Here is a 288,358-nt window from a genome sequence, read left to right as displayed (position 1 = left end):
GCGCTCTATCAAATTTCCCTACCGCTAGGGATAATGGTGGTAGATCGGTCTGGTGGGCTTCTGTGGTGGCTGCCACCTGCCGGAGGACCGCATTTTCAGTCTTAACTCCCTACACCTCTAGGGAGAGGCTCTGTACTGCATTTATCAGCGCCTGGACCTGCTCAGCCGTAGCCATATCCGGGCGTTGCAATCTGTCAACAGTTGGGCTCACCTGTGTTTCAGTGTCCGATTTGCAGGAGGATAAATCAGATCCAGAAGGTTCAAAAGTCAGGTCCGGAGTTCCTTTTTTAGCAAAGAGATAGGGTCTGTTCCGGAAACTTGCCACAGTGGTTGAGCTGGTGGACAGACGGCAACAAAAATGGCAATTCCCCTGTGCAGCCAGTAGAGGGGAAAAAGCCAGTGGCACAAAGCAGGTAAGTTCATAAGAAGAATGGTTCAAGGAGATTGATGGGTAATGGTATAATGACAGTTGGAAATCCAGAAACAAAACAGGACTGCTTTGGTAGGTAAGAAGGAAGAAAAAGGTTACGCAGACTGCGTACACTGAAAGAAACAAGCAAGAAAGGAATAGTTCCTAATGTGAGCTGATTTGAAGAAATAGCCCAACACCAAGATGGCCTCACTGAATCGTGTACAAGTAGAAAGTAGAAATAAGGTTGGATCGCATTCCATGAGTAATACTTACAGACCGAAACGTGAACCAAGGCATAGAAAGAAAAGGAGCCGCGTACAGCGTAGGGAGAAAGTAATTAAGGCAACCGGCAGAGAGCAGCCGGCTAAGAGTCGAGAGCGGAAAAGGTAGGAATAAACCAAATGGAATTCCCAGAAGTGGGAGAAAGGGCGAGAAAGCTAACAGAAAGGACGCTGCAGAGACGACAAACAGGATAGAACAGCAAGGAAAGATTAATTACGAAACTATGAGCGGAACAGCCAGTAGTGTGAGGATAACACTGAGGGCACTGGAACAGAAGGCACCAGCGAAGCGAAGAACGAGAAACAGTTGTAAGGCACTGAGGGGGCGTGGCTACCCTCGATATGAAGGGCTGGAAACCGAACCACTAGAATGCTACACAGAGCGCCATAAAGGGTAAACTAATGGTGTTTCCACCTGGAACAGTTCTTCCATTGGCCTCTCCTCATGACAGTGGCATGGGATAGGCATCGAAGTCTGAAATGGCATTAACTTGACAGAAATCTATGCAGAATCTCCAGAAATGGTCAGGTTTAGTGACTAACACGATAGGAGAGGACCATGGACTTGAAGAAGGCTCAATAATATTGGCTTTCAACATTTTGTTGACTTCTTCAATCACTATCTGTTTATGGGCTTCTGGGAGTTTATACGGTTGTAAATGAACCACTTTACCCTTAGGTGTTCTAATATAGTGGTATGTGCCTTTTATTCTTCCTGGTTTTTCTGAGAATACATCGGGAAGTGAGGTAACTACATCTTTTAGATCTTCTTCTTGTTGGATAGATAGCTCCAGAGGAATTAAGTCAAAGTTATCTATCTCTTCAGGAACCAGACAGGCCAGTACTTTGGCATGGGTGACTAACGTGTTCTCTTTCCACTCTTTCAAGGGATTAACGTGATACAAATGGACCTTCTGTTTTCTGTCCAGTTGGGCTACTTTATAAGTACAGGTTCCCGTTCGTTCTATTATATCTCATAGGGTCCGTGACTGTAACGCTCACCTGATTCCCACGGAGGCGCTGGTCCCGGCTGAACTGTTATAGTCTCTTCAATTGAGAAGCGTAGAGCTCGGATGACTCTCTGGACTGGGCTTCCTCTTATTGACCGTCTGGCTTGCAGGGTAAGGTTTCTGCAGGCGGAAGAAAAAAGGGTTAATGACCGTTTGGCTGGACTTCCTCCTCACTAATCGCCAACTCTCCGAAAGTCCAATGTCCTGGTGAGCTCTCACCTTAGGCGTATAAATGCTGGGCTCTCCATCCTGCGACTTATGCAGAGGTGCGTGGGTTCCAGTTACGTCACTGGAGATCCTCAAAGTCTTTTGTGGCCTTAGAAGTGGCACAGGTGCTGAGATGCCAAAAGGTGATGCCGCCGTTACTGCACGAGCGGATGCCAGTAGGTATAAAGAGTTTATAGTCTTGAAGAGATGGGCACCTTTAATGAAGTCTTTGCATTGTCTTTTTCAGGTGCCTGGATGCTGAGGGCGTTGTTCGTCCGTTGCCGTTGCATGTACGAAGTACGTGAGTATAATGATCTGTGACCTTATTATAGCACCTCTAACAATGTTCTTTTCTTACTTGCAGGTGTCGGGACCTTGCGGGCGTTTTCCCAGTCGCGGATGCACGTGGGGAAACACGTAAGTGTTAGGCTTTCTTGCTGTCTTTAATGGCACTTCAATAATGTCTTTTCTTGTTTTCAGGTGCCGGGCTGCTGCGGTTGAAGAGATCGTAATACGCGCACAAAAGCAGGTAAGAAAAGTAAATGCGGCCGCCTTCACCCGATTCCTACTTAACAATGTTCTTTGTCTTTACAGGTGCCGTTAGGCTGCTGAAGAGAAGGCCGCGAAGAATCTGTGAAAGCACAGATGGATCAGGTAAGCGAGCGCGGCTGCGAACGTGTTGCAACTTGCTAACCTTATGTTTCTTTTGCTTGCAGGTTCTGCCGGTGTCTGGATTCCTGGATGGTAAGTATAGTTCTCGTGTCTTTCTTCCACAGGTTGCTGAGCTGAAGCTGGAGATGTCACTGGAATGCTGGAGCTGACTCGGTGAGCGTCCTGCTGCAGATGCAGAATAACGCGAAGCACGTTTTCCCAATCGGGTGTGGTTTAAATAGTGTTGGAGTGATTGGGTGTCTTCTTCCTCAGCCTCACCCAGGTAAAAGAGTTCCTGTGTTCCAGAGCTAAGGAGTGGCACCAGCCCCACCCAGGTAAGAAAGTAGTCCCAGTTCAGGGAATAGTTCCTCCCAGCAGAAGGCTGGGGACTTCATCCTGCCAGCATTTGCAAAGGTGAGTATGCAGCATGGTCTGCTACAGGTAGGTCCACCCAAGCACCTTTGCAAGAATTATGAGCCCGGCGCCCCTGGCGCCGGGACTGAGGTTCCTTATGAGCCTGGCGCCAGAGGCGCCAGGACATGGTCCAAAGGGCCCCAATAGGGGTTTGCTGGAGCCGGGGACGAGGGTCGTGAGCCTGCTTCCGGGGATGCTGGGCTTGACTTGGCTTCTCGGGAGCAGTGCTCATGACAGCACCCCCCCTCAAGACCCCTCCCAAACTTGTCTTCCCCGGAGGTTTTGGCCTATTGGGAAAAGTTCGGTGGAATTTTCTGACTAGACGAGGAGCATGGACGTGGTCAGAGGGTTCCCATGATCGTTCTTGAGGTCCGTAACCCTTCCAGTCGATCAGATAGTATAATTTTGACTTGATGATCTTGGAGTCCAGGATGTTTTTAACCTCAAATTCAGGTTCTCCATTTACTTGAATAGGCTCTGGAGATTTATTCAGTCTGGTTCCAGGTTGCATAGGTTTTAGTAGAGATACGTGAAACACCGGATGTATTTTCATGTGGGATGGCAAACCCAATTTGACAGCCACTGGGTTTATTATGGCTGTAAATGGATATGGTCCCAGATATTTTGGGTTGAAGGTGTGAGGTCCTTTAAGTGACAAATGTTTGGTGGATAACCAAACTTGATCTCCAACCTGGTATTGAGGGGCGTATCTTCGGTGTTGGTCTGCTCCCCTTTTGTACCGTTCTTTAGCCTGTTGTAGGTGGATTGTCGCTTCTTTGAAAGCTTGAGTGATAGCATTGTGAAGTTGATCCACGGCAGGCGTTCCAAGATCTTGGGGCGGATCGAGATTGGAGGTTCGAGGATGAATCCCATATAAAATGGAAAAGGGACTTTTTCCGGTTCCTGATTGGATCGAGTTGTTGTAAGCATATTCGGCTATCCAAAGGATATCTTTCCAATTACTTTCCGACTGCTGTAGCATACAACGTAAATATTGTTCCAGAGTTTGGTTTGTCCTCTCAGTTTGTCCGTCGGTCTGGGGATGATGGCAGGTTGAAAGTCTCACATCGATTTGAGCTAAACGACAGCAACTTCGCCAAAAGTGAGAGATAAACTGGCTCCCCCTATCTGAGATCAAAACCGAAGGGAAGCCGTGCAATCTTACAATATTTTCAAGGAATTCCCGTGCTAGAACTGAAGCTGAAGTTAAGCCCTTTAGTGGAACGAAGTGGGCCATTTTAGAAAACAAATCTACAATTACTAGAATAGTGTTGTATCCGGAATAGGAGGGTAAATCGGTGATGAAGTCCATGGAGAGGGTATGCCAGGGATGTGGCGGGATGTCTAGCGGATGCAGGAGACCTGCTGGTCTTTCCTTCTGACCTTTGTTTTGGGCACACACACCACAGGACATCACAAACTCCTTTATGTCTTTTCTCCATGACGGCCACCAGAAGTGTCTCTTGACTTTTTCCGATGTTTTGGCAATGCCTGGGTGGCCCTCCATCAAGGAATCATGGTAGCAAGAGATTACCTGTTTTTGTAAATCGGCATGTGGTAGGAATAGTCGTCCCTGAAAATAAGGCAGGTCTTTTTTTATGATGAAGTCCTTTCCCTTCAGTTGCCAGTTTTGGAAGTCCGAAGGGGTCACAAGTTGTTTAACTTTTGATTCGATATCTTCGATGGATTGTGAAGAAATCAGGCCCAGGATTCTCTGTTCTGGAATTATTGGCACAGGTTCAGGATTGACAATATTATCTCCCATTCTAATCCGGGAAAGGGCATCCGCTTTGCCAATTTTGTTGCCAGGGCGATAAGTAATTACAAAGTCAAATTCTGCAAAGAAAAGTGCCCAGCGAAGCTGTCTGGAGGACTGAGCTTTGGCGGTTTTCAGGTATTGTAGGTTTCGATGATCGGTGATTACCGTGACAGTGTGTTTGGCTCCAAGGAGATAGTGCCGCCAGGCCTTGAAAGCGGACTTAATTGCTAAAAGCTCTTTATCTGTGATGGTGTAGTTATTTTAAGGCGCCGAGAACTTGCGAGACCAGAATGCCACGGGGTGCAATTGGTTAGTTTCCGGATCTCTCTGTGATAGAACCGCCCCCATTGCTAAGCTGGAGGCGTCGGTCTCAACGATGTAAGGGAGGTCTGGGCGTGGGTGTTTCAGTATGGGTGCTGAGGTGAACTTGGCTTTTAGCTCTTGAAAGGCCTGTTCTGCTTCTGTTGACCACTCGAAACGTTTGTTTTTTCTTAAGAGGGCGGTGATGGGCTGCACCACTCGTGAAAACTCTGGAATAAACCTGCGGTAAAAGTTGGCGAAACCTAACATGCTTTGGACACCTTTCACGGAAGTAGGTGATGGCCACTTGATGATAGCGTCCACCTTTCTCGAGTCCATGTGGACTCCTTTGGGTGTCAGAATAAAGCCTAGAAATTCGACCTCCGTGACGTGAAAAACACATTTTTTCGAGCTTAGCAAAAAGCTTATGTTGGCGGAGTTTTTCAAGGACGGCTCTAGCATGTTTCCGATGATCTGCTTCTGAAGATGAGTACACAAGGATGTCATCTATGTAGACGACTACCCAAACATCTATGAGTTCTCTGAGGACATCATTCATAAAATACTGAAAAGCGGCTGGTGCATTGCATAGTCCGAAGGGCATCACTTGGTATTCAAATAGTCCATACTTGGTGCGAAATGCCGTCTTCCATTCGTCGCCTTCTTTAATCCGTACCAAGTGGTAGGCTCCCCGGAGATCTAGCTTTGTATAAATGCAGGCGTTCTTAACTTGATCAAGGAGTTCCGGAATCAGAGGTAGGGGGTATCTGTTCTTTACGGTTATCTGGTTCAGGGCACGATAATCAATACAGGTTCTAAGGTCACCTTCTTTTTTAGGTACGAAGAACAGAGCCGAGGATGCAGGAGACTTTGATGGGCGGATAAATCCATTGGCCAGGGACTGGTCCAGATACTGTCGCAAATGAAGATTTTCAGGCTCGTAAGGGCGTAAATTCTACTACAAGGGGGAGTGGCTCCGGGTATCAGGTCTATTTGACAGTCGTAAGATCTGTGGGGAGGCAGAGTATTAGCCTGTTCCTTCTGAAAGACATCTTGGAATTCTTGATACTCTGGAGGCAATTGCGGTCCTTCGGATGTTGCTCCCGCTAGGCCAATACTGGTTCGAGGATAACAAGTAGGTGCACACTCTGGGAACTGTATCGTCTTTGCTCGCCAATCAATTTGAGGATTGTGTTTCTCCAACCAAGGGATCCCCAGAATTATTTGGAACTGAGGGGCCTTGATCACATCGAACACGATTACCTCCCAATGTCCATCTTGGCCTAATAACGTCACTTCTGTGGTGGTATGGGTTACCGGTCCGGAGGCTATTTCCGTTCCATCCACTGTGGTAATGACGTCTTTAATTACCTTAGGACAAAGGGGTAGGTTCATCCTGGAAGCCATCTCGCGGTCTACATAACTTCCAATCACTCCGCTATAAATGTATGCTTTAATGGCATGCAAACGATCCGGTCGTTCTGGATTTATGAGGACCATTGACATTATGAAGTGCGAGGTCAAAGAACTGGTTTTTACGCTCGGCAAGCGGACCTCTACACTTGTCGGGCGAGGTCTTTTCCCGGCTCGGGCTTTTCGGAATTCTTATCAGAAGCTCCCACTGTCTTCTTCGGAGGTTTCACCGGGCAATCTCGGAGGAAATGTCCTGAATTTCCACAATAGAGACATAGCTGCAATTGTCGTCTCCTGTCGCGTTCTTTCTGGGTTAAGGGACCCTTTACGACCCCTATTTGCATAGGTTCTACGGCTTCAACTCCTTTGGTGTGAGTTAGTGGCTTAGAGAATACTCGAGTTTCGAACCTGGAGCGGTCTGCCTTTCTGTTTTGTAGTCTGTGATCCAATTGGACCACTAAATCAATGTTCTCTGAACAATCTTGAGGGGGATTCACGACCTGGGCTAGGACGTCTTTGAGTTCGCCACGCAAACCCCTGTGGAAAAGCGTGATCCTCTTGTCCTCGGGCCATCTGGTTTCTACGATTAGTCTGTTAAATGACGCAATATAAGCCAGAAGATTCTGATTGCCCTGCCGTAGGGAAAGGAGTTCGTTGTCCAGGGCCTGCCCCTGGGAATGTCTTGCGAAAAGTCTTTTCATATTGGCCTGGAAGGCCTGGAAATTGCGAAGAATCGGGTCATCCTGTGTAACCAGAGGGATCGACCAATCAGCGGTGCTGCCGCTAACATACGAAAGCACAAAGGCTACTTTAGTCTGATCAGTCGGAAAAGCAGCTGGTCTACAAAGAAAGTGCAATCGGCACTGATTTATGAACACCGCAAACCTCTTAGGGTCACCAGAGAAGCGTTCGGGCGGAGCCAAAGGCACATTTCCGGGCAGATTGATTTGAACAGGATTGGCTGAAGCCGCCGGGGTATAGGTCCCTCCTGAATTAGGTAGAGGGGTTTGCCCCGCTTGTGATTGTAATAACTGTCTGGCGAGGTTATCAGTTCGTTCTTTGGACATAATCAGTTCCCTCCTCAGGGCATTCGTTTCCTGGCGGGCAGCATGTACTTCAGCTCTTAATTCCCCTAGTAACTGGGCCAGTTGATCAGTGTCGGAAGTTTCCATAGCGCCTGGGTAGGAGGTTATTGGAGGGCTTCGCATTCTGTAACGCTCACCTGATTCACACGGAGGCCCTGGTCCCGGCTGAACTGTTATAGTCTCTTCAATTGAGAAGCGTAGAGCTCGGATGACTCTCTGGACTGGGCTTCCTCTTATTGACCGTCTGGCTTGCAGGGTAAGGTTTCTGCAGGCGGAAGAAAAAAGGGTTAATGACCGTTTGGCTGGACTTCCTCCTCACTAATCGCCAACTCTCCGAAAGTCCAATGTCCTGGTGAGCTCTCACCTTAGGCGTATAAATGCTGGGCTCTCCATCCTGCGACTTATGCAGGGGTGCGTGGGTTCCAGTTACGTCACTGGAGATCCTCAAAGTCTTTTGTGGCCTTAGAAGTGGCACAGGTGCTGAGATGCCAAAAGGTGATGCCGCCGTTACTGCACGAGCGGATGCCAGTAGGTATAAAGAGTTTATAGTCTTGAAGAGATGGGCACCTTTAATGAAGTCTTTGCATTGTCTTTTTCAGGTGCCTGGATGCTGAGGGCGTTGTTCGTCCGTTGCCGTTGCACGTACGAAGTACGTGAGTATAATGATCTGTGACCTTATTATAGCACCTCTAACAATGTTCTTTTCTTATTTGCAGGTGTCGGGACCTTGCAGGCGTTTTCCCAGTCGCGGATGCACGTGGGGAAACACGTAAGTGTTAGGCTTTCTTGCTGTCTTTAATGGCACTTCAATAATGTCTTTTCTTGTTTTCAGGTGCCGGGCTGCTGCGGTTGAAGAGATCGTAATACGCGCACAAAAGCAGGTAAGAAAAGTAAATGTGGCCACCTTCACCCGATTCCTACTTAAAAATGTTCTTTGTCTTTACAGGTGCCGTTAGGCTGCTGAAGAGAAGGCCGCGAAGAATCCGTGAAAGCACAGATGGATCAGGTAAGCGAGCGCGGCTGCGAACGTGTTGCAACTTGCTAACCTTATGTTTCTTTTGCTTGCAGGTTCTGCCGGTGTCTGGATTCCTGGATGGTAAGTATAGTTCTCGTGTCTTTCTTCCACAGGTTGCTGAGCTGAAGCTGGAGATGTCACTGGAATGCTGGAGCTGACTCGGTGAGCGTCCTGCTGCAGATGCAGAATAACGCGAAGCACGTTTTCCCAATCGGGTGTGGTTTAAATAGTGTTGGAGTGATTGGGTGTCTTCTTCCTCAGCCTCGCCCAGGTAAAAGAGTTCCTGTGTTCCAGAGCTAAGAAGTGGCACCAGCCCCACCCAGGTAAGAAAGTAGTCCCAGTTCAGGGAATAGTTCCTCCCAGCAGAAGGCTGGGGACTTCATCCTGCCAGCATTTGCAAAGGTGAGTATGCAGCATGGTCTGCTACAGGTAGGTCCACCCAAGCACCTTTGCAAGAATTATGAGCCTGGCGCCCCTGGCGCCGGGACTGAGGTTCCTTATGAGCCTGGCGCCAGAGGCGCCAGGACATGGTCCAAAGGGCCCCAATAGGGGTTTGCTGGAGCCGGGGACGAGGGTCGTGAGCCTGCTTCTGGGGATGCTGGGCTTGACTTGGCTTCTCGGGAGCAGTGCTCATGACAGTGACACTTGAAGACAAGTTTGTTTTCTGAGGTGGGTAAGAGGACCAGTACTTTTTGTCCTATGGGGAATGATCTTAAGTTAACCTTTTTGTCATAAGTAGATTTTTGTTGGCAATGAGCCTTTTCCATATTAGTACAAACTAGATCTCGATTCAATTTAATATGTTCTCACATTCTGGTGGCAGTTTGCAAGATAGGAATGGGCGCCTCTTCTCGTTCTTCCCAGGTTTTCCGGAGCATGTCCAGGACATCTCTAGGCTCTATATCATAGAGAAGTTAAAAATGAGAGAAACTTGTGGAGGCCTGAGGGGTTTTCCTTACTGCAAATAGTGTCCACGGGATCATTCTGTTCCAGTCTTTCCCGTCCTCATCTACCAATTTTTGTAAAATTAGCTTCTGAGTTGTATTGAATCTTTCTACCAAGCAATCAGTTTGGGGATGGTACACAAAAGTTCGCAAGGTGGTAATGTGGAGTAGCTCTTTGACTTCTGCCATAAGCGAACACATAAAATTCGAACCCTGGTCTGTTAGTATTTCCTTGGGAAAGCCGACCCTGGAGAAATATGGTACAAGGTGTTTAAGGATTTGCTGTGTGGTATTATTTCGAATTGGGAATGCTTCGGGATATCGGGTCGCATAGTCCACAATCACAAGGACATATTTGTTGCCTAGTCTGGATGTTTCTAGAGGTCCAATTATGTCCATTCCGATTCTTGAAAAAGGGACGTCTATGATCGGCAACACGTTCAGAAGGGCAGGTAATGGGATGTGCGTGCTGGTCTTTTGACATATTTTGCATGTCTGAATAAAGGTATTTATATCGGCGTGAATACCTGGCCAGTAAAATTTTCCACTAATATATGCCTGGGTTTTAGACTGTCCTAAGTGCCACCCCAGTAAAATGGGAATGCGCAATCACCAGCACAACCTTTCGGTTGCTCTTGGGTATTACCAACTGTGTTTTTACTAAGTCTTTCCATAGATGTCTCTCTTTTATAAAGCAATCCTTGTTTTAAGAAGAAAAAGGGGCTTCCTTTCTCTAAGACTTCTCCTTCCGGAATGTCTTGTAGAAAAGGTTCAGCGAGAGCTGCATCATTTTCCTGGGCGAAGGCTAGGTCGAGATAGATGGTAGGCTCTTCTCCCTTCCTTTCTTTGATGTTAAGAGATTTATCAGCTTCCCCAAAGCCTAAGTTACCTCTTTCTGTTTTATCTGGTTCACATTCTTTCAACTGAAGAAATAGAGCTCTTTCGAAAATTCCTTGGGAGATTTGATCTCCACGACGTACTTCAAAATGGATCTGACCATGATTCTATAAGAGATCTTTACATCTCCCCGGAAGTCGGGATTGATAACCCCTGCTAAAACGTCTATCCCAAACTTCCACACTAGGCCAGGTTTATGGGCCAATCTTATACAGCACCCCAGAGGGGGTATCAAAACCAAGTTTGTAGGAATCATTTCTCTTTTCCCAGCGGGATCATAACTTCCCTGCTGCTACACATATCAAATCCTATTGATTCCTTGGTGGCAATGGAAGGGTTAGAAGCTCTCTGACTACATTGTTTCAATTGAGTCATATCCCACTCCGACGCCATATGTAAGGAACTCATGGTGACAACAATAAAGACAGACACAAGTGATCACAGTACATAAGTGTTTATTAAACTGTATAAATGTGTTGGAAAAACGCCTAATCTAACCCTAAATCTAAGATGGGAGCAAGCTACGACCATCAAAATAATAATAAGGCAGTCCTAGTGGCGCCCTGTCAAATAAAAGGCCTGATACTAAAAAGAAAAATTGCCAATCCTTACAGCTAAGTACAAAAAGAGTGTGGGATAGTGTTCACAAGAAAAGAAAGAAGTGTTCATAAATGATAAATTAGGATGTTATAGCCGGTGGTCTCCCTTTCCTCACGTTTTTAGCACGGGACAAGGCGGGACTCCTGAGCACAGCACACTCTCGGTTTCCCCACCACGAGGCTACAGTTCCTTTCACTGGTATAAGGACCTTCGGTGGTTAAGTCTCTTTTCTACAAAAGTCTCTTGCCTCCGAGGACCTAATGTGTTCAAAATAACAAAACAAAGTGTCCTTTCTGTATGCACGTTGCTTGATGACTTTTCACCCCTGGTTCCCCCTCGTCCGGGCTCGGACCTTCTCGAATGTTAGCCTCCATCCATCGGGTTCACTACGGCTTTTACTCAAAAGATTTCATCTGTTGCATTCACAGGTCTCAATGTCTGTTTAAACAATCTTTCACTGTGGACATCCATCAGTCAAGTTCACTTTTGTCAACACAATGTTCATGGGGTTATTGTGCATCATCTCGTTCTGCAGGCATCCCTCAGCCGGGTTCATATTTGCCAGTTATACAGTCTTTGCTTTATCACAATAGAAGATTTACTCCCCTTAACTTTCCGTTTGGTTACGGGTCAACGACTTTTGACTGTACAAGGGGTTTTACTTGACCCTTGTATGACCACTTTGACCTTTTCCATTGGGCTCTCCTGGGGCATTCTGATATCGGTAGTTTCAACAAAAGGGGACCAGCCAGAGTCTTTCGAGTGAGCACCCACGTGGCGCTGGACCACTCTGCAGCTGGCCTTTCCCTGCATGTTTAACGGTTCTGTAACACACAAGGTCTTTGTTCTTTGATTCACCTTATGTTGCCATTTGCAACCTTCGCTCAACACAGTTCGGTTTACTATAGGCTCTCCCTCCGACTCACCGGCTGTGATGAACCAGTTGGCTTTTCTTGTTTCTGGACTCAAGGACGGTACCACAGTAGCAAGCGTTTCTCCCTGCCTTGGTTATCAGTGTAGGAGGGCCTAGTTGCACCGCTGACATCTGTTGCACCACACGCTGGCTGTTGTTCGCGCTCTTATAATTCCTTTCACAGAGGCTTTACAGGTCTGGGTCAAAAACGCCAATGGCGCTTCTCTCCTTGTCGTCCCTTCGGTTCTTGCCACCTTTCTCCTCCTCTTGAACTGCCGTCCTGCAATAGCTGCCTCGTCGTGCGGTCTGCCTTGCTCTTGGTGTGCTCTCGTGCTCCACCTTTTATCCCTGTAGGGAAAGGAAAGGGCCGTCAGGTGTGTGTGGTTATTATTAATTGCCTGACTCTGCCTGACCCTTATGTTGAGACATGTCAGGTAAACGGCTCTTGTGTTAGTCCGTTGTTTTTTGTGGTGTAAAAAAGTGCTTGTTGTGGTGATGGGGGGGAGGGTAGAACTTCTGAAAATCCTACGAGGTAGGATGGGGAAAAGGTGTTATAAGAAAGGGGGAACCACGTCTGACATGTTGGTTTCCCACTCCCACTCCCTGAGGACCGCCCACCCAGGTGATCCTCCCGCACTTGTGCTCCCCCAGGAACTGAATCCAATAGCAATGGCCGTGTCTTGGCCACCTGGATGACAGATCCCCAGGGACTAGTCAGGGAGACACCTTCAGGTTTCTCACAACCCCCAGACCTTCTTTTGGGTATTTTGAGGTACTTTGGGTTCTCCCCTAAGTTACCAGAGTAATCTAGACGTCGTGGACCACTTGCTCACTGTGCTCAGAGAGGCACAGCTCCATCTCACTGATAAGGCTCGACTAGGCTGAAACACGTGTCTGGGGTTGCTGTTGGTACTCTTGTTCAGAACAGATTTGCTTAGCATTTCGGTGCTGGATTGCCTTTGGGTGAGACAGAGACTGATATGCATATGGAAATGCCTTCTCTGTGAAAAGCGCATTGAGCTAAAGCGTGGTTGAGATTCTCCCGGGGGCCATCCACTCAAGGACAGGTCAATGGGCTGTATCTGTGCCGGTATAAGGACTCCCAGGCATTCTTTTGCTTCATTCATAATACTGTAATATACAATGATCACCACAAACATGAAAAGGATAAAGAAGCTTATACTTGAGCATCAAAGAAAGAGGATAATGTCAAAATGGTGGCAGTGTTTATGGGACTTGAAGTGAGATGATTGGTCTGGGACATCACGTGTTTAAGGAAAGACCAATGATATATGAACTACCAAAGACAAACTTTATGGGTGTTGAAGTTTGTTATTCTTTGTTTTGTATATATAATATTGCTTGGTTTTTATGCTGCTCGAGAAGTAAAATTGAGAGAAAGCATAATCCGAGCCTCCGGGTCTTGCCATAGAATCACCCGTGTGCAATTAATAGATTTTAAACCCCCGTTCACAACAGTAAGGAGGATTTGTCATTAGGTTATGTGATGGAGCATTTGTATTGCGCCTTATGTACCATTGGTATGATATCAAACCGCTGTGGGTTGAACGCCCTCAGGTACCGTAGTCCAGGTCAGTGGAGAATGGAGTAGTAAATAGTGCTTGGGTGCACTTGGTATTATGCAGGCAGATGTTGGCTGTGTTCTAATGCTAGGTGTGGTGCGGTGGTTGTGAGAGGTCAGTGTAATGTGTGCAGCAAGGTGGGTGGTTTCCTAGTCTGCATTCTGGCAGCCATAGGGCCAGTGTAGGAGACTATGTGTGCAACTAGGCAGATTTGTTGTGGGGTGTGTGAGAAACCAGAAGGTGTCTCACCCACTAGTCCCCGGGGCTCTGTCATCCAGGTGGTCAGGACATGGCCATCACTTTTGGATCCAGTTCCTGGGGGTGGGCCATGTGCGGGAGGATCACCTGGGTGAGGGGTGAAGTGGGACGCCAGATGGTGAGACGTGGTATCCCCTTCACTGTAACACCTTTACCCCATCCTATAAGGATATGTAGGTACTCTACCCCCCCTTTCCAATACTAACATGTTCACACAGACAGCCTGTTATGGGAGAAAACAGACTAACACCCGAGCAGTGTACCTGACATGTCTCAATGCATTGGTCAGGCAATGTCAGGCAATTATTGACAATTACTCACACTTGACTTCCATTAAACTTCCCCACACAAATAAAAGGCGGAGCACAAGAGCACACTCTGAGCGAGGCAAAGCACACAAGGAAACAGCAATTTCGAGACAGCAGCTGAACGAGAGAAGAAAGACAGCAAAACAGGAGAGTATCACAAGGAGGGAAATTCCGTGAACCTTTCCGACAAGAAACCATTACTTTCAAGAGCCCTTGAGATTAGAAACCGTAAGACCAGGTGTTACGCTCACCTGGCTCCCACAGAGGCAACGATCGAAACTGGACAGCTGCGGTCTCCACCAATGTGACGGGTAGGGCCGAGATGACGGACTGGACTGGCCCACCTAGCTTTGTTTGCTTGGCCCGTAGGAATATTCTTCTGCAAATGGAGAAAGGGAATTAACCACCCGTGGAGTTGAGCGTAAATCCCCCCTCCCCCGCTGTTCTCCCCACAGATCACCTTTGATGTCCCCTCTTATAGTCTCACCTGATGGTTTGAAAAGATGAGCTCTCCATCCTGCATTGAGCGCAGGGGCATGTTGATAACCAGTTGCTTCACTGGCTCGAAGGAATTCATGAGTTCCAGAACAATATTGATTCCCAGCAAGACGCCGTAAGTATAAAGTTCGTAAGAGTTCAAATGCCTGACTTTCACTCTTGTCCGATTCCTTGCAGGTTGCAGCTTGACGCTAATGAAGAGTTCCTCGTGGCAACCGGTAGTATTCTGGTAAGGATTTGTATTTTCCAACACAGTTCGATAAAATAATGTCAATATGTAACCTGTTGCTTTCTCCCTTATTCAGGCGCTGAGAGAAAGTATGAAGTCTCGGGGAATAATACCTCCGGCGGTAAAATTAGGTAAGTCTTTTGTGGTGAGGAGGGTTCCCCTTGTTAGTCCCTTTGTTTCACCTTGCTATCCTTTTGTTTCCCCTTAGGGGCTGGGGTTCGGCGAAGATGCAGTGGAAGCTGCGCTGACCCGTGAAGAGGAATAGTACCCCCGGTGGTAAAATCAGGTAAGTCTATGGGGGGGTAACTAATATTCCTCTGTGTATTCCCTTGGCTCACCTTGCTGTTCTTGTCTTCTCCTTAGGTGCCGGAGTGCGGCGGAAACATGCAGGAGGATGTGGTGGAATGTGAAGATGCTGCGAAGGCTGGTGAGTTCAGCGCTGTGCTGCAGCAGGCGAGGCGACGCGCATAAAATAACTTCTTTCTTCCAGCTCAAAGACGCGATGGATTGGGAATTCAGGTAAGGATTAAAGGTATTGCTCTTGTTCTAACCATTTCTCCTTCTTTCTCCCTTTTACTAGGAGCTCCAACCTCGAGGCGGGCGTGGCAGAAGGCTGGATGCAGACTTGCAGGCACGGTGAGCGTTACGCTGCTGGATGCAGAATAACACAAAGCGTGTGCTGCTCTTCGGGCGTGGTTTAAATAGCCCCCAAAGTAGTCCCAGGTAAGTATTCCTCCCCAGCCCCGCCCGAGTAAAAAATAGTCCCTAAGTAAAGTAGTCCCTTCCAAGCCTCTTTTGGCTTGGAGCTCTTGCAGCATGGTCTGCATCAGGTAAGTTTGCAGCATGGTCTGCATCAGGTAAATTTTAATCTATGAGCCTGGTGCCTATGGCGCCAGGACTGACTCTCCACATGAGCCTGGCCCCATAGGCGCCAGGACTGGACCCAAATAGCCCCTAGCAGCAGTTGTTGGGCTTGCTTAGGATAACTTGATGCCTGCTTCCGGGGTTGCTGGACTAGGTCTGGGTCCCCGGGGGTAGGCATCATGACACCAGGAAACCAAGCTGAAGAATCCTGTATTGTGTGTCGGAGATACCGGCGCCTTCCCGTGTCACTAGTCAAGGCAGGGTGAAGCAGCAGCCGCCGTGGTACCATCTTTGGCTCCAAGAACAAAGCAGTGTCAGCGAAATCAACACAGCTGGTGAGTTGGGGAGAAGTATACAAGACCGGTCTGTGTTGAATCCAAGATTGCAAGCAGCAACATTGTATGGCGAGCACTGGAACGAACATTGTTAAAACGACTGTGATAAAAGACGCAAGAAAAGTTGAACTGCTGCTCAGTGTTTGAACTTTGAAAAGCAAGATATGATACCTTTGACAGAGTGGTCTGGCACCACTGGGTGCACAATTGAAGGTCTCTGTAAGGTATCCAGCTGAAAAGTGGCAGAAGTGAAAGTTAAAGGGTTGTATTAAGAAGAGAACAAGGAATTGTGAATCGAAGTGGTCCTGAGACGGGTCAAGCTAAATCTTGTGCACAGTTGAAAGTCTTCGATTTTGATATAGTAAAGAAAGTTTGGAAAATGAGATACATTTGGTCCGAGCCTGGTGGAAGGCGACCAATTGAAGGTTTTCTGTTAAAGAGGGTCTGAGCCCGGCAGAGGGGGGCCCATGGTGAACAGTGAATCATCAGGGAAGTTGTACATGTGAAAATCCTGAGGAGAAAGGAAGTTTGAATGTTTGTTGCATCAGGCCCTCTGAAATAAGAGTCTTTGAATGGCAAAGAGATTTTGGCACAGAAGGTACTGAAACTGAGATTTTGAACTGCATCCTTGTGCTAGAAAAGCCAGAGTATGTGCTAACCTCAAGTGTGCCACATTGTCCTGTGCTGAAAACACGGGGATGGGAAGCTAACGGCTCAACTATCCTGACATATCATTTCTTGAACACCTTTCTGTTTACACACATTATTGTCTCACACCATTTGTTTTCAGAAGTAAGGATTGGCTATAGGTTTATTAGTATAGGCCCTTTTATTTTGACATGACACCACTAGGACCGCATTATTATTATTTGATGGTCGTAGCTTGCTCCCATCTTTAGATTTAGGATTAGAAAGGTGTTTTTCAAACCCAATTGAAGTTCAATAAACACCCTTGAACTGTGATCACTTGTGTCTGTCTTCACTGTTTGATACCATGCCTTCCTTATATGTGGTGTCAGGAATGGGATATGATTCAATTGACAAAAATTGATAATCCATGCTGATAATCGTACCATCAGAAGGGGAAAATAGAATTGTTGAACTCCTCAATTCTGATCGTGTGTCCACTCTTCAAGAGGTTTTGTTTTCCCAGCTTCACTTCCCAACTGGTCAACAAGATTTTTTTTTTAACTCACCTGTTATCAGATACCCTTCCACTTTTCCACTATAACATCCAACAATGGGATCGAATCATCTTTAAAATGCGACCAACGCACATCTTCATTAGACCAAGCGCTATGAACCCACCTCTTCCTGAACCTTTTCTTTTTTATAGCAAATAAATCAACTTCGGTCCCTGGTCCATCAGGTTTGGAAATCAACCTATCAAGATCTTCCCCTCCATCGGAATCAGACTCAGAGGAATCAGATGGCTTCGAAACCCTAACAGAGTGAGTCAAGACCTGTTTTTTTTCTAATTCAGAAAATACTACTGAAGAAACCCTTACCCTGCAGGAAGACATGGCCGACCTGACAGACATCATGGCACAGCCGGCCACCCATCAGATTCAGGCCAAAGCTCGATTTCAAGAGAATTTAACGAAATTGGATGAGTTACATGCAAGACTACTACTACCTCAAGGGATGCTACAACCATACCAAGAGGACGAAGATCTAAGGAATTTCTTTTTGAATTTTGAGCGATTAGCCGAGCAATTAGATGGGAAGAAAATCTAAAACACTTTTATTTAGGGCCTCTGCTGAAAGGTGAGCTACAGACCACCTACCAGCTGTAACGCTCACCTGATTCTCGCAGAGGCGCCGGTCTTGACTGGGCGACTACCGTATCTTCAAAAGTGATGTGTAGCACCCGGTTGGCTCTTTGGGCTGGACCTCTGTGCACTGTATGCCTGACTCGAAGAGTAAGATGCCTGCAGATAGAAAATATGGGATTAATGAACTGGGGTTATTGGGGTGTCCCTATCTCTTTCCTTTTCTCCTCTCCTGTAGAACCCCAAAGGTTAACGCTCTCACCTTAGGTAAGTGAACGCCGAGCTCTCCATCTGCCTCGGGGCAGGGTGCTGTAACCAGTTTCTTCACTGGATAGGTAGCGCAGGCCTCTTGACTTCAGAGGACTGCTGTCCGTCGTTTACTTCACGAACGGTGAGTTCCGAGTATTTCAAATGTCTTTAAAAGTCTTTTGTAATGCTGTCTCTTATTTTGCAGGGTTCCGGCGATGGCGGTTGACTGGCTGAAGTGAGTTGAGGATGGACCCGTATGCGGAATAGAAGCGCCTGGAAGCGCGTAAGTAAGCGCTTGTTGCTTGCTTCACGATGCGCACTAACTGTCCTTTTATTTTGCAGGTACCAGTTCGGAGCTGCTGAAGGATGCCGGAATGCCCACTGAGTTCGGCGTGGATGGAGTAATGGCACGTGAGTATTTAACGTTACCCAATGTCTTTAAACGCACCTTCTTTTGTCTTACAGATGCGGGATGCAGCGCCGAAGGCCTCCGGAGCGTGCGAAGAGTTGGTAAGCTTTTGTCTTTCAGATGCCGGAATGCAGTGCGATGACCTCCGGAGCGCGTGAAGAGTAGGTAAGCCTTTGTCTTTCAGATGCAGGAATGCTGCGCGAGGCGTTGATGACAGCCGATGGACCAGGTAAGAGATGCGCTGTCACTGAAGACCGTAGTGCTAACCTGTTCTTTCTTGTCTTTATAGATGTTGCTGAAGACTGGATTCAGGATGGTAAGCCTTTTTCCTTTAGGCCCAGGATCAGATGCAGAAGACACGATGAGCGTTCTGCTGCAGAGGATGCAGAATAACGCAAAGCAAGATTCATCCATCGGGTGTGGTTTAAATAGCCTCCTGTAGTGCTTAGGTGTCTCCTTCCACAGCCACGCCTAGGTAAGAAAAGAGTTCCTGCTTTCCAGAAGAGTTCCAGTGTTCTGAACCTAGGGAGTGGCTCCTGCCCCACCCAACAGGAAAAGTAGTCCCAAACAGAAGAGGATCAGGGGTTCAACTGGCAGGTAAGTAAGCAGCATGGTCTGCTGCAGGTAAGTCCACCCAAGCATTATGAGCCCGGCGCTTGCAGCGCTGGGACTGGGCATATTTATGAGCCTGGCGCCACTGGCGCCAGGACAGGGTCCAAAAGGTCCCAATTGGGACTGGCTGGCACTCGGAACCTGGGTTATGGGTCTGCTTCCAAGGGAGTTGGGTAAGTCCTGGCCTTTTGGAAGCAGAGATCATGACAGAACCCCCCCTCAAGGCCCCTCCCAAACCGGGCTTCCCCGGGGGTTTTGGCTTGTCAGGAAATGTTTGATGAAATCTTTTGATTAGACGAGGAGCGTGGACATATTCTGCAGGTTCCCAGGATCTTTCTTGAGGGCCGTAGCCTTTCCAGTCAATTAGGTAAAATAGCTTAGATTTGGAGATCTTGGAGTCCAGGATGCTTTTGACTTCAAACTCGAGTTCTCCATCAACTAGGATAGGTTTTGGGGATTTAGTTAGTCGGGTTTGAGGTTGCACGGGTTTTAAAAGAGAGACGTGGAAGACCGGATGTATCTTCATGTGAGGGGGCAAGTCCAACTTGACCGCTACTGGGTTTACTATGGTAGTGATGGAATAGGGACCAAGGTATCTTGGGTTGAATGTGCGTGGTCCTTTTAGAGGTAGATATTTGGTGGATAACCAGACTTGATCTCCTACTTGATATTGGGGGGCTTCCTTCCGATGTTGATCTGCTCCTTTCTTGTATTGTTCTTTAGCCCTTTGAAGGTGAGAAACGGCTTCCTTAAAAGCTTGGGTGATTGTAGAGTGCAGGTAGTCTACTGCTGGTGTTCCAAGATCTTGGGGTGGATCCAACTCTGAGGTTCGAGGGTGACAGCCGTATAAAAGAAAAAACTGGGTTTTCCCAGTTCCTGAGTGGACAGAGTTGTTGTAGGCATATTCAGCTATCCAAAGGATATCTTTCCAAGTTTTTTCAGTTTGTTGCAGCATGCAGCGTAAATACTGTTCCAGAGTTTGATTGGTCCTCTCGGTTTGTCCGTCGGTTTGAGGGTGGTGACTGGTCGATAATCTCACATCAATTTGAGCCGACCGACAACAACTTCGCCAAAAATGAGAAATAAATTGACTACCTCGATCCGAAATTAGCACTGAAGGAAAACCATGCAGTCGGACGATGTTTTCGAGAAATTCTCGGGCCAGAGTTGTTGCTGTTGGCAAGCCTTTGAGTGGAATGAAATGCGCCATCTTGGAGAATAAGTCCACGATTACCAGGATCGTATTGTATCCGGAGCATGGAGGTAGGTCGGTGATGAAGTCCATAGAAAGCGCATGCCAAGGGCGAGGTGGGATGTCAATAGGGCGTAAGAGGCCGGCTGGTCTTTCCTTTTGACTCTTGTTTTGGGCGCATACTCCACAGGACATTATAAAGTCTCTGATATCTTTTTTCCAAGACGGCCACCAGAAGTAGCGCTTGATCTTTTCTGAGGTTTTGGCCATACCGGGATGTCCTTCCATTAGAGACTCGTGATAACAAGAGATCACCTTTTTCTGTAAATCTGTGCTGGGCAGGTATAATCGTTCTTGGAAATACAATAAGTTGTCCTTTACTGCAAAGTCCTTTCCCTGCAGATGCCAATTCTGTATTTCTGCTGGAGTTATAAGTTGCCTGGTTTTATCCTTAATTTCCTCTATGGATTGTGTGGTTATTACACCCAGAATTCTTTGTTCTGGAATGATAGGTACAGGTTTAGGGTTGGTCAAGTGTTCCTCCACTCCCATCCGAGAAAGGGCATCAGCTTTACCGTTTTTTGTACCAGGTCGATAGGTAATTATGAAGTCAAACACGGCAAAGAATAGTGCCCAACGGAGTTGTCTAGATGATTGGGCTTTTGCGGTTTTCAAATATTGCAGGTTTCGGTGATCCGTAATCACAGTAACGGTGTGTCGGGCCCCCAGAAGATAATGCCGCCAAGCCTTAAAGGCAGACTTGATAGCCAGAAGTTCCTTATCAGTAATAGTGTAATTGATCTCAGGAGGCGAGAATTTGCGAGACCAGAATGCCACGGGATGTAACTGATTGGTTACTGGGTCCTTCTGTGATAGAACTGCCCCCATGGCAAGGCTCGAAGCATCAGTTTCAACGATGTAGGGGAGTTCGGGGCGAGGATGTTTTAGAATTGGTGCAGAGATAAATTTTGTCTTCAAATTCTGGAAAGCTTGTTCCGCCTCGGTAGACCATTCAAAACATTTGTTTTTCTTTAACAAGGCGGTGATGGGCTGGACTATTCGAGAGAATTCGGGGATAAACCTGCGGTAAAAGTTGGCGAAGCCTAACATGCTTTGAACCCCTTTTACGGAGGATGGTGATGGCCATTTGAGAATTGCATCGACCTTCCTTGAATCCATACGCACTCCACTAGGTGATAATATGAATCCCAAGAATTCAACTTCAGTCACGTTGAAAACACATTTTTCCAATTTAGCGAAAAGTCTGTGTTGACGCAACCTCTCGAGGACCATTTTCACGTGTTTCCGATGTTCAGATTCCGATGAAGAATAAACGAGGATGTCGTCAATGTAAACGACAACACATACATCTATGAGTTCTCTGAGGACATCGTTCATAAAATATTGAAAGGCGGCCGGGGCATTGCAAAGTCCGAAGGGCATGACCTGATATTCAAATAGCCCATACTTGGTGCGGAAGGCCGTCTTCCATTCATCGCCCTCTTTTACTCATACCGAGTGGTAGGCTCCTCTAAGATCCAGCTTTGTATATATGCATGCTCTTCTGACTTGGTCCAGGAGTTCAGGGATTAAAGGTAACGGATATCTATTCTTAACGGTGATCTGGTTCAGGGCGCGGTAATCTATACAAGTTCTAAGGTCCCCTTCTTTTTTTGGAACGAAGAACAAAGCTGAAGAAGCAGGGGACTTAGAAGGACGAATAAACCCATTCGCTAGGTATTGATCCTGTTATTGTCGGAGGTGAAGGTTCTCAGGCTCGGTGAGGGCATAAATTCTGCTACACGGAGAAGTAGATCCAGGTATCAGGTCTATCTGGCAGTCATAGGACCTATGAGGAGGTAGAGAGTTAGCCTGATCCTTCCGGAAAACATCTTGGAATTCTAGGTATTCGGGAGGTAACTGGGGAGTCTCCAAAGAAATTGCTGCTAGAGCAACACCAGGTGGAGGGTGACAAGTAGAGACACATTCTGGGAACTGAACCGTTCTTGCTCGCCAATCGATCCGAGGATTGTGTTTCTCTAACCAAGGTATCCCTAGAATAATCTGGAACTGAGGGGCCTTGATCACATCGAACACGATCTTCTCATGGTGTCCATCTTGACTTACTAGCGTCACTTCTTGAGTGGTATGCGTTACTGGTCTGGAGGCTATCTCCGTACCATCCACCGTAGTAATGACGTCCTTTACAGCCTTGGGACAAAGAGTTAGATTCATCCTCAAAACCATTTCATGATCCACATAATTGCCGATGGCACCGCTGTCGACGTAAGCTTCAATTGCATGTAATCGATCCGGATGATCAGGGCTAATGAGGACCATAGGTATCACGAAATGCGAGGTCACGGAACTGGTTTTAACGCTCGGCAAGAGGACCTCTATTCTTGTCGGGCGAGGTCGTTTCCCTGCTCAGAGTTTGTGACCTTGGTAACTGCAGCTCCTACCGCCTTCTTGGCTGGTTTCACTGGACAGTCTCGAAGAAAGTGCCCTGAGTTTCCGCAATAGAGGCATAATTGCAACTGTTTTCTCCTTTCCCGCTCCTTTTGTGTTAGTGGTCCTTTCAGGCCCCCTATTTGCATGGGTTCCCCGGAGTCTACTCCTTTGGAAGGAGTTGGTGGTTTGGAAAATACTCGAGCATCAAACTTGGAACGATCGGCCTTCCTGTTCTGCAGTCTGTGATCTATTTGAACGACTAAGTCTATATAGTCCGAACAGTCTTGTGGGGGATTCACTACTTGGGCTAAAACGTCTTTGAGCTCTCCACGTAGACCTCTATAAAACAGCGTAATCCTTTTGTCCTCAGGCCATTGAGTTTCCACTATTAGTCTGTTGAAAGATGCAATATAAGCCAAAAGGTCTTGATTACCCTGTCGCAACGAAAGAAGCTCATTGTCCAAGGCCTGCCCCTGTGAATGTCTTGCGAACAGTTTTTCCATACTAAGCTGAAAGGCTTGAAAATCATGTAGAACCGGATCATCTTGATTAACTAGAGGGATAGACCAGTCTGCCGCATTGCCACTAAGGTACGAAAGCACAAAAGCTACTTTAGCTTGATCAGTTGGAAAGGCTGCTGGCCGGCATAAAAAATGCAACCGGCACTGATTGATAAATACTGCAAACCTCTTTGGGTCACCAGAAAATCGTTCGGGCGGAGCCAGAGGTACATTCCCAGGTAGGTTGATCTGCACTGGATTCATAGGGGATGTTGAAGGAAGATTTGCCCCTGATGCGGGTAACGGGGTCTGTCCGGCTTGTGACTGTAGCAATTGTCTAGCAAGATCGTCTGTTCGCTCCTTGGAAATAATTAGTTCCCTTCTTAGAGCATTCGTTTCCTGACGAGCTGCATGCACTTCTGCCCTTAGTTCCCCAAGTAACCGGGCTAGGTGGTCGGTATCCGAGGTTTCCATAGCGCCTGGGCGAGAGTTTTGCGGTTGGCTTTGCGTTCTGTAACGTTCACCTGATTCTCGCAGAGGCGCCGGTCTTGACTGGGCGACTACCGTATCTTCAAAAGTGATGTGTAGCACCCGGTTGGCTCTTTGGGCTGGACCTCTGTGCACTGTATGCCTGACTCGAAGAGTAAGATGTCTGCAGATAGAAAATATGGGATTAATGAACTGGGGTTATTGGGGTGTCCCTATCTCTTTCCTTTTCTCCTCTCCTGTAGAACCCCAAAGGTTAACGCTCTCACCTTAGGTAAGTGAACGCCGAGCCCTCCATCTGCCTCGGGGCAGGGTGCTGTAACCAGTTTCTTCACTGGATAGGTAGCGCAGGCCTCTTGACTTCAGAGGACTGCTGTCCATCGTTTACTTCACGAACGGTGAGTTCCGAGTATTTCAAATGTCTTTAAAAGTCTTTTGTAATGCTGTCTCTTATTTTGCAGGGTTCCGGCGATGGCGGTTGACTGGCTGAAGTGAGTTGAGGATGGACCCGTATGCGGAATAGAAGCGCCTGGAAGCGCGTAAGTAAGCGCTTGTTGCTTGCTTCACGATGCGCACTAACTGTCCTTTTATTTTGCAGGTTCCAGTTCGGAGCTGCTGAAGGATGCCGGAATGCCCACTGAGTTCGGCGTGGATGGAGTAATGGCACGTGAGTATTTAACGTTACCCAATGTCTTTAAACGCACCTTCTTTTGTCTTACAGATGCGGGATGCAGCGCCGAAGGCCTCCGGAGCGTGCGAAGAGTTGGTAAGCTTTTGTCTTTCAGATGCCGGAATGCAGTGCGATGACCTCCGGAGCGCGTGAAGAGTAGGTAAGCCTTTGTCTTTCAGATGCAGGAATGCTGCGCGAGGCGTTGATGACAGCCGATGGACCAGGTAAGAGATGCGCTGTCACTGAAGACCGTAGTGCTAACCTGTTCTTTCTTGTCTTTATAGATGTTGCTGAAGACTGGATTCAGGATGGTAAGCCTTTTTCCTTTAGGCCCAGGATCAGATGCAGAAGACACGATGAGCGTTCTGCTGCAGAGGATGCAGAATAACGCAAAGCAAGATTCATCCATTGGGTGTGGTTTAAATAGCCTCCTGTAGTGCTTAGGTGTCTCCTTCCACAGCCACGCCTAGGTAAGAAAAGAGTTCCTGCTTTCCAGAAGAGTTCCAGTGTTCTGAACCTAGGGAGTGGCTCCTGCCCCACCCAACAGGAAAAGAAGTCCCAAACAGAAGAGGATCAGGGGTTCAACTGGCAGGTAAGTAAGCAGCATGGTCTGCTGCAGGTAAGTCCACCCAAGCATTATGAGCCCGGCGCTTGCAGCGCTGGGACTGGGCATATTTATGAGCCTGGCGCCACTGGCGCCACGACAGGGTCCAAAAGGTCCCAATTGGGACTGGCTGGCACTCGGAATCTGGGTTATGGGTCTGCTTCCAAGGGAGTTGGGTAAGTCCTGGCCTTTTGGAAGCAGAGATCTTGACACCAGCTTCTTAATGTTGCCCACAGGGTTATCTTTATATCCATAAAAGAGGGGCTTCTAAAAAGGGTAGGCCAAACCTGTAACTTCTATCGTCAAAAATGAAGGGCCATTAGTCTGAACCCCAGGGAAACCCCCCTTGAGTTAGGAGAACAAATTAAAAACACAGTCGCCCTCTGGATTAACAACAAAACAATGGAAAAATTAGTAGAAATTATTACTCTGGAGAAATTCACCAATTCTTTACCACCCTTTTTGCAAAAGGCAGTACTACAGCTGTATCGAATCGACCCACCCTATGGCTATTGAGACTGCCAAAACCACTTGGGTGCAGTCAAACACTTCCACTCGGTACATCAAAGTGAGGACCGGAAAAATCACAAACGTAATTACTGCTCCAAACCCCAGGTGCTAGATAGGGGGGAGGATCCTATAAACCCAAGGAATGGATACCGAAAGAAAGAATGGAAGTTAAAAGAACTGACCCAAGGGGTAGGGATCAAACCCTCTCCTCCTATTTGCTTTTTGTATAGAGAAACTGGACCTCTGGCCAGAAACTGTCCTAAAAATCTAAAGGAAGAACCCATGGAAATAGGATGTCTAAAAGGGAAGAGTGGGAAGAACCTGAAGAAGATCTGGAAACCTTTAGCATATGTTTATGTCAGCCTTCTGCTGACTTCACGCATGAAAAGACAATGGTAAATGGAAAGCAGGAAAAGGCAATAATTGACTCAGGGAGAAAACAGACCGCCATAAGGGCTGATTTTGTTACAACGACAGACCTCGAGAATGTAACCCTAGTTAGATTTACATGTGTGCACAGTGATAACGAAATATACCCCAAGATACCCGTGTACATTAACATCCGAGGGAGTCATATTTGGTATTATCAGCCACCATTCCTGGTCTTCCCAAGAAAGTCATTGTGAACCACTCTCTTGCAGGAACTTCCAACTCCCCATTGGGAATTTATACCTCAAGACCATTGGCACTCAAACTGTTACTTCGAGGACTGTGCAGATATTGATAATACAGACTGACCTGGTCTGAAGCTGTCGAGTCGTGAATCCACAGGAAGATGAAGTAGGACAAAGCCTTGGTAAACACTCGCCTTCCGAATGGGAGATCTAGGAGGAGAGTAATCACCAGGCCAAGCCCAGAAATAGAGGAAAACCACTGTGGCAAAAACAACATGCAGTTCTGTAGTTTAGTCGTGTTTCAAAGATGAAATCTTTAATCCTGGAATGCATAGTAAGTCTTTCACAAAAATAATTGTAGATGGTGAAAGCAATGGTAAAAAAAGAAAGAGGGGCGTAAAGAAAAACAGAAAGGAATGCAAGTGAGAGTGAGAAGAAAGAGAATTAGACTGAATGCGAAAGCAACAAGGAGCACACATTCCAGGAACGTAACGGGAAGGAAGGACATGAAAAAGGGGAAGCGAGAAAGAAAAGGCAGAATCCAAGGAGGAATCAGAGCAGAGAAAGAGAAGGCTCATCGGGCTGCAAGAAGGGAGGAGCCCAACACAGCAGAGCCTGACAAAAGCAGAGACTTAGGAGAGGTACAACAGGTAAGGGTGGCAGGGAAGCCAGCACCTGAGCAAAAGGCAAGGAAGGCAAGGAAGGCAAGGAAGGCAAGGAATACAAGGGGTGTAGCAACTACCCTAAATGGGGCGAAGCAATGCAACCAGCATACCTCTAGGCTTCCTTAAGTAATCTGTACAGCGCGTACTATCGCCATGGAGACAGCCGGCGGTGGCCATCTTGAGTGAAGGCTAAAACACTGCTAGGAGCGTCAAAAGTACAGATAAGGAAGCACCATCTTGAGGAGGTAAAGACTCCATTGCTGCCATAAGGTATAACAATTGACACTCAGATGTGAATAAAAGGACTAACTTGTAGCGTGCAGCAAGAAGCGGGGCAAATTAAATTGTCCCCTGAAAACCTGAGCACCTCCCCTCCTGTATAATGGAGAAGGGGATGTGTGTGAAGCCCCAGGGAAACCCTCTGGGGGAGGAAACCCTGCTGGTGCAGTAGAGGGGCTGATTTGGATGCGGCCGCTGGAATGGGTTCGGTGCCTCTTCTATCAATGAACTGGATCCTAGGCTGTCTGTCCACGGCTCAGTCTTCCGACAGGATCCGAAATGCTGAATGAAATAAGATTGGAATTAGAATCAGAGCCAGAGATGTCCAGGCACTGGATAGGGGGATGGAAGGTGAGTATACCTATTGCTCGAGAGAGAGGAAGACCTACTGGAACCTACCGGAACCTGTCTGAAGGGAAGTGGATGGTGGATGGAAGTCGCTGATAGAACTCTGCAAGGCTGCGGAGAGCATGCAAGGAAAGAAGGTAAGAGCATGAGAGGCAAGAGGAGTCCAAGAGAATACCTAGGCGCTGATCCGTGAATGGGCGGTGTCTATATCCGGGTCCAACAGTGTAGCCCAATGACGTCAGAGGACACATCGGATCCAAACGTGAAATCACTGCAATGCGGACTCGCAGTGGGGGCACCATCTTGAGAGTAGGGACAATTGAATGCATATGTAACTTCCAGAGATGCCAAAGAGAACGGCGATGCAGGCGAGTCGTGACATAAGGACCACGTATTGGGGAGAGTCCTGACAGTTACTCCCAAACCTCTCCCATGTGGGAGTGGACAGAAACAGAGACCCATGAGCCTGCCATTTACCAAACGCCTTCCACGATAGAGAGCACCTAATTCCAGAATCAACCCCGCGATGCCTCATCTCTACCAGAACTGAGGAAAACAAACCCGTGGACTAATGCGAGAGTCCTTGGATATATTTCCCTCTTGTTCTATCCAAGGTCTTCAAATCAAAGAACCTAGGAAGAAACCAAGTATATCCACCTTCCATAGGGGAAGGGTATGTGAGAAACCAGAAGGTGTCTCACCCACTAGTCCGCGGGGATCTGTCATCCAGGTGGCTAGAACATGTCCATTGCTTTTGGATACATTCCTGGGGGTGGACTAGTGCAGGAGGATCACCTGGGTGAGGGGTCTTCGGGGCATGAGAGTGGGACGCCAGATGGCGAGGCACAATATCCCCTTCCCTGTAACACCTTTACCCCAGCCTATCAGATAGGATATGTAGGAACTCTACCCCCCCCCGCGCCCTTTCCAACACGAACACTTTCACACAGGCAGCCCACTATTGGAGAAAACAGACTAACACCCGAGCAGTGTACCTGACATGTTCCAATGCATTGGTCAGGCGAGGGCAGGCAGTTAATGACAATTACTCACACCTGATGTAAGGAAGGCATGGATTTAACAGTAAGACAGACACAAGTGACCACAGTTCAAGGGTGTTTATTGAACTTCAAAAAGGGTTTGAAAAACGCCTATCTAATCCTAAATCTACAGATGGAGGCAAACTACGACCACCAAATAATAATAACGCAGTCCTAGTGGTGTCTTGTCAAAATAAAAGGGCGTAGACTAATAAACCTATTGCCAATCCTTACCTCTAAATATAAATAGTGTGGGAAACAGTGTTATGAAAAAGAAAGAAGTGTTCGCAAAATGATATGTCAGGATGTTCAGGCAGTTGGCCTCCCTTCCCCACGTTTACAGCACAGGACAAGGCGGTACACTCGTGCTTAGCACAGTCTCTGGCTTCTGTAGCACGAGAATACAGTTCAATCATTAGCATTAGGGCCTTCCGTGCCCAAGTCTCTTTGCCTTTCAAAGTCTCTTCTTTCAGAGGGCCTGATGCGACAAACAAACTGTAACGCTCACCTGATTCCCGCAGAGGCGCCGGTCTTGACTGGGTGAATGCCGTATCTTCAAAGGTGATGTGTAACACACGGTTGGCTCTTTGGGCTGGACCTCTGTGCACTGTATGTCTGACTCGAAGAGTAAGATGTCTGCAGATAGAAAATATGGGATTAATGAACTGGGGTTATTGGGTGCCTCTCTCCTCTTCCCTTTCTCTTCTCCTGTAGAACCCCAAAGGTTAACGCCCTCACCTTAGGTAAGTGAACGCCGAGCTCTCCATCTGCCTCGGGGCAGGGTGCCGTAACCAGTTTCTTCACTGGATAAGGGTGCAGGCCTCTTGACCTCAGAGGACTGCTGTCCGTCGTTAACTGCACGAACGGTAAGTTCTGGGCTTTCAAATGTCTTAAAAGTCTTTTGTAATGATATCTCTTGTTTTGCAGGGCTCCTGCGATGGCGGATGGCGGGCTGATGTGAGTTGAGGATCGAACCCGCGTGAGGAATAGAAGAGCCTGGAAGCACGTAAGTAAGCGCTTGTAGCCTGCTTCACGATGCGCACTAACTGTCCCTTTTATCTTGCAGGTACAAGTTCGGAGCTTTAGAGAAGCTGAAGGGTGCTGGAATACCCACTGGATTCGGCGTGGGAAGGAGTAATGGCACGTGAGTAATAAAGTTGCCCAATGTCTTTAAACGCACCTTCTTTTTTCTTTCAGATGCGGGATGCAGCGCCGAAGGCCTCCGGAGCGTGCGAAGAGCTGGTAAGCTTTTGTCTTTCAGATGCCGGAATGCAGTGCGAAGACCTCCGGAGCATGCGAAGAGTAGGTAAGCCTTTGTCTTTCAGATGCCAGAATGCAGCGCGAGGCGTTGGTGACAGCCGATGGACCAGGTAAGAGATGCGCTGCCACTGAAGACCGTAGTGCTAACTTGTTCTTTCTTTGTATTTACAGGTGCTGCTGAAGACTGGATTCCAGGATGGTAAGCCTTTGTTCCCTTAGTCTCAGGATCAGAAGCAGAAGACACGATGAGCGTTCTGCTGCAGAGAATGCAGAATAACGCAAAGCAAGATTCATCCATCGGGTGTGGTTTAAATAGCCTCCTGTAGTGCTTAGGTGTCTCCTTCCACAGCCTCGCCTAGGTGAGAAAAGAGTTCCTGCTTTCCAGAAGAGTTCCAGTGTTTTGAACCTAGGGAGTGGCTCCTGCCCCACCCAACAGGAAAAGTAGTCCCAAACAGAAGAGGATCAGGAGCTCAACTGGCAGGTAAGTAAGCAGCATGGTCTGCTGCAGGTAAGTCCACCCAAGCATTATGAGCCCAGCTCTTCCAGCGCTGGGACTGGGCATCTTTATGAGCCTGGTGCCACTGGCGCCAGGACAGGGTCCAAAAGGTCCCAATTGGGACTGGCTGGCACTCGGAACCGGGGTTATGGGTCTGCTTCCAAGGGAGTCGGGCAAGTCCTGATACTTGGGAAGCAGAGATCATGACACAAACAATATGTTATTTTTCTCTTAGGATTTCCCAAGTACTCAATTTCTCAGGCGATTTACTATTCACATCAGATCCCCCTCAGCCAGGTTCAGATCCTTTTAATGCAATGCTCGTAGGATATTCATGCATCCAATTTCCCGGGTGATTCATGGTTCACTCCAGATCCCCCACCGCCGGGCTCAAATCCTCTTAACACAATGTACAATTAGTCTCCCGCCGCCGGGCTCAGACCAATTTCAATTTAACTTTTTAACTCAAACTTGATTTAACCAAAAGCTCTCAGCTGATCTCCCTCTGCTGGGCTCAGACCAACTTCATCTATTTTGTCATCAACTTTCTTTACGGTAATAACATCGAAGACTTTCGATTGTGCAGAGGATTTTGATTGACCCATTGCAGGACCATTTTGATTCACAATTCTTTGTCACTCTTTCGCTTTTGCCACCTTTCAGTTGGATACCTTACGGAGACTTTTGAATGAGCGCACATGCGGTGCCGGACTACTCTGTCTAAGGTAGAGTCTTCAATCTGTGGGGCGTGTATCCCCAGACGGGTGCAGCCACATACCAGCGGGGGCGCGAGAGCCCAGCATGAAATGTAAAAAAAATATTTTTCTAATTTTTTTTTCTTTTTTAGTTTGGAGGACATGGGCCGGTGTGGGTCACATGGTCGGACTGGACCATAAAACTATCTTAGGCACCTATGAAAAAGTGTCTCGCAGTTGCAAATGAATATTCATTCCTTTAGTCACAGACTGTTTGAATAGTACCCAAGGGGGTGTTTTTTGTTCAAATGTAAGCCTTTATTCAGCAACAATGGTCAAAACTACTAGTTGCATAGTGAAGCAACTCATCAAACTGGCCCACATTGGCCAAAAAAATGGTCAATTTCGACTGGCCTACACTAGCAGTTTGCATTTTTGGTACGGGCATCGCCCTATTGCCCTATAGGTCAGTCAGAGCCTGGCGTCTTATTCATAATGGGCGAGGGGGCTTCTACCCAGTGGCCCCCTCCCCCATTATGGAGGAGCCGAGGAGCCAGCTCAGTGAAACACCGAGCACTCCCTCAGCTGCTTTTTCCAGTTGAGGGAGTGCTCCTGGGTTGGCTGAACTGTCAAAGGGAAACACTGTTTCCCTTTGACAGTTCAGTTCCCCAGCCACACATGCTCACTGGGCCTTGCAACGCTGGGGACGTTTTGCTTTGTCAGCCTTGAAAAGCTCATTGGAAATGCTGTCTGGGGCACTGCATGTCTGTATGTACAAGGGGGAGCTCATACGCCCCCTCGCACATACGAACAGAGCAACTTGGAGCAGGAATTTCAGTACCCAAGCGCAGGCCCCTGCAGAAGGTACGTTTATGTTAATTTCTTTTTTATTTAAATATGTGAAATATACCAAAGAATGACCACAGATCAATCAGGAAGGAAGGCAAGGACGACCTATCAATAATACCTTGGCCCACAGTGTAATCGCAGGCAGAAATGGACCACTGACAGTAAATGGATAGGAAGAAGCTGGTGAATGATAATATAGCACCAATATCTGAGTAGGGATAATGCTTGCCCAACTGGGTTTACTATGCTCAAATAACTTAGCTGGGAACCAGCCACGCCATCGCCCTAGAAATTAGACAGTCACGAAAGGAAAGAGAAAGAATATACCTAACCCGTATGACACACGGATACATAAAACAATAACTACAAGGATTAAGAGACATATAGCCCACTAGCCAAAAGCACAAATTTCTGCATACTTCACTCACGCAAAAACCCACACAACCACTTCTCTCACAGCAAACCGCACACAGTTCACCACACCGCAACAACAATCAACACATAAATCACACCAACAGCACACAAGGACTCGCATCGATCGATATCCAACAGGACAACACCTTCTCACTTTCCTTTACAGATCCACCTGAGCGCCAGGAGACCAATTCTGCTGGTGACGGTGTGCTGTATAAAATACCTTTAACATTAACATTAACATGTGTATGGATGCGTGTATGCTTGTGTTATGAATGAGTGTGTGGTGATGGGTGCTCATATGAATGATACAGTGATTGGTGTGTGTGTGTGTGTGTGTGTGTGAGTGTGTGTGTGTGTGTGTGTGTGTGTGTGTGTTTGTGTGTGTGTGTTTTGGTCCGTTGAGCTGATTTTGGCGAGTGGGGGGAACAGGGGGAAAGGAGGGTTGCCTTTGTTGCACAATCCCTCTACCCACCTGCCAAAATCAGCTCTCCTTCTGAGGCGCTGTGGAGCCCAGTGGACAGGGATGGTATGTTATTTACTGGATGTCTATCATAGAAGTCCCATCAAAAATACCATGCTTTCCCCCTTGGCCGACATAGCAAAAGGTAAAAACTCAAACCCATACAGGGGACAAATGAGCAGAACAGCTATCACACAAGGGGGGTCCCTAAATGAACCACTTCAAATAATGATTCTGTAAAGCCACACCCTTGCTAGGGAACCTGGCTATCGTAAATAGCCTCTGAATGAATCTATTAAATGGCACACAAATTAATATAAAAAATAAATTATTTATTCAGTAGGCCCATGGGTCCTACAATCATACACATAATGAATTTAATCTGTTTTAAATTATACAGATAAGACAAAAAAAGTTATTTTTAAATAGATATTAAAACAATAAATCCCCACTTAGAACCTGTTGTCCAAACCAAACATTGCATACTAGCAAGTTTATAATACAAACAATGGCATTTGTACATAATTTGTTTAACAAGAGATGGAAAACAAAGGAAAACAAGTCTTCTTAGTTATAGACAGGTTAAAGTGACAATTTTTCAAAACACGGGATTGGCTATAGGTATGAGTCAATCAAATTCTTGTAATTGTATGGTCCTTGTCCTGTACTACTGACCAGAGGCATTGTTATGGGGGGGCTAAGGGGGCTATAGCCCCGGGTCTTTTGTTTGTAGCCCCGGATAGAAGCTCAGGTGCTACAACCAAAATGCTAGCTAGCCCCGAGTCCCGCCAGTCCCGACATTAGCTTAGCCCCTGATCTTTTCCAGACCTAGCAATATCCTTGCTACTGACCCTATCAAACTACTTATCAACAAAATCCATTCATGCCAATACCACGTGAATGAAACATATAAAATGTTAGAACCAGATACACACCCCAGCGCCAATTTCAAACTGTTTGGCTTTTTACCCATTTTTTTTTAAGTATGCTCTAAAATGGAAAGTTTTAACCCATCATTTTTTTTATGCCCCTCCACTTAAAAAATTCACCAGCTCCCACTGGCCCTCGGACTCTGTTGGGAACGGGGTGAGGGAGCCCAGGGACTGTGGTGGGAGCAGGATGGGTGGGAGCAATGGGATAGTGGAGGGAGCAGGGTGGGCAGAGCCCAGGGTCTGTGATGGAGGGGGGAGAGTTCAGGGACTGGGTAGGAGTGGGATGAGGGAGCCCTGCGACTGTGATGGGAGCAGGTGGGGGAGCCCAGGGACTATACTGGGGGTAGGGTGCGGTGATGGCCCACAATAGTTCATAGCCATTTGTACATACTGTACATTCAGCATGTTTGGGGGGCCCCGCCTGTGTTCTAACTTGATGGGTCCGACTTGATGGTCGTGCAGTTATAAAATGCCTCCGTCCCCAAGTACCGCTCGAGCAGAATAAAAACACTGCCCGAGCAATCTTTGAGGCCACAGGAAGGAGTGTTGTCGTCAGCCTGGTATTGAGAACGCCGGAAGGACCCCTGAGTGCTGTAAGGCAAAAGGTTATAATCAGGAATATACTCTATAATGGCAATGGGCAATTGATAGAAAGAGTTAAACAAGATGCAGTGACACCAGCTTACCTAATAGAGATGGAATGTAGGTAGAAACCCTACGCAGGGAAATCCACGGCAAGCTGGAATGATGTAATAGGCACTCCTTCCCAGTACCTCGTGGAGTGTGGCAAGATATGTAGCAAGGCTTGAAGCAATCCGAAGGTTGCAAAACAGAAGGGCAATCCAAGAGCAAGTCCAGAGTATAACAGGGGTCGGATGTCCAGATAATCAGAGAGCACGCCAAAATCCAAGGGTAATCCAATAGCAAATCCGAAAAGAGTTCCAAGGTCGAAGCAAACAAGAGCAAGGGTAATGCGTGACAGTCCTCCGTAGATGTTGAAGTAGCTGTGAAGCAAAGAGTCTTGTTTGCCGGCTTCTTTTGAAGGGGCGAGTGGTATCACGTGACGTATCACGTGACTGATCGCGTACGTTGCATGGAGCGCAACGTGGCCAGCGATTGGAGCTGCCGGCACTTCCTGGTATTCTGACGTTGCCGGCTGTGCAAGAGGCGCCATGGCAGACGCCAACGCGGAAAAGGGCGAAACGAGGCAGATCCGCCCAACATGGTATTCCGCCTGCCGTGTTTTCCCTGCTGGTGGTGCGAATGGGAAATACTACGGCGCGAGGCGCCTGAGGAGGAGAGGTGTGAAGAGGGAAAGGTCGTGTGAGAGGGCGTGACAGAGCCCCCCCTCAAAGGCCCACGACCGCGTGGGCCGGAAGGATGCTCTCGATGAAACTTGGCCACCAGGCGAGAAGCGTGAACATCTCGAGCAGCAACCCAGGAGCGATCCTCAGGGCCATAACCCCGCCAATCCACCAGATATTGTAGCCCACCCCTGTGTACACGGGAACCCAGTATTCCCTGGACCTCAAAAACATCAGGAGAAGAGACAGAGACCGGAGCAGGAGGGGCAACTAATCGGGTAGGACCAGGGCAGGGCTTAAGCAGGGAGACATGGAAAACTGGGTGGATTCGCCAAGCAGGAGGTACCGCCAGACGCATAGCCACCGGATTCAGAACCTTGGCCACCTTGTAAGGACCCACAAAGCGAGGGAGCAGTTTGCGACAACCAGGAATGTGTAAATGACGAGTGGAGAGCCAAACCCTGTCCCCCACCTTGTACGCAGGAGCATCCGCCCTCTTCCTGTCAGCTGTGGATTTCATGGAAGATTGGGCCTCACGCAAATGGATCAAAGTCTGGGCATGTACTGACACTAAATCCCTAGCGCAGGCCGAGGCAGCGGGGTTATCAGAAGAGGAGTAATCTGGCAGAGGAAGAGTACGAGGATGTTGGCCATAGAGAGCGAAGAATGGCGAAAAACCAGTAGCAGAATGCAAAGAGTTGTTATAAGCAAATTCGGCAAGATGCAATAAATTAAGCCAAGTGTCCTGATATTGTAACGTTAGGCAACGTAGGTATTGCTCCAATGACTGGTTAACCCTCTCAGTCTGCCCGTCACTCTCTGGATGGTAAGCAGAGGAATAATGAGCATCAATTCCCAACAGAGAGGTGAGGGCCCGCCAGAAACGAGAGGTGAACTGTGTGCCTCGATCGGACACCAAAACATGAGGCAGGCCAAAGAGACAGAAGACAGACTTAAAGAAATGCCTGGCCAAAACCGGGGCTGAGGGTACTCCCTTACATGGTACAAAACGAGCCATTTTGGTATAGGAGTCGACAACAACCCATATAGTATCGAAACCCTGTGTGCGTGGCAAATCAGTAATTAAGTCCATTGAGACCGTGTGCCAGGGACGTGGAGGAACCGGGAGAGGAAGAAGAAGACCCAAAGGCCGGCCCCTACGTGACTTGCCCTGAGCACAGATCGGACAGGTATTGACATAATTCTGTACGTCTCGTTTCATAGCCGGCCACCAACACCATCGTTTGAGTAATTCCAGGGTACGATGCTGCCCGGGGTGACCATTAATGGCAGCATCATGAGACCATTCCAACGCCAAATTCCTGGTTTCACTCGTGGGAAGAAAAAGCTTCCCATGTACAAAGGGCAGCCCATCCTGCATAACGGGATCCCATTCTGTTAGTGACTGTGGATATCGGGAGACCCATTGTCGTATGGTGGACTGCAATGAAGGTGATGGTGTGCAAACACAAACTACGTGAGACTCACTCAACAAGGTTTCAGGGAAGGATGGTAGAACTTCCCCCCCAGGAGAACGAGACAGGGCGTCTGCTTTCCCATGCCCTACACCAGGTCTATGTTTGACCACGAAGTCGAACGCGGCAAAGAAAAGATGCCAACGTACTTGTCGACTATTGGTACATTTCAAGGAGGCAAGGTCTTGGAGATTCTTATGGTCTGAGAACACCACCGTCTGGTGTTTTGCTCCTAGAAGGTGATGTCTCCAGGTCTGTAAGGCGTCCTTAATGGCCAATAGTTCTTTTTCTGTGACTGTGTAGTGTAATTCACTTGTTGTGAACTTGCGAGAGTGAAATGCCACTGGATGTAGCCGACCAGTGGCAGGACATGGCTGGGACAGTACAGCTCCAAGTGCATAAGAGGATGCGTCTGCCTCAAGGACAAACGGGAGTTCAGGGTCAGGGTGTTGTAACACCGGAACAGTAGTGAACATAGTTTTCAGAGAATCGAAAGCATTTTGTTGTTTTTCGGACCAGACATAGGGGACTGAAGGACTAGTGAGCGCAGTGAGTGGTGCTACAATAGAAGAAAACCCAGCTATGAACCGTCGGTAAAAGTTGGCAAAGCCCAAAAACGACTGTAATTGCTTGAGTGTGGTCGGAATTGGCCAATCGTTTATTGCCCGAACTTTGGACTGATTCATGGAGAGGCCTCCAGGAGAGATATGGAACCCCAAGAACTCAACCTGGCTGGTATGGAAAATACACTTTTCAGGTTTAGCAAATAGTGCATTGGCTTGCAGACGTAACAAGACTTCCTTGACATGTTTGATGTGTTCATCGAGAGAGGAAGAGAAGACCAATATGTCATCTAAATACACTACTACGTATGTGTTCAGGATATCGCCAAATATGTCATCCATGAAGCGCTGGAACGTAGCAGGAGCATTACAGAGACCAAACGGCATAACTGTATACTCAAACAGCCCTTGTCGTGAGCAGAAAGCCGTCTTCCATTCGTCTCCCTCTCGTATGCGTATGAGATTGTATGCACCCCGTAGATCCAATTTGGTGTAAATTGTGGCATGAGTAAGTCTGTCCAACAACGGGGTAATAAGAGGAATTGGATAGCGGTTTTTTACTGTGATGGCGTTCAAACGCCTGTAATCAATGCAGGGACGGAGATCCCCTTCCTTCTTTGGCACAAAGAAGATGGGACTTGCAGCTGGAGAGGTTGATGGGCGAACATGACCTAGACGCAGAGCCTGCTGTATGTAATCCTGAAGGACTCGCTCCTCTGTTTGGGTTAAGGAGTATATCCGCCCCTTTGGGATAGGGGCGTCTGGGATTAAATCAATGGGGCAGTCGTAAGATCGATGTGGAGGAAGGCCTTCTGCAGAGCCTTTGTCAAACACTGCCCGGAATTCATAATACTCAGGAGGTATGTTATTTGTGACCGCCCCTATCATGTGTGTGTCTGGGGAATCGGACCTGTCTTCTATGTCTAATGAAGCGACTATCCCTAGGATGTCTGCGGGACTGGAAACCTGAGGTGTCTCAAGCAGGCAGTAGTATTGACATGTTTCGGATTCAAAGAGTACCTGACCTGTACCCCAGTTAATCAAAGGATTATGCCTCTTTAGCCAAGGAATGCCCAGGATAACACCAAACTGAGGCGTAGCTATGAGGTCAAAAGACATGGTCTCTCTATGGACTTCCTGTATGACTAATTCCAAAGGGGCTGTCTGGTGTAAGATCGACCCAGAGGTTAATGACGTCCCATCTACTGCATGAACTGGTTCGGGGTGTTTCTTTTGGACCAGAGGTAAGTTTAGAGCACTGGCTAGCGCTATGTCTATAAAGCAACCAGTAGCACCAGAGTCGATCACTATTTGTATTGCATGGGAAACTCCTGCAGCTAGGTTTAAGGAAGCTTGCACCACCACAGGTCGAACGGGACCAAAAGCAAGATCAGAGGTATTAGGTATAGGACTCGCCCCAACCCCTGATCTCAAGGGCGAGTCTTCGGAAAACCCGGAGCTTTGTTTCTTGGTCGACGGGGACACTCCTTTACAAAGTGCCCATTGAGTCCGCAGTAGTAGCAAGCGTTGTCTGCCCTCCTGCGCTCCCGTTCGGCATGTGTAATAGGACTGCGTACCCCGCCGATCTGCATGGGTTCAGGTAAGGTGCTAGATGAGGTTGAAGGTGAGCTCTGGGATATCCCTGCTTCCCCCTTACGTTCTGCCCGCCTGGCGTCGATTTGCAAGGTTAAATCTACCAGATCAAGATAAAGTGAGGGAAGGGAGGGCACTACAGACAAAGCATCCTTCATGGAACCACACAGACCCCGATAATAGATCACTGCCTTCTTATTCTCTGGCCATGAAGTCTCGGTGGCGAGTTGATTAAACTTGGTAATATACTCAATGAGAGTAGATCGACCTTGAGTGAGATCTAAGAGCTCCATGTCTCTGGATTGGGCTTTATATCTAGTGTCAAAAACCTTAGCCATTTCTTGAGTCAATAATTCGAAATCGTACAGAGCGGGATGATTGCTCTCCAAAAACGGATTAGCCCATGTGGCTGCTACACCCGACAAATGGGAGAGTAGAAAAGCCGCCTTAGAGATTGGATCAGAGAAAGCATGAGGTCGGCATAAGAAATGTAGTTTGCACTGATTTATAAAAGTGCGATATTTCAAAGGATCTCCCTGGTTCCTCTCAGGGGCTGCTAGAGGAAATGGAGTCTGAGCCACCACAGACGGGACTGGCAAAGTAAGTGGAGTGATGGGGGTGTTTTGGGATGAGGCAGCATCGCCGAACTCAGCGTCAGCAGGTAAGGGATGTCGGGTGCTTTGCATGGCATCAAGACGATGGTTCAGTGCAGTGGTGGCAGAGGCTAAATCAGTGCGGAGGGCAGTGGTAGCAACTGCCATATCTGTCCTAAGCGATGTCACTGCTTGCATTAAAGCAGTCACAGGGTCCCCGGCTGAAACATCCATAACTGGACGACCATAAGGCTTCACAGTCTGTTCTAACTTGATGGGTCCGACTTGATGGTCGTGCAGTTATAAAATGCCTCCGTCCCCAAGTACCGCTCGAGCAGAATAAAAACACTGCCCGAGCAATCTTTGAGGCCACAGGAAGGAGTGTTGTCGTCAGCCTGGTATTGAGAACGCCGGAAGGACCCCTGAGTGCTGTAAGGCAAAAGGTTATAATCAGGAATATACTCTATAATGGCAATGGGCAATTGATAGAAAGAGTTAAACAAGATGCAGTGACACCAGCTTACCTAATAGAGATGGAATGTAGGTAGAAACCCTACGCAGGGAAATCCACGGCAAGCTGGAATGATGTAATAGGCACTCCTTCCCAGTACCTCGTGGAGTGTGGCAAGATATGTAGCAAGGCTTGAAGCAATCCGAAGGTTGCAAAACAGAAGGGCAATCCAAGAGCAAGTCCAGAGTATAACAGGGGTCGGATGTCCAGATAATCAGAGAGCACGCCAAAATCCAAGGGTAATCCAATAGCAAATCCGAAAAGAGTTCCAAGGTCGAAGCAAACAAGAGCAAGGGTAATGCGTGACAGTCCTCCGTAGATGTTGAAGTAGCTGTGAAGCAAAGAGTCTTGTTTGCCGGCTTCTTTTGAAGGGGCGAGTGGTATCACGTGACGTATCACGTGACTGATCGCGTACGTTGCATGGAGCGCAACGTGGCCAGCGATTGGAGCTGCCGGCACTTCCTGGTATTCTGACGTTGCCGGCTGTGCAAGAGGCGCCATGGCAGACGCCAACGCGGAAAAGGGCGAAACGAGGCAGATCCGCCCAACATGGTATTCCGCCTGCCGTGTTTTCCCTGCTGGTGGTGCGAATGGGAAATACTACGGCGCGAGGCGCCTGAGGAGGAGAGGTGTGAAGAGGGAAAGGTCGTGTGAGAGGGCGTGACAGACTGCCCAAACTTTGCTCAGGGGATTGGGGGGGCAGCCCAAAAATGTTTTAAGACCACTGGTCTAAGGTATCGTATCTTGGCTTCAAAGTTCAATCACTCATCTGTTGTTCAATTTTACCTGCGTTGATTATCACATATGCTTCATACTCTGTTAGCTTCTGCGTTCACTATATAATGTTGTAGCTTGCAACCTTGGCTTCAACACAGACCGGTCTGGTATCAGTCTCCCAAGCTCACCGGCTGGGCTGACTTCACTGGCGTTGCTTTGTTGAAGGAGCCAAGGACAATACCGCGTCAGCAAGCGATACTCCCCGCTTTGACTATCGTCACAGGAGAGCCCAGGGTACCTCCGACACACAATGCAGGATTCTTCAACCTTGTTTCCTAGTCTTACTTTCTCTATTCTTGAAGGTTCATAAAAGTAACAGTTCCTTGTCAAAAAGGTCAAGGGCACTTCCCACCTTGCGATCCCCTTCTGTTTTGTCGTTTTTGCCTTGTATTAACCTGCCATCTTGGAACTGCTGCTTCCTCGTGTGCTTTGGCTCGCTCAGAGTGCGCTCTCGTGCTCTGCCTTTTATCCGTGTGGGGAAATGTAATGGAAGTCAGGTGTGTGTAATGGTCAGTAATTGCCTGACTATTGTATTGGGACATGTTAGGTATGCGGCTTGGGTTTTAGTCCGTTTTCACTCATAGCTAGCTGTCCGTGAGTAAGTGTTCAGATTGGAAAAGGGGGAGGGCGGTGGGGGGGTTAAGTTCCTAAGTATCCTACTTGGTAGAATGGGGGAAAGGTGTTACAGGGAAAGTGATACCACATCTCAGTATCCGGTGTCCCACTCCCACTCCACGAAGACCCCTCACCCAGGTGGTCCTCCCACACTGGTACACCCCCAGGAACTGGATCCAAAAGCGATGGCCATGTCCTACCCACCTGGATGACAGATCCCCGGGGACTAGTGGGTGAGACACCTTCAGTTTTCTCACATACCCTTTCCCTATTTGAGATGGATATAATTGATCTTTGTCCAGGCTCTTCAATTTGAAGACCTGGGAAAGAACAAAAACGAGATATATCCAAGGACTCTTGGATATTCCACAGGTTTCTTTTTGTCTGTGCAGGTAGAGGCGAGGTGTTCCTATTTGTCTCTCGAAAGTAGCCAACAACTGGTCTCGGGGGGGTGACCCTGAATGTGTGGGTTCCTTATGTCTCGTTGGTGGAGGTTCAGGGTGTTCTGTCTCCTTCCAGTCCCATATTGGAGAGTTTTGGGAATAATAGTTAGAGTGCCAATAGGCTTGGGGTAAAGATTCCCTACAGGAAGTTGGGGATTCCTGCAAAAGAGTGGAGAATGCAGGGACGTCCTGTCCCAAAATGACTTCTTTGGGGAGCCCAGGAATGATGGCTGATTATATCAGACATGACTCACCTGTGATGTTAATGTAAACGGGTATCTTGGGATATACTTAATTATCCCTGTGTACACAGGTAACTCTAACTAGGGTAGCATTCTCGAGGTCCGTTGTTGTGAACAAATTGGCCCTTATAGCGGTTTGCTTACTACCTGAGTCAATTAATGCTTTCACTTGTTTCCCATTTACCCAGGCCTTTTCATAGATGAAGTCAGCAGAGAACTGACACAAATATAGGCTAAAGGTTTCCAGGTCTTCTTCGGGTTCTTCCCATTCTTCCCCTTTTAGACAGCCTATTTCCATGGGTTCTTCTTTTAATGGGCAGTTTCTCTACATGAAAAGCAGACAGGAGGGAGTGGTCTGCCTCCTTTAGGTTCCCCCTTTTACTTTCCTCTCTATTTCTAGGGTCAGGTCTTTTAACTTCCATTCTTTCCTTCAGTGTCCATTCTTTGATTTTATATGATCCTCCTCCCTTCTCTACCACCTGGGGATGGGGTCGGTGAGTAGGTTTGTGATATTTCCGTTCATCACCTCGGTGTACTTTTGCTGCATCCAAGTGGTTTTGGGCAATCTCAATGGCCATAGCTGGTCGATTTGATTATAATACTGCTTTTTGCAAAACAAGGGAGTAAAGAATTGGTGAATTGTTCCAAAGTAATAATTTCTACCAATTCTTCCATTGTTTTGTTGTTAATTCAATGAGCGATTGTATGTTTAATTCATTCGTCCATTTCAAGGGGGATTTCTTCAGGATTTAATCTAATGGCCCTTAATTTTTGGCGATAGAAGTTACAGGTTTGGCCTACTCTTTTCAACAGCCCTTCTTTTATGGATATAAAGGTGGCTCCAGTGCCTGATCTGTGATGCCCAGGGTATCACAGAGACAAATGATAAGGATGTTGTGGTTTACTGTATCGAAAGCAGAAGAAAGATCGAGAAGAATGAGGACAGAGGGAGAGTTAGTGTCAAGATTTGAGAGCAGGTCTTCACGGGTGTTCAGAAGAGCAGTTTCCGTGCCTCTGGATGTTCTAAAGTCAGACTGATGGTCATGGAGACAACCAACTGATTCGGTATGGAGGGTAAATTGAGCGATACCCAGCTTCTCCAGGAGTTTTCCCGGGAAAGGGGTGATGGAGATCGGGCGATAGTTTGCCGGAATGGATGGGTCGGCACAGGGTGCATAAAGAGATTGCTTGAGCAGAGAGGAGAAAATACCAGTGGCGTAAGAGAGGTTGCAGAGGTCGGCCAAGGCTGGAGCGAGAGTGTCAATATTGTCCTTGATGGTTTTGGAGGAGCAAGGGTCTACCTGTTCGGAAGAGGCTTTCATAAACTGGACTTTTCTAGCAAGCTCATCAGGTGTGACTGGGGCGAGGGAGGAGAGAAGAGGGGGAAGGGAGGGGGCGGCCGAAGGGTGCCCAAGAGATGTTGGTGCAGGAGGGAGAGTGGAAGAGAGTGAGGACAGGGTGTCCTGTGTTTTGGTGGTGAAATGTGCGGCCAGGGCTGAGTAAAGGGCTTAGGTGGGTGCAGTAGAGGATGCGGCTACAGAAGGGTTGGCCAGTTCCCTGCAGACTTTAAAAAGTTCAGCCGCATTGTTAGATGCCGCAGAGATGCCGCTTTGAATGTAGACTCTTTTCTTGGAGGGGATGCAGAGTCTATAATGCCTTTGAAGAAGGCAGCAGGCAAGTTTGTCAGAGGGTGTACCTGACGATCCCTATTTCCGTTCCACTGCTCTGCACTTGCGTTTAAGGGCAGCCAGATCGGAGTCATACCAAGAGTTGCACTTTTTGGCAGGCTTCAGTCGGACCCTCATGACATGGGCAAGAATATCAAGAGTGTTGGAGATGGAACGGTGAAAATGAGAGAGGGCTGTATCAGGGTAGGAGTCATCCGCAGGAGCAGAAAGAGGAGAGTAGGTGGAGGAAAAGGCAACCACTGACACTCTTTTCATGGGTCAGATGACCTTGAAGGCAGGAGGTGGTGTAGGTTTTGCCATTGCAAAAGGAGAAGAGAGCTTCAAGTGAGAAGAGCGAAGAGAATGGTCAGGCCATGAGAGTGGGGTAGTGAGAGGAATAGAGAGTGGGATGTCTGTGGAGATGAGAGCATCCAAAGTGTGGCCAGCAGCATGTGTTGGACCAGAGGGTATAATTGAAAGAGCAAGGGAGTCACACAGGTTGCGGAAAGGTCCTGATGATTCCGGAGAGTCAAGATCGATGTTAAAATCCCCCAGCAGGAGGAGTTGGGAAGAGAAGGAGAGGAGAGAAGAGGCCAAGTCAGCCCACTCCGGGAGGGAGAGGGTGGACTGGCCCAGCGGCCAATAGAAGTTGGCCAGAGTAAGAGAGGAGACAGGGAGAGAGAGAGCCAGCAGACCAGGTTTTCAAAGAAGGAGTAGACCTGAGTGGGGATAATGGAAAAAGGGATCCACTCAGGAAAGATCAGGGCTACTCCACCCCCTAGCCTGTTCGGCCTGGGCACAGAGAGGATCTTGTAGCCTTCAGGGAGAAGTGTGTCAAAACTCGTGACAGAGCTGTCCTTAAACCATGTCTCAGTTAGAGCAAGAACATCAAGCCCCAGGAGTTCAAGGAGGTGGCAGATGTCAGAGGAGTGCAGAGCAAGAGTTTAGTGTGGCAACATGGAGTAGGTTGACACTTTCTCAGGACTTTCAGGGGGGGCGTTTAGAGGACAGAGGTCCCCCCCTCTAGGTGGCAAGAGTGCCATGAGAGTTAGAGGTAGGGAGGGCCAGGGGAGACAAGGATGACAAGGGTGTCAGTAAGGAGGGTGCAGGCAATGGAGCCCGGATAGTGGAAGATCACAAAGGAGCCAGTGAGGAGGAAAAAGAAAGTTGATAAGGCGAAGAAGGAGCTTATAAAAAAGTAAGAGGTTGGGTTGAGGCCCTTGTACCAGAATGGTAGCATTTCAATAAACATTTATGATGGCCCTGGAGGTGGAAATGGAGGCCAGAAGGGCCTCCCAGTGGGTGCCACCATGTATGTGTGAAGATGAGTAAGGAGAGAGCAACGCAGCCATATGGAGAGTCCATAGATTGGGAGATGGAACGACAAAGAGGATGTCGGTGAGAGTGTCTCTGGCGGAAGCACTGACTTAGGTGTCGGCGATAGGAAGGCCTGGGTTGGAGGCCAATATGTCCTTCTTGAGTTTCTTCCTGCTAGACCTAGTGAAAGGTGAAGGATGGGAGATGGAGAAGCAATTAGAGTAGATAGAAAGTGTCATAAGAGGGGTACAGAGTGTGGTACACTTAACCAGGTAGTGCAGTTGAGGTATGTGGGAAGAGGTAGGGAAGGAGGGAGCAGACATACAGGGAGACACAAACAGGATAGGGAAGAAACAATGGGAGATGAAGAGGGTAACGGAACAGATAACAGACCAGACAGGGGACAGAGAGGGGTAACCTGTCAGCACATTCCCATGAAAGAGGATGTGAGTACAGCTAAAAACGATTTTAGACAGCAGCAAAACAATCAGGATGTGCACACAGCAAAATTTGAGTTTAAACAGCAGCAAAACAATCAGGATGTGCACAAAGCTAAAAACGATTTTGAACAGCAGAAGAACAATCAGGATGCGCACACAGCTAAATTCGAGTTTAAACAGCAGCAAAACAATCAGGATGCTCACACAGCTAAATTCGAGTTTAAACAGCAGCAAAACAATCAGGATGCGCACACAGCTAAAAACTATTTTAAACAGCAGCAAAACAAACAGAATGCGTACACAGCTAAATTCAAGTTTAAACAGCAGCAGAACAATCAGGAATGCAAACACAGCTAAATGTGAGTTTAAATAGCAGCAGAGCAATCAGGATGCGCACACAGCTAAATTCAAGTTTAAACAGCAGCATAACAATCCGGATGTGCACACAGCTAAAAACGATTTCAAACAGCAGCAAAACAATCAGGATGTGCACACAGCTAAATTCGAGTTTAAACAGCAGCAAAACAATCAGGATGCTCACACAGCTAAAAACGATTTTAAACAGCAGAAAAACAACCAGGATGCGCACACAACTAAATTCAAGTTTAAACAGCAGCAAAACAATCAGGATGCGCACACAGCTAAATTCGAGTGTAAACAGCAGCAGAACAATCAGGATGCGCACACAGCTAAAACTATTTTAAACAGCAGCAAAACAATCAGGATGTGCACACGGCTAAAAACGAGTCTAAACTAGGTATGGTTTAAGTAGGTATGGCTGAAGTATCCCTTTCAGTAGCAGGGGTCTTGCTTGTAGCTCAACCAATTTCATCAAGTTTTCTTGAAGCCTGGCTTCAGCCTGAATTTAATGGATAGCCAACTGGGACAGACAGCTGCCAGATCAACAATGTATTCCAGTGGGGTAAGGGTTCCTCCTGTCATTTATTCTGAATTGGAAAAGAAGCAGGTCTCAACTCCTTCGGATAGAGTTTAAGTCTGACCCTTCTGAGTCTGATTCCGCCAAAGGGAAAGATAGATTGGTCTCTAAACCTGATGGACCAGGGACTGACGGAAACTTGGTCCCAAAAAGAAAGGTTTGGGACAAGGGGAATTTAGGGCACTAGGTCTAATTAAGGTATGGGCTGGCTGTATTTTTTATATTATTCGATCCCACTGTTGGATGTTATAATGGGAGAGTGGGAGGGTAGCTAATAACAACTGGGTTTTATAAAAACAAATCTTGTTGACCAGTTAGGACATGCATCTGAGAGCGCAAGACCTCTTTAAGAGTGCATACACAATCAGAATCAAGGAGTTCAATGATTCTATTCTCCCCTTCTGGTGGTACAACGATTATCAGCATGGATTCTACATATTTATCAATTGAATCACATTGCACACCTGACACCACATGCAAGGAAGGCGTAGTGAACCCTTATGGTCCTTTTAACTAAGGTAACACATTGTACGATGGATGGGATGGAGAATAACTCTCACACCAAACAAGAAGACCAACTCAGGAAGTTGGCAAAATGTCTGTTTAATTCTCAGTTGTCTAAAACCGGGAGTACAACAGACATCAACGGACGTCGCACAGCACGATCTCAATACGTTTCATAAAAAACTAAACTCGTCATACGTGACGTCATACTACGTGGCAAAATACAAAACCCTACGCATGGTTTTGGTTGGTTCAAGGGGAATATCTAAGTACACTTTCTATATGGCATAGGATTGTGATTGGGTCTTCATGGTCAGGTGGGCATCTCACGCCCTCCCTTAGTGCAAGTCATCTTCGACAGTGATTAGAAACAGGATATTTCATTGGCTCTCAAACTATAAGGCCCTTTGTTTTGTGGCCTTCTATAATTGGTTGGCATGTGTGTACCCTTCTGGAACATTCGATTCTCTAGCAGCACATAAGCTGGTACCCCAAGTGCTGGTGGGTGGACTTGACCATACCTCCCCATCCAATTAGCCCATCATCTTTCATCACTCATGCGGTCTGTCACTCAGATTGTCTTTGAACTTGGTCTTGTAGTAGCTTCTCTTCTCTGGGAATATAAGGGAGTGTGAGCACGTTCTTATCAAGGTTCAGGCTCGCATGCCCACATCTATTTCCATCTTGGACTCACATGATCAGAGACTGAGAATCAGCCCATTTCATAGCATTTAATTGTCCCAAATGAAGAAACTTGGCTCTCATGGTGTTCTCTCTTTGCAACTTAACAAGGGATGCCTCTTCGTATCACATTCACAGTTATAAAATGACTTGCATTTTCTGCAGTGCTTCTTCACACATGCAATCTTCATTCCGCACAGGAAAGTCTTCTCTATTCTTACTTCGCCATCAGATTCTATATTGTTTATGCATTCCCTTCCTTGGTCATCCTTCTTAGTGCATCACTCTAATTTCTTGTGACTTCAACAGCCTCTCCTTTTCCCATCTTCACACTTCTTTGGGTATCTCCCTCAGGAGACCGTCATCCTTTTGGGGATACATCATGTAGGGCTTTCTCAGTGGATACCTTGCCTCAAAAGCTCTTCTTGGTATGGGTACCATTACTGGCTTTGCACGTGTAGTAATTTGTGGTTTACAACATATAGGTAAAATGGGGGTGGGACTTCCTGCTGAGGCATTTGGCTGCTCCTCTACAGCGGTATCAACAGTAAACCAGACACAAGTGACACAAGTGACCACAGATCAAGGGTGTTTATTGAACTTCAAAAGGGTTTGAAAAACGCCTATCTGGGAGCAAACTATGACCATCAAAAAATAATAACGCAGTCGTAGTGGTGTCTTGTTTAAATAAAGGGGCCTGCTAATCCTTACTTCTAAATACAAATAGTGTGGGAAACAGTGTTATGAAAAAGTGTTCGCAAAATGATATGTCAGGATGTTCAGGCCATTGGCCTCCTTCCCCACGTTTTCAGCATGGGACAAGGCGGTACGCTGGACCTTAGAAGTCTCTGGATTCTCTAGCACGAGGATACAGTTCAATCATTAGCATCAGGGCCTTCCGTGCCCAAGTGATTTTGCCTTTCAAAGTCTCTTCTTTCAGAAGGCATGATGTGACAAACAAACAATACGTTATTTTCCTCTTAGGCTTTCCCAAGTACTCAATTTCTCAGGTGATTTACTATTCACCTCAGATTCCCCTTAGCCGGGCTCAGATCCTCTTAACACAATGCTCTTAGGATATTGATGCATCCCATTTCTCTGGTGTTTGACGGTTCACCCCGGATCCCCCCCAGCCGGGCTCAGATCCTCTTAACACAATGTTCAATAAGCCTTCCTCCGCCGGGCTCAGACCATTTTCAATTTAACTTTTTAACTCAAACTTGCTTTGACCAAAAGCTCTCAGCTGATCTCCCTCTGCCGGCCTAGGACCAACTTCATCTATTTTGTCATCAACTTTCTTTACGCTATCAACATCGAAGACTTTCGATGGTTCATGGGATTTTGCTTGTCCCGTTGCAGGACCACTTCGATTCACAATTCTTTTTCACTCTTTCGTTTTTGTCACCTTTCAGTTGGATACCTTACAGAGACTTTCAAATGAGCACATATGCGGTGCCAGACCACTCTGTCTAAGGTATTGTATCTTGGCTTCAAAGTTCAATCACTCATCTGTTGTTCAATTTTACTCGCGTTGATTATTACATACACTTCATACACTGTTTGCTTCAGCGTTCACTATACAATGTTGCCACTTGCAACCTAGGCTTCAACACAGACCAGTCTGGTATCAGTCTCCCCAACTCACTGACTGTGCTGAATTCACTGGTGTTGCTTTGTTGTAGGAGCCAAGGACAGTACCACGGCGGCAAGCGATTCTCCCCGCCTTGACTATCGATTCAGGAGAGCCCCGGGTACCTCCGACACACAATGCAGGATTATTCAGCCTTGCTTCCTGGTCTTATATTTTCTATACTCAATGGTTAATGAAAGTAACGGTTCCTCGTCGAAAAGGTCAAGGGCAATTCCCTCCTTGCAATCCCCTTGTGTTTTGCTGTTTTTCGCCTTATATTAAACTGTGATCCGGGAACTGCTGCTTCCTTGTGTGTTTTGCCTCAATCAGAGTGTGCTCTCATGCTCTGCCTTTTATCCGGGTGGGGACGTGTAATGGAAGTCAGATTTGTATAATGGCCAGTAATTGCCTGACCCTGCCTGACAATTGTATTGAGACATGTCAGTATATGGCTCGGGTGTTAGTCTGTTTTCTATCATAGCGGGCTGTCCGTGAGAAAGTGTTTGTGTTGGGAAAGGGGGGGGGGTATTGAGTTCCTAATTATCCTACCTGGTAGGATGGTGTAAAGGTGTTACAGGGAAGGGGATACTGCATCTCCCCATCCGGTGTTCCACTCCCACTCCCCAAGACCTCACCCGGGTGATCAACCCGCACTGGTCCACCCCCTGGAATTGGATCCAAAAGTGATGGCTGTGTCCTGGCCACCAGGATGAAAGATCCCCGGGGACTAGTGAGAGAGACACCTTCAGGTTTCTCACAATGACTTCCATTAAACTTCCCCACAATGATAAAAGGTGGAGCGCGAGAGCACACTCTGAGCAACGCAAAGCACAGGAGGAAACAGCAGTTTCGAGACAGCAGCTGAACGAGAGATGAAAGACAGCAAAAAAGGAGGGGATCGCAAGGAGGGAAATTCCATTGACCTTTCTGACAAGAAACCATTACTTTCAAGAGCCCTCGAGATTAGAAAGTGTAAGACCAGGAAACCAGGCTGAAGAATCCTGTATTGTGCGTGGGCATTGCTTCAATGCAAATGAATAGCATCAGTACTGCAGCTGCGACCACTACCACGGAGGGCTGAACTAAGTCGCCTCTGCCCAAAGCCAGTGTAATGCAGAAACATATGCCACTGTTGTGTTAGCCTGCAGACATTGGTGATAAGCTATCCTGTTCTATGCAGTCTTTGGACAATAACAGTTCACTGCTTACACTATGCAGGTCTTTGCAAAGCCATACCTTAGTCAAAGTTAATATCGCTGGCCCTGAACATTCAACTGTGAACTTGTCCAGTAGCCCCAACCGTGAAGCGCTGGCCGCCAACTTGGAAGCAGCCACGGTTTTGAATCATGAAGCGGATGCCAGATTGCAACGACCCGCCCTGGGTTCTTTACCTGAAGCTGAACTAATCAACCCTTGCCTAATCGAATGACGGTCAAGCTCGAAGCATTATTCGCCCTATTCTCTGTAATTGCGAGAGAACAGTGTCACCTGAAATTAAAGATGGCGCCCTTCCAGGAAGTAACTGCCGTACACAGGCCACCCTGCTCAGTAAGTGCACAGAGCACAGAGGATAGCCTGCCTGGGGCTATGGAACTATCTGCACCTGGACATATTGTGGGTGTCAAGTTTGGGGCGATGGCAGGGTCACCTGTAAGGATCACAATCTCTACAGATGAGACTGCGGTCTCTTGGAGATCGCAGGACTCGGTAAATATTGCTGACGGGAACAAAGGGGATGCACTGTAAGCCCTTTGTGCAGAGATTTCCACAATGGCGAAAACCCCTCCCCAGGCCTTTAAATCCAATATCGCAAGGTGAGAACCACCTGGGACTGTTTTTAAAAACGTCTCACATACCGCTTTTACTGGCTGTGCAGGGATAAAGTTTCCTTTACCTTCTGACAAAGCCAACAAAGTTCCTATAACCGCTAGGAAGGTAACGAGAGCTCCGCCTGACAGCACTAGACGTACAGCGACCTTAAAGGGTGCCCTTGATAGGTGGACTGTTTCCAAGTGTGTCCCTGCTTCACAACACCTGTAGGTGGGCACTGGCCAAGGAATGGCTATAGGGCCCAGTAATACCATATTGGCAGTACCACTGGAATGTCATACTGGTCCTCGTCACTCCACTACCCCTGGCCCACACGTCTGGGCCCTGCACGATTCCACCAACAAGCTCCAGCCGCTCGTTACCGCAGGGGGTTGTACTTCCAGCAGGAGACCTTCAGACAGAAATAACCTGAGTGGCATGCAGCATACTAATGTTTATGTGCCCTGGTCAAGTTGTCCATATAGTGCAGCAACTGGTAACATGGTGAAGGGCCCAATTAGGCCGGGTTCTTCAGCGAAATTGGAAGAGATCTACATCTCTGATCACAGCCCATTCTTAAACAGATCGACCCTCCTCCAGCTATGGGCCACAATGCTATGGTTATCTTCAATTACCTCTGTAGACATGGTGCAACTTGAACTGCCTAAATGGGGGAGTCCTACTAACTGGGTTTTGATACGCTTTGCCTCATCCTGTATTGTCTCTCTACTGTGTGTGAATGTAGATCTTTTGTTCTCCTTAGGTTTGAAACTAACTGTTTGCTGTGAACTGCAACCAAGTACCAGGTGCCCTAACTCATATATGGGTGGATCTCATTTGATGGGGGAGGCTAGCTTTCATAGTAACCAGCGAACGGATAGTCATAATGTTGCATTCTTCCCCCGGGGACCCTCGGCCCAGGTCACCGGAGGTTTTGAAGCAGTTCATTGGGTGATGACGCCCCAGGTAAGTGTTGATCCCGGGGGACTACATGTCAACGGGAATTGACCCTTAGGGATCGCTAGTTGGAACACAAGGGGGGTCTAACCACTTACTGGCGGCTGAGGGGTCTTGGCAATGTTTTCCTGTTGCAAGAAACTTGGCTTGACTGCCCGCTGTATGTGGAGGGTTTTCATCTGTAGCACACTCTGGCAAATAAAGGCCCCAGGGGACGCCCCTTTGGGGGTCTCATCATCGCTGTAAGCCAAAAAATTCGATCACAATGTGTGGTCTCAGCGTCTGTGGGGTAGACAGAAAGGCAGTAGAGCTTTGGTCAGATGTCACCGGGGAGAAGTGGAGGATGTTGCTTATAAACATCTACGTGCCCCCTAGCCTGGGAAACACATAGGAGATATTTGAACTGTTTGAAGAGGCTTTAGTATTGGGTAACAGGTACTTAGCTGAGAACCTGATCCTTTGGGAGGAACCCTTAATGCTAAGTGTTCAGACGACCTGCATTGTTTCTCCTATAGGAACGTGGTTAAACAGTGTGGAATGCAGCAGGGGAAAAGTAATAGAAAGGCTAAGCAGTGGGTTTCCTTCCTGAGAAAATGGGATTTGGTTATGCTTAATGGCAGAACTAGGGGGGACATCCCAGGAAACCATACATGGTACAGGAATAATAGTCAGTCCACCCTGGATTACTATTTTGGGAATAACCCCTGTCTGATGGCGGCCAAGGAGCTCAGGATGATTGCTAATGAAGGCAGCGACCATAATATACTGTCACTTACTATAAATCTTCTGTCTACGATTAGTAAACCTCTGGGCTGTACAGGGTTGTTACCAAACCTCAGGGGTAATAGCATACATTGGACCGCAAGATGAATACATAAAGTGGGTGCTTTTGTTGCTGCCCTCTCAAGTGAAACTATCGAGGGTGTGAGTATGCTTGGTTGTAACAAAATTGAAAAATGGCTTAAGGACGTAGCAGTAAAAACGGGATCTTGTACTAGGGTTCCTTTCTCTACTTCGGTTAAAACTACAAATAAATATGATAGTGCTATCCATGATGCTAAAAGAGCAATGCATAGGAAATTGAGGGTATTATGACGCGGCCAGTGGCCACAGATGGAAATGACCCGTAGGGTGAAGCAGATTAAGAATGGATATAAGAGTTTGCTTAAGCACTGGAAACGCTCAATGCAAAATTTCCATTGGCAGAATATGATCACGGTACTAAGAAGTGGTAACGCTACGAATATATGGGTAGCGTTATCTAGGGCTATGGTGGATTCTAGAGCTAATATTCTTAACCCCATACAGGAAGACAAGTGGATTAGTCATCTAAGTGAGAAGGGAAGCTCCTTGGTGGGTGTATTCCCTCCTCAATATATGCTGGAGCGCTGGCCATTGGAAATTGGGGAGAAAGAGATTGAAACTGTTATGAGAAACCTTGAGAGTTTCAGGGTGCCTGGGACGAATGGCTTTGCTAACATAGTTTTAAAACAAAACCCTAGAAAGTGGGCAGGAATTCTTAAGGTTCTGTATGATAAGGTATGTAATGCGTAGGCGATTCCACTATCATGGCAAAATACTGTGGTAGTACTGCTCTATGAAAAAAGGGGATCGGGCCATGCCGGATAACTACCGGCTGCTGTCACTTTTCGACGTCTCAGGTAAAATTTTCTCCACATTCATCCAGAGGGCGTTGCAGAGCTGGGTGGAAAATAGGCAATTGTTACACCTTATGCAAACTGGTTTTTGACCTGGGTGCACCACTGTCCACAACTTGAGAATCATGGACATGTTGTTCTGTGGAGCTTCTGCCCCCGGGGGGTCTACCTTACATGTTATCTACGTTGACTTTTGGGCAGCTTCTGACAGTGTTAACCAGGATAAGCTCAGAGAAAAAATTGAAAATTGGGGGTGCCCAAAGTGGCTTCTTAACGTTCTCAAGGGGCTGCACTAAGATACCCAAGCCAGAGTTCACCGAGACGACCAAGGAGACATGGCCAAATTAGTCCAGATTCTCAGGGTTTTATAGCAGGGGTACGTCAGCCATATATATCACCCCTTTTATATAAGATATATATGGCTGACTTACCCCTGCCCTTTCCCCCTGGGGTTGGGTGCTTCCCTAGAATCGGTAACTGCCCAATCCCATGCATGATATATGCAGATGATTTAGTGATGTTCAACCATACTTATAGTGGTGCACGTGCCATGTTTGATATTCTAACCAAATACACCAATGAGAATTATTTAATTATAAATACAGTGAAAACAAAAGTAATGGTGATTATGCCCAAAAAGGTTAAGTGCCCAAGCTTTGTTACTAGCTGGAATATGTGGAGTCGCACCCGTACTTGGGTCTGGACATGAGCGCTAACAGGGCATACTCACACATAAAAGAAGCCAAGGTGATAAAGGCTTTCCGTCTGTCTCACCTGGTAGAACAATTTGCCAACAAAACAGCCGGCTATTTCCTGGAAGGGATTATTACCATATACACCCAGTGCTTTTGTCCCATGGTCCTTTATGGATTGGAGTCCTTCACTATGGGTGATCTTCAACTCCTGTACAGTATTTTAGATTGGAACTGGAGCTGGTTTCCTTGAAGGGGCAATTAATGTCTAGACAAGGGTTGTTACATATAAAATGAATTCCCAACCAAAATGTCAACTTCTGGCCCTGTTTGGGCTCACAATTGGAAATAATCCCAAGCGAAGTGGAGTGGAATTTGATAAACTGATTGTTAGGCTGTACGAGGACATTGGTTGGTCACCCGACTTTAAACGTGGCACCAGGTACTGTCATGATCTCTGCTTCCAAAAGGTCAGGGTTTTCCCAACTCCCTTGGAAGCAGATCCATAACCCGGGTTCCGAGTGCCAACCAGTCCCAATTGGGACCTTTTGGACCCAGTCCTGGCGCCAGTGGCACCAGGCTCATAAATATGCCCAGTCCCAGCGCTGGAAGCGCCGGGCTCATAATGCTTGGGTGGACTTACCTGCAGCAGACCATGCTGCTTACTTGCCTGCCAGTTGAGTCTCTGATCCTCTTCTGTTTGGAACTACTTTTCCTGTTGGGTGGGGCTGGAGCCACTCCCTAGATTCAGAACACTGGAACTCTTCTGGAAGGCAGGAACTCTTTTCTTACCTAGGCGTGGCTGTGGAAGGAGACACCTAAGCACTACAGGAGGCTATTTAAACCACACCCGGTGGATGAATCTTGCTTTGCGTTATTCTGCAACCTCTGCAGCAGAACGCTCATCGTGTCTTCTGCATCCGGTCCTGGGCCTAAGGAAAAAGGCTTACCATCCTGAATCCAGTCTTCAGCAACACCTATAAAGACAAGAAAGAACAGGTTAGCATTCCGGCATCTGAAAGGCAAAGGAAGGCAAAGGCTTACCTACTCTTCGTGCGCTCCGGAGGTCTTCACACTGCATTCCGGCATCTGAAAGACAAAAGCTTACCATCTCTTCGCACGCTCCGGAGGCCTTCGGCGCTGCATCCCGCATCTGAAAGACAAAACAAGGTGCGTTTAAAGACATTGGGGAACTTTAATACTCACGTGCCATTACTCCTTTCCACATCTAATCCAGTGGGTATTTCGGCACCCTGCAGCCGCTCCGAACTCGTACCTGCAAAATAAAAAGACAGTTAGAGCGCATCGTGAAGCAGGCAACAAGCGCTTACTTACGTGCTTCCAGGCGCTTCTATTCATCACACGGGCTCCATCTTCAACTCACTTCAGCCCGTCATCCGCCATCGCCGGAACCCTGCAAAACAAGAGACATCATTACTAAAGACTTTAAAGACATTTGAATGACTCGAAACTTACCGTTCGTGCAGTAAACGACGGACAGCAGTCCTCTGAAGTCAAGAGGCCTGCGCTACCTATCCAGTGAAGAAACTGGTTACAGCACCCTGCCCCGAGGCAGATGGAGAGCTCGGCATTCACTTACCTAAGGTGAGAGCGTTAACCTTTGGGGGTCTACAGGAGAGGAGAAGAGGAAAGAGATAGGGACACCCCAATAACCCCAGTTCATTAACCCCATATTTTCTATCTGCAGACATCTTACTCTACACGTCAGGCATACAGTGCACAGAGGTCCAGCCCAAAGAGCCAACCGGGTGCTACACATCACCTTTGAAGATACGGTAGTCGCCCAGTCAAGACCGGCGCCTCTGCGAGAATCAGGTGAGCGTTACAGGTACCCAATATTAAAACATCTGTTTACAAGTAAATGGAAGACCTGGGACTAGACTAATAACTACCTGCACTTTTCTACACTACGTAGTTACGAGTATGTATCTAATATCATGCATCGGTATCTCCAAACTCAAAGATACCTGAGACAGTGACCCAGACCTGTGATGCAGTGTTTCCTACTAAGACTAAGGACAAATAAACTTCCTCTGCAAATTTTCTTTGGTACGAGGCTTAAGATCCCAATGACACATAGGACATGCCGAATATGTAAAGTACCGGGGGTATTGGAAACTGCAAAGCATTTATTTACTGAATGCAAATTGCTTGGCTCGGCATACATGACCATAATGGCCAGATTTGTGCATAACTACGATGCAAGAAAATACAACGATTTGGGGAATTTTTGCCTTAACACTGATTCGATACTGTCCAAACGGCACTGTATCGGCTATGGTGTGTTATTGCAAAAGCACTATCTAATGCTAATGGAGGGCAGTCTGAGTAATGAAGCCGGCCTAAAGAATTTTCTCTTGCCCTGACCCTATGCTTGCGGGACTTATTTAACTTGCACAAATTGCTTGCCTAATCTTGGTACTGATTTTATTTCACAGTGATTATTCTAACCTTGATTACAGAATTTAATTGAATGTTTTTCAGTATCAATTGACTAAAGTTTGAATACTGCGATTTTTGTGATTTTTATTTTGTTGATTGTTGAATATGTCCGAATTGGATTTTAGTTGGTCTTATTTTTATATTGCGTTATTTATAAGGCATTTTAACTGTGTTATAATTCCCTGTACCGCAGCAGTGCAGCATTTGGTGCTGAAATATGACATTTGAAATACGAAATATGAAATATGTAATTCGTGACATGGTAATTGGATTTTCAACTGCAATTTTTGTATTTGTATACATGTTTTAGTATTTGTTTTGTAAGAGTTCTTTGAACTAAATATGAATAATATTAAAAAAAATATATATAGTAAAGAACGCTTGGAAAATGAGATAAATTTGTTCCGAGCACAGCGGAGGGAGACCAATTGAAGGTTTTTGTGTTAAAGTGGGCCTAAACCCAGTGGAGGGGCACCCAGGGTGAACAGTGAATCACCAGAGAAGTTGTATATATGAGAATCCTGAGGAGAAAGGAACTTTGAATGTTTGTTTGTCCTATCAGGCTCTCTGAAATAAGAGAGTTTGAATGGCAACGAGACTTTGGCACAGAAGGTCCTGATACTGAGATTTTGAACTGCATCCTCGTGCTAGAAAAGTCAGAGTATGCTAAGCTCTTGTGTGCTGCCTTGTTCCGTGATGAAAACGTGGGGAAGGGAAGCTAACGGCTCAACTATCATGACATATCATTTCCTGAACACTTTTCTGTTTACATACATTACTGTCTCACACCATTTGTACTTAGAAGTAAGGATTGGCAATAGGTTTATTAATATAGGCCCTTTTATTTTGACAAGACCCCACTAGGATGCGTTATTATTATTATTTGATGGTCGTAGCTTGCTCCCATCTTTAGATTTAGGGATTAGATAGGCGTTTTTCAAATACAATTAAAGTTCAATAAACACCCTTGAACTGTGATCACTTGTGGTCTTTCTTCACTGCTTGATACCATGCATTCCTTACAGATGTAGCTGCATTTTATCAGACTGTTGAGGTGTTTCACAGAGTAGTGTATGTATGTGTGCAGCTAGGCCGAAATTGATGGAGGGGTATAGCCGTGTTCTATTGTTTGTTGGTGTAAAGTGGAGAGTGAGCATAGTGGTAGGAATGAGTGTCACTGCATACCTTTAAGAGGCCCCCTTTCTTGGTTATTTTTTCAGACCCCGACGGCAGGCTGTGTCTGTCCTGGTGGTTTGTGGTAGAGGATTTCCAAAAGGGATACTCTGGCTGCTGCGGAATATGTTATGTTTAGACTGGATGGACTATCCATTTTCCAGGGACTCTGTTGTAGGAGTCAGCTAGCCCATTTTCCGGGCACCTGGTCACAGATTATGGCCGGCGGTTCAATAGTTCCTGAAACCAGAGTGGGTATTGCATGATTATCTCGGTCTGTGTAGGGGTCCGAAGCCCCATTTTTCAGATCCCTGGTCACAGTTTGTTGGGGGGCTGGGTAGTTCCTGACATGTTTGTGGTTATTGCATGGATCGCAGGAGATTCAACCAGGCAAGTCGCTATTGCTCCTGCGGAGCGGGAGTTTGGGCTTTATTCCTTGATAGACCGGGGTTGCTTCATTTGCTGAAATACTATCCTGACTGACTGATAGGTGGCATGATATGACCAAACCGTAAGGTTTGAAATTATAGGTGCTCTGGGGTCTAAATTGCTGACAGTCTGACTTGAAGTCCCAAAGGGTACGGCTTGATATGTGTTAACAGGGAGCAGGGCCAGACGTAGATGCCTGGCGGGGGGCTTGCAATGGTAATTTTACGTGTCGGATCCCAAATGGGTCGGTTTAGGCAGGAGCGGGTACACTTACATTGGCCGTCCGAGGAGTTATTGTGCTCTCGCAATGCAGTGGTACCCCGGGTCTGCGGTTAGGTTTGTATGATAATGGTTGGCATCCAGCTTCATTCAGGCAGGTATCTCTAGTTCTAAGAGTGTGGGCATGTCTGGTCGGGTGGCAGTGGTAATGCCTGGTCATGGCATACGAAATAAGAGAGTTTGTGTCTCGAGTTTGGCGTTGTGTGCAGCAGCATTTGGAGTGCTGGGCAAGCATGGTCACTAGATGGAGCATAGGGCTTTTAGGCCCTTGTTGGTCAAGCCGGGGTGCGCGCAGCCCGCAGCTGACTGGGGTTGCTAGATGGCAGACAGCGGGCTGCAAGGCCTTTGTGGTTGAGCCGGGGTGCGTAGTGCCCACATTTGCTTAGCCCAGAAGCCTGCCCCGGGTCTGCCAGTCTTAAGTCGGCTTCTGGGGCCCGACAGTTACTGTTTTTCTGTGGCCAGACTGTTTGTTTTGAGATAAAGCGGTTCTATCCAAGGGCTTGCCATTGGTGTAGGGAATTGGTGGTCCCTTTCATGGAATAGGGACAAGCCACGTTTTTAATGCTTTACGGAAGCCCAAGTAGTCCTGGTTGTATCTAATGTGGGGAGGCAATGAGTTCCACAGTGTTGGTGCCAAAGTAGAGTAGGCCGACCCACCAAGCCTGGCTGAATTGGAGGCTGAAATCACTAGTAGGAGGGCTGAACGAGACCTTAGAGTGTGTGATAGGCAGTAGGGCATGATCTTTTCTTGAAGATATGTCGGGCTGGTCTTGTGCACTGCCTGGTGGGTGATGCATAGGACTTTGAACGTGGCCATTCATCCGATAGGGAGCCAGTGAAGGGTGGGGCGAGCAGGTGAGATGTGGTCCCTTCGTCCCAGTGCAAGGAGGAGTCTGGCATCTGCGTTTTGGACTCTTTGGAGTTTGTTGAGTTGATAGGCCGGTGCACCCAAGCACAAGGAGTTTGCATAATCCAGTCAGGATATGATAATGGAATAATTGATGTCTGTTGGGGTAGGTTAGGTATGGGAACATGCTTCTAAGAAGCCTGAGGTAGTAGTGACAGGATTTTGATACATTAGTGATCTGGAGGGATAGGGTTAGGCCTGAGTCCATTGTGCAGTCAAGGTTTTTGACTGTGCTGTAGGTAGCAGAGGAGTGTCGAGGGACGGGGGCCATGGCAGTGGTTGAGGGAGTAGAGCTGTTTTGCCACACCCGATGATCTCTGTTTTCCTTGGGTTAAGAAGGAGGTGGTTTCTTGTCATCCACAGGTCTAACAGGAGCTTGTTTTGGGGATTCTTAGAATGATGTGGGTATCATCAGCATAATAATAGCAGATGAGGTTGTGCGAGCAGACGATCCCTGGCAGCGGGGTAATGTAGAGGTTGAAGAGGAGAGGTGAGAGGCAGGCGCATTGGGGTACTCCGGTGTTCATGTGGTGAGTGGAGGAGGTGAAAGGGGAGAGGAACGTGATTTGTTTTCTGTTTTTAAGGAACGAGGAAACCCAGTTGAGTGCCAATTCTGGTATTCCTAGGGAGTGGAGTCGGTCGAGGAGGATGGAGTGGTTAATGGTGTTAAAGGCTGCCAAGAGATCGAGGAGAACCAGGGCGGTGCATCCTTCTGAATCTGCAGAGACTTTGAGGTCATCCCAGATTGAGATCAGAGTGGTTTCTGTTCCATGGCACGGTCGAAAGCCTGCCTAACCATGGTCTAGTAAGTTGTTGGACTCAGCGAAAAAAGGTTGAGCTGAGAGTAAGCAGAGCGGTCGATGAGTTTTGCCTGGAATCTGGTGTTGGAGATTGGCCTGTAATTGATTGGCTGGAGCGTGTTGAGACTTGCTTTTTTCAAAACGGGTTTGACATGGGCTACTTTGAAGGGTTCTGGAAAGATTCCAGAGGTGGAGTTATTGAGAATGGACCTAGCCTGTTCTCCTGCACAGGTGGAGGTGAACATTTCTTTGAGGAGAGCGGAGGGACATGTGTCAAGGGGGGACTTGTATGGCCTGTTGATGGATAGTAATTTGAGGAACTCCTTGCTCGAGATGGGGTTGAAGGAGTTGAAAGATGGTGCTTCAGTGGCGGGCGAGTTGCGGCCATTGGGAGTGGTTGATGAGTGGGGGGGTGAGGTTGGAAAGTTCGGCATTAAGGGTGGTCGTCCTGTTCAGTGCTGTACTGTGGAGGTGTTGGCGGATGGAGTCACAAAGCAGTTCCGTGCACGTGGTCGGGCACTGGTGAAGGAGGGTTTCACAAATTCGGAGATGATCCTGTGGAGTTCTTTGCTACTGCTCTGGCAGTTTAGGATTCTTTTATTGTAGTCAGCTTTTTTGGCCTTTCAGATCTCAGATTTTTAATTATGGTGATGGTATGCAAATGTGGATTTGGTAAAAAGGATTTTGGATGTTGGCAATTTGTGCTTGAGGGAGCGATTATGTGATTTGAACGTCTTCATGTGGGGCATGAACCATTTGGGGGTAGGTCTGTTGCAGATGGGAGCGGGGCGGGAGGGAGGAGTGAGTCGTTACCCCAAGAGTCAAAGCATTTGATGGAGGGAGGTCTGTGTGGGGGGGCTGGACGGGCCTTTGGTGGAGGGGCTGGAATGCAGACAAAGAAAGGCAGAGCTGAGTGGTTTGTCCAGATGAGGGGTTTCGGGCTGGACACAGAGACGAGGTGGGAGGAGCTGAAGATTGCATCAAGGGTATGGCCTCCCGTGTGGTGGGACCAGTGGTGTGCACTGATGGCCTGTAGATGAGTTGGAAACTGTGTGAGAGTGTAGGCAACAGGGAGTGTCTAACCAGAAGGGATTTGCAGTTAGCTGTGCATGGCTGTGTTTCGGTGAGTGAGATGGAGATGTGGGGTTCGTGGAGGATGGCTACTCAGCTGCCTCTCATGGGTCTGTTGTGGGGGATGAGCGTGTAGTCGGGAGGGAAGGCCTTGTGCGCGACTGGTGGGAAGTTGTCTGTGAACCATGTTTCAGTGATGAAGTTGGGATCAGGATTGTCAGTGGATAGGAGGTCAAAGATGCTATGTTTGTTTTTGGCCACTGAGCAAGCACTGAATAGGAGGCAGCTGACTTGATGGGAGTTGATGGATCCACTGATGCTACTGGCTGGAAGGACTGGGTAGGTCTGAGTGGCTGGGGGGAGGTGTTGGTAGCAGTGGTGGGTGGGGAGGCGCCAGAACAGTCGGAGTGACTGAACCTGTCTGAGTGTTGCAGGAGGTGATATGGGTCTGGGGTAGTGTTTGATGGGGTGGTGGTGCGTGAGGTGGGACGGGAGTGGGAAGAGCGAGCATGCAGTGGTCGATTTGCATGACAGGTGTTAGGTGGTACCGGTAAGGTGCGTGGGTTACAGCTAGCTGGTGGATGTGATTCGAGTCTTGAAGGGGGAGTAGTGACAATGGTAGTGTGACGTCGTCAGTGTAAACGACGCATGCGTGAGCCTCGTTTTGGGTCACGCATGCGCGTTTCAAATAAAGAACGTCTGTGCGGCAGTTGCCGCCGGAACCCTGGAAAGCACAGACGTATGTGTCCTGTCTCAGTGATTGTGTGCATGTGTGTGCGAGTACAGGGCGGGCCGAGGCACGGGCTCACCCATCACATTGGCGACGAGGCGGGAGCCAACGGAGTGAGCAGTTTGACACGTACTGATGTGTCAATCACCGGCATTTTCTTCTTTGTGCATCACGAATCCGACACGAGCGATGGCGATCATGTTATCTTTAGTGCGTAAGGCAGTAGCGGCCCGCGAGGGTGCTCGTGCGCTGCCCACGTGCTAAGGGATAATAGAACATCAAATTTTTGGAACTTCTGCAGTTCTCCATCTCAAGAGGACTGCAGTGTAACCTGTAACCAGAGGATTCTTGGTGATAGGATGGCCATCTAAGCACAAAAGGCAGCCAGGCATTGGAACATCGTTGCAGCACTGTGTCACCTCTGCGCATTTAACCAGGTGCGTCAACAATCTGTCCAAGTCAGGTTTGCAGCCTCTAATCCTGTTTTGAGGTGCCTGTGCGACCTGTGAAGATGACGGACAGTGAAGGAGAAGCAACAGCGGCGCAGACGGTGGTGCGCAGACAACAGGGTTCATTATTACCTATGCAGGAATTTGACACTTCGGGTCCACCTTCAAAATTGGGCCCAAATTGGTTGCTGTGGATAAATAAATTAGACATGTATTTCACAGCGACCGGAGAGACCAATGACGACGCTAAGAGGGCGACACTGCTCTATTCGGCAGGGATGGACGTTCTCTGCATATATGAGTCTCTAACCTGCAAGTAGTGACGCACGATGCCGTTAAAACGGCCCTCAAGAACTATTTTATTCCTTTATCTAACGTGGACTTTGACAGATTTCTATTCTGTGGTGAGAAACAGCGGGAGGAGGAATCACTTGACTAATTCTGTGCACGTCTGCGGCAGATGGCTACCACTTGTAGGTGGGACAATGAAGGGGTTATGGTCCGCAACCAAGTGATCCAAGGGTGCAGTTCGGGTAAACTGCGCAGAGAGGTACTGCGGGAGCCAGGTTTGCCTCTCGTCCAAATATTAGACAGTGGCAGAGTGTATGAGTTGGCTGAGATGAGAGGCGTAAAGATGGATGCAGCTGTACGCCCGGGCAAGTCTGAAGAGGCGTTTGCAGTGGGGAGGCAAGCATCGTCGAAAGCTCGATGGAGCCAGAAATGCCAGGATGCAGCTCCAGTGCATGGATTGGCGACTATTTGCCAGTACTGCGGGTATGATCTGCCCCACTCCGATGACTGTCCCGCCAAATCGAGAATCTGCGGCAGGTGCAATGGTCCTGGCCACTATGCCAGGATGTGTCGAGACCCTGCACCGGTTGCCACGCAAAGAGGGCCGGCAAGGCCAAGTGGCGGTGGGTTTAGGAGACAACGCAGTATTGTGGCACTGGAGCAAGACGCCAAAAGACTCAATATCGCAGAAGAAGAGGAGGAGGAAGAAGAAGAGGTTTTCTTTATTTCGAAGCTTGCGACAGGAGCACGGAAAAAGAGGCAGCCTAAGTGTGTGGTTGACATTCAAGGTGTTCCTACACAGGTACTGATAGACACAGGCGCCTCTGCCTGTGTGCTTGCCACCGACCACTATAAGGCAATACCTGGGCCACCACGGTTGGATGTGTCAACGGCAAAGATTTTCACCTTTGGAGGCGACACTCTGCTACTCATTCAAGGGGTGTTTGTGGCACCTGTTTCCAAGGGGACCAAGACCATCAAGGCCCAGTTTTTCATCACAGACGTCAACCCGCACTCACTGCTCAGCTGCACTGCGTCAGAGGCGTTGGACCTTGTGCACTTTGCCCTTGAAGTTTAGCAGGTGAACATAGATCAACTGCTGATCAAGTTTTCTGGTATCTTTCAGGGAGTGGGCAAGCTGAGGGGTCCCCCAGTGCGTCTTCACATTGATGACACCTTCCGGCCCACTGCCCTCAAACATTGACGAATCCCGTTCCACCTCAGGGAGCAAGTGGAGAAGGAGCTTCAACATCTAGTCGAAATGGACATCATTGAGAGGGTGGAGGGGCCCGACGCCCTGGGTCTCGCCCATCGTAGTGGCGCCTAAGCCGAAAAAGCCAGGTGCGGTACGCGTCTGCGTGGACATGCACCTCCCGAATGCCGCCATTAAACGAGAAAGACATATAACACCGACCCTTGATGACATTGTGGGGGAACTGCAAGGGGCCAGAGTATTCTCGAAGTTGGATCTGAGGTCGGGCTACCACCAGCTAGAGCTCCACCCAGATTCCAGATATATTACAACATTTACCACACACGAGGGTCTCTATCAGTTTAAATGCCTGAGTTTTGGCATTTCATCTGCAGCGGATGTCTTTCAAAATGCCATCAGGGGAGCGCTGGCTGCCCTAAAAGGGGTACTCAATATGAGTGATGACATTCTGGTTTTTGCTGAGTCCAAGGCCGAACACATGAAGAGACTGGAGCATACTCTGCGAAGATTGAGCGAGTTGGGACTTACTTTGCACCGCGAAAAGTGTGAATTTTTCAAGGACAGGATTGGGTTTTTTGGTTTCATCTTCCATGCCAGCGGCGTCTCGCCAGATCCTGAAAAGGTCAAGGACATCTGCGAAGAGGCGGCACCCCAGTCCCCCATGGAGGTACGTAGTTTCCTGGGGATGGTTAACTACTGCGGGCGATTCCTCAAGGGGCTGGCGTCCCTGTCCGAGCCTCTCAGAGCACTGACCAAGAATGAGGCCACCTGGGTGTGGGACAGGAGAGAGCAGGAGGTGTTTCAGGAAATCAAAAGAGCCCTGTCCGATAGAGACATGATGGCGTACTTTGACCCCACCGCAGAATCTGAGATTGTCGTCGATGCCAGCACGGTGGGACTGGGGGCTGTTCTTATGCTGGCTGATAACAGAGGCGACATGCGCCCCATCGCATACGCGGGTAAAGCTCTCACGGACACGGAAAAATGCTATTCGTAGATCGAGAGGGAGGCGTTGGCCATTCTTTGGGGTTGCCGTCACTTTCATCTGTACATTCTGGGCAAGCCAGTTACGGTTGTGACAGACCACAAGCCGCTCCTGCCCATCCTAGCAGGCGTGTCGTCAAAGCCCCCCTCCCAAGAATAGAGCGTTGGATGCTTGCGCTCATCAAGTACGGGGTCAAGCTAGTATACAGACAAGGGACTAATAATCCTGCGGATTACCTCTCACGCCACCCAAACCACGAGCGTGCAGAAGGTCCCAGTGAGGTGTTGGATTGCCAGGAATTGGTGTACCACGTTGTGGAGAGCGCGATGCCCATGGCTCTGTCAAGGGTAGCTGTGGCCGAGGAGTCGTCGATGGACGAGGTGTTTCAAATCGTCAAGACTGCGGTGAGAAGTGGTGACTGGAAGGAGGTGCTCCAGAACAACTCCAGGCGGGAAGTGAGGGCTCAGAAGGACCTTCAGGCACTCTGGAGGGTGAGGGACGAACTGTCGATATCTGACGATGGCCTACTGCTGCGGGGAAGGCAGATCGTCATTCCACAAGCCCTGAAGAACCGTGTCCTGGAACTGGCACATTTGGGACATCAAGGAATCGCCAAGACAGAGGCGCGGCTCAGACCCAGAGTATGGTTCCCCGATCTGGAAAGTCTGGTGGAATTGTATGTGAAAAGGTGTTTACCGTGCCAAGCGGCAAATCCTGTTGAGAGGGCTCCGCCCATCAGCTCCATGGAAAGGAGTGAGAAGCCCTGGGGCACCGTCCATGCTGATTTTGGATCAATGGGAAAGGGCATGTACTTTTTGGCGGTGGTCGACCAATGGTCGAGGTACCCGGAGGTGGAGGTGGTGGAATCAACAGCAACCGACCAGAATGTTTGCGACGCATGGCTTCCCTGAGATTTTGTGCTCGGACAATGGACCCCCATTCACCGGGAGCCAGTTTGCCCAGTACTTCAAAGAAAAAGGCATCCAACACCGCAAGGTCTCGCCTCTCTGGCCTCGGGCGAATGGGGAAGCTGAAAGAATGATGCAGACCCTTAAAAAAGTGTTCAGAATATCAGCCAATGGAGGGGATGACCTACAGCAGAAATTGGTCGAGTTCCTAAGGAAAAACAGAACCACGGCCCATCAGTCGATGGGGGTCGCCCCAGCCGAAGCGCTGTTTGGACGCTGCCCGAGGTGATTGATACCATAGATGGAGGGCCGGGAACCCGGGGTTATCGACAACGAGAAAGTCCGGGAGGAGCGAGCTGCACGCAACGTGAAGGAGAGTGTGAGGAGGTATTTGCAAGACAAGGAGGTGGCCGTAGGTGATCGGGGTTTGTGCAGAATCGTAGACCTGAAGGGAAGCTGTCACTACCATACGAACCCCAGCCGTGGACTGTTACCCATGTGAAGGAGACCATGGTCACCGCGGACAATGAACGAGGGACAATCACCCGCAACCAATCTTTTTTTTAAAAAGTGGACGTCCCCTGTGAGGAGGCGGACCGTGTGTGTGTGTGTGTGTGTGTGTGTGTGTGTGTGTGTGTGTATACACACACATGTTCAGAGGGAGACAGTCTGGGAGTGGCTAGTGCGTATTCATCTCAAGCACTTAAATACATATACAAAGGTCTGCAAAACAGCTGTGCCATGGAGCAGTTAGAAGGTGAAAAGTACTATGATATGCAGGAGAGAAAACATGTTTGTTTATAATGAATGCAACACATTTTAAATTAGCACAAGACAAACATCTCAATTTGGAAAAAAGCTTGGGAAGTTTTTAATAACTGTCATATTCTTACGGTAACTAAATCGTTCAAAGAATTAAAAATATTCACGGAATGCACCCATGCTTGGCATTATCGGTTTTCTGGTGCACCTGAAACAAATCCGTTGAGTACGGTCGCCACGTAGCAAGCCAATGTGCGTGGTTTTGCATTCCTTCTATGCGCACCCCTCAAAGCACGAACACGTCGCTCGGGTAACAGAGGAAGCGTCGTGTCCAAGTCTGTCTTTTGATTGGACGAAAACTCGATCCAATCAAAAAGAACGTCGCCGCGACGGGTTTCGTCTATGCAAATCCAATTTGAAAAAGACGGCGGGAGATCCGAGTTTCGCGCGAGCTGCATTGGCGCGTACTGCGCTGGAGTCTGCCCCTCCATTCATTGTCCGCTTCCTGGAGAGCCATTTTCCTGCTCCGGCGCAGAACGTAGGCCGCCGCCCGCTTCAGTAATCCGCAACCATCCACCCACCATCGCATCCTGGAGCCCGTGAGAAAGAGACGTCGGTTTCTCCTGACCCCCAGCTGTCCATAGCCGGACCCATTTTCTCTCTGGGGGGAGGCAGCCCGCAAGGAAGCGGGGCTCCGGAGGAGGGTGGGGGGCAGAGGCGCCTAAGGGGAAATGCGTAAGGGCATGGCCCCAGGGACCCCTGCGCGGCGGCTGGCAAGCCGGGAACGTGGCCCTCCCACCCCGCTTTTGCTGGCCGCGGGCTTCAGCCCTGCCACCTACATTCATATTTTAGCTTCGCCGCCCCCCAGTCCGGCCGCGCCACTGCACGAACAGGCAAGCCACGCCGGTGGTCCGGCGCACAACGTCTCCCACGGATCCGGCAACAGGGGTGGCTTTCAGCAGAGTCCCACTACTGGACGGCCCAAGGTAAAGCTCCAGGGCACAGGCCTCGCGGTGCGACACGCGCTTTTCGGGCATAAGTCGTACGTGTACATCCATACGCCTTACGTTTCTACAGCATAGCCAGTAGCCACGCGCTGCATGAATCTTTACCACAGCCCGCGTACGCTCACGCAGCTGCTGCACGTATACACATTGCAATGGAAGAAACGTGGGACGAGAAACGCAATGATCGTGTACGTATTTCGCACGTACAAGTTTGTTCAACACTTTCGGGTTCACTCTCTGTGCAGCTGAATTTATACCTACGACTACTACAGGCGTCGTGCACTGCAGCACGTGCTTGGCATATACACTTTGGATTGACATCAAACTGGGCATTGACGGCACTGTCACATTTTGCATCTTCATTTATATGCGCTTTCCACAAACATGTACAGACTTGTTAAATTTGTTTACACGCACCTAGGATAAATGTGATGTGCATGTACGCAGTGGCTTCACACACTACTTATACAAACTTGCACTGAGTACACACTGATGCGTATTTAAGGTACATATTGTCTGTGTACTATATATTTTGTGGCTTTCCGAATGTTCCCAATACAATTCCACCCCGTTTAACCAAACTGCACCACATTTTGCACAGTCACCTGTTAGGATCCTTCAGACATGGCTATATGACATTTGGACACCACGCCCCTTTCCCCAGATTCCAGCAAAAGTGAACAGTTGTGGGTGGTTTCACGTATGTTCCCTAACAATTACACCCCGTTTCACCAATCTGCTCCAAATGCTGCACAATCACCTCTTAGCACCCTCCCGACATTACTGGCTACATTACATTTGGCCACCCCTTTCCCCGTATTTTATCGAAAGTCAAAATGTGTGGGTTTGTGGCTTGGGGGTGTTCCTTATACCTTTCCACACCATTTCACCAAACTGCATCCAATTTTGCAGTTACTTGGACCTATGAGGGAATGAAAGCCCGGTTAACACCATGCAGATTATCACATTGGTTACCTATGTTGGCATCTCAAGTGAATCTTGCGTCTATGCTCAAGTACTGTTTGTGTACAAATGCCGAACTATATTTAGTTTAAATTTCCTGTGGCGTTTTTGAATAAACCCAGCATCTGGCGACCGCTGCTCGCTTTTGATTGTCAATTCATTACCTGATTTCCAACAGACCTTGTGGCCCTCTCCAAACTAGGCTAGGTTAATAATCGCCCTACACCAGTGACATTCGACTTTTTTTACGCTGAGGGCCCATGTGTATAAATAGTGTTGTTTGGGGGTCCCCCAGATGCCATATATACTTATTGCAAGCAGTCACTGTACTATTATTTTTATTTTTTTTGTAGATCCTTGCTCCCCTCTGGCCATTCTTCAGGCCCCCCTAGTAGGGAGGGGGTGTCTCCAGTCGGAAGATCACTGCCTTACACACATGCCTTTCTTATCCAAGATTAAAATTTCCACGTTGCAGCTCTACCGGTACTATCACTTATTGTCGCTCTCCATTTCCCTTCTTCATTTGACACACTTGACCATCCTAAGTTCACCCTTTTGCTCGGTCTCGGGAAGTACCAGGATTCCTGTCCTGGGAAGTAAAAATGGTGCACAAAAAAAGGGATTTAGTTCTTCTGGTATCCAGGACTTGCCTTCTGCTGGGTTTCTTGTGGGCTGTGGTAATTGCAGGTTTCATAGGGTGTCTCTCCTTTGTGGGTCTGCTGTGGGTGAGACTTGATTAGTCCCTTGGTGTGGTCTTCAAGGCAGCTCTCTCCTGGTCAATTTCTTGCTCTCCTGTACTAGTGGGATTCTTGGTGTCAAGTGTTTAGTTTCTCAGAGTACAGTATGTCTGCCAAGGAGGCTTGATAGGGTGGCAGTTTACTGTTCCCTGAATCCCAGCCCCTCATCCCAAACCAGGGGGGTCCTTTTAGCTTAATCCTCCCATACAACTTTCAGCTTCGCTTTCTCTTATTTCCCCCTTTAAACGACCTATCTGCGAATCCGTTTTTGCAGCCCCTGAGTTTTCAATCCAGATTGCTCTCCTTTTTCCACCCCCTCTGTACTCTGGGTAGTGTGTGTTTTTTTTGCCTTAACCACCTCGCCCCTTTTTGAGCACTACTCTCACCATAACACTGTCATCCACTTCAGGCACAACGCTCTCCACTTCCTAGGCCATTGGGCAGGGGTACCACTTTCCCCGTCCCCTCTTGACATCTTCATCCTCTTGGGTGCAATTCTCTCCCAGGTCACCTTCACTAACTTTGGCCTACAACCCCCCCACTACTTAACAGCAGCCCTAGTTCGCTTGGATCCTCAGTTTGGTCTTTTTCCAGCTCACATGATCTCATGTGGCTCATCCTTCTTGGCCTCTTTCCCAGCTTCCTCTTCTCTGCTCCTACTCCTGTGCTGTCCTCCAGCCTTCTCCCATACAGCTCCTGTTTCCAGCTTCATCCACTCCAATCTCAAACTGAGCCCTAGGTTTTTTTTTAAAGCTTCTAGTGCTGCCTCACATCCCCTTTCTGGTTTGTGCCAGCTGGGATGGTGTTTTACAATTGCCATGCCTCCCTTGGTGTGGTTTATAGCTCTGATTTGGGTTTGGTTCGTCACTGTTCTCTGTTAACTCTCCCCCCCACTACCCCTCCTTCCATAGTATGTTTCATACCATGGCCCTGTGTTCCAGTCCCCTTTAAAGGTGAAGGGAACTGTTGTGGGGTGGACGACAAAATGTGCACTGGGACTGTTGGTGGGAGAGGGGACAGAACATGTGTGAGAGAACATGTGCATGGGGGACTGTTGCAGGGGCAAGAGGGACATGGGTGAGGAAGAATATGTGCGCACGGGACTTGTGAGGGGAATGCTGAGCGTGTGTGGTACTGTTGTGAGGGGAATGCTGAGTGATTGTTGCAGACGGCACAAATGGGTGAGGAAGAACATGTGCGAGGGGTATGCTAAGGGTGTGCGTGGAAAATGGCATGCATGCAAGGGATTGTTGCAGGGAAAAAATGTGCATGTTGGGCAAAATGGGACTGTTTTGAGTCGTGAATGCTGTGTGCGCGGGACTGTTGGAGATGGTGATAAACCGCATGCCCGTGAGGGCCTGTTGTGACTTGCGGGGGCGGCGGCATATGGGTGAGGAATAACGTGTGGGGGACTACTGAACATGCAGGGGACTTGTGTGGTGGGGGACTGCTGAGGGTGCCTGCTGGGAATTGTGGCATTGGTGAGGTATCTTGATTCATATGGGTTTTGAATGTCCTGTAGTGTGGTTTGGTTATACCAGGGGGCACGTAATGTGTTGTCTTGGAGTTTTGGTTGTGTTGCTTTGATGTTATGTTAATCGCATTTAGAGCGCACTTCCACCCCAGGTCGCTGCAGGACCAAAATGACAGAAAAGAAAAAAACCTGGCCAGAGCCGAATTAAAATGGATGCGTTTTGCAATGGCGACCGAAGTGTGATTATCAGTGGCATGGATGGAGTGAGGGAGCTTGTTCCTGAGTGCTATAGATGCACCAGAAAAGGCGCACCTGCCAGTCCTGGTCAGATGGAACCTGAGGACCTTGATGGAGGCAAAGAGCTCTGCGTGGTATATAGCGCATAATTTCCTCAGACGGTACTCTGCGCCAAGGCTATTGAAGATTACGTAGAACATGATCCAGAGAAGAGACCAGTAACAGCTCTCGCAGCTGTGTTCTGTAATGCTTGAAGAAGATGGCGATTGTAAGGTGGTGGCGGGAGGGGGGGGGGGGTGCTGCAATGGTCTTAAAGTTCCAAATATGGAGACCGCCACCACTGGGGCATGGAGGTGAGAAGGCAGGGGGGAAGAATCTTTTGCAAGATTTTAAGCTTAAAATGGCCTCCCTGACCGAACTCACCGGTGCATCCATAGATGGTGGCAGAGATCTTCACTATGGCAACCGGTTTAGGGAAAGGGCCAAGGGAAAACTGCTAGAATTCCGGTGTCGCAGGTAACTGCATGAGTACCGACCACCAAGACCTCTGTTTTGTCGACATTTGCCTCTTCTAAGATTGACACTTCAGTGTGGGCAAAATTGAGGCACCGCAATCGGTGTGTTATCCGCGTCGATCTAACAGAGACCAAAGGACTGAATGGGTTAGTTAACAGCTGAACGTATGCATGAAAGAGGATCTGCGACAGGGGGCCGAGACTGGAATGGCCAACTAAAAAACAATGGGCACAAGCCACAATACTGATGTGTTGACTTCTAGTCGTTATGGTTCTGAATGCTGTTATTTTCTAGGCTGACTGTTGTCCCGGCATGGCATTTCCTTAGGTTGTGTCTGCATATGCAGTCAGTCTATTGAGGTTTCTGCTGTTTGATGGTTGTAGGTTTTCTTTGTGTTAGACAGGTTTTTAAATTTTTCTGAAATTCGGATTACTTGTAATGTGCAATTTTCCCTCTGCAGCACATTCCAGTGTTTGGCCACCATAGTGGAAAAGGCTGAGACCCCCGCCCCCCCCTTTTTTTTTTCTTCTTTCTTCTACAGAATCTTCTAGTTTCTGTAATTTCTTGATATTGGGGCCACTGATAAAGTTGGTTTTGAAGAAAATCTGCATCTTGACCGTTAAGGGCTATGTAGGTGCTACAGAAGGCTTATAAGTGGGTTATTTTGGTATTGGTAACGAGCATAGTGCTCTAGGAGCTGGTGTTCCCTCCTGTTGAGTACTCTAGCCAGCCATAGTCACTTGCCAACCAAATTCTATACATAGTCTGGGATCAAAATTTAAGATTCCATGAGCAGAAGCTAAAACCAGCTCCTGGGTATTGGGCATGGCCCAGCAGGCAGGAGCTACCCGCGGAGGAACGAATAGCTATTCATTATGTTTTAAACGTCTTCTAGATGTTTCTAATGCTTTGTTGTACAAAATCATGCCATTTTGTTATCTTTATATAGCACCAGTTGGCCTAGGGAGCCAAAAGTAGGTCCTGTAGTGTATGGTGTGATGATATCCAGGATTCCCCTAGGCTAGAAGCAGTAGGTCCCTGCCATCTCGAGCCCTGAATGTAGCATGTTGGTGTACAGTGATCTTGTGCACCCCAACCTTCCTGCCATCAATATTGAGAGTGGAGGGTAGATCTTTCTTCGGCAGGGTCCTCCCTCTGGAACGGCCTCCCAGCCCCTCTGACTTGAGCCGGGTCTCCTTAATTTCCAGAAGCTTCAAGGCCTTCCTTTTTATCCTCCTTCCCTCTCCCCTGCTGCTGCGACTGACAACCGGTGTCCCTTATAAGTCTTATTGTGGCTGGGCCCTCCTCGTCTCCCCGTGCACCCTTCACTAGCACTTGCCCTCGGGCACCCTTCCCTGGCTAGCCTAATGAGTCTGGTCCACCTCTGTCCTCGTACTAGTTGACCCCGCCCCTTGTTCCCCGGCCACTTGACCTCCTGGGTTCCCCCTGTTGGCACTAACTCAGCCCCTGTGGCTACCTCCCTCCTGCACGTCTCAGTCCTGGAATATGCAACCTTACTGAGCATCTAGAGAACGCCACAAATTGAACTTTTCCAGGCCTGGTTTGTTCTGCCTCTGGAAGAGTTCATTTTTGGAATATTCCTGAAGGTGGCGCAAAGGGTAGCTTGTACAAAGTGTGGTCACGAACTGCGAAGGTCAATGTTGGAGTTCAGACAAAAATATTTTTCATGATTGAGAGGGGGGCTGGTGGTTGGTTGATCAGAATAGCCTGTTGCTAAGATGTGTGTGAACTGTCAGCCGTTTAAATCCAGTGTCTATTGTACCCTAACCATGTCCTGCTGTATAATAATTTGATATTGTGCAAATCATTAGTTCCCTTTCTTTGCCCTCAAATCCTGTCACTTATTAAATTAAACAAGGCTTTAATCGGGGCAAACAAATTTGGCGCTGAGTATGTTTCCTGCTCGTTATAGTATGTGACCACCTTTTCTGATCTTGTAGGCAAAACGAAGACTAGATCTGGGGGAGATGGGCCATCAGTACCATGCAGAAGAATTTAAAACCCCAAAGGGCAAAGGCCGAGCGGCCACAGCGGACCACACGAAACGTAAGATTTCAGAATGTTTACACCTTCTTTGTTCAATTTGAATTACGGGGGTTGCTCTTATGGGAATTAAGACAACTGGCCATGTTGTACTCTGCACTGTTTTCGGAATGGGCTAGAGGTGTTAGTAACTTTTTGGTTACTTATGTGTATGCAAGAGAACAGCTGGCCATCGTTCTGAATGTGTTGCTGTTACTGCACTGCCGATGTTCGTCAGATTCTTAACATACTTTGCAACGAGACAAATTTGACAATCTGTCTTGAATTTCATATCTGCAGTTAACGTACCACTTCAGTGGAATTTGCCTTCAGTCGGTCTGCCATAAAATGGCTTTCATGTAGTCTGCACGCTGGCTTTAAATGTTTTGATAAGCTGCACACTATGTGGTGCCCTAGCCACTGTTGGGATTCAGTTTGCAATAGAAAGTAACCACAGCTGTATTACTATGGACATGTCTAATTGGTAAGTTTTGGCATATATGGTTCTTCACTGGGCTACTCTAATCTTGTTATTCTGCCATCTGGGAGATAGTTGACTGATCAAGATATGGTGACATTGATTGCCACAATAGGTCTTTCTTCAAGATACGCTTTGTCTGCTTCCCACACGTAGATTTGTCAGTTTCCAAAGTATATTGACCAGAGAGCTATCCAGCCTCTCCAGTCAGTTGCTTGATTGGCTATTTGGAGCAATATTGTGGTTTGGATAGATGCAGGGGAGTTTCTCTTGCATTGAAAGTTTTTTTTTTATATACAGTTGGCGGGTAGTCGGTGTATGCATTTATTAAAGCTTACTTTATGGAAATTGTTCCAACGCATGTTTGCAGTGAAAATGTAGGCAGTGTTGGCAGTTGAAGAATTGGATGAAGGAATTTGTTAGTCGGATGCCTTATTGAGGCATGTGCACATGTTTGGCTGGGTAACTGGTTTGTTTGCTATATAGAGGAAATGCGATATCCTTGGAGGATTAAACAATCTCTCCTTCTGCAAGAACGAGATCAACCAATTTATCAGTTTAAGCTTTCTAAGGCAGAAATTCGTTTTCGAAAATTGATTGGCGAGTTTGCTCATTAAAATGTTCTTAGTCGGCAAACACCCCCATTTAATTAGCAATGTCGGTAATATTTTCAATGTCACCAGATGTTATTTGCACCCAAGGCATAAAATGAGCATCAATAATGCATTTTTGTGTAGCGCTGAAGTAAGACATTATTGAGAACAGTCAGGTCTTTAAAATTCCACTAGACTTGCAGGTCGAGTAATTTAGTTTACCTACTCGACCTAAACGAAATGCACTTGCCCCCTCGAAGTGTGCTTTCTGTGTAATGGTGCATGTCGCCACAAACCTGCTTTCTGTTTAGCACACTGCTGCCACCCAGAGGCGGGCCACACAGTGAAACTTATTTGACATAAACTGCAAGTAAATGCTACATAAAAACGATAAACATCTGCTGCAAATGGTACTTGCCCTTCAAAAAATCTACTCGACTACGATAATTACTTGCCAATGCGAGTGGGTGAGTAGATTTTGAGCCCTAGATGAGCGTCTGTAAAAGGGTAGATCCATGAATGGACCCAAACAAATGGATATGATAAAGATTTGAAAGCAATTTGGCCAGCTCTCACGGTTGCTAATATATAATGCAATCATCCCATAGCAAAGCGAGCTTTGAGGCTAACTACAGGGTATGGTATTGCGGCGGAACTGTAGATGTACAGACGGATTGAACTATTTGTTACTACTTTGTATAAACAGCGAGTCAACTTTGTGTTCATTACGTAAGAAAAACTGAGTGTATGGTTTATTAGGCAGAGAACTAGGCAAACAAAGTGGAATATTGTAGTTTACTGTCATCTCACTGTCAGGCTAGCTGGCATAAAGCAACATGATATGAGTATAGGCTCAGCTAATTGGTTGAGCACCAGTTGCACATTATATATATATATATATATATATATAACCAGCAGGTCACAGAACTTGGTTTCCCAGGAAAAGCATTTTTTTCCGTGGACCATGTACTAAAGGTGTCCACTCGTCGGTTTGATAAACGTTCCCCCAAATAAATGAAATACAGTTTACACAATGAGATTTAGATAACACTAACCTAAACTTTACTGTAAAGCATGGAGACGATGCAGTATTACGGTGGAAATACTGTAATTATCTAACAACGTTTACATTTTTGGAAATGGAATTGCATGACTCTTTAAAAAACCAGTTACCACATTCTGGTCTTTGCCAGTTAGCTTATTAAAAGTATCATCCCGATCACGTCTGGCTTTCATGTATTTAAAAAAAGAAAAAACAAATGCTTGCCTTACCCTCCTACACAGGCCTTTGGGGCTTGAGTGGGGAGATGATTACTGCTGCACTCTCTCTCTCCATTAGCCCCTTTGAACTTGCTGTGAACAGAGAAAAAAGGGTGCCAAGTTCACAGAGCAAGAGATGAATGCAGGCTGAGCCGTGCTTTCATTGAACAGGTAACAAATGGCTATCTTTGCTACAGAAGTGACCATTTAGTTGGCAAACTTATAGATCTGCTTAGAAAATTGCCATGCAACACTGCCTTGCTTTGCCATATGCACCAACGACATTTTGTAACAATGTGGTACCTTCCTGTGGGATATGGGTGCACACTAAAATTCACAAATGGAAGTTAATGATTTTGATTGGACCAAGCTAATTTTTTAAGCTGCTTCATTATAAACATATGTGAAGGCATAGTAAAGTAAGACACAGACAACTGATTCAAAGTTAAAATAAAAATGGCGTATTAACTTAAATGTCAGGATGATTGAAGGCCTTACTTGCCCTATGCGAAGGTGGGATTTTTTCCCTACCAAAAGAAATGTAAGTATAGTCAGGAAGTTCAACTTGAGTCTGTGTCCAAAACCTATACTTGCCATCGCAACTAAAGCTAAACTGTGTGTAGGCATGGCGGCAACAAAAAGTGTTCCAAATAAAGTTCTGAGCTTCTTCCAGCTCTGGGTTTATTTTCCAGCTTCCCTTCCCCAAGTTCAAAACAATTCCACAAAGTCTCAAAAGTAATCTTGGCGTTCCCTACCCAAGAAGACAGCACAGTTCCAGAATGAGATCTGGGGGGTCCCTTCCCCACGAAAACACAGTTCCAAATGCGTTGCAGGATTCTTCTCTCCCAAGACACCACCATGCCAAATTGTACTTGGTCAGTCTATCAGTATTCACAACCAATTCCAGGTCACCTTTATAGTTATGGATAATTCATTCAGATTGCTTTCTTCTCCAATCTCTGTCAGGCACTTGTTGTTACTTTGTTTGTCTTTGACTTTCACAGATTGGGTATAGACCGTCTAGGCGCAGTTGCCGGACCACATGGTCCGCCCAGCACAAGTCATGCAACCTGTCACTGTAGGCTCAACCTCCCAGATTCTTCTATAGCTGCACTTTTTACTTGTGTTCTGGCTCATACTCACTTGGCTCTTGCTTTCCCACAACATGTTTTGCTCTTTGCCAGTCTCTGGACTTTGCCCCCATGAGCTCAGTAATACAGTTCAATTTTTTCCCTTCAACATGTTGCTTCCCCTCTTCTTAACAATGCTCCGTTCTTGCTTTACATTGGATTTTACTTGCTTTGCTCTTAACTTGCAATATATGGTATTTGCTTTTCATCGTTGGAATACCTTGTCGTTTGCATATTGGTTTATTAAAAGCTTAAACACGCCAAGAGCTTTAATTCAGTTAGGTATTCAATAGTTTCCAGTTCTTCTTTGCTCTCACTTCGTAGTAATCATCAAAAACCCGTTTACTTTGGTTCACTGTATTTTGCACTTTAATTCTCGTTCATCAGCATTCCCTTTTTGCCATGTAACTGCCCCAAGAGTGCCGTTTGAGTGATCCCTCATTCACTGGTTTCGGCGTCTTTCGGGCAGCTGTCAACCCCTGTTCTGCTACGCATACATGTCCTTGGTGGACAGTGAGCCATGCTCGCAGTTGCGGCTTTGTTTGCCGGGCAGCTCTGCTGTGTCCCGCGGATACTGCCGGTGACTTAGAATGGCTGGCTCTCTTCTCCGGCTTGCAACTCCTGATACTGGCAAGGATCAGCAAGGCTCCCAAGACTGGTTTTCGCTCTGCCCTTCTGGGGCCACCGTTTCTTACTGGTTTTGCTGGTGTCCTGGTTTCCAGACAGGACCACCCTCAGCTGCCTTGTACTCTGAAGGATTTCTCCGTGTGCAGGCATCCTTGTGCGTTCAGATTCCACTTTTTATACACCTGCGACCATTTAATAGGTTGCAGGTGAGTTTTTAGGCTCAATTGCCTGACCCAAATTAGTGAGACGTTCTGGTTCTTAAGTTTCTTGATACTGGAATACGATTTGAAAAGAACTGGAGGGGGTTTGACAGTATCCTACAAAAGTTTCAGGGACCAAGGGTTCATTATGGAATGGAAACGGAGAGTACCATGTTTCGCTTGATGACCTTCTCCTTCCACTCCCCCAGGACCCTCCACCCAGGTGATCCTCCCTTGCATATCCACCCCCAGGGTTGACACCCAAAGGCGATGGCCCTTCCCTGGCCTCCTGAGAGGAAGATCCAAGGGGAGTAGATGTAGGACGTCCTCAGGCTCCTCACCCATAAAATGTTCCTTCATTTGTCATGTTTGTATGGGATTAAACCCATCCCCTTTTCTTTTTTCTTTTGCCAACTTGTTCTAACTTTATTCTATGGAAACGCTCACGTACCGAATAAAGTGGTGAAAGGCACTGGATTGTGGCAACGCAGAAGGTTGGTAACTAGCGGCTAAAGGAGCCAGAACTATACAAAAAGCAGGGAAGAAGAGACCAGCAAGGCAGCAGGCAGGACACAGGAGAACCAGGCAAGAATCGTTGAGGATGGATGAACGGAGAAAGAGCAATAGGATTCGGAGTCATGGAAACCAAGAGTTGAGACGCACAGTGCTGTCTCTTCTGGGTCTTAGACCTGGACAAAGGAGAACTGTTGCTAGTCGGTTGCCTGGCAACATTGTTCTAAGATCCTGCATCGACTTTCTGTGTCCACCCACACGGAAGACAAAAGTGCGAGGGATCCGGCCAGCCTGTGCGGAGGCAGTGGAACCAGTCTGGGCCAAGATGGAGTAAGCAAGAGCATCACCACGCAGGTAAGGAGGGAATGATCTGTGGCCCTAGACCAGTGTGCTCCGCTGGGGCGGGAGCCAGTGCTGGTAAAACAGCCAGACCCAGTGTCTGTCTGAGGGACCAGAGTCTGCGTGCTAGTATGACACTGGTATACTCAATTCCAGTAGAGCTTTTGAGAAATGATGGTGCAATGCGCACAAATGGAAGTATCTTCTGTCGCTGTAGGCGTTGCAGAGTCTATCCCAAGCCATGGCTACTTATATTACACTACCACCCTTGCTGCTGCCTCTAATGGGAGAAAATCCCCTTTCCCAGGACTCAAACATTGTTTGAACCCGACCCAGGGGTTACTAGAAGTGTGAGGCTATCAGGCTTCACCTAACGCGCTCCAAATCCAGACCTCCGCCCCCTCCTTTTGAATCCCCAATGGCCGTAACCCTGGTCTAGCTTCCCTACCCTGTCGCGCATGCTTGCAACCTTAAAACCCAGAACTGAATACATCCCCTGGCAACTATTCTTTAAAAAGTTACCACTCCTGCCCACACAGCCCTTGGGATAGTCCACGCCTCCCTCAGTGAGGGTACATTCAGACATCCTACATGGCTTCTATGCCAACACACAAGTATGTTAGTGCGCGGTACATATGTCCTTTAACATTATCGCCACCAGAGTGGTCCCCTGGCGGCTCTGAAAGAGGAAGGGAGGGGTGGTTAGTGGGAAGAAGCTGAAAAAATGCAAGAGCAGTGATGTGCTGTTGGTGGCCTCAGCCCTGTGGGTCCGTTGGCTGCACCTGGGGTGTTTGCAGCTAGTAGTCGTCGTGTACTGTTGTGAGTCTGTGTGTGTGTTTTTGTCGTTGCAATGTAGTGAAGTTTGTACATGTTGTGCTGTAGGTTTGTGGTTGGTTGGTTTGGAGTTTGGGAAGTATATGCAGAGCGGGAAATTGTTAGTGCAATTGGTTAGTTGGCATCTTTATCCTGAATTGAGGTGCTGGGCTTCTGTAATCTCCCCAGGTGGGGTTCGGGAGCACCACAGCACCTCTGTCCTGATCTGGGTCCGTCCGGCCTTGGTGGTCCCTTTAACATCTGTCCCCAGCCTCCCTTGGAGCGCTACCGGTCTTCCCTTCCCACTCATACGGCTAGTGCAACTGCCAAGTGTCCACAGCTCGGATAGTATGCTGATTGCCAATATCCCGATAATTCCACTACCCTGTGGCACCTGGTGGCAACTAAGGGGCGATTGTTCCCATGGGTGGGTTGTTGTCTCCCTCTCAGTGTGGGTGTTGCCTTTGTCCAGGTGCCGTGAGAGCTTCTTCACATTGGGGATGTTCACGATTGGTACTTGGGGTTTTTTGTGTCGACTCCAGTTTAGTTGTCGCTTTTCCTTTTTGTTTCGGCTTTCAGTTTGAGTCTGTGGTGAAGAGCCAGGTTTTTAGTAATTTCCTACATTTTAGGTGATTTTTGGTGTTTATGTTTTGGGATGTTCCAGGTTTTTGCGGCTAAGTGGTAGGAGGTGCTTCCAAGTTTCTTCTTGAGGTATGGTTTAGGTTCCAGGCGGAGTTCGTTGCTTGACCTGAGTCGTCTTGTTGGCTTGTAGATTATTTTCTTTTGTAGGAATTCTGCTCCTTGTCCACTGATTGCCCTGTGCGTTATGCACATTGTTTTGAAGGTGATGCAATATTTTACTGGGAGCCAGTGTAGTGTTTTTAGGGCAGGAGTGATGTGTTCTCTTCTTGATGGTTTGAGTAGTCTGGCTGCTGCATTTTGGATCCGTTGTAGTTTCTTCAGGAGGTATTCTGAGTTGGAGGCTGTTTGCATAGTCTATTCTTGACATGAGGGCGACGATAGTGAGTATTTTGTGCGTGAAGGAGAGGAAAGGTAGGATGATTCTTGCCTTGTGGAGAAGGAAAAAACAAGTATAGGCAAATCTGCCACAGGAGGATCCTGGGTGACGGAAAAGTCAATATTATACAGGTCATGCTCTTAATCACCATAGTATAGCTCTGCGGCCTCCTGAGTTACGTAGCGGTGCTCAGTGTCTGCATCCGGGTCGTAATGACTGGAGGGTCCTGCTGGGATGGGATAGCCAGGGTATTAGGACGAGACCTTTTGGAAAGGGGCTGAGAAGCAGTGGCATCTGCAGGGGCCTGAAAACTAGAGGTAGCTGCTGTGGGTGGGGTGGTTGGAATGCTTTGGAAAGAATCTAGGTTTTTTTTCTCCAAAAAAGTTTGCCATAAAGGCCCTCCTTCTCATGACCCCATCGATGTCCTGACATGTCCATTGGGCAGAGCTTGCAAAGGACATAGGGTCCAGTGGGAGAACCTGATCTTGAGGTGGACTGGGAGCTGTGGAGGAGGCAGATTTGAATCCCTTTCTTTTGGATGCAAGTCCCTTTCTCAAAGTTCGCTTAGTGTACGAGGGGTCTTGGAGTAGTGTTTCTTCCCCTTCATTAGGCTTTTCGGGACATATTTTTTGACCAGATGGGCCAAGCCAGACTGTTTCGAATTTTTCGCCAAGGCTTGTCGAAGTATCAATATTTGCACTTCCCACTATCCGTTGGCTAGGGATATTTGCCTCTAGGTGGCTAAATTGTGTGCTTTGTGTGTATAGAATTGAGGTGGCGAGTTACTTTTTATGGCTGGCTAATAGCTTGCAACTTGAATGTTTACCCCCTGCACCCACTCCGGTGCCCACTGCATTGCTGCTCTCGGCCCCAACTTTCAGTGCTGTGCGGACGACTCGGCTCATTTTCAGGCTCCCTTCCGACACCTCTTCTCTCTGGCTGTGCGCTATCCAGGAGTGGTGTGCTGCCAATAATCTCGGCTTTACTGCTAGTAAGACTGAGATTCTCCTCATCGGCACACCAGCTCCCTCCTTTCCTGTCGCTCTCTGGCCGGCCTCTCTTGGCCCTCTTCCTTCTCCCACCTGTGATGCTAAAAACCTTAGACTCCACCTTTCCCTTCTTTCCTCACATCTGGCGTCTTTAAGAAGTCACACTACCACCTGCACTTCCTCAGAGGTATTCTTCCTTTCCTCTCCTTCCCCCAGAAGCTCACTTTTTAGAGCGCTCTGGTTCTCTCTAGGCTGGACTACTGCAACATCCTCTTTCTAAAGCTGCCTGCTTCTAATCTCTGCCCTCTGATCCAGAACAGTCCTGCAAGACTTGTCCTTGGCCTCAAGCCCAGGGATCATATCTCTCCAGGACTGAAATCTCTGCACTGGCTCCCAGTGGCTGGGAGGATTAAGTTAAAAACCCTCTGCATTGTCCACGAGGCCTTCTGCGGCCTCACTACCTCCAACTCTCTTCCTAAATATCTTCGTTTTCGAGCTATTCGCTCATCCGCCTCCTGCTCCCTCAGGGTCCGTTGCTTTTCCAAGCAACAAGTTGATGGTATATCTATCTTCATCTGGGGCCTCCCTCTGGAACAGCCTCCCTGAAACTTGAGGAGAACCATCTCTGGGTCTGGAAGCATCTCAAGACCTTCCACTTTGCTTCCTCTCCTCTCCCCAACTCTGACCGAAACTGCACTGGTCACCTGGCTAACCTCTGATTTCGGGCCAAGGGCCCCTCCCCGGCCAGCTGCAAACCCGCACTGCCTCCCAGGCAACCCCTGCACGTGGAGGCTTTCTTTATCCCTACAGTCCCCACCAGCTCTTGACACTTGTCTGCACTTGCCACTAGCTGGCCACGTTTCTACCTAATGTTATTTATTCTGGTTGTTTTTTTACTGTTTATCCCATGTATTGCACTGCTCCCTACCTGCACTTGCGCAATCTCAATGTCACCTGGCCTGGAAAGATTGTTGTCTTGTCTTCCCTCTATTCTCCCTCCCTTGCCTCGTCGTGCTTTGAAACACTTGTATAGGTGTGTAATGCCATATCATATATCCCCAGGATTTCTATACAATTTTGAAATTTCTAGTGGTTTCACATATTGACCGGCAATGCCTGCCTTGCTCCTGCTTCTACACACCGGCCACCCTGAAGTAACACTGTCAAAGTTCAAGATTCCAACCATGTCCCATATTTTCATGGCCTTTCAAAAAGTAGATTGGTGGTTGTCCTTTGCCCACCTCAGTGAGTTCTTCTATGTTTCTGTCTGGATGAACAATTAAAGTATGTGCGGCTTGTCATGGGATCAATTCACTACAGCATTTCTTTAGTATATTGGTCAAAAATATATGGCCAGTAGATCTTCACAAAGGTACTGATGGCTGTGAAGGCCCACTTAATGCAAAAGATTTAAATTTTACAAGCAACTTAAATCAACGTACTGTGGGTACAGAGCAACGTGCATATACCAGACAATTCAGCGATAGCGGATCATGAAGCAAATTAGAATGCAATTTGAAAAAAGCCCCAGCCTCCCCACACCCCTCATAGTCAACATCAATCCTCTCGCCCCCTCAGCATCTCACTGTTTTACAGTGAGACGTGTTGCAACAAGGGGGGCATGACCACAATCGCGGGGGCAAGTCTCTGCAAAATCAATAAATGGGGTCCGGACAGAGACATGGCGTTGTTGCACAACTACCAATAGTGATAGTGCTAATGACCACACCCTATTTCCGCTCCTTATCAGCCTGGCTACGTCCAGTAAACTTGGTGCTTCTGTGTTTAGATATGCTGCTGGACCTCCTCCCCTACCTCCTCCTTGCACACCCAGATACAATCTCTCCATCAGCCTGCTCACGCCGTGCATCACACATCTCCACACCAGAGACCTTCTTTCCCCATCTCTTCACACCCTTCTTCACCATGAACCATGCCACCATATCTCTGGTTCACCACCTCACAGCAACACGACTAACACTATCCTTGACTACTCTACCAATCCCTACCTTAATTTGCCCGCCTTGTGGCTACAGCATTTCTCTACCAAACCTACACCTAATCAACCTTGCTCACTCCACATGAGGAATCCTAGATTAAGATCCAGTCTTCCTCACATACCTTGCCCCCAGCGTAACACTCACCAATGCCACACCATTAACCTGCTCCCTTCTATGCAGGTTCAGCCCGACCACCCTCTGCCGAATCTCTATCGTTCAAACTCTCTCACACACCAACACTGCATCATTGCACCTCATTTACAGACCTCCAGGCCCTCTCACCTCTTTCTCGGATGATATCACATCCATCCTTACTGACAACACTAAACCAAACTCCCAAGTCTTACTTCTTGGCGACCTCAATCTGGGGCTATCAGACCCCAAGGACCTCCAGGCCAATGAGGTTGCCAGTAACATCTCTAACCTAGGATTCTCACATCGCATTCTCGAACCCACACATAACAAGAACGCTTGATTGGCTCGCTGACCTAAACTGCATCACGTCGATAAGCTCCAACTCCGCCTGCGCATGGTCCGACCACCATATCATCTTTAACATACCAGCCAACGACCCACGTCCCAAACCTAATATGGCACCTCCTATCCCCACAAGAAACAAGACATCACCAGGTACAAATTGCTCCCTCTCATCTTGCCGATACTCAACAAATGTGCTTCGCTGCATGATGACCCTACAGTCCTAGTGGACACCTTTAACCGAACCCTGCTCAAAGCCATCGACGCCATAGATTTCCGTAATTTGATCTGAGTACTACGCAAAGAAAAACGTAATGCCGAAGCTCTCTGGAAAAGTCTCCCATGCGAGACCAATAAAGACAACCTCCTCATAGCATCCCTTAATTACAAGGAAGCGATTGTTCAAGCCAAAAAGGAGACATACAACCTACGAATCTCACAAGCAGAATCCAACACCAAGGAGCTATTCAAAATTCTTAAAGAACTAGAATCCCCTTCGTCCATCCCTGCAGCACAGACAGCACGTGGTGTAACATTCAAAAAACCCTCCTCACCAAAATAACTACCTTACAGTCTAAAATCAATGCTAAACAAAGCTGCCTACAAACCACTTCACAAACAAAACACTCGACATTTAAGATGACTACCCATACTTTTACTCGTACTCCGTTCAGCTTTGTGCCTCTCACCATCCCAGATGTAGAAAATATCATTAGCAAGTTGAAACCCTCCAACTGCCAGGGTGATATCCTGTCCTGCCCCCATCATCAAGGAATCCGCACATGAACTTGCCCCTTTCATCACCACCTTTAATAACTCCTCATTTCAATTGGGCACTGTCCATGATAATCTCAAGGACTCCTGGGTCATCCCCTTGCTGAAAAAACCTACCCTTGTATGCCATCTAATTACAGACCCATCACTACGGTCCCGTTCCTTCTAAAAAATGTTGACAGAGCAGCTTACTTGCAGATACAGAAGTACCTAGAAACTAACAATCTTCTCGGCACAAGCCAATATGGATTTAGACCCAAGCATGGGACAAACAGCCCTATTAGATCTCACATCTAGGACCTAAAAGATAATGGCAAGCTAGCCCTCCTACTACTCGACTTTTTGGCAGCTTTTGACTTGATCAATCACCAAATTCTCTGCCACCACTTTAACTCAGCTGCCCCCTTTTCAGAAAAAGCCACCAAATGGATCAGTTCCTTCTTGGGCAATAGACACCTGAGTATTTTCACCTACCTCATCCCCGGATCCAACTGCAGTATCGTGTGGGGTGCCACAAGGTTCTTGTTTCACCTACACTGATTATCTGGCTGTCACTTACACCAACTACGCTGACGACACCCAGATACTCATTCCTATCACTGGTGACTACATGGCTGACTCTAAAGCACTGAATGGCATATACCAAGTCATTCAAGCTTGGATGGCCCAACATGAGCTCCGTCTCAACGATGACAAGACGGAGCTTCTCATCTTGGGTTCCCAACAGAGACTGAACAAGCTTAACTCATTGTTCAAAACATTTAATATTGATGGCAACTCCATTAAAGTTTCCAATGACACCAAAACTTTAGGAATCTATCTTGATTCTACGCTTTCCCTCAATAGACAAACTAATGCTGTTGTCGCTGCTTCTGCGTACACATGCAAGCTCATTACAGCCTACCGCCCCTTCCTCTCCCCACAGAATTGCATTACTCTGGCCAGGACGTTGGTTATGTCTAAACTCGATCATTGCAATGTTCTATATCAAGGGACTAACCAACGCAACCGCAACAAACTCCAGGTCACCCAAAATAATGCCATCAGGGCGACCCTCAACATCTCCAGATATGCACACATTTCTGAAACGAGGAAGAGTCTACACTGGCTTTTAGTTGCACAAAGGATATCACTGAAATCCCTCACCCTCACACACAATCTGGCCCCTAGCTTCTCGCTTCTCTCAGTATGTGCCCACTCTGTCACTTAGCTCCCTCCCTGAAGACGGATCAACCTTTCCTCACTTTCCGACACAACCTCATAACGTGGATCAAAAATGCAGACGCACAATAGATCATCCACTGCCTAGACTTATTTTATCCCTAGGAGTTTCTGATTAGGACTGTAAATACATGCATCCTCATTTTCGCCTGTTGTATATTCCTGTATATTTTGTATATTATTACTTTATATGTTTCCTGTTTGCTTTATTTGCCATGTGATCTTGTAACTAAGCTTTGAGTTGTCTTATAAAATGCGCCCGGTTACCCCTGGGTCTGGTGCGCAATATAAGTAATAAAAACAAACAGCCCAAGCACATTGCCTGACCATCCCCAGATACAAACTTCAGAAAGCTGCGGGTGTACGTTTCCCAATTCTAGTTCTAGCTTCTAAACTCTGGCAGTCACTTCCACTAACCATCAGATCTCTATCTTCCATCTCCATCCTCTATCTTCGCAGCAGCCTAGGGCCTCCCCCATACGGCTGCCTCTACAGTATTCTCTGAACTCTCATCATTCCATACGGTCTGGAGTGCATTCCTGGTGGACTCACCTCACTGAATCCTGCAGCTCCCTCCACTCGGCTGCCTTCACTCAGCTCTCTGAGCCCTTTCTTCCCACAGGGTTTGAGTCCCCACCTCCGGCGCACTATCCTGACGGATTTGCCTCACTGCTTCCTGGACCCCTGTACTTCACTCAACCTCGGAACTCTGTCTGCACTATTATGGTTCCCGACTGATCCATATTTCTGCCATCGGGAGTCGCTGCGCTATACTAATTCCACTTGTTTAATTGTCACTCCACTGACTGTTCCAACTCTCCTCCCTCAGTTCCTGGCTTGCCCGACTCTGACTTTGAGTTATATGCTTCTTCTCCCCCCTCTCCATTGTTTGTTCCCACACCTTTTCAGTTCTACCCTGTCACCACCTTTGGCGGTGCGGATTTAACTCTAGACTCCTACTTTGTCTGATATCAAGCACCACTTGACCCCTCCATCTACACTATCGACTTCCTGCACCACCTACCTTTTTTGGATCATTCTGGCTCCCTTTGCGAGGATAACTTGGTGCAACGACATCATCCTGTCTCTAGCACCTCTTGTCCCCTCTTTCCACAGTTTTGAGTTCCTGAACCTCCGACTCTTTTGACTCCAGTTGAGCCTCCAACTTAGACTCCTCCTATTCTCCTCCTTTCTGATCTATACCCTCTACTATTCTGCTCCTACCTATCTGTACCCAAGCCCTTGGTATGCGATCCCCCTTATCTCCTTCTCACCCCACTCTCCCCCCCCATTCCATCTCCTCCTCTTCCCCCCTACTCTACTCGCCCCTCCTGATGCCTAGTCCTCTTCACTATTTTCCCCCACACTCTCCTACTCATCCTCCTTCCTTTTTTCATCGCCCTAACCTTCTTTACCCCCCACTGCCAACCAATCTGCCCTCATAAACACTGCTCTCTGGAACGCCAGATCCATCTGTAACAAGACCGCTGCTACCCTTGATCTTTTCTTTCGCCTCAATCTTCATTTCCTCTGCCTAACTGAGACATGGATTCCACCTCAAAACACCTCTGTCCCTGCTTCCTTAACGACCTCGTCTTCCTCTTTCATCCATACCCCTCGTGCCTCTGGACGAGGTGGCGGCGTAGGTCTCTTATTCCACCCGAAATTCATTTCCTCCTCTTCTCCAACTCTCCCCTCTTTCTCTACTTTTGAATTCCTCTACAAGTCCTTCTCTTCTCCCTACTCTATTTCCTTCCCGATCATCTATCGTCCCCCTGGTCCTCTCTCCTTTTTCCTGGATGATCTGGATCACCTCCTCTCACTTATTTCTCCACCTACCTCTCCTTTAGTGGTACTTGGCGACTTTAACATCCATCTGCCTTCTCCCCCACAATGTTCTCCTCTCCATCCTTGATTCCTACCTCCTCTCCCTCCTCCCTTCGCCCTCTACTCACTCCTCTGGCTCCACTATTGATATCATCTTTTCCTCCTCCCCTGTTTATCTCTTAGATCATGCTCTACTCTTTCTCCCTTTCTCCTCTTTCTACACCTACCACCACTAATCCTTCTCCCCCAATCTACTTGCGTCGTGATCTCCGGGACTTTGACGCTACCCTCTTCTTAGACACCTGCTCTTCTTCTCTTCCATCTCACCATGACTTTGCATTACTGTCTGCCGATGATGCTCTCTTCCCTTTCATCCTCTATCTCCACTACCCTTGACCAACTTTACCCCCTTTCTCTCTTTCGCCCTACACGCAAGCCTTCTCAACCTTGGCTCACCCCCCCATCTACGCTCTGCGACGCCTTCTCAGGCGGTTAGAGAGACTCTGGCTCAAAACTCCCTCGCTCTCTATTCGAACCTCTTACTTTTCTTATCATTCTCTTTACAACTCCTGTCTTGCAACCACCAAGTCCTCTTACTACTCTAACGTCCTCCAGTCTCAAGCATCTCATCCTCGGCGAATCTTTCAAACTCTTACCCGTCTTCTCACTCCTCCTCCTACTCCTGATCCGTCTTCCAATTCCACGCTTTCTCCCTCTGATTTTGCTAATTTCTTCTCCTCCAAAATCATCTCACTCCGCAAAAAAATTAACTCCCTCTCTTCTCCTCCCCCCTCCATTATGTCTGTTTTCTCACCCGTCTCTACGTCGGATGTCTCCTCCCTCCTGTCCAAAGCTCACCCCACATCCGCTCCCTCTGACCCTCTCCCCTCTGCTCTCATCCCCAAAATCTACCCTCTTCTTATCCCATACCTTACCACTTTCTTTAACTCCTGCCTCTCCTCTTCTACATTTCCCTCAGCCTTCAAACATGCAACGATTATTCCTATCCTAAAAAAACCCTCGGCTGACCCAATCCTTAACTCTAACTACAGACCTATATCCCTTATACCTTTCCTTTCTAAACTCCTTGAGCGTCTCGCTTATTCTCAACTCTCTTCTTTTGTCGCCTCCTCCGCTCTCCTTCCTCCCTTTCAATCTGGTTTCCGGCCTAAACATTCCACTGAAACCGCTCACTTCTATCCTCAACTCTCTGCTCGGCATGCCAAGCAATCTTCATCCTTATTCTCCTTGATCTCTCTGCTGCCTTTGACACTGTTGATCACCCACTCCTCCTACACACTCTCTCCTCCTTTGGTTTCAAGGGCCCTGTTCTGAATTGGCTATCTTCTTACCTCTCTTCTCGTCCCTTTACCATCTCATGGGGAGGTCAGACCTCCTCTTCCTTCCCTCTAACTTACGGTGTTCCACAAGGCTCTGTACTAGGTCCTTCCCTCTTCTCTCTTTATACCTCACTCATCGCCCCTGTTATCTCCTCCTTTGACATCTCCCATCACTTTTATGCTGATACTCAACTCTTTCTCTTTCTCCTCCTTCACACCTGACCTCCATCTCAAACTCTCCTCCTGTTTCACAGCTATCAAGTACTGGATGTCCTCCCGCTTCCTTTCTCTTAACACTTGATAAGACGGAAGTCCTTTTCTTCCCTTCTAACTCACTTCCTCCTCCCCCATTCATCCACTTTCCTCCCTATCTCCTCCCATGCTTGTAATCTGGACGTTATATTTGACTCCTCTCTCTCCTTCTCACAATACATTTCACTTACTTCTCGCTCCTGCTGTTACCACCTATACAACATTTGCAAAATCCGTCCGTCCCTCACATTCCATGCGACCAAACTCCTTATCTCCTCTCATCTTTTCCCGACTATTCTACTGCTCCCCTTTATTCATTTGACTTCCTGCATCCCAGCTTACCCCCCCCTTAAATCCATTTACCACTCTGCTGTTCGTACTCTCTCCTTACCTCCCGTGATTCCATCTCTTCCTCGCTCTCCTCTTCGTTGGCTACCTTTCCACTTAGTTAAAATTCTGCTTTCTTTGCTTTTAAATCCATACATGGTCTTGCTCCTCCTCTCCTCCCTTCTCATCTTTTACTCCCCCTCACGCTTTCTTCGTTCTGCTGACGGTTTCCTCCTCACTGTACCTCCTTCCCCTTGTGCTTCTTCCCGGTTCCGCTCCTTCCAACTCCTTGCTCCTCTTCACTGGAACGCACTCCCTCTCTCAATCCGCTTTTCCACTACCCTTCCCTCATTTCGCACGTCCCTTAAATCCCTTCTCCTCCATTCTCCTTGAAAATCTCCCTATTCTCTCATCACCCCCTCTCTCCCTCTTTTAACTCCTTAATCCCCACTCCCTTCTCATTCTCCCACCTTCCTATTCACTTGTTCTATCCTTCTGTTCCCCCACTCCAATCCTACTTCCTCTCCACTTCCCCTCCCCACAGCTAATTGCTTTTTGCACTGTTTTGCTGTCAAATGTTCATTATGTAATTTTGCTCACTTTATTTATTGTTCACTGTATGAGTTGTTCCATTGTACAGCGCCTTGGTATAAAGCGCTCTATAAATAAACCAATCAATCAACTTCATTCAAACTAAAAGCTAAGCTATGGCTATCCTCCACACATAACTGACACTTGCCCCTTCACTTAACAATCATCTTCTCACTCTTTGACACTGTTTTATTATATAATTTGCTCTCAACATAATCCATTTGTGTCCACCCTCCACAGCTCCAATAACTACCTGTTTATTGCACCTGCTATGTACTTTATTTATCCTGCTTTACTATGTACTGTATACTGCGCTCTAGGCACTACATTCATGAACAATGCTATGAATCCCAATGTAACTGTAACCACTGTTTTATCTGCATCTTTGTTCTAAGATATGCGCCCAGATGCCGTCGGGCCTGGAGCGCTATACAAATAGTCCTGTTAGCCGCTTTTTTTGTGGGTGAGTGGGAAGCCCAGTTGCACGCAGTGGAAGTTTCATTTTCGGTAGGGTAAAGGCGTGCTTACGTTGCTCAAACGCTGTTGGGCTATTTTCTTTGTAAAGCTGATGTATGTGTGACCAAACACCCCGCTTCACAAAGCCCATCTGATCCCGACCGGGCTAAACGCTCCGATTGTTCCACGCCGGTGTAAGAGGGCCAATCCCCATTGACACTCCCCATTTATTGAGAGCCATTCCCATGCAGTAAAGTGTGCACTTTGTAGTTGCAAGTAGGGTGAACCCCCAGTCCCACCCAAGTGTCTTTTATGCATATAGGGTAGGTGCATTCAATCTACGAGCGACTGGGCTTGCTCGATTTTGTTTCCACTTTGGTTGTAGATTGAGGTCACCCCAGGCAAAGACATGAAACAGCTGTGCGACTAAGTTGTAGCAGAAGACATCAGGGACCCCCAGGCCACCCCCACTCACTGGCCTCAATACTTTCCTGGATATTCTGGTGCCCTTATTCCAGCACATGAATTTGAAGATCCTTCCCTGGAGTTTATGGCCCTCTGAGTCGGGAATCCTCACTGGGAAAGCAGAGGATCAGTAAAGCGGGCGTGGAATTGGGTTAATTTTGACCGCTGTGATGCGACCAAACCAAGAAATCTCCTGCCGTCCCCATCTCAGCAAGTCTTCCGCAAATTGCTGGAATAAAAATGGGAAATTAGCACGAAAGACCTCGGGTCTTACAGGGGATGCTGACCCTCAGATAGGGTCACGGGTCCACATTATACGGGCAAGGGCCCCGGGGCCTCAAGGACACATCCAACCCATGTGATTTAGTGAAACCTGGCCGAATCCATCCAATTCCTGCAGCATTTCGGTTAAAGAGGAGACACCAGGGTCAACCCCGCTACTCTGGGTCGGCTCAACCACCAGGTCTCCCCTACTTGCCCCCTCCGGATTCAGTAAGCTCTCTGCTTCTTTGTGTTTTGACCACCCAGTGCCTCCCCTGGTGTATGAAATGGAGCGCTGTAGGAAAGCCATAAGGCACCTCCCCTGCACGCAGCCATTCCGTCAGCAGGCGCAATGCCCTCTGCTTTGCTGTAGCCGTCGATGCCAAGTCTTCGGGAATGATTTTCCCCATCGTCCTTTTTAATCCTCAAGGGCTTTACAGCGTGTTTCCAAAGGCTCCAGTCGATTGGTGCACCCACCCACCTCATAGGACTGCTCGCAGAGGGTATCCTCAACCTCAGACTCTAGTCTCGATCTTCAAGACTCTTTTTGTCTAATGCCAGGATCTTGTAGGAGTTCCTGCGTGCTTTTATGTATGTATTTGTGAAACTCTGGCAGCAGATCCTGCAGGTGAGACTTGGTCGACATCTGCTTAAGAATAGCTGGGATAGGGTCGACCCCATGCACCTTTGCAGTCACAATCTGAGCGCTTGCTCTTGTCTGCGGATTGCAGCATTGTGGAGATATCTCCTTGTTTCGCAGTTTTAGGAGCTATAGCCATTTGAGCTTTAGCCATTTCGGGCCTAGGGGTCGCCGGGCAGTTGGGATCTCCTGTGCTACACACCCTGCGCCCCCGCGGGCCAGTCCAGGTTCTCGCTTAGAAGTAGATTATGCAGCAGGCTGCAGAAAAGTTGTAGGGTCCGAAGGCTAGCGTGCCCAGGAGTGCAACCCTCTGCTGCCGAATCATGCACACGGCAGGAGTATATAGCAAGGCCACCCCTGCAGCAGCCTCCTTTGCAAGCCTCAGAACAATGTATGTCTCCCATGTCAACCTGGGCTGCAAACGGAAGAAATAACCCAAAGGGACAACCTGCTACCTCTGTCGCCCCATCCCCACCAGGCCGCTTATAGCTTAGAGTGAAGTGCCCAGTGGGCCACCGCACGCCCCCAGCTCACCATTTTGATGACTGCCGCCTCCAGGACGGGAGCACCGATGTGCCGGGGCACTTCTCACCTCTTCACTGAGCCTGCAGTCCAGTGCTTATTGCCGGCTCCAGTCTCCCCTCCTTGGCTGGGCTCTCCGGCACACGTCCCAAGCCCCTCCCTCCGGAGCAGCAGTGGTTTTGAGGGGATAGTGGGCTTGCACCACAGAACGCACTAAAGGTGGCTAAGACATCGAACACCAGGCGGAGCTAGCACACCTCACCCATCAGGTCTGTGCCCAGCACGGGCTGCCATCTTCTCGCTCGGCCAGCCGTCTTCCACCCGACACATTCCTCGGATCGCTGGCACAGTCGGAGCTGCAATTTTACCCAGCAGTGGCTGCGGGCTCAGGGTCACCTATACTGTGCAATTTAGGGTGCTGGTAGAGGGTCAAAACGTGTCTTTCCGCCCTCTCTGCGTTGGTGACACTAGGCAGCCATCCTCCTGATCTGCCTAGCCATGCACCCCCTCCCCTCCAAGCATGGCTTTCTTGTTTTGTCGTAACTGGTGGCAGTACAACTCGGGAAGACTTGCTTGCTGTTCCTGAACCTATGAAATCCACTTTCTTCTTAAACCGGTATTTGATAATGCACCAATTAAGTGAAGCCAGTGGCACACATTTTCTGTTCCCGCTGGTGGTCTGTGCAAACTTGTCCTTCTGCCTTGTAATTTTAATGGCCTTTTTAGTGCCAGAGGCATGGCTGTGGTGCTCTCCTTGCAATGGCCATGGGGCTACATTGGTTCCGACTTTGGGTGCCTTGATACCATCCCTGCCAGAATTATGGAGATCTGCTCTGTGGGGCATCTTGGTTCTACTCTGCAGGGAGCATTTTTTTTCTGCCATTACCTCAATAACATCTGAGTTATTGGGACAGATTTCCACTTTTGAGGGTTCTGCTGCCCAATTTTATGGGATCCCTACACCTTTTGCTTTCTTAGATCTGATCTTATTTTTCTGGTCAGGGGGACTTGGGAGTGCCACTGCAACCCTTTTTCCTACGGTAGCCCATATAACTAATACAAGGGTGCTTAAGTACCCTATTTTGGCTTTTATATATCTACGCTAGTGTTGTGGAGTAGGCTGGTGGCAGCTCTATTTTTAGCTTTCTTATCAGGGGGCAGCAGATAACCCAATGACCATTTGTGGTAGCCATGGGGATAATGTGCTTATTTAAATCATACTCCTAACCATTTCAGTCGATTGCTTTGTTGTGCGAACCTCGAGGCAGGCCTAAAATAACTGTTGCGCGCAGTTTGAGCCCAGTCCTACACCTTTTGTACGTTTAGGCTGTTCCCATTCCCTAGACAGTCCAATACAAAAACTGGGTGGGCATGAGTGTTTAGTGCCCAGTTTATTTGGGAGACTGGGGCCTGGCCCATGAGTGAATGTGTCGATCTAGGGAATACCCTGCGCATTTTTCATTTCTTCTAGATTCTTACCTGAATCACTGGAGGATTCACCGACATAGCTGGGCTGCTAATTTTAGGACCCGGTTTGGTCAATCTGGCTGAGCCCAGGGACCTTTTTGTCTCTTGCTCTGGTTTAATCTGTTGGCTACTTGTATGATTTCCTGGACTGTCTCTTGTCCTCCCTGGCTAGGCTGAACATCCTGTCCTTGGACTGTTTCACTGCTGTTTTACCACTCTGGGCTTACGGGGGCAAATGGGAACAAACATCTGTCCAGAAGGGTGGTGGAGCCCCACTAATCTGCCCATGCCCTTTGTTTGGGCAGCCTTGGTTCGCTTCCACTGTTATGTATTTTGGGACTACTTTCTGCTTGCTCCTTGTTTTTGCCTTTTGTGCTGTATAGATCCGCTTGGTCTGGTCCCTTTGCCTTTCTGATGCCTTTTTCGTCCTTACTTCTGCTCCTGGCCGCTAGTTCACCCTCTTCGGAAGTCAGTTCGGAAGTCCGTGGTGCCATGAGTACTTCCCTCTGGCTCCTGGGCTGCTGGATCATTCATTGCATTTCACATTCTGTGTCCTTTCGGTCCGGTGGTATTGGGGTTCTGCAGGTTCCACTCAGCTGTGACTCTTTACTGTCCCAAATTCTGCTTGGCTTCCTTCCTTCCTGGGTCTTTTGGATCTCAAAACTTAGAAATGGAACCCTTCATGGGGGTCTTCTGTGGTTTCCCTGGGTTGTAGGTTGCTGCCTTTGCCACACCTATGTGGTAGAACAGATGTCTGACTTTACTGTGACAAATACAGGGAATTCGTCCTCTGCCCATGTGGGGAGCTTTGGGACTAGGAAGGTAATCTGCTACGCCCAACACCCCTTCGAGGACAGGGAAAACGTGATCGTACTGTGGCTACCCACCACCACCCCATTGGGGGGCAGGACCTGCCTTAAAAGGGATGTGATATACTCCCATGTCTAGTTAGCAAACACTTTTAATGCTATGTGTGAATTGCATCAGGCAAATCTAGAAATGGTCATGAAGTGGTAGCTGGTGTGGTTTCTGATCCGTTAATGTTGCCCTCAATGTGAAAATAAGTCGGTCATGATCTGTCTCTTCCCAGGGGCTGGAGGACAAAAATGACTTGTAAAAACGCCCAAAGGGAGAGCAGGGGTGAGAGCAAAAGAAGCAGAGCAGAGGGGCACGCTAGCTTGTGGAGACAGTGCAGAGGAGGGTGCAGCCGCTTTTTGAGGCGTGATAGGAAGCGGTCACAAGCCGACTGGGTGAGTGTGGGTGACTCTGAGCACTGCTTAAGACCTGGAGCAGCTCTGCCCTGCTGACTAGAGAAGAGCCAGGACTGCGTACATTGTGATCGATCGGCTGGCAGAAGCCACTTCCGAAGTTCCAAGATTGAAAGACTGGAAGCACTGGATGCCACAGTGACTTTGAAGAGAGCAGACCAACCTAAGCTGTGCTGCTGCCTTTCCCGAGGAACGCGGCTCCAATACTCCAGGTGTGCGGTGTGTTCAGGGAACCATGATCTGTCTCTGGGCTGGATACAAAAGGCCACAATAATTTTAGGCCAATTACCAATGTACCATTCCTTTTTAAAAATTGATAACCTTGCCACACTGCAGTTACAGGTTTAGCTAGACCAGGCAAATATACTGCATACTAGACCATCTGGTTTCAGTTCTAACCATGGTACTGAAAGTGCGTTGTTGGATCTACAAACCCAGATTTTGGACTTTGTGGAAGAGTAGAGTGGGGCTGTTGATGTTGCTGAAACTTTCAGCGTCTTTTGACCTCCCTGATCACACTAAACTTCTGGTTGCATGATCTTCAGTGGGACGATGCTCTCTGGAATCCATTAAATGGATCGAGGAGTTTCTTTCCAATAGAAATCTAGAATCTTTTAGGAGCAAGCCTCGTTGCATTATGAAATCTTGACTTGTGTGGTATCTCAAGGCGCCTGCCTCGTCGGCTCTGTAAGGTCTGTGCACCCTTTGTTCGACCTCCTATATAGAGGGGGTGAAATCTACGAATTATATTGACAGTGTGCAGCTGATGTTTGATCTATATGAAAGACGCACAAAAAAAACTCTACATGGTTGTGAAGGATTGGATGACCATTAATAAACTGTCGTAATGGTGCAAAAACTTAGTTGTTAATCTTTGGGTCACCCCAGACTCCAAGGAATCTGGACTCGCGTTCTGATAATTTCCTACTGGACAGGCATCGTGTTGATGTACAAAATAATGTTGAGACTTTGGGTGTGATATTTGAGTTTGCTCTGGGCGGATAGCCAGGTAGATGGTGTTCAAGAAATCACAATATCCTCTCAAATTGTTGAGACTTGTGAAGCCATTTGTGACCAATAGAAACTGAAGCTTTAGTCCGGGCAATTATAATGCCTAGAATAGACTATTGTAGCTCACTCCTGGACGCAGCTAGTAAAAATAACATTCAGATGTTTCAGGTACTACAGAATGATGCCATACGCATCATTAACAGTATCCTGAGAAGAGAGCACATTACTTCAGCCAGGAGGGAACTGCACTGGTTGCCAGTACGGTCACAAATTCTCTTTAAGACCAATACTCTGCCCCCACTTATCTCAAGGCTAGTCTTAACTTCAAAGCTTGCACATGCCGGGGTCAGACCAGAGAATCTAAAAGATGGAGACAAAAATACCCAAGCAGGGTTGAGGGGATGAGCAGATGGGGCTAACATCCAGAGAGCCCAGACCGGGCCACCAAAAGACCCACCCAAAGGAGGGCTGTACAACCAGAGACTATAGTGAGTTGTAGGAGTGAAAAGGGTTTAGCACAAGGCCAGTCTACTCAAGAATGTTAACTTTTTCTCACAGCGCAGAATAGCAGGACAGGAGGCCTAGAGACATTGACCATTTCTTTGGGAAGCCCAAAACAACTTGTTGAAATAATTGATTGGAACTTTGGATTGGGGCGAGAGGGCTGGTGACAAACATTCCGGGCAAGACTCCTTCTCTACTCCCAAGAACCTTGAGGGCACATCAGAAACCAGCCCAAGATATACCACTTGGACAAGAGGCCTCAAGTGGCTTTTGCATTTTGGTTAGGGTTTTTTTGTTTTTGTTTTTTAGTACATGGATCGGGAGTTGGGGGATTAGTGTAGGGTTTTGGAACTACAAGTAAGAAAACCGTTGTAGTCGGATCACAATGAGTTGTCCATCTCCTGATTCTGACTTGCTACATTACCCTCCAACTACGTTTCTGGCTATTGGATTTGTCCTATGAGCAACCGTTTACCAACTCCAAAAACTCAACTAAAATGGCTTGGCTACATACATGAAAGTGAAATATTTTCATGAGTCCTGTTTGGGTCCCTAACTCTTTCTACTATAGACTAGAATTGTATAGTACACTACTGATTTACTGTACATTTTCAAATCCTGGCATTGCCTCTCCTGGCTATGCAAATGTGAGTTTGTGTACAGCTGATAGTTATTTTGGATCGGGATCGCTGCATTTCCTGGAGTGTAATGCAGCCCTTCACATTTGTTGTTGTGAGCATGCCGTAATTTTAGCTTTTTTTTGGCCCTGTGGGCCTTGTTGGGGAATCTGCTATCCCCCCTTTTTATTTTTTTATTTTTCTAGATTACTGTATCTAGTGTGGTCTTAATCTATAATTGTACTTTGTTCTAGAAGTTGTTGGGGTTACTGTGAGTCTTCACAATTTGGGTTCTTCTCAGGACTTTGTAAATGTACTTTACTGCTGTCCTGGTTCCTTTTTTCTCCCCACCCATAGCTGTATATGTACTATGCTTACCATCAGGTATTGGGGACACATTTAGCTTCTGAGAGGCTAGAGTCTAGCTGTGACCCTTAGATGTTTTCTACATCCTGTGTCTTACTATGTTGCACCCAATGAATTTATTTGTTGGACCTGATTTACTTTAGTTTGTGTATACTACATACCCTAGGTCTTCTATGTAATGTTCTAATGGTGTGTGTGTGTGTGTGTGTTTCAGAATCTAATGCGGTATCTTAACTATAGGGACCAAACGTACCTCACTACTCCCTCGAGTGAAGGAAGTTTGTAGATGGTTTATAATCCCTCAGCATAGACCTATTAAAAAAATCTTAAAATATTGGTACAAGGATGGGAGAACTATCTGCTATGGAATTGGGTGTCTAATTGTGTCAACGTTTTTAAATGCATTATTGATTTGGTGGTTTTATCTACAAAAGATCTGATCTCATGCCTGGATTCTTCCTTTATGATGAGCAATATTGATGCATTCTGCCCGTCTGCATCATAAAATTGCAGCTTATGTGCCACCACCTCCGTTAATTATTCTTCTGCCAAGTTTCCCCATCACATTCTTATTCTAAGTGTACCAGACAATCCCCTTTCTCTCCTGCCGAATGCAGCGGAAACACAGGTTCCTTGAATACCGCAAAGCATTCCCTTTTAGGGTACTGGATAGCTCTTTTCAAGGCACTATAGCCTAATTACTAATTTCTGATATTAAAAGCTCCATCCGTTAATGCTTGCAGTTCTAGATGCTGTGTGCAATAAGAGCAATTACTTGAGGTTTCAGTTAACCTTCCGCATCTGTTCCCTGCTTTTGTGACTCCGTACTAGGGCTTGGCGATATGAATCAAGTCATATCGTAATATTTTGGGGCTGAACGCCGATGTATTTCTCTCAATATTGTTTGTGGCTTAAATGCTCAGTTGTAAGCTGCCAACTACATGGGAGATGCCACAGTTTATAAGACCATGATAAAATGTGAGCGTGCACCGCTGTGTAAATAAAAATTTGTATCTGTAATGTGTGTGTATAGGGGTCAAAGTGCAGGTTACTATTGACACAATAGGAATAGGATTACTACATATCCGAAGCCAAGAGCTCCCTCCAACGTCACCATCAGGCAAAGCTACTACATCCACAAACCTACATCTGGCTTTTTAAAAAAATATATATATTGTTGGATATCCTGATTAATATTGTCTCATCCCAGCTGTTCACATACGAGTACGACCCCATGAACACAGCTAGCCGAGCACATTCCGACCTTGTTGCTCACATATATGCGTCCTTCAGGCCTAACGCAGCCAGAGCCCAGTCTGGGTGTCCACCCACCATGTTGCACACATTCAACTGATATCTTCAGCACCACACCAAACGCTAGGATGCAGCTACCATCCGGCATTTACATCGGCTGCACACATCTGGTGCACCCTATGACTCTACCTCTCTACTGACCAGAACTACGGTTCCCGAGGGCGTTCAACCTGCCAATGCTTTGAGGTCATACAATGATACATAGAGTGCTATATAAATGCCAAGTAACATAACTATCGATTTTTGGAAATGTATAGATATAGCACCCAGCCCTACTCAGTACTTAAACGTTGTTGCATCCCCTCTGCAACCCATTCATGCAATTTATGCTTGAGGCGATTCCCTTGATTTTTACTGAAGGTTTCTGTTGTCATGATACTACAGCTTATTTGTCTGGACTGTGGAGCAGTTCACGGACTCATGAAGCATGGTCCGTTCGCTTTCTGTGCATACCTGCCAGTTTGGGGTTGTTCTGTCCCCTGTCAATTGTTTTTAGTGATGATGCCCTCTTGTGTTTGTGGGCACAGCTCCTAATCTTTCATTAAGCCTGTTGGTGGGCGATAATGGTTGACTAGATGGATGTGTCACAGTGCTCTCCCCCACTTCAGATCTACTTAATCTCTGTCAAATATTAAGAATGCTTTGTGGTTTTAAGTGTGCTGACGACATAAAACCTCCTGCGCAGCAAGCGAGTGGTTAGTGTCTCATCTGCAGGCCTCTAGGAATATTCTTGTGCACACCGCACGTGGGTCTCTCCAGGGTACATGCAGCTGTGATGCCTAAATTAAACAGATTTTTGGCCCACGGTACTGGCTGTTGTATGGGAGGGGGAAAGAATGACGCGTCACAAACGTATTTAGTGTGTAAGGAGCATGCTGCTCTTGCATAGTAAGTGGTTCACTCGGATTGTCCATGCTTTGTCTGTAGAGCAATCTACTGCTACTGTCCGGGTCCTGTGACTACAGTGCTGAAAGCATGCCTGCAGGTGCTTGCCTGGCTCTTGCTTTCTTCAGTCTTGATGCTGTGATTGTCCCCTTCTGAATTGCTGGCAGCTTTTAGGCAGACCGCGGACACTCCAGACCTGTCCTCCCCATTCTCAGCACAGTAATCCCCACTCCCTACCAGGAACCCACTCTATGGTATCATCATCTCTTCTTTTTTTGTGGAAGTCTGGATACTGATCTGGATTTACTGAAGCTGGCATAGAGAGGCAGACTACATCTGCTATCAAATGACTAGTTGATCCACCCCAGCCAAAGGGAAGGAGTCCTCTTCGGAGCAACTCTGTTGATTTGAAAACTGGGTCAGGGCAGCAGGTACTGAAGGACAAGGGCCAAGAAAGGACAACCAGACAAGAAATGCCAATAAAAGAAAGAAGCCACAGTTTTGGGTCAATGGTGACGCAGCTGTGAAGACAGCCTGCGAGCATAAATTGCACAAATGTTGGTAGACCAAGTCTACTGGCACCGACCATAACTCTGCCTGTCACTATAATAGAAATGTCACAGGAGTAGAGAGAAAGGGTATACAAGGAAACCCCTCAGCTCTCCACATAGGGTGGTGTGTGCTGATCTCTCAAAAGGAAAGGCTAAGCAAGATAAAAAGTATCCCTCCAACCTTGATAAAATTAGTTATAAAAAAAAAAGATCCCCAACGGGCTCCCAGCAACACTGCACAAAGGGTACGGTGTGCTGCAAAAGTGAAACGCAGATGCCTTTTTTAAAAAGCATGACGCCCTAAAACAAAGTAAACGCAATAAACAGGGTTCCCATGGCCACATTAAAGAATGAATGAGGGGGGTCAGAGGGGGGGGGTACTCCCCTCATTCAGGAGAACAAGAAAAAGGTCCAGAAGTCCAGGGGTTCTCGCAGGTAGAGCGGATTTAACATAAAAATATCTCCCCAACCGATACGACCAGCAGCAGTCCTTTGATCACCAGGCGTATAGTTTTAAAGTAGGGTAATTAGTGGTGCCAAAAAAAGGAAAATATAAACATAAAGCACAGTGATTTTCTGCACACCTGGGTGCATTCAAGCTTTAAAGTTTTTTAAATGCTCATTCAGTTTCTAGAATTCCGTTTTGCTTCAGAGACACCTTTATCCCAGATGGGTGTTGAAATGAAAATGCATTTTTACATTTGAAGCATACATTTGCCATTGAATGAAGCAATAGCAGTCATTTTATTTTGTGGCTGCACTGTTTTTCCAGAATACGGCAGCTTAAATAACTACGTTTCAAACGAAGCACTTCTCTCCCTTAAGAGTTGCTGCCTGTTCGTGACAATTCTGAAAGGGAAAACTTTCCTATGGACCTCCAAACTTTAGCGCCACTCCACCAGGCTTTGAGTCCTTCAGGCTGTCAGCACCGGGAAACTTTAACCTTGCACAAGGCATCTTCCAATACAGTGCAATAAGGTTTCTTTTGTCTGACCATTGACTACACTCAAGGGATGTTTTGGTTACTCAAGATGTGCTTAAGGACAAACTGGTGGTTTTTCATACTCTACTGCATTTTTCTTTAGCCTTACCATGCTTGGCTAGTGTCACATGGCTGTGTCATGAGATTTGTTTAGTTTGTTCCTTGGCCATCTTGTCTTTTGGCCTCCTTCCTGCCCTGCCAGGTCCAGAAAATCCTTTTATGGTCATGCACTTGCCTGGGAAACGGCGATTTTACGGGCTAGTGCATACCATGTGGGTGGTCCCAGGATGTGGGCTGGGACCGTCTGGTCCCAAACTACAGCCTGGCTCCAGTGTGTCCGGTGTGCATGCATGAGTCAGACCCCCAGTTGTACCCAATTGGATCACTGTTGGTGTGCATGTGTGGAGCAGATCTTGCCATTGGGGGGCTGAGTTATCACTTGCCTGCCTTTCGGATAAGCAGTGCCCAGCAAACATTCCAGGAGATCTGAAGAGGAGCACAGTGTCCAGTCGTAGCTGTGAAGACCGTACAAGATCAGTGGGTAATCCTTGAAGAGGCCTGGTGACCGATTTCTGTAGCCCCAGTGGAGCCCTGTCTGACTAGTGATCGCCGAAGAACCTAGTCAGTGCCTCAACCTTGTGGAGCGGTAGGAACAGCCCTACAGATAAGGGGTACATCGACCATTTTTATCCCCTAAAAATTGGCAAATACTTTGTCCCCCTGCTTTCACACACAGCTCCATGGATCTGTTTGGTCCAGTAGTGCCACAGGAAGAAACTGCTATTGTTAATGCCTGAACCAAAGAGGTTAACATTTACCTTTTTAAAGTACATTACTAGCTAGATGCAAAGAAGTATTACAGAAACATTTGTTTACTTGCTTATAAAATACTGCCAGTGGAAATGGGACTTAATTTAAAATCTTATCTGGAGCACTAGGTAGGAACAACTGGCCCTGGCAGCTTCTGGTACCCAAGCAAGTAGTGTCCCTGGACCACCCAGTGGACTGATCAGCTCCAGATACTTACCCAGGGGACCTGCCAAGTCTGAAGAGAAACCAGAGTACAGGTGGTAAGTTTTAGCTATACTTGCATGCTGCCCCTCCCCCCTCTTCTCACCTTTGGAAACGTAACTTGTTAGTTTTCTCCCTGCCATGCGGTCATCAGAGCCCGACCTAACCATTGTTGGAAATCCTAAACCCACAGCCTGTAAACCTCCTACGGGAAAGCCTCCCGTGAGCTCAGTTGTCCCCACCGTTTCCACCGGCGTCTGGTAAAGGATATTGCAAGTTGGAATCGGAGTAGATATACCTTCCATCTCTTTATGCCCAAGACAGTTTGCAGGAGGGATTTGTAAAGGCAGGTAAAAGTAGCCACCTTACCGGGTCAGTCGTCCTTGAACATTTAAGGTATGGATACTAGTAGTCTACCCCCTCCATAACTGAAGGACCCTCGGGACTATACTACAGTGGCATTACAAGAGCATTTTAACTAAGGTTTTAACTATACAAAGTTGGGGTCGGAATTCTAAATGGTTTGTAGCTGAAGTATTTCTAGCCTGCCTAACGCTTGTGAAACTGTTCCTAACCCTTTTTTCTGATCACCCCCCGCCTACTGTAACGAGGGAGCCCTTCTGAGTGCCCATGCACACTCCCCACTGGAGAACCCCTGGGCCCAATGTGCATGAAAATAAATTGAGGCCCAATACGATTAGGGGGGGGAGCTGAATGCTCCTTAGCCAAACCCAGTCTCAAGGCATAGAGTGAATCAAAAGAAAACGCAGTAACAACCGGAAAAATAGTTTGTTACGTTTACTTCGGCAATGCAGCTGAAAAAAGGGGGACGAACGAGAACAGTGCGGTGCTCACAGTAAACCCATGCTCCTAAATCACTTTTAGGTCTGCCTCGCTGTTCCCCTAAACAAAGGACAGGCTTGAGTGGTGTGGCCAGGTGAGGACGTGGACTGATACCTCCTTGGTGAGCTCCGAGCACCGGCCCAAGGGTGCCCAATCCCCCTTTAATGGGAACAGCACCCAAACTCTTATGCAGGGGTCGAAACCACTGGAGCACACCCTGGGAAGTTTGACTCCTTCCATTAAAGCAGAGCATTTTTCCCAAAACCTCTGTTGCTCCCCGATGTTGAGGGCGAGAGGACTGTAAGGAGCAGAGCCCTGACAAAGCAGCACAAGAACCGTGCTGGGTCCTGCTCTGTTAGAGGACCATTGTGGCCGATATGCCAGCTGGACCGGCTTGATCAGACCGCACATCACGCAGGAGTATCCATCGCCAGGACTGCTGCAAGGAAGCGGCTCCGGACATCAGAGGCGGTGAGAGCAGGATCATTGCACTGCATGCACCGTGGCTCACTGATGCAGAGGGGGCTGAGCTGGCCAATGTGTTGAGGCTGCACTAAGGGGAGGGGTGAAAAGCGCTGCTTGGCGATGAAGTCTGAAAGAGTGTAGCCTCAGGAAGTACATGATAAACTGACTTTCATAGCACCGCTGGGAACCATGCAGGGGGGGGGGCATCTGCAACGCATTAACCCCCGGGTTTGTCTCACCATGGTGGGGGCGGGGGCTGATTTCCAGCACCCACCTATAGAGAGGCACTGAAGGGGAGGGACCTGGGACCCCACATGAAGCATAGGAAATGCCAGATTCTGGAGGCTCTCCGAAAGGTGTGGGCAATTGGGAGGCAGAGCCCAGGCCTGAGAAGGAGTGAGAGGAGGCGAGCCAAGCGCAGAGGGAAAGCAAAGGCAAGGCGTGTGAAGATGGCCGGTGGTCTGCTGGGTTGGGGTACACCCTCCAAGAGGCAAGAGGACGCGTAATGGCTAAACAGAAGGGACCCATCTCAGATGACATTAAGTCCATGATGCAGGGACAGGACAGCCCAAAGATCAAACCCCAGACAGCAGCTCAGGTGCATTAGCCCCCACACCCGGAATTGAAGGACCCAGCCACGAGGTGGTTAGACCTACAGGAGATGTTAGAGGACAAAGAAAATGAACGATAGTTCGGCTACTTCGAACAAGACCATCTCCATGTGGTGGCGGTGGATATGACCTTACGTGAACAGGGATGAGCAAGCCAAGTGAATTGACAACCGAAACAGCAATTGGAAGGAGTTGGGTCTAAGCAAGACAATGCCAAAAACAGAACGAGGAACAATGTCGGCTTAGGGGGATACCCAGGAGGTCCCGGATTGGGAGCTATGTTTTCACTCTTTCGCCAACTGCTGAATGTGTCCCCAGAGGAGAAGATACTATTGTAGCAGAGCAAGAAACAGATTCCGGAAGCAGGGGTCAAGTTTCACAACTCTCCTATAGGGTTATTTCAAGACGAGGCACAGGCAACATTGATAAAGGCGAAGTGAACGGCCTAGGGTCTGAATATACAGTGGTGGATTTGCTTGTTAGACCAAGAGACGTCAGCGAGTGTGAAGCCTGGTAAGGTTTCCTCTGGTAGTGGAGCAACTGACAGGGAGGAGCCATGGGGCCCGCACAGCGGCCGTTACTTGAATGAGAGGGCAATTTGGTAGATCTGGTTTGGAAGGGTGGGGTATTTGCTCCTGAGGAGCGTGCCTGGGGTAGGGAGGAAGTGTTTTCTGATGAAGTTATGGTTATAATCTACTCGCAGTTTGGTGTGTTGCAGGGGGAGGGGTTCATTCCATCACAGGACTAAATGAAAAGGTTGGCTTTCTGCCCCATGAAACTCGGGATGCTCTGTAGAGCCTGGGAAGAAATTGTTTGTATAGACAAGTTGGGTTTCATTGAAAGTTGGGGAAATGGGGCGCTCCCGTTGATTAGTTCGGTTTGTGGCACGATGTTGGAACCACGGATTGTGCTAGGAAATCTGGGGTTCGATAAAGGCAAGACATTTTGAACGGGGAATTACAACTGATCAGAGATGACAAAGTTAAATAATCTCCCTGAACCTTCAGACTCTAGATTTTCTGTTAAAGAGGCGGTCCATTCTGAGGCGCTTGATGGAGCCTAAAGGCCTAAATCGTATTCCACCAAGACATTTACTCCCAGTAGACTAAGTTCGAATGAAGAGTAAGGTGCTTCAACAGTATTGGACCTCCAGTGGGCCAAACACGAGGGGGGTGGCAATTTTATTAGGCAAGTCACGGTTTCACTAAGAGGTTTCTCTCCAAGGATCCAGAAGGGAGATGTATAGGGCTCAAAGGAACAGAGGACAAATGTTATTTTGGGTGCTAGCTATGAATACCCCCAATGAGAGGCAGGGCCAGTTCTTCCATCGCAATGAGGGACTACACACACATTTCTCAGCAGCACACATGCTCTCCTCTAGGATCAATGTTATCTTGCTGTAAGCAACACTTGCTCCAGTGTGTGTGTGTGTATGTATGTATGTATGGATATAGATATAGATATTAGATAGATTTAAAACAAATGTGACCAATGTCAATCTTTAGGGGTGTCGGCTGTCCCTAAACGGTTTTTCTGCCGAGGCTCTTCTACTGAAATCCTGACGTCACCTCGGTTTTTATTTATTAATTTTTTCCGTGTTTAGCAGCCCTATGGTTCCCAGGTCAGAAAAGCCCAAATGTTGGCAGTAGGGGGGATTAGATGACTCTAAAATGATTTTGTGCAGTAGGTTGATTATAGTTTTGGTTTTATCAAGGGTACAGCCAATGTACCTTTATGTATTTGGGTCCTACTGTGTTTTTTTATTTTTTTCTTTTTATTTTTATTTTGGGCCTTTTTTCATAGCTTTATTTCAACACCATTCCAAACGCATTATTAACATTTCTGGTACTTGTGCTGTGATGTCCAGTCTTCATCAACATTTTTCTCAAAACATTTCCCATCGAATATTTTGACGGAAAAATCTTAATTGGATGGATTTTTGTGTGGGGTAAACGGTTAATTTTGTTTGCAAAATGTTTGTGATGGGTTTTTAAGGGTCCTAAATCGGGGGGGGGGGGTTGGTAGAGGAACCCCTACCCCCACCAAAAAAGTAATTGGATGAACATTTTTTCGTTGCAAAATATTCAATGGAAAAATGTTTAGATGAAACATTTTCAATGAAAAGACATGGAACCTTGTGCAGGTTTATACAGTGATAACAATTTCTCATACCCGCCTTGTTAAAAAATAAAATGGTGATTAATTTTATTTTTAATCCCACCCAACCCTCCAAATTTTAACATCAGACATCACTGAGACATGGTTCACTGCCAGCTCTGTCACAAGCTTTGACACTCTCCTCCTGGACGGCTACAAGATCCCCTCCGCGCCCAGGTACAGCCGTTCCAGAGGGGGTTCCTGCCTCTGTCATTCCTGCGCAGGCCTACTCCTCTTTCGAAAGCCTTATCTGCAGGCTCTCTCCCAGCCATTCCCTTACTGTGGCTACTATCTGTCAATTGGTCAGACCGCCTCCTTGTCGGAGTGGGAGGACCTCTCCTCTTCCCTCCTGGACCCTACCACTCAACTCCCCCTTCTTGGAGACTTCAACATCTACTTGTATGCTTCTTGTCCTTCCTCTGGACTCTTTCACAACTTTTGTGACTCTCCCTCACCCACTATTCACCCCTCTGACCCGACTCACTCTGCAGGGCACACTTTGGATGTTTTGATCTCCTCAGGCCTTCCCCATCTCCATCCATCTCACCACTTCCCTCTCCTGGAGTGATCACTTTCTCCTTTCCTCCCCTCTCACCCTCTCTACCGACCCCGCCCCTCCACCCACCCCCTATACCCCCCCCCGCCCCCAGGCCAAGCCAACTCCAGCACTGCCCCCCACCTTCTTGGTCGTCGACCCATGAAGCGCGTGTCAGTTGAGGCATCTGCTTTTCATTTCCTCTCTAAAACTCAAGACATCCTGTCCCCTCTCAACTCCTCTCCCCTTCCTCGGGCCCGTCCTCTGCCACCTCTCCTCCCTCCTTCTCTGCCTTTCCCCTGTTCTCCCCAGACAAGGTTTCTAGACCAGTCCGATCTATGAAGTCTCGTCAAAACAGGTTCACCCCTGCTCCTCCAAAGCCATCAAGGACCACATCAACTCCTTGGCTCCTGCCCTGGCCGACTACTTCGCCACTGGAATCTGAGCCCCACCCACCTCTGCCACCCCCCCCCCCCCCCCACCCCAAACTAACACCCGGACACACCCTTGTGCACCGTCTTAAAAACCCTCAGCCGGCCAACTATCGCCCAATATCCATCACTCTTTTCCTGGGAAAACTCCTGGAAAAGCTCCTGGAAAAGCTGGCCATCTCCCAGCTTGATCTTCACACTGAATCTGTTGGTTGCCTCCATGACCATCAGTCTGGCTTCGGAGCTGCCAGAAGCATGGAAACTGCTCTCCTGAACATCTGTGAAGACCTGCTCTCCAACCTTGACTCTACCCCTGTGTCCTCATCTTACTTGATCTGTCTGCCTTTGATACAGTCAACCATGCCATCCTGCTCAATCTTCTCTGTGATAACCTGGGTATCACTGGGCAGGCCCTGGCGTGGCTGCCTTCTTTCCTCTCTGATCGACCCTCATAGGTTCAATTTGGTTCCTTCCTCTATCTCCCTTGCTACCTGTGGTGTTCTCCAGGGGTCTAACCTCTCTTCCCTGGCTGTGTAACCAATACCTGGCACTTCTTGCCCACTGCATTGCTGCGCTCTGCCCCAACTTCCAGTGCTATGCAGATAACACTCTCCTCATTTTCAGGCTATCCTCAGCCACCTCTTCTCCCTCTCTCATCTGACTGTCCGCAATCCAGGAGTGGTGTGCTGACAATTATCTCTGCCTTAATGCCAGTAAGACTGAGATTCTCTTCATCAGCACACCTGCCCCCTCCTTGTCACTGTGGCCGGCCTCTCTTGGCCCTCTTCCTGTGCCCACCTGTGAGGCTAAAAACCTCGGAGTCATCTTCGACTCCACTCTCCCTCTCTCCTCGCATCTCTGTCTCTAGGAAGTCTCACTACCAGCTGCACCTCTTCTGAGGTATTATTCCTTTCCTTCCCCCAGAAGCTCACTGTCTCCAGAGCCCTGGTACTCTATAGGCTGGACTATTGTAACAGTATTTCTAAATCTCCCTGCCTCTACTTTCCGCCCTCTGCAACTTATCCAGAACAGGACTGCAAGACTTGTCCTTGGCCTCAAGCCCAGGGATCGTATCTCCCCAGGACTGAAATCTCTGCACTGGCTCCCAGTGGCTGCGAGGATTAAGTTCATAATACTCTGCATTGTCCAAGGCTGCCTGGGACCTGTGGCCTCAATACCTTCAACTCTGTTCCTTAATATCTTCCTTCTCAAGCTCCCTCATCCGCGTCCAACTCCCTCGGGGTCAGTCGCTTCTCCAAGCAACGAGTTGGTGGTTGATCTCTCGCTTCGGCTGGGGCCTCCCTCTGGAACAGCCTCCCTGCCTCACAAACTTGAGAAGAACCATCTCCGGAAGCACCTCCAAAACCTTTCTCTTGGCTTCTGCTTTTTCTCCTCTCTTGCTGAATCCCTGGCTTAAACTGCACTGGTTACCTGGCCACCCTCTGATCTCAGGCCCAGGTCCCCTCCACCGCCAGTCGCACACCTGCACTGCCTTTCTGGCAACCCCTGCACTCGGGACTGTCTCTGTATCCCTACAGTCCCACTACCAGCACTTGACACCGGATGTCTGCACTTACCCTTGCACTTGCCACCAGCTGGCCATACATTACATATTGTTTTTCTATTATCCCATGTACTGCACTTTTCCCTCCTCCTCTCCCTTGCACCCCCCCCCCTTCCCATGCACTTGCGCAATCTGAATGACACCTGGCCTAGTAGGATCGGTGTCTGTCTTCCCTCTCTTCCCCCTACCTTGCCTTGTCGCGCCTTGAAACACTTGTGTATAGGTGCGTTATAAATACCATATCATGAATGACTGTGGCACAACATCAGTATAAGCATTGATGCCTTCAGCCCTTAAATCCCTTCCTGTCATGGTTTGGGAGCCTCCCGCTTCAAAGTATCTAAACTTTAAGCAAACTTGGTTTGCGAAAGTGGTGCGCTCTGTCCCTGACCAGTACATGGAAGTGTGCCCATACCGTAAGAAATGTCTGGTATGATCCATTTGCCAAGACGCATAGCTTCTGCGTCGCCATTACCCTTCCACTGCCTCCCCCATACCCCCCCACCGATTTTTATCCCACCTCAAGACCAAGCCTGCCTCCCTTTTCCATACCTGAACCAGTCACTCACGCTGCAGTCAGAGTGGGTCGGAAGGGCCGCTTGTCAGCCAATTGCCGCATATCATCTTTTCCTCAAAGAACCCCAGTATTTATAGTTTGGCAACTTCAGCCCCCAATTATCCGTAATGTCTCAGGATCTCTTTCCAGAATATCTGGGCCTTTGGACAGAATCCCCACATGCGCCCCAGATCTCAACCTCACTTTGCTTGATCAAGTACCATCTCAAGCACACTTTGTAGGCCAATTCCTTGATGGCTGTGTATTTTAAAGCTTTATGGGCTAGACCACCTCCCCTTCATCTCCAACTCTTCCCCCCCCCCCCAAACCCCCCCCCCCGCTCAGACTGGCCTGTCCTTCTGTGAGTGTGATTCCCAGATCCCATTCCTATCTAGTCACATTTTCCAGCAGTGCCCTCTATAGCAGCCGGTATAACCTTGATACTCCCTTCCGTGGGACTACCTCCTGTATCGTCAACTCGAGACCTAAAGGTGCTCTTGTACAGGCCACTTTGACAGCCCTCTGTGGGATCAGTGCCTCATTTGACTATCTCTCATGCTCTCTCAACTGGAATCGTATTTTGCATTCCTTGAGCAGTAGGGGTACTCCCTTCTCCAGCATTGGATCTTTCATGGATTCACATGCTTTGAATATTCCCCGTCGTCAGGCTGGGAATCCCCGGTACATTATATAGACCCTTTCCCGTAGGAAAACTTTTTCGACGCTTATGTGTCCTATCCACCTCGTTTTGTATCATGCGTGCCCGTACCGTCAGGACGTCATGATATAAATACAGGCCCCGCCCCCGCGCTCCCTCAGATTTCAACCGTCTTTCAAAGTAGTGGGATCCTCGTGTTTACTACTAGTGAAAACTAGGTTGTTTTTTTGTCTGTTTCGCGTAGGCGAAGTTCAAATTCTGGAGAATTATGTCTGGAAAGGCGTTATTTCGCCCATGTGCAACCTGTGGCCTCAAAAAGGTTTATGAAGGAGACGGCCACATGGACTGTATCTACTGTCTCCACCCGCACCACACGGCGGATACATGTGAGATATGCCAGGGTTTCTCCCAAAAAACCCTTAAGGACCGTAAAAGAAGGCTGGTCGACTGGCTTAATGACGGAGCGGGTGCCTACCCGGCTTCGGAAGTTGGCTCCACGGCCTCCAGGAGCAAGTCGGAGCCTCCATCGAAGAAGGTGCGGCCAGCAGAAATTCGCGCTGAGGACAAGCATAAGGGGAAACATGCTGGATCCTCCTCATCACATAAAAAGCCCTCCTCCTCCTCATCATCTAAGACTGAGAGGCTAGCGCTGTCTAAATCCTCCTCAGGGGACCGTCCCAGGTCTTCCGTGAGTCGAGAAGCTTCAGCCGGGAAGTCGGCATCGAAATCGACGACGAAGTCTAAGGGCTCGACGACGACGACTTGCTCGTCGACCTCGGTGTCATTTGACGATGCCTATTACCGTTCAAGCAGCAGCGGTTGGGATTCCTTCGTCGACGGAGACTCAGTCTATGGCTTGGCTGCCTGAGGTCTATGACCCGATCCCCCCTGAGGTCTTACTGCAGCCAGACACGGCCTGCTCGGCGGAAGGGGAAGGTGACATGGTTCTGCAGCCATCGGATTTAGGCTTACGGCCTTCCACGGCGACGACGGCGACGAGTGCGAGCGGGGGTATGGTACCTATATCATCCACGTTACTGACCCCCCAGACGGTTTTGTCTCTGGATGTGCTTAATACTCTTCAGAAGCTACTACAGCGGCTGGATACGCAGTTCCCTCAACCTGGGACGTCATCGTCACTTTTGTCTGTACCTTCCGTCGACGAGCAAACTTGTACGGCTCGCTCGACGACGAAACACCCATCGGCTCCCCAGGCGGTGAAAGATCGTCCTCGAGCTCAGGAGGAGGGTGAGTTGTCGGAGTCCGACTCTATACGTGATGACTCGGGGTCAGACATCTCCCTGTCACCGTCGAGGGACCCGACATGGAATTCGGATGTAGAATTGGAGTCTACGAGGAGCCAGACACAGCCATCTCCCCCTGATGATGTGGGAGCCTTCCATGCAATGATGGGGAAAGCGTGTTCCGAATTCGGCTTGATTCCTGAGGAGCAGAGGAAAGACTGTTTCCTTTTTGACCATATGGGTCAAAGGAGAAAATCAGTATTTGCCATCCCAATCCTTGACCACGTGTGGCAAGAAGGTCTCAAGACGATGCGCCATCCGTTCTCGGAACCAGCCATAAAGGGACGGATCGAGAAAAAGTTTAAAGCTCCGGAGTCCACTCCAAAATGTCTAACATCACAGCCTCTGTCTGACTCGGTGGTGTCGGCGGCAGCGGCTAGGAAGGCCAGGGTCCAGCAAAAATGTTCAACGCCACCGGAAAGCGAGGCTAGGAGGCAGGACGCATTTGGAAAGAAGGTGCGCTCGGTTGGAGCGTCGACAGTAAGAGCAGCCAATTCCTTAGCGATCGTGTCACGATATGATATGGAAATGTTGCACAAATTAGCCCCTATCATAGAACACTTGCCAGACGAACACCGGAAAGCAGCTATGTTACTGGTGCGGGACGGCGAAGAGGCCTCGAACCACGCTATTAATATCGCAGTTGACCTAGCAGAGTCTGGTTTCAAACAAATCAACCATGGAGTAGTGCTTCGTCGACAAGCGTGGCTCAAATGTACTACTTTCCGTCCTGAAGTACAGTACAAAGTCCTGGACATGCCATGCGAAGGGGAGCACCTGTTTGGCGAAAAGGTTGATGAAGCGCTGAAAGGGATGAAAGAAGACACGGATACTGCTAGGTCCCTCGGCGCCCTTCAAACGGGTAGAAATTTTCGCTCTTTTCGCCCCTTCAGAGGTGCTTCTTGAAACTCCCGCTTTGGAGCCTCGAGGGACCGTGGATTTAACAGGCCCTCGTACTCTTCACAAGGGTTCAGACGAGCGTCCCAGTCGGCACGTAGAAGCAGGGACTATCAAGCCTCCAGGCGGCGAGGCTCAGGTCCGTCGTCAACGAAGAACAAGCAAACCAGCAACCAATGACGGCCTTCGGAACGTCCTGGGGGGTCGAGTCTCATCACTTCGACCGATGGAAATGCATCACCAAAGATCGATGGGTCCTAGACACGATTCGCATGGGTCATGCGCTGCAATTCAAAGACAAGCCTCCGCGTCTTCCTCCTTTATTCTCGACACAGCCCCACCTCCAAATCCTACGACAAGAGGCGGCGCTTATGTTGCGAAAAGGGGCGGTAGAGAGAGTTCCTGTGGCACAGGAAGGCCAAGGAGTTTATTCCAGGTTCTTTGTTGTCAAAAAGCCAAACGGCAAATGGAGGCCCATTCTCGACCTGAGGGTACTCAACAAGTGGCTAAAGAGCCAAAAATTCAAAATGCTAAAACTCCAAGAGGTTATCAGATCGGTGCAACCCATGGACTATCTATCATCACTAGACCTTCAGGATGCTTATTTTCACATCCCAATACACCCACGACACAGGAGATATTTAAGATTCGTCGTCGGGAGAAAGCATTTTCAGTTCAAGGTCCTCCCGTTCGGGCTCAAGTCCTCCCCCAGGACGTTCACCAAGTGCTTGGCCCCTATAGCGGCCCATTTAAGGAAGGATGGTCATCATGTCTATCCATATCTAGACGACTGGCTAGTCAGAGGGTCATCCAAGGAACAAACACGAGACAGTCTACGAGCCACAATGTCCATCTTACAGGAACTGGGCTTCGCAATAAACTTCAACAAGTCCTCAGTAGAGCCTTCGAGGACCTTGGTCTTTCTAGGAGCGGAGTTTCATACACACACAAGCCTGGTGAAACCATCCAGCGAAAGAATTCAGAAACTTCAAAACAAGGCGTCGGAATGGAGAGGCGGTACCAAGGTCTCTGTGCGCAAGTACATGTCCCTGCTAGGGACCATGTCGTCCTGCATTCCGTTAATAAACAACTGCCGTCTGTTTATGAGGCCTTGCCAGGAATTTCTAGCGGACCGTTGGGCGCAGAGCAGAGGTCGCTGGTCCGACAGACTGGTCGTCGACGAACAACTAGTTCAAGCACTCGGCTGGTGGAAAGTGTCTACTCATCTAACGAAAGGGATGCCTCTACTGGAACCAGAGTTCCAAAAGACGGTGGTGACGGATGCATCGCTGAGCGGATGGGGAGCTCATCTGGATATGTTACAGGTACAAGGCCAGTGGTCTTTGCAGGAGTCCTCCCTGCATATCAACCTGCTAGAACTGAGAGCAGTGCGATGGGCTCTGAAGTCTTTTCTTCCGCAACTGAGGGACTCGGTGGTGCGTGTCATGACGGACAACACCACTACGATGTTCTACTTGAGGAAACAAGGAGGGACACGTTCCAGGTCCCTATCGACGGAGGCACAGAAAATCTGGCATTGGGCCCTGCAACACAACATGCAAATCTTAGCGTTTCACCTACCAGGAGTGAAAAACGTGGAAGCCGATGCCCTCAGCAGAGAAATGAACGAAGTTCACGAATGGGTGCTGAACGACCAACAACTTCAACAAGTATTCAAGGAATGGGGACACCCTTCCATAGACGTGTTTGCAACGAGGAACAACAAGAAATGCCATCAGTACGCAAGCAGATGGCCTCAGCAGGGCTCACTGGGGGATGCGTTCTCATTCCCATGGACGAACAAATTCCTGTACGCATTCCCTCCTTTTCCCCTTGTCCGGAGGACGTTGCAATGGATCCTCAGGTACCCATGTCGGGTAATTCTGGTGGCCCCATACTCGGCCAGACAGGTGTGGTTTTCAGACCTACTACACTTAGCGGCGGCGGAACCGATGAGATTCCAGAAGACCCCCGACCTTCTGTCTCGACAGGAGGGTGTCGTTTGGCATCACGACCCGGACAGCCTCAAGTTGACGGCCTGGCTCCTGACTTCGCCGAATTTGGTCGGCTAACGATTCCGGAGGACTGTCGACGTATCCTGCAAGCGGCAAGAGCACCTTCCACAAACGCCTCATACGCGTACAAATGGAAAAGGTTCTGTCAATGGTGTGAGGATCAACCAGGTTTGGCCCCGCAATCGATTAGGCCGGAACAGCTCCTTCCATACTTGCTGTTATTAGCTCAAAAGGGCCTGTCGGTGTCGTCAATAAAAGTACACCTAGCAGCCATTTCCAGGTTTACTCGTCGACGGCACTCGGCACCATTGTTCAGCGACCGCCTGATTAAGCACTTCCTTAAAGGTCTCTTTCGGAGTTTCCCTCCAGAGAAGAAATTTCCACCGGAGTGGAGCCTCAATCTGGTCTTAACGTCTCTTATGAAACCTCCGTTTGAGCCAATGTCATCATCGTCTCTAAAGTTTCTGTCGTGGAAATTGGCCTTCCTGGTGGCCATCACTTCAGCCCGACGTATTTCAGAAGTTCAGGCTCTAATGGTGGACCCACCATACTTACGATTTTTCAAGACCAAGGTAGTCCTGGCCACTAACCCACAGTTCATACCAAAAGCTCCTTCGGTGTTTCATAAACACTCTTCTATCGTGTTGCCTACGTTTTTTCCGGAGCCATGCTCGGGAGCGGAGCGCATGCTACACACATTGGATGTAAAAAGGGCTCTCAAGTTTTATCTTCATCGTACGCAACCGTTCAGAGAAACGAGACAGCTGTTTGTGGCCTATGGGTTGGGTGCTAGAGGAAAAGCCATTTCAAAGCAAGGACTATCAAGATGGGTGTCATCTACCATTTCGTACTGCCATTCCAGGGCAGGGAAGCCTCTTCTACGACGGCCAAGAGCTCATTCAACTAGAGCAGCGGCATCGTCGACGGCACTGTGGGCCGGAGTCCCTCTAGGGGACATCTGCATGGCGGCTACCTGGGCGGCTACACACACCTTTACCCGCCATTACTGCCTGTCGCAGCAACATGCCGAAGACACCCGGATGGGACAGGCAGTGCTTCGACACCTATTCCAATAAGGTAAGCCCCGGCTGCGGGGTTGCATCCTGTGGAATTTATGACTGTATGTGGTTCGTTTTCCTATGTTAACTATTACTGATGTATACATGATCATAGGGAACGGCCTTTGTGAAAAAAGTATATGGGTTTGCATGCACGCCTCCTCTTGGGGGTGGTACTGCTATGTAATCTATTCAAAGCATGTGAATCCATGAAAGATCCAATGCTGGAGAAGGGAATAGTTTCTTACCTGTAACTCCATTTCTCCAGCATTGGTATCTTTCATGGATTCACATGCGCCCACCTGCCTCCCCTGAACATGCAAACCGGTTTCCCCACTACTTTGGGGGCCGAAATCTGAGGGAGCGCGGGGGCGGGCCTGTATTTATATCATGACGTCCTGACGGTACAGGCACGCATGATACAAAACGCAGGTGGATAGGACACATAAGCGTCAAAAGTTTTCCTACGGGAAAGGGTCTATATAATGTACCGGGGATTCCCAGCCTGACGACGGGGAATATTCAAAGCATGTGAATCCATGAAAGATACCAATGCTGGAGAAATGGAGTTACAGGTAAGAAACTATTCCCTTCCGATAGAAATCTGCTAATGTTAGTGCCTCGCCAGCCCCCGTCCCTTCTCTCCCAGAAAGTGTTATTCCGTCCTGGGGTAAACTCGGTTGTGTGCCCCATTGGGGGGGGGGGAAGGAATCCACTCCTACATTCCCCACACCGCCTGATTAATGGCTCAGGGCAGGGGTGTTGCTAGGTCTGGAAAAGACCCGGGGCTACGCTAATGTCGGAATGGTTGGGACCAGGGGCTAGCTAGCCTTTTGGCTGTAGCTCCTGAGATTCTATCCGGGGCTACAGCCAAAAGACCAGGGGCTATAGCCCCCTTAGCCCCACCACCCCCCTAGCAAGGCCTCTGGCTCAGGGAGCAGTTAGTTGCCTTTTCGAAGGGTGCCGCCAGGGCAATGCTACCCCCCCAACCCCCCCCAACAGCCAAACTCACCCCCACGCTCCCAAGGAATAGCAATGAGCCCAATAGTATGTCTCCCCTCCTCCCCCCGCACCCCCCCCCCGCTCAATCTTGCACCATTCCTTTCAGTGCAAACCAATTTAACATGGGGGCTATCTGAGCCACCACAACATATCTTGTACTCTCAGGAACCCATAAGCACCCCATCAGAGGTGCTCGGAAAAGGACCTTCCTGAGAATCATGTTCCTGTTCCATTTGAAGGTGAGAACCTCCTTTTGTGAATTCTTGACTATACAGGTTGGAATGCTTATCGAAAGGGAGCTGACCACATGCATGAGTCTAGGCAGCAGCACCATCTTGCTGCTGCTATTTCAGAGAACCTGGATAGTTCTGTAAGCCACATCTTTTAAGATCTTTTGTCAGTTTCTTCCAGATAGGGGGGGGGGGTTATACTCTCCTTGTAAATGTCTGCATAGGCCCCCAGATTATTTCCTTTAACCTTCACACCATTCCTCCACCTCCCCAGGTCCTCTGTTAGATTGCGGGCATCTAGAGTTGCTACTGAAAATCGTGGTCCTCCTTTCCCCAGTTTATACTTTTCTGGAATAAACCATGCCTGATCCGAATAAATTATCTTGGCCCCATCAATCTTCTTGCCATGATTTTGGAGTAGAATTTGGCATCTCCATTGAGCAGGGATATCGGCTGATAGCTGGGAGTCAGTGGGGTCCTTCCCTGGTTTAAATATCCGCAACATCAGGCCCAGATCTTGTGATATTACTTTCTCTGATCTTATTGAAGAGTTTAAGGGGTGAGATTAGCCAAGTTTGTTTCCTTATTTACACATGCTAAAGTCTGTTTAGGCCGTAAGCATAAAAGTCCTGTATACCATGGCTCCGTTTTTGGCTTGTAATGCTTGTTTTGTGACATTACGAAAAATGTCTCAATGTGTGATTTCCAAACTGGAAGAGTCTGGGGAATGTAGCGGAGTCATTGTTTCTCCCAAAATTCACAGAAGTCATTGCCTTACCGGACTTTATTTTTTATTTTTTCCTGTCTTTTTCCCGATTTTTAATTTTAGTATTTTCTCCCCAACTGTGGAACTTTTTCCCTACATAGTTGTTGCCAGACCTGCGCAAATCACCCCTTACTAAACTTGGAATTTTGTCTATTCAGAAATGTGTGCCTCCCATTCCGCTTTCCTACCCTTTTCTTCCATTCTGTCCACGCATGTCCTATTGGGGGGGTGGGGGAGGAGGCTAAAATCGCCTACCTCAACGGTTGGTAACCATATCAAAAATGTGTTTTTGCTTTCCACTCAACCTGTTCTTGAAAGCCTGGAAAATAGGGAATTCAGCACAGCAAACCATTTGTTCCTAGCACTTACAAGGAAAAAAACCACAGGCTTCTTTGTACGTCATTTTATTGGCATCTTCTGAAAAACCGCAAAATGTTCTCCCTTTTACAAAGTCCGAGGTAAGAGTCTCTCAGGGAGCCAGGACAGCCAATGTTAGTTGAGCAAAGTCTAGGGGAGCTGAAGGTCGTCTTGCAGGTAAATACGTCTTGCACAATGTTTTTAGAAATGTTTGTAGAGATCAAATTCTCTTGAAGGGCTACAAGCTGGGGGGCTTCTGAAGAGCAAAGCTGCAAGCAACTCTGCAATGGCAACCAAGACAAGTCTCAACTGAGAACAAGCAAGGCTACACAACAAGAGGTAAGTACTCTTAGGTTTACAGTACCTTTGGTTAGAAGAAATGGGTCCAACTGGCTTCTGTTCCTATACAGCTCTGCAGATCCTGTTGTTCCTGGGCCTCAGTCGTGGGGACAAGAGGGAGGACGTCTGGGGACTCGTGCACTGCAATGGGAAGGTCAGCGGCAGCAGTGGGAAAACTTCAATTCAGCAGCACTTCACGGTTTCAGCTCCTCGCGTCTATAGCAAATAGCAGCACTGCGGTTCTCGGATACCACTTCACTTTCCTTGCATCTGGGGTCCAGCACTCTGAGATGGCTCAGGCTTAGTCAGTCCTGCTTCAGGGAAGTCTGTAGGATCTTCTGGAGTGGTCAGACTTAAAAGCGATGCACTCAGTCTGGTGTTCCTCTCCCTGGCACTTAAGTTCCTGCAGCAGCAATGGAAGTGCAGCCAGCTCTGAGAGGATGTCCAGACAAGTTCACTTTGGCACTTTGGGGTTAATTGGTCCCACGAACCCATAGGGAGAAGTCGTCCTTGCAGGGCTTCTCTAGTCTAGGCGAATTCGGAGCTTCCGCACAGCAGCAGGGCATCACCGGGCAAACCAACAGTCCAGGAGAGGCAGCAGGCGCCACTTGCAAGTTCTTCTTCAGATTCCTTCGTCCAGTGGTCGACTCTGCCTTCCAAACCAAAAAGCCTTGCCTTTTTTTATGCAGGTTTCTCCCAACTCCAGCATAGCTGTCAATCACACAGCAGTGTGGCGGTCCTCCAAGGACAGCCAGCCGGCCATCAACTTAAAGTGCATTCCTGTAAGCAAGGGGATTAAGCATAGGGAGTTTCGGGCACCCCCTCACTTCCTGCCCCTGCCAGACATGCTGGCGCCAGAGGCGGGCTTCACTCGTGAATTCCGCCAAAGGCAAAATGAACAAAGGGGTCAAACCTGGTTTGGCACGCAGAGTAAATCTCAAGAAGGACCTTTTCTGACCAGAAATGTCGAAAAAAGAAGACCCGGGTAATTTTGAGAAAATGGGCACCGATGGGTGCCTTGCTGCAATTGCAGCCCACAGTAAAAACACACAATGGTTGTAAAAAGTAAACCACTGCCACCAGCCATTTAATTGTAGAAGGGGTTACATGAGAAACTAGGCAAGGGGGATACTAAGTAACCCCTCCAGCATCCTATTGTAAGATAGTGTGCTGGGTCTAGAAAGTTACAAAATGTAAGTAAAGTCAATTTCACTTCACTGCTCTTGGAAACAAATGTGTTTAAGCCTTTGGGGAATCTAAGACTTCCTTGTGTCGCTGCACTGAAGGTGCCTTTCTTTGTCACAATGTACAGATGATGCCTATGGAGTTTGTCAGACTCCAAGGTCTAAATCGCCAAAAAATAAATGCATGAGCCAATGGGGGGGGGGGGGGGGGTAGGAAGGTCTCGCTCTCCAGGTCAGCAGTCCTAAAGTCCAGCAAAAGAGCTCTAGGTCTCGCAGTTCGAAGGGAATTTGTGCATTTCTGAGAATTCCCCCTAACACTCACCCCTCCCTCCTCCTTGCCCCCACCCTCCGCGCCCTCCCCCCCAGACTAAGGGACAGGAGGATTCTCCTTACTCCAGTCGGTTCTACTTTGGAGAGACCATCGGCATTTTGGCGATTATTACACTCTGACCTGTGTTCTATGATGAAATGAAACCCCTGAAGGCTGACATCTTAACAATTTAGGAGTCCATCCCCCGAACCCCCCTTTCATCTGCATTAACCATCTCAAGTGTTGGTCTGTTTGACTTGCAAAAGTAGATCCATACAAGTATGTTCTGAACTTCTTCAAAGACCACACAATGGAAAAACAATTGCGTTCTATGTTGCCCACCTTCTTTCTCGGTCCTTCAGTTTCCTTCTGATGAAGCAGATGGGGTGTTCCCTGCCTTTCTCATCCAGCAGACTCCAAACTGCACCTATTGCTGTATTACAGATTACATTCAATGGAGAAGCCATGGTCCCATAGGTCTCTATGAAGTTCCTATATTAACCAGTGAGGCCTAAAAATGTGCTTACCTGTGTTTGATTAGTAGGTGTGGACCAGTCTTGTACAGTTTGTACTTCCTTAGGCAATTGCCTTATTTCTCCTCCTACCTCATGTCCAAGGTAGACTGCTTTAATCGGACCAATTTGACATTTGCTTGCTTTTATGGTCAGATGGGCCTACTCGAGACTGCAATACATATCCTAAGTGGTCAATATGCTCTTCCCAAGTGGGGAAGAACACTGCAATGTTTACCTTCCTTTGGAATGTAGCAGGTGCATTCTTAAGTGCAAAAAGCATAACCTTAAATTGGTAGAGGCCTCCTGGGGTGGAACATTTTCTCCTTGGCATGGTCTGTCAGAGCAATTTGCCAATAGCCTGAGGTTAGGGCAAATGTACTGTGGCACTTGGCTGAACCAACTTTAACCACCCGTTCATCTGTCTTAGGTAAAGGATGGGCATCAGTCGTGTCTGCATTAAGAGCTCTATAATCCACACAGAATCTCAACTCCTTGGATCCTGCCTTTGGTACTAGTACAACTGGACTAGCCCATGGACTTTTAGATGGCTCCATTTATCCCAATATCAAGCATCTTGTTGACTTCTTCCTTTATGTGGGTTCTATGTAACCCCTGCTTTCGACAGGTAGACGGTCACCAGTGTGAATATCATGCTGGCCGAAGGGGGTTAAGCCTTGTGTCAATGAAAACAGGGAGGCCAACTGATTTAACAGAACTTTGCACTCCTCCTGTTTCAGTGTCCGATCAGAAGAGAGATGAACTCCTATTTTTCCATCTAAAGGCTGTCCCCTGAGTAGGTCGGGTAGAGGTTCACTCCCCTCTTCTTGATCAGATGCTAAGAGCAAAGCTCCTAAAACTGGTCGGGATACATATGCCGTTAGACGGTTGGTGTGAAAGACCCTGGGGGCCTCTGTCACGATTGCCTACCCTGGGGCACATGTGCCCAATCGTCTCCATGTGGTGGGCTCCTTAGGGCAAACCTGTGGGATGCACAAGAGAGCCAGTTGGGCCTTGTCCTGGCACCTCTGGTGCGCCAGGCTCATGGAAGGCATTGCATAAGAAAAACTGATAAGGAAAGTATTGGGCCTTTTCCAGGCCTCACCCACATGTCAACAGGTTATTAGGTGTGGCTGACCAGACTGGGCGTGGCCAGACAAGCCTAGCTATAGAAGCCCTGCCCTTGTTTCAGTCCATGCTTGGCGTTACTTTGCTGTTAGCAACATGGCGCTCACCGCGATCTCCGTCTGCAATCTGAGAGAACTCGAAACCCAGCAATTCTTAACCACGGATTCACTGCGTTCTCTGCCTGCAACCTGTTGAGCGAGAGAGAAGAGGGAACCAGCAACACTTACCCATGGATCGGACACCTTGCTGCGACCACTGAAAGGGAAAGGAGGAAAAGGTTAGAACTCTGCAACGTAAGGCACGCGCAGCGCCCAGACCACTCTCTCGCGCGTGTTTTACCTGTTGCTGCAGCTCCAGCGTCCGGCACAGTTTACCACAGCGCCATCTTCCGCACACCTTACTGCAGTTCCTGCACCTGGCACTCCTCACCGCAGCCAGTGTGCTGCCTAGGAAAGGAAAAAGACAAAACAAACGTTAAAACGAACGGCAAGAACTAGTGAAAGACCACAGAGAAAACGAACACAAAAGGGGACATCACAGAATAACGCCATCAAAGGAAAACCTAAGACACTGACAGTGAACAAACTGCCGTTAGCAGACCAGAGGCAGGCTGCGGCCAGGAAAACAACTGGCCTGGACTTGTCCCTGGAAAGGACCAGTGGAGCACCTGGGTCCCCAAAGAATAGCGCCCCTGCAGAGAACAGCAGGACGGAGAGCTTGTCTCTTAAAACAGATGAGCCTTCAGGCAAAGAACATCCATAAGGGGAATAACGGTTGGGGAAGGAATGTGGGGTGCAAGGTCACCGGCAGTTCGCATTCGCAGTCTTTTCCCTGTCTAGATAGGAGCAGCCCTAGGAAGACAGTCCTGAGTACCAAATCAGGTGGGGAGCAGACCAACCAGCGCTCAACGCCCCCGCAGAGACAAGGTGAGCATAACAGCCTCCTTGGGATTGCCCACGTCCACCAAATAGTTTGCCCACAACCTTGAAGGGTCCAATCCATTTGTCCTGCAAGGCCCTTTGCCATGTAGGTACCGTAACTAGAACTAGCTGGTCTTGTAAACTCAACCATGTTGGCCGTCTGGTCATGCCAATGTTTGAGCAGAGCCTGACCTGCTTTCAAGTTATCAGAAGCTTCTGTCATAATGTGTCGTTTTTTCCTTCGGAGACATGTCATTCTCCTTCGAAGACCGAACACATAGTCAGTGACTCTGTCACTGGCTTGCGGGAAGGAACACTCTCCAACCCTTCCTTGATTAGGGCCACTGGACCTCTAACCAGATGACCATAGAGGCGCTCCAAGGGGCTGAAGCCAACCCCTTCTTGAGGGACTGCTGTATAAGCAAAGAGAAGGCATGGCAGTAGAAGGTCCCACTTTATTCTAAGGGGTTCTTCTAAAGCACCTATCATGCTCTTCATAGTTCTATTAAACCTCTCCATCAACCCATTGATTTGGGGATGGTAGGCTGTTGAGAACTTGTAGGTCACTCCAGTTTTCCCACATGGCTTGCATGTAGTGGGACATAAAATTGGTCCCCCTGTCTGAGATAAATACCAAGGAGGGCCTTAGCTACTGCCTGAGCAGTAACCGTTCTCATAGGTCTAGCTTCAGGATACCTGTAGCATGGTCTACCACAACTAATATGAATCGGTTGCCTGAAGATGTGGGAGGGTCTAGGGGACCAACAATTTATTTTATTGATTTGCATTTTTAAAGCGCTCCCACAGCCCGGAGGCATCAAGGCACTGTTACGGGAATATGTGTTTGTATTTATAACGCACTTAATACCCAGAGGTTTCTAAGCGCGGACCCGGGGATCGAACCTGTGTTGTGTTTCGAAGGTGAGCAGGTTGCTGCGGAGCTATCCTCGTGGGACTATGTTGATCCCTACCCTCTCAAACGTAACTCCCACCACTGGGAGAGGTACCAAAGGTGCCACGTTCATGGCTCCACTCTTGCCAGAGGTCTGACAAGTGTGACAGCTTCTACAGAATTTATCTACATCGGACCCCATCTTGGGCCAGTAGAAATATAGAGATCCTTTCCTTGGTCGTAAAACTTAAGTGACCGGCTAAAGGAATCTCATGGGCTAACTGGCGTCTCACCTCCTGAGGCACAAAGTCTTCTGTAGTCCCCTGGGGTAGACTCTTGCCCATTCAGCTAGGACGCTGCCTGTTGAAGTCCTTCAAGAGTAGGACACTACAGGGGCCACCTTCTGCAAGCAAAGTCTGCAGCTCTGCATGGTCTATAGAGGCAAGGGCGTCTTCCAGCTGTTTCACCAGTAACTGATTCACCATTGTCTGGTTGATCCTCCCACTCAACCTCAGCTGGTGGAGGGGTCTCAGGGTTAACCTTGGACTGTCCTCTCCGGGATGTCCTTGTCCTATGTACAGGTGTGATACCTTCTTTTCTGAGACCTTGGGTTTCCCCTTTGTCTCTTTCTGTTAGGCAAAGTTTGTATGAAGTACCCTCTGGGACCACTACACACAACTAGGACTACAGGTGTAAGCAAAACCAACCTTTGGTATAAGTCTGTACCACAAGGTTTGGTAGCGAGCTGAGCAGCCAGGCTTGTCTCAAGGGGGAATGTGAGCTTGTAAGGGTGTTACATAATTGTCTACAATGACAGTATTCAGATACTCTATACTCCAGGTTTCTTGGTAAACCACTTCTTAATTTATTACACTAACATTTATAAAGCCTTCACTAAATAGGGCAACCAGTACCACACAAAAATTATACTACAATACTAAGCAGTTGAGCTCCCTTGAAGTAGGCGCCAATTAGCATTGCAGTAGGAGCAAAAAGGTATAAGTTGATGAAACTAATATATATTATATATATCTTAGTTTATTACAAACTTTTGATGCATTTCCAATTAGCAGCGTATTATATATATATATATATATATATATATCGAGTATAAGCACCGATCCTTCCTTTTTAAAGGAAAAAAATGGATAAACATGTACAATGAATACATGATTCCAGTACAATCAAACTGCCACTTTGACGCCCTACTCCATCGAATGGCCCCTCTTTCCATCCCATCAATGGCACCGGTCAGAACAGTGTTTGCCAACATGATATGGAGTTTGCAGTCTAATCCGCATTGCTCTGGCCTGGGCCAGACAACCGTGGTACCATTGATTCAATACCTCTATCGAACTGCAAATCGATCTGCCTTTGCCTAATGACAGATCTTCTCTCAAGAGAAGGGGCAGTGCGATATCGAGGCCCTCAAACTGAGGGCATGGGTTCTGAATCCACAATTTGGCCACCTGAATATTTTGGGGGAATGCTGATGTGATCATACCTTAATCTAGAATTGACTCAAGCGTTCTTGCAGATTAAAATGGAAGCACTTCTAGATCTGGTGTATGGAGTACAACCTTCATGCCTTCTCTGCAACCAATCCTGCCATACCCGTTTTCGCTAGCCTAAACAAGGTGGGCTATTGCACTCTTCAATACACATAGCTACAATTTTGCAGTATATACGAAAGCCTGAAAAACACCCACTTTATTTGCACAGTATTGTCAAGCAATTCATGGGGGCTATCAACCATTCCACCAGTGCTGAAAGTCCCCTTGCCAGGAGATTGCGTACAGTACTGACAAACCTCATGGAACCTCCTTTCAAGCCAATGCACAGGGCTGTTATTAACTAGATCTCCTAGGCTTTCGTAGTAGCCAATACTTCAGTGAGGCGGGGTGGAGGGAGGTCAAGCTTTGGCCATCAATGAGCTGCATCAGTGTTGGCTTGAGAATAAGGTGGCAGAGTTCTGTATTAATGTGCACATTGCCAAACCAACATTAGCTGCTAATAGGGCAGATGCAGCTCCTTCATTCTCTGAATATTTAAGCTATCAAATAGTCGTTTCAATTCACTTCCCCGCGAAGTAACTGCATCAAAGTAATTGATACATGTCTTTGGATGTAAGGGGCATATTTGTGGGATGGGATGTGGATAGAGTGGTATGGGGAACCCCAAACCCATTGTAAATTTAACAAAAAAGAACAATTTGAGTAACTGCATCGAAGTGAACAACAAAGTAATTCACTTTGAAACAATCTAGAACCCATATCGTGCCTAGAAACACTTGGGTAGAACCGTGTTATAAATGCCACATCATGTATCCTATCATATTGGGACAAAGATCTTCCATACGACTGCTCAACTCTTGGTTGCATTTTAGCCTTCTTGCAAAGGGTTCTCCGTTTCCAAGCATGGTAGATGTCCATTATGATTTCCTTTACCACAAAGTCCAGACAGCTAGGAGCAAAGTCTGTGCGCAGTTCATGAGGGCAGTTACTGCAAAAGCTGCAATGTGAGCAGGGGTCTCGTTGTAAGAAATCTTGGCAGTGCTGCATACCTTTACCTAGCATTGCTGCTTGTACATGCAGTCCACCAGATACACAGATGGGTCAAGCAGTGATGCACCATCTCTTCTAGTAAGGTGACCCCATTCCCATGTTTTTATCTATGGACATTTTTGCATATTTATGGAGAATAGTTTTGTAATCTTTGAACCATGTGCATATATGAAGTATCCAATACTGAAGGAGTTAAACCTGTTTACAGTTCTGCAGCACTGGTACCATCCATATATTGAACTGTGCTACCGCCTAGCCTGCGATGAGGCTCAAACTCTTTAAAAAAAGGCACCCAGCCTGTATAAGTGTGAACACGGCCGTTGGCTGAACTGTAACAGGATTCCCAGCCTGACTGACGAAGGGGAATATTCAAAGAATTTAAATCTATGAAATATTCTGTTGGTGGGAAATTGGGGGTTATGGGTAAGTAACGCCAAATAACTGAGATTGGGGAATGGCATCCCACTCCCTGTGGTATGGACACACTTGTAGAAATCTTCTCTGATGGATTTGCCTTGTTTTCTGCACGTCTGAAACCAGCTTCAATGTACCTTTTTTAATGCTTTGCAGTGAGCTGGATTCGATTGCACGGCAGTTGCACCGTGATGCGTGCTGTTGCTGCCATGTGATTGTTTTTTGTTTTGAGACCCTGAAATCAATGACTTGGAGCTTATTAGATCCTAACAAGAGCTCTTTTGAGGTGCTGTTTAATTGTAATCCTTAAAGGTGGCATATTGGTTTAAGATTTAAGTAACCGTATTTTGTAAAGCTTTGAGGAAACGTTCTGAATTTTTCAATGTGGCTGGCTACCTGAAGGGACTAAACTCATTTGGAAAATGTTTTTGTGGTTTGCCTATAATTTGCTGGTTTAATTTGACCTATTTGTTTCTGTAAATTGTATTTTTGTTTTTGTTAAAGCATGTTCATCACGCAAAGCCTATTTTGAAAAGAATCGGTATGACACTTCTCTTGGTCTGCTCACGAAGAAGTTCATTGAGTTGCTGAGCCAATCTGCAGACGGTGTTGTGGACTTAAACAAGGCAGCAGAAATCCTTAAAGTACAAAAGAGGAGAATTTATGATATCACAAATGTGCTGGAAGGCATTGATCTTCTAGAAAAGAAGTCCAAAAACAACATTCAGTGGTTGTGAGTATGTGCTTGCACTCAGTCGACTGCATATTTGTGGAATTTAAATATTTGCACTAAAAGTGCATTCTTGGTGTATTTTTGTTAAGCCGAAGCAAATCGCCCGTTTTGTGAGTTAGAAAATGAAATTGACCATTTTCCGTGTAGGCTCTGCGGAAACGCGTTTGTCTTGTAAGCAAGAAGATGTAGAAAAACATGAATCCCGGTACCATGCTTCGGGCAGTTAAATTTAGATTGGCAAGCTACGCATGCTGGGAAATGTGTACCAAAGGTTTCCCAAACTTCTGCAGGAACATTTCGAGTAATGTGACTTTTTATGGGTGCAATGAAAAGTGCTTCTCCTCCTCCACCCGCTAAACCCCCTCCCCACCCCATCCTCCCAAACTCATGTGTGGGAAAACACATATACTAAATGTAATTTAGTTAAACACGATTTCTGTAGAATTGCGAAACTACAGCATAATAGGTCTTTATTCCTTGGACTACTTCATTTTATTGTAACTATGCAAATCCATGGCGCTTTTGGCATTAAAGACCTGAGCGGGAGCATTGGCCACGGATTAAGCAAGCAAGATTCTTCTTTTAAAATTGCGTTGCCAATTGGACACTCCCAGACACACTACATCAAAAATAGTCATCACATTGCAAAGGCTGATTAACTGGTTTATCTGGGCCTTTAAAACTACACCTCGCATGGAAAACTGTAAACTGAAGGGGTTTGGCAATCGTGAATACGCATTTTGGCCGGCAGCAGTTAAGCAACTGAAGGTGAATGGATCAACTTCAGACTGTAATTGCACTCAAACTTGTATACATTGTAATTGTTCACCCCAAAAATTAAACTCGTTGGAGACTATTAAATCCTATTGTCAAATAGTATGTTTCATACTGTGGGTATGCACCCACCTGAGAACACGACTTAATTTGTCTGTCTTTGGAATATATTTCTGTTGATTGAAAGATTTGTTTGATTTTTTTAAAAGTGCAACTTTGTGTACACATTATGAAACTAGGTATCACGCACTTGTTTGGTTTGTCTGCAGTCACACCGTTTTGTCAACCAAAACCCCATAATGACCTCTGCAGACTTCCGAATTCTTTTTTCGGAATGGACTCTGCCATATATTACAATGGCTTAGGATAATTCTTGACTACTGAGATAAAGGCCTGAACAGCTGACTAAACGTGCTGAAGCAGGACGGTTTAAAGTACCAAGCTAGAATCTGGCGGTAAGTGGTATGTTCTCCAAAGGTTGGGCAGCCTTTACATGCGCCCCACACCCTCAATTGCGGGTGGAGCTGTTTGCTGCCTCGACCTCATGGCAAAGGAGTATGCCCAAGCTGATCTTATGAATTGTTTAATAATGAAGAACTCCCTCAGTGGTGTAAAGTTTCCAAGGTGCCCATGGAGCATTCTACACCCTTGTCTGATCGTCTGGAGTTGTCAGACTAATTTAGTCCTTAGATCAGTGTAAAACAAGAGTTGATAGCTAATGTGCAGTTTTTAGACACATCAATTGTATGAGGTTATACGCTTGTGTCGATAAACCTGCTGCTAGTGGGTCGGCTATGTCCAACATAGATTTCACCTACTGTACCCACTGTTTTTCACAAGCATCGCAAAGAGTTTACCTTGACACTATGGCTCTTGGTAGTGCAGCACAGGGTTTTAGACTACAAGCTGAAGCGCCACCCCTACATGTACATATTTTTTCACTTGGTGAACACATTCATACATGTCTCCTAGCCCTGATGAATTTTTTTTGTAATTTGGTTTCCCATTCTGGATCACACATTTACAGAAGAGGACTTTTTCGGGCCGGTCTGCATTTGCACCCTAGGTAGACTGAATATACAGTGAGTGCCCTGTTCTGTGGTGTTCAGTGAAATATTTGTGGTTGAGCTGAGTTAATGTGAGTGGTTCAATATACAGTAGAGAACGTCCGCTCACACTACTTGAATAATATACCCCGCTGTCCAGCTCCTGATTGAGAAATTTGACTAAGCCAAAAATAAAGGAGCAAATGGGCACTTTGTTTCCCAAAACATTGGTACAATGAGCAAGTTGAAATCGGAAGGTTTGACCGATTCAATAGTTCATGTGAATATGTTAAAGGTTTTCTTTCCTGTAATTTGTCTTGCCTTTTGTGGTTTTATCACTGCTCAAGTATTGAAAATATATTTGCCAGCTAAACAGCACAACAGAAAAATGTGGAAGTTGACTATTTACGATGCAGCAGCAAATAAAAGATTGGCCACTGACATTCATAAAATCCCTTACGGTTTTATTCATACAACCCCTTTCTCATCTAAAGGGATAGCGGCGAGTTGAGCAGAAGGAGGGAGCGGTCAATGGGCACAAGCAGAGGGATGTGCTCCTCATGGCTCTCTGCCCCTGAAGTTGCTTGTGGAAGCGGAGAACACAAGGGAAGAGCACAATCTGGTAGCCACCATCTGAGCTTTTTCACTTTGTCCTCGCCTCCATTCTTAGATGTTACTACCAACTCTCCGCTGTCGCTAGCACCTCCACTACTTCCCACTTCCTCCCCTCAGCTCATGTTAGGGGAGTTTTCCTAAAGTCCACCTGTGGCAAGACTATATAAAACTATTCCTTGGAATACAGATCCCAACTTCTAGTAGAAGTGTGGACTATGCAAAGGTTTGGTCGTTTGACAGAGCAGCCTGGCTTATATCGGGAGGTAGATGTGAGTGTGTAGCTAAGTACAATGAACTCAGTAAATACATGGGCCCAAAAACTCTTACACACTGGTAGTTAAAGAAAAATATAACATGGATATTTATTTTATATACAGTTATATTTAGGTAAGTACTATTTGAACTAATCCACACAATAGAAAAAATAAATGCAATACTTTAGGTGAGTAAACCAATAGGAAATAATTATGCAGATCATGAACACTTTTCATTGTGAAGTAAAACTGCTTGTTCTAAGGTTCTTCAACACCAGCAATAGCAGTTCAATACTAGGCTTGCTATATTTTTCAGAGGCCTTAATGCTTCAGCAGTCCATCCCTATCTAGGTATCAGTTCTTCAAAGTCAGATTGGAGGTAAAGAAAGTAAGGCACAGCAGCAGGAAAGGCAAAGTTCCAGTGGATTCTTCTATTACAGGTTAGTAGACTGCTTTTGTAGGTCCGAGGTTTCGGGGACCTTGGGGAAAGGCCCCCTGCGGGCGCACAAGCGTTGGGCCTGAGCTAACCCAAACACCGGAATCTGCACTGCAGCAACACATGAGTGACAATGACTTGAGGTATGTACTACCACAGTATCCAAGGATTTGTGTAGAAGATGCAACTGGATTCTTTCACAGTGCAGCAGCAGTGGACTCGTTCTCTTGTTCCTTGGGTGTGGTGACAAAAGGAGCGTCTCTGGAAGGGATGTCTTGGCAGCAGCCTAGAGCAAGGACTCTCAGCAAAGGATTCTTCATACTCTGGTCTGCAGTATTGGTGCCTTTTCGGGGACAGCACGAAGGAATGTTTACCGCCCTGTCAATCCACCTCGATTCTTTGGCTCTCCATTCTGGTGAGGGATCTTGCCTCTGGAGGTCCAGCAGAGTTCTGGGAGGAGTTGTCCACGGCAAGACTGTGCACTCAAATTTGGTCAGAGGTCCCAGTGTATTGGCGGTTTGCTGCCCAGGAAGGTCACAGCATGGTCTGAGATGGCTTGTTTTGCAGGTTGTCTTATGGCCGATTGGTTCCAACAGCCAAAGGGAAGGAGTCTTCCTCTTCAGAGCTCCTCTGTTGATTTAGAAAACTGGGTTGGGACTGCAGTAGTCGCTTCACGGTTCGTCGCCCTCTTTGGTTCTTCTATTCCATTGGTTGACTTCTTCCTCCAGATCGATGCCTTTTATCAGGAATACACACACATCCTCTGCGAACTCTCCCAGTTTACTGAAAGGGGCGGGTGGCTGTCCATCGGGGCAGCCAGCCCCTCAGTGGGAACTGGTTTCTCTCCAGCACACCAGTAGACAGAATCCTCCTATGCTGCCTGTCCTCGCAGATGCACTGGAGCCTTGGTGGGCTACACAAAGGATTCCCGCTGAAGACCAAACTCAAACCAGGACCCCACCCCGAATGGTAGGAGGACCAAGAAATGGGGATCAAGAAAGACCCTTCTGTGTGTAACTGCAGCTCTGGAGTCGGCCTGCAAGTCAAATTTGCACAAACTGTCCACTAGCCAGCAGTGTAGCCTGTCACTGTAACAGAAATTACCAGGTAACCTTTCTGCACTCCACATAGGGTGATGCATGCAGATCTCACAAAAGGAAAAGCTCCCCTGTTATGGAGAATTCCCTTCTACCTTGGAGACCCCCGGCTACTTTGCTGGACTTTAAGACTTAACATTTTTATCCTGGAGAGAGAGACCTTTTTCCCACTCTCATGTATGTATTTTTCCTTGATTTGAACATGGTTTCTTTTGGTTTTGGAGTCGGACAAACTCCATAGGCATCATCTTTTTACATTGTGACACGCTGCACCTTCAGTGCAGTGGCACGGGGAAGTCCTTTAGATTTCCCAAAGGTTAAAATACCTTCTCTTGGTTAAACTACGGTTTCCAAGAGCAGTAATTTGTAATTGACTTTACGTTTGTAACTTTGTAGACCAGCACACACTATCTTACATAGTGCTAGACGGTTTACTTGGTATCCCTTTGTCTACTTTCTCATGTAACATTTTTGTTACCCTTTCTACAATTAGTGGCTGGTGGCCGTGGTTTACTTTTTCCTACCATTGTATGTTTTTACCGCGGGCTGCGTTAGCAGCTGCAGTATAGCACCCATAGGTGCCCATTTAGTCAAAAAGACCCAGTCTTCTATTTTCACCATTTCTTGTTGTAAAGATCCTTCTTGAGATTTACTCTTCGCGCCAAACTTTTGTCTTTGGCAGGGTTCACTGGTGAAGCCTGCCTCCTGCTCCATGTACGGCAGGGCAGGAAGCGAGGTAGGTGCCCAAAACTCCCTGTGCTTAGTCTCTTTATTTACAGGAATGCACCCAAAGGTGATTGGCCGGCTGGCTGTCCTTGGAGGACAGCCATCCTGTTGCGAGTGTGACAGCTGGGCTGCAAGTGAATGGGAGGAACCTGCATATTAGGTGAGGCCTTTTAGACCGAAGGCAGAGTCGACCACTGGACGAAGGAATCAGAAGAAGAACTTTGAAGAGAAGCTTGCTGCAACTCCTGGACTGTTGGTTTGCCTGGTGAAGCCGTGCTGCAGTGCTGAAGCTCCGAAATCGCCTCTACGCGAGAATCCCTGCCAAGGACGACTTCTCCCCTTTGGGTTGGTGGGACCAATCGACCCAAGACTAGATTAGAAACCCTCTCTCTGCTGACTGTACTTAACATTGCTGCAGCAGGAACAGAGTGCCAGGAGACAGGAACACCGGAATAGAGTGCATCTTTTTTAAGCCGGAGCCAAGCTCTGGGAAGATCCTCCGGACTCGCTCTAAACGGGGCTGAGCAACCTCAACAGAATGCTGGACCCTAGAAGTAATGAAAGTCCACAAATTGTCCAAGGACTGTGGTGGTGCAATTCGCGAGAAGCTGAAACCGGTAAGTGCTGCTGATGAACTTTGCCCATTGTTGCCGCCGACCTTTGAATCGTAGTGCAGGAGTCCCCAGATGTCCTCCCTCTTGTCCCCGTGACTAAGGCCCAGGAACAATATGATCTGCCATATTACAACAGGACAGAAGCCAGCTGGAACCAACTTTTCCAGACCTCTAAGGGGTACTTCCCTTTTGTTGTGTAGCTTGCTTGCATTTGAGACTTGCATTTTCTGCCTTTTTCAGAGTTGCTTGGAGCTTTACCCATCACAAGCCTCCCAGCTTGTGGCCCAACAATTTCTTTTTCTACAAATCTGTCTAGCATTGCAAGACTTTTTACTTGCGTTCAAGAAGTGCCTCAGCTCCCCTAGACTGCTCAATTGACAGTCGCTGTCCTGGCTCCCGAAGACTTCTAACATCTGACTTTGTTTTTATCTATCCCTCCAAGTCATACATTCTTTACTTGATTAGCTGAGAAAGGGTTAATCTACATTGGATTGGGGGGTTCAAAAGTGCTTACCTGTTTGAGAAACTAGTTAACCGTTGTTATTGTTAAGTCACCTTGGGGTGTAGGAAGTGTGCCATCCCAAAATGGTATATACAGACTTATTGAAACTGAGTGTATTTTGAAGTATATTTAAGTTTTACATATTTGCTCCCTTCTAAAGAAGGCTTATTTTAATACTGTCAGTTAAATTAATTAATTGTTTAATCAAAGCTTGAGTGCAAGTACTATTTTAATACTTGTCTCTGTGAAACTCTGTTGCCACCCTACAGTTCATATTGACCCTTCCTGAGATACGCCTGGCTGCTCATTCACTCTACTACAGACTTATACCAAATGTTGTGTTACCTATTACCAAAAGGACAAGGCTGGTGCGTGCAGTCTCCCACGGGGATTAGCAATTTTGTACTAGCATTTGTAATGTCCCCAGAAGTTATTTTTTTACCAAAGACATAAAATAAGCAACAATACAATTTTTGGGGACTGTAGAGTCTGTAAAATGTAAAGATTAGCTGCATGATTGGACACAAATAAACAGACATGAAAAAGTCACAGCCTGACCACATTTAAAGAGGAAATCGCGTGCATAGTAAACCCTGTGAAGAACTTTCTGTTGGACTAGCGCAAGTGGAGCTGGGATGGCTATCTCACGCAGGGACATCAAGGCTTCCTGCCAATCTTCCAGTGTCTTGTGTACCCACAGCTTCCCTTTTCTGGTTACGTTTTAAGAAGGAATGAGACTGGAAGTTGATAACCTGATGGCCTCTATCAGGGACTGTGCAGGGAGATCCTACCCATCCCGGAATTACATGGCCATAGCATGTTTGAGCTGTGTATACACAACCATCATATGTTGATGGTGAAAACCGTTGTTGGAACAGTTCAGAGGACATTAAGCATTTCTCAAACATCTTCGTTCAGCAAACGCGTTCGAGTGTCGATCTCCTAGAGAAGCTCAGTTTACGAATATCCGTGTGATCTTTTTTACCCAATGGGGGTGGTGTGTGCTCAAAGTTACTACTCGCCATCCCAGAACTTTGGCGGCCGCTCAGGACTATGACACTAAGAGTGGAGGAGATTATTATTATTGCTCCCTCTCTCCATTGGTCCTTTTTGAACTTGCAGTGAACAGGGAAAAGGGGGTGGCAAGACCCCTGAGGGCAAGAGAAAGGCAGGGTGAGCTGTGCTTTGATTGAACAGGGTAACTTAAATAGCAAGCTGTGCTACAAAAGTGTATTTTTAATTAGCAAATCTACAGAATTGCACAGCAAATTGCTATGCAACACTGCTTATTTTATGCCCGTGGTATTTAGAAAACTGTTTACAAGTGCACTAGACCAGTTAGGGAAAGCAAAACCCAATGGCACACTGTTGGGGAGAATTCTCAGCAATGTGCTAATTCACTCCACCTTAGAGACAGATCCCCCACCAACCTTGCTGGATTTTGAGGACTTGATTTTTTAAAAAAAAAATTTTTACTTGAGAGAGTGGGACCCTTTTTCCTACTGTCTCGTATTTTAATGTGATTTGAACACTGTTTCCCTTTGTGGAGTATGACAAACTCCATAGGCATCTTTTACATTGTGTCACAGCACCTTCAGTGGCACAGGGAAGTCTTTCAGATTTCCCCAAGGTTTAAATACTTACTCTTGGATAAACTACTGTTACAAGTGCAAGTAAAGTCAATTTCACTTCACTGCTCTTGAAACTTTCTAGACCCAGCACACACTCTTACAATAGGGTGCTGGAGGGGGTTACTTAGTCTCCCCTTTGTCTAGCTTCTCATGTTATGATTTTGTTACCCTTTCGACACTGAATGGCTGGTGGGAGTGGTTTACTTTTAACTACCGTGGTGTGCATTTACCACAGGCTGCGCTCTCAGCTGCAGTAAAACACCCAAGGGTGCCATTTTTGTCAAAATGGCCCCAGTCTTTTTTCGCCATTACTTTATGGACAGGTCCTTTTTGAGATTTACTCTGCGCGCCAAACCAGGTTTGGTCTCTTTGTTAATTTTTGCCTTTGGTGGGATTCACGAGTGAAGCCCACCTCTGGCTCCAGGGTGTCTGGCGGGGGCAGGAAGCGAGGTAGGTGTCCAAAACTCCCTTTGCTTAGTCTCCTAGGGAACAAGAATGCACTGTGAGGTGATTGGCCGGCTGGCTGTCCGGCAAGGACAGCCACCCTGCTGGGTGACTGATGGCTGGGCTGGAATGAATGAGAGAAACCTGCATAAAAGGCAAGGCTTTTTGGCTTGGAAGGCAGAGTTGACTTGAGAACTTGAAGAGGACACCTGCAACTCCTGGAATGTTGGTTTGCCTGGTGAAGCCCTGCTGCTGTGCTGAAACTCCAAATTCGTAATGACAGAGAAGCCCCTGCAAGGACGACTTTTCCCTTTAGTTGGTGGGACAAGTCAACTCCAAAGTAAGCCACCTGCACATCCTCTCGGAGCTGTTTGAAATTACACTGCAGTCGCTGCCGGAACTGAACAACCAGGGAGAGGAAAACCAGATCGTGTGTTGCTTTTAAGCTGGCCAAGAGATCCTGGAAGATCCTCCGGACTCCCAGGAATCAGGACTGGGCAAGCCTGAGCCCCCTCAACAGAGTGCAGGACCCCAGATGCAAAGAAAGTCCACCTCGACAGCCAAGATCCGCAATGTTGCTATTTTCAGTAGATGCGAGGAGCTGAAAAACCAAAGTGCCACTTGTTTGAAGATTGCCGGTTACAAGCGGTGGCAGTCACATTGTAGTGCAGGAGTCCCCAGAAGTCCTCCATCTTGTGCCCACGACGGAGGCACAGGAACACCAGAATCCGCAGAGCTGCACAGGGACAGAAGCCATCTGCTGCACTTTTCTTCATACTAAAGGTACTGTGCAGTCGGAGAACTTCTTGTTTTGCCACCTTGCTTGATATCAGTCGAGACTTGTCTCGGTTGCTCTTGTAGAGTTCCTTGTATATTTTACTACTCGCGGGCCTAACAGCTTGTGACCCTACATTTGATTCTACTTTTGCTAAAAAGATTTCTAAAACATTGTGCAAGACCTTCACTTACAAGCAAGAAGTGCTTCAGTTCACCTTGACTTTAGCTAACTTAACATTGGTTGGCCTGACTCCCTGAATGACTATTCACTCCTCTGCTTATGTGTTTTTGCCTTCCTTCTAAGAAAGAGTTAACTGACTTTGAATTGGGGGTTTTTGAAAGCACTTACCTGATTAAGAATAATTGTGTGAACACTTGTCTTATTCTGAAACCTCTTTTCTTTGACACTCCTCTCAATAACAGTGATATATTAATGTCCTCAGCACACTAACTATTGAAGTCACCTAAGGGTGTATGTAGTGTCTGTTGGCCATCCCAAATGGGTATTTGCTGATTTAGAAAACTAAGTGTGTATTTTGAAGTGTATTTGTGTTGCTTTATTGCTCCCTTCTGAAAGCTTATTCAAACTGACTTAAATAAATTAATAATTGTTTAATCAAGAAAACTTGTGTAAGAGTGTATTTGAATACTTGTCACTGTGAATCTGACTCCCTTACAGCTCACATTGACCCCTCTTGAGATGAGCCTGGCTACTCGACCACACTACCAACCTGCGTACTACAGACTTATACCAAAGGTTGGGTTCCAATTGCCAGGGTTGTTGTAGTGCACCCAAAGGGTACTGCATACAATCTTGCCTAATGAGGCCCAAAGGGGCAACCCAGCCTAAGCCCAAAAGTTATAGGCAACTGGAACGCTAATCACACTCTAAGATCACACATAAAAAGAGTAAGACTAGCTGAGAGTGGAAAAGATTCCCACTCACCTAGGAATAAGGGAAAATAATCAAGAGTCCAGCAAAAAGTCTTGGTTGACATAGGTCAGGGAGAGTTCTCTCTGAAATGAAAATCTTACTCAACACTTTGCACCTTTTGTGACTCTGTGAAAACCATTTTCATGCTGGCTATCACGTGTGCTCACATTGTGAGCCAGCTGCTAAAATTCTGTGTATTCTTGTTTTGCAAGGAGGTTTCACCACCAGATTAACGTTCTACCAAATTGGTCTGAGTTTCATCATCCTCAAGATGCTGTTTGCTGTTTCATTAGCGGAAGAATCTGTAGGAGTATGGTAGGCATTTTGAGGAAATTGTTTACTTTCGAGAGTTTTTGTATTTCCTTCCACAGATTCTTCATCAGGCTCCCACCTACACATATCCTATTTGGGATACTTTCACCCTTATGTGGCTGTGTAATATTTCTGCATCAAGTCGAAGTTTAGCGCTTCTTCAAAACCTAAGCAAGTTGGGAGATTGAGATCAGATTCCACGAAGCATTAATGAACATGGGTAATTTGTTGATCAGATATTCACCATGGCCTTTCTAAAGGTATGCTTTCGGCATTGATTCATTTATACACACTTCTATAACCTATTATGTCACTGGTCAGCTTAGCTTATTTGAAGTCTAAAAGCATGTCTGTATCTTTGCCATTGTTTGCTGACTGAACGAGCAAGACCTCAGTCAAATTTGAAGTTTAGATATTGGCATGTAACTAGTTAAGTCTTCGTGACTCTTGGTTATGCCATCCCCTTCACGGAAAAATGGTTAAAAGGTACGATCTTGCACATGTCTGGTTGTCACAAAGATTCTCCATTCAGTCAGTTGGAACCTGCAGGATTTTTCAACTTTAAAAAAAAAAGTATATATTTTTTCCAACATTTTTGATCGATACATACAAGCTATTCTACTGTAACTACTCGTTTATGGCATTGGTTTATTACTTCACTCCTGTTTGCTTGATTTGTCGGGACAGCAGAGAGCTTCGTAGATCCCTCCGGTCCTTTAAAAGGAAAGTGGACATTGACTTAATGAGGAGGACAAATATTGCATTCCAAGCTTCAGTGTAAGCTTTTAGCTGGCCTGGAGATGCTTAAGCCATGATGTTTCAGAAGTGTATATGTGTATCCATATGCTTGAAAGTGGGGGTGGTACCTGGTGAGACATATAGGCTGCTTGCTTTAGTGGTGGTTGGCTTGTAATCTAGGTGATGTACATTTATTTTGAAAAGACTAGGAGTCAAGTTGCACAGTTTATCACCATAAACTCAACGCTTGCTACATATATTGAAACTTGTGTTCATCCTGTTTTACTAAATTCGCAGTTGTCTTTGGTCACTGCTTTATACAGGCTGGAGTCTTGCGCTTAAACTTATTCCAGTGCTTTCTTGGCAAATTGCCTAGTTTCTGGAATCTTCGTCCTCAAACCACTCCTCGCCAGTCCTAATAGTCTGTCATTACCTATTTAATTTCCTCTTTGACCTCAGAGGACTCGAAAGTAGCCATTACGTCAGAAGATCTGTGGCTTTTCATTGGTTCTTATTTTTAGTCTAAAGAATGCTGCTTTAACCGTTTCCATCTCCCGGAAACATAGATATGGATTTTTTTTTTCTCCTGCTCAAGCCAGTCATAAGATTTACAACCATTCTATTGGTGCCCAATTGTGGACATGACTGATCGAATGGGATTTGTGGGTGTGATAAATGGGGACAGGTTCTATTACTGGTGGCTGCCTAACGTGGGTATGGGATGGGGCCGTCCTTTCACCTTCAGTCTGATTGCACTTGACATCAGTTTCGGATCTGTTTTCTAGTTAAAATACAGAAAATTATTTGTACGCAGCTTGCAAAGTGACCTACAGACCACGTATGCCGCTAAAGTATTCACCCTAAATTTATTTGCATGCTTATGTGCTAGCTGGTCAGTTTTCGTTTGTTTACCTTTCGTGTTTTTGGTTTGTCTAGGGGTTGCAGTCTAGCGGACCCACACACTACTCTTGCCAACCATGATGACTTGTCTGATGAAGTGAAGGAACTAAGTCATCGGGAAAATATACTAGATGACTTAATACAAAGCTGTACACTGAACCTTAAGTTATTAACTGAAGATTCGGAGAATCAGAGATATCCTTTCAAAGCATTTGGGTATTATAACAGTTGTGTAATGAAATGGGCTCTTTTGTGTACAGATCTGTAAGCATTTACTGCAGACAAAATGTAGGTGCATGTCAAATCCATTAGCAGATTTATTTCTCTGTTTTAAATAAAATGATTATCTTGCTTACTAGAAGAGTACCTTAAGGTTGGGGAAAAGTGAAACTGTCCGTATCCATTTAAAATGCTTTGTAAAATCAAATACTGTCTTGGTTGGGTGTGATTTAAAACCAACAATTCTTTGCACCTTGTCAGTCATGAATTGACAATGACTAGAGTTGCCACCACATTAAGCTTTCTTGATTTGGCGGAGCATTAATCAGTGCTCTATTGTTTCTGCTTGCATGTTTCTCCAGCATGGGGTCTGGCATGGATTCACATGCTCATGACTATTCCCCGTCAAGCTGGTAATCCTCGGTAAAGAAAAAATCAGTTTCAGTTTCGTTTCCGAACTGTCATTCTCCTAATAACCAATCGCTGGTCTCCGGGTCATACTGCCCCAGCCAATGACTGCCCTCTACCTAAGCCCCTCCTCTGGCAGCCATCTTCAGATTTTTACTGCATGTTCAAATGAGTCCTCGTGCTATAGCTCTCGAGCTTTTACTGCGTTTTGCGATTTTATTTTTTGTATTTTTTTTTTTCCAAAGAGTTTAATCTCACTTTCGGTCAATCGAGCCTCAAGCTCCACCGTTTCTACTTCCGATCAACGGGACCCTGCTTCGGAATTTTCTACGCCCCTCAAGGGTGAAGTTTTCGTCAAGTTCCGCTTCTTGGAGGATTCCAGAAGATCTTTGAGGCCTACCCCGCGTGGACATGGCCCAGGACAAAGGGAGCACGACGCCCGGATCCAAGCTGTTGAGGGGCTGCCATGGATGCGGATTGTAGAATGTCTTCAAGGAGGACGAGCATTCTAGATGCCTCTACTGCCTTCACGAAGACAAAACGCACGTGGAGAAGGACTGTGCGTTTTGCAAGAAAATGTCGGACAGACCATGAAGGATCGGCAGATCCGCCTCACCAACTGGCTGGAGGGGAAGAGCCCAGCAACAGGTGAGAAGAGGTCCAAGCAGACTTCTAAGACTTTTAATGGCGCTCCGGCGACGGGCGCCCAACAAAAGGCAAAGCTCCGCGTGCACCGGGAGCGCCGAACTGTCGGGCCTCTTGGCTGCCAGGCAGGGAGCACTTTAACCGACGTCATCAACCATGAGCCAACGCTCTGGCTCGGAAGAGGAAGTCGGAGAACCCGGGTAAGCTACAGGAGAAGTCCCGGTCAATCTCGACAGACAGCCGAGGGGGAGCGAGGTGGCAACCCTCCCCCCCCAAGGTGAAGGCATCAAGCGCGTCCAAAGTCGTGAAGGCCTTGATTCACCTGGCTAAGGCCTCTATCGAGGGAGTCGTGGCGGCCCTGGTGAAGCCTGTGGAGGCGACCTCGGGGCCCAGAGTTTCCCTGCCACTGCAGAGGGAATTCTCTTTTCAACCCATTGATAAGACCCACGTGAGAACCCCGGTGGAAAAAGGGGGGGGGGGGGCAATGGCCATCACGGAAACGCATACAGCCTCTGAAGAGGAGCTGGCTGCAGTCGTGTAGATCCTGGAGAAGAGGTTCCAGGCGGTCCGGTCCCACGAGAGGGATGCTGACGAGGTGGACTAAGAAAGCGATGGTGGTGCCGACGAGGTTCCCGTGGAGGCAGAGGATTCCACTCCCCAACCGTTGCAGCCGGTACCTGGGCCACAGGACAACTCTGGAGTAATCTTGATGGCGATCCAGGCCTTGTGTACGGAGATGACAAGGTTGCCCTTACGCCCAACGGACGATCCAGCGGAGCCTGGACCGTCGGGAAACCCTTCAAGCAGAGGAGAATTCATTCCCCCAGCCCATTCGCCCTTCCAGCCTGTGTGGCCCTCACAGCCTTCATTTCCTTTCCCAGATCCGCGGTATGAGACAGGAACAGACGGCCATGACGGACGGGTGAATACGGTGGTGACGAAGGGATGGGCCTTCCATCACCACCTCCTCGGGCCTCCCCGCCCGACGAAATTGGCTCCTTCCATGCCATGATCGCCAGGGCATCTGAGTTCTTCCAGCACTGCCCCAAAGAACAGAAGAAAGGTTTCCTCTACCAACGGCGTGAGGCCAAGAGGAAGATGGTCCTCTCGGTCCCGTTACTTGAAGACATCTGGGACGAGGGGCTGGTGCTCCTGAAGAACCCGTCCACGACCCCCCCCCCCCCTGCCAAGAGACCAGTACGAGAAGTACCGGGTCCTGGTATTCCACCCCATGTGCATTAAGGCGCAGCCGACCCAGGATTCGGTCGTGTCGGCGGCGGCCAAGAAGAAAGCGGCGTGGCCGACTGCTTCCACTTCAACCTCCCTGCCGGACAGCGAAGGGAAGAAACTGGACGCCATGGGATGACGGGTCGTCTCATCGGCGGCGACTAAGATGAAAGCGGCCAACGCCCTTGTGATTGTGGCCCGCTACGACAGGGAGCTGTGGTTTAAGATCGCTTCTCTGCTGGACTTCCTCCCGGACGACAAGAGGGCTGAGGCCCTGGAGATACTGCAGGAAGGTGAGGTGGCGGCAGACCACGCCATAACGGTGGCCGCGGACATTGCTGATGCCGGCTTCTGCCAGATGGGCAATGGTGTTTGCCTTCGCTGGCGTAGTTGGCTCAAGGCAACCGATTTCCACCAGGATGTGCACACCAGAGTTTTGGACATGCCTTTCGATGGGAACAACCTGTTTGGCAAGATGGTGGACGAGTCGCTGCATGCCATCAAGGCTGACAGACGGTTCGGGCCTTGGGAGTTTGGCAGCACCGATAGCCGCCCTTTTGGAAATCCGTAGGCAAGCAAGGTTCCTCCAAAGGATTCGGCGGCGGCTCCTTGATGTACCTCCAGGCGGCCCACTTTTCATCGCAGGAGGCCTACAAAGTACGTGGCAAATCAGGAGGATCTCGTCGGCGTCAACGAGGAGGCCAAGGTGGCAAGGCCGCTACCAAGCAGGACTGAACCGGCCGTAGCGTCAGCCCCCCACCTGAGCACCCCGGTGGGAGGCCAGCTGGTGAAGTTTGTCAGCATGTGGGATTCGAACTCCACTGACCGATGGGTGCTGAATGCCCTGGCCCACAGGCACACTCTTGTTTCTAAAGAAGTGCCGCCGCATTCCACCCGTGGCCAGGAAGAAAAACCACGTCCCTCAACTGCTGCTGGAAGTAAGGGCTATGCTGAAGAAAGGAGCCATTGAGTTCGTCCCAAAGAGGCTCCTGGCTGTACCCGCGATACTTTCTCGTAAGAAAGACTGGCGGCTGGCGACCCGTCGTGGACCTTCTTCATTTAAACAAGTACATAAAGTCCCAGAAGTCGTGCTGAGGCAGCTGGAGGAAGGCGACTTCCTATCGTCGCTGGACTTGGAGGATGCCTACTTCGACATCCCCATTCTAAAAGGACATCGAAAGTTTCTCAGATTCGTAGTCCAAGAGTGGCACTACCAGTTCAAGGCCCTCCCCTTCGGCGCCCAGGATATTCACCAAGTGCCTAGCACCAGTGGCGGCGCGGCTGCGCCTGCAGGGGATCCACGTCTACCCATAACCTGGACGATTGGCTCATCCGAGCAAGGACAAGAGAACATGCCGTCGAGCACACAGCGAAGACCGTCCAACTGCTCACGATCTGGGATTTTCCATCAACTTTGCAAAATCCCACTTGGTTCCGTCGCAAGTCGCACTGTTCCTGGGAGCCAGGCTCAACACAGTGGCGCGATTGGCCTCTGTCAGAGGAAAGGGCGAAGGACATCCTGGGCCAGGTGCTATGGCTGTCGACCATGGACGTGGCTAGAGTGAGGTCCATCAAATCCCTTCTCGGCATGATGTCCTCATGCGCCTGTGCAGGCTGCGGATGCGTCCACTGCAAGAGTTCCTCGACGCCCGTTGGATGCAAGCTCCGGGCAGCTTAGACAGGATCTCGCTCAACGAGACCTTCCGCGCATCTGGTGGCGGGTATGGACTTCCAGACCCCAGCACATCAGGAGACGGTGACGGATGCCTCCCTGGAGGGATGAGGAGCACACAGTGAAGATCTCCACGCAAGAGGCCTTTGGCTCCTGGAGGAGAGGTCACTACACATAAACGTCCTGGAGCTCTGAGCTGTGTGCTGGGCCCTCGGGTCGTTCCTTCCATCCTTCAAGGGCAAGGTGGTGAGGATCTTCACCAACAACACCACCACGATGTTCTACATCTGGAAGCAGGGAGGCACCAGATCCCCAGCCCTATCCAAGGCCATCGCCCAGGGGATGTTTCTGGTACCCTTCCACCTGGCAGGAATAAAGAACACCATCGCCGACTCACTCAGCAGGGAGCTACGCTCGTGCCACGAGTGGGAACTGTGACAGGATCAAGTGGATCTGCTATTCCAACAATGGGGCAATCCTCAGATCGACCTATTCGCGACGGACACCCAAGTGCCGGAGGTTCACCAGCAGGTTTCCCCAGCCGGGGAGCATGGGCGATGCCTTCTCATTCCCCTGGGACGGCCTGTTCCTCCATGCGTTGCCGTTGCTGCTGCGACTCATCAACCAACTCAAGACGGTCTCGGTGCAGTATGATCCTCGTCGCACCGGCGTGTTCGAGACAGATCTGGTTCCCGGACCTTCTGGACATGTGGGCGTCTCCCCCTCCCCCCCCCCCCCCAGTCAAACTGCCGACAGACGCAGAAGTAGGCGCAATCCTCCACCACGACCCGGGGTCGCTGAACTTGCAGACCTGGCTCCTGCAGCACTAGAGTTTGGAGGGTACGATATCCCGGCGGACTGCAAGGAGGTGCTTGCAAAGGCCAGGGCGTCCTCAACTCTCGCTATGGACACAAATGGAAGAGGTTTTCTGTCTGGTGCCGGGCACAGAAGATTAACCCTCTGCGGATTACGGCCCCTCAAGTGCTGCTGTACTTATCGCTGGCCAAAGCAGGGCTGGCCCATGCCTCAAGATCAATCTGGCGGCTATCTCCCTCTATACCAGAACTCCGGGGCGCTCATCCCTGTGGTCCCATTGCCTGGTGAAGGAGTTCATGAAGGGACGGTTCTGATCTTTGCTGCCGGTGAAGTCTCCGGCCCCGGCGTAGGAGCTCAAAGTGGTGCTGACCATGCTCACGGGCTGCCCTTCGAGCCTCTGCATTTGGCGCCATTGAAGTTCCTGTCGTGGAAAACCGGGTTTCTTGTGGCCATCACCTCTGCACGACGGGTGGGAGAGATCCAGGCCCTCTCCTGCAAGCCTCCATACCCGACTATCCACGAGACGAGGGTGGTGCCTAGGCCGCATCCCTCCATGCCCGAGGTGCCGTCGGTCTTCCATCTGAACGAGCCCTTGGTGTTAACTGTTTTCTTCCCGTCGCCGGTTGAGAGGACTTTGCACTTGCTGGATGTAGCTAGAGCGCTGAAATTCTACATGCACCGCACAGAGTTTTTCAGAAGACATCACAGCTGTTTGTGAACTTTGGACCTGTGAACCAAGGGAAGGCGCTCTCGAAGGCTTCCATTTCCAGATGGCTCCCTGGCTGCATCATGCACTGTCACCGGTTGGCAAACAGACTGTTGCCTGGCCGTCCGAGAGCCCATTGGACCAGAGGATCCCTGCTACCACGGCTTTCCTATCTGGTGTGCCCCTGCTGGACATCTGCAGGGCTGCTACGTAGAGGTCGACGCACACCTTCACGAGATTCTACTGCGTCGACCGGGATTCCAGGGAGGAGTCCAGAGTCGGCCAGGTAGTGCTGCGCAACCTGTTCGCCTGAAGGTGGGCCTGGTGAGGGGGTAAGAGATGCTTAATGTTGAGTTGATGAAATGCTTAATGTTGAGCCTTGCCACCGTGGTTGTGCATGGGTGTACCGCTATGTTTTCTTATATTCATGAGCATGTGAATCCATGCCAGACCCCATGCTGGAGAAGGAACAAGTTACTTACCTGTAACTGTTGTTCTCCAGCATGGGTCTGGCATGGATTAACATGCAAACCCTCCCTCCTACCCTCTGCGGCTCTTCACTTGGTCCTACTGCCACTTTACGTGCTACCAAATCTGAAGATGGCTGCCAGAGGAGGGGCTTAGGTAGAGGGCAGTCATTGGCTGGGGGCACTATGACCCAGAAACAGTGATTGGTTATTAGGAGAAAGACAGTTCAGAAACTAAACAGATTTTTTCTTTACTGAGGATTCCCAGCTTGACGACGGAATATTCATGAGCATGTGAATCCATGCCAGACCCATGCTCTAGAACAGTTCCAGATAAGTAACTTGTTCCTTAGCCTCAGTTAAAATTTTTCGTACAAGACTACCGTTGGTCATCTCCCTCTCCCCCCAAACTTCCCTCCCCCACCCCTCAGGCCAATTTCCTACCTCCAAATTCCTACTTGTGATGTTTGAGGCGGGGAGTAAATGATCCAGTGTATTTGAGAGTAAGCATCCTGCAGGTGTGTAGTGTGCAAGTCATGCCTTTTTACAAATCTCACAGTAGCATTGAAACCAGATGTCCGTATTTAATGAGCACAAAAAATGTGGACCATATCAGATGGCGCTCACATTTACATTATACGTTTACTATGTCCCTCACCAGCAGCCCAAGAATTTTCCCAGAATGGCAGGCCCAATATTTAACCAAGTGTTGATGCTGATATATTAAATGGGCAGCTTCCATGGCAGTAACTAGACCGCATTTGATGACCCCTAAGCAATGGTTGTCATTTAAGATTAATACAGCCGCTATCCTTAAAGTTTAATGCAGTTACATTCTAGCTGCATCTTTGCAACCCAACCCCACTCCCTGCAAATCTTCAGTTTGTGGTCCTCCTTGGAGATATACAATTGTAATGATATCTGGGTGATGGATTACTGTGGATTGTGAAGATTAAATGCATGTATATGAAGGTGCTGGAGAACTGGTAACAAGTAGGCTAGCAGTCGTATTGGACCGCCCTTGTAAAAGCACATTTTGAATGGATTGTGTCGTCCCACGTATTACTCATCTTATGATATTTATCCTTCCTGCTTCAGAATTCTTTTTCTACAGGGGGTGCTGTGTGCTGTCTCAGCAAGTCGATATCCCTCGAGGGCCTCTGTTCGACTGTCTACGTCATCGGTGTAAATGGCGCATGCAGCGCCCTTTGGCTTCAAATCCGTTTTTCCAAGCTAATGCTTCGAAGATTTACGGCACGCTTCCGTTCTTCAGTGAACTTCGTCAGCTATTTTAGATCTACGAAAATGTCTTCCATGCCGGCTCCAATGCCTAAGACGGGCTTCAGGATGTGCCAAGACTGTGGATCGAAGAGGTCGATCACCGACCCCCACTGCATGTCTGTGGTGCCTTGGTACCTGTCACTGTACCTCTAACTCCTGTCAGGCGTTGACCGTGAAGGCTCTCGGGGAACGTAAAGGTAAATTGGTGGTGGGAGGTTGCCTTCGAAGTCTCCTTTGAAGAGCTCAAAAAGAAAGACTGAGTCGAGGGATTCTCCTCAACGGAAAGATCTAAAAGATCTTGATCGAGGAGTCGATCGCACCATTCTTAGTCTATGAAAAAGGCCAAGAAACGTCATAGGTCACCTTCGACCTCTAGTGATTCCCTGGCAGGTAAGCAAATGTCCAACTAAGTTGGACTTCCCAGCAAAATGGGATGAGTTTCGTAGAGAAATGCTTAATCTTCGAGAGTGTGGCCCGACTCTCTCTAAGGACAAACAGAAAGCACATGACTCTGTCGATCTGCATCAAGACAAATGGAAGTAGAGACAATCTTTGAAACCGAGCCGTAAGCCGGTACAGCATTGAGAAAAATCTCAATCTGATGAGAAATTGTTGAGGGCTTCGACAAGTCAGGCATAGTCCATCGAGGGTTCCCTTGAAAAAAATTAAAAAGTCGTCAACGCCTTCGCTAACAGTCATGGTCGGAGCCATTGACTCAGACAAAATAGACTCTGACTTCGAAGTCGTTGTCGACGATTACTTTGAAGTTGTTGAAGCCAACAGTAGGCTAGGCAAAGGTTTTCAAACCCTTGCCAAAGATATTTTAAAGTCTTTAGCCTCCATCTATGAAGATAAAGAACCCTCGGATGATAACGTACCACCATGTGGGTTACAATATGGCACCCCTAATGTGCCAGAGAGTCTAGGTTGAAAGACTTGTATGATGACCTTAAGTCAGCAAGTGGTTTAGATGCCTCTCCCGAATTGGAATTTGGTAAACCAGGTCCTACTGACCATGATGTCTTTTCATATAGGAAGCTAATGAACAAGGTGATCATTTTTGGGTTGGAGCAGGCCTACTCCTTTCGAGCAGGATGAGGATCAGGGTCCCCAAAAAGGTCAATTTTTGCCTTTTCACATTGCACTACAAAAAAGGGTCCCCGCACATTGGGAGACTGCACTGAATACACATTTTGCTAGGAAATATAGGCCATCCAGCAGTGGCCCAGAGTACTTAACAAAACATCCAACACAAGAACGTTTGGTGGTTCAAGTTGCTACATCTGCTAAGCAATCCACATACCCCACTATCCCTCCTGATAGGGATGAGTGGATGCCTGGGCAATTAAAGTCAACTAATGCAACTTGTACCTTGTCAAGGTTTACGTTTACCCTGTGGGACTGCGTAGCAATGGCGGCTGACCACATCCCGTAAGTGGAAGAAAAAGTAGTACGTTTTTTTCAATTCTACTCCTAAACACCAGTCAGAAATCAGTGACGATTCCCTTGTGGTGGATGAGTGGGAGGTGCTAAGCCAGCCCAAGCAGCGGCAATTTTACCCTCCGCTGCCTCAAACCCACTGAAACCTTGACTCGCAAGACCCCGGTGTGGGAGGCAGACTTAGCATCTGAAAGAATGGCAGGGCATTACTTCAGGTGCTTGGGCACTGGAAACTGTAGCCCAAGGTTACTGCCTTGCTTTTCAAAAAAGGCCTCTGGATCATCCACCGGGCAACCACTCTTTGAAAGTTCCAGATCCACTGTTTGTGCAGGAGGTTTTGTCCCTGCTAAAAAAAAGATGCTATAGAACCAGTACCTGTGGCACAAAGTAACAAGGGTTGCTACTCCCCATACTTTCTAGTTCCCAAAAACAACTGAGGATTGAGACCCATCTTGGACTTGAACAAGTTCCTCAGGAATTGCAAGTTCAAGATGGGAGACTTCTCTGAAATGTGCTAATTCCCTTCTACCTTAGACCCACAGCTCTTTTGCTGGACGTCAGGACTTTCAATTTTTGTGTGATTTTCTTTTTATTATTATTATTTTTTTGACTGTTTCTTTTGACTTTGGAGTCTGTCAACTTTGTGACACACAGCACCTTCAGTACAGTGGCACAGGGAAGTCTCTTAGATTTCCTAAAGGTTTAAATACCTTCTCTTGGTGAAACTACAGGTTCTTATGCTTGTTAATCTGCTTAGAATCAGATCCTGTGCATATAGTCCGACATCTAGTGGTAACCGCAGAGTATTGCATCTCGTCTTTCGAGGATCGAAAGGGGACGTCGGCATAGGCGTATCTGTAACACGATCCCTAACATGTGTAGTGTACCCAGCAATCTTGCGCGTCGAGGTCCCTCAGATTGTTTTTTCCACCCAGCTAGCTGGTCGCCTTATGCAGCGCTTTACCTAAATTGCTAATTTGATAAAATCCTGACCTTTGGTCATTTATACAACATTCGTCCCCTCTTTGATTACTGAAATGCCGCCGAAGACAGAACAGACTTCCCGTCGACCGCATGGCCGGGCCTTCTAGCCGACCTACACAGTAGGGAGAGTGGGGATTGGGGGATTTCCTTAATGTCTTTCCTTCTCCCCTCTCTTTGCCCCTTTGGTATTGTTGCTTTTGTTAACCTGTGCTATGGACAGGACTGTTTAAATTTGACCCTTCCTGTAAGGGAACATTTCCCTGGAAATATAAGCCCCCTCGGTGCAATAAGTGTCTCCACCTCTATCACACGCAGGCGTCCTGTTGGCACTTTAAGCTCCTACGTCCTAAGACCATAAAGAGCGTTGTGTAAAACGGTGGGCGGCCTATGCAATGTCGCAGGCTGAGGGTAGCTCCCCTGCCGCCACAGCTGCTGAAATTGATGAGGCCCATAGCAACGACCATGGCTCCGATACAGACGCCATTGACCTTGGAACAGAGAAGACACTCCAAGACATCCGGCACTGATGGGCACGACGCAAGTCCTGCTATGGGGATGTTACACCCCGGCAATGAGGACGCACCCATATCACATGGGACTAAATACACAGCCCTGGTACCACTGCGACCCATCAGTCGAAGTGGTCCAAGGCGCAACGGGTGCCTCTGGTTCCTCAACGACGCCTGCTGATTCGCGGGATCGGCAGCCCTCCCTGCAACCACGTCAGCGGCATGCGTCTGGGCACTCTGTAACTAAGGGTGGAGGCACGTCAACGCTTAAAGCTCCGGTCGCACTGAAGTTTCGACACAGCCGCCCTCCCAGCCTAAACACCTTACCCCTAAAGCTGAGCATCGGCGAAAGCCTCGCGAAGATGGTCTCGCCAGCTGGTAAACACAAAGATGCGTCGATCCGGCCGCCCAGAAGGGCGGGATGGACCCAAGAATATGTCGAATAACGCCCAAAAGAGCGACTAGACTTGACATTTCCCTTTGTCTAAGACTCTCAGTGAAAAATTGCGACGTTCTAGGCTACATGATCCTCTAGAGGAGTCGTCCCCCCCCCCCCCCCCCCTTAGACGTCTATGGGTCATCTTAATGGACTAGGGAGAAATTTGAGGGTTGTATGAACAGGCTAGAAAAATGTGTAGCTTTTTCAGAGAGGTTCACTCCTAAAAGGCCTTGTGAGGAGATTCCTTATGGTGTATCCACAATAACTAAATACCTGAGGACCTCGGACCTTCGCCATGAGGAGGTCTTCGACCTTTGAGACCCTGAAGAGGTTCCTCTTGGCCCTTGTGCACAAGGGGATGGTCTTTTCGATGGTCCGCATGATCACACCCCGGGTTGGGGAGATGACCAACCTGTTGATGAGAACCCACCTTGGCTATCTCCGGACCCGGGTGTCATTTGCCTTGACTCTCCATCGTCTCCGCCTCTGCATCGGGCATCTCCTGTGGACGACCAAATGGCATTAAGCACCATTCTTAGGAAGGCAGCTGAGCACTTCCAAATAGCCACACAGGAGGCAGTGATAGACTGAGATTTTGTGGAGGGCACAAGAGCAAGCTCCGGCTAGCCAAGCTATTTCCCTTCTCAATTCCATAAAGAGGCGTATCGCCCCCTCTTAATTGACACCCTTTCAAACCACAGATCTTAATCCCAGGGTGGAGAAACTTTTTTTTGACCCCCAACCGATCCCCCTATATATTAGGGGTCATGCCACACCAGATTCTCTGGTGGTCACAACTACGAGGAAGAGGGCGGGTTCCCTTGTCTTCAGGTGAGTCGCCACCAAAGTGTATAAAGTGACATGCTTTGGGAAAAAATCACTGCTGCAGCACGCACACAGCCAATAATACCACCCTTGTGACTAGTTAGGAAAGCAAGTCAATCATAACATCCTCAAGAATACCTTGGATGCTGCTGAAACAGCTGGTCTTACCCTAGCATAAAGTACCCTTTTAAAGCGCCATGCCTGGTCGAGGAACTCCGGGTTCAAACCCGAGACTCGAGCGTCATTGATTAACAAACCTGTGGCAGATTCCAATCTGTTTAGAAAAGCGGTGTACGAGGCGCTAGAGACCGCCAAGAATGAACATGAGACCCTCGAATCTTTGAACCAGATTACTCAAATACCTTTACAACAAAGAAGGGGCAATCCTTTCAACGTTCCCACATAATCAGTATGGCTTAGGGAACCATTGATCTTCGGGACAGGGCTCGAACACCCCCAGTACTTAACCTCCCAGAGGACGACGTCGGGGAAACGGAAGGGGTCGTAATGCCACCCATAGTCGCCCCGGGACGCTTAACAACATTCCTGCATGAATGGGAGATCACATATGACCAGTGGATGCTCAAGACTGTTCACCTACGGGTACTGTATCGAGTTCAGCCAGCCACCTCGGTACAGACCTCCAAGATCCAGGTGCCTGACACCAGAACACCTCAAGATCCTGCTACAAGAGGTCAAGATCCTGCAGGAAAAGGGCGCTATCGAAGTTGTCCCCGTTCTACAGATAGACCAGGGTATTTATTCAGTGTACTTCCTTGTACCCAAAAAGGATCTAACCATGCGCCCTGTTCTAGACTTCTAGAACAAGTTTACAAAACACCAAAAGTTTCGTATGGTGATGCTGCAAGAATTAATTCCTCTTCTCATGAAGGGTATTACATGCTAACATTGTACATGAAAGAATCATATTTCAATGTTGCCGGCACACAAAGGACCTAAGGTTCATGATGGAGGGCAAGCACTATCAGTTAAATCCTTCCCTTCGACATTGCCTCAGCCCAAATTTACAAATGTACTGGCTGTGGCAGCGGCTCACCTGCGCAGGCAATAAATCCTATTTATCCTTACTTCGAAAACTAGCTCATAATAGGGGACTCCTACGGAACATGCCTAGCAAATACTCAAGGGACGGTCAACCTCTTCTTCGGTCTGGGCTTCTCCATAAACGAGAAGAAATCCAGCCTCAGCCAATTCGAGCAGTTTCTAGGGGCTCTTATTCGGACAGAAGACTGTCTTGTCTTCCCCGTCCAGCGAGAGGGTTCAAAACATGCTGTATCAGATCCCTCAGTATGTAGCTGGTCACGAGCTGACGGTACGCAAGGACATGCGACTGTTGGGTATGATGGTGTGCTGCATTTACTTGGTTCCTAACGAGCGTTTGCGCCCCATGCAAGAGTGGCTAAACGGCCAATGGTGTCAGTCCAGCAGACTATGGGACGTCTAGTGGTTGTCTTGGTAGCCCTTGTTCGCTCTATGGTGGTGGTTGAGGGAAAACCTTCACCACTCCAGCTCACAATGGATGCATCCCTCATGGGGTGGGGGGGGATTGCCTTAAGCAGACGGCACACAGGGTTTGGCCCCCAGCGGTAGCTTCCAACCACAAAAAACCTGTTGGAGCTACAAGCGGTGTTCAAAGCACTGAAAGCCTTTCAGATGCAGCTACAGGGAAAGACTGTACTGGTCCTCCCAGACAGCACCAAAGCCATGTACTACCTGAGCAAGCAGTGGGGCACTCATTCTCCAGGGCTGTCCAAACTATCTCTGAACATTTGGAAGTGGCATCTCAAACGCAAGATGTTAGTGTCTCAACACGCTCCAGAGGAACTCAATGTTCTGGCAGACGTGCTCCGCCGAGAATTTCCACTGCCCTTAGAGTACGAATGGCCACTACACAAAGACATCGTCGCCAATGTTTCCCAGATTACACCTCTAGGTAACCAATCCAAGGGTAACGGTCTCTGGATAACATGGTCAGGAAGATTTGTTTACGTTTTTCCCCCAACTCCCCATCTCAACAAGATTGTGCACAAGATTGACCAAGAACCAGTTACCATGATTTTGGTGGCCCCACAATGGGCACGCCAACCCTGGTTCTCCCATCTGGTAGAAATGTCGCTTTCCTCCGATGAAACTGCCTTTCCCTTACCATGTTGTCTCAGGACATGGGGAAACGCTCCATCCATGCCCGCAAACTCAACATGGCGGCCTGGCTCTTAGAGTTTATATCCAATCTTAGAGTTTGGATATCTCCAGCTTCCTCAGATGCATGGATATACTCAAAAAAGCAAGGAAATAAAACACCAGACATTGCTACTCCAATAAATGGAAACGTTTTGTCATATGGTGTAATACAAAGGGTATCAATCCCATTGAATGTTTCCCTACACATATTGTGTTTATACCTGACTCACCTGCTGGACTCGGGTCTTATCAATTCCCTGAAGGTTCGCTTGGCTGCACTTTCAGTCTACACTACGTCCCAGCAGAAAGTGTCATGGTGGAAGATCTAAGTAATTAAAGTTTTATGTGAGGGGTAAGAGAATGTCCTGCCATTTCCAACACAGCTTCTGGATGGAAGCATCAGAAGACATGCATTACTTACCGTAATAGCATTTCTGATGATTGTATCTGCTTGGATTCACATGTGCCCACCCTTCCTTCCCGCTCGGATGGAAGGAACATAGACGTCCTACTACTTCTCTCTTTCGAAGGGATTGGGTCCTCCGACGTATTCCATATCTGACAGTAATCACCACAGCTGTGCTGCTTTGGAAAATCTTTTGGCTCCTGCGTCGATGACGTTGATACGCCGTCTTCGAGGACCTCCGACGTCACCGGATGTAGCCTCAGTTCTGTTTTTTCCGCGAACGTGTTTGCTTCGGAGATCTCGGCGCGCCTCGACTGTTTGGAGTTTCTGTTCTTTCGGTTCTTCAAACCTGTTAATTTGTGAAGTTTATCGGGATGTCTTCCTCTTCTTCCACCCTGCGTCCGGGCTTCAAGACGTGTGGGGACTGCGGGTCCAAGATGTCAGTGACTGACTCGCACGACGCCTGCCTCTGGTGCCTCGAAGAGGCCCACAACACGGATGATTGTGTCAGCTGCCAGTCGCTTACGTCCAAGGCCTTGCGGGAACGTAAGAAGAAGCTGTCGATCGGTAAGGTGTCCAATCCTCGGAAGTCGAGGTCCACTGGGCTTTCGAGGGGCGACTCTGCATCGTCGTCGTAAGTCTAGGGGGTTTCGGTCCCGGAGTGGGTCCCGCCACTACTCTGCCTCTTCAAGGCACTCACGGAAGCGCCGTCTCGGTCGCATTCCTCGTCCGAGGACTTCACCCGTTGGCGGGTTGCTTATCCCACCAAGCATGCAACTCCGGAGTAATGGGCTACCTTCGGTAAGAACATGTTGGCGATTCTTGAATCGCAGGGCACCGGTCCGTCCGCGCCTCCGAGTGGGGTCGGGCGTGACCGTACTAGTCACCGCTCGTATGCCTTCGGGCTCGGGTGGTCGGCACGATTTGCGGGAAAGGTCCCGCTCTGACAAGGGAAATCGTTCTAGTCATGCCCGTTCCAGGTACCGGTCCTCGACGCGCTCGAGACAGTGTGCCCCTGTGAAGTCTTCGAAGAAGACGTCGACGCCTATGGCGCCGAGGTCGTGGATCTCTCTCGAGGCTTCGCCTCCGAGGAAGTCGTCGACGCCATCGGCGCCCAGGCTGTCGAAGGACACGCTCGGGGCTCCACCCTCGAGACCTGAGTCGAAGGCGTCGATGCTGTGGGCGCCGCGCTCGACGTCGATGCAGATTCACTCAACACCTTTCGAAGCACACTCTGTGGAACTGTGTTTTCTTAGCGTTTGAACATATTCCCAACGGGGACGAGCGGGATGGTTTTCTTGCTATGATACAGGATGGCAAGGATGCCATGTGTGAGGCCGTTCAGTCGGGTCTGGGCATGGCAGATTGCGTCAGCGGGTCCATGGCGGCGAGCACCGTAATACGCAGGTTTGCGTGGTTGCGGAAGTCGGGGGTTTGCTCCTGATGTGCAATCCCGGCTCCTCAAAATGCCCTTTGATGGTGTACATCTTTTTGGCAGCAAGGCTGACGAGAGCCTTGAGAGGTTGCAGACCTCAAAAGCTGCAGCGAAGTCGTTGAGTGCTGCAGTTCGCCAACCTCTGCCTTTTCGTCCTACGGGACAGCAATGGAGGGAAGGTTCCTTTAGTAAAGCGAGAGGAGCTGCTAGTCAAAGGTGCCACCGTAGGAGTGCCAGAGGTGGAAAACAAGGTACTCGAGGTGCCAAGGCCGCTCGGGCAGTTGCCTCTTTGCCCTCAGGCAACGCCGCAGCCGCTTCAGCTCACTCATGAGGCCATGTCCCATGGTTCGCCGGTTGGGGGAAGGCTGGCACAGCATCTGGTAGAATGGCGTGCCATTACTTCAGATTTGTGGGTTCTGGAGATCATAGCCCACGGCTACTGTCTTCCTTTCCGGCAGAGGCCTCACGACAATCCACCAGGGAACCTCTTTGAAGAGTCCGGATCCACGCCTTGCGAAGGACATTCAATCTCTGCTGGAGAAAGGCGTCATAGAATTGGTGCTGGTAGCGGAGAGGAACAAGGGATGGTATTCCCCTTATTTTTTGATTTCAAAGAAAGACTGGGGGATTGAGACCCATCATGGACTTGTGCGGTTTGAACAAGCTCCTTCGGAAGGACAAGTTCAAGATGGTTACAGTCCTCCAGGCCCTTCAACTTCAGGACTGGTTGGTGTCTCTAGACCTCAAGGATGCTTATTTTCATGTGCCAATCCATCCCAAGCACAAGGAGTTCCTGAGGTTCGCGGTTGGCGAATCGCACTTTCCGTTCAGATTGACCTCCGCCCCGAGGGTCTTCACCAAGCTCGTGGTGGTGGCAGTGTATCTCAGGAAAGGGGGATTCACATCTATGCCACAAAACAGGCGTAACAAGGGATACCAGGGATATCTAAGTACTGTGACCTGACCTGGATGGAGCAACAAAGAAATTAACATAAGGTCAGAGTACTGTTGTGTTTATGTGGTGAGTCCCAGTGCAGCACACCTGTCTACATAATCATAACCATAATGGCTTCAAAGTGCAGTAAAACATCTATGGAAAAACGCGTCTTTCAAAAAACCAAATACTGAGTAGAAGCAAATTGAATTCGACCCAGTAGACGCTACAACACAATTCAATATTTTTTATTAATATATATGGATCAGATCATTATAAACTGCTTTCATAATTATAAAAACCTACAATGATATGAGTATCAAATCAATCCATCAAATTCAATTGGACTGACAAGATACATCGTTCCCATCTAAAACCACAACAAACCACACTTCAACCATACTGCATCCACACTCGAACAATTCATCAAATCACTCAAACATAACAAATATTTCATCAGTAAGAACAAGCATACTAAAAACACAATTATACAATTTCTACAAATTTTTAGTCCATTATAAATATGAACCGTGAATTTAGCACAATAGAGCCAATCTCTTATTTATATGATCTATTCTGACTCGTGCAAATGTCACTAAAAACTGTTTATAACAAACAGTACATTCCTCGACCCTGTATAATTCTTGGTTGACAGAAATTCTTCAGGGGCACTAAGGTCCAGCGGAGTCGCGTGGAATGTGGATGGAAAAATGGAGAACAAGTGTACTACACCAGCAGGGCTCACCTAAATACAAACATAAAAACACAACTTCAATCAGGCTAAATGCTTAAGTTACTAGATTGAACATTACTACCACTGTACTATGAATAAACGGGGCGTAGAAAAAGGTTATCAATACCTTACGTCTGCCTCTAACATGGAAAACATGTGGACCGAGATCCAAAACCATGTTAGGAAACACCATATTGATTAGTGCACCCAAAATATTACCACCATCACCAACACCTCGTGACATTTCAAGACTTCCAGAACCACTGCGGTTTTACCTCCAAAATGATGTATAACCTACCGTGACCATCCTGTGTTACCATGCATCAAAAACGGGAAAGCAAGAGTAAGAATGTAATCATTTCAGGCCAGATACTCACGATCGATCTAGTATCACTTAGTCGAGTGATAATACTGATGTAAACCGAACTCGGTGGTAGCAAATCACCGGAGAATAAAATAACACTAAGCACCTAATCAAATAGAGGAGCCCAGTCCCGTAGACTCTATCTGTATTACGGCAAATTCTCGCCCACCTGTAGATCCAGAGGCAAGAACTAATCAGTTACCACCCATTATGGAACTGAAAAGGAAGAAAACCTGTATTATTCCCCACAGATACACACTATGTAAGAGCAAAGCCTGTGTATAAATTCACCATTCATGGTGATAACCCACAGCATAGAACGATCTTACACGTGAAAAAGCTTGAGTCATCCGAGCTTACCTTAATCACAAAGGTCTGTCACTATCCAGTATGTGCACTGATTGAGACTGCCAACTAGCCAGGCTCTTCCCATAAGGAAGCGACAGTAACACCCTCTGTATAGGTCGTGACCGTAAGGATTAACAATACTGTAACGGGAATAAAGAAAAGGGGAAAAGGCGGGAGCTAATTAAACACTGAATCTACACTGTCAAAGTGCTAGATTCATAAATAATTCATTAGGGCAAGATATCTGGCCATTCCCCACCCATCCGAGAAAGGAGGATCATGCCAATTAACACATGTCCGACATGGAGAATAAAAGAAACAGCAAGTACCCCCTTCTATCAACATCTTTGTAATTGCGGTCCTCGGACCGAAACCAAGAGTACAGTGAAATCATACCAGTGTCCCTCTAATGCCAAGAACACCGTGAACGGGAACAGACCGCAGCCCCTCTTACCTGTATAGCTCTCAATCATTTGACATGGGTAGCCGTGAACATTAAATCAGCCAACATGTCCAAAGGTCGGGCTGAACGATTCCGGCTAATACAAGTGCTCATGTAAAACACGTGACCAGCACGTAACGTCAGGTGTCATTAGAATACACCTCCCCAGTCACCGTACGAGCCCTGCAGCCCTCCTAAATAATGAAGCTTATTGTTGTCAGCTGCCGAACAAGAATGAAGTGGAGTGCGTTGTGCTGAATCAAAAGAAATATTATGATTAAATACACAAAAACCTCCATCGTGGTCGGCACAGCCGTACGAAAATACTGACATGTAAACACCCATATGTCAATACGTAAAGATCAAAACAACATAAGTCCCCAGTTCTTCGAGGCATGTCTGTCAATCCACCGACCTGGCCATATTAGAGGGAAACAAGTCTAGGACATCAACTCAACAATGCAGAATGCCCAATACATTTCTCACAATTAAGGCTCTGACTATGAGGTGGTATGTAGTGTGCTGCAGCACCAACTAAAAATTCCAATCTATCGCCTCGTTTAAGCCAACCTCATGGCTTTTACTCGGATAAGTTTAGTCTCCTCCTTTTGATAAAGTTTGTTTATCCACAGAAATGTTATTAGTGACTACAATCTTTTTAAGTATTGTCCATCTTAAGTCATCACATCCATGATTCCGCATTATAAAATGCCCTACCATGGGTGCTGTTAGATTCCTTAGTCTAATGCAGCTTTTATGTTCACTGATACAGACTTTAATTTTCCGTTCTGTTTTTCCAATGTAAATTTTATGGCAGGGACACCAGACAGCATATATAACAAAGCTTGAATTACAATTCGTAAACCCTCTTTGCTCCCAAAGTCTAGGGAGCCCAATGTCAACCTCGATGGTTCGTTTAGTAAGGGGACAACAGATACACATACCACAAGGGGCATGTCCTCTTAATTTTGGTAGCCCCCACTGTTGGGTGATGGTGGCTTGCATATCACATTTGTTGCTGATGTCATTCCTAAACACCAATTCCTTGACATTGCGCCCCCTTTTGAAAGCACACCGTGGGACAACCACGGGTATCTTTGCTTGTGCTAAAAGATGCCAATGTTTCTTGACAATCTTGACCACATAGTTAGAAAGATGATTAAAGGTACTAACAAAAACCAGTGGGTCAGATTTGGAAGAACTGGATTTGGGTCTGTATTCAAGCAACACCTCCTGATGGTTATTGGAGGCTCTCTTCAATGATCTCTTCACGATTTTATTAGGATAACCTCGCTGGATCAGATTACGACTAAAATTGGCCTCGAACTCAAGCCTCTTTCTCACTGCTATTCCGTTTGAGTCGCAAAAACTGCCCAAACGGTAAATTATCCCTTAAAGCCCGGTGGTGAAAGCTGTAATATCTGAGAAGAGAATTCCTGTCAGTGGTTTTGTGGCATGGTTTCAATCCCAACAAATTAGTGGAAGGATTAGAAAAGATGGTTAAATCCAAAAAATCTATCTGTTCCTTATGAAAATTCATAGTGAACTTCAGAAAAGGATTAATCCCGTTTAACCACTGAAAAAAGGCTAATAGAGTTGTTTCATCACCATGCCAAATTAACAGTAAATCATCAATGTACCTACGCCACAATGAAATACGCTCTCTGAAAATATTGTGTTCACTATAAACACTCATGTGTTCCACGTAGTCCACATAAAGATTGGCCAAGGAAGGTGCCAAACGGCCGACCCCATGGCGGTACCATGGACCGGTTGATAAAAACGGCCATCAAATTGAAAATCACGTCTACCCCTACCTGGACGATTGGTTGATAAGGGCGCGCTCTCCCGAGCAAGTCCTGGATCAACTGTCAGTCACCTGCCACTCCCTTCACATGCTGGGCTTCTCCCTCAATTGAAAGAAGTCCCATTTGACACCAACACAGCGGCTCCAGTACATCGGAGAAGTGCTAGACACGTCCCTGGGGCAGTGTTTTCCTCCCAAGGTGAGGGCTCATCACATTCAGCAGATGGTGCACAAGTTTCAACATGCCCAGAGTCTCCCAGCGTTCGAGTTCTTGAAGTTGCTCGGCCTCATGGCATCCTGCATTCTTCTGGTGCCAGAGGCCAGGTTGCGGATGAGATCTTTGCAATGGGCTCTCCAGTGGTCAGTCCTCCGGCAGGATGTCTGACCCCGTTCAGGTGCCGCCCTCGGTTGCCCGAGACCTTCTGTGGTGGGCCGTAAAAGGCAATCAGATGAAGGGGGCTCTATTTTGGCTACCCTGGCTGGAGGCGACTATCGTGACGGACGCATCCCTCACGGGATGGGGTGCTCATGCCAACGAGTTGACAGTCAGCGGTCTATGGTCTCCGGAGTCCAGACTGCATATCTATCTACTGGAGCTGAGGGCCGTCCGGCTTGCCGTAAAGGCTTTTCTGCCTTCTGTGCGAGGAAAAGACTGTCCTGATCCTGACGGACAACACAATGGCCATGCACTACCTCAACAAAAAGGGGGGGGCAGGGTCACTTCCTCTGTGCAGGGAGGCGATGCAGCTCTGGTTCTGGGCAATCCAGCAGGAGATTTCGGTCTCAGCAGTTCATCTTGCCGGAGACGAAAACGAGACGGCGGATGCTCTGAGCAGGCAGAGCGCGATCTCTCACGAGTGGGAGTTGGCCAGGAGATTCTCCTGGAGATCTTTGCCCTTTGGGGGACCCCTCAAGTGGATCTCTTCGCCTCCAGTGTCAACCGGAAGTGAGAAAGATTCTGCTTGTGGGAATTTCCTCCGAGAGGAGCCTTAGGAGACGCGTTTGTGGTGGAGTGGTCATTCCCACTGCTGTAGGCGTTAGGCGTTTCCTCCAGTCCCCGTCATCCCACAAGTGCTGTGGATGTTCGGTTCCCGGATGATCCTCATTGCTCTGGCATGGGCCAGGAGGACGTGGTACCCGGACCTTCTCAATTTGTCCATCTGCCCTCCATGTCTTCCCTACCGAGACGATCTGCTCTCACGAGAGGGGGGGGTCGTCCGGTTCTCCATCCAGAGGTCTGATCCCTCAACCTTCACGCTTGGCTTCTGAAAGGTTGAGTAATAAGGATTGGGACCTCCCTGAAGACGTGGTGGAGGTGTTGCTTTCGGCCAGACGGCAGGCAACAAAGTCCCTGTACCGTTGCCGTTGGAGAAAGTTCTGCGACTGGTGCAGGGTTAAGAATGTGGATCCTTTTTCCATGTGACATTCCTGTGGTTCTGTCTTTTTTTGGGGGTTTTTTGCCCACAAGGGCCTGCAAGTGGGTACCGTTAAAGCTTACCTGGCGGCGCTGTCTATATTTAAGCGCTCGTCTGAGGAGTGTTCTTATTTTAAAATCCCTTTAATTTCTCAGTTTCTGAAAGGGCTCACTAATGTATTCCCTCCGTCACCGTTCCAAGTGCCCGGTTGGGATCTGAACCTTGTTCTCAAGTTTCTAATGGGTGCTCCCTTTGGGCCTTTGCATTCTTGTCCTTTGAGACTGTTAACCCTTAAAACTGTAATTTTAGTTGCGGTCACTTCCGCTCGCAGAGTGAGTTACAGGCACTTTCAGTTAAGCCACCCTTCACTGTGTTTCATAAGGACAGGGTTGTCCTTGGAGTTCGTCCTTCCTTTCTTCCGAAGGTGGTGTCGGAATTTAATTTGGGCCAGAAGGTTATTCTTCCGGCATTTTATCCCCCTTCGCATCCTGGTAAGGAAGAGGAGAGGCTCCATAGGCTGGATCCTAGGAGAGCTTTAAGCTTTTATATTTCACGCATGTCCTGGGTCAGAGTGGACGATCAACTCTTTATTGGTTACGCTGGAAGGCGTTTGGGACAAGCTGTTACTAAGCAGACTTTGTCTCGATGGATTATCCTGGCAATTTCTGAATGTTACCGCTTGGCGGGTAAGTGATGCTGGAAATGCATCGGAGGGACAGGGCATCCGTATCCTTGTCCTTTACTGCTTTTTATAATGTGTTCTGTCGTGTTTTCCACGCAGGAGTTTATGTGGGACTCCTGGCGGTGCAGCTCTCTTTTGGTTTGGTGAACAGACCCGTGGGATATCCTTATGGCACCCATGGGTGGGGGTACAACCCTGTGCCCCTATTGTATGTTTTTGGGCACCTGTGGGTGGCCCACAGAGCAGGGTATGGGCTGGTGGCAGCTCCATGCTGAAGTTGACCGGTGCACGGAGTATCCTCCATTGTGGGATACCCCGGCCCTGCCATTGGGATCAGTTGATTCCTGATGGAAAACAAGATGGCCCCTGTCGCCTCTTGCTTTCTGTTACCCATTACCTTGTTTTCCCAAAGTCCTGGGAAGCCCTGACTCTGTCCCTTCCCCCTGACTGACTGTTGGATGGAAATGCCATATATGGTGTTGTTGTGAAGGCCCGGCCAGACTAGCTGGAGCCTTCCCGGTGATGTATGTTGTGGGTACCTCCTGTGGGTGGGACCTGGGTAAATATTGTGCGACGAATATGCATTCTGTGTTGTGGGTGTCTAGTATCTGGTGGTTGACACAGTGACTGAGACAACCCTGCCTGAAACCGGTATGAATGCAGCTTGGAGTGTTGAATGGCTCGGTACTTGTCCCAATACACATAACTTGTTGGGTAGTGTCTGGAGAGAAGTGAATGGCCTGAATACCTCGTGTGCCTGATTGGCTGTTTGCCTGCATGAATGCCCTTAGTCATGATTGGATGCTTGAGTGTGACCCAGCGGAATGAATGGGAGATCAACAGTATATCTGGGGACCTCACTGCTAGGAATCGTGTTCAGAAGCTGAAGTCCACTACGACGAGTAACTGACGCTTGACCTTGAAGCCCCGCTGGACGAGATGGAGTGCTGTTGCTCTCCCTCGCAATCTGAAAGCTGCTGTGTTTCCAAGGACTGACCCAGAGAGGACCTGGTAAGGCCCCCTCTTCCCGAGCTACTAGGGACCATCGTGCACAGTTGATCTTTGCCAAAGCTCCCTGGTAGACAGACCTTTGACAGGCTGCCGACCCGAGGCGGCGACTGCCGCAGAATCTCAAAGAGAAGCACTCGGACTGTTGTCCGCCACTGTCGACGACTGCCGTCGCCGACCGGAGCCGCTATGCTCCCCTTTGCCTAAGAACTTCCATTGATCATCGGACGCTCTCATCTGCATCGTCACCCGCTTGTCTCCCGCTGGAGAAGGCCCGACCGTCCACGCACCGAGGAGCATCCACCGGTGGGTTTCCCGCCACCTAAAGACCACAGACGCCGACGACTCGACGCCCTTGCTGGGCCACAGTTCTTCATCATCTCTTTGCTGTCCAGAACTATCGTCACTGAGGTGCCCCGCACGCCTCACCCTTACAGGACACCAACGCTGTCGACGAGCACCTCTAGGAACGAAGCTGCCACTTCACTGCCGTAGTTCAACCAGTTCACCGTCAAAGAAGGATCGGTCAACGCATCGTCGAAGAACTCTACTCCACCAGGTACATTGGGGGGGGGGGGGGTAACACCTTAATAGGAGGAAGTAAGACTATTGAAAATTTGGACTGGGCTTGTGCTATATATCTTTATTTACAGGTTGCCCAGGTGGGGGGGGGGGATCTCCACTCAGAACTGTGCCTCGTGGTAGGGGTCAGTATTCTGCCTACTGTTTCAACCATCTTGCGTTCCTTCCTATCTCTTTTGCTGGTTTCCTCGTTATTAATCTGTGTGACATTTTAACCGTACAGTTGATGCACTTTAATGAGATTTGATAACATTGGTGGTACCACTTTAGAATTGTATATTATTGTGATCGTGTACATACCCTTGAATATTAATTATATAAAGACTGTTTTCAGTAATACAGTGTGTGGCCATTCCTTTGTGGGGGTTCAGGGTCTACACTGTACTTAAGAACCAGCCTGCATCGCCTCCTGAGAAGCTAGGCCTTGATTGCTCGACCATGTACCAATAATAGAGAATCTTGGCTGGGGTCCTCTGTGCCTCTCCTCTACCATATAGAGCGGAAGTACAGACACCCCCTACCAGTCTTTACACTGGTGGCAGCGGTGGGATGCTTATGGTTTTAAGAATCAGTGTATAACCGTGCCACTTACAAAATATCTGCACTTTATTTGATTAAGGTTTGGGTTTGTACAAAATAACTGCTTTACAAGCAATAGAGTCTATTGCGAATGGTAAATTGACTCGGATGAGCTTAGAGGCTCGCCAGAGTGCTTGAGAAGCCAGGGAGTTAGACTTTGTGGATAAGTCTAGGGCGGAGCTGATAGCTGCCCTGGTGGACTACCAGACCGATGGTGAAACTCTTGATGAAGGGGGGGGGGGGAATGCAACCAATTAGGACTCTGCCCCTGGGGTTTCTACTGAATCTGTTTCTGGGAATGCTGCCATTCCTGCTGCCTCTGTTCCGAACCCCAGCAATACCTTGGAGCTTGAGTTATCGCAAGTTAGAAAAGAGCTTAAGGAGGAGTTGGCTCAACAAGTGGTGCTCAAGAATAGGGATCTTGAACTCAGACAGGGACACTGAATGTCAGGGAATCCAGCTAGAGAAAGTTAGAGTGGAGACTTCAGCGAAACCCAGTGAGAGTGTCGGGTCCCCAGCAACTAAATTTATGAAGGATTTGGTTGGTGTGTTTTCGGAGGGTTCTGATGTCCTCCAATGGATTGAAGCGTTTGAAATGGCTTGTGCAATTCATGTTGACAAGAGATTGGGCTAAGTGTCTGCTAAGCAGAGTGCCTCAAACTGGATATGACTGTATTCTGAAGCCGAGTGTGGCAGAAGGGGGTCAGTATGAGTGTATGAAATCTGCTTTGATTGCCAAGTTTGGCAAGATGCCTACCCAATACCTTAAAAGGTTCAGGGATTTTAAGGAAAGAGCGAATGTGTCTTGGGTTGACTGGGTGAGTGCTGCGCACATGATTATGATGGGGTGGATTGATGGTTACAAGGTGAAAACTTTTGTTGAATTGTCCCACCTGTTTTTTAAGCATTTTTCTGAAGCCTGTTCACCGGAGCTGCAGCAGTATGTTGCTGACCAGAACATTTTGGATCCATTTAAGCTGGCTACGTTGGCTGACAAGTGGGTCTCCCACCGGGTGTCCCTTAAGGACTCCAGTGGGAAGGACAAAGAAAAGGGGGCCTCTCAGAAAGCTGAGGATTCCCAAAAGCAGTCAGTCGAATAAACCTAAACCCTCCTCTCCTAAGACCCAAAAATCTAGTGGGGATAAGTCATCTGTGGGTGGGAATAAGAGTAGTGGTCCACCTGCTGCAAAGCAGGCTCCCGGCGGTTCCAGTACCGTACCCCGCACTCCCGGCACTTGTTGGGACTGTGGGGCTCTGGATCACAAGAGGTGACTCCAGTGTAAAGGTAAGGCACTCGGAGTACAGGCTGTCAGCCTGACCTACCCTTACCCCATGTCTGAGGTGGAGGCCACTGTCCTCCCCTCTACAGGGATCACATTTGGTGCTCCCGTAGAGATTTCCTTAGTGTCCCTTGGGGCCAGGGACCAGTACGCGTAAGTACTGGCGACTATCCCACAGAATACCCGTAGATTTTTGAGATGTCCTCCTGAATGGCCAGCCTTCTACTGGTTTGAGACACTGGGCAAAGCATGACAGTGATGGACAGGACCCTGCTCAAGCCAGAGGACTATGTAGATGCTCCTCTGAGAACCACCAGGGTAGCTGGTGGGCTTCCCAAATTATCGCCTGTAGCCCGAGTCACACTCGTAATTGGAGACAAGACAGCAAAGCCTCCTGTCCTGGTTCAGGACAATGTCCCTTCTAACATTCTGTTGGGTAATGATCTAGTAGAGTTGGGGTTGATCACGATGGTCTTCCCATGACTGCTGCTGCGGTCACTAGATCACAGGTGACACCGGGTATGGCTGTGAGTCAGGTAGCCGAGCCGAAGGTGCGGCCTAAGGCAAGACGAAGGAAGAGCAAGAAGGCCACCTCTGTGGAGGGCGCTCCTTCTCTTCCTTCTGTTCCTACAACACTAATTGGGATCCATGCTCTGGACTGGCTGGGTCCAGTGGTAAACCCCGTCTCAACTCCTGTGGGAGAAGAGCCAGAAGACTCTCCTGTGGGAGAGGTTCTCAACCCAGAGGATCATCCCGATCTTCAATGCTTGTTAGCTGAAGGGGGACCCTCCCAAGCAGACTTCTGTAAAGGACGGAGAGTGTTTCCCCTCTCTCGAGGGTCTGAGGAACCAGGCCCTGTCCCAGGCAAGAGGAGAAGTGCATAGGACATTCCGGATTTATTGTGATGGTGAGCTCCTTGTTAGTGAGCCCACTAAGCCTGAACCTGGTGCCCTCAAGAGGTTGGTGGTACCCCAGGTTTACAGGCCCTTCCTACTGCAGTTGGCGCATGAGGTGCCCTTGGCTGCTCATCTTGGTACCAAGAAGACTAAGCAGAGGCTCTCTGCCCATTTCTACTGGCCTCGGATGGGAGTAGAAGTGGAGTCCCATTGCAGGACCTGCCCAACTTGTCAGTTGTCCGGCAAGACTGGAGGCAGTGTCATCGCCCCACTGCAGCCATTGCTAGTAGTTGGCACACCGTTTGAGAGGGTGGGCATCGACTTTGTCGGTCCCCTTGACCCTCCCACGTCAGGTGGACATCGGTTCATCCTGGTTTTGGTAGATCATGCCACCATGCACCCTGAGGCTATACCCCTTCGGACTGTTACTGCCAAGGTGGTTGCCAGGGCTCTCCTGGGCATTTTCACCCGTGTTGGATTCCCCAAGGAGGCTGCCTCTGACGGAGGATCCAACTTCATGTCTAGCTACATGAAAACCATGTGGAAAGAGTGCGGGGTAACCTACAAGTTCTCCACCTCTTACCACCCCCAGACCAATGGTCTGGTTGAGAGATATAATACAACTCTCAAGGGCATGCTAGGTGCTTTGGAAGAGCCCCTAAGAAGGAAATGGGATCTCCTCCTGCCATGCCTGCTGTTTGCTTACAGAGAGGTACCTCAAGAGGTCGTTGGTTTGTTGGTTTCAGCCCCTTTGAGTTACTCTTTGGACATCCCGTGAGGGGGCCCCTCGCCTTGGTCGGAGAAGGTTTGGAAGCCACCACTCCCGGTCCCGCCAAGCAAGTGGGGGACTATGTGTTAGGCTTCAGACGGAGGATGACACAGATGGGTCGAGCAACGGCGAATGTCAAGGCCAGCCAGGAATTGAACAAATACTGGCATGACCTTAAAGCATCGCAAGTGGATTGGACTCCGGGACAGGAGGTCCTCGTGATGGAGCCTACCAAGCCTCGGGCATTGGCAGATAAATGGACTGGACCCTTCAGGATAATCTCCAAGATGGGCGAGGTCAATTATCTGGTTGACATGGGAATCCCAGGGGTAGCCCCTCAGGTATTCCATGTCAATAGGCTCAAGCCTTTCCACAGGCGAGCCGAAGTCTCATGTCTTTTGATAGCTTCCGAGCAAGAAGAGGATGAGAGTGAGCCCCTTCCTGATTTGCTGCATAGCAACCCTCAGGATGGCTCAGTGGAGGGAGTGCATCTTTCTCCAGATTTGACAACCGAGCAGCAGAGGGCCTGCAGGACTTTGCTCCAGCAGTATGCCTCTCTGTTTTCGCTGACGCCAGGCCTTACACTGTGGTGTAAGCACGAGATTGACACTGGTGACAGCATGCCTGTCAAGAGCAGGAGCTACCAAATGTCAGATACGGTTAAGAACCACATCCAGGCTGAGGTCGCCAAGATGTTGGATCTGGGTATTCTTGAACCCTCAACCAGTCCCTGGTCCAGTCCCGTGGTCCTTGTCCCCCAGGCAGGTACCAAGGATTGGAGGTTCTGTGTGGACTACCGAGGAGTCCATGCCGTCACCAAAATTGACGCGCACCCATTTCCCAGGGCTGATGAGCTTGTGGACAACATAGGTGCTGCCAAATTTGTGAGCACCTTTCACCTCACCTCAGGCTATTGGCAAATAGCTCTGACGGACCATGCCAAGGAAAAGACGGCGTTCTCAACACCAGAGGGACTCTACCTGTTTAGGGTCATGCCTTTTGGGTTGAAGAATGCCCCTGCCACTTTCCAGAGATTGGTCAATCATGCTCTCAGTGGGCTGGAAGCTTTTTGTGTGTCTTATTTAGACGGCATTGCCGTCTACAGTTCCACTTGGGAAGAGCACTTGACACATCTGGGTAGAGTGTTGCAGGCCTTAAAGAGGGCTAACCTCCCTATCAAGGCCACCAAGTGCCAGATAGCTCAGAGGAAAGTCGCGTATCTTGGTCATGAGGTAGGAGGGGGTCAAATCCAACCTCTTCCCCAGTAAGGTACAGGACTGGGCGACTCCCACTACTCAAACCCAGGTGAGAGCCTTTTTGGGCCTCACCGGGTATTATCGCAATTTCATGGCGGACTATGGAACCATAGCTGCACCACTGACAGCTCTGACTTCACCCAAGCAGCCTAGGAAGGTTAATTGGACTGAAGACTGTCAGAGGGCCTTTGATGGCTTGAAAGAAAGTCTGTGTCAGGCACCCGTGTTGTGTGCGCCTGACTACAGCCGACCCTTTATCATCCAGACGGATGCCTGCGACACTGGAATTGGAGCTGTCTTGTCCCAGTTAGATGACAAAGGGAGAGAACATCCTATCGTATTCATCAGTAGACAACTCAAGGGTAGAGAACTTAGGTGGGCTACTGTTGAAAAGGAATGTTTTAGTATAGTTTGGAGCCTTAGGCTTTTTAGGCCCTACCTTACGGGGTCTACCTTCAAGGTCCAAACAGATCATAAACCCCTGAAGTGGCTTATGCAGATGAAGGGTGAAAACCCGAAACTGCTCAGGTGGTCCATTAGCCTGCAAGGGCTAGACTTCACCATAGAGCACAGACCAGGGAAGAGTCACGATAATGCAGATGGCCTTTCCAGGAGGTATGTTGACCGTCTGGATGAGGGTGTTTATCCCGTGGGAGATTAGGCACCCTCCACCTCAGTCTGGGGGGGGGGTCGACTGTGATGCTGGAAATGCATCGGAGGGACAGGGCCTCCGTATCCTTGTCCTTTACTGCTTTTTATCGTGTGTTCTGTCGTGTTTTCCGCGCAGGAGTTCACGTGGGTCTCCTGGCACCCATGGGTGGGGGTACAACCCTGTGCCCATAGTGTATGTTTTTGGGCACCTCTGGGTGGCCCACAGAGCAGGGTTTGGGCTGGTGGCAGCTCCATGCTGAAGTTGACAGGTGCGCGGAGTATCCTTTATTTTGGTATACCCCGGCCCTGCCATTGGGATCAGTTGATTCCTGATGGAAAACAAGATGGCCCCTGTGGCCTCTTGTTTTCTATTACCCCTTAGCTTGTTTTCCCAAAGTCCTGGGAAGCCCTGACTCTGTCCCTTCCCCCTGACTGTTGGGTGGAAATGCCATATATGGTGGTGTTGTGAAGGCCCGGCCAGACTAGCTGGAGCCTTCCCGGTGATGTATGTTGTGGGTACCTCCTGTGGGTGGGACGTGGGTGAATAGTGTGTGACGAATATGCATTCTGTGTTGTGGGTGTCTAGTATCTGGTGGTTGACACAATGACTGAGACAACCCTGCCCGAAACCGGTATGAATGCAGCTTGGAGTGTTGAATGGCTTGGTACTTGTCCCAATACACAACTTGTTGTGAGTGTCTGGAGAGAAGTGAATGGCCTGAATACCTGGTGTGCCTGATTGGCTGGCTGCCTGCATGAATGCCCTTAGTCGTGATTGGATGCTGGAGTGTGACCCAGCTGAATGAATGGGAGATCAACAGTATATCTGGGGACCTCTCACTGCTAGGAATCGAGTTCAGAAGCTGAAGTCCATTACGACTAGTAACTGACGCTTGATCTTGAAGCCCCGCTGGACGAGAAGGAGTGCTGTTGCTCTCCCTCGCAATCTGAAAGCTGCTGTGTTTCCAAGGACTGACCCAGAGAGGACCTGGTAAGGCGCCCTCTTCCCGAGCTACGAGGGACCATCGTGCACAGCTGATCTTTGCCAAAGCTCACTGGTAGACATACCTTCGACAGGCTGCCGACCCGAGATGGGGACTGCCGCGGAATCTCAAAGAGAAGCACTCGGACTGTTGTCCGCCACTGTCGACGACCGGAGCCGCCGTGCTCCCGTTTGCCTAAGAACTTCCATTGATCATCGGACGCTCTCGTCTGCATAGTCACCGAGGTGCCCCGCACGCCTCTTCCTTGCAGGACGCCAACGCTCTGTCGTCGACGAGCACCACTAGGAACGAAGCTGCCACTTCACTGCCGTAGTTCAACCTGTTCACCGTCGGACGTTCGACCCGTGACTTAAAGGGAGGGCATTCAAGAAGGGCCGTCGATTCCCCAACACCGAACGTCGAGGTCCTCGACGCCTCTCTAAGATCCGTGGCTCCTACCTGAAAGGGAGTCACTCAAGAAGGATCGGTCGACGCATCATCGAAGAACTCTACTCCACCAGGTACATTGGGGGGGGGGGGGGGTTTAACACCTTAATAGGAGGAAGTAAGACCATTGAACATTTGGACTGGGCTTGTGCTATATATCTTTATTTACAGGTTGCCCAGGTGTGGGGGGGAGGGGATTTCCACTCAGAACTGTGCCTCGTGGTAGGGGTCAGTATTCTGCCTACTGTGTCAACCATCTTGCGTTCCTTCCTATCTCTATTGCTGGTTTCCTCGTTATTAATCTGTGTGACATTTTAACCGTACAGTTGATGCACTTTAATGAGATTTGATAACATTGGTGGTACCACTTTAGAATTGTATATATTTATCATTATTGACTTCCGAGTACAAAGTGCGTTATTGTGATCGTGTACATACCCTTGAATATTAATTATATAAAGACTGTTTTCGGTAATAGTGTGTGGCCATTCCTTTGTGGGGGTTTGGGGACTACACTGTACTTAAGAACCAGCCTGCATCGCCTCCTGAGAAGCTAGCCCTTGATTGCTCGACCACATACCAATAATAGAGAATCTTGGCTGGGGTCCTCTGTGCCTCTCCTCTACCATATAGAGAGTGGAAGTACAGACACCCCCTACCAGTCTTTACAGTAAGGACCCTCCGGTAGGCTTACAGGCCCATTCTACCCGGGGGATGGCTGCCTCTACTGCCCTGCAGAGGGGTGCTCCTATTCGTAACATCTGTGATGCAGCCATACTTTTGTACGTCACTACTTCCTCGATTCTATCCGGGGGCAGGATCTGGCCTTTGGCAAGGCGGTCCTTTACTCTGCAATTTGATTGGGCATTCTAAATTTCTATATTATAAATTCTTTTCCCACCTCCTTATGTTGGGAGTCCGTCATAGATATGGAATACGTCGGAGGACCCAATCCCCTCAAAGAACAAGTTGCTCTCTTACCTGGTAACGTTCTTTCGATGGGATGGTCCGATGACTTATTCCATATCGCTCCCTCCCTGCCTTCCCCGCTACAGAATTTCTTATGCGATTGCAGCTTACGTTTCCGCAAGGCTTTGCTTTCTGTGGTCATACTGGCAGTAGTTTGGTGCCACACGTTCTGGGAAACTACAACTGAGGCTACGGGCGTCATGTGTCCTACTTGTAACATCCGGTGCCGTCGGAGGAGGTGTGGTGATGACTCATAGATATGGAATACGTCGTCGGACCATCCCATCGAAAGAACGTTACCAGGTAAGGGAGTAACTTGTTCGTCTGTACTCGATCACGATAGTCATAAAGCTCCCTCACAGCAGAAAAAAATACAATGTGAGGGACCTCGTTGGCTGAGGCTTTCTGGGTACACTTCACGTTACGGATAGTGTTACAGACACGCCTATGCCAACGTCCCCTTTCGATCCTCGAAAGACAAAATGCAATACTCTGCAGTTACCACTAGATGTCTGACGATATGCACAGCATGTGAATCTAAGCCGATACAATCATCAGGAATGCTATTACGGTTAGTAATGCATGTCTCAAGAGTAGTGAAGTGAAATTTACTTTACTTACATTTTTTTAACTTTCTAGACCCAGTACACTATCTTACCATAGGGTGCTGGAGGGGTTACTTAGAATCCCCTTTGTCTAGTTTCTCATGTAACATTTTTGTTACCCTTTCTACAATTAATGGCTGGTGGCAGTGGTTTACTTTTTACTACCATTATGTGTTTTTACCACGGGCTACGGTCGCAGACACAGTAAGGCACCCATGGGTGCCCATTTTGTCAAAATGGCCCCAATGTTCTTTTTTCACCATTTCTTGTTGAAAAGGTCCTTCTTGAGATTTACTGTGCGTGCCAAACCAGGTTTGGTCCCTTTGTTTGTTTTGTCTTTGGTGGGATTCACTAGTGAAGCCCACCTCTGGTCCAGTATATCTGGCAGGGGCAGGAATTAGTGAGGTGCCCGAAACTCCCTGTGCTTAATCCCCTTTGTTACGGGAATGCACCCAAAGGTGATTTCCCGGGTGGCTGTCCGGCAAGTCAGCCACCTTGCTGTGTGACTGACAGCTAGGCTGGAATGAATGGGTGAAACCTGCATAGAAGGCAAGGCTTTTGGCTTGTAATACAGTAGACCACTGGACAAAGGAATCCGAAGAAGAACTTGGAAGAGACGTCTGCTGCAACTCCTGGACAGTTGTTTGCCCGGTGAAGCACTGCTGCTGTTCTGAAGCTACAAATTGTCCTCGACTAGAGAAGCCCTGCAAGGATGACTCCTCCTTTTGAGTTGGTGGGACCAATGAACTCCAAAGTAAGCCCGTCTGGACATCATCCCTGAGCTGGCTGTACTTCTGCTGCTGCTAGAACCGAAGTGCCAGCAAGAGGAACATAAGATTTGTGCATTGCTTTTAAGTCCGACCTGAGCGCTAGGCAGATCCTCCTGACTTCCCTGATGCAGGACTGACCAAGCCTGAGCCACCTCAACAGTGTGCTGGTCCCCAGAAGCAAGGAAAGTCTGAAGTGGTATCCGAGAACCGCAGTGTTGCTATTTGCTGTCAGATATGAGAAGCTGAAACACTGAAGGACCGCTGAATTGAAGTTTGCCCATTTCTGCCGCTGACCTTCCCATTGCAGAGCAGGAGTCCCCAGACGTCCTCCCTCTTGTCCCCACGACTGAGGCTCAGGAACAACAGGATCTGCAGAGCTGTACAGGAACAGAAGCCATCTAGAGCCACCTCCTTGTTTAACCTTACTTGCTCTCAGTTGAGACTGCTCTTGGTTATCTTGCAGAGTTGCTAAAGCTTTGCCCCTCACAAAAGCCTCCCAGCGTGTGGCCCTTCAAGTGTTCTCTAGTTTCTACAAACATTTCTAAAAACAGTGTGCAGGACCTTTTTACCTACTTGCAAAGATCTTCAGCTCCTCTTGACGTGCAATTAACATTGGCTGCCCTGGCTTCGTGAGAGACTCTAACCTTTGACTCTGCTTTATCTTTTGCCCCAGGGAAGGGTTAAACTTATTTGACATTGGAAGGTTTTTAATAGTGCTTACCCGTTAGTGAATTATTTGTTAACCTTTTGTTTTATTCCTCTATTCTTTTACACCAAACTCACTATTGCTCTAAATGTACCAGTGATAAATAACTAGGGTACTGTGGACATTGATGTAAGTCACCTGAGGGCGTAGGAAGTGTCTGTGTGCCATCCCCAATGGGTGTCATCTGGTTTAGAGAAAGTGTATTTTAAGTGTGATAAATATAATCCCTTCTGAAGAAGGTTTATACAATTTGACTGTGAAATAAAAATAATAGTTTTATCAAGAGACCTTGAGTATGTTTATTTGAATAACTGCAACTGTGAAACTGTCACATTACTGCTCAGACTGACCCCTCTTGAGATGGGCCTGGCTGCTCAGCCACACTACCAACCTGTGTAGTTCAGACTTGTAGCAGAGGTTGGGTCCCTATTGCCAGGAGGTCAAGGTTATTGTAGTGCACTCAAAGGGTACTGCATACAATCTTGCCTAACAACTTCCACATAAGATGGGGTGTACTGGACCTACATAGGAAAAACAGGTCAGTAAAGTCAATTTCACTTAGTTCACCAAGATAAGGTATTTAAACCTTATGAGCAATCCAAAGGACTTCTCTGTGACACTGCACTGAAGGTTCTGTGTCACAATACAAAAAGTAGATACCTATGGAGTTTGTAAGAAAACAAACAGTCCAAATCCTATCAAAAATGCATGAACGAGAAAAAGGTCTTGCTCACTCCAGGATAAAAATGAAGTCCTGAAGGCCAGCAGAAGAGCTAAGGTTGAAGAATTGACATAGAAATGAGAATTCTCCTGAACACTTCCCATTTCTTTTTCTCTTGACTTACCCTGCACATTTCATCCCTTTTACATTTCATATTGTGGCACCATTACACTCTATTTTATGTGGCGTGCTATGGAGATGCATGGTATCCCCTTTCTCACTATTCCTGCAGCATTTGTTAGTGACGAGCTTACTATTATAGGTGTTGGCAGTGGACATACTTTACTTACTTTTTGTGTCCCTCACCTCCCCGCACCCAGGCTGTCAAACCAGCCACAGTAACGTGGTGATTGTTACATGCAGGCTGTCAAACCAGCCACGGTAATGCACAGAAGGGTCACCATTCTGCTAGACTGGTGGCTTCTTTCGCCATTGTCTTCGGTGGGAACCCTTTGTGTAGCCCGCTGAGGCTCCAGCGTGTCTGTGGAGGCAGGAATTGAGTCTGAAACGCTGCTCCCCTTATTTGGTATGCCTGAGAGAAACCAGTTCCCACTAGGAGGGCTGTGGTTTGGCTGTCCTGATTGGTCAGCCACCTGCCCCTTTCTGTAAACTGCAGGGAGAGTTTGCAGAGGTTGTGTGGGTTCCTGTATATCTGGCCTGAATCTTGGAGCTGAAGACCCTTCGTCCCCTGGAACAGAAGATCCGATGAAGAATCTGAGAAGACCGCTGTAGCTATTTCCAGCAACCGGAGAGACCTGCTGTCTAACAGCTGCCTGTGCTAACCCCTTCTTTGAAGCAAGGAGTCCCGAAGACGACCCCGGCCTAGAGACTGCTGCGACCTGCATTTTGAGCCATCCCACGACAAGCTGGGATGTTCCTGGACTGCAAATCAGCAATACCCTGGGACCTTGAGCCCGAGTGCTGTGTAATGTCTTCTGAACAACAAATCTTGCTTAAACTTTGGACTCCTGCTGGACCTCCTGGGACACTTTTCCACTCCTTGAAGTCCCCTCAGCAGAGTGCTGGACTGAGCTAGCGAGGCAATCTGATCGGCAGTGACTGTCCTTCATCTGGTACCTTGAAAAGGGCACCAAATCTCCAGAGCTCCAAGAAGCATTGAAGAAACCTTTGTTGGGAGTGTTGGGGAGATTTTTATTATGTTTATGCTTCATCCCCTCTGCTAGTGAGACTCGGGCTCTTTTTGCTGGACTTCTAGATCTTTTTTCTTTTATGAATTAGGGGAGCCTCCCCCCCCCTCCTTCTTTCTAATTTGCTCTGACTTTTAGAACTCTGTTCTCTGTGCTTTATCTTTACTATGGAGTCTGCTTTCCTCCGTATCTCTTTAAAGGCGTCTGTTGAACTTTCACTGCACATCTCGCCTTATGTACAGTGTTGATGGTAACCCTTTGGGTTCTTCTTGGAAATTATTTTACTATTGTGTAACTGCAGTTCTTAAGGATAGACGGATACTTTGTTTCCTTACCTTACTAATATCTAGTATCCCCCTTCTCTCTGCTCATGTGACTTTTTAGTCACATAGACAACCCTATAGTTTTGGCTGGTGGCAGTGGACGTGTTCTACCAACTATTGTGCAATTTTCTTTTTTTTTTTTAAAAAAATATATTTTTTTTACCACAGCCTGTATTCAGTTTTGGTTGTGCGCAACAGGGTCACCTATGGGAGACTACACCAGCCTTGTCCTCTCAGCAATATGTAACACAACCTTTGGTACAGGCCTGTACTACACAAGTTTGTAGAGTGATTAAGCAGCCAGGCTTATCTCAAGAGGGGTCAATGTGAGCTATAGGGTTGCAGCAAAGAGATTCACAGTGACATGTATTCAAATAACACTTATACTCGAGATTTCTTGATTTTTAAATTAATAAATAATTTAGTCACTTTAAAAAAATAAGCCGTCCTTAAAAGGGAGCAATTGGCAACAATAAAATGCATTTCAAACTGTACACTCCTTCAGTTTCAGTTAAGTAGATGCCATTTTGGAATGGCATTTTGGAATGTCTCACACCCACACACTTCCTACACCCTGAGTGGACTTCAATAACTAGGACACTGTGGATATTAATCACTTTACACTTAAATGCAATACTGGAGTCGTGGAAAAGGGGTAGGGTTAGGAAAGGAAACAATGGTTACAAAGTTTCTCCAAACAGGTAGTACTTACAATCCCCCAATGAAATATAGGTTCACCCGCTCCCAGCTATACAAGTAAGTTATGTAGGACTTAATTGAGGGACAGATCAACACAAAGTCAGAGGGTAAGAAGACTCTACAGCAGAGGCCTTCAAACTGTGGGGCGCGCCCCCCCAGGGGGGGGCGTGGCCGCATCTCGTGGAGGTGGGGGGGGGCGCCAGAGGCAAGCATGAAATGTTTAAAACAAACAAAAAATAAAAGGGAATGGGAAGGGGCAGCTCACCTGGTCAGAGTGGACCATATAACGGTCTTAGGTACCAATGAAAAAATGGCCGGCAGTTGCAAATGGATATTCAGTCCTTTAGTCAGACTGTTTGAATAGAGTACCCAAGGGGTTGTTTTTTGTTCAAATATAAACAAATTGTGATATTTAAAGAATGTTTATTCAGCAACAATGGTCAAAACTACCAGCTGCATAGTGAAGTAACTCCTCAAACTGGGCCACATTGGCCAAAAAAGTGGCCCATTTTGACTGGCTTACACAAGCATTTTGAATTTTTGGTACGGTCATCGCCCTATAGGCCAGTCCAAGCCTGCCGGCTCATCCATAATGGGTGAGGGGGCGTCCACCCACTGGCCACCTCCTCCATTTTGGAGGAGCCGAGGAGCCAGCCCAGTGAAACACTGAGCACTCCCTCAGCTGCTTTTTCCAGCTGAGGGAGTGCTCCTGGGCTGGCTGAACTGTCAAAGGGAAACGCTGTTTGTCTTTGACAGTTCATTTCCCCAGCCACACATGATCACTGAGACATGCAATGCTGGGGGTGTTTTGCTTCGCCAGCCTTGCATAGCTCATTGGAAATGCTGGCTGGGGCACTGCATGTATGTATGTGCGAGGGGGTGCTCCTGTGCCTCCTTGCACATACAGGCAGAGCAACCTGGAGCAGAGTATTTTAGCAACCACACACAGGCCCCTGCAGAAGGTACGTTTATGGTGATTTATTTTTTATTTAAATGTGTATGGATGCGTGTATGCTTGTGTTATGGGACTGAGGTGGGAGCAGGATGGGCGGCAGCACTGGGATAGTGGTGGGAGTTGGGTTGGGAGAACCCAGGGTATGTACTGGGAGCAGGGTGCGGTGACGGCACGCAAACGTTTAGCGAATTCTACATACTGTCCATCTGGCAATTTGGGGGAGCCCGGCCTGCCCAAACTTTGCTCAGGGCTGGCCCAGACCAAAAAAGTCTGAAGACCACTGCTCTACAGGGAGCCAGGACAGCCAATGTCAGTTGAGCAAAGTCTAGGAGAGCTAAGGCACTTCTTGAACAGTGATTCTTTTTGCTACAAAGACTTTGTCTTGTACAATGTTAGTTTAGTAGCAAAAAGAATCACTGTTGGGCCACAAGCTGGGAGGCTTGTGAGAAGCAAATATGCAAGGCACTCTCCAAAAGGGAGCAAGTGCAAGTCTCCAGTGAGAACACGCAAGCTACACACAACCAGAGGTAAGTACCCCTAGTTACACAGTACCTAGAGTCTGAAGAAAGGAATCCAACTGGCTTCTGTTCCTGTTGTAGTCCTGCCGACCCTGTTTTTCCTGGACCTCAGCCGTGGGGACAAGAGGGAGGACGTCTTGGGACTCCTGCACTACGGTTTGGTTGGCGGCAGCAAGGGGCACAATTCAGATCAGTGGCACTTTGCTGTTTCAGATACTCGCAAATACCATCACGGTTCTTGGACACCTTATGTGCTCCCCTTGCTTTTGGAGTCCAGCACTGTGAGATGGCTCAGGCTTGGGCAGTCCTGCTTCCAGGGAGTCTGGAGGATCTTTCTAGTGCTCTGATCCGGTATGAAAACAATGCACTCTATTCTACTGTTCATGTCCCCTGGCACTCGGTTCCAGCAGCAGTGAAGAAGTACAGCCAGCCCGCAGAGGGGTTCCAGTCAAGTTAGTCTTGGTCAGTTGGTCACACCAACCGAAGGGGAGAAGTTGTCCGTTCCAGGCTTCTGTAGTCGGTTCGAAATATGGAGCTTCAGCACTGCAGAATGGCTTCACCGGGCAAACCAATGGTGCAGGAGGGTGCAGCAAGATTCTCTTCCAGTTTCTTCTTCGGTTCCTTCGTCCAGTGGTCGACTCTGCCTTCTGTCTGAGACCTCACCTTTTATGCAGGCTTCTCCCATTCATTTGTAGCTTAGCTGTCCCACACAGCGAGGTGGCTGTCCTCAAAGGACAGCCAGCCGGCCAATCACCTTTCGGTGCATTCATGTAACCAAGGAGACTAAGCACTGGGAGTTTCGGGCACCTCCCTCGCTTCCTGCCCTGCCAGACACGCTCGAGGCAGAGGCTGGTTTCAGCACTGAATCCTGCTGAAGGCAAAACTAACCAAGGGACCAAACCTGGTTTGTCGTGCAGAGGAAAACCCCAGAAAGACTCACAACAAATGGGGGGAAAAAGACGACCAGGCCCGTTTTGGCAAAATGGCACCCATGGGTGCAAAACTGCAGCTGAGGATTATCTGCAGTAAAAATGCACAATGGTAGGAAAATAAAACCACTGTAACCAGCCATTAATTGTAGTGAGGTAGGGGCTACTAAGTAACCTCCCAGCACTCCACATAAACTGGTGTTTGCTGGGTCTACAGAGCGAAAAAGGTAAAGTCAATTTCACTTCACTTTACTTCTCTGGGAAACAGTTTCTGGTGCTTGTTAATCTGCTTGGAATCACATGCTGTGCATATAGTCAGACATCCAGTGGTAACCAGAGTATTGCATCTCGTCTTTTTTCCACCCAGTATACTGGTCTCCTTATGCGGAGCTCTTCCAGAGACATTGCTATGGTACTTTTCAAACTTTTGGCCGTTGATGGATATTATCTTGCAGTACCTTCCCTCGACGGCCGTTTCCTGACCTACGCCGAAGCCTGCTCCACAGACCTTCGCCAGAGTGATCCGGTTGGTGCTGCCTGACCATCTGGCCCACCTACACAGTGGGGAGAGTGGAGTCTGAGTGGACATTTCCTTTTTAAGGTATTTTCCTTTCCTCTTTGTTCCCTTGCTCATGTCACTTTATTATTCCTCCGCTATGGAGAGGACTTAAGGTTTTGTCCTTCATGCAAGGCCAAATTCCTGTGGAAAGACAAACCCCTTAAGTGTAATAGGTCTCTTACCTTTAACCACAACGAAGTGGCCTGTGCAGCTTGTAAGCCCCTGCGTCCGAAGACACTAAAGGAGGGCCTTGTTAAGCGGCGAGCGGCCTACGGAATGTCGCAGGCCAAGGGTAGTTCCCGGCCACGAGTTTGACGAGATGCTTAGTAATGACCAGGGCTCCGAATCAGAGGCCATTGACCCCACGGCGCAGTGCTCACGCTCCGTGTCAGCCGGCCCCAACGGGAGTCCTGCTTTGGGGACTGTACTTCCTGGCGACAAGGATGCACACTCTTACCACACTAAAGACACAGCCCCTGGTTTGTCTTCAACGAAACAGTCTAATCGTTCCATCGTGCCAACAGGCACACCGGACAGTTCGGCAGTGCCCGCCAATCGGCAGCCCTCGCAGGTGCGGCATGCGACCGGGCAGTCTAAATCAAAGGGCGCTACCACCAATATTCAAGTTTCTGTTGAGACACATCAGAAGAAGGCGTTAGCGGAACAGAAGACCCCGGTTATGCCAAACAACCGTGCAACTGCAGGCCCAGTCCAAATACTGTGACACCAGATATTACCGAAAGCACCGCTAGGATCGTTTCGGCATCGAATCAGAAAAAACTGTCGAAGGACTTGTCGAAATCTAAAGATAGACCCAAGGACTCATCGGAACCTACAGATGGGCCTAAAGATATGTCCAAAGACACGCCGTGACCGTCGGAACCTCGAAAGGACTTTTCAGAGGGCCCTGGGGCCTCTTTCTTCAACATTAAAAGAAAAATCTGGACGTTCTGCAGCAGAAGACCAACTAGAAGAGCCTTTCCCACCCCTAGACGACTCCTGGTTCCTCTATATGGACCAGAGAAGTTTGAGGGGTGTATGGAACCCTCTGAGGCCTTTTGGGTGTGGACTTCTGAGTTGTTTTTCCCCTGTTGCAAAGTTTCAAAAGACTTTTGATCCTTTTCAGGAAGAAGAGACTTATGACCTTACTGAGGATGAGATTCCTGTAGACCAATTTAATCGGGATGAATATTCATTTGGGGACCCTGTGGATGAGCACATTGACCCCACAGAGGGGAGGCAGGACAACCACGGCTGGGTCTGAAGGGGCCCCTGAGGGACCCTCGGATGTGAATCACCACACACAAATGGATACGCAGGTTCTGTTCCCAAAATCTAGGGTTTATTGCAATACAAAATGGCCCCAGTTGGCCAAATAGTCCCACGCCCCGCAACGTGTGTTTAACAGACCTCGGGGGGGGGGGGCGCAAGAGAGTCAGACGTACATCAGTTACATATATACAAAAGGAGCATCTTACAATCAGCAATGACACAGTATGACACATTTGATGCTGCCCCCAATTCATTTCCCTTTGAATTAGAGGTGATGATTGAACATTGTGACAAATGACACCTTAGACCACCATATTTAGTAACGGTTTGCAAACTCCAATTTTACAGACACCATTCTTTATTTGCGAGAACACAATTTGTTTTAATGGGCAAGCTGCGCATAGGAGTCTGGCACATACCAGGCCTCACTATCTCTTAGTTTCGATTCTCGCTCTACAGGTCAGCCTGGGGCCTCACTGTGCTCAGAAAGGGGGGCCGTAAAGAATAACCTAATTCAACTCTTTAAATGCTAGTTTCATACATTGCTATTCTTTCAGGAGACTCGCTGGCATTCGTGTACTGATTAAAATGCCTTGCTCCCTGCCTTCAAGGATATGTGAGGGAGGGAATCGGGCATTTCTGTCTGGATTTCCAGTGTAATGTTTCAACATGTTTCTTAGCCTTGGATCATTGAAGCGAAATAATATCTACAGCAAAGCAGTTTTACATGAGGCAAAGGGGCAACGTTGGAAAGAGCAGAGAGACAACAAAATGGCGAATCTGGTCATCTTAAAATGGCCTCTCTAGTTGAACTGATAGCTACGTAATAACTAATATATATTCTTAACACTGTAAATGAGGCGATTTGGTCTTTGGCCAACCAATTAATCCTGCATTTCCTTCCGCCCAAGGGGTGTTTAGTATTTCTGGACTGGCAAACCCTCCTCTTGGCCGTATGCCAAATGCCTCATCCATACATTGCATCCTCCTCCGACCAAGTATTTGGATCAGATTCAGAATCTGATTCAAATTCTGACTCATACTTGCCTCCTCCTTATTATCAATGTCGATTGCCATGAATTCTTTAATGGTTTCAGATTCATTACTATTGTGAGTGCTTGATTTAGTAATGTTTTTTCGTTCCATCATTTGTACACATTCTTCACTAATTTCAGTACATACTATAGGGAGACAATGTATGCAACATGTCACGAATATTCCTAGGATTGCTACTAGGATTGCAAATAGCTTCCATCCCCAGGATCGTAACACTGCTGAAAACCAGGAGCTTATGTTCAATTCCCAGCCTCCTTCAGGGGGGGTGGAGATCCGAGCTTAATACATGCAATTTTCTTATCGCCTCAAAAATCGTGGGGGAGGAGTCACTTACAAATACGCAACACGCTGATCCCACGATTTTGCAAACACTGCCGCGATCAACTAAGATTATATCAAGGGCCATTCTATTTTGCAGTGACATCAATCTAATTCCTTTCTCTTCAAGAGTCCTATTATATATCAGTGGTTCCATTTATTGTTTCTTCCAATATCCTAGACAGTTGTCTTATGTTATAAGAGTTTAACGTCTGGCCCCAAAATGGTATGATTTTGCTATGTCCCCTACAGTCAACCGTCTTCAATTTTCCGGTGAGGTCGTGACCTGGTCAATCTGGTTATATCTGATGTTTGAAACACCCCAGGAAACAGAAATCCCAAATAACACGTGCCTCCCCAGTTCCTAGGTAACCAAGCATATGCTTTTTCTCCATATATGAAATACACAGGATATCCCACATATATTGGTTCCACTTGTTGATCAAGGAATGCTATGTTCCTGCATCTGGTAAATGTTCCTACCTGGAAAGAACCCTTTTTCTTTAAACAGAATGGGACAGAATGAGGGTTATAATTCACTCTATATGAAGGGGTTCCGCATCCTTATTCCCCTGTGGGTTCATGTGGAGCGTGATCACTGAAGTTTAATAAGGTGCAGAAAATCTATCCTGTGGCATTATTGCTGGTGTAATTAATCGTCTTTTATGGAATATGGAGCAACCCACCGGTTTCATAATCACTTCCTCGAATTCATTCATGTTTGTTTTATCTAGTTGACCAGTTTCACTTTTGTTCCATTTTCCATATTATAAGGCACTTGGAGAAGCATAACATGCAGAAGTTAAGGGCAGAGGCTGTACATACCATCCTTTTCCCTGACCACCATGCTGCGGCAGGTGGGCACAAACCCAACAGTTGTTTTTTCTTAGGATTGAGTGTGTCATATTCATTATTAATAGCAATGTGTTGTTCCCATATCCTTCCCTTATGTCTCTTCCATTGGGGACAAGGTATAGGAAATCACATGGACTGGCCTTTCCGTGGTGGAACCGTTCACAATAGACAAAATACTTCAAGAGGGTGCGTTTCTTCTAGGTACCATAATACTGATATGGTCAATATTGGGGCTAATATACTCATTATAGACATTATTATGGTTAGACCAACATACAAATCTTTCGATCATGTCCTTTTTTCACCTTACTATGTACTGCGTTTAACACGCTATCAGCATTGGTGCAGGAGGGGGCATTTGCTGGTTCCGACATTCTCCTCTCGTCCTTCTGCTGTGCTCGTCGTGAATATCTTCATGTGCTTCTCAGAATGTTGAAAGAGTTCAATCAATGTCTACAGTCTTTCTATGCCAGTTTGCTATCTGCCTGGATTGCTTATTCATTTGGCAAGGCCTCCGTGCATCTTGCACATTGCTCTAGAATTTCAGAGCAGTTGCCTTTGTACCACGTGCGCGCCCCGCTTGTTCGCTCGGGTTCCTGACGCATGGATTTAGCACAGAGGAGTTGCATTTGGTGAGCTGTCTGACTTGCACAACTCTTACGCCACCCTCCTCTAGGCCTCCGGTTCCCACTTCATCCGAAAATAGGAAACCGAGGCAAGAAAATCAGAGATGAAAATGTGATCACTCCTTTCTTCTGCTCTGCAGGTTGTACCGATTTGCTCCTGGTATCGTGTGATCGACAAATAGTGCAGGTGCACTTCCGGTCTCAAGCTTGGAGTCAGCCTGGGGCACAATGGCAGATGGGTGCCCAGGCGACAGTGCAGGCTGTAACGCAACAGAAGATGGTGGGCGCCACAGAGGTATGCGCTTCATGTCCGCCAGCAGGGGTGCAGCATCTGCTGGACAATGTTGAGGCACTCTTTGCCCTTCCGCTTTTATGGCAATCTCATCAGGATTTGTTTCAGGATCAGGCAGTTTCTGTGGCAAGGGACTTGCAATGGCATTTTCCGTTTCTGGAGCCACTGCTGTCTCTTTCTGGTCTCTGTCCGGATCAGTTGACGTGTCAAATGGCGATGGGACTTTCTTGGCATGCGTGGCATGAATCCATGCCTTCCGTCCATCCACGTGTATCGCTGTCTGCGTGGTCAGGAGTATTTGGTATGGCCCATGCCACCTGGGTGCCAGCGATGTTTTCCGTTCGTAGTTTCTGATCCGTACCCAGGTTCCTGGCTCCAATGCATGTCCTGGGCCAGTATACCCCACCGGTAATGCCTCCTGCACCTGCTGATGAATCAAACAGTTTCTTTACTCACAGATTACAATAAATGCTGAGTACAGGGTATTCTACCGCTCTCATTCTCTTCGGCTGAGGTGCGCACCACACATTCGCCGGTCTCCCCATTATGATTTCATATGGGGGAGAGCCCAGTTCTGGCCTGCACTGATGTTCCTTTACACAGTAACACTATTGGTAATGCATCTACCCAACTTAATTTGCTGCCTGCACAAATCTTACTGATTTTGGACTTCAAGATTCCGTTGTGGCGTTCAATGAGACCGGCCGACATCGGATGTCTCGAACAATGGAATAGTTTATCGATCTGTAATCCTTTTGCCGTGCTCATGGCTGTGCAGTCTTTCAATGGATATGCTTCCGCCCATTTGCTGAATGCACATATGATCACCAAAACATACTTCAGATTTTGGCATCTCTCCATTTCTATGAAGTCAAAGTGAATTACTTTGAATGACATAGAGGGAGGTCCAAAACGTCCTGTTGGAGTCACCGTTCCCTTTCCCATATTGTGCTGTAGGCATGTAATGCAGTTTTGTACCAGTCTCTCGGCATTCTTTTTTATGAGTGGATTTTCCCAGACTGTGGCTAAATGTTGGACTATTTTCTTCGCACAGATGTGTGTGGGACTGTGAGCCATTGTAACCATTGTGTTTACATAAGCATTTGGCAGCATCCAATTCCTGCTTTTCTTGTCCACCCAACAACCCTCCAAGTCCAGTTCTGCAGAGCCCTTGGCCCATCCCTGTATTTCGTCGGCGGTAGCTTCCGCCTGCATCTTCTATCATGCAGGGCACTTCCTCCGATTGTACTGTCAACATTTTTGTATTCAAATCGGTGGCAGTCTGTTTCGCAATTTTGTCTGCAAATGCGTTTCCTTCTCCCACTTTACATGTCACCTTTTTATGCGCCTCGCATTTCACTATTGCCAGGTGCTTTGGACACCCAAGTGCAGACAGTAATCGTACAATCAGAGGGCCATGTTGAATTCTAGCCCCATGGGATGTTAAGAAACCTCTCTCGGCCCATAATCGACCAAAATTATGAACTACGCCAAAGGCGTACTGGCTATCAGTATAGATATTCACGCTCAAGATCTCCGAAATTTCACAAGCTCTTGTTAAAGCAATTATCTCTGCTGCTTGGGCAGTTATAAGGAATTCTTTTACTCTCCACACCACTTTTTCATGTCGTAACAGCGTTATGCGGCAGTTGATGTGCCGTCAGGTAGTTTAAAACAGCTGTCACAACAGTTCCCCTTCTGGTTCTTTTAGGGGTATATCACTCAGATCAATTCTCCCTTTTGTTTCTTCCTGTAACCATTAAGCAATCATGGGGAGGCAATTCAGTCCCACCAATGTTTCCCCTGGCGTTTGCATTAATTCTGCTGGATTCAAAGCGCTACACCTCATAATTTGGATGTGGGGCGCGAACAATACAATTTCATATCTAGTCAATCTAGCAGAAGTGAGGTGTTGCATCTGCATTCTATTGAGTAGAACATCTATGGCATGTGGCAATATTAAAATTAAAGTGTGCCCCAATACCATCCCTTCTGTTTGTTTCACTGACGCAGCAGCCGCTACAACAGCTCGCAAATATCATGGTAGTGCGGACGCTACAGCACAGCCTATTTCTTCCACCTTGTTTCCTGTGTTAAAACAGACAACGCGCATCCTTCGTTCTCATGCACAAATAGCCTAAAAACCTTTTCATAATTCGGTGTGCCCAAAACTGGAGCAGAACTCAAAATGGTTTTTAGCGAGTCAAAGCGAAGTTTATAATCCATTGACGGCAATATGAAGCCATACCTATTATCGCTCTCACTCCTTTGTGTCGTTGGAATAGGCATAACAGAAATGCTCTCTATCTTCTCTGGTGTTATGTAAAGACTGGTAGGGGGGTGTCTGTACTTCTGCTCTCTATATGGTAGAAGAGAGGCACAGAAGACCCCAGCCAAGATTCTCTATTACGGTAGCAATGGACGAGCAATCAAGGCCTATCTTCTCAGGAGGTGATGCAGGCTGGGTCTTAAGTACAGTGTAGTCCCCAAGCCCCCACAAAGGAATGTCCACACACTGTATTGGTTAGAACACCGTCTTTATATAATCAATATTCAAGGTTATGTACACTTATCATAATAACTCACTTTGTACTTGGGAAGATCAACAATGGCAAATATATACAATTCTAAAGTGGTACCACCCTTTGTATTAGATCTCATTAAAGTGCATCAACAATACTGTAAATATGTCACACAGATCAATAGAGTGAAACCAGCAATAGAGAGAGGAGAGAAAATAAGATGGTTGAGCAATAGGCAGAATACTGGCCCCTACCACTAGACACAGTTCTGCGTGGAGATCCCCCCCCACCTGGGCAACCTGTAAAATAAAGATATAGCACAAGCCCAGTCCATATATTGTTCTGCAAGTCTTATTCCCTCCTATAATGTTTTTACCCCCCCCCCAATGTACCTGGTGGAGTCGAGTTCTTCGAAGAGGCGTCGACAGATCCTTCTTGAGCGACCCCCTTTCAAGCGGGAGTCACGGATCGTCGAGAGGCGTCGAGAAGCGTCGAGGAACTCGGCGGTCGGCGGCGGGGAATCGACGGCCCTTCTTGAATGCCTTCCCTTTCAAGCGGGAGACACGGGGCGTCGAACGTCCGTCGACAAACAGGGTAGAACGGCGTCGATGAGGCGGCAGCTTTGTCCGAGCGGTGCGCGTCGGAGCGTCAGCGTCCTGCAAGGCAGAGGCGTGCGGGGCACCTCGGTGACAATAGTTCTGGACCGCAAAGATTGTGGAGACGGAGGCCCAGCAAGGGCGTCGAGTCGTTCGAGTCTTTGTGGTCTTCGGGTGGCGGGAAACCCACTGGCAGGTTTCTCCTCGGCGCGTTGGTCGTCCTAGACTTTCTCCGGCAGGATAAAGCGGTCGACGGTGCGGACGAGGGAGTCCTTCGATTCAAATGTTCTTAGGCAAAGGAGCGGGCGGCTCCGGTCGTCGGTGGCACGGCGTCAAGTGGTTCCCACGGCTGGGCAACACAACTTCCAGCGGTTACACAAACCTGCGAACCCTGGTCGACGGCAATGGACTTCGACGGCGGCGATGCCCGGGTGCTTCACTTCGATCTCCTCGGCGGTCTCGGGTCGGCAGCCTTTCGAGGGTCTGTCTTCCAGGGCGCTTCGGCGAAGATGGAGCGGTGCTCGATGGTCCCTCGGAGCACGGGAAGAGGGGGCCTTACCAGGTCCTCTCTCGGGTCAGTCTTTGACGATTTCGGCAACCTTCGGATCAGTCGAAGCAAATGCAACAGCAAGTCTTCTTCTTCCAGCTGGACGTCGAGGATCAGCAGTTCCAGTTACTCTTAGTGTGGAGACTCAACTCCAGAACGCTTCTGAACAACTACCAGTGGTGAGAGGTCCCCAGATATACTATTCTGTCTCTCATCCACACTGCTGGCACACACTCAGCAGCCAATCATACAGCAGGGCATTCATGCAGTCAGTCAGCCAATCAGGCACACAGTACATTCAGGCCACACTCCTCCCTTTCAGACACTCACAACAAGGAATGTGGATTGGGACAAGTACCCAGCCATTCAACACTACACACTGCATTCAGGCCAGTTTCGGGCAGGGCTGTCTCAGTCTGTGTCTCATGCCAGAAACCAGACAACCACAACAAGGAGTGTATATTGGTCACACACTCCATTCACCCAGGTCCCACCCACAGGAGGTACCCACAACATACAGTCACTGGGAAGGCTCCAGTCAGTCTAGCTGGGCCTTCACAACAACACCATATATGGAACTTTCACCCAACAGCCAGTCAGGGGGAAGGGACAGAGTCAGGGCTTCCCAGGACTTTGGGAAACAAGATAACAGGCAATAGAAAGCAAGAGGCCACAGGGGCCATCTTGTTTCCTATCAGGAATCAACTGCTCCCAATGGCAGGGCCTGGGTATCCCAAAATGGAGGACACCCAGAGCACCTGTCAAATTCAGCATGGAGCTGCCACCAGCCCATACCCTGCTCTGTGGGCCACCCACAGGTGCCCAAAAACATACACTAGGGGCACAGGGTTGTACCCCTACCCATGGGTGCCATAAGGGTATCCCATGGGTCTGTTCACCAAACCAAAAGCGAGAGCTGCACTGCCAGGAGTCCCACATGGACTCCTGGGCAGAAAACATGACAGAACACACGATAAAAAGCAGTAAAGGACAAGGATTCAGAGGCCCTGTCCCTCTGATGCATTTCCAGCATCACAGGTTAATCTTCTCCCTTCCTTTGAAAGTAGGTAACCCAAATAAGCTACTTCCTTCTGACAGTACTGGAATTTCTTTAGGCTTGCTTTATGTCCATGCGTAGCCAGATGAGTCAATAATAGAGCAGTACCTTTTTTACATCTCTTCCGTGTCAGCAGCGATTAGTAAATCGTTAATGTATTGTAACACACAGTCTGCTGGTAATTCTAATATGTCCAGCTGTTCTTTCAATGCTCTACTGTATATACTTGGACTTTCAGTATAGCCTTGTGCAATGCGTGTAAATGTGAATGATCGTCCTCCTAGAGTGAAAGCAAATAAAATATTCTCCAGCATTGGATCTTTCATGGATTCACATGCTTAGAATATTCCCCGTCGTCAGACTGGGACCCCTCGGTACACATATATAGCCTTTTCCAATAGGAAAACTTCCGACACTTTTGTGTCCTATCTACGTCCTTTTAGGACCCGCCTACGCATGCTCTGTAGGACGTCCCCATATAAGAGGCCCGCCCCCGCGGTTCCCCTTCAGATTTCAACCGTCTCCAAAGTAGTGGGATCTCCTCGCGTTGTCTTACTATTTTGTACAAGGTTGCATTACTGGAATTTGAGTACAGAAAATGTCCTCTGTCAGGAAAAGCGCTGTTCCGCCCATGAGCGACGTGCGGCTTGAAAAAAGTTTACGAGGGGGACGGACATATGGATTGTATATATTGCCTCCACCCTCATCATTCGGCGGATAACTGCGACATATGCAAAGGGTTTTCTCAAAAAACCCTCAGACCGCAGTCGACGACTGGTGGCATAGCTGAATGATGGAGCGGGGGCACACCCCCCTTCGGAGGTAGGCTCCACACAATCGGCGAAAACATCACCCCGCGCTACCTCGTCGGAACCACCGGCAAAGAAATCTCGACCGACGGAAAAAGAGTCGTCTGGAAGTCACTCAACTAGAGACTCCTCGTCAAAGAAATCATCTTCATCAAAAAAGCATGAAAAGGAAAGGAAATCCTCCTCGGGCGATCATCATAGATCGACCACGAGTCGAGAGTCGAGTAAAAGCAAGCCAAGTGTGGAAAAGGCGGGACCGCCAAAACCACCTGCTAAGTCACCGTAGTCGACGGCGGCCCAGTCATCGGCCTCCACCCTGCCACTTACGCAGGTGGCATCCACCGTCCCACCGACAACGACGATGGCCTTGTCGACGGGGGTTCTACATGAGGCCTGACCCCCCGGATACTTTACTACAACAGGCTGTGTTGCTGTCCTCAGAGGACGAGAATGAGAGAATAGCTGGCCCAGCAGACCTAGGGCTACGAGTGGCTGACAAGTCGTCGACGAGGGGATCCGTTATACCGGTGTCTGCCCCTCTTCTCAATCCTCAATCTGTTTTGTCGTTGGAAATTCTGTCCACGCTTCAATCGTTGCTACAGTCGTTGGACCAGAGACTACCTCAGGCAAACCTGCCACAGTCACCCGTCGACGAGCCGGGCCCGTCCCGTCAACCGACGCACCTACGCACGCCAATCTCAGCACTGGCACAAGAGGAAGGTGAGCTGCCAGATTCGTAGTCTGACAGGGGAGCCATGTCGGATATCTCGTCATCCCCCTCCAGGGATCCAACCTGGGAGTCAGAGGTGGAGTTGGAAACCCCTAGAAGCCCAGCTCGCCCGTCCCCTCCGGACGACATTGCGTCATTCCATTCTATGATGGAGAAGGCATGCAAAGAATTTGGTTTGTCCCAGGAAGAACAGCAAAAGGACTGTTTTTTTGTTCGACCACATGGGTAAGAGAAGGAGGTCGGTGTTCTCGATACCAATACTAGACCATGTATGGAAGGAGGGGTTGAAAGGACGCCTGGAAAAAAAGTTTAAGGCTCCAGAGTCTACCCCCAAGTGTTTATCCTCCCAACCAACGCCAGACTCTGTGGTGTCGGCGGCGAGGAAGGCGAAGGCCCAGCACAAGTGCACGACGACTCCTGAGAAAGAAGCGAGACGCCAAGATGCCTTTGGCAAAAAAGTGCTATCCGTGGGAGCGACCAGGAATTCCTCGCGGACCGATGGACGCAGGCTCAAGGATCGTGGTCAGACAAGATAACCATCGACGACGACAAGCTGCTTCGGACCCTTCAGTGGTGGCAGAGTTTCCACAATCTGAACAACGGCGTACCCCTACAGGAGCCGGAGTTTCAGCGAACCATAGTCACGGATGCGTCCCTAACCGGATGGGGAGCTCACATGGGTGCTCTCCAAACGCAAGGTCGCTGGTCTCCAACGGAGTCACTCCTACACATAAACGTGTTAGAGCACAGAGCAGTACGATGGGCCTTGAAGGCATTCCTACCACACCAAGGGCTCGCGAGTACGAATACTGACCGACAATACAACGGCCATGTTGTATCTGAGGAAACAAGGAGGGACGCGATCAAGAACTCTTTCCATAGAAGCCCAGAAAACATGGCATTGGGCATTAAAGCACGAAATTTCCATCGTGGCTCATCACCTTCCAGGAGTGAGGAACTCCCAAGCAGGCTCCCTCAGCAGGAGCATGGCTCAGATACACGAGTGGGACATGGACACAGTTCACCTGTTGAAAGTGTTCGAGAAATGGGGTCACCCCCCTCTGGACGCCTTCGCGACCAAAGACAACAAGAAATGCGAGCAATTCGCAAGCAGATGGCCTCAAGAGGGCTCCAGGGGGGAGGCATTCTCCTTCCCATGGACGGACATGTTCCTCTATGCTTTTCCCCCGTTCCCCCTCATACGGAGGACAATACAGTGGATACGCAGATACAATTGTCGGGTAATTCTAGTGACACCATACTGGCCAAGGCAACCGTGGTTCTCCGACCTGCTTCACCTGTCGCTGGAACATCCCATAGGGTTTCCGAAAGCCCCGAACCTACTATCCCGGGACAAAGGCACGGTGTGGCATCACGACCCGGACAGTCTCAACCTTACAGCCTGGCTCCTGACTTTTCGGAGTTCGGTGCTTTAGACATTTCGGAGGATTGTCAAAAAATTCTGCAGGCGGCTAGAGCCCCTTCTACAAACAAATCCTACTCCTATAAGTGGCGGAGGTTCTGTGAATGGTGTAGGGGACAAAGGGCCTACAACCGTTGTCGGTGACGCCGGAACAGGTTCTACCTTACCTGCTCCTCTTGGCGGAGAGGGGATTATCCTTCACATCGATAGAGGTGCACCTGGCGGCCATCTCGAGGTTCACAAGGAAGACAGTCGTCTCCTCCATTTAGCGACAGACTTGTAAAACACTTCATGAGGGGTTTATTTCGAGCTTTTCCCCCGGAAAAACGTTTCCCCCCGACTTGGAGTCTAAATACAGTGTTGGCAGGCTTAATGAAACCGCCTTTTGAGCCTATGGCCACGTCCGACATAAAATTCATTTCGTGGAAGTTGGCATTCTTGATTGCTATCACATCAGCTAGAAGAATCTCGGAACTGCAAGCGCTGGTCGTAGACCCGTCATACCTAAGATTCTTTTAAGGACAAAGTAGCCCTGGCAACTAATCCTATCTTCGTCCCAAAAGTTCCGACAGTGTATCACAAACACTCGTCCATTGTTCTCCCTACTTTCTTCGCCACACCATCATCGGCAGCAGAAAAAGCTCTTCATACCCTGGACGTTAAGAGGGCTCTGAAATTTTACCTACATCGTACACAGGAACTCAGGTCTACTAGACAACTGTTCGTCGCATATGGTCCGTCGACGAGAGGAAAAGCAATCTCTAAACAATGATTGGCTCGATGGGTCTCATCGACGATTGCGTTTTGTCACTCTAAGGCCGGAAGGCCACTGCAAGGACATCCTAGAGCCCATTCTACAAGATAGATGTCCTCCTCCAGCTTTATGGGCAGGAATTCCGCTGACAGACATATGCCAAGCTGCGGCATGGTCAGTGCCCCACACGTTTACCCGCCACTACTGCCTTGCCAGGCAGCATGCGGACGAGGTGCAGATGGGAAGAGCTGTCCTGCGCCATCTGTTTCAGTAAGGGAAGCTCCACGCTGTGGAGAATCTGTTGTGTACCTTTTTAATGACAGTTTATTTTATGTGGGTAAGGTTATATGAGGTAACTTATTCCTACTGTACATATGCATTGTGTAGTATGTTGAGGGTATATTACATTACATTCTCACTGCCGTCTCAAGTGTTACTGCTATACAATCTATTCTAAGCATGTGAATCCATGAAAGATCCAATGCTGGAGAAGGGAATAGTTTCTTACCTGTAACTCCATTTCTCCAGCATTGGTATCTTTCATGGATTCACATGCGCCCGCCAACCTCCCCGGAATGTAATGTATTTAATTGATAAATTTAACCCTTCCTACTTTGGAGGGGCCGAAATCTGAAGGGGAACCGCGGGGGCGGGCCTCTTATACGGGGACGTCCTACAGAGCATGCGTAGGCGGGTCCTAAAAGGACGTAGATAGGACACAAGTGTCGGAAGTTTTCCTATTGGAAAAGGCTATATATGTGTAGCGAGGGGTCCCAGTCTGACGACGGGGAATATTCTAAGCATGTGAATCCATGAAAGATACCAATGCTGGAGAAATGGAGTTACAGGTAAGAAACTATTCCCTTATGTACTGGAATGCTGAAGAAAGCATTCTTCAAATCGATAACACTAAAGTATTCTGCCGAAGCAGGGATCATTGTCAAAATCGTAGTGACGTCTGGCACTAACGGGAATTGGGGATCTATTACTTTGTTCAGTGCACGGAGATCAATTATGAAACGGTACGGTACCTCATTACCCCCTTTCTTGTACACTGGAAGAATGGGGCTGAAACATACACTACCTGTAATTTCTTCAATCACTCCCAATTTTACCGAATCAGAAACAATACTTTTCAATCCTTTTTCTCCTTCTGCTGAAATTTTATACTGCATGATACGCAGTAGCGTTACTCCTTTTAACACGATTTGTAGTGGCTCTATTTTCAAGCATCCCACATTGTCATTCACGGCCCAAATGCAAGTTACCTCACTCAATTCCCCTGTTAAAGGTTTCGTCACAAATTCAGAAGTCTGCCTAGTCTGGGGAGAAATAGTCAAAAATACCCCATCTGGTGTACAATGGATAACTGCGCTTAGTTTTTTTTTCAATAGATTTAATCCTAAAAGATTTTCCCCACAATGCTCTGTTAAAAGAAATGGACAATGTTCAGTAAAAGGCCCTATTGTCACTGCTACTGATTTGGACTCAAGTGATGATCTATCGAGCACTTTTGTGCCCCTCTGTCTACGAGGAATCTATGCTCTTCATTACCGATTTTCATCTCTACGTAGGGTCCTTCCTGATTCACGGGAATTGACACTGGTTCCGACCCCTGTCCTGGGCTGTCCTATTGGGGTAACACATCATCTGATGTGTAATCACCACTGTTATTATAGTATGCACCTGTCTGAGTATCAAAAATGTTCCCCCCTCTTCCTCTAGTTCCAGTTTGTATACCCTGCTGATTTTGACTTTGAGTAGGAGTAATTTGATTCAGAGCCTGACCTTGATTCTGTGCACCATTCCCTTGATTACTTTGGTGTTGTGACATCTGATTTCTGTTGTGACCATTTGTTCCCGGGTGCCCTCCGTGAGGCCTTCTCTGACTATATCCGTCTCTATTTTGCAAATGTGGACATTGTGCCCGCCAGTGTCCTTCCTCTCTGCAATATGCACATTGGTTTAATCCCAAAGGTCCTCCATGCATATTCGAATTTTCTCTGCTTTGTGCATTTCCCCTTCCCCTGTTGTCCTGCTACCTGCTGGAGTAACACCCGTGTTTTCAGATTTCTCCTGTCCTTCTCTTCTTTCCTTCTCGGTATTTACCCTGTTCTCATAATATTGGGCCATACGTAATACTTCTATCGTTTTTGCTTGCCATGCACTTTCTGATGTCATTATTAAATTTTGAATCGGGATTATTAATCCCCTCACATATTTATCCACAAATAACCTTTTTCCTGCTTGCATACTCGCATCCTGCCCACTGAAATCTGTAAATACTACTTCAAATCTGTTGAAATAATCTGTGGCCAACTCGTCTTTACCTTGAACGCACGCAGTCATCTTGTCCCATTGAATTCTTTAATTTTCTGTACTATTTGTGCCGGTAATGCTAACATATTCGCCCCTGGCTGCGCACCCACCTCTTTATTTTTATCCTCCAGTATTAAATTTGCCCACGTGGCGCCATAGGCTCTCATCGTCTACCTTTCTTATTTGTTTCCATATGTCTGCTGGCAAAATCACTGGGAATATTAGAACTATGTCACCCATAGTGAACACCAAGGACTGTAATAAAGACTCCACTTCTTTATAAAAACCCGATGGATTTTTTCATATGTCAGGGATTGTTTTATATTATTCACTTCCTGTCTAGAGAAGGGGACATGCACATATTGGGCTGTGTAATGTGCTGGAATTACCACAGGTGGCGCACTGCCTGAGTCTCTACCTTCGGTACAAAAGTAGAGGGCACTTCTCCCATGGGGAAAGCCACACTCACTATCCCTCCCCCTTCCCTCATATGCAACAATATTCCCAGGTCGAGGGATAAAGCGGTCTCGCCTGTTCCCCGTTCCATTGTTCTTATATACCGCCAACAATTCAGGAGGGCTCACCTTTTCCTTGCTTATATCTTTGTTTATCAAATATTGAACCATTGTCTGTTACACTCTCCTTTTCATTGATAGTGTATTCATCAAATATTCCATGTATTTCTATTGTGGGAATACTAGGATCTGAAATCCATTTTAGTGCCTCCCGCATACATTCTTTAAGCTCTGCACTAATTTGCGCTGCTGGTGACGAGAATCGCTGCGTCTACCCCTCTCAATATTTTTTCTCCTATTCCCCAGGGTGGCGAGTACTTCAGAATATTCTTCATCCAGTTCATTCTTTATTTCAAACAGTCGCTTCACATGTTCTTCTATTTCCTCATCTCTCCCTCTACAACTGGCTAATGAATTTAAATCCAACAATCGTTGCGGTGGTAACCTCCCAATTAACTTTTTCCATTGTCCCGACAAATATTTCACCAATGCATTCCAACAATACCAGTCTCATTGTTCCTTCTGAAGTCATATAGTGATGCTAGCACGGGTGCCCCATCATTCTCGTCTATATACATTTCCGCCTGTTCTTGCAGCTCACGCTTTCTCTCCTTGCTGTTCGCGCTGCGAGTCACTCTCATACATTCATTTTGCTCAATTCAATTCTACTAATGGGAGGTGCGGTCGTTACAGTGGCACCCTCTTGGTCGGGAGATGGGGAGGGGGCAGTGAGAGTGGGAGATATCTGTTGGGGCTGTGGTAATTGCGAAACACTCGGGGCTGGCTAGTGGGCAGTGCAGTTACTGATGTAGCCTGTGGCTGTGCTGGGGTTGGGAGGGGCTGAGCAACGGGAGGGGGTTGAGCGGCAGATACTGACTTAGTCTTTTTTTGTCTCACTCCTCGGGCCCCGTTTTGTTTCAGTTAAAATTTTGTTTATTAAGAGTGTAGCTCTCTTTGTGGATATATTTTTTCTATGTTTAATTCATCGCGCCGCCTTGACTTTCTCAAACTATTACTCCACTCCTCAGCTTTCTCAGTTTTTTTTACTTATGCCTGCGCGCATGTTTCTCTCTACTTCTGAATCGGAGCATTGCTTCCCTCCTCCAGTCCCCAGGGCGTGCACTCTTACTTATCAAAACCTTTTCCAGGTTATCTGGCCGGTCCATCTCAAAACTCCCATTCCTCGGCCACTGAAGGTCTGTCTGCTTTCTGGTTTGCTTATGCCAAGTTTCACAAAACATTATCGCTCCCATACCATACTTTATATACATATCATAGGCCGGCGTTCAACCCCCCCACCCCACCCCCCCCCCCCCCCCCCGCCAGTTTCCAAAGATTGTTCGCCGCAGCGGAAAAATCCCGCTACGGTGGACAATACCCCAGGCATGTTTTAACCTTGCCCTTGGCTAATCAAACTTACTCTGGGTGTTTGATTTTGCAAAATCAACTCTCAACCAATATAAGGATTACTTGCGAATCGGGGCACTACTCCCCTGATTAGTCAATTTGTCTTTTCAAGACACAATTCGTCCGTATACTGAAGCAACCAATGACGTCGTGTCTGCGTATCTCAGCTCTGCCTCGTTTCGGGACCCTCGCCCCCTTGTTCGCTGGCCAGGGACGTCGATCAGGGATCAGCTGTGTGCAGATCTGCAAAGGAGTCTCATCGCTTTCGCAGGGGCGCCCCGAACACCTCTTGATCCCAGCTCGATCGCTCCCGTCCTCACCGTTCTTCCCGCCTTCCTTATTTTGCAACGTACACAATGGAACAAGTGGGGGGAGGGTCCCTATTCGGGCGCCATCTTGAAGGGGCCCCTGAGGGGCCCTCGGATGTGGAAACAAGGCACAATCACCACACACGAATGGATACGCCAGACACAAGGTTCTGTTCCCAAAATCTAGGGTTTATTGCAATACAAAATAGTCCCAGTTGGCCAAATGGTCCCACGCCCCGCGACGTGTGTTTAACAGACCTCGGGGGACGCAAGAGAGTCAGAGACGCACATCAGTTACATATATACAAAAGGAGCATCATACAATCGGCAATGACACAGTATGACACATTCGATGCTGCCCCCAATTCATTTCCCTTTGAATTAGAGGTGATGATTGACCATTGTGACAAATGACACCTTAGACCACCATATTTATAACGGTTTGCAATCTCCAATTTTACAGACACCATTCTTTATTTGCGAGAACACAGCGTTTCTGTTTTCATGGGCAAGCGGCGCATATGAGACTGGCACATACCAGGCCTCCCTATCTCTTGGTTTCGATTCTCGCTCTAGAGGTCAGCCTGCTCTCCGGGGCCTCACTGTGCTCAAAGGGGGGCCGTAAAGAAGAACATAATTCAACTCCTTTAAATGCTCGTTTCATACATTGCTATTCTTTCAGGAGACTTGCTGGCATTCCTTGCTCCCTGTCTTCAAGGATATGTGAGGGAGGGAATCGGGCATTTCTGTCTGGATTTCTAGTGTAATGTTTCAACATGTTTCTTAGCCTTGGATCATTGAAGCGAAATATCTACAGCAAAGCAGTTTTACATGAGGCAAAGGGGCAACATTAGAGAGCAGAGAAAAAACAAAATGGCAATTCTGGTCATCTTAAAATGACCTCTCTAGTTGAACTGATAGCTACGTAATAACTAATGAGTATATATTCTGAACACTGTAAATGAGGCGATTGGTCTTCGGCCAACCAATTAATCATCCATTTCCTTCCGCCCAAGGGGTGTTTAGTATTTCTGGACTGACCGGTCGACCCTCAGCAAGGGCATCATCTACTCCAACACCGGAACCTGACGCCCTGTGCATGGATTCCCCCCCTACCACAAAACTCAACAGGCCTCCCCAGTTGATGACCAGGTGGTGTTTAACAGTATCCTACGAGGGTAGCTGAACATTTCCGGATTGCTACTCGGGAAGCTTATTTTGTCGAGGACATCTTAAAGGAAAAACCACCGGCCAGCCAGGCTATTCCTTGATTGTACTCAAATGCTTGCCTCTTTCTTTGTTGACACCCGCACTGACGAGGGCAGTGAATCCTTGAGTAGAAAAACTGTTTGGCCCTTCCCCTTCCAATCACCTTTACATCAGGGGTCGTGCTACTCCAGATTCCCTGGTGGTAACTACAACCTGGAAAAGGGTGGGGGGTCCCCCTTTTCCACGGGGGAATCACCACCTGATAAGGAGTGCAAAAGATTATACGCACAAGGAGGGAAAAGTCACAACTGCAGCGGCCTTTTCCACTCGCATAGCTAATAACTCAACTTTGTTGGCTAGCTATTCAGACGCACAATGGAAAATGCTACAAGAGGGCCTTCAAGAAGTCCTTGAACCGCTGCAGGCTCGCCTGCTTTCCATTGTAGCTGAGGGCAAACCGGTTAATCAGAGTATTCTCAAAAATACTATAATGCGGCAGAAACAGCTGACAGGAGCTTGGCACAAGGTACCCTCCGGTGGAGGAGACTAACTTATTTGGGAAAGCAGTTGATAAAGCGCTTGAAAAAGCTAAAAAGGAGCACGACTCCTCAAGACCCTGGATCAAATCACCCAGAGGCCTTCCCCAAGGAGAGGGAGCGGTTCAAGTCGTTCCTTTCGTGGCCAACGCTTCCCGCACAACCAATATGGCTCGGGGAAATAGCTGGTCACCCTGCCTCCCCTCCCCCCCCCCCCCCCAGGGAACCAGCTGCACCACCCCGAATGCCAAGGTCAACGTGGCTTTAGCAAAGGAAGGTGCTGAAATTCCACCTAGAGGTTCCCCAGCCTCAGGTCAGAAATGACCAGCAGATACGGGTCCTCTCCCATTCCTCCGGTACTGCATAGAATTCTGCCGGACCCCCCAATTCAGACCTCCACGATCAAGACGCCCGACACCGGAACACCTGCGCATCCTGCTACAAGAGGTGGAGAACCTGCAGGAAAAGGGCCATAAAAGTCGTAAACAAGGGTATTCAGTGTATTTCCTTGTATCCAAAAAGGATCTCACCATGCGCCCTGTACTAGATTTGCACCCAGCAACAAATTTGTCGAACTTCAAAAGTTTCATATGGTCACTCTGCAGGAAGTAATTACCTTGCTCACACAGGGAGACTACATGGCAACAGTGGACATGAAAGATGCATACTTTCATATTGCAATGTTGCCAGCGCACAGAAAATACCTCAGATTCATGATGGAAGACGAGGACTATTAGTTCAAGGTAATACCCTTCGGCATTGCCTCAGCACTGAGGGTATTTACAAAGGTAGTGGCAGCGGCACACCTGCGCAGATTATCCATCTCAGTTTATCCTTGCCTTGACGACTGGCTCCATCCCAGTTTATCCTTACCTTGACTGGCTAATAACCGGGGATTCCTACGAAACATGCCTCACACTCAAGACGATAGACCTCTTATTCAGCCTGGGATTCTCCATCAACGAGAAGAAATCCAGCTTAGACCGCAGTCAAGTCGAGCAGTTCCTAGGGGCTATAATTCGAACTAGGGACGGCCTTGTCATCCCCTCCAACGAGAGGATCCAAAACATGTTTCGAATCCCTCAATTTGTAGCCAGTCGGGAGGTGACGGTACGCAAGGCCATGTGACTGTTAGGAATGATGGCTTCCTGCATTTATCTGGTTGCTCATGCGTCCAATGCATGAGTGGCTCAACAGCCAGTGGTGTCAGGTCAGCGTACAATGGGGCGATCTAGTGATTGTCTCGCTAGCCCTCGTTCTCTCTGCAGTGGTGATCGAGGGAAAACCTCCTGAAAGGAAAATCCTTCACCACCCCCGCAGTAGAAGCCATTCTCACTACAGACTTGTCTTTCACGGGGTTGGGGGAGGAAGGGGGGCTCAACTGATTCAGCAAACGGCGCACAGTTTGGTCCTCAGAAATGGCATCCAACCACATAAATCTGTTAGAGCTATTGGCGATATTCAAAGCTCTGAAAGCCTTTCAGACACAACTGCAAGGAAAGACGGTCCTGATCCTTAGACAGCACAACGGCCATGTACTATCTAAACAAACAAGGGAGCACTCGCTCTCCAGGGCTGTCCAAACTGTCCCAGAACATTTGGAAGTGGGCTCTCAAACACATGTTCCTGTTGTCACATGTTCCAGGGGAACTCAATATTCTGGCAGACGTGCTCAGCAGAGATTTCCCACTACCCATGCAGTACGAATGTCAATTACACGAAGACATAGTCTCCAACGGCTTCGCAGAATGGGGCTTCCCAGAGATCGACTGTTCGCAACTCTGGGGAATGCTCAATGCCAAGACTACGCCTCCAGGTACCCCCAGAAACGTTCCAAGGGGAACGGACTCTGGATCACATGGTCAGGGAAATTTGTTACCCCAGCACCCCCCAAACCCTCACACCCCCAACCACCCGACTCGGATACTAAACAAGATAGTGCAAAAGATGCACCAGGAACCAATCACCATGATATTGGTGGCCCCCATGTGGGCCTGCCAACCCTGGTTCGTGATCTGATTGAGATGTCCCTATCCCCTCCAGTGAAACTGCCTTGCCAGTACAACATGTTGTCTCAGGACAAAGGGGAGATGCTTCACCCATCCCTGCAAACGTTGAACTGAGCGGCCTGGCTCCTGAGGTCATAGAGTTCGGGCACCTGCTACTCCCTCACAGGTATGGACATACTCTGAGAGGCAAGGAAACCTAATACACGATATTGCTATTCCAGTAAGTGGAAGCGTTTTGTAATCTGGTGCAATTCTAAGAGCATCAACCCCATTGACAGCTCTCCTCCAACCCATATTGTTTTGTATCTGACTCATTTATTAGACTCCGGCCTAGTTTTTAACCCTCTAAAAGTTCACTTAGCTGCTCTTTCAGCCTACACTACGTCACAACAGAAGGTGTCATGGTGGAAGATACCAGTTATTAAGGCTTTCGTGGAGGGAGTAAAGCGAATTCACCCTCCCATTTCTAACAAGGCTCCTGGATGGGACCTAAATGTGGTGTTGACTAGTCATATGTGGTCTCCGTTCGAGTCCATGCATAAACCAAGTCTCACATCTCGCCTACAAGACTGCCTTTTTAATAGCTATGACTTTGGTGAACTACAGGCCCTCTCAGTTCTAGACCCCTTTGTTACAGTTCAGACATAAGGTGGTTCTGCGCACTCACCCGAGGTTTGCGCCTAAATTCATTTCAAGGTTCCATGTGAACCAGTCCATAGAACTACCAACATTCTTTCAGAACCCCCTCAAGCATGGGAGTGAAGCCTGCACACACTCGATGTACGCAGAGCAGTCATGTTTTACATGGAAAGAACTCGACCACTAAGAAAGACCAATCAGTTTTTCGTTTCAGTGGTGGCGGGTAGAGAGTGGGACTCTGTTTCCAAATCTACTGAAGGTGGATTGTCAAATGCATCACACGGGTTCTCTCTTGCTAAGAGAGAACTGCCCTTCAAGCTTAGAGCGCACTCTACACGAGGCACAGGGGCTTCCATTGCATCATTGCAAATGTTCCCCTATGGTCCATTTGAAAAGCGACAACCTGGAGTACTTTACACACCTTTTACAAAACACTATTGCCTAGACACACATTCTAGGTCTGATTCTCAAGTGGGACAAGCGGTACTAAGACTTCTTTTCACTACTGCTCCTTCTCACAATCCAACTCTGGGTACTGCTCGCTAGTCTATGCAAAGCATGTGATTCTAAGCAGATTAACGAACATCAGAAGACTTGCATTACTTACTGTAAAAGCATTTCTGATGATTGTATCTGCTTAGATTCATATGTGCCAACCCTTGCTCCTGGCTCGGATGGAAGGAACATAGACATCTACTGCTTTCTTCTCTTTTCTGTACACTCATGATGGCCGTAAAGCTCTCACGGCAGAAAAAATACAATCGGAGGGACCTCAACGTGTGAGGTATTTTGGGTACAGTACATGTCACGTTAGGGATGGTGTTACAGTCACGCCCATGTCGATGTCCCCTTTCGATTCTCGAAAGACAAGATGCAATACTCTGCGGTTACCACTGGATGTTGGACTATATGCACAGCATGTGAATCTAAGCAGATACAATCAGAAATGGTTTTACGGTAAGTAATGCATGTCTTGCCCAAGAGAAGGCATTTAAACCTTAAGAGAAACCCAAAGGACTCCTCTGTGACACTGCACTGAGGGTGCTGTGTGTCACAATACAAAAGGTGATGCCGATGGAGTTTGTCAGACTCCAAACTGAAACTGTGTCCAGATTAGATTGCAAAATACATGCGTGAGAAAAAGGTCTCACTCACTCCAAGATAGAAAATCAAAAAAGTCCCAAAGTCCAGCAAAAGAGCTGGGGGTCTCTAAGGTGAAGGGAATTGGCACAGAAATGAGAATTCTCCCTAACATAGGGTCCCAAGTTGTTACACTTGTGAAAAGCAGAGTTAGGATCAACTCTAAGGTAAGCCAATGCAAGTCTCTACTGCGAAAAGCACATGTCAAAGATGCTGAGGTATAAATCGCTCTCCCCCACCCCCAGTCTAAACAGTACATCTGGTTTGAAGAAGTGGTCCAGTTGGATTCTGCCCTGTTGCAGCAATGCAGATCATGGGTTCCTGAGCCTCCATTGTGGGGACAAGAGGGAGGCTGGCTGTCTGGAGGTTGCCGGCAGCTACAGGCTCTTTTCGGATCAGCGGCACTTCGCGGTGTCAGTGCGCGGTAAACTGCGCCACTACAGATCTTGTATACTGGTTAGGCTTCTTTCACTCCTTGAGTCCTGCTGCACTCTGGTCAGGGGACTCTAGCTCTGGCGGGTCCTTAGGAGACTCCTGGAGCTTCTGACCGGATTGCAGACGTTTCACTCGACTACAGATTTCTTGACTCCTGGCACTCTGTTCTTGCAGCAGCAAAGTAGTACAGCCACTCGGGGAAGATGGTCCAGTGGAGTTGGTCTCTGGGTTAGTTGGTCGCACTAACCCATGGTAAGAAGCTTCTCGTTGATCAGAAATTTTCAGCACAGCAGCAGGGCTTCACTGGGCAATTCAAAGGTCCAGGAGGATGCAGCAAGCTTCATTCACGGTTTCTTCATTGGGTGTTCTTCCCACTGGTCGACTCTGCCTCTAGTCCCAAAACCCTTGTCTTTTTAAGCAGGTTTCTCCAATTCATGCACAGCCTAGGCTGTCTGTCACACAGCAGGGTGGTGGTCCCGAAAGGCTAGCCAGCCAATCAGGACTGGTTGCATTCAGGCACTCCTAGAGACAAAGGACAGGGGAGTTTTCGCGAACCTCACTCACTTTCTGCCCTTACAGACACACTGTAGCCGTGGCAGGTTTCAGGACTGAAGCTAGCCAAAGGCAAACTGCATATAGGGCTCAAACATGGCTTGATGCGCAGAGTAAAACCCAAGAAAGACCTCACAAACAGAAAATGGCGAAAAGAGAAGACCGGGCCATTTTGACAAAATTGTCACCCATGGGTACTGCAGCTGAGGATTCCACCTGCGGTATAAAAGCACAATGGTAGGAAAAATTAAACCACTGCCACCAGCCATTTAAAGTAGTCAGGGTAACATAAAAAAATGTTACATGAAAATGTAGGGTAAGAGGTTTCTAGGTAACCCCCAGCACTCCACATAAGATTGTGTGTGCTGGACCTACAAAGAGAAAAGGTAAGTAAAGTCAATTTCACTTTACTATTCTTGGTAACAGTAGTTCACACAAACGTATTTAAACCGTATGAGCAATTTAGAGGGTTTCTCTGACACTGCACTGAAAGTGCTGTGGGTCATCATACAAACAGTAGGTGCCTAGGGAGTTTGTCAGACTCCAAAAACAAAGGAAACGCATAATCCAAATAGGGTCAAAACACCTAAGAGTGTGCGAAAAAGGTGTTGCTCAATCCAGGGTTAAAATGTATCAGTCGAAGTCCAGCAAAAGAGCTGGGAGTCTCTAAGTTTGAAGGGAATTGGCACAGAAATGGAATTCTCCTTAACAAGACTGAAAAAATCTGTGCCAAGGGTCCTCCCTCGAGACTGATGCTGAGGCATCCCATTGAGTCCTTCCTTTCGTCACCAGACCGATGGATCGGGAAACTTGGTCTGTCACTGCTCCACAGAGAAGAATCCAGCTGTGTGTATTTTTTCTAAACTAACGTACTGTGAGTTGAAAGATTTAACTTGCCTTGAACCAAGAAGTCTCTCCAGAGTGACTGGAATGCGTGACAGTGTCCCGGGTGTCCACACTACCTCTGACCCAAGCTTGCCAGCTTGTGTCCCTTTAGGGAGTCCTTTTGTACAGTCGCCCTCGTGGTGTTATATTGCCAAGTAACTTATCATAGAGACTGAAAGTATTTGATTAACTTTTGCTGTTCTGCTACTTCTTGGAGCCACGCCTACACTGGCTTTTTGTTGTATAGTTGGGGATTGGACTTTAAAAGTGTTAGGTAGCATGAAAAGTGTGTCTAGAACTTTAAGCTCTGCTGCTGTGATTAACCAACCTTTTTCCTTCCTAAAAGTTTTGCGGTTTTGCTAACGAAATACAATTACTGTATAGTAACAAGAGTGCGTGGTAGTACCGTTAATACGGTAGAACTGTGATTAGTGTCACTCTAACAATTGTAACCGCGAGCAACTACCATTTATTGTCCCCTTTCAAAAGTATTAAGATTTCCAGTGTGTGTTAGTGAATTAAGTATGTCTACCTTACTTGTGTAAATATGTATCATTTAATATAACATCTGTTTCTTTCGACTATTGTATTTACTGGGTTCAGTGTACTTGCCTACAGCTCACATCTTCCTCCTGTGATGAGCTTGGCTGATCTGCCATTCTACCAAGATCCGTTGGGGGCAGTACCGACTTATACCAAGAGTTAGGAACCTGTATGTCAAGGCATAGTCTTCTGAAATCGTACTTCAAGTGGACTTTAGGAAAAAACTCTAACGGAGCCTTTTCTGTCGACTGCTGCTGCAAGTTCCCATTCAGTGTCTGTTCTTCCGTCACCACAACCAAGAATCCAGAGACTGGGTCCTGTGCTGCTGCGTTGTGAAGGCGTCCGGCTGCAAGCTTTTCTTCACTACTTAGGTACTCTGTGACTTACTTACCCTTGTTGCTCCTGTGTAGCTGAGTGGGTGATTAAGTATAGGGCCTCTGTCAAGAGGATGTCCAGGTGGCTGGCTTTGGAGTTGACTGGTCTCACCAACTCAAGGGGAGAAGTCGTCCTTGCAGGGATTCTATAGTTTGATTTGGAGCTTCAGCACAGCAGCAGGGCTTCACTGGGCAAACCAACGGTCCAGGAGTTGCAGCAGGCGTCTCTTCCAAGTTATTTGCATTCCTTCGTCCAGTGGTCGACTCTACCTTCCAAGCCAAAAAGCATGGCCTTTTATGCAGGTTTCTCCGACTCATTCCAGCTTAGCTGTCAATCACCCAGCAGGGTGGCTGACAAACACCTAAGAGTGCATTCCTGTCTCCTAGGAGACTAAGCACAGGGAGTTTCGGCCACCTCCCTAGCTTCCTGCCTCTGCCAGACACCCTGGAGCCAAATGCGGGCTTCACTCGTGAATCCCGCCAAAGACAAAAAGAACAAAGGCACCAAACCTGGTTTGGCACGCAAAGTAAGTCTCAAGAGGGACCTTTCCACAAAGAAATGGTGAAAAAAGGAGACCCGGCCATTTTGACAAAAATGGCACCCTTGGGTGCTTTACTGCAGCTGCGAACGCAGCCCGCTGTAAAAGCACACCATGGTGGTTAAAAGTAAACCACTGCCACCAGCCATTCATTGAGGAAAGGGTAACCTGAAATTGTTACATGAGAAGCTAGACAAACAGGGATACTAAGTAACCCCTCCAGCACCCTATTGTAAGATTGTGTGTGCTGGGTCTAGAAAGTTGCAAATGTAAGAAAAGTCAATTTCACCTCACTGCTCTTGGAAACAGAAGTTTATCCAAGAGAGGGTGTTTAAACCTTTAGAAAATCTGACTTCCCTGTGCCACTGCAGTGAAGGTGCTGTTTGACACAATGTAAAAGATGCCTGTGGAGTTCGTCAGACTCCACAACCAAAAGAAACCGTGTTCAAAATTGCATTAAAAATACATGTGTGGGGGGGAAAAAGGGCTCTCTCTCTCCAGGTTAAAAATTAAGTCCTAAAATCCAGCAAAGTTGCTGGGGGTCTCTAAGGTAGAGGAGAATTAGCAAATTTCTGATAATTCTCCCTAACAGGCTCTGACTAGATTATAGAATAACTGTTGCAAAGTACTTACTTGTAAAGGTGTTGGTGTGTAACTGATAACAATACGTTACGAGTGTTACTAAGTTCTTACTTACCTTTTGAGTTGCTTATTGCCCCTCTGAAAAGTATAATACGTTATTTACTTGCCCTTTGAATTGTGTTCCACTCTTCTCGAAAGTAACTGAGTTGGTATTACTTTATTCCTGAAACTGAAGTGTAAAAGTTTACCAGTGGGGTTTTATCCACCTTGGATAGCTTACTGCTCTACTAAATGTGTAACATTGGGTTATTGCCTACCTTGAACTGTTTGCTGCCTTTCTGAAAAGTCTAATGGAGTACTTGCTTACCTTTTTAGAATTGTGTTCCACTCTTCTGAAAAGTAACATTAGTAGTACTACTACATATTCCTTTAATAGAAATAATGTACGTTTACCAATGTTAGGCAAGATTTTATGTAGTAACCCCGTGGGAGACTGCACCAGCACTGTCCTCTTGGCAATAGGTAATCCAACATTCGGTATAGGCCGGTACTACACAAGTTGGTAAACGTGACTGGGCAGCCAGGCTTATCTCGAGGGGTCAATGTGACCTGTAGGGTTGCAACATAGTTTCACAGTGACAGTATCCAAATAATACTTACACTCAAGGTTTCTTGATTAAATAATTATTTATTAAAGTCCGTTGTAAAATAAGCCTTCTTTAGAAAGGAGCAATTGGGGAAAAAAGGAAAATACACTTCAGTTCAAAAGTAGATAGATGGCACACAGATTTCCTGCACTCTGAGGTGATTTCAATAGTTAGGACACTGGACATTTATATATCTTTTCACACACTTAAATGCAAACACTGAAGCTGTGATGAAAACGTTAGGGAAGGAAACGATGGTCAACAAGTTTCTCAAACATGTAAGCACTTTTGGACCCCCAATGAAATGTTGATGTACCCTTTTCTAGCTACAGAAGTACGGTTTGTATGACTTTTTGGAGGGATAGTAAAACACAAAGTCGGAGGTTAGAGTCTTCGGGAGCCAAAACAGCCAATGTCACCTGAGCAAAGTCTAGGAGAGCTGAGGCACTTCTTGAAGGTAAATGAAAAGTCTTGCACAATGTTGGAGAATTTGTTGGAAAAGAATTCACTGTTGGGCCACAAGCTGGGAGGCTTGTGAAAGGCAAGGCTGCAAGCAACTCTGCAATAGGCCGCAAATGCAAGTCTCAACTGGGAGCAAGCAAGCTACGCAACAAAGAGTTAAGTACCCCGTAGTTCACAGTACCTTAGATATGAACAAATGTGTTCCAGCTGTCTTCTGTTCCTTTTGTAGTCTGGCAGATCCTGTTCCTGGGCCTCAGTCGTGGGGAAAGAAGGAGGACCTCTGGGGACTCCTGCACTATGATTTGAAGGTCGGCTGCAGCAATGGGCAGAGTTCAGATTGGAGGCACGTCACGGTTTCAGCTTCTTGCGAACAGCACCACCAATGTTCTTGGACACCTTGAGCTTTCCTTGCATCTGGGATCCAGCACTCTGAGGTGGCTCAGGCTTGGTCAGCCCTGCTTCGAGGGAGTCCGGAGGATCTTCATGGAGCTCGGGTCCAGCTTAAAAAAGATGCACTCAATTTGGTGTTCTTGTCCACTGGCACTCTGTTCCTGCAGCAGCAATGGAAATACAGCCAGCAGAGAAGATTTCCAGTCAAGTTCTCTCACCCGATTCTGGTGTTCCTCTGCCTGGCACTTCTGCAGCAGCAATGGAAGTACAGCCAGCTCTGAGAGGATTTCCAGAAGTCAATTGGTCCCACCAACCCAAGGGAAGAAGTAGTTATTTGCAGACCTTCTCTAGTCTAGGTGAATTTGGAGCCTCAGCACTGGATCAGCGCTTCACTGGGCAAACCAACGGTCCAAGAGTTGCAGCAAGCTTCTCTTCCAAGTTCTTCTTAGGATTCCTTCGTCCAGTGGTCGACTCTGCCTTCCTTGAAAAAGACCTCGCCTTTTATGCAAGTCTCTCCCATTCATTCAGTCTAGCTGTCGCTCACACAGCAGGGTGGCTGTTCTCCAAGGACATCAAGCCAATCACCTTTGGGTGCTGTTAGGGAGAGTTCTCAGAAATTAGCCTAGTCCTCTCTACCTTAGACCCCCAGCGACTTTGCTGGATTTTGAGGAATTTTTAACCTGGAGAGAGCGAGACCTAAGGCAGAGTTGACCACTGGACGAAGGAATCCGAAGAAGACGCCTGCTGCAACTTCTGGACCGTTGGTTTGCCTGGTAAAGTCCTGCTGCTGTGCTGAAACTCCAAATTTGTATCGACGGAGAAGCTCCTGCAAGGACGACTTCTCCCTTTGAGTTGGTGGGACCAATCCACTCCAAAGTAAGCCACCTGGACATCCTCTCGGAGCTGGTTGAAATTCCACTGCAGTTGCTGCTTAAACTGAGTAGCCAGGGAGAGGAACACCAGAGTGCGTTGCTAATAAGCTAGCCAAGAGCTCCAGGAAGGAAGATCCTCCGGACTACCAGGAAGCAGGACTGACCGAGCCTGAGCCCCCTCAACAGAGTGCGGGACCCCAGATGCAAGGAAAGCCCACCTCGACAGCCAGGAACCACAGTGTTGCTATTTGCGGTAGATGCGAGTAACTAAAAGTGCCAACTGTTTGAATATTGCTGGTGGCAAGCGGTGACCGTCCCAGTGCAGTGCAGGAGTCCCCAGAAGTCATCCCTCTTGTCCCCACGACTGAGGCCCAGGAACACCAGGATCTGCAGAGCTGCAAATGGAACAGAAGTCATGTGCAGCACTTTTCTTCAACCTAAAGGTACTGTAAAGTCTGAGAGAACTTAACTCTTGTTGTGACACCTTGCTTGTCCTCGGAGACTTGTCTCTGTAGAGTTGCTGACCACTTCTTTACTTCACAAGCCTAATCCGCTTGTGGCCCTACTTTCAATTTCTTCTTATTCTACAAAGACTTTTAAAACACTGTTCAGTACTTTTACTTACCTGCAAGAAGTGCTTCAGTTAACATTGGCTGGCCTGGCTCCCTGAATGACTTCTCTCCTCTGCTTGGGTGTTGTCTTCCTTCCAGGAAAGGGTGAACTCATTTTGCATTTGGAGTTACCAAAAGTATTTGCCTGCTTCAGAATATTTGTGTGATCTCTTGTTTTGTTGTAATAACCTTTTTCCTTTGAGCGATTCCTAAGTCTGATTCTAAATGCAACAGTGATATATTAATGTCCCCAGCACCCTAACTATTGAAGTCACCTGAGGGGTTAGGTAGTGTCTGTGGGCCATCCCAAATGGGTACTTACTGATTTAGAAATATTAAGAGTGCGTATTTTTGAAGTGTATTCGAGTGTTGCTGTTATATTGCCCCTTATGAAGAAGGCTTACTCTAACTGAAATTAATTTTCATCAAGTTTATTTGAATACTTGTCACTGTGAATCTGTAACTCCCCCTACAGCTCACATTGACCCCTCTTGAGATGCCTGGCTGCTCAACATGCTAACAACCTGTGTAGTACAGACTTCTACCAAAGGTTGGGTTCCTATTGCCAGGAGGTCAGGGTTGTTGTAGTGCACCCAAAGGTTACTGCATACAATCTTGCCTAACATGTGCATTGCTGTAACCAAGGAGACAAAGCACCGGGTGTTTCAAGAACCTCCTCCCTTGCTTTCTGTCCTGCCAAACATGCTGGAGCCTGGGGCGGGTTTAGGCAGTGAACCCCGCCAACAGCAAAACGAACAAAGAGATCAAACCTGGTTTGGCACGCAGAGTAAATCTCCAGAAGGACCTTTACAACAAGAAATGGCAAACAGACTGTGGCCACTTTGACAAAATGGGCACCCATGGATGCTATACTGAAGCTGCGAACGCAGCCCGCGGTAAAAACGCACAATGGTAGGAAAAGGTAAACCCCTGCCACCAGCCATTAATTGTAGAAAGGGGAACATAAAATTGTTACATGAGAAAGTAGACAAAGGGGATACTAGGTAACCCCTCAAGCCCTCAATGTAAGATATTGTGCGCTGGGTCTACAAAGTTACAAAAGGTAAGTACAGTCAATTTCCCTTTACTGCTCTTGGAAACAGTCGTTTAACCAAGAGAAGGTATTTAAACCTTTGGGGAATCTAAAGGACTCCCCTGTGCCACTGCACTGAAGGTACTTTGTGCCACAACGTAAAGATGATGCCGGTGGCATTTTTGACTCCAAAGTCAAAAGAAACTGAGTCCAAATCACAGAAAAATACATGAGTGGGGAAAAAGGTCTCTCTCTCCAGGTTAGAAATTAAGTCCTAAAGTCGAGCAAAGGAGCTGGGGGTCACTCTAGGTAGAAGGGAATTGGCACATTTCTGAGAATTCACCCTAACAACCAATAAGGTTTTACTCCCCTTGAATAGCTTATTGTCATTCTAAATGTGTATCTATAGTTCTTATCCATTAAGTGCATACTGCCCCTCTGAAAATGTATTTGCAAATTATTGCTTACCTTACTGTGTTCGACTGTTCTGAAGTGTATTGTTGTGGTAACTATCATTACTCAGAGAATATTGCAACGGGTTACAGCTGCATGTGTCTTACTGCATACACGTTTCTCCAGCATTGGATCTTTTATGGATTCACATGCTTGGAATATTCCCCGTCATCAGGCTGGGAACCCTCGGTATATTAAGACTTTTTCCATAGGAAAAAATGTTGACACCCGTGGCTCCCTTCGGCTTTCAACCGTCTCCAAAGTAGCGGGAGCACCTCGTGTTTGTTTCTACTTTTGTACAAGGTTGAATTCTACTCTTGAGTGTTTTCGTAAAAATGTCAGGAAAGGTGTTGTCCCACCCGTGTGCCACGTGCGGACTGAAAAAAGTCTATGAAGGAGATGGGCACATGGATTGTTTGTACTGTCTACACCGACACCACTCGGCGGACAGTTGAGATCTGCAAAGGTTTCTCCCAGAAAACTCTAAACGATGGGAATAGACGGCTAGTGACGTGGCTAAATGTAGGAACCTACCCTTCATCGGAGGTAGGGTCGGCGCACAGCCTAGCATCCTGGCCTAAGTCATCGAAGGCGGAATCCCATCGCCGGTCGGTGTCGGCAGAACCTCTGACGAAAAAACCGCGATCGATGAAGAAGCGCCCCTCGGGGAAACACCCGGCGAAAGAATCTTCGTCGAAACATGGGCAGGATCGCCATTTAGGCAAGTAGTCTTTGTCGAAAAAAGGAAAAGATACTCTGAAGACCTCCTCCTCAGGAGACCATCACAGTTCCTCCTCGAGTAGAGACTCGAAGCATAGATCTTCATCAAAAAAGGTGGGATCGCCAAGAGAAGCTGCGTCCCTGCCTACACCATAGTCGACTGAGACTCCATCATTGACGAGATCGTTACTGTCGACGCAGGTAACCCCTGCAGTGGCCCCCGGTGAATGCGACGATACACGTCTCCACATTGACATTGTTGACGGTGGGCACTCCAAGGGCATGGCAGCCAGAGATGGTACGATGCGGTTCTGCCAGAGGCCTTATTGCAGCCGGAGGCGACCTTCTCATTATCCATGGAGGATCAAGAACAGATCGCTGGTCCATCATATCTAGGATTGCAAGGAATTAGTTTGACTGTTTCGGGAGGGCAAGTGCCCCCGCTTCATCATCTTTATTGAACCCTCAATCTGTACTATCCTTTCAAGTTTTGTCCATGCTACAGTCCCTTCTGAAACAGTTGGATGCGAGGCTCCCCCTCGTAGGCGCACCTTCGGGGATGCTGGCGATGCCTACCGACGATGAACCGGGTCCTTCTACGCGGTTGACGGAGAATCCACCCTCCCGTCCAGTTAGCGGGGAGCCACCACGCACATACCCGGAGGAAGGGGTGTTACAGGATTCAGAGTCAGAACCTAGAGGCTCTTTTTCGGATGTTTCATCATCCCCTTCGAGGGATCCTACATGGGAGTCGAAGGCGGAGATGGAAACACCTAGAAGCCCGGCTCAACTGTCGCCGCCAGACGACATCGGGTCTTTTCACGCGATGATGGGCAAAGCCTGTACTGAGTTTGGTTTGACTCCTGGAGAAGAAAGGGAGGAATGCTTCTTGTTCGACCATATGGGGAAAAGAAGGAAGTCGGTCTTCTCAGTTCCCATTCTGGACCACGTCTGGCAAGAAGGTTTGAAGACCATGCGCCACCCGTTTTCAGAACCAGCAATAAATGGCAGATTAGAAAAGAAATTCAAAGCTCCAGATTCTACGCCCAAATGCTTGACTGCTCAACTTTCTCCAAAGTCGGTAGTGACAGCAGCAGCTAGGAAGTCCAGATCGCAACACAAATGTTCTACCCCTCCGGATAATGAGGCTAGGATACGGGATGCGTTTGGCAAGAAGGTTCTGTCCGTAGGAGCGACTACGGTTAAAGCAGCTAACACGCTGGCAATTGTGGCAAGGTACGACAGTGAGATATGGCATCATTTGGCCCCTATCCTGAGGAGCATAGAAAGTCGGCTATGTTACTGGTCCGTGAGGGGGAAGAGGCATCGAACCACTCGATTTAATATCGCTGTGGACTTGGTGGAGTCCGGGTTCAAACAAATAAACAGTGGTTTTGAGGAGGCAAGCCTGGCTGAAATGTACCAACTTTAGACCGGAGGTCCTTTATAAGGTGCTCGATATGCCGTGTGAGGGGGACTAACTGTACGGAGAGAAAGTGGATGAGGCCTTGAAAGGTATGAAAGATACGGCCAGGTCGCTAGGAGCCATGCAAAGTGGAAGAACCTTTCGATCTTTTCGTCCCTTCCGCAGAGCATTGGGAAATTCCTGCTTTATTGCATCTAGAGACCGAAACTTCAGTAGGCCATCATACTCCACCCAGAGTTATAGGCGTGCGGTCCAGGCAGCGCGAAAAAGCCGAAACTACCAGGCTTTGAGAAAAAGGGGATAGTCCTCGTCAGCAAAAGACAAAGTCCCAACAATGACAAGTTTCGGGACGTCCTGGGGGAAAGGGTATCCCGTCGAGTCAACGAGTGGGAAAGTATAACAGATCGCTGGGTATTGCACACGATAAAACTAGGCCATTCGTTGCAGTTCAAGGAAACGGCATCACAAATTCCACCTGTGTATTCGGCACAACCTCATCTTTTGCATATTACAACAAGAAGTGGAGCTTATGCTGCAAAAAGGGGCTATAGAATTCGTCCCTGCCTCTCGGCCACCGGGGAGTTTACTTCGTGGTCAAGAAACCCAACGGCAAATGGCGACCCATTCTGGACCTTCGGGCTCTCAAAGACCCTAAAAAATTCAAAATGCTTACGCTTCAGGTCATTCGATCCATACAGCTGGGAGATTTTCTGGCATAGTTAGTGCTTCAAGATGCATATTTTCACATTCCTTTGCGTCGATGACACAAAGTTTCTGCAGTTCGTAGTCAGTCGGAGCCATTACCAGTTCAGAGTACTTCCTTTCAGACTAAAGTTGTCTCCCAGGACGTTCACAAAATGTTTGGCTCCAGTGGCAGCTTGGCTGCGAAGAAAAGGTCACCACGTTTACCCTTACCTGGACGATTGGCTGATAAGAGGCTCTTCTCCGACCATAACACAGGCAATCTGACGAGAGGGATGCCCCTACAGGAACTGGATTTTCAAGCGACGGTGGTAACTGATGCATCGCTGAAAGTTGGGGAGCCCATCTAGGGTCCCTGCAAGTTCAAGGTCAATGGTCCTCGGCGGAGTCCACTCTTCACATCAACGTGCTGGAGTTAAGAGCAGTGCGTTGGGCTCTGAAGTCCTTTCTACCGCACATATGAGCATCGGTCGTCAATACTAACGGACAACACAACAACTATGTTCTGTCTCGGGAAACAAGGAGGTACGGGTTCCAGGGCGCTCTCGAGCGAAGCTCAGAAAATATGGCATTGGGCCCTCGAACAGAATATGAACATAATGGCTTACCATCTTCCAGGGGTAAAGAATATACAAGCAGACTCGCTCAGCAGGGAAATTAATCAACTGCACAGGTGGGAACTGGACGATCGACAACTAGCAAGCATCTTCAGAAAATGGGGTCATCCATCCCTGGATCTGTTTGCAACCCGAGAGAACAAGAAGTGCACACATTACGCAAGCAGGTGGCCTCAACCCGGATCGATGGGCGAGGCGTTTTCCTTCTCATGGAAGAACAGGTTCGTTTCCGCTAATTCAGCGAACACTCCAGTGGATTCACAAGTTCCCCTGTCGGGTAATTGTAGTGGCTCCTTACTGGGCGAGACAGTCGTGGTTCTCAGACCTTCTCCAGCTGTCGATAGCAGAACCCGTGAAGTTCCAGAAGATTCTGAACCTTTTATCTCTGGACAAAGGAGCAGTTTGGCATCACGAGCCAGATTCCCTCAACCTGACGGCATGGCTCCTGACTTCTCTGAGTTTGGGGACCTGAGCATTCCCTCAGCATGTCGTCGAATCTTGCAGGCGGCACGGGCTCCGTCCACGAACGCTTCATATGCAGGTAAATGGAAGATGTTCTGTGTGTGGTGCAGGCATCATCCGGGGGTAGACCCCTTAGGCGTCGGAGCAGATTCTTCCATATTTGCTACATTTGGCGGAGCAAGGATTGGCTTTTTCCTCCATTAAAGTTCATTTCGTGGCCATCTTGAGATTTACTCGGAAAAGGCACTCGGCGCCGCTGTTCAGCGATTGACTGGTAAAACGTTTCCTGTAAGGCCTGTTTCGGAAGTTTCCACCTAACTGGAATCTCAATCTCGTATTGTCAGCGCTAATGAGGGATGCTTTCGAGCCAATAGCATCGTCGTTTGTTTTTGTCATGGAAAATTGCTTTTTTAGTACCCATTACATCAGCAAGAAGGCTTTCCGAATTACAAGCATTGGTCATTGATCCACCATACTTGCGGTTCTAAAAAGACAAAGTAGCATTGGCAACCAATCCTCACTTCATTCCTAAAGTCCCGACCACATTCCACAAACATTCTTCTATTGTACCAACGTACTTTGCAGCAGCCTCTTCTGTGGCAGAAAATACTCTCCACACGTTGGATGTAAAAAGAGCTTTGAAGTTCTATCTCAGTCGTACTCAAGGTTTTAGACGTTCGAGGCAGCTGTTTGTAGCTTATGGACCTTCGGTGAAGGGAAACTCTAAGCAAGGACTGGCCCGCTGGGTGTCAATGATTGCTTTTTGTCACTCTAAAGCAGGAAAGCCTCTGGAAAGACGGCCAAAAGCTCATTCAACAAGATCCACCTCGTCATCGGCGGCGTTATGGTCAGGAATTCCATTGGCAAACATCTGTCAAGCGGCATCTTGGTTGGTGCCGCACACATTTACTCGGCATTGCCTAGAGCAACGGCAAGCAGCAGATATGCAGATGGGACGAGCAGTCCTTCGGCACCTGTTTCAGTAAGGTAAGCCCCACAAAGGGGTGTATGCTCTTGTCAATATGCTATGTTTAGTTATTGTCAAGATACTGTGATGGGGATTTTTTGGTATACCTAACTGCATGTGTGGCTTGGATAGTGTTGATTTGCATTGCACACCACCAAGTTTAGGGGTACTGCTGTATAATCTATTCTAAGCATGTGAATCCATGAAAGATCCAATGCTGGAGAAGGGAGTAGTTTCTTACCTGTAACTCCATTTCTTGAGCGTTGGTATCTTTCATGGATTCACATGCACCCGCCGGCCTCCCCTGAATGCAAATTCTATAGGTCCCCTCTACTTTGGGGGTTAAAATCTGAAGGGAGCCGTGGGGGCGGGGCTATTTATACCCCTACGTCCTATTGCGTCAGGCGTGCCCAGACCAAAACGACATAGATGGGACACAGAATGGAAAACGTCTTAAGTATACCGAGGGTTCCCAGCCCGACGACTGGGAATATTCTAAGCATGTGAATCCATGAAAGATACCAACGCTGGAGAAATGGAGTTACAGGTAAGAAACTACTCCCTTCTCTTGCCTTAATTGAAAAGTGAACCTAACATTAATAAATCTATTTATATAGAACTGCAAGTGTCTTGACTGTTTTCGTGCCTAAAGGTCTTTGTACTCTACTACATCCCTTCCCTCTCCTAAGATAAGCCTGGCTGCTTGGCCATAGCTACCAAACCTTGTGGCTAGTCCAGGCCTATACGTGGAGTTGGAGCCCTGTATACTAAGTCTTTGATAGTCCTACCATAGGTGGACTTTAGTAAAACTACTGGACATGTGGTTGGCAAAGTAAAAGTACGATTGCATGTCCAAAGTTTTCTTAACTGAGGCGCACGCCCTAATATGTCTTTAAGTGACTGATGCACAGTGTGTGCTAGGTAGAAGTAAAAATGTTCCTTGGATCATAGCTCACCAGAATGAGCAATGCCTGCCATCTGTAACAGGATGCAAATCCCTTAAATTCGGGCATTGTAACTTAGTTAGCATGAAAATGATCTGGCTATGATTCTATACTGAACATCTTTTGGGGACAGTATTTGGTAGAGCATCACAATCATCCTAAGCATGGTGAAAAGGAGCATTGTCTAAAACACTTCAGAACCTAGTTGCTGCACTGATATGAGTTTGTTTCCCAGTATTCCATTTGTCTAGATCAAATGTTATGGACACAAAATCTGAAAACTAACCTAATTTGTGCAGGTATTGCTAAATGCTTTGTTATAAACTTGCCCTTCCAATATTCCCTTTTTTTGTCCAGGTTTAGACTGTTCATACCATTGGTTTAAGTTCTGGAATGCCCTATCGGTGTACAAAGAATGGAAAAGTGCTCCATTAGCATCTAAGCTGACAATGAGATGGCGAACAATGCAACTTCTTTTAATTCCACCCAGACCCACCTTTGAATGGAATAGGGCGGAAAGTTAAATGGGTGTAGGAGGGCTTGAATGGATGGGCCTCACTGTTTCTCAAACATGAACGAATAGCACATTATAGTCCTTTTATACTAACCAAAATGATATAAACAAATTGTTGATCTATCCTCCAGTGGGGCACATCCGCGTAAATATTTAAGATCTAGGAATATGGTGTGGGTCTATGGTCTACTGTTCTTGCAATTCTGCCAACTATATTTTGGTGTACATAAACAGTTGGAAGGAAAGGTGATGATTTGGACAAAGTTAATTAAAGCTGTGTTAACAAGGTTTTCTGATTGCCCGTTTGTGATTAAAAAGGACTTGTAAATAAATCACATGCACTCTAGTACCTTTTTTATAGCCCCTATGTAGATGAACATTTAATTCTGCTTCACTTCATTTTTGGATAAGTAACATTATTCGCCCACTATTTTGTATGTGTTCCTTGACATTCTTTTACATTGGCTTATGTCACATATCAAGATATCAGACGAATGGGCGGAATTAAAGATCAAACCATCATAGTTGTCAAAGCTCCACCCGAGACGAAACTTGAAGTGCCTGACCCAGTAGAGGTATGGATTCATGTGGTGGGGTGTTTCCATCAGGGCTTGAAAATACCTCCAACTTCTCCAAACGTCATTTAATGCTTCTGAAAACTGACCTTTTATTATTGCCATAATGCATGGATTTGCTTGAAAGAGGATTGTCCCTTGTAAATGTGGTGACCATGTGTTCGGTCCCCCTTTTCACCATAATCATGGTAGATCTGCCACACGGTGGATTGAACAGAGCATATTGTGCACTGCTTGAGTCAAACAATCCAGTGTCCTCTGCAGTCCTTTTCTTTGCACGCTAACAATTGTGTCTTCACACAATTAAGGTTTTCTTTTTCAGTTTTTGTTCTGGTTCATCAAGCTAATGTTCCTGTTGCAGTCTCACCAGTGTTTTCCTCCTTTTGAAGGCATATTTGTGTATGTTGCAATGGGCAATGCAGTGCTATGTGTTTTTGCCTGCCTGCTCCCACGTAGTACTATTTTTGGTTGGGTAGCATGCTGTCCTACTCTGAAATGGCGTCTTGGTTCTTGGCAATCTCTCCCAGGAGTCTGGAAGAAGTGGGATAGTACAGTCTGGTAAGTCGGATATAGATAGGCTGAAAAGAGGACCTTTTTAAACAAGATGTTTTATTTTTGAGAGTAAAGAAATCCTCCTCTCAGCCCTTAACTTCTAAGAGTTATCGAACCTGGAAAATAAACATATGCTCTTCCGGATGTCTCATAAAAAAACTGTCCCATGCTATCATGACTTCTATGAAACTAAAAAGCTTTGGATTTTGAACAGGATTATTTTCCCCCTTAGTTAAATAAGTGTTTGTTTGTTTTCTGACCTCCACCAAAGAGTACTCTTTTCCAGCTTTTCGTCTGGTTGTCCCAAAAAAAAATAGTTCTTTTGGCAAAACTGCTTTATCAGCCAGTCTGACAGTTTCTGGATTATGCCCTCTTCAGGGATGTATTACACAGAACAGGTTCCTACTGATTTTGTATCGGTCGATAATCACAAAACACAACTTTCTCTTCATCCCATGTCCAGATATTTCTACTGTAGGCCACAGGCTTGCCTAGCCCAACTTTGGAGAAGTTTTGCTTATAGTTTCTCTCGCCTCCTACTTGGGGTTTTCAAGTGATCAGCCTGAGGAGGCCCATAGCACAATCAAGTCCTGCTTTGGTTCCGGTTTCTCACCCCGTCTGCAGTCTTGGGATTGTCAACCTGACTTGGGTTGCAGTTTCTTTCTCCCCTGCCACTCGAGTAATGCTGTTAGGGAGAATTCTCAAAAATGTGCTAATTCCCTTCTACGGAGACCCCTGCTCTTTTGCTGGACTTTAGGACTTTTGATTTCTAACCTGGGGAGAGTGAGCCCTTTTTCTCACTCTCGTATTTGTTTGTTTAGAACTCCATAGGCATCATCTTTTACATTGTGATACACAGCACCTTCAGTGCAGTGGCACAGGGAAGTCTTGGATTTCTCAAAGGTTTAAATATGTTCTCTTGGTGAAACTGTTTCCAAGAGCAATAAAGTGAAATTGACTTTACTTACAATTTGTAACTTTCTTATCCCGGGCACACACTATCTTACAATAGGGTGCTGTAGGGATTACTTCGTATCCCCTTTGTCTAGTTTCCCAGTTATCAGAATCTTCAAAAAATACAAAATTACATGCTACAACTATGCAGATGATACCCAACTCATCTACAAAATCAGACACCCAAGCTGATCATTCAACCCTAATCTAATGTCTAAAAGAAGTCTTCAACTGGATGAATGCGAAATACCTGAAAATCAACCCAGGAAAGACTGAAATCGTGGTCATATCCAAAGACCAAGAGAACAAATCCGGCATCCTGTGGCCAACGGAAATGGGAACTGCACCATCACCATCTAAGGTAGTAAAAAATCAGAGTCCGGATGGACAACACCCTAACCTTAGAACCACAAATAAATGCAACAGTCAATCTTCCTCCTCCACACAGCAAGAAGAATCCTACCTTTCCTCTCCTTCACGCACAAAACACTCACTATTGTCACCCTCATCATGTCAAGAATCGACTATGCTAACAGCCTCTACCTCGGGATACCAGAATACCTCCTGAAGAAACTACATTGGATTCATAATACAGCAGCCAGACTACTCCTCAAACTATCCAGAAGAGACCATCACTCCTGCCCTTAAAAACACTACACTGGCTCAAAGTGAAACATCGCATCACCTTCAAAACCATGTGCATAACGCACAGGGCAATCAGTGGACAAGGAGCAGAATTACTACAAAAGAAAACCATCTACAAGCCAATGAGACTCCTCAGGTCAAGCAATGAAATCCGCATGGAACTAAAACCATACCTTAAAAAACTTGGAGGCACCTCCTTCTACCACTTAGCCGTAAAAACCTGGAACATCCCAAAAGAAATGAGAAACACCAAAAATCACCTAATATTCAGGAAATTGCTAAATACCTGGCTCTTCAACAGCACAGACCCAAACCAAAACAGAGGAAAAAGGATGACTAAACATAAGAGGAAACTGACAAATCCCAGAACGGACTAAAACTCCCACAAAACCTAGACAGGTGACGCCAAGGACAATAGAACACAAGCGACACCCATAAAGACAAAATCGACAACCCCAGCCAATCCCGCCCAACTTCCTCACTCGCCCCATAGCTGCTACCAGGTAACACAATGTTATAGAATTGTCAAATATTAGCAATCACCACACTAATTGAGAAGTGGACATTAGCAGGTACACTGGCCACATGAGTGGGAAAGGGAGACGGGTAAGGATATGCAGGAAGTTGATGGAAGTGGAGGCCTGATGTGAAAGGGACCCGTGAATACCAGAGAAGCCCAGATGAGGGCAGAGGCGCAGAAATTCTCCCACACCCCATCTGGGGAGATTACGCAAACACAGCGCCTCAAACCATGAGAAATGCCAACTTATAGATTCCACTAACAATTTCCCCCCTCTGCATACACCTCTCAAACGCCAACCACAAACCTGCAGCACAACAAACTGCACAAACGTCACTACATTGCAACAACAAAACAAAAAACAGACTCGCACAACAGTACATGACTACCAGCCGAAAACACCCCAGGCCCAGCCAACTGAACTATCGGGCTGCGGCCGCCAACAGCACATCACTGCTTTCTTGCACTTTTTCCAGCTTCCCCTCACTAACTCGACCTCCCTTCCTCTTTCAGAGCGCCAGGGGACCACTCTGGTGGTGATGGTGCGCGGTACAAATATCCTTTAACATGTAACATTTTTATGTTACCCTTTCTACAATTAATGGCTGGTGTTAGTGGTCTACCTTTTTACTACCATTGTATTTTTTTTTTTTTTACCGCGGGCTGCGTTCGCAGCGACAGTAAGGCACCAATGGCTGCCCATTTAGTCAAAATGGCCTGGTCTTATTTTTTTCGCCATTTTTTGTTGGAAAGATCCTTCTTGAGATTTACTGTGCGCCACACCGGGTTTGGTCCCTTTGTTTTCTTTGGTGGGATTCAGGCTCCAGGGTGTCTGGCAGGGGCAGGAAGCGAGGGAGGTGCCTGAAACTCCGTGCTTAGTCTCCTAGGAGACAGAAATGCACTCTTAGGTGATTGGCCGGCTGGGTGACTGATGGCTAGGCTGGAATGAATGGGAGAAACCTGCATAAAAGGCAAGGCCTTTTGGCTTGGAAGGCAGTCGACCACTGGACAAAGGTATCCGAAGAACTTGGAAGAGACACCTGCTGCAACTCCTGTACCGTTGGTTTGCCTGGTGAAGCCCTGCTGCTGTGCTGATGCTCCGAATTTGTATCGACAGAAGCCTGCAAGGACGTCTTCTCCCCTTGGTGGGACCAATCCACTCCTAAGTAAGTCACTTGGACATCCTCTCGGAGCTGGTTGAATTTCCTCTGCAGTCGCTGCTAGAACTGAATAGCCAGGGAGAGGAACACAAGTTCTTCAGCATGGGGTCTGGCATGGATTCACATGCTCATGAATATTCCCGTCGTCAGGCTGGAAATCCTCGGTAAAGGAAAAAATCTGTTTCAGTTTAGTTTCTGAACTGTCTTCTTCTACTAACCAATCGCTGGTTTCTGGGTCATACTGCCCCAGCCAATGACTGCCCTATACCTAAGCCCCTCCTCTGGCAGCCATCTTCAGATTATTAACACACGTTCAAGTGTTGGGAGTCCTCGTGCTATAGCTCTCGAGCTCTGCGTTTTGCCTTTTTTCCTAAGTTTTCTCTTATTTTTTGGTCAATTCGAGCCTCAGGCTCCACCGATTCTTCTTCCGATCAACGGGGACCAGTTTTGGAATTTTTCTAGGCCCCCAAGGGTGAATTTTCGTCGAGTATCTCCTCTTGGAGGATTCTGGAAGATCTTTGAGGCCTACTCCGCGTGGACATGGCCCAGGACAGACACGACACCTACTGGATCCAAGCGGTTTAGGAATTGCCCTGGATGTAGATTGCAGGATGAGCCTCTACTGCCTTCCCGACGACAAGTCTCACGTGGATGACTGCGCGTTCTGCAAGAACATGTCTGCGCAGACATTGAAGGACCGTCGGACTCGACTCACTAGCTGGAAGGTAAGAGCCCACAAGCAGGTGAGAAGTTAGAGCAGTCTTCTAAGACCTTTGAGGGCGCTCCGGCTACGGGGACCCAACATAAGGCAAAGAATCGCGAGTCCGCGGGCACCGGGAGCGCCGTTGGGTCGGGCTCCTCTGCTGCCAGGCTGGGTGTGATGTCCCCGACGCAGCGAGCCAGCGCGCTGGCTCGGGGGGGAGGGGGAGGAAGTTGCAGAACTCGGGTAAGCTTCGGGAGAAGCCCTGGTTGATCCAGATGGAGAAAGCCAAGAGGGGGGAAGGCGAGGCGGTGACCCTCCCCCTAAGGTGACCTTAAGGCCCCAGACGTGGCCAAGGCTGTGAAGGCCTTGATTCACCCAGCGAAGGCCTCGATTGAAGGAGTCGTGGCGGCCCTGGCAAAGCCTGTGGAGGCTACCCCAGTGGAATGGACTTCTGGGCCTAGAGTTTCCCTGCCACCTCTAAGGGAATAATCTTTTCAACCTATCGAAGACCCCCTGTAAAACTCCAGGACGAGAAAGAGGGGGGGGGGCACGGTAGCCATAACACACATATACCACCTCCGAAGATGATCTGGCTCGTGTCAAATAAAGATCCTGGACAAGAAGTTCCAAGGAGCCCGGTCCTACGAGAGGGAACCCGACGAGGCGGATGTAGAGGGCAACGGTGGAGCAGACGAGGAGCCGTGGAGACCGAGGATCCCACACCCCGGCCGTTGCTCCCGTCGCAACTGATGTCTATGCCACAGGACAACACAGGAGCGATCCTGATGGCTATCCAGACACTGTGTACGGAGATGAGGAACGAGGTTGCCCTTACCCCCAGCAGATGATCCAGGGGCGCCTGGACCGTCGGGGAGCCCGCTGAACAAGTGGAGGCGAATCCATCCTCCCCCTTCTTTCCAGCCTTCACCTCCTTCCCCTCCACCGAGGGATGAGACGGGGACGGACGACAACGGTGGTGATGACGAGCCGGATCCACCATCACCCCCCTGCCCGGCCCTCCCCTCCACACGAAATTTGGCTCATTTCACGCCATGATCGCCAGGGCATCAAAGCTTTTCCAGCTTTGTCCCGAAGGGCAGGAGGAGGGTATCCTCTACCAATGACGGGAGGCAAAGAGGAAGACAGTCCTGTTACTGGACGGCATCTGGGACGAGGGACTATCGCTGCTCAAGAACCCTTCTACGGCTCCTGCAAAGAGGGACCGGTATGAGTAGTACCAGGTCCCAGATTCTGCCCCGATGTGCCTCAGAGCTCAGCCGTTCCTGGATTCAGTGGTCTCCGCGACGGCCAAGAAGAAATCTGCAGGGGTGACGGCATCAACTTCCACTTCCCCCACTGGATGGCGAGGGGAAGAAGCTGGATGCCATGGGACGAGTCATCTTGTCAGAGGTGATGACCATCAAAGCGGCCAATGCCCTCATCGTGGCACGCTACAACAGGGAGCTATGGTTCAAGATTGCTCCCCCTCCTGGATTTCCTGCCAGACAAGAGGGCGGAGGCCCTTGAAATCCTACAGGAAGGCGAGGTGGTGTTGGACCACGCCATCAGTGGCCACGGACAACACCGACACGGGTTTTCGCCAGACAGGAAACAGCGTTTGCCTCCGCCGGGGTGGGTGGCTCAAGGCCACCGACTTCCATCACGACGTTCAGACCAGGGTACTAGACATGCCGTTCGACGGGAACAACCTGTTCGATAAGGCAGTAGACGAGTCACTAGAGGCCATCCAGGCGAACACCGAGACGGCCCGGGCCTTGGGTTCTCTCCAACGACGGCCATCCTTTCGGACCCCCAGAGGCAAGTCTCAAGGTGCCTCCAAAGGATTTGGTGGCGGTTCCTCGTCATACTGCCAAGCGGCCCGCTCATCGTCGCAGGAGGCCTACAGAGGCTGTAACAAGGACGGAGGAGATCGTTGTCGCCAAGGCAGCAAGGCCTCGGCGAAGCAAGATTGAACTGGCCATGATGTTGGGGCCCCCGCCCAAGCACCCCGGTGGGAGGCCGGCTGGCGAATTTCATCAGCATGTGGGAGTCCATCTCCACTGACCGTTGGGTGCTGGATGCTCTGGCCAACAGGCACATTCTGGCATTCCAAAGAAAGTGTCCCAGTCTACCACCCGTGGCCAGGAAGGAAAACCACATGCCAAAGCTACTTTTGGAGGTACGAGCAATACTAAAAAAAAAAGGCGCGATAGAACTCGTCCCGAAGAGGCTCCAGAGGATACTTGCTGTACTTCCTCGTCTGAAAGAAGACCGGCGGTTGGAGACCCATCCTAGACCTTCGCCGTCTAAACAAATGCATTAAGTTTCAGAAGTTCTGGATGGTCACCCTTCAGCACATGCTGGGACAGCTGGAGGAGGGCGACTTCCTGTCGTTGCAGGACTTGGAGGATGCCTACTTCCACATCCCAATACACAAATGACATCAAAAGTTCCTAACATTCGTAGTCCAAGGGTGACACTACCAGTTCATGGCCCTACCCTTCGGTTTGAAGTCGGTGCCGAGGGTCTTCACCAAGTACCTGGCTGCGCCTGCAGGGGATCCACATATACCCCTACCTGGACGATTGGCTCATCTGAGCACGGTCAAGAGAACTCGCTGTCGATCACACGGCGAAGACCGTCCGACTGCTCACGGATCTGGGATTCTCCATCAACTTCGTGAAATCCCACTTGGTATCGTTGCAAGACGCCCTGTTCCTAGGAGCCACTGGACAGTGGCGCGGTTGGTTTCACCGTCTGAAAGATGAAGGCCATCCTGGGCAAGGTAGAACGGCTGTTGACCATGGAAATGGCCAGGATGAGGTCTATCAAGTCCCTACTCAGCATGTCATTGTGCAGGTTGCGGATGCGACCACTGCAGGAGTTCCTCGACGGCCCTTGGATGCAAGCAGCGGGCAGTTTCAAAGACAAGATGTCCCTCAACGAGACGTTCCGCCAAGCGATCCGGTGGTGGGGCAACCGCACGCATCTAGTGGCGGGTATGGACTTCCAGACCCTGACACATCAGGAAACTGATGACGGATGCCTCCCTGGAAGGATGGGGAGCACACACCGGAAATCTCCACGCAAGAGGCCTTTGGCTCCCGGAGGAGAGGTCACTACACATCTCCGAGCCGTGTTCTGGGCCCTCAGGTCGTTCCTCCCATCCCTCAAGGGCAAGGTGGTGAGTGTCTTCACCGACAACACGACCACAATGTTCTACATCCGGAAGCAAGGAGGCACCAGAGCCCCCAGCCCTATCCAAGAAACGCAGGAGCTGTGGCACTAGGCCGTTGCCCACAGGGTGTTCCTGGTACCCTTCCACCTGGCAGGAGTAAAGAACACCGTCGCCGACTCACTCAGCAGGGTGCTGCACTCGTGCTACGAGTGGGAACTCTGGCAGGATCAAGTGGATCTGCTATTCCGACGATGGAGCAATCCCCAGATAGATCTCTTCGCGACAGCGACTAATACCAAGTGCCGGAGGTTGGCCAGCACGTTTCCCCAGCCGGGGAGCATGGTCGATGCATTTTCCTTCCCCTTGGACAGCCTGTTCCTGTATGCGTTCCCGCCGTTGCTTCTGCGACTCCTCAGTCAACTCAGATGATGCCGGTGCAGGATGATCATTGTCGCACTGGTGTGGCCTAGGTAGATATGGTTCCCGGACCTTCTGGACTTGTCAACATCCCCTCCTTCATGCCCAAGGTGCCGTCAGACTCCCATCTCAACGAGCCCTTGGTGTTGCCCATTTTCTTCCCGTCACTTTTGTCGCCGGCTGAGAGGACTATGCACTCGCTGGATGTGGCTAGAGCGCTAAAGTTCTACGTGGACTGCACAGAGTTTTCGGAAGACATCACAGCGGTTTGTGAACTTTGGACCTGTGAACCAAGGGATGGCCCTCTCGAAGGCTTCCATTTCCAGATGGCTCTCTGGCTGCATTATGCACTGCCATCGGTTGGCAAACCGACTGTTGCCCGGCCATCCGAGAGCCCATTCGACCAGAGCGATCGCTGCTGCTACGGCGTTCCTGTCTGGTGTGCCACTGCTGAGCATCTGCAGGGCTGCTACGTGGAGGTCGACGCACAGCTTCACGAGATTCTACTGCGTCGACCGGGATTCGAGGGAGGAGTCCAGAGTCAGCCAAGCAGTGCTGCGCAACCTGTTCGCTTGAAGGTGAGCCTGTTGTGGAGGTAAGAGATGCTTAATATTGAGCCTTGCACCTCCCGTGGTTGTGCATGTGTGTGCTGCTGTGTATTCTTGTATTAATGAGCATGTGAATCCATGCCATACCCCATGCTGGAGAAGGAACAAATTACTTACCTGTAACTGTTCTCCAGCATGGGTCTGGCATGGATTCACATGCAAACCTTCCCTCCAACCCCTCTGCCGCTCCTCTCTTGGTCCTACTGCCACTTTACGTGCTACCAAATCTGAAGATGGCTGCCAGAGGAGGGGCCTAGGTAGAGGGCAGTCATTGGCTGGGGGCAGTATGACCCAGAGACCAGTGATGGGTTAGTAGTAGAAAGTTCAGAAACTGAAAAAAGAAAAAGAAAATCCGTATTCCCTGCCTGGCGACTGGGAATATTCATGAGCATGTGAATCCATGCCAGACCCATGCTGGAGAACAACAGTTAGAGGTAACTAACTTGTTCCATCATGTGCGTTGCTTTTAAGCTGGACAAGAGCTCCAGGAAGATCCGCCGCGCTTCCAGGAAGCAGGACTGACTGAGCCTGAGCCACCTCAACAGAGTGCTGGATCCCAGATGCAAGGAAAGCCCATCTCGACAGCCAGAAACCGCAGTGTTGCTATTTGCGTTAGACGCAAAGAGCTGAAACACCGAAGGACTACTTGTTTGAAGATTGCCGGTGAGCGTTGCAGTGCAGGAGTCTCCATAAGTCTTGTGCCCACGACTGAGTCCCAGGAACACCAGGATCTGCAGAGCTGCATAGGGACAGAAGCCATCTGCTGCACTTTTCTTCAACCTAAAGGTACTGTACAGTTTAAGAGAACTTGCCTCTTGTTGTGTAACCTCACTTGTCCTCGTTGGCGACTTGTCTTGGTTACTTCTGTAGAGTTGCTTGCAGCTTCTTTACCTCACAAGCCTAATCGGCTTGTGGCCCTACTTTGAATTCTTCTTCCACAGATTTCTAAAACATTGCAAGACTTTTACTTGACTGCAAGAAGTGCTTCAGTTCACCTTGACTTTTGCTAACTTAACATTGGCTGGCCTGGCTCCCTGAATGACTCGTCTGTCCTCTGCTTGTGTTTTTTGCCTTCTAGGAAAGAGTTAACCGACTTTGCAAGGGAGGTTGAAAGTACTTACCCGATTATGAATAATTGTGTGAACACTTGTCTTATTCTGAAACCCCTTCTTTGACACTCCTCTCCATAATATTCTAAATGCAACAGTGATCTATGAATGTCCCCAGCACCCTAACTATTGAAGTCACCTGAGGGTGTAGGTAGTGTCTGTGGGTCATCCCAAATGGGTATTTGCTGATTTAGAAAACTATGTATTTTGAAGTATATTTGTGTTGCTGTATATTGCTACATTCTGAAGAAAGCTTATTCAAACTGATTCTTGATTAAAGAAGTGTTAATTTAACAAACATGTTTATTTGAATACTTGTTACTGAATCTCTTAACTCCCCTATTGCTCACATTGACCCCTCTTGAGATAAGCCTGGCTAATCGACCACACTACCAACTTGTGTAGTACAGACTTCAAAGGTTGGGTTTCTATTGCCAGGAGGTCAGGGTGGTTGTAGTGCACCCAAAGGGTTCTGCATACAATCTTGCCTACAATGGTGGCAGGTGGTGAGGATCTATTGTAGAGTTGTTACACTAAGAACTTACTTTGCTTTTGTTCAACTAAAGAACTTCACAAGGCTAAGCTCCACTAGAAAAGCAATTGTTAAATGCCTAATATGGATAACTTCAGTCAGGAAGCTCTGGTCATTTTAACAGAGAAACAAAGAAATGTGCAAAGTCAGGAATCTCCTTGTTAAAGGAAAGAAAAATTAATTAATTAATTGCAAGATTGTTCAATCAAAGTCTGGGTAGTAGACCTGTCACACCTACTAACACAGGAAATGTGGAAATTGATAATGAGGATGATTATGCAGAGTCTAACTCTGTCTTAGAAGAGTCGGGAGAGGAGTCCCAGGAAGGGAGTGCCCTTTTGCCTCAACCTTTAGCCACTGTGACCCCACAAGGGCCATCAGTCCATCAGAGTCCAGAATTTCATTCTTGAGAGAATGAGACTTGAGTTGTAATTCAAAAGATTACGAAACCAGGCTGAAATCAAACATCAGGACATCAAACTTGGGAAACTAGAAATGCAACATGCTCTTGAAATGAAGAAATTGTCTTTTTAAAATGTTTCTATCCCAGAGTCCTCTAGGTCTTCCAGTCCAAAGAGGGTGTGCATGCCCAAAGAAGTAGTGCTTGGGTATGATGTGAAACTTGATATTTTGGATAGGTTGGTTGCTTTTGAAAGCAATTATGGGATTCAGGGTTTCACACGGAATCTGTTAATTCCTTGGCTTTTGCCTAGGCTCCCCCAGGTTGCAACTGGTGCTGTAATGGAGGTGGGGGAACTTGAAAGATTGGAGTATGAAAATGTGAAGCTAGCTTTGATAGCTAGATTTGGGAAAACTCCTTCCCAGTATCTTATGAGGGTTAGGACCCTCAAAGACTGATGGTACCCCTTGGGCTACCTGGGCGTGTGACTGTTTGAAAAACTTAGATGGTTGGGTTTAGGGTTACATAGTGAACTCCTTTTAAAGGAAGGAGATCTATTTTTGTTGTAGTCTATTTTTGATGCCTGTTCTCCTGAGCTTAGACAGCACTTGGCTGTCTCAAGAGATTGATCCCAAGAAGCTTGCAAAAGCTGCTGACTTGTGGGTTACCAACAAGGCCCCCTCACAAAAAGGATGAGGGGAAGCAGCACAAGAAAGCGGACAAAGAGAATTCGAAAACCTCCCATCCAAAAGAGGGCCACAGACATAAGAGTAAGCCATTTGGGAAACCAGGTCAGTCTAGTGAAACCTCTGATGCCAAACCAGAGGGAGGTCAGCAGAAACCCCATTCCAGAAATTTTGTGAATGTTATGCTTGTGGGTCTACTGACCATCTGATACGGGATCCCAGACGCAAGTGTAAACCTTCAGGGGTCCACACTACCTCCTTAGCCTTCATCCCTGAGGGAGAAGTACATATGGCAAGTGGAAACTTTCATCTATTGGCTGAAGACCCCATTGGAGTCTCAGCCAGTGTTTTAGTGTCCCAGGGTCTGTGGGAACAGCAGAATCTAGATGTGTACAACTATTCCAGATAACACAAAAGAATCTTACAAGGACAGTGTACTTGTGAATGATCAGGAAACCGGGCCAGCATCGCAGTGGTGGATAAAACCTTTTTCAAACCTGAGGATGTTGCCAAGGCACCCAAAGGCCCCACTAAGCTTGCTGGAGGCCCTGTCCAGATGGTTCCAATACTACCAGCACTCATGCAGTGCAACAATATGACCAAGCATGCCGTCAGTGTTCAGAGTGAGGTGCCTGGGAGAGTCCTGTTGGGGAATGACTTAAAAACTCTTGGAGTTGTATGAAGCACCCCAGGCCTCCCAGTAAAAGGAAGCAGGAACAAACTAGGAAGGCCAGAGAGCTCACTTTAGAGTACTCTCAGTGGGTTGTTACAGAAGAACCTAAAACGCCCAGTCACAGGAAGAGCAAACCTCTTCTTCCAGGAAGAAAGAGACAAAGGGGAAACCCGAAATCTCAGGAAACAAAAGTAGCACTCCTGTGCACAAAACCAGGAGAGCCCCCGAGAGGACAGTCCCAGGTCACGCCAGTGACCCTTCCACCAGCTGAGGCTGAGTTGGAGAAACTACCCGATGATGGTGAATCAAGACCTTCCCCCTGTTGGAGTTCTGGATCCTAAAGACCATCCTGAGCTGCAGATTTTGCTTGCAGAAGAAGGCCCCTGTAGGGCAGAGGTCGGAGTGTCCTACTATTGAAGGACTTCGCCAACAGGCAGCTGACCAGCCGGAAGGGCAAGAGCCAGGGAAGCACAGGTTGTACTGGGAGGATGGCCTCCTCTGCAGTGAACCTATTGAGTCTACCCCAGGGAACTACAAAAGGCTTGTGCCTCAGGAGGCGAGACCCCAGTTTCTACAGTTAGCCCATGATATTCCCTTAGCTGGCCACTTAAGTTTTAAGAAGATCAAGGAAAGGATTTCTCTGTATTTCTACTGGCCCAAGATGGGGTCTGATGTCTATACGTTCTGTAGAAGCTGTCGCACTTGCCAGACCACTGGCAAGAGTGTGGAGCCAAGAATGTGGCACCTTTGGTGCCTCTCCCAGTGGTGGGAGTCAGTTTTGAGAGGGTAGGAATCGACATTGTTGGTCCCTTGGACCCTCCCACCTCTTCAGGCAACTGATTTATATTGGTTGTGGTAGACCATGCTACCGAGTATCCTGAAGCTATACCCTTGAGGACTGTTACTGCTCGGGCAGTTGCTAAGGCCATCCTTGGTATGTTTACCAGGGTTGGTTTTTCTAAGGAGGTTATCTCAGACATGGGGACCAGTTTTATGTCCCACTACATGCAAGCCATGTGGACAAACTGGTGACCTACAAGTTCTCAACAGCCTACCATCCCCAAACCAGTGTGTTGGTGGAGAGGTTTAATAGAACTATCAAGAGCATGATGGGTGCTTAAGAACCCCTTAGAAGAAAGTGGGACCTTCTACTGCCATGCCTTCTTTTTGCTTATAGAGCAGTCCCTCCAGGAAGGGGTTGGATTCAGTCCCTTTGAGCTCCTCTATGGTCATCCGGTTATAGGTCCATTGGCCCTAATCAAGGAAGGGTTTGAGTGCTCCTTCCCACAAGCCAGTGAGTCACTATGCGTTGGGTCTCCAAAGGAGAAAGACTCACATGATGACAGAAGCTTCTGATAACTTGAAAGCAGGTCAGGCTCTGGTGATGCATTGGCATGACCAGAAGGCCAACATGGTTGAGTTTACGCAAGACCAGTTCTAGTTATGGTACCCACATGGCAGAGGGCCTTACAGGACAAATGTACTGGACCCTTCAAAGTTGTGGGAAAACCTCAATTATTTGGTGGACTAAGGCAATCCTAAGGAGGCCCCCAGGGTCTTTCACACCAACCGCCCAAAGGCCTATGTCTCTAGACCAGAACTGGGAGCTTTGCTTCTAGCATCTGCTCAGGAGGAGGAGAGTGAGCCTCTATCTGCCCTCCTCGGGGGACAACCTTTACATGGAAAGATAGGAGTTCAGATCTCTTCTGATCTGACACTGGGACAACAGGAGGCATGCAAAATTCTGTTAAATCAGTTTGCCGCTCTGTTTTCACTATCACCAGGCTTGATCCTTTGGGGCCAGCATGATATTTTCACTGGTGACCGTCTCCTTGTCAAAAACAGGGGTTACAGGATGTCGGACCATGGAAGAACCCACATAAAAAGAGGTCAAGAAGATGCTTGATCTTGGGGTAATAGAGCCATCTACCAGTCCATAGGCTAGTCCTGTTGTACTAGTGTCAAAGACAGGATCCAAGGAGTTGAGATTCTGTGTGGACTATAGAGCTCTTAATGCAGTCATCACGACTGATGCCCATCCTTTACTTAGGACAGATGAGCTGGTGAACAAACTTGGTTCAGCCGAGTACCTCAGTACGTTTGACCTAACCTCAGGCTATTGACAAATGGCCCCGACAGACCATGCCAAGCAGAACTGCATTTTCAACCCCTGGAGGCCTCTAACAGTTTAAGGTTATGCCTTTTGCTACATTCCAAAGGATGGTAACTCATGTTCTGAATGGGATGGAGGATTTATGCATGGTCTACTTGGATGACATTAGTGCTCAGCCCTACTTGGAAGGAACATATTGACCACTTGGGATATGTATTGCAGCCTCTTCAGCAGGCCAATCTAACCATAAAGGCAAGTAAATGTCAAATTGGTCAGAATAAAGTGGTCTACCTTGGACATCAGGTAGGAGGAGGTGAAATAAGGCCATTGCCTAGCAAGGTAGAAGCTGTACAAGACTGGGCCACCCCTACTACTCAAACCCAAGTGAGAGCCTTTCTACATCTCACAGGTTACTGTAGGAACTTCATTGAGAACTATGGGTCCATAGCTTCTCCCTTGAATGTGATATCCTTGCCAACATTCCCCAAGAAGGTCAGGTGGAATGAGTGCACAAAGTCCAGAAAGCCCTTTGTCAAGCTCCAGTCTTGAGAGCTCCTGACTACAACCAATCCTTTATTGTACAGATAGATGCTTCCAATACAGGTATAGGTGCTCTGGAGAGTCACCTGGATGAGAAAGGCAGGGGACACCAAATCTACTTAATCAGTAGAAAACTGAAGGACCCTGAAACAAGGTGGTCAACCATAGAACGTAAATGTTTTGCCATTGTGTGGTCTTAAGTTTAGACCATACTTGTATGGATCTACTTTTGTAAATCAAACAGACCACCAACCCTTGAGATGGTTAATGTAGATGAAGGTGGGGGGATCCTAAATTGTTAAGATGGTCTATCAGCCTGCAGCGGTTTGATTTTACTATATACCACAGATCAAGGTGTAATAACCAAAATGCTGATGGTCTCTCCAGAAAGAGTGACCGACTGGAGTGAGGAGATTCATCCAGGGGTGGATTAAATCCTCCTGTCCCTTAGTCTGGGGGGGGGGGGGGGGGCAGGGGTGGAGTGTTGGGGAGAATTCTCAGAAATGTGCGAATTCCTCTCTACCTTAGAGACCCCCAGCACTTTAGCACTTTTTTGCTGGAATGGCGGACTTTAATTTTTAACCTGCAGAGACCCTTTTTTCCCGACTCATGTATTTTAATGTGATTTTGAACACTGTTTGGTTGTGGAGTCTGACAAACTCCATAGGCGGCATCTTTTACTTTGTGTCACACAGAACCTTCAGTTCAGTGGCACATGGAAGTCTTTCAGATTTCCCAAAGGTTTAAATACCTTCTCCTGGATAAACTACTGTTTCCAAGAGCAGTAAAGTGAAGTTGACTTTACTTACATTTGTAACTTTCTACAACCAGCACACACATCTTAAAATAGGGTGCTGGAGGGGATTACTTCCCTTTGTCTAGCGTCTCATGTAACAATGTTGTTACCTTTTCCTCGAATGGCTGGTGGCAGTGGTTTACTTTTAACCACTGTGGTGTGCTTTTACTGCGGGCTGCGTTCGCAGCTGCAGTAAAGCACCCAAGCGTGCCATTTTTGTCAAAATGGCCCAAGTCTTCTTTTTTTGCCATTTCTTTATGGAAAGGTCCTTCTTGAGATCTACTCTGCCCGCCAAACCAGGTTTGGTCCCTTTGTTTGCTTTTGTCTTTGGCGGGATTCACGAGTGAAGCCTGCCTCTGGCTCCAGGGTGTTTGGCGGGGGCAGGAAACGAGGGAGGTGCTTGAAACTCCCTGTACTGCCTCCTAGGAGACAGCAATGCACTGGTAGGTGTTTGGCTGGCTGGCTGTCCGTCTAGTACAGCCACCCTGCTGCGCGACTGACAGTTATTAAAGTACTTAAACCTATATTTCTACCAATCGAGGCTTCGATCTTTTGCAAGTGTATAAATAGTTTGGCAGAAAGTGTGTGTATACCAAAACTGTCTTGGTCAAGAGGTCATTTTGTCGGAGGTAACGTGATGCAAAAGATGATGCATGTAGAGCGCAAGTCGTGTGAAAGGGCCCATCTAGTTCATTGGTAGATGTTCTACCAGTATTGGTGTAAAATTTATTTATAAGAATATAAATCTAGTTCATACCCAGTTGTCTAAGTCGCATGCAAAGAAGTCTTCATTCAATAAGTTAGTCACCAAATTATATGCATTCGTCTAGTCTCATCTGCAAGCATAATTCAGCAATGACTTCTATAGAATTTTACTGTACAACATGAAACGCCAAATGAAGCAAGTCCCCTTCCGTATTCGTTCCTTTGGGCTTAAAGGCATCCAACTTTCAAAATCAAAATACCTCTCAACTTGCCAATATTTGGTGCTCGTTCTCTTTTGGTATAGTTACACTTTCCAGTGTTATAAATTGAATCTGGACAATTATTAGTCTTGTATCCAATGCACTGGATATTTACAATTCCATGCAACTACGTTGGACTTAACGTATTCCTCATCTTAGATCTTAAATCTTAGATGTATTCCATCCAGTTTTGGGTGCTTCAGAAATTTTTTCTTGGCAGATGGCGCCGTGCATCGATGTCGAGTCTAAGTCCCTTGAAGGCGTCCATCGAGGGTGACGTCATCGGGTATACAAGTAGCACGCGCGGTGCCCATTGGCCTCAGTGCCGTTTTTCCGCAGTACGTTTTGCTTCGGAGTAGTTCAGAGATGCAGTTCTCCAGCATGGGGTCTGGCATGGATTCACATGCTCATGAATATTCCCCGTCGTCAGGCTGGGAATCCTCGGTAAAGAAAAAACCAGTATCAGTTTCGTTTCTGATCTGTCTTTCGTAGTAATAACCAATCACTGGTCTCTGCGTCATACTGACCACAGCCAATGACTGCCCTCTACCTAAGCACCGCCTCTGGCAGCCATCTTCAGATTTTTACCGCACGTTCATGTGTTGGGATCCTCGTGCTATTGCTCTCGAGCGTTAGTGCTATTTTTTCGCGTTTTTTCACAAAAACTCGATTTCTTTCGGTCAAAAGAGCCTCAAGCTCCACCGATCCTACATCCGATCAACGGGGACCCGTGTCGGATTCGTCTGCGCCCCTCAAGGGTGAAGATTTCGTCGAGCTACACTTCGGAGGACTCCAGAAGCTTCTCAGGCCCGGTCTCGGAGATGGCCCAGGAGAAGGGAAGCTCGACGCCCGGAAAGCTGTTCAGGGTCTGCCCTGGATGCCAGCTGCAGAACGTCTTTAAGGAGGACGAACACTCTTTCTGCCTTTACTGCCTTCATGAGGACAAGACGCACGTGGAGAAGGACTGTGCGTTTTGCGGCAACATGTCGGAACGGACCATGAAGGACCGCCATCAACGTCTCGCCAACTGGCTGGAGGGTAAGAGCCCGTCTGGCGAGAAGAAGAAGAAACCCGAGCGGTCTTCTAAGACCTTTGAGGGCGCCCCGGCGACGGGGGCCCAACATAAGGCTAAGCACCGCGAGTCCGCTGGCACCGGGAGCGCCGAACGGTCGGGCTCTACGGGCGCCAGGCAGGGCGCACCCTCCCCGGCACCATCAACCACGAGCCAACGCTCTGGGTCGGGTAAGAGGAAGGCCGAGCACCCGGCGAAACTCCTGGAGAGGCCCCGGTCGAGCTCTAAGGCAGAGGAGGAGCGTGGCAGTGCCCCCTCCCTCAAGGATAAGGCGGTGAGCGCACCTAAGGTGGTGAAGGCCTTGATCCATCCGACCAAGCCCTCTATCGAAACGGTCGCGGCGGCCCTGGCTCAGCCTGTGGAGGCTGCGCCAGTGGTGGCGACCTCGGGGCCCACAATCTCCCTGCCTCCTCGGAGGGAGTCTTCTTTTGTGCCCATCGATAGGACCCCCGTGAAACCCCCCGTGGGGAAGAAGGAGGGGCAGGGCGTCGTCGTAGATTCAGCCTCAACCTCAGAAGAGGAGCTGATCGAGGTCTTAAGCCACGGCCTAGGCGTGGAAGAAGGCCAGCCCATCGGAATGGACCCCGACGCAGGTGACGACGACATCGTCGAGGATACCGACGGGGCCCCTGCTCGCCCGTCGGATTCCCCTCTGCCAGCGCCGCAAGACAACTCGGCGGCCATTTTGTTGGCCATACAGTCCTTATGCTCCGAGATAAGGACGAGACTACCGTTACCGACGGAAGAACCTTTCCCGTCGGGGGATCCAGAACCGGGACCTTCTGGTGTTCCCCCTACCAAGAAAAGAAGGATCCATCCACCACCTCCTTTTCAACCGTCGCGCCCCGTCCAGCCCTCTCCCCCGTCCACCCGAGGGGATGATACGGGGACTGACACGGCAGCGACGGGTACGGACGACGAGGCATACGACGAGGATATTCCATCGTAGCCTCCCGCCAGGGCTTCTCCTCCCGACGAGATCGGATCTTTCCACTCCATGATCTCCAGGGCTTCCGAGCTTTTCCAACTCTGCCCTGAGGAGAAGAAAAAGGAAGGCTTCCTTTATCAGCGGCGCGAGGCCAAGAGGAAGACGGTCCTCGCAGTGCCTCTGTTGGACGACATTTGGGATGAGGGCCTTTCCCTCCTCAAAAACCCTTCCACGACGCCAGCTAGAAGAGACCGGTACGAGAAGAAGTACCGGGTCCCGGACACGGCCCCCCTGTGCCTCCGGGCACAGCCTACCCCGGATTCCGTCGTCTCCGCGGCAGCCAGGAAGAAAGCGGGGGGGGGTGCGGCCTCCACATCGACTTCCCCGCCGGACGGCGAGGGAAAGAAATTGGATGCTATGGGACGTAGAGTCATCTCGTCGGCAGCGACGACGATTAAAGCGGCCAACGCCTTGGCTATCGTGGCTCGCTACGACAGGGAGCTCTGGTACAAGATAGCTCCCCTGCTGGATTTTCTGCCGGACGACAAGAGGGCGGAGGCCCTGGAGATCCTGCAGGAAGGTGAGGTGGCCTCGGACCACGCCATCACCGTGGCGACGGACATCGCCGACACTGGGTTCCGCCAGCTGGGCAACGGCGTTTGCCTTCGACGTCGTGGATGGCTCAAAGCTACGGATTTCCGGCAGGACGTCCAGACCAGAGTCCTGGACATGCCCTTCGACGGGAACAACCTGTTTGGGAAGACAGTGGACGATTCCCTTCAGGCCATCAAGGCGGATACTGAGACGGCCCGGGCCCTCGGAGTTCTGCAGCAACGTCGGACGCCCTTTCGGAGCAGCGGAGGCAAGGGCGCCTCCAGAGGTTCCGGCGGCGGTTTCGCTTCCTACCGTCAAGCGGCCCGCTCGTCGTCGCAAGAGGCCTACAGAGGACGAGGCAAGTCTAGCGGACCCCGCCGTCGTCGCCCAGGAGGTCAAGGCGGCAAGGCCGCGTCCAAGCAGGATTGAACCGGCTGTGGGGTCGGGCCCCCACCGGAGCACCCCGGTGGGAGGCCGGCTGGCGGGCTTCGTCAGCGTGTGGGAGTCCATCTCCACCGACCGTTGGGTTCTGGACGCCCTGGCCCGGGGCCACGCGCTCGAGTTTCAAAGAAGGTGCCCGCGTGTCCCCCCCGTGGCCAGGAAAGAACTTCACGTCCCTCAACTTCTCCTGGAGGTAAAGGCGATGCTCAGAAAGGGCGCCATCGAAATCGTCCCAAAGAGGCTTCGGGGCTCCGGAGTTTACTCGAGATACTTCCTCGTGAAGAAGAAGACGGGAGGATGGCGCCCCATCCTAGACCTCCGACGTCTGAACAAGTTCATCAAGGCGCGGAAGTTCCGGATGGTCACCTAGGGGATCCACGTCTACCCCTACCTGGACGACTGGCTCATCCGCGCCAAGACGAGGGAACTCGCCGTGGTTCACACGGCAAGGACCGTCCAACTCCTCACGGACCTGGGATTCTTCGTGAACTACGCCAAATCCCACCTGGTGCCCGCGCAAGTCGCACTGTTTCTCGGAGCGAGGCTCGACAGTGTCCCTTCTGGCCTCCCCGTCGGAGGAGAGGACCAGGACCATCTTGGGCAAGGTGCAACGGATGTTGGTGGCCGACGCGGCCAAAGTGAGGTCCATCAAGTCCCTCCTCGGGATGATGTCTTCCTGCATCTACCTCATTCCCATGTGCAGGCTCCGGATGCGCCCGTTGCAAGAATTCCTGGATGCGCGCTGGATCCAGACGACGGGCAGCTTCGAGGAAAGGATCAAGCTCGACGAGAACTTCCGACGAGCGATACGGTGGTGGGGCACCCGCGCGCATCTGACGGCGGGCATGGACTTCCAGACCCCAGACCACCAGGAGACTGTGACTACGGATGCCTCCCTGGAAGGGTGGGGAGCGCACACCGAAAATCTGCACGCAAAGGGACTCTGGCTCCCGACGGAGAAGTCCCTGCATATCAACGTCCTGGAGCTCCGTGCAGTGTTTTGGGCCCTCGGGTCTTTCCTTCCGTCCCTCAAGGGCAAGGTGGTGAGGATCTTCACCGACAACACCACCACCATGTTTTACATCAGGAAACAGGGCGGAACCAGGTCCCCAGCGCTGTCCAAGGAGGCGCAGGACCTGTGGCATTGGGCCGTCGCCCAAAGGATTTTTCTGGTGCCGTTTCATCTGGCAGGGATAAAAAACACCATCGCCGACTCACTCAGCAGGGAGCTGCGCTCGTGCCACGAGTGGGAACTACGGCAGGATCTGGTGGATCGTCTCTTCCGACGGTGGGGCACACCCCAGATCGACTTGTTCGCGACGGCGACGAACACCAAGTGCCGGAGGTTCGCCAGCAGGTTTCCCCAGACGAGGAGCATGGGCGATGCTTTCTCGTTCCCCTGGGAGGGCCTGTTCCTCTACGCGTTCCCTCCCTTGCCTCTGCTAATCCGGCTAGTCAACCTGCTCAAGAAGTCACGGTGCAGGATGATCCTCGTCGCACCCTCGTGGCCGAGGCAGATATGGTTCCCGGACCTTCTGGACTTGTCAGCGTCCCCGCCGATCAAACTGCCGGCGGACGCGGATCTACTCTCCAGGGAAGGAGGCGCCATCCTCCACCACGACCCGAAGTCGCTGAACTTGCAGGCCTGGCTCCTGCAGCGCTAGAATTTGGAGGATACGACATACCGGCCGACTGCAGAGAGATTCTTGCAAAGGCCAGGGCGTCCTCGACTCTTAAATGCTACGGACACAAATGGAAGAGGTTCTCTGTCTGGTGCCACGCACAGAAGATTAACCCTCTACGGATTACGGCTCCCCAAGTACTGCCGTACCTGCTGACGCTGGCCAAAGCTGGCCTGGCACACGCGTCCATCAAGATTCATCTTGCTGCGATCTCCAGATACACCAGAACCACGGGACGGACGTCCTTGTGGTCTCATCGCCTGGTGAAAGAGTTCATGAAGGGACTGTTCAGATCGTTCCCGCCGGTGAAGGCTCCGGCCCCGGCGTGGGAGCTCAACGTGGTGCTGACCAAGCTCATGGGACCTCCGTTCGAGCCTCTGCACTCGGCTCCGTTGAAGTTTCTATCGTGGAAAACTGCTTTTCTTGTGGCCATCACCTCCGCACGACGAGTGGGAGAGATCCAGGCCCTTTCCTGCAAGGCCCCGTACTTGACTTTCCACGACACGAGGTAGTGCTCAGGACGCACCCCTCCTTCATGCCCAAGGTACCGTCGGACTTCCATCTCAACGAACCCTTGGTGTTGCCTGTATTCTTCCCGTCGCCTTCGTCGCCGGCTGAGAGGACTTTGCACTCGCTGGATGTAGCTAGAGCGCTGAAGTTCTACGTGGACCGCACAAAGTGTTTTCGGAAGACGTCACAACTCTTTGTGAACTTTGGACCTGTCAATCAGGGGAAGGCTCTCTCGAAGGCTTCCATTTCCAGATGGCTCTCCGGCTGTATCATGTACTGTCATCGGTTGGCAAACCGACCGCTGCCCGGCCGTCCCAGAGCCCATTCCACCAGAGCGATCGCAGCTACCACGGCGTTCCTTTCTGGTGTGCCCCTGCTGGACATATGCAGGGCTGCTACGTGGAGGTCGACGCACACCTTCACGAGATTCTACTGCGTCGACCGGGATTCCAGGGAGGAGTCCAGGGTCGGCCAAGCAGTGCTGCGCAACCTGTTCGCCTGAGGTGAGCCTGGTGAGGAGGTAAGATGCTTAATGTTGAGTTTGATGCTATGCTTAATGTTGAGCCTTTGCCACCTCCCGTGGTTGTGCATGTGTGTACTGCTATGTATTCTTTATTCATGAGCATGTGAATCCATGCCAGACCCCATGCTGGAGAAGGAACAAGTTACTTACCTGTAACTGTTGTTCTCCAGCATGGGTCTGGCATGGATTCACATGCGAACCCTCCCGCCTACCCCTCTGCGGCTCTTCACTTGGTCATACTGCCACTTCACGTGCTTCCAAATCTGAAGATGGCTGCCAGTGGCGGTGCTTAGGGAGAGGGCAGTCATTGGCTGTGGTCAGTATGACGCAGAGACCAGTGATTGGTTATTACTACGAAAGACAGATCAGAAACGAAACTGATACTGGTTTTTTCTTTACCGAGGATTCCCAGCCTGACGACGGGGAATATTCATGAGCATGTGAATCCATGCCAGACCCATGCTGGAGAACAACAGTTACAGGTAAGTAACTTGTTCCTTATTGTGAAGTGATATTTGAGAATGTCGTAGTCGACCCAGACTACCCCCGTGTTCGGGGTTCTTAAGTGTAAATCCTGCGGTTCCAAAATGTTCATCCCGGATCTGCACCGAGAATGTGTGGTGCCTCGGTGAAGGCCACGACACGGAGGCCTGTACGAAGTGTCAGGCAATGACTGGGAAGGCCTTGCGAGAGAGGAAGGGACAACTGCAGGTAGGTTGAAAACCTGACCGAAAAGCATCTAGTGTCGTTTCGAGGTCCCGTGAGGAGAAATCTCGACGCAAAAGCATCGGTCTAGGTCCCAAAGTGGTTCACACCACTCTTCGTCTTTGTTGAAGGACGCCAGCGGTCCCCTTCCACCTCGTCCTCGGATGAATCCCCCAAAAGAATGAAATGCCCCACAAAACATTCTTCCTCCGAAGAATGGGAAGCATGTGGAATTAAAATTATGGAGGTTTATGAAAAGGCTAAGCCTCGGTCTGCACCTTCCTCTAAAGCCGGCCGAGGGCGTTACTGTTCTGAAACTCGCGCGCCCTCGAGCTCGGGTGATCGAAGGAGAAAAGATCGGGAACCCTCCAGGACCCCGAGCAAAAAAGATTGCTCGAGTTGACCGTTCGAGGTCACCGACGCAGTTTGGAACCGACGCACCTCCAAGGCCTTCGAAGAGCGCCTCGACATCCTCAAGCCAGTTCCGTCGACTTTCGTCTGCGCCATCAACACCCTTGTCGGCGCCGAATGTTTCAAAGGCTCCAATTCAGCCAGAAGCTGTCAAAATAGCAGCAAAAAAAAAAAGCTGAAAAGGTTGTAAAGCCTTCAGTCTCAACTGCTACACCTCTCCCAAAATGTTTTTTTTTTTTTTTATTATTTTTTTTAATAATTATTATTTTTAAATATTTAGGAAAGGAAGGAAAGGATGTTTTAAATCCTTAACTTCAATTTGAGGAGGAGGATGTTCCTTTTGGCCTGGAATATGCACCCCAAATGTCCCAGAATGCCTGATTTCTGAGGAAAGCGGAATGAGAGATCTGGTGGAAACCTTGCATAATGCAAGTGGAATTGACACTTCACCTGAAACAGATTTTGGTAGGCCAGAACCACGAGCATGCCAGTCCCTCATACAGGCAGCTAATGACAAAGGTGGTCTTATTTAGGATGCTTTAGACCATCAACTCAGTTCATCCAGGATGATCTGACCGATATATTGGATCATGGTCCCACCGAAGATCCGATTTTTACCCTTCCATATAGCCTTAGAAAATAGGGTGGCCGAAAATTGGGAGACCCGGACTCTATTCCTCCGGTGAATAAGTCCCTCACTTCAAAATACTGTCCTTACAGTAGCGACCCTGGCTATCTGTCAAACACCCTACTCCTGAGTCTGGTGGTCCAGGCAGCCACAGCTTCAAATAAGGTGGCGTACCCTTCCATCCCTCTGCGTAGGGACGACAAACGTGTGGATGGTTGGGCGCGCAAGGTATTTTCAGATGGCAGTATGGCGTAAAAATCAGCCAACTCCACATGTGCCTTGGCAAAATTTTCGTAAACTCGGAGTGCATTGCAGTGGCGTCGGAGCACTTGCCAGAAGGCGAAGGAGTCCTAGTCATTGTTAGAGATGGAAAGTAGGCCTTGCAGGAATCCCTTCAGTCTGGATTGGACACTGCAGATAGTGTGAGCAGGTCCATGGCCACTAGCACAGTAATGCGCATATTTGCAGGGTTGCAAAAGTCGGGTTTCACACCAGACGTGCAAAACCGTCTTTTGAACATGCCCTTTGACGGGTCTCACCTTTTTGGCAACAAGGCTGACGAGAGGCCTTGAGAGGTTGCAGACCTCAAAAGCGGCTGCCCAATCTTTAGGAGCTGCTATTGGGCAACCTCGGCCTTTTCGTGCATCAGGCCAATCTTGCAGGGGACGATCCTATCATTCCTCCTCATATGGAAAGGCGAGAGGAGTGGCCAGTCACAGGCCAGAAAAAAGCCACTTGTGGTTTAGAGGAAAACGTTCAAAGCCAGCTGCAGCCTCTTTACCATGAGCAGCTGCAGCAACCTCCACAAAACCACTGATGACTTGCATCACAAGATACGTGTGGGAGGCAGGCTGTCTCAGCATCTGCAAGAATGGCGAGCCATTACTTCAGATGTTTGGGCTCTAGAAATAATGGCCCATGGTTACTGCCTTCCTTTTTCTAACGCACCCTCAAAGCAATCCACCAGGGAAACCCTCTTTGACGTTTCCAGACCCGCTCCTACAGCAGGAAGTCTTAACCCTGCTGGAGAAAGCTGCTATAGAACCAGCACCTGTAGCAGAGAGGAACAATGGATAGTACTCCCCATATTTTTTTGATTGTCAAAAAGGACGGAGGACTGAGACCCATCGTGGACTTCAGAAGCTTGAACAAGTTCCGCAGGAAGGACAAGTTCAAGATGGTCACTCTTTCTCCAATCCTTCAATCCTGAAGTTGAAGGGCCTGGTTGGTGTTATTAGACCTCCAGGATGCTTATCTTCATGTGCCAATCCATCTCAAGCACAGAAAATACCTGAGGTTCGTAGTTGGCGATTCGCACTATAAATTCCGAGTCCTGCCATTCGGGTTGACCTCTCCTTGAGGGTCTTCACCAAGTTAATGGTAGTGGTGGCAGAGCACCTCAGGAGGGGGATTCACATCTACCCCTACCAGGACAATTGGTTGATCAGGGCATGGTCTGCTGAAAAAGCCCTGGATCATCTGAAAGTCACGTGCCGCTTCCTCCACAGACTGGGCTTCACCCTCAATTTCAAGAAGTCACAAATGACACCTTCCCAACAGCTCCAGTTCATGGGGGCTGTATTAGACACATCCTTGGGAAAGAGCTTGCCTCCCAAGTTGAGGGCTCAAGACATTCTTCAGATGGTTTCCAAATTCCAAAATGCCCAAAATCTCCAGGCCTACGACTTCTTGAGGTTGCTTAGCCTCATGGCATCCTGCATTTTCTAGTGCCAGAAGCATGCCTGAGGATGAGATCCCTTCAATGGGCTCTAAAGACTCAATGGTCCCAGTTTTCAGGTCAAATGCCGGAACTCCTTCAAATTCCGAACAAGGTTCGGCAGGATCTTCTGTGGTGGACTTGCACAGAGAACATCCTAAAAGGAGACCATTTTTGGCAACCATGGCCGGAGATTACAGTAGTGACGGACGCCTCACTCATGGGGTGGGGATCTCATGCAAACGATCTGACAATCCGTGGTCGCTGGTCTCCATCGGAGTCCAAACTACACATCAACCTTTGAGCTTAGAGCAATCGGACTAGTGCTGAAGGCTTTTCTGCCATCTGTCAGAGGAAAAATTTCCTGATGATGACGGACAACACCGTGGCCATGCATTACCTAAACAAAAGGAGGCGTAGGGTCATTACCTCTGTGCAGAGAGGCAATGCGACTCTGGTATTGGGCAAGTCGAGAGGAAATCTCCTTAACGGCAGTTCATCTAGCCGGAGAGGAGAATATGAAGGCGGACACTCTGAGCAGGCAGAGTATGGTGTCCCACTAGTGAGAACTGGCTCGGGAAGTATTTCATGAGATCTTCACCCTTTGGGGAACCCCTCGGGTAGACTTGTTTGCGACCGGAATCAACTGGAAGTGCGAAAAGTATTGCTCAAGGGAATTTCCCCCGAGTAGAGCCCTAGGGGACGCGTTTGTGGTGGAGTGGAACTTCCCACTGCTATACGCGTTCCCTCCGATTCCCGTCATTCCTCAAGTCATCAGGATATTGAGACTGTTCGGAAACTGCATGATCCCAATTGCCCCGGATGGGGCCTGGAGAATGTGGTGCCAGGACCTTCTAGACATGTCCATCTGCCCTCCTTTACATCTTCCTCAGAGAGAAGACCTTCTCTCACAAATGGAGAGCCAGGTTCTCCATCCAGAGGTCAGGACTCTCAGCCTCCTGCTTGGTATCTGTAAGGCTGAGATACAAGGATTGGGACCTTCCAGATGATGTCATGGAGATGTTGCTTTCGGTGGTCGGTCAAAAGACCGAAAAAAAAATCCCGAATAACAAAAATCTCGGGGGAAAAAAGGCCGAACAAAAAATATCGAATTTATTATTTTTTTATATATATATGGATTTTTTGTGTCAGGTAAGTAAAAAAAGGGTTAAAATAAAAAAAATAGAAAAAAAGGGGGTTGGGGGGAACCCCCCATTTCGAAAAAAACATAAAAAAATTGGATATTTTTTTTTCAGCCTTTTTTTTCGTGATTTTTTTTCGAGATTTCTAATTTCGGTTTTATGACCATAAACCGTTGCTTTCGGCAAGAAGGCCAGCAACAAAATCTCTGTGCTGTTGGAAGAAGTTTTGCAACTGGTGCAGGGAAAAGAATGTTGATCCGGGATAGAACACATAAAAGGAAGTGTTGTCCTTCCTCTTGTCAGTGGCACATAGAGGCCTCAATGTTGGGACCACTAAAGGTTATCTTGCAGCGCTTTCCATTTTCAAGCGCTCTTCAGAAGAATGTTCCTACCTTAAAATTCCTTTGATTATACAATTTCTTAAAGGGACTCACCAATGCGTTCCCTCCTTATTTTTTCCAAGTCCCAGTTTGGGACCTTAATCTGGTTCTAAAGTTTTTAATGTGTGCCCCTTTTGAACCCTTGCACACTTGTCCATTAGGATTACTAACGTTGAAAACCGCTTTCCTGGTTGCTTTAACATCTGCACGAAGAGTCAGCAAATTGCAGGCACGGTCTTCTGGGCCACCCTATACTGTGTTGCACAGGGACAGAGTGGTATTGAGGGTTAAACCCTCATTTTTCCCTAAAGTTGTGTCTGATTTCCATTTAAATCAGAAAATTATTCTGCCCGCGTTCTATCCTCCCTCATCACAGTAAGGATGAGGAAAGATTGCACAGGCTGGACCCGAGAAGAGCTCTAAAGCTTTTACATTTCTAGGCTTTCCGAGCTTAGAGTGAATAATCAACTTTTCATTGGCTACACCGGAAAGAAATTGGGTCAATCGATGTCGAAACAAACCATATTGCATTGGATTGTGCTTTGCATTTCAGAATGCTACAGATTGGCGGGCAAAGATCCACCAGAAGGCTTAGGGGCCCATTCTACCAGAGGCATATCCTCTTCGACAGCCCTTCAAAGAGGTGTTCCCATAAAATCTATTTGTGAAGCAGCAACTTGGTCATCGTTGCACACTTTTTGTAAATTCTATAGTCTGGATGCCTCCGAGTCTAAAGAGCTTGCTTTTGGTAAAGCTGCTATATTCGGCTATATAATATTAAAATCTACTCCCTCCTTCAGAGTTCTTTCTACACTGCTTTGGGAGTCTATCTAAGATGAGGAATACGTTGGAGGACACAATCCATTCGAAGAACAAGTTACTTACCAACTGGTAACTTTCTTTCAACTGGATGTTCCTCCAACGTATTCATCGCTCTCCCATCCTACCCCTCTGTACATTTTCCAGGTTATTGCCACTTCAAGTCTCGCAAGGCTGACACCTGGCTACCTACACTATCCATACAACAGGGGAAAAATGGAACTGAGGCCAACGGGTGCCGCATCTGCTACTTGTATACCCGATGACGTCACCCTCACCGGAGGCCTCGAGGGACTTCGACTCGACGAACGGTGCTCTCTGCCAAGAGAATTTCCAAAGCAGCTAAAGGTGGGTGGAATACATCTAAGATTTAAGATCTAAGATGAGGAATACGTTGGAGGAACATCTAGTCGAAAGAACGTTACCAGTTGGTAAGTAACTTGTTCTTCTGCTCCGTTAATCTTATTTTGGTTTTCAATATTTGATACTTTTTTGACAGACTGTAAGGGGTTTATTTTTCTGAGGTGAGTGCAAGACTCAAACAGTTTTCTATTTCATTATTTTTTCTTTCTTGTAATTTCTATGTCCTAAGCTTTGCGTGCTAGAAAACCTTGTCTTTTGCACCATAAATTAATTTGAAGTTTAAATATTTTTGACTTAGTGAGAAAAATAATAAACGTGCTTCTAGCATGTTTTGAATACTGTTTCAGGTTTGCCAATGGCTCCCTAGGATGGTAAGCTTCAAAGGTGCCAGAACACTGGGCAGACTACCACTTATCACAGAGTGGACAAAGCCATCTGTGGTTGACACCTGCTGCTGGCACAATGAATCATTAACCTTGTTTGGGAGTTTTTGATTTCCTTTAGCCAATCCAATCTCCTTCTGCACTGTTTGGAAAGTCTTGCTTCTACTTGCATGACATCCTATTTTTGTTTGAGGTTTTTATCTTGTTTCCTCTATTAGAATCTACAAATTCATTTAACAAGCACGCAAGGGCCTGTTGATGTGTATCTCTGTCCTGAAGAGACCGATTCAAATAGTCCATTAAAAACCTGCCATCGTGACTCCAATGGAAATATTGCTAAATTTAATTCCAAAGGTAAGCTTCTTATTTCTCTCCATCTGTTAGTATGCGTACATTGCTAATTTGTATGGCCGAGCTCGAGTTGCTGCACAGCGCCAGTGCTTTAAACTGGATCGGGAAACCTGGATATCCAGAACAGTGCCTTTCGTAGCTACATGCAAGGTTGATGTTACTTCAAGTGTTGACGGATACTGCAGGGTGTTTTCAATGCTGAAAGTTTTTTTTTGTTGAATTAAACTTGCTTGGGGGAAAAGGTTTTTGGCCAATTTTGTTAGATGGGTAGTTCCTATGGCTTCCAGAGCAGGGAGAACTTTTCACATTGATTTGTACACTGCTTTAATGTACCACTGGTTACCTTAAGTGGAGTTCTCCAAGGACACAAGTGTATTTTTTTTCTTTTTTTTTTTTTCCCCCTTTACTTTTTGGTAACCTATGGTAAACCTTTTGGTGTGTACTGAACAGGCTAGTGGCAGTGAATAAAACATTTTTTGTGTTGCTCTATCGTGCTCTGTTTACTGCAACAGTGCCTTATGAGTATCATATGCACAAAATGGCTGCTCCTCGTGGGGCAATTCCTGTTTGTGCTATATTGCTTTTTGAGAGTCTTTCTGTCCTTTCATACCAAAAATGCCCATGGATTGCTGGTCAGTATTTGGTTGGATTAAACTGACCGTAGCCAAGTATTGATCCGGTTTGGCCCCAATCACGGAGTTCGAATGTGGATGCCTGTGGATGTGTGTAGGACAGTTGTCGGCCTTTGCTCATTTGCATGGTGTAGCTCTGTAATCGTTGCTCCCAGCCTTCATTTGTGATTAGAGGCCAAACACGTCTTGGTGCCACCCAATACAATCCAAGAGTCCAAAGACAGAAGATCAAGATCACACGAAAGAATGTGGAAGGACTACAACTGTAGACAAAAATTGGGTTAAACTCTGAACAATCTTCAAGGGTGTGGGGGGAGGATTCAACGGGAGCCTAGCTCCCTTAGACTGGTCGGCTTACCATTCTGATTCCTGCTCTCTGCACCTCAGTAACATTGTGGACTCCTGAGTGCCTGCACCATCCCTAGACACTGTTGCTATCTGGACATCATCTTGCTTGGAGGCCCGAGTCACTGCAGATTTTCCTGGGGGGTGGGGGAGCTCTAACCTGCTCTCCTGCTTCTCTGTCAAGACTGGCCTGCCTGTGTTACTGTTAGGGAGAATTCTCGTGTCTGTGCTAATTCCCTTCAACCTTAGAAACCTCAGGTATTTTGCTGGACTTTAGGACTTTTTCATTTTAACCCTGGAGTGAGAGACCTTTTTCTCACTCGTGTTTTTGACCTGATTTGGATTGTTTCCACTTGTTAGGCATGATTGTGTGCAGTACTCTTTGGGAGACTAGAGCAACCTCCTGGCAATAGGAACCCAACCTTTGGTATAAGTCTGTACTACACAGGTTGATAGTGTGGCTGAGCAGCTAGGCATGTCTCAAGAGGGGTCAATGTGAGCTGTAGGGGTTTACAGCGCGTCAGTGACAAGTATTCAAATAAACTCTTGTCAGTTCAATACGCCTTCTTCAGAAGGGAGCAATATAAAGGCAACACCCAAATATATGTCAAAATACACTTAGTTTCTCTAAATCAGCAAGTACCCATTTGGGATGGCACACAAATTGTTCCTACACCCTAAGGTGACTAGTGTAACTAGGACACTGTGGACATTAATATATCACTGGTACATTTGGAGCAATACTGAGTTGGTGTCAAAAGGGTTTGGGACTAAAACAAAGGTTAAACAAATATTCTGAAGCAGGTAAGTACTCAGTCGGAGGTAAGTGTCTTTCCGGGAGCCAGGCCAGCCAATGTCAATTAAGCAAAAATCTAGGTGAACTGAAGCACTTCTTACAGGTAAGTAAAGTCTTGCACAATGTTTGAGAAGTGTTTGTACAAAAATAGAATCCCTGTAGGGCCACAAGCTGGGAGACTTGTGAGGGGCAAAGCTGCAAGCAACCAAGACGGGTCTCAACTGAGAAGCAAGGCTACACAACAAGAGGTAAGTCCCCTTTTAGTTTTACAGTACCTTTTGGTTAGAGGAAATGGTTCCAGCTGGCTTCTGTTACTGTATAGGTCTGCAGATCCTGTTCCTGGGACTGTTGTGGGGACAAGAGGATGGACATCTGGGGGCTCCTGCGCTACAAACTGAAGGTCAGCGGCAGCCCTTGGCAAACTTCAAGTCGGTGGCATTGCTCTGTTTCAGCTCCTTGTGTGTCTAGCAAATAGCAACGCTGCGGTTCTCGGATACCACTTCAGACTTTCCTTGCATCTGTGGTCCAGCACTCTGAAGTGGCTCAGGCTTGGTCAGTCCTGCTTCCTAGGAGTCCGGGGGATCTTTCTGGAGCTCTGGTCAGACACTCACCCGATTCTGGTGTTCCTCTGCCTGGCACTTAACTTCCTGCAGCAGCAATGGAAGTACAGCCAGCTCCGAGAGGCTTGCCAGAGGTCAATTGGTCCCACCAACCCAAGGGGAGAAGTCGTTCTTTGGTCTTCTCTAGTCGAGGCGAATTTGGAGCTTCAGCAGGGCTTCACCGGGCAATCAAACGGTCCAGGAGTTGCAGCAGGTCTCTTCCAAGTTCTTTGGATTCCTTCGTGCAGTGGTCTACTCTGCCTTCCAAGCAAAAAGCCTCTTTCATTTGCAGCCTAGCTGTCAATCACACAGCAGGGTGGCTGTCCTCCGAGGACAGCCCTCCAGCCAATCACCCTTGGGTGCATTCCTGTAACCAAGCAGACTAAGTACAGGGAGTTTTGGGCATCTCTTACTTCCTGCCCCTGCAGACCTGCTGTAGCCAGAGGCGGGCTTCACTTGTGAATCCCGCCAAAGACAAAATTAACAAAGGGACCAAACCTGGTTTGGCGTGCAGAGTAAATCTCATGAAGGACCTTTCCAACAAGAAATGGCGAAAAAAGGCCGGGCCATGTTGACAAAATGGGCACCCATGGGTGCCTTAAGGTAGATGCGACTGCAGCCTGCAGTAAAAACACACAATGGTAGTAAAAGGTAAACCACTGCCACCAGCCATTAATTGTAGAAAAGGGTTACTTAGTATTCCCTTGGTCTAGTTTCTCGCGTAACCCCTCAAGCACCCTATTGTAAGATGGTGTGTGCTGGGTCTAGAAAGTTACAAAATGTAATAGTCAATTTCACTTCACTGCTCTTGGAAACAGTAATTTCACCAAGAAAAGGTATTTAAACCTTTGAGAAATCTAAGACTTCCCTGTGCCACTGCACTGGAGGTGCTGTGTGCCACAATGTAATGATGATGCCTAAGGAGTTTTTGACTCCGGTCAAAAGAAAGAATCCAAATCACAGAAAAATACATGAGTGAGGGATAAAGGTCTCACTCTCTCCAGGTTAGAAATTAAAAGGCCTAAAGTCCAGCAAAAGAGCTGGGGGTCTCAAAGGTAGAAGGGAATTAGCACATTTCTGAGAATTCTCCCGAACACCACTGTTTTTGGAGTCTAACAAACTCCATAGGCATCTACTTTCGAGTGGATTGTGTCCTTCAACGTATTCCTCATCTTAGATGTATTCCATCCAGCTTCAGCTGCTTCGGAAAACATTTTTTGGCAGAGGGCGCCGTGCGTCTATGTCGAGTTGAGGGTGACGTCATCGGGTATATAAGTAGCACGCGCCGCACCTGTTGGCCTCAGTTCTGTTTTTCTGCGTTACACGTTACTTTGGAGATTTGACGCGCCTCGAGTTCTGTGATGCAGTGAGAATATTACTACAATATACGATATGTACTCGTCATCGACTACGACCCCCGAGATCGGGTTTAAAAAATTGCAAATCGTGCGGTTCGAAAATGTCGATCACCGAGAATGTTTCTGTTGTCTCAGAAGGGCACAACATGGAGGCCTGTATGAAGTGTCGGGCGATGACGGGGAAGGCCTTGCGCGAGAGGAGGGGAAAACTACAGGTAGGTCGTAAATCCGACCGCAAAGCCTCTAGCATCGAGTTGAGGTCGCGTGAGCAGTCTCCTCGACGCGAAAGGCATCGGTTCAGGTCCCGAAGCGATTCCCATCGCTCGTCTTCGACAAAAAAATCAAGACGCCACAGGTCCCCCTCCACCTCGTCCTCCGACGATTCCCCAAAAAGGATGAAATGACCCACAAAACATTCGTCTTCCAAAGAGTGGGAAGCATTCAGTCAAATGATGGAGGTGATTGAGAAAGCGAAGCCTCTGAAGCTCGGAAGCTGGCCGGGAGCGTCATCGCTCCGACACTCGCGCGCCCTCAAGCCCTGGTGATCGAAAAAGGAAGGATAGAGAACCTTCCAGGATGCAGGGCGAGAAAGACTGCTCGAGGTCACCGACGCCGCCCGAAACCCAATGCACCTCAAGGGGCAAATCTTTGAAGAGCGCCCCGACGCCCTCGAAGCCGGCTCCGTCTACATCTATTACGTCGACGCCTTTGTCGACGTCAACCCCTAAACCCTCTGCACCAAAGGCTCCAGTTCAGCCAGGGAAAGGGAAAGAGAAGGCTACGAACCCTGTAATACCTTCAGGGCCCATTAACACACCTCCCCAGAAAAGGTTTTCAAACCTCTTCCTAGTCAGGAATTTTTCAAGTCCCTGATCTCAATTTCTGAGGAACAGGAGAGATCTGATGAGGAGAGTGTACCCTTTGGGCTGGAATATGGCACCCCAAATGTCCCAGAATGCCCAATTTCAGAAGAAAGCAGGATGAGGGACCTGGTGGAATCCTTACACAATGCAAGTGGCATTGACACATCTCCTGAAACTGACTTTGGCAGGCCAGAACCAGGAGAGCATGCCAGTCCATCATAACATCAACTAATGACAAAGGTGGTAGATTATTTAGGATGGACTAGACAACCAACCCAATTCATCCAGGATGATTTGACAGATATATTGGACCATGGTTCCACCACTACCCTTTCACGTAGCCTTGCACAATAGGGTGGCCAAGAATTGGGAGACTCTAGATTCTATTCCTCCAGTGAATAAATCCTTACCTCAAAATACCGCCCTGCCAGTAGAGACCCCGGCTATCTGTCTAAACATCCCACTCCTGAGAGTCTGGTGATACAGGCAGCCACAGCGTCAAACAAAATGGCGTACCCTTCTATCCCTCCGGACAGGGACGATAAGCGCATGGATGGCTGGGCCCGAAAGGTATTTTCAGCTGGGAGTATGGCGTTCAAAATCAGCCAACTCCACATGTGCCTTGGCAAAGTTTTCATACACTCTGGCATTGCAATGGCGGCGGAGCACATACCAAAAGGGGATGAAAGGGAGGAATTCCTAGCAATAGTTAGAGATGGAAAGGAGGCCATGCAGGAATCTCTTCAATCTGGACTGGACACTGCAGATAGTGTGAGCAGGTCCATGGGCACTAGCACGGTAATGTGCAGATTTGCGTGGTTACGGAAGTCGGGTTTCGCACCAGACGTACAGAACCGCCTTCTGAACATGCCCTTTGACGGGTCTCACCTTTTTGGCAGCAAGGCTGACAAGAGCCTTGAGAGGTTGCAGACCTCAAAAGCAGCTGCCAAGTCTTTAGGGGCTGCTATTGGACAACCTCAACCTTTTTGTACGCCAGGACAATCTTGGAGGGGACAATCCTATCGTTACTACTCATGTGAAAAGGCGAGAGGATTGGCCAGTCAAAGGGGCCAGAGAAAGGCCACTCGTGGTGGATGAGGAAAACGTGCAAAGCCAACTCCAGCTGCAGCCTCTTTACCATCACCGGCTGCAGCAACCGCCACAAAACCGCTTTGAGGACTTGCATCACAAGACACCTGTGGGAGGCAGGCTGTCTCAGCATCTGCAAGAATGGCAAGCCATTACTTGAGATGTGTGGGCTCTAGAAATAATAGCCCAAGTTACTACCTTTCTTTTCAAACGCAACCTCAAAACAATCCACCAGGGAGACACCCTTTGAAGTTTTCAGACCTGCTCCTACAGCAGGAAGTTCTAACCCTGCTGGAGAAAGGTAATATAGAGCCAGTACCTGTAGCGGAGAGGAACAAGGGATGGTACTCCCTGTATTTTTTGATTCCCAAAAAGGACGGAGGCCTGAGACCCATCTTGGACTTAAAAAAACTTGAACAAGTTCCTCAGAAAGGACAAGTTCAAGATGGTCACTCCTTCTCAGATACTTCAGGCCCTCAACTCCAGGATTGGTTGGTGTCATTGGACCTTCAGGATGCTTATTTTCATGTGCCGATTCCTCTCGAGCACAGAAAATACTTGAGGTTCGTAGTTGGCGACTCACACTCCGTTTCGAGTCCTGCCATTCCGATTGACCTCTGCCCCGAGGGTCTTCACTAAGGTAATGGTAGTGGTGGCAGTGCACCTCAGCAGAGGGGGATTCGCGTCTACCCCTACCTGGACGATTGGTTGATCAGGGCACGTTCTGCCGAACAAGCACTGGATCATCAGTCATTTGCCACTTCCTCCACAAACTGCCTCCCTCAATTTCAAGAAGTCACAAATAACACCTTCCCAACAGCTCCAGTACATAGGGGCTGTATAAGACACATCCTTGGGAAAGAGCTCGCCACCCATGTCGAGGGCTCAAGACATTCTTCAGATGGTTTCCAAAATCTCCAGGCCTAAGACTTTAAGGTTACTCGGCCTCATGGCATCCTGCATCTCCCTGGTGCCAGAGGCACGCCTGAGGATGAGATCCCTTCAATGGACTCTAAAGACTCAATGGTCGCAATTCTCAGGTCAAATGACGGATCTTCTCCAGATTCCCAACAAGGTTCGGCAGGGTCTTCTGTGGTGGACTTGTACAGAGAATATCCTAAAAGGAGAACAGTTTTGGCAACCATGGCTGGAGATCAGTGGTGACGGACGCCTCACTCATGGGGTGGGGAGCTCATGCGAACGATCTGACAATGGGCGGTCGCTGGTCTCCGTTGGAGTCCAAACTACACATCAACCTTTTAGAGCTGAGAGGCTTTTCTTCCATCTGTCGGATGAAAACATATCTAGATAATGACGGACTACACAGTGCCCGTGCATTATCTAAACAAGAGGTGTACGGTCACTACCTCTGTGCAGAAAGGCAATGCAGCTCTGGTATTGGGCAATTCAAGAAAGAATCTCCTTAACGGCAGTTCATCTAGCCGGGGAGGAGAATATGACGGCACCGTGCTCTGAGCAGGCAGAGCACGGTATCCCACAAATGGGAACTGGCTCAGGAAGTCATTCAAGAGATATCCGCCCTTTGGGTAACCCCTCAAGTAGACCTGTTTACCACAGGAATCAACCGGAAGGGCGAAAGGTATTGCTCAAGGCAATTTCCCCCCCGAGAGGAGCCCTAGGGGACGCGTTCATGGAGTGGAATTTCCCACTATTGTACGGGTTTCCTCCGATTCCCGTCATTCCTCGGGTCATCAGGAGACAGACGGTTCGGAAACCGCATGATCCTAATTGCCCTGGATTGGGTCAGGAGAACGTGGTACCCGGTCCTTCGAGGCATGTCCATCTTTCCCCTGATATGTCTTCCTCAGAGAGAGAACCTTCTCTCTCAAATGGAGGGTCAGGTTCTCCATCCAGAGGTCAAACCTTCACGCTTGGTATCTGAAAGGCTGAGATACAAGGATTGGGACCTTCCAGGTGACGTCATGGAGGTGTTGCTTTCAGCAAGAAGGCCAGCAACAAAATCTGTATACAATTTCTGTTGGAAAAAAGTTTTGCAACTGATGCAGAGAAAAGAATGTTGATCCTTTTCTATGTTCTATTCCGGAAGTACTGTCCTTCCTCTTGTCCCTAGCACATAGAGGTCTAAATGTTGGGACCATTAAAGGTTATCTTGCAGCGCTTTCCATCTTCAAGCGCTCGTCGGAAGAATGCTCCTATTTCAAAATCCCTTTAGTAGTACAATTCTTAAAAGCACTCACTAATGTGTTTCCTCCTTACCCATTCCAAGTGCCAATTTGGGATCTTAATCGGGTTCTAAAATTCTTAATGTGTGCCCTTTTTGAACCCTTGCACACTTGTCCATTAAGATTACTGACATGGAAAACTGCTTTCCTAGTGGCTTTAACATCTGCAAGAAGAGTGAGCGAATTGCAGGCACGGTCTTCTGGGCCACCCTATACTCTGTTCCACAGAGTTGTATTTAGGGTTAAACCCTCATTTTTACCTAATGTCTGATTTTCATTTTAATCAAAATAATTGTTCTACCCTCCACCTCATCCTAGTAAGGAGGAGGAAAGATTGCACAGGTTGGACCCGAGAAGAGCTCTAAGCTTTTACATCTCTAGGCTTTCCAAGCTTAGAGTGGATAATTAACTGTTCATTGGCTACACCGGAAGGAAATTGGGGTCAAAACAAACCATATCACGTTGGATTGTGCTTTGCATTTCAGAATGCTACAGATTAGCAGAGAAAAACCCACCAGAAGGCTTAAGGGCTCATTCCACCAGAGGCATCGCCTCTTCGACAGCCCTTCAAAGAGGTGTTCCCACAAGATCCATTTGTGAAGCAGCAACTTGGTCTTCGCTGCATACTTTTTCAAAATTCTATAGTCTGGATGCTTCCAGTCTAAAGAGCTACATTTTGGTAAAGCAGTACTGTGTTCAGCCATTTAAGGGTATCAAAAAATCTACCCCTCTTCAAAAGAAATTGTCCAAGCTAATTTGGGAGTCTATCTAAGATGAGGAATAAGTTGTAGGACACAATCCACTTGAAGAACAAGTTACTTACCAACTGGTAACGTTCTTTCGATTCGATGTTCCTCCAACGTATTCCTCATCACCCTCCCAGCCTATCCCTCTGTAGATTTTTCCCGGTTATTGCCACTTCAATTCTCACAAGGCTGATACCTGACTACTGGCACAATCTACACAGTACATAAAAGGTGAGGGGGGGGAAACAGAACTGAGGCCAATGTGCACCAAGCGTGCTACTTATATACCCGATGACGTCTTTCCGAAGCAGCTAAAGCTGGATGGAATACATCTAAGATGAGGAATACGTTGGATGAACATCCAATCGAAAGAATCTTACCAGTTGGTAAGTGCAGTGTCAGAGAAATCCTTTAGATTTCTCATAATGTTTAAATACCTTTTCTTGTGTGAACTACTGTTCCCAAAACAAGTAAAATGAAATTGACTTTACTTACCTTTTATCTTTGCAGGTCCAGCACACACCATTTTATGCGTAGCGCTGGGGTGTTACCTAGTAGCCCCTTATCCTACATTCTCATATAAAAATGTTGTTACCCTCTATATTTTAAATGGCTGGTTGCAGTGGTTTAATGGTCCTACCATTGTGCTTTTCTACCGCAGTCTGAACCATCAGCTGCAGTACAGCACGCATGGGTGACCATTTTGCCAAAATGGCTCCTGACTTTTTTTCGCCAAAGGTTGGGTTACCTATTGCCAAGAGGACAAGGCTGGTGTAGTCTCCCACAGGGTTACTACATACAATCTTTCCCAACCACCATTCAAGAAATGGCGATAAAAGAAAGATGCCACCTTTTTAGGGGGTCCATGGTAACCCTTCTGTGCATAGGCGCGCAGCTGTGAAGACAGCCTATGAGCAGAAATTGCACAAAAGGCAGTAGTACCCGTCCCCTGCCACCAGCCTTAACTGTATGCTTGTCACTGTAACTAGCGTTACAGGAGCAGAGAGAAAGTGGGTCCAAGGTAAGCCCTCAGCACTCAACCAGGCTGGTGTGTGCTGATCTCTCAAAAGGAAAAACTAAAAAGAATAATAAGTATCACTCTAACCTTGAACAGTAGTTAAGGAAAACAAAACTGAACAGGAGAGCCCAAACGGCTCCCAGTAACACTGCAGTGTCATGTGCTGCAAACGTGAAACGCTATGCTTTTTAAAAAGCATGGAAGTGGAGGCAAGCATGACTCCATAAAACAAAGTAAAAACAGTCGGCAGGATTCCCATGGTTGGAGCAAAAAGAATGTATGATGAGGGAAGGGGGTGGTGGGGGTCAGGACTGGGGTTGACACTTGCCTCATCCAGGAGAACAAGAAAAAGGTTCAGAAGTCCAGCAATGGGGTCTCGCAGGTAGAGGGGATTTGACTTGAGCATGATATCTCCCTCATGGAGCACTAAAGTGACCACAGTTTAAACATAAACTGCTTTACTATACTGAGGATTGCTAGCCTGACCACCAAGAACATTCAAACCACATGTGAATCTATGAAAGCTACCAATGCTGGAGAACAGGAGTTACAGGTAAATAACTTGTGTATATTTTCCTCTAATTCAATGACCCTCTTATTACCGGTTTCCATTAGTGGTTGCTTAATTTGTTTGATATGCTTTTGGTTTTCAAACCTAAATCCTTCTGACTTAATTTGCGAATGCAACTTCTATGCCCTGCACATGAGCCATTTAGCTGTTGAACAAAAATCTTTGTTGCAAATCCTTTACAGGTAAGTAGCTTTTGCTGATGGTTGAGTGCCATTCCGAGGTTTTTGTTTTCGATCTCGTTTTGTGGGACGGTCTTTATATGGCGTTTGGTTGCCCTATTCTCCATCTAGTGTTTTCTTCTTTCAAATTCGATGCTTACTTGAACGTTGGTTGGAACTTAGTTCTGGCTTGTAGAACTAACATTGAACTCATTCACAGCCGACAGGCAGTCCTTTATCTAATTTAGAATTACAACTGCAGGATATACAAAGTTATGGTTTTGACTGTGGTTTAGGAACATTTGACTCGCACATCTTACTTAATTGTGGCTCAATTTGGACAAGATTTCTTGCCTCAGAGGAAAAGCTTCGCTCGAAACACGTGTCAGGCTGTCCTTTGCATACATTAAACAACTGTACTTGAATTTTTGTTGGTGTGGCGCAGTTCGGTTGTTACCTTGGTCTAATTAACATTGAATGTGTCCTTTATTTTTCAGAACTCCTTTCACCAAAGTCTGAGCATGCAAATGGCTCTATGAACGTACCACATCTCTCGCCTCCTTTAACCCCTCCCACCAAGCTTTTACAACAGACGGATGACCAAAATGCTCAAACTATGGATATGTCATTCATAAACCTAATGTCTCCGTTTGCCCAGGAAGATTATTTGATGAGCCTTGATCATAATGAGGGAATCGGTGATCTCTTTGATGCGTACGATATAGAAAAGCTTCCCCTCTTTGATGACTTTGTGTGCAGTTGATCCTGTTGACAAATATTCTACTTGGAGCAGGTGGCAAAATGAAATATGTAAAAACTGTTCAAGTTTGTGCACAATTCTTGTGTAAACATTGAGCTTCAAACCAACCTCCATGATGGTAAGGCCAAAGCCCAACGAGAGCTGAGGGGTGTTCTTCAGATGCACTGAGTGATGAAACCTCCAGTTGAAGGTTAACATGACAGGAAACGCCTTTATCTGGTGGGGGATCTAAAGGGACACCCCTCATCCCCCCATGCACAGACCTACTGAAAGAGACGACGTTGGCTTCTCTGCTAAATCACAGCACCCGAATGAAGTGGGAACCTAGTGCAAATTACTTTGCAATGTACTGCCTATTTAAGTGGCGACCTAAACTAGACACAAGTGTGGCTGTACACCTTGTATCGTAATACATTCTGTTGAAAAATGTAACTGCTGCTAAAAAAAGTTGCCTTGGTTATTTATGTAGTGTCTGTATAATGAAAAGAAAGATGCAATGCTATTGATGTAAAAGTTTAAGTGTGCCTGTGAACCGGTACAAAATGTGGTACTGAGAGTCCAGAGTGCCTAAAGGAGATGCAAGGATATTGTTTATATAGCTTTTGCTTGTCGACCTTACCACATTGAACGTCTACTTGTGAGGTCTTGAGCACTGGAGAGGTGGCTTGTGTACTACCTGCCCAACAGGAGTATGGTTTCGAAGTGAGAATTGGTTTGAATAGGAAATTGGTACTGTAGTACCAATGTTTATTTTTTTGGTCCAACACCTTGAACTACCTTAAACTGCCAGTGTTTTGGCAAAGCTGATGGCTTCAAAGTCCTGGGCTTTCCAGTGCTTAAGCTTTAGCCATGACTGTTCTGCATATGCAGAAAGGTATACTTTGTTGTACCGTTTGATTACACTATACGGATTTCCGGGTACAGTTAAAATGCTGCTATGAAAGCCTACACTTGAATTGACTGTGGTGAAGTCCTGTCCGTGAATGAATCCTTAACTGTAAAGGCCGCTTGGTGAGCAATGTCATGGAGTGTATGGGTGATATAAACGTAACACTTGAGCTGTCCAACAGTGTTAACATGTTAAATGTACAGTTGTGTGCATGGTTTTTAGTGATTATTTTTTTTATTTAAGTTGGTTTCATGTAGCCTACTCACATTTTAGCCATATCAATTTGTACACTGCTGGCATTTTTCAAGCCATTTGTAATTTTTATGCAGCCTTTTTAAGTGAGTGTAAATACAATCCATAGAGTATTTAAACTAGTGATGGAAGGAAAAGAAGTGATTTGCAGACAATTGGTATGAAATAAGGTGTGGTATTACAAATGAGTTGCTGTATGAAGAAATGATTGCTAAGGGGGAGAACACATATTTCCTTTGTGTTAGCTAGCAGACTGGAAAAAAAATGAAAAACAAAAATGCTTTTAAGACTTGTATATCTGACCTGGCTATGGCCAGACCACTGGCAATCGATGTTGTTGCAACATAGTTTGCAATTGAAAGAAAAATAAAGTTATTTTCTGTGATTTGTGAAATTGATTAATGCCATTGCAGTACAACCCAACCTTCTCCATGCAACTCTGGCTTGCGGGATTGTCTCCATTTTAGGTAAACTGTTTTCCTGCAAGGTGATCACTGTCCGCTTAAGTAGATCATTTGTGGTCTCCCCTTTTCACTTGCACACAGAGCACGGTCATTCTACTGAATTGACTGCAAACAAAATCAGTATTTTAAGTTGCAATATATACATAAGGGATATCTACAGTCACGACATTCAAATTGCACATGTCCACGTGCTTTGGGGAGCACTGGCCCTTTCTTGGGTATTATACATGCCAAGATTGATGTCACAAAGGTGCCAGAAAAGTCAATATTTTGTCTGCTTTATGTATTAGAATCTATTCAGCACATGATCACCAGTTTTCATTGGGCCCATGCTTATGACATATATATAAAATCTTCATGGCATAACATATTCCATGTGAACTTGAAAAGGACACATCAACCTTAACTGAGACGTTAGTGTCAGAAAAGATGCTGCAAATACAACTTTCTAGTTGGGAAGAATTTTCCTCCCTCTTTCCAGGGGCTTGATACATTTACCTCATTTGGGTCACATGGTTTCTGTAGTGCCCCAGACTTTCAGTGGGGTAGTGTTTGGGTGATTTTTACACAACCTTCTGGTAAAGGATGTGCAACGATCACATCTAAGGGTTCTTTGTGTTCGACCCAAAATATAGTCCAGACTCTCTAAATTGGTATCTATGACAAAGTAATGTGCCTACATTTAAGGAAAGCCTAAAGGCTGGACTGGTACAGTTTGGGTCCTTTTAGACGCACCAAGAGAATACATATATTCTGACTAATGTATACTCGAATAAGGGTTACACATAAAACACATATAGATCTAATAGGTGATTGAGTAGTGATGCAATGTGAAAAGAATAATCATAAAATGGGCCTAGATGGACATTCACCACACTTAAGCTAATTGTATGACCTATACCTTGTGTTAATCCCAGTACTCGTTCGGCCATAGGATGAGAAATGAGATCCCTAGATACAAGCAACACTCATTGTTTACTCATTCAAGATCCACAAATGCCACGCATTGATAAGTCACAGTATTGTTCTCCAACTTCTAGTCATTTTACACATGTATACCATGTAGTGGGAGAGAATGGAGTTACAATTCACACTGGGCCCATAGGGACAAACATGTTTGAGAATAGACTTGCATTATCAATCTTCTGGTCTCATTATGCTCCTAGAAACCTGTTGGACACAAAGTAACTGCAGATATTGCATGCTTTGCATAGGTTGTCATCTAGTGGCTGGTGCCTTTAGCTTTTTAAGTTGAAAAGGATGTTGACGGGGGCGTTCCTGTAATACTAGTGCAGTATGGATCTGCGTGAAATGACAGAGTTGAAAAGGGTGACTACCAAAACCCCCACCCACCATTGGTTTGTGTGTGTATGTATATATATATATATATCTGATGTTTGTTTATCTGCTTAGAATCACATGCTGTGCATAGTCCGACATCCAGTGGTCACTGCATTTTGTTTTTCGTAGTCGAAGGGGATGTCGACAAGGCTTGTCTGTAACACTATGCCTATAGTGACGTGCGTTGTACCCACAATCCCTCACGTGTCGAGGTACCTCAGATTGTTTTTTTACGCCCAGTTATTGGTCGCCTCTGTGCAGAGCTCCTTGAGAGACATTGCAAAATCATTTCTTCGACCCTTGGTCGTTTATTATTATTAATATCTAACATATAGATCCCTCCCTCGACCAAGCTGTTTCTCCGCCGAGCAAGATCTTCGACGGAAGGACGAGTGCATGAGATCCTTCGGCGTCGCTGAACAAGTGGCCTGGCCTCGCCGGCCTTACACAGTAGGGAAAGTGGGGTTGTGTGGTCTCTTCTCTCCGAGAATGCCTTTCTCTTTCCCCTCCCTCTCTTTTGAGGTCGTAATCACACTTCTTGCCCTCAGCTATGGAGAGGACGCCCTTCGTTTTGCCCACTTTGCAAAGGCAAATATACCTGGAAGCACAAGCACAAACGGTGCAACCGTTGCTTGCCCCTCGATCACAAGGAGGACGGCTGTGCGGCCTGTAAGTTACTTAAGCCCAAAACGATAAATGGCCGTAGGGTTAAAAGTTGGGCGGCCTACGCCATGTCTAGGTCAGATTCCTCGCCCGCTGCCGCCGAATGTGACGAGGACAGTGATTACACGGCCTCCGTAACGGAGGTTGTAGATCTCCCGAGGGAGCGTTCGCGCTCCTGTTTGTCCGTCCCCGGCCCCGACAAGCCCGGCTCACGCCCAGCTTATGGGGATGAACACCCCGGCGACAAGGACGCACACAAGAAATCTCAAAAACACATACCCCACGGCACGCATTCGTCAAAGACGAAGGCAGCCAGAGCGCCAATGGAGGCGCCGGGCCCACCGGCGTCTTCAGCCGACCGCAAGGGTCGCCAGCCCTCCCCGCTCCCGCGACAGGCGACCGGGCACTCTGGAAATAAGGGCGCTAACCCCAGACCCTCAGGCGGCGACGCGCCTCATAAGAGTGCGCACGTTGCCAGTAAAGACTCGACGGTACCTAGCGCGCACGTTGCCAGCAAAGACTCGACGGTACCTAGCGCGCACGTTGCCAGCAAAGACTCCACGGTACCTAGCGCAACGACGAGTGATCCCTCGGCAGACCGAATGATCGCCGAAAGCCTCGCGCGTATATCTTCTAAGGACGGCCAGAGACGGACGTCAAGTGACACGCCGAAAACCGCACACAAGGCCAAAGAAACGCAGAAGGTGCCGGAAAGTAGGCTGGGACAGCTCCCGCCGTCGACGTAAGCCCTAGCCTGCCAGAACACTTCTCAGAAGGCGAAGGCACCTTATCTTCGACGCTATGGGACAGATCTAGACGAATACAAGAAGAGACTCCTTTTTCACTCCCAGACAGCTCTGGCCTACCTCAGTGGACCTTAGAGAAGTTCCAGTCCTGTATGGACAAGTTAGACAGATTCATGGCCATTCCAGAAAATAGGACATCTAAAAGACCTAGGGAGGTACTCCTAGAAAGTCCAAGGGCTAAATACCCGAAGTTGTTCTATAACCCCTTTCAGGAGGATATGAACTCTTATGACCTCACCGAAGAGGACACTCACTTCCAGGAGGAGTTAATTAATGAGGAGGACCAACAAGAGGGAGAAGGCTTTGAGTGAGGACTCTAACATAAGTGAGGAAGGGTACGAAGAAGACCGGGTGAGGGTGACCCAAATCCCTGGCAGTCACCATCAGGGTCTACAGAGCCAGACATTATAGACATCAGGTCTCCTCAAACCACACCAGTCAGCAACCCTTCGCCTGTTGACGACCAGCCCACCTTTAATGCGCTGTTGAGGAAAGCAGCAGCACATTTTGAGATCGAAACTGGGGAGGTCACCCCAGACACTGACTTCGTGGAGAGGATTATCAAAGAAACCCCCACCCCTCCACCAGCCAAACAATTCCAATACTCGCCTCTGTTAAGAGATGAATCAACCCTTCACTGGCCACCCCTGCACTAGTAAGCGGGGTTAATCCAAGAATCAAAAAATTGTTCTCCCCCTCTCAATCAGACCCACTATATATTTATTAAGGGTCACTCAATCCCGGACTCCTTAGTGGTGACTAACACTAGGAAAAGGGCTGGGGTTCCACTGTCTACCAGCGAGGCACCCCCGGATAAAGAGGGGAAAAAGCTTTATGCCCTAGCTAAAGGAATTACCACCTCGGCAGCATTCTCAACTAGAATTGCCAATAATAACACATTGCTGGCCAGCTATGCTGATGCGCAATGGGGAAAGCTTAAGCAAGACATCGAGGAAGTTCCTGAACCCCTAAAAAACTAGATTGCTGGCTACAGTTAATGAAGGGTCTCTGGTCAACCAAAGCATCGTTAAGAATACCCTCGATGCAGCGGAAACAGCTGGTCGCTCTTTGGTACAGGGAATTCTGCTGAAGCTCCAAGTCTGGCTTCGCAATTCCGGGTTTAAGGCAGAAACGCAAGCGGCGCTCATTAACAAGCCTATTGAAGAGTCTAACCTCTTTGGAAAGGCAGTAGACGCACTGGAGAATGCGAAAAAAGAATTTGATACCATAAAGACCTTGGACCAAATCTCAAAGCCCCCTAACAGGCGGGGATTTGGCAACAAGCGTTCTTTTCGTGGCCAACGCCAGCAACAGAAACAACAACTTCAATATTCTGCCAACAACTAACAAAGTAATAGTGGCCAGTACAATCCTAGAGGTCAACGCCGTGGCAAGGGGAGAGGCCGGGGTTCCACCCCTAGAGGCTCCCAAGCCACGAACAACACCAACTGACGTGAAGATTCGGTTCCCCTCCCATGCGTCGCTGGTCGGGGGCCGGTTAACATCCTTTCTTCCAGCATGGGAGGGAATAACATCAGACCGCTGGGTACTATCTACCGTAGCCCGCGGCTACTGTAGAGTTCAGCAGTTCCCCAACATACAGACCCCCGAGGGGACGGCGCATGACACCAGAACACCTCGCCATCCTTCTCCAAGAAGTGGACCAGCTACTGGAAAAAGGAGCTATAGAGGTCGTGCCTCTATCTCGGGTAACGGAAGGTATTTATTCAGTGTACTTCCTTGTACCCAAAAAGGATTAACCATGCGCCCTGTATTAGATCTGCGCCCAGTAAACAAGTTTGTCAAACCCCAAAAGTTTCGTATGGTGACCTTACAGGAAGTAATCCCACTACTATCACAGGGAGATTACATGACCACACTGGACATGAAAGATGCATACTTTCATATTTTAATGTTGCCAGCGCACAGAAAATACCTCAGGTTTATGATAGAGGGCAAACACTACCAGTTCAGAGTGCTACCCTTCGGCATAGCATCTGCACCAAGAGTATTCACGAAAGTACTGGCAGTGGCAGCGGCCCACCTGCGCAGGTTATCCATCCCAGCATACCCTTACCTCGACGACTGGCTCATAACAGGGGATTCTTAGGAGACATGCTTCTCAAACACCCAAAAGACTGTAGACCTTTTGTTCCAACTGGGCTTCTCCATCAATGAGCAGTCGTCCAGCTTAGACCCAAGTCAAACAATTCGTAGGGGCTCTAATTCGAACAAAGGACGGCCTTGTCTTCCCCTCCAACGAGAGGGTCCAAAACATGCTGTTTCAGATCCCCAATATGTGGCAGGTCGGGAGGTGACGGTGCGCAAAGCGATGCGCTTGCTAGGAATGATGGCGTCATGTATTTGGTACCTCACGCGTGCCTGTGCATGCACCCAATGCATGAGTGACTCAATAGCCAGTGGTGTCAGGCCAGCGGACAATGGGACGATCTAGTGGTGGTCTCGCAGGCCTTGGTTCTCTCGCTACGGTGGTGGACAAAGGAAAACCTGGTAAGAGGGAAAACCTTTGCCACACCCGCAGTGGAAGCCACTCTAACCAGACGCATCCCTCACAGGATGGGGGGGCTCACCTATCCCATCAGACTGCTCACGGAGTGTGGACTCCGAGCGTAGCATCCAAGCACATAAACCTACTGGAGCTACTGGCCGTGTTCAAGGCACTAAAAGCCTTCCAGGAACACCTACAAGGGAAGACAGTGATTGTCCTTACGGACAGCACCACAGCCATGTACTACCTCAACAAGCAAGGGGGCACCCACTCTCCAGGACTGTCCAAGCTGGCCCAGAATATCTGGAAGTGGGCTCTCAAACACATGTTCCTACTGGCGCAACATGTACCAGGGGAACTCAATCTGCTAGCAGATGAACTCAGCAGAGACTTCCCTCTGCCCTCAGAGTACGAATGGCAGTTGCACGAAGACATCGTCTTTGACGTCTTCACACAATGGGGATTCCCAGAAATAGACCTGTTCGCAACTCTGGAGAACTCGCAATGCCAAGATTACGCCTCCAGGTACCCCCAGAACCAATCCAAGGGGAACGGTCTATCGATTCCATGGTCGGGGAAATTTGCTTACGCCTTTCCCCCCGACTCCCCTTCTCAACAAGATTGTGCACAAGATGCACCAGGAACAAGTTACCATGATACTAGTAGGCCCGGCAGCCATGGTTCACCCACCTGATGGAGATGTCCCTATCTCCCCCAGTGAAACTTCCCTGCCCACACTACATGCTATCACAGGACAGGGGCAGGACACTGCATCCATGCCCTCAGACCATGAACTTAGCAGCCTGGCTCCTGAGATCATAGAATTTGGACACTTACAACTCCCGCAGAGATGCATGGACATCCTGAGGGAGGCTAGAAAGCCTAACACTCGTCACTGTTATTCTAGCAAATGGAAGAGATTTGTCATCTGGTGTAGAGGAAGAAGCATCAACCCCAGTTGACTGCTCCCCCACGCACATTGTCCTGTACCTGACCCATTTACTGGACTCGGGTCTAGTGTTCAATTCCATTAAAGTCCACCTAGCGGCACTTTCTGCATACACCACTTCCCAGCTTAAAGTGTTGTGGTGGAAAGTCCCAGTTATGAAAGCCTTCATGGAGGGAGTAAAGAGAATACACCCGCCGATAGCAAACCCAGCTCCCGGCTGGGACCTGAATGTGGTACTTACCAGATTCATGGGCTCACCCTTTGAACCCATGCACAAAGCAACTCTTAAAGACCTCATTCTTAAAACCGCTTTCCTAATAGCTATCACCTCCATTAGGAGAGTAAGTGAACTACAGGCTCTTTCTGTTTTAGACCCCTTTGTAGCAGTTCACAAAGATAAAGTGGTTCTACGCACGCACCCAAGGTTTGCACCGAAATTCATCTCAAAATTCCATGTAAACCAGTCAATAGAACTACAACGTTCTTTCAAAACCCTTCCAATTCGGGAGAAAAAAATTGTGCATACACTTGATGTGCGCAGAGCTGTCATGTTCTACATGGAAAGAACCAGACCACTGAGAAAGACTAATCAGTTCTTTGTCTCAGTGGCAGCAGGAAGAGGAGATGCAGTATCAAAGTTCACTATATCTAGATGGATTGTTCAATGCATCACTCTGTTACACTCTTGCTAAGAGAACTACCCTTCAAGCCAAGAGCACATTCTACTCGAGGCACTGGGGCATCCATGGCATTCATTGCAAATGTTCCCTTGAGTCCATCTGCAAAGCGGCAACCTGGAGTTCTGTGCACACCTTTACAAAACACTGTCTAGATGCACACTCTAGATCTGACTCCCACGTGGGACAGGCAGTATTAAGACATCTTTTCTCTACTGTTCCTTCCCTTCTCATAACCCACCGCCAACTCCCGGTACTGCTCGCTAGTCTATGCACAGCATGTGATTCTAAGCAGATTAACAAACATCAGAAGACAATGCATTACTTACAACCATCAGAAATGCTTTTACGGTATCTGCTTAGATTCACATGCGCCCACCCTTCCTCCCCCCTCGGATGGAAGGAACATAGACACCTTTCTACATCTCTCTCTTTTCTGTACTCACTCATGTATAGAAGGCTCCCTCAGGGCAGAAAATATACAAACAGAGGGACCTCGACGCGTGAGGGATTGTGGGTACAACGCACGTCACTATAGGGATAGTGTTACAGACACGCCTTGTCGACGTCCCCTTTTCTACTATGAAAAACAAAATGCAATACTCTGCAGTGATCACTGGATGTCGGACTATGCACAGCATGTGAATCTAAGCAGATGCAACCATCAGAAATGCTTTTACGGTAAGTAATGCATTGTCATATATATATATAGGCCCCACCTTAAGCCTATACATTTTCTATTTACTTTACCAACCCCCCCCCCTCCCCCGAACACACACACACGAGCAAATGGGGGTCAGACTTTTGGTATGCTGTCCTTTTGACCTCTGCCATTTTGGCCTAAACCGTGCAGTATCCATGCTCCTTCACATGTCAACTTACTCAGATTATTTTTATATGCCATCGGGTTGGTTGCTATATGAGGAGTTAAATATCAAATTTACCTTAGATTCAGAGCCCATAATCACTTGTCTAGCTATATGAAAGCAAATTGTGCTGTTAACACAGAAGACTTAATGACTGGCAGAATATTGAATGTTGCCGTGATGAATTCAGTGGACCGGTCGACACTGGATGCAACTGGGCTGGAAATCTGACACAGCCCGGGGTAAGAGCATGGCAAGGGAGAAGGCCATGCCCTTAAGTAGTATCTAACATATGATGCACAAGGATATCACCTGTTAGCCAAGTATGTGCTCTGTGCCTATCACAGGTACAGAGCCTTCCCACATTAGATCTGTCTGAACTTTATCACAGGTTGAGCATGGAGCCATCGCAAGTATCTTTTTTTTTCTATAACTATTACATGTTATGCACAGAGGTATCGCATGTCAGCGACTGTCTAGGGAACGCAAAGCTTTGTCATGTCGGCAAGCCTGCCTACTCTTTACCAATTATAGGTGATATACTCCCATATTAGTGAATCCATCTGCACTTTATCGCTGGTTAAACATGGGGCTCTCACAGGTCAGGGAGTCTGTCTTTTCTGTCTATTGCAATACAAGCACACAAATGTCACAAGTTTGCAAGTCTCTCTGCTATGTACCTATCACTGGTGATGCACATTCACCATACATCAGCGAGTGGCTCTGCAATGTGTTTATCACGGGTGGTAAACAAGGCCATTATATGATAGTGTGTTCGCTATCTGCCTATCACAGTTAATACAAAGTACAATCATATGTCAGTGAGTCTGCTATGTGCCTTTTCACAGGTGGTGCACAGAGCCATCACATACTTGCAAACATTTCTTCTTTGTATTGTGACAAATCTCACGGTGTCGTCACTGCTTCCATTGGGGGAGCACCTTCTCCTGAGGCCAGGTGGATGAGTCCATTACCCGATAGTCCCTAAGGGGTTGGTACTCAGCAGGAGGATTGCCTGGGGAGGAAGACCAACAATGAGATCAGTGACCCTGGGAGAACGCGGTATCCCCACCAACCGCCTGACCCTAGAACCCTTGCCTACCATGACCCCACCTTTTCTTCACCTTCTCTCTCTACAACTTTACCTTCTTCCACTATGTGTTTTGGTAGACCAACCAAAGTAGAGAGTACTGAGGAGAGGGAGTTCCCTAGTGAGTCACAACATCATGGCCCACTCGGTACTGAGGTGACAAGGAGGCGCGTAGCAATATAGAGTGCCTATCAGAACATGCACTCTAGAGGTTCTTGACAACCGGTCAAGTTTAAAAGGAAGAGGGACTTGAAGTGTGAAACCCACCCTGGAGGAAGCGCGAGATGGAGAACGCTCGGGGAAGAAGGAGGCAGGCCGTGGAGCCTGCTGGTGTGCAGAGACCGTGTGGTGAGCTGCAGAGGAGGTGCTCCTGGCAACCCTGGCAGTACCTGACTGATTTGCATATGGCATCTTGACCCATCCCACCAACTCGCCTCCCACCCCTCCCTTTTATTTTTTTAACCGGAGCCACCAGGGGCCCACTCTGGTGGTGATGGTGCGCTGTACAAATATCCTTTAACATTAACATCTCCAGGCTGAAAGGCACACAGTAGGGAGAGTAGTGGGGAAAACATACTTGTATTCTAAACTATTGTAGAATACCTTCTTATGCAGTCTTCTCTCATAGAACTGTCTCCTTGTCCTTCAACGTTGGAAAATACACCATTTAAATTTTGCCTGTCTTGCAATAATAAATGTCCTTGGAAGGAGACCCACTGAGTGTGCAACTATTGATATCCGGTGGAATGCAACAGAAGTGTCAAGCTTATAAGCTCTTTAAAGCAAAGGTCCTCAGAGATCACCATACAAAATGTGTGTGTGGGCTGAGGCATTTGTCAAGTCTTCTGCCATAGCGGGAAATCTCGAGGCCGACTAGTACAGTGTTGGGTTCGAAGGTGAATCAGAGGAGCACACGAACATGGAAGCTTCAGGTTCCCATCAGCCTATCCCTATCTCTGTAAGGCAGGCGTCTGGCCTAGTTGTGCAGGCTACCCCCCACCCCCCGGACTACAAAAAGGCTGCCCACATAAAGCATAAGCACGGTGGCCAGTGCTTTGATGCAGACTGAATCAAAACACATGGAGAACCATCAAAACACTGCCTCTTCAGGTGTGGCCGTCCAAACAGTGCCTACTGGCCTCGAAGCGCTATGAGGTTGAACGCCCTTTGGAAGACAAGTGAAAGGTAAGCTGTGACTCAAGAATTTCCAAAATGTGTGCGTGTGTTTTTAGCCAGCACAAAGGTGGGTCGGGAGGGGTTAGAATGGGTGCTGTGCAAAATTGTCACAGGAAAGGGAGAGTCAGAAGGGTCAGATTATGTGTACAGCTAGTCGGAATTTTGCGTGGGTCACAGCTGTAGTCTATTAGAGGTGATGCATGTTTTGGGTGCGGCGCTGAGTAGTGTTTAAAAGGTATGCAGGAGAATAGGCTGTACCTGTCTGGGATATGGTTGTTTTGTTGTGGTGGTGTGCTTGACGTTCCATTGAAAAGAGCTGACACATGGTTGAAAAGGATCTTGCGGAGCTTATCATAAAGGCTTGATTTTTTTCATCTCTCCCTCCCCCCGCCCCCCACATATTCCCCCTTTTTTGACAGTAGCAAAATACAGGTTGGAAGCCCACACCCTGGTATGGCATTGGGACAACATAGCCAAATAGTTTGGTAGCACTGTGGGATGTGGTGGGAAAACGGTGAGATGATTAAAAAAAAGCAGCATTACTGAAATGATAGTCTCCTAATTGGTTCTAGCTGCAGACTGTGCTCACATCTGACGGGACTGCAGCGTCGGGCAAACCCGGAATGGTGAGTGCCCATAGGATGGTGTCCTTTGCCTGAGCCCCTAGCTGGCTGCCCTGTGGGATTTACTTAAGAGGACAAGTTCTGAGGGGGCGTGGCTTGGAGCGCCATCGATGTGGTCGCTCCTCTGAGGCCGCCCGTGGGATGCCCGCCGTCGAATTCCGGCGGTTCTAAGCAGGGTTCTGCGTCGCCAATACCATCTAAATCGACCAGAACCGACATGGCGCAACCTGGCTAAACGCAGCCTTCGACCGAGGAGGCGTTCTACCAGAATTTAGCGGCTGAACTTCTTCCCCGTCTTCGACCGAAGAAACCAAGATGGCCGCCAATTCGGAACACAGCAGCACACGCCGCACTCGTCGGTAGCGGGGCCCTGGGACGCCAGGGGGCTGGTGAGGGAGAGCGGTACCTAAAACAGAATCATCCGATTCGAACCAAGGCGGCCTGGAACACCCCGGGTTGCTGCCCCGGCGGCTACGGCTTACATACACCCGGAGGGACCAAGAGAGCAGGCCTCCACCCCTCCCCCCGCTACGCAGAACGAGTCGGGACCCCTGCGGCCATCTTGCATCAGACCCGACGGTGACCCTCTCCCCATACCAACATTTCCTGGGGCGCCCCTGCCCACTCACCCAGACCTAGTCCAGAGCGGGGGCCAAGGGGGCGAAGCTCTCCAACTGCGGTCTCCCGCCGTCCTGGGCCTCGCTGCTACTCTTAATTAAGACCGCCTGACACGAGCAGCATGTCGAGGCAGGCGAAGGCAAGCAAGGGCACAGATATCTCCGCCATGTTCACAGCTCCAGAGAAACCCAAGAAACGGGATCCTCCTAAACTGACCCCACAGAAGCCACAGGAGCGCTCTCGCCACCAAAGGAGACCTGATAGCCTTCATGGCAGACATCAAATCTGAGTTCCGCGCCTGCCTCTCGGAACTCACCGCTAAAGTTGACCACCAAACGGATCAGAGGGTCACAGAACTCGAACAGAGGTTCGGAGAGATCGAGGACCATTCCCAGGATCACGCTACCACACTGGGGGAAATGCAAAAATCCATTGATTCCCTGCATCACAAATGCGAGATCCTGGAATTCAAACATGAAGACCTCGAAAACAGGGCTTGTCGCAATAACCTCCGCATTCGAGGCATCCCGTCCTCTATCCCCGACAACAAGCTAGCGGACTACGTGGGAAGCTTCTTTGAGGCTTTACTCCCGGATCTGGACAAATCACAGCTCCTACTGGACCGGACCCACAGACTCCGCCCGCGCCGTGGGACAGATTCGGACCCCCCTCCAGATGTGATTACCAGGGTCCACTTCTTTACGACGAAAGAGGCAATATCAGCGATCAGTCGCCAAGGAGAAGAGATCACTTTTCAGAGCACTCCACTTCAAATCTACCAGGACTTCTCACCACTCACTCTCCAGAAAAGAAGAGCACTTCGGCCTCTGACATTGTTCCTCCAGGAGCAACAGATCCGTTACAGATGGCTGTTTCCGACAGCTCTCCAGTTCACATATAATGGCACCCTACGCCGAATCAGCCTCTTGGAAGACGCGGAGAAAATCTTGCACCCGACCTCACCCCGAGATCCTTCCACGCCAATTCTGGAGGGGACCGAAGACTCTGGACCGCCTCCCTCTCCAAAACCCAAACGCACGCCTTGGTCGTCGACCCAGCGGAGTAACAGAAAGAGATGAACGGGGACACTTCCATGGTCCCAGGCTCCGTCAGCAAGTAAGCCAGGACACAGATACCCCTGCTTGAAGCAGGACCCGCCACCTAAATTGCAACTTTAAACACGGTGGCGGCGGGCCACACCCATGGTTCATACCCACCCCAAGGATACTTTCTATCTCTTGTTCCTTGGGTACCCACAGTACTCGATACATGATGGGACAGTTGGCCCTGTTGGCCTTAGGTATGACCGTACTGACAATGTCGGTCTACCTCCCTGTTAAAGTTGCGGTCCCCCGTTGGGATTCCGCGTTAAAACCTCAAGTGCAGAATGATACCCAGAGTTCCCCTAACAGACATGGCAGTTGAACCTCCACCCCAGGACTCCCCCCTAACCCAAGCAACGGAGAATGAGCCTTCAGAGGACCTTCAGTCGCTTCGGATCCTCTCCCTGAATGTCAATGGCCTGAACTCCCCCAACAAGAGAAGGGCAATTCTACTAAAACTTTGCGATGAAGAGGCAGCGATAGCTATGCTTCAAGAGACCCACCTGCTGCCGGCAGATATATCTCGCCTTCGATCCCGGCTATTCCCGCTCCAATTCTTTGCTTCTGGCACAAGTAAAAAAGGAGGTACGGCGATTCTCTTCAGGAAAGACTTGAACCCACAGATTCTGGAAACGAAAATATGCCCAGAAGGCCGATTTACAGCGATTAAATGCCTCCTGATGGGAGACCTGTATACCCTTATCTCAGTATACGCTCCCAACACTGGACAGTCACACTTCTATGACGCCTTGGGCACATCTCTCGCTAGCTTTGTGGAGGGCCAAACAATCATCGGTGGGGACTTCAACGGGGTTCCCGACCCCACCAAAGACCGTTCACAACCCCCGACTCCAGGCGACTTCGCCCAAGCACTCAGCCTCCTTCGATTCTTCAGGACTCTGGAGATAATAGACTCATGGCGGGTGTTTCACCCTGACGAAAAAGATTTCTCCTTTTACTCTTTTGTCCATCGCACCTTCTCAAGGATCGATTTGTTCCTGATCTCCCCGCATACGTTCCCCTCAGTCAAAAAGGTCACCATCGGCACAAGAGCGATCTCCGACCATGCCCCAGTGCTTCTGGAACTCCGGGTTCATAACCCTAACCCCAACATCCCGCGTAAATGGATGCTGTACGACCCGATCCTTAATGACATGGCCACCAGAGACAAGATCGCAACAGGAATAAGTAACTTTTTTAAGGAAAACCCAGCCTCAGACACCTCATTAGCGAACAACTGGGATGCCATGATGGCAGTAATCAGGGGCTCCCTGATAGCCCAAGGTGCGGCCTACCATAGAGATAGACGACAGACCCGGACGGCCCTAGAGAACGGACTAAGAGAGGCCGAGGCACTCCATAAGGAGAAAGGCTGGTCCCCCAAAACACAACGGATCATCCGTACGGCACAGAAAAAACTGGAAGCCCACTACGCGGAACAAACCGCCCATCTAATGGCGAAGGCCAAACAGTCATATTATGCGAAGGGGTACAAGGCGAATAAGTTCCTGGTGGCCAAACTAGCCAAGCAGAGACGCATCAGCGCGATCATGGGCCTGCGGGACGCCAACAGGGTCACACTATACTCAGAGCCCGAGAAGCAACGCCTCGCAATAGATTACTTGGCCCAAATCATGAAGGCAACCCCACGAAACCGATCACAACAGAAGGAATACCTGCAGCAGGCAGAAGTGCCCCGGCTCTCCGACGCGACGAGAGACGAACTGGAGGAGCCCATCACAGGGGAGGAAATTGAGGAGGCCATCAAATCACTCAAAACTCGGGCCCCAGGCCCGAATGGCTTCTCCACCAGGTTCTATAAGCTATTCAGAGCACAACTGACCCCCCATCTAATTACCCTATTCAACTCCTTCAGGGAAACGGGGGCGGTGACCCCATCGATGCAGGAATCAACCACCATCCTCCTACCCAAACCTGGAAAAGACCCAAGAAGCATAACTTCTTACAGACCAATCGCACTCTTAAATATCGATGCAAACATATATTCAAAAATTCTGGCAACCCATTTGAATCGCATCTTGCCGAAGATCATCCACCCCGACCAGGCTGGTTTTATCCTGCACCGGACAGCAGGTGATAATATCCGGAGAACCCTGAACCTGGTGGACCTCGCCTCCCGGAACTCCCAAAAATTAGTCTTGGTGGCTCTCGACGCAGCTAAAGCGTTTGATAAGGTAGATTGGATGTTTGAGACACACCCTAGGGGCCTTCGGCTTTGGACCGGCTTTCCAAACGATGGTTCTGGCTAACTATGATTGCCCTAAAACAAGCCTGAGGATCAACGGCCACAACTCGGCCCCAATCCCCTTATCATGTGGAACCCGGCAAGGCTGTCCACTGTCGCCCTTGCTCTTTGCACTCACCATGGAGCCCTTTGCACAAAAAATTAGGCGGAATGACCAAATCAAGGGCATACAAAGTGGCCCCACACACCATAAACTCGCCCTATACGCGGATGACATTTTGCTTACGATTTCGGAGGCCCACTCATCCCTGGAACATGCGATACGCAAAATCACCAGCTATGGCGAAGTCTCAGGCCTCACCATAAATTTCGATAAATCATCCGCCTTGGGAATAGGCCTCACCTCAGCAGAACGAGAACCGTTGACTAAGATGTGCCCGATAACATGGGAAAGGAGCGCCATCCCCTATTTGGGGGTCTACATCCCGGCTGACCCAAGGGAGACATACAAAGCCAACTTTCCCCGACTCTTCAAGGAACTGGAAGGCGACTTGAAGCGATGGGAGACCCAAGAGATCTCTCTGCTCGGGCGCATCACTGCATGCAAGATGAACCTCCTTCCGAGATTCCTATACACATGCGCCTCATTACCGGTGGCAATCCCCACGCCAACTCTCCGAGGGATCCAGAGGAAAATGCTGAACTTTATCTGTAGAGGTAAGAAAGCGAGAATCCCGCTCATAACTATGTTGGGGAGTCCCAAATTGGGAGGGCTGGGGGTCCCAGACCTACAGGCCTACAGAGTGGCAGCCCAACTGGCCCGGGTCCAGGCCTGGCAAAATACGACAAACCGCCCCAGATGGGTGGAGCTGGAACAATCACGGGCACCCCCACCCCTGCGATTTCTACCACACATCCCGCCCCCCCTCAGGACCCATTGGCGAGAGCTCCTACTATCAACTAAACACACCCTTAGCACTTGGGACTGGGCGCTAAAACGAAAGGGAGTGCCAAGAGGACTGAGCCCACTTTCCCCGGTCTTTCATAACCCAATGTTCACACCGGGTACGAATCCTCGCAATTTTCGTAATTGGATCAAAGGTGGGCTGGAGACCATAGGCCAGCTGTATATGGGGGAGAGACCTCTCACATTCGCCCAATGCAAGGAGAAGTTCCAACTCCAGGAACGGGATAATTCACATATATCCAACTACGCCATTGGTGCTCGCATCCCCAAACCTTGCAAGCAGCAACGCGCCCTCCCACTGCCCTAGAACTCACCCTAGGAGACCTTCCAACCCGCGGCAGTGTATCCACCCTGTACAGACGCTTTCTAAGCGACTTCCTGACCACAAGAACCCGATGCATGGCCCAATGGGAAGCGGACCTGGGTCACCCGATAGAGGATCAAACCTGGGTTGACATATGGACCAGAACACATACCTCATCCACCTGCATCACCAACAGGGAATGTGTGTACAAGATCACGCTGCGGTGGTACTATTCGCCCCCTCAGACTTCACCATATGAACCCCCAGGTGGACCACTCTTGCTGGAGAGGATGCGGCCACCCAGGCTCTTTCTTCCACATGTGGTGGGACTGCCCGAAGATCCAACCATTCTGGAAAGCTTGCCTAGAGTCCATCTCACAAATTACCGGAACAATGATTCCCTTGAAACCAGAACCGATCTTGCTGGGAGCTCCAATCCCCGGGATCTACCCGCGCTCCGGACCCAGAGCGAAACTACTAACTCACTGCCTACTAGCAGGGAAAACGGTGGTGGCCCGAACCTGGAAAACCCCGGAAGGCCCCCACATTGCCCAATGGTGGACCAAACTATGGGACATTCTGATAGCGGAGAAAAGGTACTTGAGATTTACTCTGCGTGCCAAACCAGGTTTGGTTAGTTTTGTCTTTGGTGGGATTCACTGGTGAAGCCCGCCTCTGGCTCCAGCGTGTCTGGCGGTGCAGGAAGCGAGTGAGGTTCCCGAAACTCCCTGTGCTTAGTCTCCTTGGTTACAGGAATGCACCCAAAGGTGATTGGCCGGCTGGCTGTCCTTGTAGGACATCAACCCTGCTTTGTGAGTGACAGCTAGGCTGTGAATGAATGGGAGAAACTTGTATAAAAGGTGGTCTTTTGCATGGAAGTCAGGGTTGACCACTGGATGAAGGAACCGAAGAAGCTTGCTGTAACGTCCTGGATCGTTGTTTTGCCTGGTGAAGCCCTGCTGCATTGCTGAAGCTCTAAATTTCTAATCAACTAGAGAAGCCCTGCAAGGACGACTTCTCCCTTTGGGTTGGTCTCTCTGCTGGCTGTACTACATTGCTGCTGCAGGAACCGAGTGCCAGGGGACAGGAACACCAGAGTCAAGTGTATTGCCTTGAAGTAAGACCAGAGCTCCAGGAAGCTCCTCCCGACTCCCTCGAATCAGGACTGACCAAACCTGAGCCACCTCAACAGAGTGCTGGACCCCAGAAGCATGGAAAGTCCACATGGTGTCCAAGAACTGCAGTGGTGCTATTTGCATGTCTTTGAAACCGCGAAGTGCTGCTGATCTGAATTGTGCCCATTGCTGCTGCTAACCTTCAAACCCTAGTGCAGGAGTCCCCAGACATCCTCACTTGTGTCCCCATGACTGAGGCACAGGAACATAAGCCAGCTGAAACCTTTTCTTCAGACTCAATGTACTGTGAACTAAGGGGTACTTGCCTCTTGTGTGTAGCTTGCTTGCTTTCGTTGGAGACTTGCGTTGGCTGCCCTTTGCAGAGTTGCTTGCAGCGTTGCCCTTCACAAGCCTCCCAGCTTGTGGCCCAATAGTGATTTCATTTTACAACAAAGCTCTCTTTAACATTGTGCAATACTTTTGTGCTAATCTTCAAAAAGTGCCTCAGCTCCCCTAGACTTTGCTCAATTGACAGTGGCTGTCCTAGCTCCCTCAAGACTCTTCTTACCCACTGACTTTTGTTAAACTGTCCCTCCAAAAAGTCCTACATACATACATTACTTGTATAGCTGGGAAAGGATTAACCTACATTGCATTGGGGGGGCGTTCAAAAGTGCTTACCTGTTTGAAAAACTTGTTAACCATTGTTTCCTTCTCTAACCTTTTCCTTTTTTGCCACATCGGTATTCCCATTTAAGTGTGAAAAGTGATACATTAAGGTCCAGTGTCCTCCTAACTATTGAAGTCTCCTCAGGGTGTTGGATCTCTGCCATCCCAAAAGGGTATCTACTTACTTTATTGAACTAAAGGAGTGTATTTTAAGTGTTGCATATTGCATTTTAAAACTGTTAAATTAATAAATAATTTTATCGAGGAAACCCTGAGTATAAGTGTTATTTCAATACCAGCCACTGTGAAACTCTGTTGCAACCCTACATCTCACATTGTGACCCCTCAAGCCTGGCTGCTCAGTCACACTACCAACTTGTGTAGTACAGGCCTATACCAAAGGTTGGGTTACCTATTGCCAAGAGGGCAAGGCTGGTGTGGTCTCCCACAGGGTTACTACATACAATCTTGCTTAACATCCATGAAATCCCAAATGTTACAATTTGTACAAGAAGGTAATCCGTCAGCAAATGCAGTGATTTAAAACACCCTCGATTCAGCAGTGACTGTAGGAAGACTAATTGCAGAGGGTTCAGTAATTAAGAAACTTGGATGTGAAGGCCAGGGGGTTAGGCCTGAAAAACGAGCCACTCTTGGCATGCTGCGGGAAGAAAATGTACGGTTTGGAAAAGCAGTCGATGAGGCTTTGGGGAGGTGGAAAGGGAACATAAGATTTATGCCCAGTTTCGTGAAGACCCCATCAGCATAGGGTTTTTGCTACTAATGGACAAACATTTAATTCCTGAAGGTATCCCAGAGCAACAACTCAAACCATATATACAGTTGATTCAGGCAATTGGATTTTGCCAACCAGGGGACACAAAATCCAACTACCCTAGGCTTTCAGAGATGGTACATGTGTGGTAGAGCAAACCCCCAACAGGTGCAGCCTCTGTTGCAAAATGATGACTCTGAATCATGTTACCTCCCATGTTGCCCTCGGTAGGGTGTTGATTAACATATGCCCAGACATGGGAGGGAATAACGTTGGACAAGTTGGTTCTATACACTATGGACAGGGGTATCGTATTGACTACTTGTTACTGCATGATCTACCCTGAAGACTGCCGCAAGAGCATCAGCTTCTTCAGGTGGAGATTGCTCGCTGCCAGAGAAGGAAGCATTAGAAGTTCATCAATCACAGGCCTTATGACTGTGTCTCTGCAGTTGCGTGTTGCAGGGCCATTTGGGACAACACTTGTGGTGAGTGATGGCCTGGCCAATGCCCCAGCCCCTGCTCCTTTCGTCTCTGGCCCTCTCTTGCCTCCCCACTTTTTATTTTCTTCTTGTCTCTGCCTCCTATTTTTTTTCTTTTTCTTCTTGATGTTAAATGCACTTTAAACCTACTTTCTTGTGGTGCCCTGACCTCTGCTCCCCTCTGTCCCTCTTACAACCACCCCCTCCCCCACTTAAATGCTGCTTTTTTTTTCTCCACCTGAATTATGCTTCCTTGCATACTTTCTTCAATTGTTCCGACCTTAGCCTGGCCCCTGCCTGTTTCCCACTCCATTGGATTGGCTGGTGTCCTTGGTCACATGACCAGGAAGCACCTTCACTGACCCTCCCAGGGCAGCCCTACCTGCTTGTGCCGGCTAAGGGCTCAAGGTAAAGGCCAGTTCCCTCCTGAGCAGCTCTATCCCATTTGCCAATGGATGACCAACAAAGTACCCTACTGCAACTTCCATGGTATGGTGGCATGGAGCGGTGAACACAGCCATTACTGTGCTCAACTAAAACCCTTACTCTCCTTCTTTCATTATCACCATCATATTAGAACACTGCATTACCTGCTGCACCCCTAAACCGTTTGCTAGATGTTTTGGGAGTGATCTGTGTATTGCACTTTGATGGATTGTGTGAGTAGGAAATGTATTACGTTTAAGCTTATTATGGGGGTAAGAAATGTATTGCATATAGCTGTATTCTGGGGGTAGAAAATGTATTGCTCTTAGCTGTATTTTGGGGGGAGTAATGTCTCATTTAAATGGAGTTTTGGGTGTAGGAACGGTGTAGCACTTTACTGGATTGCAGGAAATGTATTACATTGAATCTTATTTTGAGGACATGAAATATGTTGCACCTAGCTGTATTTTTGGCGGGGGTAAGAAATATGTTGCACCTAGATGGATATCTGGACGTAGGAACAGTGTCACACTTAGATTGCTTGTGGGAGTAGGGAAGGTGTTACATGTAGCTGTATTCTGGAGGTAAAAAATGTTTTGCACTTGGCTGTATTTCAGGGGTAGGAAATACGTGCCGCACTCAGTCGGATTTTGGAGAATAGGCAAGGTGTTGCACTATGATGGATTTTGGGGAGTATAAAAGGTATTGCACTTAGATGTATATTGGGGGCCAGAAAATGTGTTGCATTTCTTATTGTGTGAGCAGGAAATGTATTACACTTGTGATGTGCTTAAAAGAAATTGTGTAGATTACCAGATGTATAGAATATGAAGAACTGAAGGCTAGCACGTGTTTTGCTCATAGAATGAAAGTGGGTTGGTTAGCTTAGAAGAAACATGTATTGCAATTAGAACTAGTGTACGCCAGCAGATGTATTGCATGTGAAGAACTGGGAAGGCTAGCCCATGTATTCTAGATGAAATTGCGAAGGTAGCTTGATGGTGGGCATTGTAGCTGCACCTAGATGTTTAAGGTGGGAGTTTTATCGTGCCTGAAGGACCTGGGGATGGGCAGTGTATCAGATCCCCACACAGGATAGGTATTTTATGGCACTGAAGTTGTATGTGACATTAAGTACTGATCTTTGTATCTAGATAGAATCCCGGGGGCTGACAATGTTGAATGTATAGCTAACCCATTTATTCCTTGTGCACGCTGCACCTTCAGAACCTAGCCGAAGGCACGGCCTCAATCCCACACACACACACCTGCTTTCACATACATACAGCAATATAACAAACACTTTTTCACAGCACCCCTGCCATAAGAATGCAGCTACCTTTCCCAACAAAACATTCAAACTAGCAATTTATACAGGTGGTTATCAAAAAACTTGATGAACGTTACAGGCAGTTGAGCAGTGAAGGCCTGCTGCTCACATACAACCCCTGGCTACACTCGGCAGCAGTGGTGGCTGCGTCCGTATACTCTAAGCCAGTGACATCTGGTTGTCCCCCAACTAATTCAGTCGCTGACACGCCGTCCAAGGGCGCACAAGCACCTAAGGCTTTGGTAGAGTTGTCAACCGTGATGGAGCTGCGTGGTGTGTCGAAACCTAGTATTCAGCCACTGAAAATACGAGAGTGTTGCGGCTTTTAATTCGGCAGTTGGAAAACTAAGGGGCACCCCCTCTCGTCGAGCGGAGTATTCAGAGACCCCAGCCTCTCTCAAGGGCTTTGTCAGGAAAATCTCTCCCTTCAGAACAGCCTTTTCCACCTCCAGACCCCTCTGCATCTTCCTTGTGGACCAGACAGAGATTTGAGAATTATATGGATAGGCTGGCCCAATTTATAGATTTCTCTGATAAATATATAACTCCCAAGAGACCTAGGGAGGAAGACTCCTGCACCATTCCACAAAAAGTGCAAAAGCTTCCCATTCTTAAACAAGTCCACCAAGAGGAGGTCTTTGATTGCTCAGAACAGGAGGTACCTATGAGGGCAATCCTTTTGATCAGGACACAGCTGACCAGGATCGGGACTGGGAGCAGGCTCCACTAGCTGATCAGGTGCCTTGGCTTTCACTGACACATACCCCTGACCTGTACATTATTTGTCTAGACCCACCTTCACCTCAACAAAGACAGTCATTGCCTGTGGGTGATCAGATGCTATTTAATCCCCTCCTAAAAAGATCTGCAGGTCATTTTGAGATAGCTAATCAGGAGACCACCCCTGATGGCGACTTTTTGAAAATATTCTTAAGGAGAAGCCTCCCACTAGTCAGGCTATTCTGCTACTCAATTCAATAAAGAAATGCCTAGCTCCTTCTTTATTGGCACCCTCCCTCAAAAGGGCAGTCAACCCTCGGGTTGAGAAATTGTTCTGCCCGCTGCATCTGACCTTATGTATATAGGAGGTTATGCCACAAGGGACTCCCTGGTTGTTACATCCACCAGAAAGCGGGCAGGGGTTACACTATACATAGCGGAAGCTCCCCTGGATAAAAATTGCAAAAAAACGTTATGCCCTAGGGAAGCTTATTACTACTTCTGAGGCCTATTATACCAGAATAGGTAACAATACCTACTGTAGCTCCTTGCTAGTTACAGTGACGTCCTATGGGACCTGCTCCAGGAAGGCCTTCAAGAGGTCCCAGAGACCACATGATCACACCTGCTGGCGGTTGTGACTGAGAGCAGACAGGTGACCCATAATATATTAAAGAACACTCGAAGAGACACGCCTGGCTGAAGAACTCCGGCTTCAAACCAGACACTCAGGCCTCTGTGATTAACAAACCTGTTGGAAGACTCCGACTTATTTGGCAAGGCTGTAGTTGATGCCCTGGAGACTGCTAAGAAAGAGCATGAGACGCTGAAGTCACTCAGCCAAACCACTGCCAAGCCCTTTAACCAGCGAGGAGGCTCAAATTCTTGCTGTTCTTTTTGCTGTCCATCTTTCTCCCGTCTCCCCATGGTCCATATCTCTGGAAGTACCCCAGGGCCCTCCAGCCAAGGCTCATCTGGCAACTTCCAATATCAGCATAGTGGTCTGGTCAATGCAGAGGCAAGGGTAGAGGCAGGAACTCTACTCCAAGAGGCTCCCTCCAAGAGTAGAGTTTCACGCTCTGAAACACTTGTGTACGAGCGTGATACAGATAAAATATCATATCCCCAGCCTCCACTGCAAAGTCAGTCGCTGGTTTGGGTCCCCTCCCATGTATCCCTGGTCGGGGGGATGCTTGACACAATTCATTCACATTTGGGAGGGGCTCACATCAGACCAGTGGGTGTTAAAGACTGTCGCCCACGGTTATGGCATCAAGTTCCACCAGCCACCTGGAATCTGTTCAGTATTTCAATCCGGCGATACACCCTGATCTCAGCATAGTATGCATCACACATCTGAAATGCTTTTTTTGTTATATATGTAGGTTCAATATCTGAGGTATACACTACTCATATCACACCCCTTTTTCAAATACCCTGGGTCACGGTGGACCAGGAACCAGGCTGGTTGGTAAAGGTAATATTTATTTAAAATTCAAAAAAATCATACACTTTTTAACATATAGGGCAGCAAACAACAATGTGGTGACAATAACAATAGAAATGTAGGCAGTGCACTTAAATTAACCCTTTAGAAATACAGATAGAAAACACCAGAGAATAGACACTTTTGAATTTTTAGGAAGATAGCACTCAAGTTAGGATTTCCCCCTGCAATATTCCTCAACCTGCAAATAATCCATTCTAAATAGATAAAAGGAAGCAGCAGGTCATCAGGAATGAGGAATAAGAAACACAATTCGAATCCAACCTTCCTTCCCCAAACAAGAGAGAAACTGATTTGAAACCCTTGCAATGTTAAAATGACACTAGGAAATGGCTGAATAAAACAATGAATGTGTGCAAAAATCCTTAAATAAGTACAATTCTCTACGAGAGCAACATTGGAAAGTTACAAGCAATCATAAGATCAAGCAAAAGCAATCAATTCGAAAATGAATCGAAGGTTTAAAACAATTGATAGTAAAAATAACATGTGTAAAACTGCAAAAATGCTCATTCCCGTCTGAAATTAACGGTTTTTGATAAAAATAGGTGAGATTTGGAGTTCGTTTTTTTGGATTGGAGTTTTGGTTTCGGTTTTACAATCAGGAGGTGAAATGAAGTCTCTCTAGCTATTAAACTGAGGGAGATATGCAATGTAGAATAAGGGGCATTTTTAGAAAAATTGGGTAGTGAAAACAAAAAAAAATTCAGTTTGGAAAAGAACAGTTTTACTCTATACTAGAGCATTCAGGCTAGAACACCAAAGAGGGACACAGTAAGCTTCAGGGTTGATTCATGAGTTCAACCCTAGTTCCCCAGCGCCCGCCCTAGCAGAACCAGTCCGATCACTCGAAATAGGATCGATATCTTAGGATTTAAATTGCAAGAATTACTAAATAGATAGCGCTTGCACTAGAAATCAATGACGGGGTTGCAATAAGGATTCTTCCAATGGTACAAGTTATTAAGGTAAGGATAGGATGGTTTAGAGATTGGGGTAGGGCAAGGTATGCTTTGGTTTTCTATGGTTGCTATTGATACTCGCAGTCCACTTTTAGTTTGGATTTTGACAGTCAGTGCTCTGGATCACCACACGGATCTGGTCTAACATAGGACAGCTGGACAAAATCGGCAGGCATGGACTGGATATTGGGTAGCACTTCTGGTTACTGGATACTACAGATCAGCTGGATGGCAGGTTTGCATTTAGTGAGCAGCAAGCCAGGTTAAATTCAGGATGCTTTCCCAAAATTCCACAGCTTCCCTTTGGTTATTGGGATAATTAAAAAGTGAGGCCTAACTGAAGCAGGATGAGCAAGGTTTGTCCTTGTGGTTGGGATCTGGATTCTAGATGGATAATTGCAAGAAGAAAGGAACAGACAGTACGCCGGGCAGGAAATCGGGAATCAGTCAGGAATCTGTGTGTTGTCAAGGGCTCTTATTTATAATGCCAGGTGACATCATCACATTATATGACGGGGCAGGCTTTACTACACACGCCCCTAACAATAGGATTGGGCAAGGGTAGTAATCTCTGCCTTGCGCTCCGCTGGTTGGATTTCTAAGGGATGATGTCGGGTTTATGAGATGAAGTTTCCAATGTCCCAACACGCCCACATTTACTTTACTTAAAATCTGATTTTGCTAAAAACCTACATTTCTTTACTTGCAATCTCTTGCCAACTTATACACAGGTTACATAGTATGTGCATCACCTTTCAGTCCAGTCCTCAAGTCTGTGGGACCTGGTTTTGCCTTTCTGATACATTTTGGTAATTTTAAACATGACAGATTTGGCCTAAAATTCCCCAACTTTGTACACTGATGCGAATTATCCCCAGGGATATATGTACAAAATATGTTTACAACATGGATGCTTTTCTTGCAATGCAACATATATCGCCATTTCTTTCCAGAGTGTGTCAAGACATTCTACCAAGTTTTAAAATACAGGCCGGAATTCCACTTTTTCGCTGGCGAAATTCCACATTTTTACCATTTTTGGCAGCTGAGATACAAGTCTTTTAAAGTTCTTTATAAAATAGTCTTAAGAACAAATGGGAGTCATTGTCATTTTGTTCTTCCCAGCTGACACCAATTGGCATCCCCTTTCAAGCAGGATAGAGGGTTGCTTCAGCCTGAGTGAAGTTTTATGGCCTTTGACACCTCCGGCTTCCTTTCCTGGGAAGCAGCTTTGTCCTGAATTCCAACAGAGACGAAAGTCTGCTCCACCCTATAGTTATCAGTGGGTTGGCAGGATCTGCTGAGATAGCCCTTTTGGCAGAAAACCTGTTTTTCAACTTGGTTTCTCAAGCCACCCTGGGTTTAACATCTTTCACTTTTTACCTTAAATCCAGAATTAAATAAGCCTGTTACATCAAATAACACATGATATATTCTCCCCAGTAACAAACCCCTTTATATTTCTAAAGACGAGTAAAACTTTTATTTACCAGTGTACTGTTTTAAAACACAGGCATTTGTTTTTCCTTATTTTGTAAGCAGCCTATTTTCACACCTGGTGCAAACTGACATTACTTTCTTTCATTAAGTTTTGGGCAGCTCACTCAGATTTCCAGTGTCCTTGCAGCTAAAGTTTTTTCTTTAAATGCATGAGTTTTATCTGAACACTGGTATATGAAACTGACCAGGCTCAGAAAGGTAAAGTTCTTTTAAAGACAGCTGGTGTTTGATACATTGTGGAGAAATACGCGCGCTGTCCTGTGCGCGTAAAAGCAGAGTTCTTGGTTACTTTTTCAAAGTTACTTTTGACAGTGGCTGTCATTCAGGAATTAGGCCCGGTTTTCCTGAGACACAATAGATGATCCTGGGCATGGCATGGCCTTTTTAATCACAGTGGTTTTCAAAATGAATGGATGGAATTGGTGTCAACGCAGTGAAAGTTTCATTTTAAAAGGGAATTTTCCGGCTTTTCAGCAAGGCAATGCTGCCTATTTACTTAATTCCATGTTAAATGTTGCAGAGCACACTAGCACATTCCTGCAGTGTGTACTCTGTTCCACCCCCTGCCTGAAATGTGTGTGGCAGGGTGGTGCAGCCATTTTTCTGGTGGTTGTAAACACGCAATTCTGAGATCCTGGTGCGCGCACGAGTCAGTGCAGCCATTTTGCTGTTTCATGCACCAGTGCAGCACAGTGATGTGGGGCAATACGTTGATTGGGTCAATATATCCCACAATACCACCCACCAAAGAGCAGATGCCCAGCATAAGCCAATGGTGTCAAGCCAGCGGACAATGGGATGATTTAGTGGTTGTCGCGGCAGCCCTCGTTCAGTCTCTGCAGTGGTGGTCAAGGGAAAACCATCAACCCCACAGTAGAAGCCACTCACCAGATGCATTTGACATGGTGTGGAGAGGGGGCTGTCTCCCCTTCATCAGACCGTGCACGGCTTGTGGACCCCAGCAGAAGCATCCAACCACATAAACTTGTTGGAAGTACTAGCAGTGTTCAAGGCCCTGAAGGCTTTCCAAGCTCACCTCCAGGGCAAGACCGTTCTAGTCCTCACGACAGTACTACAGCCACATATTACTTAAACAAGGGGACACTCTTTCTCTAGGGCTGTCCAAACTGTCCCAGAACATATGGAAATGGGCTCTCAACACAAGATGTTCCTCCTGGCACAAGTGGCAGCTACACAAAGACATTGTACTCGACGTCTTCGCAGACTGGAGGATCCCAGAGATTGACTTGTTCGCAACTCAGGAGAACGCACAATGCCCAGATTACGCCTCCAGGTACCCTCGGAACTGCTCCATGGGGAACGGTCTCGGGATAACCTAGTCAAGAAAATGTGTTTAGGCTCACATACCCCCCCCCCCCCCCCCCCGATTCCCCTGCTGAACAGGATAGTGCACAAGATGCAGCAAGAGCCAGTCAGGAAGATTCTGGTGGCCCTGACAACCTTGGTTCTCATCTCATGGCAATGTCAGTCTCCCCTCCCAGGAAGATAACATGCCCTTACAACATGCTATCGCAAGACATTGGGGAAACACTACATCCATGCCCTCAAACTTTCAACTTAGCAGCCTGGCTCCTGAGGTCATAGAGTTTGGACACCTCCAACTCCCTCAAAGATGTATGGACGTACTCCGGGAAGCACGGAAACCTAACACCAGGCATTGCTACTCCAGCAAATCAAACGCTTTGTCATCTGGTGTAATGGCAAAGGCATCAATCCTATTGAATGCACACCAACATGTATTGCCCTGTACCTAACCCACCTGTTAGATTCAGGTCTGGTTTTCCATTCCCTAAAGGTCCACTTAGCTGCGCTTTCAGTGTACACTACGTCCGAGAATAAGGTTTTGTGCTGGAAAATTTCAGTAATTAAAGCATTTATGGAAGGAGTAAAAAGACTTCGCCCTCCCGCCCATCCCCACACCGCCCATTTCCAACACAGCTCCTGGGTGGGACCAGTACATTGTAATTACCATACTAATGGGGCCTCCCTTTGAACCAATGCACAAGTATAGCCTTGAAGCACTCACCTACAAGACCGCCTTCGTTGTAGTGATCACATCGATAAGGAGAGTTGGTGAACTGCAGGCCCTTTCAGTTCATGACCCTTTTGTCACGATTCACGAATTTAAAGTGGTCCTGCGCACTCACCCACGATTTGCGCTTACATTTATTTCAAAGATCCATGTAAACCAGTCAATAGAACTAACCACCTTTTTCCAGAACCCCACTAACAAGGCAGAAAGAAGCCTCCAGACACTGGATGTGAGGAGAGCGGTTATCTATTATCTGGAAACGACAAAACCACTAAGAAAAACAAACCAGTTTTTCTTTTCAGTGGCAGCTGGTATAGAAGGGGACCCCGTCTCTAAATCAGCTATTTCAAAGTTGATCGTAAACTGCATCACACTGCTACACTCTTGCCAAGAGAAATCTGCTCTTCACGCTTATAGCACACTGCTCATGGCACAGGGGTTACTATAACAGTCATTGCAAATGTTCCTCTTGAGTCAATTTGTAAAGTGGCAACCTGGAGGTCTGTACACACCTTTACACAACACCATTAAATAGATACACACTGTAGGTCTGATTCTCAGTTGGGACAAGCAGTGCTAAGACATCTCTTTGCTACTGTTCCTTCACACATCCAACCACCATCTCTGGGTACTGCTTGCTAGTCTAGGCACAGTATGTGATTCTAAGACATGCATTACTCACTGTAATAGCATTTCTGATGATTGTATCTGCTTAGATTCTCATGTGCCCACCCTTCCTCCCCTCATGGAGTAGTAGGAACAAAGACATCTTACACCTGCTCTCTTCTGTACTCACTAATGCAGACTATAAGGCTCCCTCATGACGACAAACACAATCTGAGGGACCTCAACGCGTGAGGGATTTTGGGTACCCTACATGTCACGCTGCAGATGGTGTTAGTCATGCCCTTGTTGATGTCCGCTTTTGATCTTCGAAAGAAAGATGCCCTACTCCGCGATTACCACTAGATGTCGGACTATGCACAGCATGTGAATCTAAGCAGATACAATCATCAGAAATGCTATTACGGTGAGTAATGCACGTCCTATTGCGGATTCCTGTTCTTCAGCGGTTTGCTTGCCTTTGATGACTACTAGCTTGCTTGCTCCTTTCTGCTGACGTCTCATCCTTGACTGCTCAGCGACTGTTTTCCATGTGGCCTTGACCCTCTGTCCCGGCCTTTACAGTAGGGTGAGTGGGTCCCTGTTCGTACTGACTTCTCTTGACAATGCGTGTTCTTTACCCACTTCTCTCCTTTTTCCTTTGGTCTGGCTGCTGTTTCCCTCTGCTATAGAGAGGACTCCTTTTAAATTATGCTTGTCTTGCTACGACAAATTCTTTTGGAAAGGCACTCATCGCCAATACTATCAGTGTCTCCCTCATGATCGCGACGAGCGCAACTGTAAAGCCTGCACTTCTTGACCATCGACCCTGAAAGATTGGTGTACGAAATGGTGGGCAGCCTACGCAATGCAGGCTGAGAGTCACTCCCCTGCCGTCGCTCAGGCAAAGCATCGGTTAGCAGCCATGGCTCCGGTGTGGGCCATGACCTTGTGAGCCGTTGTGCTAACATGTCAGGCCCTGACCCCAACAGCCATGCTGCTGGCAGTGCTGTGGGGAAGTCACATCTTGGCAACAGGGACACGCATGCACCACCTGCTCTAAAGCACACGACCCCTCAAATTTCCCCAGCGGATCTGTCTAGGAGATTTGCTATGCCTGCAGGCCCGTCGAAGTCTTCTGCTGGGCCTTCCGAACCTCATGGTTCAGTGCCCTCTGTGCAAACGCCTAGCCCCCCCTCCTTCTCACCTTGCATGCCGCTAAATCATTTTCTGTAGTGGGTGTTTCCACAAAATCTATGGCCTCTGACGCGGTAGTGCCAATAGAGATGCCAAGACGAGTCCACTTGTTAAAACACTCCTGAAGTTTTGGGAGATGCATTCTAAGGCTAGTTTGCACGTTTTGGACCCCAAGAAGGCCTAATTTGTGCCTGAGGACTAGTCTCTGGCCCCTTCTCTTTCTAAAGCCCTGCACCAAGACCCAGCTCCCTCTACACAGCCTTTGAGTTTCATTTCTCAGGACAATATGATGACATCGTGAAGAGATGTGTATTCCTGTCCTGTCCCTCCTAAATCTCAGAGGCCTCACTCCCCAGGTCCTCCATTTTCATCCCTGGGGAAATCCCATCAGGACCTCCAGGTAGATGTCTTTCAGGTCGATCCAGATGACCCTAGCCAGGATGTTTTCTATGTCCATGACTCTGGTGAGGGTTGCCAAGATCCTACTCATCAGGACCCGGACTGGAACC

At 48.0% G+C, this 288,358-nt stretch overlaps 1 protein-coding gene across 1 annotated transcript; it reads left to right on the top strand.

The window, feature by feature from the left end:
* Nucleotides 1-66,725: 66,725 nt before the first annotated feature.
* Nucleotides 66,726-258,533, top strand: E2F3 (E2F transcription factor 3). The gene is made up of 7 exons (XM_069613576.1): nucleotides 66,726-67,340; nucleotides 73,250-73,355; nucleotides 126,637-126,865; nucleotides 138,702-138,860; nucleotides 216,554-216,668; nucleotides 245,736-245,871; nucleotides 256,745-258,533. Exons 1-7 carry the CDS (start codon nucleotides 67,086-67,088, stop codon nucleotides 257,008-257,010), a joined length of 1,266 nt encoding a protein of 421 aa, XP_069469677.1. The 5' UTR covers nucleotides 66,726-67,085; the 3' UTR covers nucleotides 257,011-258,533.
* Nucleotides 258,534-288,358: the final 29,825 nt, after the last annotated feature.

Source organism: Ambystoma mexicanum, chromosome 5p, assembly GCF_040938575.1.
Source record: "Ambystoma mexicanum isolate Mex_15411 chromosome 5p, UKY_AmexF1_1, whole genome shotgun sequence".
NCBI lineage: Eukaryota > Metazoa > Chordata > Amphibia > Caudata > Ambystomatidae > Ambystoma > Ambystoma mexicanum.
Note: the sequence above shows the minus strand (reverse complement) of the source record. Positions and strands in the feature narration are given on the sequence as shown.

Bases quoted from the DNA above. Each gene is read 5' to 3' on its own strand.
- E2F3 (XM_069613576.1), top strand. From the start codon at position 67,086: ATGCGTAAGGGCATGGCCCCAGGGACCCCTGCGCGGCGGCTGGCAAGC. The intron at 126,866-138,701 runs GTGAGTATGTGC...TGGTTTGTCTAG, and splicing joins AAAAACAACATTCAGTGGTT to GGGTTGCAGTCTAGCGGACC. The intron at 138,861-216,553 runs ATATCCTTTCAA...ACATTCTTTTAC, and splicing joins GAAGATTCGGAGAATCAGAG to ATTGGCTTATGTCACATATC.